This window comes from Rattus rattus, chromosome 12 (assembly GCF_011064425.1).
Source record: "Rattus rattus isolate New Zealand chromosome 12, Rrattus_CSIRO_v1, whole genome shotgun sequence".
Classification (NCBI taxonomy): Eukaryota; Metazoa; Chordata; class Mammalia; order Rodentia; family Muridae; genus Rattus; species Rattus rattus.
In genome coordinates this window covers 59,021,206-59,309,563 of record NC_046165.1, presented here as the reverse complement: position 1 = coordinate 59,309,563, position 288,358 = coordinate 59,021,206, and the positions used below count along the sequence as shown (strand labels likewise).

The 288,358-nt window shown below is 44.8% G+C and overlaps 5 protein-coding genes and 1 long non-coding RNA gene across 10 annotated transcripts in view; 3 read left to right on the top strand and 3 right to left on the bottom strand.

Annotated features, from left to right (window-relative positions):
* Positions 1 to 64,548: 64,548 nt before the first annotated feature.
* LOC116913606 lies at positions 64,549 to 67,220 on the bottom strand. Its single transcript, XR_004389631.1, has 2 exons — positions 66,027 to 67,220; positions 64,549 to 65,871 (listed from the first exon to the last, which is right to left on the bottom strand). It is a non-coding gene; the product is annotated as an uncharacterized LOC116913606 (long non-coding RNA).
* Positions 67,221 to 73,735: 6,515 nt separating this feature from the next.
* On the bottom strand, positions 73,736 to 140,432 carry Fzd3 (frizzled class receptor 3). 2 transcript variants are annotated; one of them, XM_032917279.1, is made up of 7 exons: positions 140,312 to 140,432; positions 131,734 to 132,244; positions 118,113 to 118,309; positions 113,366 to 114,383; positions 87,677 to 87,825; positions 84,905 to 85,138; positions 73,736 to 75,127 (listed from the first exon to the last, which is right to left on the bottom strand). In XM_032917279.1, exons 2-7 carry the CDS (start codon positions 131,920 to 131,922, stop codon positions 74,914 to 74,916), a joined length of 2,001 nt encoding a protein of 666 aa, XP_032773170.1. In that variant the 5' UTR covers positions 131,923 to 132,244; positions 140,312 to 140,432; the 3' UTR covers positions 73,736 to 74,913. The 2 variants fall into 2 exon arrangements, with proteins under 2 accessions (XP_032773170.1, XP_032773171.1); XM_032917280.1 differs by lacking the exons at positions 131,734 to 132,244; positions 140,312 to 140,432 and adding an exon at positions 123,652 to 123,882.
* LOC116913848 (H/ACA ribonucleoprotein complex subunit 3-like) lies at positions 97,200 to 97,423 on the top strand. The gene has a single exon (XM_032918153.1). It carries the CDS (start codon positions 97,217 to 97,219, stop codon positions 97,421 to 97,423), a length of 207 nt encoding a protein of 68 aa, XP_032774044.1. The 5' UTR covers positions 97,200 to 97,216.
* Positions 140,433 to 144,218: 3,786 nt separating the features above from the next.
* Positions 144,219 to 193,393, top strand: Fbxo16 (F-box protein 16). 2 transcript variants are annotated; one of them, XM_032918011.1, is made up of 9 exons: positions 144,219 to 144,540; positions 145,771 to 145,891; positions 148,625 to 148,760; positions 158,137 to 158,172; positions 165,011 to 165,217; positions 166,486 to 166,650; positions 170,149 to 170,378; positions 175,845 to 175,947; positions 193,129 to 193,393. In XM_032918011.1, exons 3-9 carry the CDS (start codon positions 148,662 to 148,664, stop codon positions 193,291 to 193,293), a joined length of 1,005 nt encoding a protein of 334 aa, XP_032773902.1. In that variant the 5' UTR covers positions 144,219 to 144,540; positions 145,771 to 145,891; positions 148,625 to 148,661; the 3' UTR covers positions 193,294 to 193,393. The 2 variants fall into 2 exon arrangements, with proteins under 2 accessions (XP_032773902.1, XP_032773901.1); XM_032918010.1 differs by lacking the exon at positions 145,771 to 145,891.
* A 39,835-nt stretch (positions 193,394 to 233,228) lies between these two features.
* On the top strand, positions 233,229 to 271,899 carry Znf395 (zinc finger protein 395). Its single transcript, XM_032917840.1, has 10 exons — positions 233,229 to 233,352; positions 259,584 to 259,850; positions 261,305 to 261,537; positions 263,691 to 263,800; positions 265,904 to 266,133; positions 266,590 to 266,690; positions 267,464 to 267,764; positions 269,337 to 269,429; positions 270,589 to 270,692; positions 270,919 to 271,899. The coding sequence occupies exons 2-10, from the start codon at positions 259,608 to 259,610 to the stop codon at positions 271,028 to 271,030; spliced, it is 1,527 nt and encodes a 508-aa protein (XP_032773731.1). The 5' UTR covers positions 233,229 to 233,352; positions 259,584 to 259,607; the 3' UTR covers positions 271,031 to 271,899.
* Positions 271,900 to 276,067: 4,168 nt separating this feature from the next.
* The window catches only part of Pnoc (prepronociceptin), a 27,273-nt gene continuing 14,982 nt past the window's right edge, over positions 276,068 to 288,358 (bottom strand). For 2 of the 3 annotated variants that reach the window (XM_032918135.1, XM_032918134.1), the window contains exons 3-4: positions 279,598 to 280,006; positions 276,068 to 276,447 (exon numbers count right to left, since the gene is read on the bottom strand). In XM_032918135.1, coding sequence (XP_032774026.1) covers positions 276,362 to 276,447; positions 279,598 to 280,006 — 495 coding nt within the window. In that variant the 3' untranslated portion in view covers positions 276,068 to 276,361. Of the gene's footprint in view, positions 276,448 to 279,541; positions 280,007 to 288,358 lie in introns of all 3 variants that reach the window. The other variant, XM_032918136.1, reaches the window with a different exon arrangement.

Sequence of the window (288,358 nt, the reverse complement as noted above, 5' to 3'; positions counted from 1 at the left end):
TTGTGTTCATGTATACGTGTGTGCCACATAGGTGCAATTCCCATGAAGGCCAGAAGAGGGCATCAGATCCCCTTGGAGCGGGGGCTATAGATGGTTGTGAGTTGTCATGGGTTCTGGGAATTGAACCTGGGTCCTCTGTAACAGCAGCAAGTGCTCTTATCCACTGAACCATCTCTCTCTAACCCCTTTATTTAGTAGGTTTTAAACAAAGTGGTCTATCTGATTGAGAGGATGCCTGTTCTGAGATTATGCTGAGATTATGTCCTTTCTCTTTAATGGCAAATTGTGCTCTCATGAAGCGATACTGCTGGTCGATGGCTGCTGTACATTCCTTACTGGACAAAATGCTAAACACCCCTGTTTGGATACTTGCCACTCAGTTTTTAACACGTTACTCCATAAAGTCTAGGGGTATGGCAACTACCAGTGTGCCCAACTACACCTGCCTTGGCATTTTAAAGGATGCAGGGCAAATAATAAACACTCACGCGTGCTCACAAATGGCGTGCATTGCTGGAAACACTCCTTCAGTAGTAGACTCCCATAGCCCCCAGGGACCACTGCATGCTTCCACTTCCACTCCAGTGCAGTCCCCTCTACAGTGTAACCAAGGATGCTTGGTGTGACTAACAGAAAGTCAAAAGTGGTGGTATGTTAGTCAGGTGGTGGTGGTGCAAGCCTTTAACCCAGCACTAGGGAGGCGGAGACAGGTGGATCTCCGAATTCAAGGCTGGCCTGAACTACAGAGTGAGTTCCAGGATAGCCAGGGCTACACAGAGAGACCCTGGGGTTTTTTTTTGTTTTTGTTTTTGTTTTTTAAAATGATGATATGTCATCCCCAAGATTTAGTGAGGTCTTTCAGGTCCCCCCTTGATTACTCTCTCTTGTATCATTCAGTTCATAAAACCTCACCATCAGGGACTGGAATGATAACCCAGCAAGTAAAGGCACCTTGGCCAAGTCTGATGACGAGGTCAGTCTCCAGGACCCACAGTACACATAGATAGCCCCCGCGCGCTCTCTCTCTCTCTCTCTCTCTCTCTCTCTCTCTCTCTCTCTCTCTCTCTCACACACACACACACACACACACACACACACACACACACAGTGGCACACACGCTCAACATATACAAGCTAAAATGTTGTCAGAAAACAAAACCATCTTCCCTTGAGGTCATAGCATGTCAGAGAGAGACCCTTGTGGAGAGGAATCAAGGCCCCTGCCTGGGAACTGTAGATGCATTAAACCTCATCAGAGACCCAAGCCACATCATTCCTGAATCTCTAAACCTTCTAAAAGTTTGAGATAATAACACTGGCATTCTAAACCCCTGATTTTGAAGTAATCTGTTAGAGGAATGGGAATATTTTTAATATAGATTCATTTATTTATTATATAGAAGTACACCATAGCTGTCTTCAGACACACCAGAAGAGGGCATAGGGTCACATTACAGATGGTTGTGAGCCACTATGTGGTTGCTGGGATTTGAACTCAGGACCTCTGGAAGAGCAGTCAGTGATCTTAACCACTGAGCCATCTCTCCAGCCTGAGCAGTGGGAAATTATCATAACTCCTTTACCCTCCCCTCCTCCATCATCACCATCAGAAGCTCCTGGTGTGCTCTGTGCCTGTGCTGGAGGAGAAGAGGGGATCAAAGGGGGCTCATTTCCATTCCCCAGGCTTCAGTTTGCTTAATCCCACAACGTCTTCCATTGCTTCTTCAATTACTCATGTTGACCTTTGTGCTCAGTAAACGAAATCTTCCATCTCCAGCAGCAAATCAGTTCCACAAGTTTGCAGGCTTTGCGAGAGGAGTCAGACCGAGTAAACATGGCATCTTGTGAAGTTTTAGAAATCTGGTACGTTTCTGTTGACTGGCTCTCTGACCCCAGCTGTGACATCGTCACTAGGCCCATATTTAGCTCCGCAGAGATACAAACCTCCATATGCTTCATGAGGAAAATAGAAGGCAGCAGATGTGATCTCTTTTAAATACTGCCCTTCTGCCTTCACAGTTATGTATAAGCGCTAGAATAAAAATAATAGTATTATAGCCAGTGTTCCTCTGGGAGATGCAAAGATGTCTGTTTAGGGAACTACCATGGTATAGCACTCAGAGGATGGATGGATGGAGGGATGGAGGGATGGATGGAGAGAGAGAGAGAGAGAGAGAGAGAGAGAGGCGCCATGGCTTAGAACGAAGTGTGAGAGGAGATGGATGAAAGGGCACACTAGAAAGGGTCCACGGATGGGTCCTGGAGGGAAAGTGACACGGAGCTCAGGTTCCAGCTGGGGAGAGGTTGTGCTTGGGTAAAAGTCCCAGTGACTGCTGTTTAAAATAGCAACTGCTATTTTTGGACTTCAAGTTATTTGTGTTGCTAAGGATATAAAATCGCCCACATCTTCATTAATATCTGTCACAAGTACACATGCTGTGTGTGCAGAAGCTGGGGGGAAACCAAGTGAAAAGGGGAATGGAGGCTGGATGGCTCAGTGGTTAGGAGCACTACTGGCTGCTCTTGCCGAGGACTCAGGTTCCATTCCCAGTACCCTCACGGTGGCTCATAACCATCTGTAACTCTAGTTCCAGGGAATCCTGTGTCCCATTCTGGCCTCTCTGAGCACTGGGGACACATGTGGTGCACAGATATACATGTAGGCAAAACACCCACACACATAAAATCAATGATTTTTACAATGTAAGAGAAAGGGGATGGGAACCAAGTTGATAACTGGGTCAGTGTGGAACCAAGGAATCAAAGCACCCAAAAGCCAGGTCCAGTGGGACACACACGGGCAGAGAGGCAGAACGATCCCTGAGGTTGAGGCCAGCCTGGTCTACATGGCAAATCCAGGCCTGAGAAAAGAGTTCACTATACTGTAGCCAAGGATGTCCTAGGGTCAGTCCTCCTGCCTCGGGCTCCCGTGTGCTGGGACATGCCTGGTCTCCCATTTCCATCGAGCCATCCCCACATTTTGCCCTGGAGAGGTGGACATAACTATGATCCCAGCAGTTCTGTCTGTCTTTTCTGCACCCTTCCCCAGAGCTCTTGAGCCACACTGCTCAGTAAGCATCCTGTCCCGTTTTGCACAAATCAGTTGTTCAAATCAACTTTCTAGAGATCACCAACTAAATCCTTCTCTCCACCTGCCCAGGTCTTTCCCTTCTCCAGGTGCCACAACCTCAGTCGACACTGTCACCACCCAGGCCACAGCCCGAGGTGGGAACATAGGCTGTTACTTTTCTGTGGTCTTCATCCACCACATTCAGCTGGCTATAGGAGCCTGACAAGGATGCTTCACAAGCTCATGTCACTGCTTCTTAACCGCCCTGGATTTCAGAGTGGGCCTTCATGTTAATGATGTCATAAGCTTATCATGACCGTTTCTGTCCAAGTAAGTCACTACTACTGCTTGGGGGCTGGGGGGAGTTGTGATAATTAAACAAAGCATCATATACAGAATGGGTAGCACACAATAGGAAGTCCAAAGCATTTGCTTAGGTTCCCCTTTTCCAGTCTTCACAAGTTGGCTGGCCAGGATTCCACCCGAAAGGTTCATCTTGCCCTTCCTCTTCTGAACTACTCCATGTCCCGACAGCTCTGGGACATTCTACATTTTGTAGACATTCTACATGTTGTTTTCTCCTCTGTGTGGATCATTTGCCCTTCATTTTGTTTTCATTCCCCCTTCCCCCAGGTCTGCACAGTGCAGGCTGGCCTCAAACTCACTTCTCCCCAGAGGATCCTGCTGCCTCCACCTCCCAAGTGCTGGGGTCACAGGCATGTACCGGGCCTGCTTAGGCATCAACAGTGGTTTGCTAACCGCCCTTCCTTCTTCCTGAGTCTAGTCCTGCAAACTCTGAGCTCCCCACAGGGCGCTTCCTGTCTACAATGGTTTCCTGTCTGCACATGCTGACCCTCTCTCTGGTGGTCAGCTCCTGGCCCACAGAAGCTTCTCCAGAATCGTGACTCAATTGTTCAAAACACAAAAACTTGAATGAGAGGTGGTGATGGGGGTGGGTTGTGGGGAAAGAGAGGCAGACAGACAGACAGACAGGATGAATAGAGGGGACAAGAGAGAGAGAATATGAATGAAAATGAACTTGGATTTAGGCAAAGTGTCAAAAACTGGTAAATCTGGTTAAGAGTAACTTCAAACTTACAAAAAAAAATAACAAAGTGCTATATAACCTCGAAAACTTTTACTAAGTTTAAAATCACTTCAAAGGACAAGATTAAAAATAAAAAGCATTATGCAATCCAGCCCCAAGGAAACAATAACAAACCCAAGTTGAACATTTTCCCAAACTGACCTACATTCCCAGAATGCCAATGTCCTAGAGAGGACAGGGAGGGGACAGCAAGAGAAGGAGGAAAGGGGGTTGGGAGGAGGAAGGGAACGTGGGAAAAGAAGGGAAGGGAGGAGGTGGAGGGGGAAGAGAGGCAAGAGACCTGAAAGTGGTTAGGAGTATAAAATCAAAGATGAACCGTGCAACGGGTGAACTTGAACTGGATCAAACTGATGAAAAGGTAATGACATGTATGATTGGTACACACGATGACATTTGAAAACAGACTCCAGTTTAATAGCAGTACAGCAGTTTGAATTTCCTGTGGTTAGGTACACGAATATTTAGGAAATGCATGCTACGGTCTGGGGTGTGGCTCAGTGGTACAGCAGTTACCAAGCTCGGGGCTCTGGATTCTCACCCACACACCACCAGAAATGAACAGAAGAAGGAAGGAAAGAAAGGAGGGACGGAGGGAGGGATGGGCACAGGGCAAAGAAGAGGAATTCGTGGAGAAATATTTATGACATTTAAGGGCAGAAGACTATGTTTCAATGTATAATAGCATTACCCCCCCGCAACTCTCATGTGTGTGTGTGTGTGTGTGTGTGTGTGTGTGTGTGTTAGCACTAATGTGCTTTGTATCACCAAAGAAAAGCAGCACTTCCTGTCTCCTTTCAAAGCTTCCCCACCCATTGAGACAGACAACACTGCCTTCCAATGACTATAAATGTTGATGACCAACACTGAAGATGACCCAGAAACATTTTCTATGTTTGTGGGATCAATGACTACTGTTAAAATGCCCATACTATTCAAACCCATATGAAAATGACAATGATAGTTTTCACAAGAAAAAAAAAAGCAATCCTGGGGGTTGGGGATTTAGCTCAGTGGTAGAGCGCTTGCCTAGGAAGCGCAAGGCCTTGGGTTCGGTCCCCAGCTCCGAAAAAAAGAGCCAAAAAAAAAAAAAAAAAGCAATCCTAAAAATTCATAGGGAACCACAAGACCCTAAATAAATAACACAACCTGGGGCAAAAATAAGTAGCCAGAGGCATTACCTTACCCAGGTTTAAGCTATGCTATGGATATGGATATAATGCCATAGTTAGTTCTCTTTTTAATTTTCCTTTTTAAATATTCTTTTACGTTTCATTTATTATTGTTGTTATTTTCTTTTTTGTGAGAAAGGATTTCAGTATGTAGTCCTGGCTGGCCTGAAAATTGCTATGCAGATGTGGCTGGCCTCAAACCCCACAGACATTCGCCTGCTTCTGCCTCCCCAGTGCTAGGACTAAAGGTTTGTGCCATGTTCCTAGCTCATTTGCCTTTTTTAAAAGGTTTTTTTTTTCCCACGTCATTCCACTCCTTACAGCCGTGAGTTTTCTCTTCATTCAGTTCGTCACGTCCTTTGCTGTGCAGAAATTTTTTAAATCTAATATAGTCTTATGTGTGGTCATGTATTGTCTTATGTAATTTGGGTCATATCCCAAGCTTAAATTCCCAAGCCAATGTTAAGAAACCTGTATTTCTTCGGTATTTCACCCTGTATTTTCTTCTACTAGTTTGAAACATCAAAGTCTTATATTTAAGTCTTACTCCATTTGAATTAACCTTTTTGTCTGTTTGGATTTTGTTTTTTTAGAGACAGGCTTTCATTGTGTTATTGCCCTGGCTGTCCTGGAACTCACTCTATAGACTAGGTTGGTCTTGAATTCACAGAGATCCACCTGCCTGCCTCCAGAGTGCTGGGATTAAAGGTGTGTGAGATAGGTGTCCAGTTTCAGTCTCAGCCAGCCATGAACGGATGCTCTTCCTAACTGGGCGAGCTTGATATCTTAGTTTAGTTGTCTGTAAATGTGTGGCTTTATTTCTGCACCCTCTGTTTTGTTCCACTGGTCTTCATGCTTTTACGTCAGTACTCTGCTGGAGAGATGGCTTGGTGGTTACGAGCACTAGTTGCTCTTACAAAAGACCCTGGTTCAATTCCCAGTGCCTACCTGTCTGTAACAGTTACACACCTAGCTGTAACTCCAGTTCCAGGGGATCTGATACCCTCACACAGACATAGTTTGTCTGTCTGTTTGCTGTTTATGGTGGGTCTGGGGAATCAAACCTAGAATGTAGCACATGCTAGGCAAGAGCTCTACCACTGAGCTGTGTCCCCAGTCCAGTCACTCTTTTTAAAAAGCTGTCCATGCACGAGTTCCTTCATGTATATATGTGATTCACATGCATGCAGTGCCTGGGGAGGCCAGAAGAGGGCGTCAGGTGCACTAGAACTGGAGTTAGAGGTGGTTATGTGCTGGGAAGTGAGCCCTGGACTTCTGCAAAAGCACTGAGCCATCTCTCCAGCCACCAAAATGTGAAATATGTTGCCAGCTTTTCAAAACATAAAAAAGGAATTAGGTCCGCAGTCTCTACGCTGCTGCAAATGTTTTTAATCTTATTATAAAATGCCCCAGTTGGGTTGTTAGGATTGATTTTTGCCTTATCCATTTAGACCTAAGGATTCGGGAGGCAAGAATCTAAGTTGTCTTTTGGGATGGAATAGCAGGAGTAGAGTTCTAACCCAGGACAGCTTTAATGGCTGCTATGGTGCACTGGGGAAATTTATGCTACAATCTGGGCTCCCAGGAAACACAGCTGGACGTTCTTGAGATGAGGGCTGGTACAGAAAATGAACCCTTGGTTGAACTTAGCACAGTACCATCATTAACGTAATCATCGTGTGCCTCTGTTCTCTTATGGAACCTCGGGCGAGCAACGTTAGAATGGCCACAGCGGCTTCCTGGTGATATTAGAAGGAGTTGCAGCTGGTATAAGCAGAGAGGCAGAGAGACAGCGTGTGTGAAAGTTCCTGCCTCTATCTGAGCCCCTGGTATTTCTAAAACTTCTAGTACCATTGCAGGAGGTCATCCCAAAATAAAATCCCTGGGTGGGAGGCTGGAGAGACAGTTCTGACACTCTTCTAGAGAGCCTGGGTTCGAGTCCCAGCACCCACATGGTGGCTCACAATTTCCTCCTGTAACCCCAGTCCCAGGAGATCCAGTGCCTTCTTCTGGCCTCAGTGGGTATACAGACATACACACAGCCAAAGCACCCATACAAGATAAAATTTAAAATATATATATATATTTTTAAAGCCCGAGTTAAGAGATAGACCCTCAAGGGGGAGGGCGGGGGAGAGATCAACCCTTTGAAGAACACAGACATTCCATGTTCTTCCCCTTCCCCTTTCTTGCTGTCATTGGGGAATCTACAAATTTTCTTCTTTCTGTAACATCTGCCCTTCACTCTGCCCATGAAATGCCGCTGTTTGGAGTGGTACTACTCACAGGTACTGTGAAAAATAAATCGTTTTTCATTTTTCTAGACAGGGATTTTCTGTGTGTAGCCCTGATCCTTTCTCTGTAAGACCAGGCTGGCCTTGAACTCACAGAAATCTGTCTGCCTCAGTTTATGGGATTAAAAGCATGTGCCACCATCACCTGGCTGGTACTATGAACCTTTATTAAGAGCTCTTGGAACTGGAGAAATGGCAGTAGTTAAGACTGCTTACCGCCTCTCCAAAAGACTCGAGTTTAGTTCCCAGCACCCATATAGGGCCACTCACCATTACCTGTAACTCCATTTTTAGCATATCCAAATCCCCCTTCTGGCCTCCAAAGGCACCCATGCACACATGGCATATAGATACATACACATAATGAAAATAAAAATGAACTTTGAAAGACAAGAGTGTGCTGTGGGAGGCCTTTAAGTCACTGGGGTTCTACCTGTGACATGAGCGCTATAGTCCCAGTCCCAGGCCCTTCCTCCCTCTTCTTCTTTGGCTGTTTGGTCATGAGATGGGTAGCTTGCTCTTTACAATGCCTACCAGAGGCCTAAGCGACATAGCTCTATGGTCATGAGCTAGAACTGTAAAAACTGTGAACCAAAATAAAAATTTCCTCCTTCTAGGTTAATTTTCTCAGGGGTATCATCTCAGTAACAGAAAGTGGAGGGCCACAATGGCCAAGTGACTCCTGTTCCTCACATGAGCATACCATCACCTCTGTAAGTGACAATATCCACACATGGTGGTCATATCACACTTGGGGCCCAGGCCCCTTTGAATTCCTCTTGGGAAGGCACCCGCCCCATAGGTCACATGCACACTTCTCTTCAGGCAGGGTCAGGCCAAGCAATCTCCAGTACCTGTCCAAGGGAAAGCTCAGTTCCTGGAGAAAGAAACAAGAAGTCTCTTGTGGTCTTGAGTCCAAGCCCCCCTCTCCAAGGTAGCTTAAATAGCAACAAGATATTTCCCAGCCACAGGATCCGATTCGGTCACAAGAGTCCTGAAGGATCCCACCCCCAGATCCCCGCAGTATTTATCGAATGCATAGTGCTTGCTCTTACAAGCCCTCCAGAGGTTTCTATTGTCTTGAACTCAAGAGCATATGGAGCACCGACATTCAGCCGCTCAGCTATTCTCAGAGTTGTTTTTGCTCTGTAAGGACACAAAGTGGCTTTTGAAGCTCCTCTTGTTTGTCGGAGGGTTCTGCAGCTATGAGGGAGCAGGCTTTGGTGAGCAGAGGAGAGAAAGCCATGTCTTTGTGCTTTCCTGTGATCGCTCTGCCAGAGAGTGACATCCCGGGGGAGCTGTCTAACGGCAGACAGCATTGCTAACAGGAAGCGGGCAGCAACATGGTTTTTTAGCAATAATGATCAAACATCCTTTGAATTTTCCCCTTTATCCTTGAAATGTCTCGTGTTGCCGCGGATCTATTCATTCCCGCTAATTCATCTGAAGCGAGTCATCTCTGCGGATCTGTACACAGAAGTCACGGGGCTCTGAGGACATTGCTCGAGACAAAAGTTCCTGGGCTCAGAGGGAGGGCCAGGAAGATAAACAGTCACTCCAAAGACTGAGGAGCTCTTTAAAAACCAATAAAGGAGGAAAAGACATGAAAACATCTCCAAAGGGCCCTCGGGTTTTGAAGATGGCCTCTACAGCCTCTAAACATTTTTACCATGCCATCTCTGACTCCCCTGTGCTCTTTGGCCCACTCCTATTATCCTCTGGCATGAATTTCCTCCATTAATTATCCTTCCTCCCTGTGGGATGCTCTACATCTCCTGTCGACACCGCTTCCTTCACCATCACCATCCCTGAATGTACCCTAGGATGCCCTGTTCTTGGAGGCCCTTTCCCATACTGCCTGAGTGGGCTGAAGACCAGCAGCTCCAACGCCATCTAGAACTGCTGAATCCAAAATTTCGGTGGTCAGGACTGGATCTGCATTCTAGAAACGGGTTTGGTGGCCCTGGAATCCCAGCCCTTATGAGGCAGAGACAGAAGGATCACCCCTGGGTCTGAAGTCACCAGGGCTATATAGAAAGACCTTGTCTCAGAGGGGTGAGGGGTTGGGGATTGGAGGCAAGGAGGTGAGTGAGGAGCATGGCCCAGAGGCAAAGCCCTTACTGGGCAAGGATTAGGACCTGAGTTCCAGTCCCTAGCACCCACATGAAAACTAAACGTGGGGGCGGGGACAAGCCAGTGCTAAGAAGCAGAGGAACATTCTGTGGGCCCATGGGCCAGCCTGTCCAGCGGAAACAAGTGAGCTCCAGGTTCAGTGAGAGACAAACTCAACAAACCAAGGGAGAGGACGATAGAGGAAGGCACCATCAACCTCTGGCCTCCATGCACACGTGCCTGGGCTCCAGCAGCCCGCCTCAGCACCCCCACCCCAAGTATGTATTCTAACAGATGCCTGGGTGATTTGTGAGCTCCTAGAGACTGGAAAATCACTGTTGCCACCAGTCGTCCCCCTCTCTCATGGATTTTCTTCCTCTATCCATTCACTAAATTCATTCTCTAGGGCTCTGTCCTGGACCTCGCTCGGCTTTTCATGTGTTCTTTTCTCTATGTGAGCTCAGTCACCAAACGCCAAGCTGGTATTTGTTTCACACAGATGAGTCTACACCAGACAGTCTCAAGTGTGGGTCTCCAGGTCTGGGCTCTGTTCAGAGCCTCTGGGGTATCCGGTTGCTTTTTGGACTTTTCTAGCAAAGTATTTCACGGCTTTCTAAGCTCAGCTTGTCTGAAATGAACTGGACACCTCCTAACCCACTCTGCATCCATGATGACTGTCTGGGCTACATGGTGTGGTTCTGGCAGCCACCTGGCCCCTGCCATCCCAGGAGCCAATAACTCCCACCACTTAGGAGTTTTGAAAGTCAGCCTGCGGCTTCTGTTCTGAAGCCTGATTCTCAGACGAGAACCATCACTGGCCTTTTTAGGGATGTGGGACTCCCTTCACAAACTTATTTCTCACAGTCTTTGTAAAAGACCAATCTTTTTCGACAGTCCCAGTGTGGGGGAGCCAGTCCAAGCCTGCTCTTACACCCAGGTCTCCCTAAGCCTCTGATGCCCTTCCTCCACACTCAATCACATGCATCTGTCATTTCCCGTCTGCTGGGGTGAACCTTCCTTCAGCCATACAAGCCGGAGCCCCTTCCAGCTCTCTCAGCTGCAACTGAAATGAGGACCTTCCACTTACTCAACCCACGCCATCGAGCCCAACCCGATCCAACTTTACCTTCCTCTTTCCATCACCCCACACCCTGGGAGTCTGCTCTCACACGTTCTCAGAGTTCCTGCCTGTGTAAATTACAGAACTCTGTAGCTCTTCCAAACGTTGTGGAGGATCTGTAGTCACAGGTTAAACCTTGTGTGGTATGAGACTATCCTCCAAGCCAAACTGCCGCCATCCTCAAGAGTGTGGCTCAGCCTGCTCACCAAAGATCATCAGTTAGGCTTGCTGAGACGGGTACAGGGAGGGTCACGGATAGCCAGCCCCTTCCCAACCAGCCGTATGCAATTCTTCCCTATGTGGATGTGATCCGGGTCTCTGGGAAGGGGCTAGAGGACATAGGTGAGGAAGGAGAGGTGAAGGGACTCTAGTCCCACAGCTATCATCATGCATGCTGGGTACAGACCTTCCATTGTAGCTGCTGTAGTGTCTCTCATGCTCCTGTCTGTCCCCTCACCCACAGCCCTGTCATTAAGCTTAATAAACGAACTGGTCTCTCAGAGCAAATGTTAGTGGAAGTTCATATTGGTTTATTATAGGGATTGGAAGACAAGTAGGTAGACATTGTTTATATCATACCAAAGGAAGGGATTTTAGGTTTTTTTTTTTTTTTTTTTCTTTTTTGGTTCTTTTTTTCGGAGCTGGGGGCCGAACCCAGGACCTTGCACTTCCTAGGCAAGTGCTCTACCACTGAGCTAAATCCCCAACCCCAGGAAGGGATTTTAGAAACACCTTCTGATGGTTTATATCTACTTGGCCCAGGGAGTGGCACTATTAGGACATGTGGCCTGGTTGGAGTAGGTGTGTCACTGTGGGTGTGGGCTTTAAGAACCTAATCCCAGTTGCTGGGAAGCCAGCTTTCTCCTAGCTGCCTTCAGATGAAGATGTAGAACTCTCAGCTCCTCCTGCACCATGCCTGCCTAGATGCCGCCATGCCTTGATGATGATGGACTGAACCTCTGAACCTGTAAGCCAGCCCCAATTAAATGTTGTCCTTATAAGACTTGTCTTGGTCGTGGTGTCTGTTCACAGCAGTGAAACCCTAACTAAGACACACCTTGTATCTCAGTTTCGGGGCCTGCTGAGATTTGAGTCCAGTGGTCAGCAGCAAAGAGAGTTTGTGTGAGGGCACCTGGGGAGAATCAGCACTGCCAGTAACTGCCTCAGTGGAGACTGTGAAAATTTCTTTGGGCAGCACAGGGTTAATCTCCAGGATGTAAAGCCCTGTAGTGTAGAGAGTAGAGAGGCCATTTCCACTTGAGCAAAGGGGTCAAATCCACCAAGGGTAAATAGTGGCTTCCGCCACTGGTAAAGAAAGCATCAGAACGTAGAGTCTCATTCCCTCTTCCAGATCTCATTCTGTCCCAGTAACCATTCTCACCTAAAAAATAGACAGCAAGGCAACATGCAGTGCACCCGGGCCAGCTGCAGGGGGCTCTACATTCAGTTGTCATCCTAGGCAACAAAGATATTTCCTTTCCAAGTGCACATGGCAAGTCCTAAGTCTTGTAAGTGCTTCAACTGGGAATTCAATCCCTGAGCCCGTGTGTGTGTGTGTGTGTGTGTGTGTGTGTGTGTGTGTGTGTGTGTGTGTGTGCGCGCGCGCGCGCGCTGTGTGTGATGTATCCCCATATATGTGGATGAGATGTTGTCTGTATGTGAGTACACATGAATGTCAGCGATTGACTGGATATTTCCTCTAGATGTACATTCATTCATTCAATCAACTCAAGAGTGAATGGAAGAGCCAAGAAGAACCATTTCTAGCGTCACCCAGACATTGGCTCTTTGTTGCCTCGAGACTCAGACGGACAACTTGGCCGTTCTGAGTCTTGAGCCTGCCAGTTTTCTGACTGGAATAGATACTGCCCTCCTAGGCCTCCAGCAGGCCAATTGCAGACCTCTGGGCCTCTCAGCTCTCCCTTATCCCATGAGCCAATCCCTTATAATCCCTTTGCATAGCTGTCTGTTTCACTGTATAGCATGTGCATATCTGTGAGTATCTTAGTTCAATGTGTGTGTGTGTATTGCTTCTGTTTCTCTTAAGAAGCCTAACAATAAGCAAACATTCTCCTCTAAACGCTCTTAATTCTGCCTTGACTGCCACATCACTAAGAATCAGTACCATTGCTAGGAATCTCCTCCCGTGACCCTGAGGAGGACATCTCAAACAGAGATCCTGATTCCACGACCCAACGTTGACATCAGCCCTCTTGTGCGATTAGCCTTGGAAGTGAAGTTAGGGTTGAGATGTGCTAGGAGTGTGTGTGCTCACCGAGACACCTGGCATCGCCTGGTTAACAAAGTCCTCTGCAGCTTTCTGAAAGTTGAGAAGTTGAGAGACAATGTGTGCTTCCCATAAACTACTAAGCATCCCATCTTCTTACTTTAAGATTTATTGATTTATCTTTCTGAAAGTTCTGCTGCATGTGTGTCTATGTACCACGTGCCCGCAGGAGCCCATGGAGGCCAGAAGAGGGGGGTCAAGCTCCTGGAACTAAAGTTAAAGGTGTTTTTGAGCTGCCATGTGAGTGCTGGGAATTGATGTTGGGTTCTCTGAAGAACAACTAGTGTTCTGAACTGCTGAGCCATCTCTCTAGCTGCTCTGACCTTGGTGTTGACTGTTCTTTATGAGTAACTATAAAAATGATAGCACGTTCTCCTCTCCATATTGCCCTAATTGTAACACATACACACACACACTCCTTCTCAGACTGCTGAGAGCTCTTAGACATACTTCAGACGGTGAAAAGGCTATGGGGGATCCATCCATTAATAAGACTGACAGTGTTAATGTAGATGATAGCTTGAAAAAAAATCATTTGATTGGCAAGAAAGACCAGAGAAGCTGTGTAGCTAACACTTTATGATAAGCACTTAAATAGGGTGGGAGCCGCTACAGTAATTATGCCATTAAGAAAGAGTGGTCTGGGAGGGGCCGTGTGAGGGAGGACTGGAAGGAGGAGGGGGCTGCGATTGGGATGTAAAGTGAATAAATAAATAAATTAATGAGGAAAAAAAGAGTGTTCCAGGGCTAGTGAGACCGCTCAGAAAGTAAAGGCATCTGCCACCCACACCTAAGGACCAGAGTTCAACCCCCAGAGCCCATACTTAAAGCAGAGAACCTCTGATCTCAGTGTGCATATTCCTGCAGACAGGTCGCCAAAGAGTATTTCCAAGGCCAGAGAGAGAGCTCAGTAATTAGGAGAGCTTCCTGCTCTTCCAAAGGACCCAAGCTCAGATCCAAGAACCCACATGGCAGCTCATAATCATCTTCAACTCCAGTTCCAGGAGATCCAACACCCTCTTTTCTGGCCTTCAAAGGTGCCAGCATTTACATACATGTGCGTGCACACAGGCGCGCGCGCGCACACACACACACACACACACATAATTTTAAACTAAATAAATACTTTTAAAGTGTTCCCAAAAGCTAAGAACATTATCAGATAGCATCTGAGACTTATAGCAGAGATCTCTCTGCTTTGATGTAACCCCTCTATCTGACGGCCCCACCAGTATGGTTTGAAAATGCCTTATGTGGTGGTTTGAATAGGAATGGCCCCTATAGTTTCATGTGTTTGAATCTTGGTCCATAGGAAGTGGCACTATTAGGAAGTATGGCTTTGTTGGAGTAGGTATGGCCTTGTTGGAGGAAATTTGTCACTGTCGGGGTGAGCTTTGAGGTCTCAGAAGCTCAAATCAGTTCTCTCCCTGCTGCCTGTGGATCCAGATACAGAACTCTCACCTCCTTCTCCAGCGCCATGCCTGCCTGCATGCTATCATGCTTCCTGCCATGATGGTAATGAGCTAAACCTCTGAACCTGTAAGCCACCCCAGTTAAATGCTTTCTTTTATTAAGAGTTATCATGCTCATGGTGTCTCTTCAAAGCAATAGAAACCCTAAGCCTCCTTTATTTATCATTTTCTTTTCTTTTGTGACTATAAAAAGTTCATGTAGGGGCTGGGGATTTAGCTCAGTGGTAGAGTGCTTGCCTAGCAAGCGCAAGGCCCTGGGTTCGGTCCCCAGCTCCGGAAAAAAAGAAAAAAAAAAGTTCATGTACACACACACACACACACACACACACACACACACACACACACACACACAGAGGGGGTTCCAATGGTCTTGAAGCTATCACTATTATAGTAAATTTAGGGTATGTTTCTTAGAGTACGGTGTCTACTAAAAAGGCGCCAGAACTCTTTTCTAAGAAAAAGAGGTACCACAGAGGGCCTCAGAGATTCTGCTTCTACGGAAAAGAGTAGGACTATGCTACTGGCTACTGAGAGCTATTAACCCCACTTACTGCTCCACCAAGCCTAATGTGTGTGTGTGTGTGTGTGTGTGTGTGTGTGTGTGTGTGTGTGTGTGTGTGTGTGTGTGTGTCTGGTGTCCTAGTATAGGGCTATGCTGGGTTAACTTCAGGAGATCAAGGAGGAGTATTAGAATAACTCTACTATTTAATGTTAACTACTCCAGGAAGAAGGCATTATTCAGTGTGGCCAAAGTGAAAGGTGCCAGAGCTGAGGTCTGACTCTCCATGCTTTCTGGGCCCAAAGCTTGTGCTCCTAAGTGCAATGCAACCCCATCTCCCAAGATGTTAGGAATGGGTGATCCCTAGGAAACCGTTTGCTGTAAAGACTATGAAAAGTAGAGAAACTTCCAAGACCCGGACTATCAGTCCAACAAGGAAGATGGCCACATGGCCAGGGATCTCAGTGCTGACCAGAATAATCATGCTATGCTTTGTATAGAATGAGGCAGGAGCTGGTGGGGACCCCCTTCCCAGGCTGAACTTTAGTCAGCTCCTCTGAGAATGCCTGTCTCCTAGGCCTACCTTTTGACCTGCCATCCTTGTCCTGCTGAGTCAGTTCAGCAGGAATCCTCCCACCCTTGATACCTAACCAAGCTCCATGCGTTTATTATCCATCCACTGCCCCCACCACTTGGCCCATTAGATATCAAAGCCCATCCCTCCCCACTCTATTCACAGCTGTCCTCATACAACTGCAGTCATCCTGAAGACGGTTCACCACCTCCTCACATTTATCTGAGAGGACTGAGGAAAGTCCCAAAGAGCCCTTTGGCACAACCACACCCTTTCATCCTCAAAGCCCTCCCACGTTAAATCAATGAGTGACGGGTGGGATGGAGAGATGGCCCATGTTATCAGAGTTCAGTTCCCAGCACCCATGTCAGGTGGCTCACAACTATTTACAACTCCAACTCCTGGGGTCCAACACCGTCTTCAAGTACACACCCTAAACCCCTACATACCTACAGGTAATTAGAAAAAAAATCTTTAAGCTGTTAACTGAGTACAAACTCCCCTCCATCCTTTCTAAGTCAAGGACCCACTAAAGTTTATGAGAAAGATATTCTAACAAGAATAATGAAATAATCATGATACAAAAGTAAGGATGGCTGCCCTTCAACAGCCTAGGCCATCTTAATTATGAGCTCCTACAGTTTCAGAAAGCTTTAGGATGAGAGAGACAATCACCCAAGAAAGCCTGGGTTCCGTTCACATCCTGGCCTATTTTCTGTTGCTCTAACACCTGAGACAGGTATAACATAGGAGCGTTGTTCATGTAAATTCACTGTTGTGAAAGCTCAAGTCTAAAGTCTAAGACCAACTGTCTTGTCAGGTCAGCCTCTGGTACAGGGCTCTCTGGCTACATCACAGCATGGCAGACAGCATGGCCGAGGTAGCCTTTTAAGAAGGAGTGATCACATGACAAGACGCTGGAGAAATTCTTAGATCAGGCTAGCTCTTTGGAACAGTTGCTGCTGGGAAACTAAATCAGAATTCTGAGAGAACCCCAACGTGGTACCCCAGTGGTCTAATGGCCTCCCACTGGACCCCTCTTCAGGGCCTCACACCACCTCTCACACTGCCACACTGGAAGCAAGCTTCCACCACACAAGTTCAGGAACACACTGAACCCATCTGCAGAGCACAGCAGGTGGAGTTCCAGAGGAAGGAGTGATGACCTCACATGAGTATATTTAAATCAGTGAAATCATACAGGTAACCTGTCAGGTAGGTTTCAGATGAAAGGCTGGCCTCATTTACCATGTAGCCCAGGCTAGCCTTGGACACATGGTTATCTTCCCGGATCTGCCTCTCAAGTACTGGGATTGCAGATGTTTTTCTCCATACTCAGAGGAACATGGTAAACTTTCTGTTACATGCATTTTAACATAAAACCATAAAAACAGATTGCTGAAAACCACTGGCTCCATTTTTGAGATAGTCTCCAGGCCTGTTAGTGCAACTTCAAACTCCCTGTTAGTCAAGGATGACCTCGAACCCCCAATCTTTCTGTTTCTACCCCAGGGCACTGAGATCATAGGTATGTATAATTAACCCTATTTCATGTGATGCTGGGGATGGTGCATGCTGGGCAAGCAATGAGCTTTATCTTCAGCCCTGGTCATACACTTAAAAAGGTAAGATGCTTTACTACTATAAAAATAATCTACATTTTAACTGGAGAAATATACATATTGTCTGTACCTTCATAGACGTATTTGTCAATACTCGTCTGTATATCCAACAACCTTATTTTCTAGAGTCAATATTGATAGCATTTGAGAGATAAATCCTTTGTAAACTTCTTCAGCTCACACCGTCTATGTTGATGGTTGATATATGCAAGGGGCATTCCATTTTATGGGCTAGGGACTGTGTAGGAGCAGACCTATGAGGTCATGCAGCATCATGGCAACCAAGACAGTAAAGCAACAATGAGCTCATTTAGCTACTGGGATACAAGCAAAGTAACCTGAAATGATGTAATGTTTACACACATAGCACACATAAAGAGTGCTTAAAAGCCTCTTTGTTCTGCGGCTGACGCTGGGGCAGGTGCTGGCACATGCTGAGGAAAATGAGCCATGGGACAGGCCGAGGCTCCAGGACAGAAGCTGACAAGCCAATAAACAGACAGCTGTTGGCCCAAGTCTAGGGCCTCATCTCAGTGGCCACTCTGTGGCGCTTGGAGAAAGAATTCAAAATATCTTCAGAGAGAGAGAGAGAGAGAGAGAGAGAGAGAGAGAGAGAGAGAGAGAGAGAGAGAGAGAGAGAGAGAGAGAGAGAGAGAGAGGAGAGAGAGAGAGAGGAGAGAGAGAGAGAGAGAGAGGAGAGGAGAGGAGAGAGAGAGAGAGAGAGAGAGAGAGAGAGAGAGAGAAGAGGAGAGGAGAGAGAGGAGAGAGAGAGAGAGAGAGAGAGAGAGAGAGAGAGAGAGAGAGAGAGAGAGAGAGAGAGAGAGAGAGAGAGAGAGAGCACTTTACTTAACTCTCTCCACGTGGACTCCTCTCCTCCGGGCATGACTGGCTGCTCTCCCAAATTATACACTGGAAACAAAAATATTTATTATGCTCCTGGGGTGTGGCACAATTTATGAATGCAGAAAATTCAAGAACAGGAAGATCTATATCTTGGTCCTTATTTTCCACACATCTGTCCCCTAATTGGGAGGACAATAGCTGAGTGGGAAAGAGTGACAAGGATGCAGGGCTGTGTGTGAGAGACAAACACTCATCCTAATAGAAGTGTAGACCGAGATACCCCTCTGTGGAAGGAACCGGGTCTTAGGGATCAAACTTCCAATTGAGACCCACTCACCTCTGACCCCTAACTTGTCTCCTGGGAGTCTCTCCTTAAGCTGTAATACTTAAGGAACAGCATATGTTTAAATGGATTCGTCGTGGCATTGCTGTGAATAATGAAAGAGGAAGAATTCCAGCCCCTTTGACAAGGGGACTGATTAACTACATTGTACCACGCACACGCAGCATAATACTTCAAAGGCATAAAAACACATGAGAAGTATTCAGTGTGCAGGTATTGTAAAAGTCTCCAAGTACAGTATGTGACCAAAGAGCCCCAAGGTACAGAAATCTGTGATGCTTCCATTTATTTTCAAGAAGGGAAAACCAAGAACTTAAACTATTTGCATGTGTTGAATATTCATAAGCTATAATGAATACACATATACACAGGCACACTGGCTACTGGAGAGGGCTGATGGGGGTGCTGTGCTTTAGATAAAGTTTATTCTCCTAAAACTCAAGCTGAAAGTCAATATCCATTATGAGCTGTAAGAGGTAGGGCTAGATGATTAGAGCTCTGCCCTCATGAATGGATTAATAAATTCCCCTTGTTAATGAGCTGGTAGGCTATCTTGAAAAGGGGTCTGTGGGGCTAAACGGACGGCTCAGTGCTTAAGAGCAATTACTGCTCTTAAAGAGCACCCTAGTTTATTCCTTCCAGAACCCAGCATCCATGTCGAATGGTACACAATAGCCTATAGTCCTAAACCCGGGAGAGCCAATGCCTCTGGCCTCCTGGGCCCGAGTTTACATGCACACACCACATGCATATACATAATTTAGGATAATAAAAAAAGTTTTTTTTTTTTAAAGAAAGAAAGATGGTCTCTTTTTTTTTGTTTTTTTGTTTTTTTGTTTTTTGTTTTTTGTTTTTCTGAGACAGGGTTTCTCTATGTAGCACTAGCTGTCCTGAAACTTCACTCTGTAGACCAGACTGACCTCAAACTCAGAGGTCTGCCTGCCTCTGCCTCCTGAGTGCTGGGACTAAAGCCATGCACTGCCAGAGAGAATCTTCTACAAAGACCAACATGTCTTGGTCTCTCCCATGTCTCTGTCTCTCGCTTGTGCTGCTCTGTGCCAGGTGAGGAGGATTCTGTACAACAGATGTGGCCCCTTGACCTGGGATGAGAACCATTCCCACTCTATGGTATAGGATGGTTAGCACAGAAAACCCACTCTGACAGGAAGTGAAGAGAGTGGACGGGCAGAAAGACCCCTGCTGTACGAAGCTCGGAAGCCTTCTCATTCAGAGTTGGTAAGGCAAGAAGAGACTGAGGAGCCACCCCTACCTACTTGTGTGGTCTGGTGTGGGAGGAGGAAGCCGGCTGCTACTGGAGCTGTCATACAAAGCATGTGCTCTGTCAACAGTCAGGAATATGACAATGGCGAGTGGGCTGCTTCTGTACCAAGTCTCTGGGCCACAGCCCTGCCAGGTGCTAGGCTCCCTCCCCTGCAGGTGCATCTGCCTCAGTCAGGCCATGGTGCGCCTCAGATGATCGCCGCCCCACCCCTGATGCCTGTGATCTGCTCTCCTCGCCAGTTACCAGAATCCATCTCCCAACCTCCTCAGCCTGAATCCTTATTAAGTAGGCTAGAAAGGGGGCAGGGAGGGTCGATGAAGTGAGTGCTATTAACAGAGAACCCAAGCCTGGGAGGTCAGAGAGACTGGGATGGATGATGGCCGCCAGCCAGACCAAACTTGGAACACTCCTCACAGATACCAAAGAGACATGTGCCCCATGCCAACACTGCTGGCTCTGGGTTGGGGAATAATGGGTGGCTGCTTTTCGGGGATTTCTTTGATGTGCCTTCCAGTTGCTTTTATGAGTATGGATCGTTCTTATAAACCAAAAAAGTACAGTGTAAGACAAGAAAACAACAGAGATGGGTGCATTAAAGACAAAGCCGCACCAAGATCCTTACATGGTCTGAAACCTTTAAAGATGTAGAAGGCTGGGCGTGGTGGCGCACGCCTTTAATCCCAGCACGAGGGTGGCAGAGGCAAACAGATCTCTGTGAGTTGGAGGCCAGCCTGGTCTACATAGCAAGTTCCAGGAGCATGGGGTGTAGTTTAGTCAGCAGTGTTCTTTACCGAGTATGTGTGAAGCTCTGGGTTTGATCCCCAGCACTGCATAAAACAGGTGTGTGTGGGGGGGGTCGCACCTAGGATCCACTTGAGAGGTCGGGAGGCAAGGTGATCAGGAGTTCAAGGTCACCTTCAGCCACACAGTGAATCCAAGACAAGCTTGAGTGACAGGAGATCTTATCTCAAGTAGAAAGGATAGAAGGATGGAAGGAGGGAAGGGAGGAAGGGAGGAAGGAAGGAAGGAGAAAGAACAGACAGACAGAGTAAATGTCACAGGGTTGTAGCCCAATGGTGAACCGCTACCTTAGCATGTATGAGGCCCTGGGTTCAGCTCCTAGCTGGTGTCAAAGATACCAATGGGCTGTAGGCCAATGTGACCCAGTTGACTTGAAGGGTGGAGTAGGACTGTCCAAGGTGAGGAGGTACAGCAAGTAACAGATGCTCTAAGGCCAGTAGCTCACTCTTCCTGCAGGCCCTCTCCTCACTGGCTTTGAAACTCAGTAGCCCTCCGAGCCATCTTCCTCCCGCGACTCTGTAAACCCAAGTGATGCTGATGTCATATTCCTCTCCCCAACTTAACCACTCTATTCAAACCATCGTCATTTTCTAGCCTCAGCCCCTGACGGTTATGTAAAATCAACTGATATTTAAGTTAGTGGGTTGGTTTTGCTTGTGAAGGTACCAAAGTCTCTCACCCATTTAATGCAAAGCTTCATACTAATTAATAAAATTGGATGCAAAAATCAAACCCCTCAGTGCTTGAACAATACAGCAGACCTAGGCACCTCCAAGGTCTCCATCCTAAATAAAACCTTCCTGAATCCCAAATTTGGAAGCAGCATGGTGGCCAACACCCTGTCCTGCTTTAGTCAGAACTCTTGAATGTAAGTGACAGGAACGCGAGTGATGCAAAGGACACAACAAGTTAGAGCTAAGCCAAGCCCAGGAACCAACCCAAACTTGAGCAGGACTTTGTCCTTTGCTTCTGCCTCTCACAGTAAGACCCTTTCACAGGACAGTAAACAGGGACACCCAGAGGTCAAGAGTTGCCACTGTCAGCCCTCGAGCTTTTATTAGTTCTATGTTCAAAAGTCCTAAGAGGACTCCTCAGTTGGCTCGGGTCAGATCCATGGGATGTACGAACGTCGTAACAGTTGCTGCCAGCATCAAATGGCCAGAGGGAGGGACCAACCAGTACCACAAAAGCAAGTAGGAGTTGCTGTGAACGAAAGCACCATTTCTCCCCCTGAAGCGCTTATGTTGAGCATAACTCCTCAGGTACGCCAGTGTGGAGATGCCGAGGGCAGTGTTTGAGTCCTGGGAAGGAAGCCCTCGGGAAGGTCTTGATACTTCCTAGAGGAGCTCTTGAGCTAAAGCTGGCTTAGTCGGCACGAGAGCAGGTGGTTACATGTCCACCATGCACTGCCTGTCGTCACACAGAACACCCAACTCACCCTTCCACTTTTTGCCATGAGTTGAAGCAGTTCGAAGCTTTCACCACACATTGTTAAACACCCAGTCTTGATGGCCAAGCCTAGCTATGAACCAAAATAAGCCTCTACCTGCTACCCACTCTACAGTATTGCATTAGAACAGCGGAATGCAGGCTAAGGCGCACATTATTATACTCCAATAAAAAGGCATGCTCTAAAGTGACCTTTCAGACTTCTTCAGCAAAGCTGAAGAGACCCTGGAGGGCCAGGGGTCTCCTGGGAGCTGGCGCTTCCTGTAGCCTCACCCTCCACTCAGAACCAATCCCCCCAACCTTAGCAAACCCCCAACTGTTATGTGTCACCAGCCACCCAATTGCTCACAGATGGTAAATTATAAATGGCAACGGTATTACATGCCTCGGAAAGAAGCATCTTTAACGGCAGGTGCTTCTTTCAAGTGAATAGAGTTATTGTGTAGAAAGAGAATGGTTTCCGTGTCCTGACAAATCCTGATGCCACCTGCTCTTTCCCATCCACATGGTCAGCAGCTAGTCCTATTGTCTCTGGATCACCAATAGCAAGCAACCTTCTAATCAGTCCTGAGCTCCGGATTCACTGCTATGCTGGCTGAGCCCCGCTCCTGACCATGCTGGATCATTCTATAGACACCAGAGTGTGAAAAGAGGTGCCCTGGCCCTTATTAACCAAGGCAAACTTTTTTTTTTTTTTTTTTTTTGGAGCTGGGGACCGAACCCAGGGTCTTGCACTTGCTAGGCAAGCACTCTACCACTGAGCTAAATCCCCAACCCTTAACCAAGGCAAACTTAAAAGGAATGATTGAGACCTGGGATGGAGCTCGGTGATAACAGCGCTTGCTTGTACAAGGGACCCTGGATTCAATACCAAGTACCACACAAAAAGACACAGAGGCTGAGGAGACGGCTCAGTGGGTAAAGTGTATGTTGTGCAAGTGTGGGGACCAGAATTTGAGTCCACAGTGGGTATGGTGGCACCCTTCAGTGCAGACAAGTCTACAGCTGGTTAGACTGACAAGCAAAATCCCAACATCAACTTTGAGCCTCTGTCAGCACTAATACACATGTACACATATTTGCACACATGTGAGTATGCATACTCATATGTATATCACACATACACAAAAACGTATTTCAAAATTAGTAAAACATGCTCTACAACTTATCTCTGGGTAATCACGGGAAACCCATCAGTTCATCTGAGGTATTTCATTTTTAAACAAAAGGCATAACATTTAAAAATTTTTATTTTAATGAACATTTGTATTGGCCTGTATATATGTCTGTGTAAGGATGTGAGATCCCCCGGAACCTGAGCTACAAACAGTTGTAAGCTACCGTGTGGGTGCTGGGAATTGAAGCCAGGTCCTTTGGAAGGACAACCTGAGCCACCTCTACATTCCAAGACATGGTATATTATTTTATAGACCTATGGAGATTACTTTTAACATAGTATTAACAAGACATGGTATATTATTTTATAGACCTATGGAGACTACTTTTAACATAGTATCTCTTACCCAAATGTGTAAATAGGAGTGTTTCATATCAGATTTGCTTAAATTTTGAGTAGTTTCACAAGTGAAACATCCCTAAATCTGAAAATGCTCTGAAACTCAAAACTCTATGACCATTGGGTCAATGCTCAATTTTCCATTTTTGGCATCTACCTTTGGATTGGGAGTGGTCAGCTTGTGTGTGCTGTTGATATCAGAGGTCCCATGCTAACCTTCCAAAAGTCAAACAAATTCTAGATGACAGAGGAGGTTGGAAAACGCTCTGCTGCATAAGTTTGTCTCCCAAAGATCTGCCATTTTCTTCTGTGAGCCTACAAAGTTTGTGCACACAGTGGGTCTCTGCTTCCCCTGCAAGCAGCACTGCTGCGCTCGCTACCTGACACAGAAGGTCGAGTCATTCTCTCTTGGGAGTGGGTACAGCCAGCACCTACTACATTTCTAACACTTCCCAATATGGCCCATCAAATTATGACCCTATCAAGAGATGAGCCCTTTGATGAAGTCACCATTCCCATGGAGCCAATCACTTCCCCAAAGCGCACCTGCAAATATGACTACTTTGGGAATCAAGCCTTCAACACATGAGCCTTGGGAATGTGGGGAGATATTCCAGATCTAAACCATGAAAACTACTGAATTGAGGGATGAAAAAAGAAGACAGGGCTCCAATCGATGGAGAATTTTAAACTGTATCAGTATATGATGGTTCTGAAATAGTCCCAAATATGCAGACGCAGGCAGAACATGGAGCTAAAGAGATGTGATAATGTATCGACGACTGGATCGACGACACTGTCCCACCAGATGTGATTGCACACATCTGTAACCCTCACACACAGTAAGCTGAGGCAGAAGGTTAAAAAAGTTGTACGCTAGCCCTCACTGTACATACACACTCAAACAAGCAAAAGACCCTCAATGGTATCTCACTGAGAATATATATATTCTCAATATATATATACTTTTCTTTTTCTTTAAAGACAAGTCTCCCCTGTGTAGCCCTTGTTGGCCTGAACTCTCTCTGACTAACTTTGTAGACCAGGCTGGCCTTGAACTCAGAGATCTGTTGACCTCTGCCTCCTGAGTGCTGGGACTATAGGAATGCACCACTCCACCCAGCTAACTTTTCCTGTTTTACAAACCCAGATTCAACACAGGTAACCTGATCTCACTGTGAACTCTGCCTCAGCCTCCTGTATGTGAAGGTTACAGAGGTGTGTGGTCACATCTGGTGGAGACAGTGTTACTGAGTCAGTCTCCAATACTCTCTCTGTTTGTATCTGCACACTGGGCGATCAAACCATTATATCCTAATACAGTGTAAAATACTCCACAGATTGGAGCCCTCACCTCTTTCTCAAGCAACAAACTCTCTCAAGACAAAATTCTATTTTTTTTTTACCTTATTCAAGGACCCTCAGAGATCATAAAGAGAGAGAGCAAGTTTAGTGCTAAAAATAAACATGTCTCCTCCCTGTACAAGTAAAATTTGTAAGACACTATATCCCAGAAAAAACAAACAAACTCCCCGCAACAACATGGGCTTGGAGAGGTGACTCCTCAGGTAAAAGCACTTGTTGTTCTTGCAGAGGACCAGAGTTTACCTCCCAGCACCCACAAGGCAGCTCACTGCCATCTGTAACTCCAATTCCAGGATCTAACACCCTCCTCTGGCTTCTGCCAGCACTGCATGTGGTACACAGACAAACATACAGGTAAAAAATACCCAAACACATTTTTTAAAGCATTTTTTTGGAAACAATGGGAATTCTCTTTATGTTCTGCTTAATCTTACTGGGAACCTTAGAGCACTCTAGAAGAATGAAATAAAGTGGGGAAAAGGATTTGAATAAACATTTCTCCAAGAAGATCCACAAATGACCCAAAAGCACACAAGATTTGCTTAGTGCGGGGTTGGGGATTTAGCTCAGTGGTAGAGCGCTGCCTAGGAAGCGCAAGGCCCTGGGTTCGGTCCCCAGCTCCGGAAAAAAAAGAACCAAAAAAAAAAAAAAAAAAAAAAAAGATTTGCTTAGTGTCATTGGTCAGCAGAGAGCTGCAAGCCAGGATCAAGATGACGCATATCACGCCCACAACCCTGGCTGGATTAAAGGGAAGACTGAGGAGACACTGGAAGCCTTGACCCTTGGACATTGCTGATGGGATATGAAGAAGTTTGGCCACTACAGAAAACAGCTAGGCGGGCTCCCTCCCCCTAGGCATGAGCCGCCCGCCACATGACCCAGCAGTTCCATTCCTGAGTAAAGAGCCAAAAGAATGGCATGCGAACAGATATGAACGAGCAGAGCAGCTCCGTCACAGTAGCTGGAAGATGCAAGGGGCCTTAGATGCAAGATGACCGGATGCTGTGAACAACAGCATTGTACTCAGCCGTGAAGAGCAACCAATGCCTACGGGCACGGAGCCTTACCACAGAGGCAATGCCGGAGCTAGACCACCAAAACCAATACTTCCACAGTCTACACCGGGGCAGGGGTGGAGCAGGACGGGGCTGACGGCCAAGGTAATAATGGTTCTATAAATTATATCAATCACAAAATAACTTTTTAAATTTAAGGGAGATACAGAGAGACTTCAAATAGTGTGTGTGTATGTGTGTGTGCGTGTGTGTGTGTATGCACGCAAGCACACACGTGTGTGTGCGTGCACGTACATGTGTGCGCGTGTGTGTGCATGTGTGTGTGTGTATGTGTTGGATAATATATTTATGGTTGGTAATGGAGGAAACATTTTAAAATGAGACTTCTGAGCATAAATCATAAATATGTGATTATGAAATAGTTGCCATCATTAAATTTGAACTCATCTATTCATTCAAATAAATTATAAGCTGAAGATGATTAAAATATACTGTATAGTGTATGAATTAAAATATTTTAATTTATTATTTATCTTAACTTATATTAATATTTCAACAAGTAAATTATAAAATGGAACAATAAGCACGAAGCCAGGGGTCTCACTAGTTGTTGTTGCTGTTGTTTTCGGTTTTCTTTTTTTTTTTTGGTTCTTTTTTCGGAGCTGGGGACCGAACCCAGGGCCTTGCGCTTCCTAGGCAAGCGCTGAACCACTGAGCCAAATCCCCAACCCCTGTTTTCGGTTTTCTGAGGCAGGGTTTCTCTGTATAGACCTGGCTGTCCAGGTGCTTGCTCTGTAGAGCGGTCCGGTCTCAAACTCAACCTCTGCCCTCCAAGTGCTAGAACTAAAGTCATGTGCCAACACTGCCCTGCAACTCACAACTTCAGCCCCATCGCTGATTAAGAGAGGTTTGAGGTGAAGGATCACGAGTTCAAGGGCAGCAGAGGCCACGTAGGGAATTCTATGCCAGCAAGGCTCCTTCTCAGGATAATTTAAGAAATGGCTCAGCAGTTAAGAGCACTTGTTCTCCCAGAAGACCCAGGCTTGAGTCCCAGCAGCACATGGTAGCCTACAACCATCTGTTGCTCCAGTTCTAGAGGATCTGATGCATACCCCTGTCCTCCACAAGCACCAAGCACACATGTGACGCATAGACATACATGCAGTCAAAACACTTATACACATAATAAATATCAAAATGCCGGGATATATGCAGGAGGCATCAACTGTTTGCATCAAGGGATGCCCCTGACCATCTCCCCGCACCCATGCTGTGAGCTCTCCAGCTGCTGGCTTCTCCTCTCCCCACTAGGAGGCCTCTCTTCTACTGCCTGAAGAGGCAGCAGCAATGCCTCCTGGGTACAAAGACACACTCGGAGCAGAGCTGCCACTTATCCTTCCTCCCATCCGCTCCCGCAGAGATAATGAAGGATTTTCTGTATCCAATGAAGAGCTCTCCAACTTCTTCCCTTCATTGCACATACTACACAGCAAGAATGTCAAGGAGCTATAAATGACAATGACAACTTCACAACGGATGGGGCTGAGGGGAGCTCAAAAGCTGGGATCACCAAGAGAAGGGGGTGGGGAGGTGGCAGAGTGCTTAGGCCTAAACTTTCATAGCCCTCAAAAGTCAATTGAGGCATGATTTAAGAAGCAATAAAGAACGGCAAGGTCTATCTAAGGTGGAAAGAGCCCTCTCCCCACCTCCATTTCTGTTTATTTCACTCTTTACCCTTCCATCTCTATCTCTTTGCCTCTCTCTCTTTCTCTTCCCCACTTCTCCCTCTCGAGTGTGTATGCATGGGTGGGTGGGTAAGTGCAGTGAGTGTCTACACACTCGTGTGCCTGTATGTGCGTGTACAGGGCTGTTGGTTGGTTTGAATGAGAATGGTCTCTCATAATCTCCAGCATTTGAACATTTGGTCCACAGCTGGTGGCACCGTTTGGGGAGATTTAGGAGGTTCTAATTTGGTACAGGAAGTAATGTCACATGAGGTGGGCTTTGAGGTAAAAAGTCTCAAGTCATTTCTACTTCATTTTCTCTACTTTGTGCTTACATTTGAAGTTTTAAGCCCTTGGCTCCCTGCGCCTACTGCCATGCCTGTCACTTGATGTCACAATGTCACAGTTCTCTCTCATATCCCTCTGGAACTTCTAAATAAACTCTCCTATAAATTGCTTTGATCATGGTGTTTTGTCACAACAGAAGTAATGAATAGTCTCTGTGTGTGTGTGTGTGTGTGTGTGTGTGTGTGTGTGTGTGTGTGTGAGAGAGAGAGAGAGAGAGAGAGAGAGAGAGAGAGAGAGAGATTGATTTCATATTGAATCCAAGTTCTCATACATGCCAGACAAGCACTGTACCACTGAGCTATACGCCCCCAGCTCTCTTTTCACTTTTCACTCTCTGTAGACAAGGCTGGCCTCAACTCACAGTTATCAATCTGCCTCTGCCTTCCAAGTGCAGGGATTAAAGGCACTCGCCACCACTGCCTGGCTTCTTTTCACATTTTAAGACAAGGTGCAATCCTCCTGCCTCAGTCTCCAGAGCAGTTGGGCTGACAGAACTGCAGCACGGGCCTGGGCAGAGGTAGAGTCTGAACAGGAGGTCTGTATACATAACTAGGCACAGAGGCTCTCCAAGGGGACACTGCCTCTGACCTCAAAGGACCAGCAGCAGTTAGTCAGTAGCACAGGGTTGTGGGGAGGGGTACCATGAGGGACGAATTGAGAGTTGCCCCCTCCTGGCATCTGTGGCTAAGAGCTGAAGGGAACTGAGAGGGAGGGAAAGGGGAACCTGAGGAACAAGCAGCACCCATCAGACAGGGCCTGTCGGTACAGGAGGAGACGTCATCTTCCAATAATAGTAGTTTGCTTTTAAGAATGGCGGGGTGCAATTTGGTGAGCATTTTTCAAAAATACTCCTGACCACGATGTGAGGCGTAGACCGAATAGGTGTCCAGACAGAGCGAGAAACCACTTGGAGACCACAGATGAAAACTCAGGAGCCAAGTGAGCATGCGCAACAGGGCGGGAGTTGGAGGGGCTGTCCTGGGCAAGGAATGTACGCTGCTATGAGGAAAAGACCTCTAGAGGTACCTCGGACTTCCAGCGTGGACATCAGCTCACGTCCTTGGCGGGGCTCATTTGAGTGGCTGGTTGTTGAGTCCTCTAGTCTGTCGCTTAGAACTAGAGAATTCCAGGAAGATGGGATCAGCTAGAGTGGGGAGCCCAGGGAAGAAACTGCAGAAAGAGGGGGCTAAGGGCAAGAACAGCGTGAGGAGGCTGAGGAGTGAAGCCGAACATGGTGACTGCAGGGAAGCCTGGGCCAACATCCTCCAGCCCCTGAGAGATGCTCAACTGTGGGCTGTGCGGCAAGGGCAGCACTGGTGACTTCTGTGAACACGATTTCAGTGGCGAGATGGGAACAAAGCAAGCAGAGGAGAGATGAGGGGTGGGAGGGAGTTGGCGAGCACAGGCAAGTCTAAAGCCAAAGCTGTTGTGCGGAGAGGAGGGTGGCTGGGAAAGGTGGGTTTTGATGGTGAGGCGGGAGTGTGGACAAAGGCTAATGACACCAATGTGGAGGTGTGTGTGAGAGAGAGGGGGGGGTGTCTCTCACTAGCCTCGGGAGACTCCTGTTTCCACTAAAGCACCCTAAGAATCCCTTTGTTTCCCCCCTCTCTCTCACACACACACACACCCTCATCTATACCTGTAAAATAAAGGTCACAATTCTCTTAAGATCTTAAGAGAGCAGACATATTACTTGTCCAGAGCAGACACCAGGCAGTGCTAGATAAGGCCCTTCCTTCCGTATGAGGACCCAAAGATTCAGTTGAGGAGATGAGAGCTCATGTGAGAGGCGACAGTGGGGACAGCTACCAACCACAATCAGCTGCACATTTTGAATGCTATCTTTGTTTTTGGTTTTGCTCCACCCATCCTGAAATAGCCAAAAGAATATGGGAACCACGAGAAGACTTGATTCAAATACTGTTCGGTTTTTGTCTGTCTGTAGCCCAGGGATCCTTTCTCTTCCTCAGTCCATCTCCATCGCCCTCACAGCCCCACACTCTGAACCCTTGGGCAACCACACACTCAAACCACTTCCAAACCACAGCAAGTGGGAGGCAGACATGGCACAGGATAAGCAAGTACATTTTTTGAGACAGGTTTCTCTAACATAGTTCTGGTGTCCTGGAGCTCTCTAGGTAGACCAGGCTGGCCTCACTCTCAGAGCTGCTCCTGCTTTCTGCCTCCTAGGTGCAGGAATTAAAAGCATGCACTCCAAGCTCCACCTCTGTATGTGCTCTAAGCCATCTCTCCAGAGATCACGTCTCTCCGGTGTCACACGCTTGATGGGCACTTACCTTTCCCCTCCCTTCTGTTTTTTGTCTGTTTTGTTGTTGTAGGACAGGGTCTCTCATGAACCTCAGGTTGGCATTGAGTTCCTTTTATAGCTGAGGCTGGCCTAGAACTCCTGACCCTCTACTTCTACCACCCACGTGCTGGGATTACGAGCAGGTGCCACGATGCCTGGCTGCATTTTACCACCTTGATACCTAGAGGAACCAGCGCCAAACACATACAATTCTAATCACACAGTCTAAGAATCTGGCCAGTAGTCTTTCTTTTCTTGGGCTGGGTTCTATAAAATACCTTTTACCTCCCCCCCCATGAAATTACATTTTTGATCTTCCTTATCTCAAATGTGTTACAAGCTCCTAGACAATATGATGGCTAATGGGGCTTTTCTGTATATAGTAAAATATATAAAGACATACAATGTACTATACTAGCCATTTTTTTTTTTTTGAGAGTGAGATAAGGTTTCACTAAGTCAAATTTCGCTGGCCTGTAACACTGTGCAGACCAGACTGGCCTTGAACTCACAGACATCAACCTATCTGTGTTCCCAGTGCTCAGATTCAAGGTGCACATGTGTCTTAGGGTTTCCATTGCTGTGAAGAAACATCATAACCACTGCAACTCTTATAAAGGACAACATTTAATTGGGGCTGGCTTATAGGTTCAGAGGTTCAGTCCATTATCATCATGGTGGGAAGCATGGCAGCTTGCAGGCAGGAGAGCCTCATCCATACTAGGCGGAGCCTAAGCGTAAGATCTCAAAGTCAACCCCCACAGTGAAACACTTCCTCCAGGAAGGCCACACCTACTCTAACAAGGCCATACCTCCTAACAGTACCACTCCCCACAGGCCAGGCATATTAAAATGACCACAGCATAGATACTTGGGCTTCTTTATGGCCAGAGGTTGACAGGAGGAGATTCTTCATGTTGATAGGAAACAGTGAGAAAGAGATTAACTACATATATGTATCTGGTAAATGTGTATTCAGAGGAGTATGCTGTATGAGTCCAGAGGAGGATGCTGGGTGTCCTGTTCTGTCACTATTCCTCAAGACACAGCCTCTCTCACTGAACCTAGAACTAGGTTGGTGGCCAGCAAGCTCCAGCAATCCTCTCCCTGAGGCCTGCCTCCCAAGCACCGGGTTACAGGCACTCATGTAGCCACACACGGCTTTCTCGGTGGCTGTTGGGGTTTTGAACTCAGATGGTCATGCTTATCACTGAGCCATCTCGCCAGCCCCGAGGTCAGCCAGTTTACGGAAGCAGCTCTACCACAGTGGTTCACTCTGCTGTGTAACCACCATGCTCTTCTAGGGCTCCATCTCCTCAAAGCCGTGTCCATTCCTCTGAATTCCTTCTCCCACAGCTCCTGGCCACCAGCATTCTGTCGTCTATCTCCATCAACCTCTCACTGTAAGGACCTTGTTCAAGTAGAGGCAGACGTCATTTATCCTTTGGGATTGGAACCCTCAGCCTGATATCTGTCCCACTCATCTTTCTGGGTTCTCCCATTTCCTTCTTGCCTGCTGTGATTTTGTTATTGCTTGACCCCTCTTCCCAGGCATCCTTAACACTTATTTCAGGCGCCAGCTTTTCCAGAAGTCTTTTCTCGGCAACTGACTGACTAGATGTGAAGCCCTGGCACCGTGAGCTGGGCTGCAGTGCCACACCGCCCATCACCATGGCCAATACATGCTGAGTACCATACTGTCTGGGTCCATCTACTGTCCTAGGTTAGCTTCTGAAGCCGAGGTTTAAATTATCCCTGCATTTCCAACCCTAGCACTATAGGATGTCTACCAGACAGGATCTGTGTATGAATAACTCTGCCATTACAAAACAGGTTGGGGGTTGGGGATTTAGCTCAGTGGTAGAGCGCTTGCCTAGCAAGCGCAAGGCCCTGGGTTCGGTCCCCAGCTCCGAAAAAAAAAAAAAAAAAAACAGGTTGGAATAAAATCCATGTAATAAAGTCAATCAGAATAATCATTAAGATAGGCTCCTGCTTTACAAAGATTTAGACCCCAAATTTAGTCACCTTCTCTCCTTGAGTAGAGGTAATTCAGTAACCATTTAAAAAGCATTTATTTTTATTATTATTTTTATTATTATTATATTGGCTGTGCATGGTGACACCCACACTTTTAATCCCAGCACTTGGGAGGCAGAGGCAGGTGGATCTCTGGGAGTCTGAGGCCAGCCGGTCTATATAGTGAGTTCCTGAACAGCCAGGACTACAAAACACTCTCTCCAAAAAAAAAAAAAAAAAAAAGAATAATTTTAAAAAAGATTATTTTGTTTTGATTATCAAGTCAAGAATTCTGTCAACCAAAAAAAGGAATGTGTGTTCATTATCTACATTTTAGGTTTGGAAGACACAATAAAGATGGTTTTCACACTTCAACCTTCCTTGGTGGCAGAAATGTCTGAGAACCAAGCTTGCTTGATTTCCCATCCACAGCCTCCCAGCAACAGACTCATCTGGGGCTGAGGATTGTGTTCACCCGGATTATCTTTTCGCTATAGTTTTTCTAACTATAAACATTACTAAGCAATAAGAACTTTCTTAGAGTTTAAGTAAAAGCAAATCAATTGGCTTATGAAGATGGATATATAACAGGATAAAACAAGTCTTTCAAACACGAATTATGGAGCTGGAAAGATGGGTCGGGGGTTAAGAGCACTTGTTATTCTCACAGAGGACCGAGGTTCTAGAAGTTTCTAGCATACCCACGGTGGCTCACTACCATCCCTAACTCTAGTTCTGGGGATGCGATCCCCTCTTCTGGCCTCCCGGCACACATGCAGTGAATGTCCGCACGTACACACAAGCTCATACACTCATACACATAAAATAAATCTAAAAGGAAAAAACTAAAATATGATTGGGAACAGGGAGCTGAGGAGGAAACCTTGTGGGGCATTACAACCTGAAGCCTCCAGGTTGTGACTTACCAAGGAAGCAGGGCAACAAGAAATGAGACTTAAAGGACTGAACTCCAAGAGAAGCAGAAACAGGCTGACACACTCAAGCCCAAACTGCCAGGCATTTCAGTGCTTTCTAACTATCGAACCATATACTTTTTGCAAAGTTATAACTATGAACTCACAAACTAAGATGCTCCGATCAATGAGGAGCGGGGTATGGCATCAAGGAGCCTCAGGGGCCATCCTGAGTGGCATTTAGGGCTTCTGGGACATCAGGGCCCCACAGGCTCAGCTCAAAGGACAGCTCCTCTGAGAGGAGTGGCAGCTGCCACTCACCCCTGCACAAACTGCGCGCCCTTGAACCCACGATTCTAATTTCCCACCAGCCACCTGCGCCCGAGAGTCACATCCATTCCCACGAGAGGGGCAGCCTGGAGCAGAACAAAACACAACGGATTCCAGACACCTTTGAGTTGGAGTCTCGAGACCTTGGAAATGCAGTGCCGGGGAAACAAGCAAAGCTTTTCCACAGATCTCGCAGCCACGCCCACACCTCTCCAGGACTTCCCGCCCTCAAGGGACGAGCTTCCACAGCCCCTACCTCGCTACAGCACCAGGAACCGAGGTCGGCCAACGCCGGCGGACCTCCAGGGTCACAGAACACTTGGCCCGGCCCCGCCCACGACCACGCCCCTCCATTCCTGTATCAGCTGGGCCCCGCCCCGAAGTCCAGGTCCCGCCCCCACAGCCAAGTCCCACCTCGAAAACTCGCCAAGCCCTCAATAGTCCACGCCCCATACATATAGGCCCCGCCCAAACGTTCAGGCTGCACGGTGATGGGGATGCACCGCCCCAACATTTTGAGTTCTTGCTGCACAGGCGAACTCGCAGCTCTGACTGGCCCTCCCAGCTTGCTTGAAGCCCGATGCATTGTGGGATACTCAGGCCAATGTCAGGCCTGTGCTGACTCCTGGCGGGCGCTACTGTAACAGCAGCCGGAGTGCGGCTGCGGGCTGGGACCCTAGGGGCCTGAGCTGGTTTCCAGTTCATTAAAATAACAAAATAAAATGGAATCCTGTAAAACAGCTGGAGCCCCTTCTCTCAGAGAAACTCAAACGAAAACACCTACGACAATAGAAAATCTACTGAAACCAGGGAAAAAATAATTGAAAACGAGAAATGATGTCAAGCTGACATAGAAACGTGGTGTCTAACCCATGAAAGCGCAGATCAGCAGAGTCCTAGATAGTAGTAAAATGCTATTGCAGTGGGGCACAAAAAATTAAAAGAGGCCAGAAAAGCCATTTAATATACCTCGCATTTCTCTTTTATTTTCTCTTTCCCTTTCCTTTCCTTTTCTTTCCTTTCTTTTCTTTCTTTCTTTCTCCTGGCCTTTTGAGACAGGGGTCTCTTATATACCCTAAGCTATTCTCGAACCACCCTCTGCCTCAGTCTCTCAAAGTTCTGGGATTCCAGGAGCATGGCACCATATCCATCCAGCCTTTAATGTTTATTAAATAACTTCTAAATGTTTCTAGGATGTTGGAATTAGTTCTGATTTCCAGCAGTCCAGCAGGATTTCAGTTTCCCCACAGTGGGGTCTTGTTGTTTGTTTTGTTTTGAAACATGGTCTCAAACTGGCTGTCGTAGAACTCACTATGTAGACCAGGTGGCTTCGAGCTCTGCCTGCCTCTGCCTTTAAGTGCTGGGATCAAAGTCATGTACCACCAGGCCCAGCTCATTTAAGTGATGTTTAAAAAGATATCAATACACAAAAAAATGTTTCTGAGGTCTTAGAGAACCATAACAATTAGCTTGTCTGCAAATCATGGCCGGATATCAGAAGGAAACTATTTCTTTGGGAGTGTGTTAGTTTGGTAGGCTTCTCAAAGCACACTCCAGAGGCCAGCAGTCTGTGTGTAAAGACTCGCCCCAGCAAAGTGGCTTCCAGTGCTGAAAGTTGAGAGGGAGGGATCTGTGCTCTCCCCTCTTCCTGGGCTTACAGATATCACCTTCACGATCATGGTGTTTCCCACAGACATGCCTGCATCCCTCCTTATAGGACCAGTCATCTTTGGTAAGGGGCTTGCTCTGCTCCAACATACTCTCATCCTATACAAACTGTGTCTATAATGACCCGACTTAAATCAGATTCCCTCTGTGGTATCGGGGGTGTAGAACTTCAACACATAGTGGGAGAGAGAAAGACAATGCAACCCCAAACTGGGAGTAAACGCTGGAAATTCACAGCATAATATTGGAAAATTCCTGTGAAAAACTAATGAATGGTAAAACACTGTAATATATATTATATACATATATGTATATCATGTATGTGTATATATATAATATTAATACAACTTAAGCACAGTAAGATCAAACTTTTCTTCTTGCCTGTAACACCTCTTGCCTTTCAAGATGAACTTGGCACTGTGGAGGAGCTAAGCTAGCCCTAGACTTGGGAATCCGGCATGGTGTGTGTTGCATGGTGTGTGTTTGATGTGCCTGGACACTATCCAAATGCCTGGTCTGGGGGAAGGGCCCATCTCTTGCATTTGAATCTCAGGTTCTTAGGCAGAGAGAACATGGCAAGGCCTCCTACTGAAGAATTCCAAGTTCAGGGGTGGCGGTTTGACCAAAGCCCCCAGGTTGGGGAGGATGCCTCACAGGCACAAAACTTCTTCATGGCTGAGCCATGTCTCTCAGGTAGCCCAACTATACAAACCTTACCACTGTAAGAAGCTTTGGACTGACTGCAAGAAACAAAGCCCTGTGTAGCATGCCAGAGCTGTGTTTTCTTGCTAGAATCTGGGAGAACCCAAAGCCAGCATGTAGAAACTCTAGTGTGTGGTGTGCACAGAAGTCTATGCCATAGACATTCCTGGTTTATTTCAGCCTACCCACAAGAGGACACAGAGCACAGTGTCGGGGACTTTAACACACCAAGCAGAAGGAATGACTGACTTAACAGTGATTCTAAGCATCAGCCACATTTAGGAGCCCAGACGTCCAGAGCAGAAGCCACTACTCTAGTGGCTTAGGCACAGAGTTTCAACTGGGCAGCTTGCTAGAGAGGAGCTGTGATTGGCTACCGTGGGCAGCCAGTGAGCTGCAGGTCTCAGTGAGACACAGGACACAGGGTGGGTGGGGGTAGGGGGTCAGAAAGGACCCTGAGAGCAGCTACCAGGAGGCAGTGCTCACCTCCCGAGCTCACTCTGAAACTCTACTGCTGGCCAACTGGAATCAATAGTGAGGTAATTCAGATTTTCCCAGATTTCGGGCAAGACTCCTTCAGCTTCCCTTAATAGGGCCCAATCTCCAAGGAGAAAGTGCTAGGAACACAGGTGGCCAGGACAGCAAGCCCAATGCTCACACAGGTGACTGTCATCACTGAGCTCATGGCCGCCTCATAACTTTCTCCTGTTTCTCCACCTGGATCCCAGAGCACTCACATGGGTTCCTTTACGGCAGATGCTACTTGTACTAAACAGGTCACAAGACCTAGAATCGGGTGGCTCTCCTTTTACGTAATGGCTCCTAAAGAGGCCCCAGGGGACCCTAGAACTTAGGACCCCTTGTGTAGCCCAGTCCTTGAACATTCAGCCTATCACAGTAAGTTAGACTTGTCTCAAGAGCATGTGCGCACCTGTCACGTGCACGCATGATTTCCCCCACAGACTTGATCCCGAGAGGTTTCCTCCTACTTGGAACCTTTCCTGGGTGAGCTGATGCTCACTGGGTTCTCCAGCTGTGTTTGCTGTGCCTGCCGCCCTTCCCCCACCCCACCCCACCCCACACTTGGAACTTCTTCATATTTTCCTTGCTTCCCTATTTGGATACCAATACCAGGAACCTTGGGATACAGCACTGTGGACCTGGATGACCTCTATGTATCTTTCCGAACCCTTTGTAAGGCTCAGTATGGTGCACACCTGAAATCCCTTGGGAGGCAGAGATAGGAAGATCAGGGATTCAAGACTCGTCTGAAGGGGTTGGGGATTTAGCTCAGTGGTAGAGCGCTTGCATAGGAAGCGCAAGGCCGTGGGTTCGGTCCCCAGCTCTGAAAAAAAGAACCAAAAAAAAAAAAAAGACTTGTCTGAGTTACATGAGATTCTCTCAAAAGGGAAAGAAAGAAAGAGAGAGAGAGAGAGAGAGAGAGAGGGGCAGGAAAGATGGAGAGGAAGAAAGAGGGAAGAGAAGAATAGAGAAAGAAGGAAGGAAAGAAAGAGAGAGAATTTTGGAAAAGGAAAAAAACTTCATAAATATCCAGGGATGGTGTTACATGCTTTTGATCCCAGTACTCAGGAGGCAGAGGTAGGCAGATCTTTGTGAATTTGAGACCAGCCTGGTCTATATAGTGAGTTCCAGACCAGCTAGTGCTACACAATGTGACTCTGTCTCAAGAAAAATAAATCTCATAAACAGTAAACAGAATGTGGTAAACAGGAGCCCCAGCCCACACCTCCTGTCTGAGCCCATGGGTTTTTCATGCTGCTCCCTGTTCTGCAGGCTTCGTGGCTGTCTTATGACAGCAGGAAGACCGGTGGTGGTAACAGAGCCTGAAGCCACCGATTTGGAGACCCCAGGAACTGGGAAGTGACAGAAAGTTACATTCAGCACAAGGGTAGTAAATACTTGATACACAGATATATGTGCCCATGGGGCCATTCTCAGGCGGTAACACGGTGCACAGCTGGCTGTGGGCCATTACACATGGATCTGTTGATAGGAAGAGTTGAAATAGATAGGTAAGTAGATGACAGACTACAGTGAATGCCCAACCAGAGCTGGCTTGCTTGCCAGTCACCAACTGAGCGCTCGGCAGAACTTTGCCAAAACTATTAAATCACTGCACTGAGTAATAATAATAAACTTGCTTCAAGAAAGATGAAATGAGTGGGCTGGAGAGATGGCTCAGCGGAGAGATGGCTGCTCTTCTAGAGGACCTGAGTTCGATTCCCGGCAACCACATGGTGGCTCATGACCATCTGTAATGGGATCTGGTCCCCTCTTCTGGTGTGTCTGAAGACAGCAACAGTGTACTCATATACATTAAATAAAGAAATCTTAAAAAAAAAAAAAAAGAATCACTCACTGATAAGTGGATATTAGCCCAAAAGCTCGGATTACCCAAGATACAATCCACAGATCACATGAAACTCAAGAGGAAGGACGGCCAAAGTGCAGATGATTCATTCCTTCTTAGAAGGGGGAACAAAAAATATTCATAGGAGGAAATATGGAGACAAAGTTTGGAGCAGAGACTGAAGGAATGGTCATTCAGAGACTGCCCCACCTGGGCATATTGCTGAGGCCAAGAGATGCATGCTAACAGGAGCCTGATAGAGCTGTCTCCTGAGAGGTTCTGCCAGAGCTTGACAAATACAGAGGCGGATGCTCACAGCCAACCATTGAACTGAGAACGGGGTCCCCATTGGAGGAGTTAGAGAAAGGATTGAAGGAACTGAAGGGGTTTGCAACCCCATAAGAACAACAATACCAACCAACCAGAGCAACCAGAGACTAAAAGCCACCATCCAAAGAGTATACATGGACAGACCCATGGCTCCAGCTGCGTATGTAGCAGAGGATGGCCTTGTTGGGCAGCGATGGGAGGAGAAGCCCTTGGTCCTGCCAAGGCTGGATCCCCCAGTGTAGGGGATGTCAGGGTGGGGAGGTGGGAAGGGAAGGGTGTTTGGGTGGAAGAAAGGGATAACATTTGAAATGTAAATAAAAATATCCAATAAAAATTAACACAAGAAAAGAACTTCTAAGGAATGTGGGAGACTGTAAGAAGGTCCAATCTCTGAATTATAGGCATAGAAAAAAAGAAAAGAAAAGAAAGATGAAATAAAGGCTGAGGAGATGCCTCATTGAGTGTGACGTGAAAGCAAGATGACCTGAGCTCAAATCCTCAGTACCACAGGGCACGCGTGCGTGCACACACACACACACACACACACACACACACACACACACACACACACTGTGCTGAGCATGGCCAAACATGACAGTAACACCAGCATTGAAGGGCAGAGCAGGACATCTTGGGGACTGGATGGGCAGGCCATCTAGCCAAACAGACAAGCTTTGGGTTCAGTGAGGAATGATCTACAAACGCACAAGGCGGAGAGCAATAGAGGAAGACCGCTGACGTCATCCCCTGGCCTCCACATGCACAGCCCGACCCTGGGTGAAAACCCCTCCCCCCACATCCACAAAGGACGAAACAGTGAGATGTCAGCGTGCAATTCCATTCCGTGCTTCACATGGACATAAAAAGACTAAAGAATACCAACAAGGACCCCATTGAGCAGAGATTCCATGACCTAACCTGAATTTGGTCAGAACCAGCTTGTCCCTGTGAGTCCGCCCCCAAGAACAGCCACTTGAAAGACTTCTTTGATTTCCTTTCCCTGTGCTAAAGTCCCAAGGCCCTGAACTGTCACTTTGGGTGGTGACAGCTTGTAGACTCACAAGTTTCCCTATGACCCTAATCATAGACCATTCCCAAGCAGAATTCAAAAGTTAGCTTCTGGGGGTCAGGGATAGAGCCCAGTTAATGAAGTGCTTGCCCAATATGCACAAGGCTCTGGGTTCGAGCCCCAGTGTCTCATGAACTAGGCACGGGGGTCTATACTGGCAATCCCGCACTGAGAGGTGGAGGCAGGAGGATCAGATGATCTTCAGCTAGAGTCAGTGTGAGCACAGCCTAGGTTACACAAGGCTTTGTCTTTCAGACAGTGCCCCCATGCATGGGGGTCGCTAGGGTCGCCCCTCCAGTACCCAAGTTCACACTCAGTGCCCAAGTGCTAACTGAATTTACGTAGAGAGGAAAGTTGTCTGCTGACCACGGTGTTACACGTCTGTGATCCCAGCATGTGCGATGCTGAAATAGGATCACAGGTGTGAGGCCAGCCTGGTTATACGGGAAGACTCACTGTGAAAGAGGGTGGGGACTGTGTGCGTGCTGCGAGGAAGCCCTGAAGCAGTCAGGCGATATCTGCCCTGCAGACACTTTGGCTTTTCCTTCTGTCTCGCTCTCCTTTCTGTGTGTGGCTGCTGTCTCCCGGTCTCCCAGCCCCCATTCCCCATCACACATACCTTTACCCGTGTCCTGAGAGAATCATCCACACCGATTGACATTCGAGAATAAATGGCTGGAAAGAGCTTATCAAATTGCCTTTTATTTTACATGTATATGTTTTGCCTATGTGTATATATGTGTCCCACATGCATGCCTGGTGCTCATAGGAGGTAAGTGTTGGATCCCCTGGAACTGGAGTGACAGATAGTTGTGAGCCACCTTATTTGTGCTAGGCATCAAACTGGGTTCTCTGGAGTAGCAGTCAGTGCTCTCGGCCACTAAGCCATCTTTCTAGCCCCCATGCTGCTTTTTGCAAGAGTAATAATTCCAAACTAACGATTTTTTAAATTTTATTTTATTTTATTTTATCATTTTGTGCCTGGATGTCTGTGCACCACATGCATTCCGTGCCCCAGAGGCCAAACGAAGGCATTGGATCTCCTGAAACTACCTCGTGGGTGCTGGGAATTGAACCTGGTTCTTGGCTGCACAATCTCTCCAGCCCCCAAAGTAACAATGCTACCTTTAGATAGATATTGCCTTTTAGATGTTGCCTGAATGCTTGAGAGCTTCCTCTCAGAATACATTTTATGAAAAATTTAAAACTCCAAAGCCAGATGTAGTGACATATCCCTGTAATCCCCAGAACTGGAAGGATCCTAAGTTCCAAACCAGCCTGAGCTACATAGTCAGTGTGGGTTTAATACCAAGACCCTGTCCCAGAAATTCAAACAGAACTAACTCCATTCCCACAAACTTATGAAACCATCATCCATCAGGTCCTGACTGTAACCACGGATATGAATTCCTGCCCCTTCTTCTCAAGTGCTGATATCATAGGTATGTGCCACCACGTGTGGCTTCATTGACGTCCTTTCCTGACATTTTGCCAGTTGAAATGCTTGTAGGAGGTTTGGGGAGATAGCTCAGCTGCTACTTCCCTAGCATGCGTGAAACTCTGGGCTTGGTCCTTAACTGGATGTGGTTGTACACCCATGTAATCCCAAAGTCTAGGAGTGGAGGTACAAAAAGTCAGAAGTTCAAGGTCATTCTTCAATATACAAAGCAGCTTGAACTGCCCTGTCTAAGGAAAGGAGAGAAGAATAGAGAAAAAGGGAAGGAAAGAAGGAGGGAGGGAAGGAAAGAGGGAGGCTTCCTGTGTGAGGAGTGAGGTCAAGCTGTAGATGACAGGATTATCGGAAGGGATGCAATGAATCTATAATCTGCTGCAGCTGGGAGCCACGAAGATGGACTTGCTGAAGTCCCAGCAGAGTCCCCATTGTCCAGGGGAACCACTCAGGCCTGTTTTCTGCCCAGGAGACTAACAACTGGATGGTTCAGGAACTGGTCAAAGGAAACTCTACCCCACCCCCACCTCCCATTCCCTACCCCCACCCCCACCCCCACTGTCTCCTCAGCTTGAGAAGTGAAACAAGCTCACTTGCTTGAGCTAACCATCTAGGCATTTCCCCAGACTTCTTTCTTTGGTCTCATGACTTACATAAACCATGCGCTACGAGGCTGGAGAGATGACTCAGTGGCTAAGAGCACTTGCTGCTCATCCAGAGGACCTGGTTGGTCCCCAGCACTCACATGGCATCTCATACCATCCACTCCAGGTCAGGGGATCCAACTGTGGTATACACATAGACACGCAAGTGGTACAGGGTGGACAAAGTCCAGTAAGCATGAAGGTTGAAGAGAGATTTTAAAAAATACATTTGGGACTAGGCTGCACAGGTCAGTGACACACACGTGTACATATAAACATACATGGGTGAAGTAAGATATAAACATTTATAAGTTGACAGAGACGGTGTCCAATTTACTTTAGTATTTACTTGTAAGGTTGGTCTGTGTTTTTTTTCCTGTGTATGTATGTATATTCATTGTGTGCATCTGTGCATATGAGTATGTATTGTAGGTATCTGTGCACATGTGTGTTATACGCATTCATGCACTTGTGGAAGACAGATATAGGCCTGGGGTGCTGTCTTTATTAGGGTTTGACTGCTGTGAACAGACACCATGACCAAGGCAACTCTTATAAAGGACAACATTTAATTGGGGCTGGCTTACAGGTCCAGAGGTTCAGTCCATTATCATCAAGAGAGCATGGCAGCATCCAGGCAGGCATGGTGCAAGAGAAGCTGAGAGTTCTACATCTTCATCTGAAGGCTGCTAATAGAATACTGGTTTCCAGACAGCTAGGATGAGGGTCTTATAACCCACACCCACAGTGACACACCTACTCCAACAGGGCCACACCTTCAATAGTGCCACTCCCTGGACCCAGCATATACAAACCATCGCAGGTACCTTCCTCTGTTTCTCTCTACACCTCATTTTTTGAGGCAGGGTCTCTCAATGAACCTGTATCTCATTAATTGGCTAGATGGACTAGACAGCAGGCCCCGGAGCCACCGTTTCTACACTCTCCCAAATGGGGGTCACACCTGGCTTTTACCTGGGTTCTGGGGATCCAAACTTCATGTTTGCACAGCAAGTATAAGAGCTTGTTTTGTTTTTGAGATAGGACCTCATGTAGCCCAGGCTAGCCTCAAACTCATTATGTAGCTAAGGCTGGGTTTGAACTCCTCTTGAGCCCAGTTCCCAGGTGCTGGGATTTGAGGAATGCACCACTACTCAGTTCAGTAAACTTTCTTATGAGTTGCCATCTTCAAAGGACCAATTAAAACTATTTCAATGAAAATGCATGTTTAGGATGGTAACATGGCCCTTGCCTGTTTGGAAATATTACTTTTTGATGTATGTGATGAAGACCCCACTGTTGTTGCATGGAGACAACAGGAGAGCATTTCAGGGGTGCATCTGCTTTTTGTTTCTGTCACGGGGAAAATTAATTTACTAAATTTTACATGAAAAAAGCATTGTTAGGGAAGATTTTAATTTCTAATAAAAACTTTATTGCTTCTCCTTTGTTTCTCTTTTTGTGATGAACAGAGACTATTCAGTCCTAAAGAAGCCTCTGGAAAAGGCCTCTGTGCAGTCTCCTTTCCTGCTTGCTGGCTGGGGCCTCCAGATCCACCTGTTTCATTCCTGTGCTCCAGCCCGGTCCTTCTTCCCACCCCTCCCCCTTTTCCTCCCCCCCCCCCTCCCCCCCCTTCCCCTCCTCCTCTTCTTCTCCCTCCTCCCCCTCTTCCCCCTCCTCCTCTTCTCCCTCCTCCCCCTCTTCCTCCCTCTCCCCCCTCCTCCTCTTCTTCCTCCTCCCCCTCTTCCTCCCTCTTCCCCCTCCTCCTCTTCTTCCTCCTCCCCCTCTTCTTCTTCTTCCTCTTCCTCCTCCTCCCCCTCTTCCTCCTCCTTCCTTCTGCTTTTGCTTTCACAGTCTCTGTAAGTGTCTCGTCACATCACACCCTCTGGCAGTGACCACTGAGACTATCCAGGGCATTTGCGGGTGGGGGTGGGGTGGGGCTGTTACTACCCACTAAGGGTTAGCCCTTCTGTCCTGACTCAGGAATTCCATTCCTTGATAATAGATACGAGGCCTGTGTCCACTACAGACCATGTATGGTCACTCACAGCAACTCTAATCGGATTTAAAATGTTTAAAAAGTTATTTATTTTTATTTTATGGATATGGGTGTTTTGCCTGCATACATATAAATGTGCTATGTGCTTGGATTGCCCATGGATATGAGAGGAGGTTATCAGATCCCTGGAACTGGAGTTACAAATGGGTGTGAGCCCCAGTGTAGATGGTAGGAGCTGAACCTGGGTCCTCTGCAAGTTTTGCAAGAAGACCGGAGAAGGTTGGAACAGTAGAACACATGGATTATCACTAAAACCCTTTCCTCTGTGTGTGTGTGGGGGGGGGAGATAAACATCTACCCCTCATCCTCCTCCTATAACAAACCAAGGTGGGATTCCACCAAAGTACACTCTGGGGAACAAGTGAGTTTATTAGAATTACTTACAGAGTAGCGGATGGGGAACTACAGTCAAGAGCATCAATGACCCTAAGGCAGTCACACTGGATAGTCTGCAGCCAGTATGCATGGCATGTAGCTGGAGCCCCTCCCCTTCTTCATCGATATCCTTTAGCCCTTCCCAGAGACCCCCTCCCCCACACTGCCTGCAGTTAGGGCAGAATTGCATACAGCTGGTAGGGAGAGAGGATACTCAGGGGAATATCCAATTACCCTCCCTGCTCCCTCCTTCCAAAAGGGAATGTCAACCATCAACACCACCTCCCTGCCCCCCGAACCCCGCCAAGATGATCTTTGGTGAACAGGCCTAGCAAAATTCTTGAAGATGGTTCGACTCAGTGGACATTGCTGCAACATGTGTACATTAAAAACATATCAGAAAAACAGCCCCTAGAACTCACTGAACACATTGAGAAAAGTTAGCGACAGTCCCCAGCAAACTGTCATCTGAGTGCCCAGTGTGTCAGAGGGCTGTCCCTGGAGCTTCAGCTTAATTTGGTCCCCACCGCTGACAAGGCTGCTCAGATTTCTATGCATCCATTCATCCATATGTGTGCAGGTCCTTTGGGTCCTTGACCCTGCCTCTGCAATTCACTTCAACCCAGAGGCCTGGCTCAACCTTGTGACCCTGCAGTTCTGTTCTGGAGCGATTACAGGCCCTCCGGTTGGGTTCCTTAATATCTTTACTCATTTTTTTGAAATTTTATTTATTTGTACTGTATATATATGGGTGTTTTGCCTGCCTGTGGGCATGTGCACCACACGTATGCCCACAGAAGGCACAAGAGAGCATCAGATCCTCTGGGATGGTTGTGGTGGGTGCTGGGAGTTGAACCAGAGTCTCCTGGAAGAGCATCCTGGACTCTACTGCTGAGCCACCTCTCCAGCCCCAGTCTTAGTATCTCATCTAAGCACTATGGCGACTCCGCACCTTCATCAGCCACATCGGCCTTCGGTAAAGTCTCCTTGAACTCCTCAAAGTCTGCCGCAGCTCTTTGATTCTCGTAGCCACTCTGTGACCTACATATATTCATATTTATAGATTAATTACCATATGGTGTGTGGTGTGTGATCTGAGCGTTCACATTAGTAATTAAGACTGGAATTAAAAAGGACCTGTGGTTGCCAATTGCCAGCTATCAAGGGAAATTGAGACTACTTGGCAAGCTGCAGCCAAATGGACTCATGGAGTTTGTGAAATCAGTGTTATTAAACAATTCTGACATTGTGGAAAGACACGTCCATCTGTGCTTCTGACACAGCATCCTCCAAACTGCACGTCAGTGGTCCTGACAACTCAGGAGAGCTGGAAATGTGCAGAACAATCTGACAGCCTGGCAGGCAGAATCACCCTGCACCTTGGGAGAAGAGACATCTGCCCCTGCCTTCTGCAGTGTCCTTGGCTGCAAACACAGGAGGCAAGGCTCACCTTGGGACAGTGGTAGAACACTAGTTTTTCTGCGTTTGCACCCTCACATTCACCTCAGGTTGGAGCTACAGATGCCAGTGCCCATGGGCTGATTCAAGGCCTTAATTCTCCAGTCATGTGACCTGACAACCATCTGTCATTGTTCTTCCTGTACATATAGACTTTTTTTTTTTTTAATTCTTTTTTTTCGGAGCTGGGGGCAGAACCCAGGGCCTTGCGCTTGCTAGGCAAGTGCTCTACCACTGAGCTAAATCCCCAACCCCTAATATAGACTTTTATCCCATTTTCTTCAGGCTACTCTCCACGTCCACTCCTCCCTCTTATATCTCCCCATCCCATCTCTCCAACTCTCTGTGACTCCCTCTAACCCCATCTCCCACTCCTCCCTTCCTCTAGGCTTGCCCTGAAGGAAGACGACACTATTTTCTACAGCATTCTGAATTGATTCACCTTAGAAAGAGCCTGGGGAAATGTTTCATTTTGTTTTGCAACCTCAACATAGGCTCCTGACCTAAGGCATGATACAGAAAACTAATTTTTTTTTTCCCTTTTCTTTTTTTCCGGAGCTGGGGACCGAACCCAGGGCCTTGTGCTTGCTAGGCAAGCGCTCTACCACTGAGCTAAATCCCCAACCCCCCAGAAAACTAATTTTCAAACTGTGCAGTTGTCGCTGTAAAAGTTTTTAAAAAGCCATCACCAGTTGGTTTTGCAGGATGACTGGTTTGTTGTTTTCTCCCCAGGAAAATAATGTACAGTACCAGCGATACTGACAAGATTTACTCAAAGACAAGGTCACATGAAATCTGGAAACGACTTCTATTTGGACACAAAATGCTTGGAGGGGGCTGGAGAGATGGCTCAGTAGTTAAGAGCACCGACTGCTCTTCCAGAGGTCCTGAGTTCAATTCCCAGCAACACATGGTGGCTCACAACCATCTGTAAAGAGATCCGATGCCCTCTTCTGGTGTGTCTGAAGACAGCTACAGTGTACTTATAATATAATAAATAAATCTTTAAAAAAAAATGCTTGGAGGTAGGTTGGCTGAAGTGTGGGCGTGAGGCTCATACAGAGAGGGTGGGAACCCCCTGGGGGACTGGGCTGGGGAAAGGTGCCTGGCCCTCCAGGGGTGGGTACATTGCAGATGTATCTGGGAGATGCTGATAGAGCCTCAGAGGCTGATGTGTCCCCTCTCCCTCAAGCCAGTGGTGTTTAACTATCTCCTCGATGTTTGGCAGGGAGGCCAAGGGTTGCCTGCAGTGGAGGAAGGAGAGCTGCAAGGAGAAGAGAAGAGAACCCTGTGGTACTTAGCATCTGCCAAGCCTTTCCAGTGGTCCAGAAAGACCCAGTTCTCCATCCATCAGCCCAAAGCCCACATTAGTCAGGCCCTTCCAGGTCACCTGAGCCTGGGCTTTAGATCCCACCATCGACCCTGCCATAGTTGCTCCAACTTTCTCCCACCGCTCAACCTGCTCCCTCTAAGAGAAGTCTTGGGGTGGACTGGCCTCTACTTTATTATGTTTCCAGCAAGGTTGCAGCATTCCTGAGAGATTGATGACAGCCAGGTCAGCCTTTGATTCAGCTCTGCTCCAAGCTATAGCTGGATCACTTACAAAATGCACATTATTTTTTTATCTTTAAAATTTTATTTTATTTTATTTTATTTTATTTTTTATTAACTTGAATATTTCTTATATACATTTTTGAGTGTTATTCCCTTTCCCAGTTTCCGGCAAACATCCCCTCCCCCTCCCCTTCCTTATGGGTGTTCCCCTCCCCACCCTCCCCCATTGCCGCCCCTCCCCCAACAGTCTAGTTCACTGGGGGTTCAGTCTTAGCAGGACCCAGGGCTTCCCTTCCACTGGTGCTCTTACTAGGATATTCATTGCTACCTATGAGGTCAGAGTCCAGGGTCAGTCCATGTATAGTCTTTAGGTAGTGGCTTAGTCCCTGGAAGCTCTGGTTGCTTGGCATTGTTGTACATATGGGGTCTCTAGCCCTTCAAGCTCTTCCAGTTCTTTTCTCTGATTCCTTCAACGGGGTCCTATTCTCAGTTCAGTGGTTTGCTGCTGACATTCGCCTCTGTATTTGCTGTATTCTGGCTGTGTCTCTCAGGAGCGATCTACACTTCTGCACTTCTTTGCTTCATCCATCTTGTCTAATTGTGTGGCTGTATATATATGGGCCACATGTGGGGCAGGCTCTGAATGGGTGTTCCTTCAGTCTCTGTTTTAATCTTTGCTCTCTCTTCCCTGCCAAGGGTATTCTTGTTCCCCTTTTAAAGAAGGAGTGAAGCATTCACATTTTGATCATCCGTCTTGAGTTTCATATGTTCTAGGCATCTAGGGTAATTCAGGCATTTGGTCTAATAGCCACTTATCAATGAGTGCATACCATGTATGTCTTTCTGTGATTGGGTTAGCTCACTCAGGATGATATTTTCCAGTTCCAACCATTTGCCTACAAATTTCATAAACTCGTTGTTTTTGATAGCTGAGTAATATTCCATTGTGTAGATGTACCACATTTTCTGTATCCATTCCTCTGTTGAAGGGCATCTGGGTTCTTTCCAGCTTCTGGCTATTATAAATAAGGCTGCTATGAACATAGTGGAGCACGTGTCTTTTTTTTTATATGTTGGGGCATCTTTTGGGTATATGCCCAAGAGAGGTATAGCTGGATCCTCAGGCAGTTTAATGTCCAACAAAATGCACATTTTAAAACTCACGGGGCAGTTTATAAAACTCACGGAATTCTCTGTTCGTTCCTGGCGCTTCCCAGCACACAGGCTTGCGTTGCTGTGAGGCTCGTGTGTATTGAGAGTCCAGTAGATGTTGGTTCTCTTCCATTGCCACCCACTGCATCCACCTCATCCCCTCACAAGGATGGACTGGGAACTCACTTCTGCCAGACAGCTCAGGCTGCAGCTAAGACTTCCATCCCCGGTGTGGACAGGGTCACTTGGCTCCTCCCAGTTGGTGTCTCTAGAACTCTGTGTCTTGTGGGTTGGTGACAATGCTTGCAGCTGTTCCGATGCAGGAGCATTTGGATGCACCCTGAATGTCACCGTTGTTTTTTAATCTTAAGAAGCAAGGATGGAGCTGGGGGGTGGGGGTGGCACAGCCTTTTGTCCCAGCACTTGGGAGGCAGAGGCAGGAGAATCTGAGTCTGAGGCCAACCTGGTCTACAGAGCTAGATCTAGGATAACTAGAGCTGTACAGAGGAACCTGTCTTAAAGAAGGAAAGAAAAGAGAAAAAGAAAGAAAGAAAAGAAAGAGGCGTGGATAGGGGAAGTGACATCTTTTGACCGGGCTTAGCTGGTACTGGGTTTGGAAACCTTGGCTGTAGAATTTGTGACTTGGACAGAGATAGAATTCACAGCAGATCCAGAAGCTGATGCCCAATTCTCATTCAGTAGCATTAAAAGACATTTCAATCCATCCTCTCCTAGGTAGAACGTGAATTATCTACTAGCCACATATGAAGACCATAGCTTTGATGGTCTTATACTTCAAATTCAGGTTTAAAAACACTCTGGCCATGAAAGCAACACAAAAGGATTTTAAAATACCAGATCTTGCCCCTCAAGTCCCATGCCTAGAGAAGCTAATGACAGTTCATCATGCAATATTCCATTTGAGCAATAAATTATAAAAAGAAGAGAGATATTTCATGGTCCCTCGAGGACAGTCCCCTGGAGCCAGGCTCACCCACCCCGCAGGTGCCAGGTTTCTGTTTTCGAGAGAGAACCGCAAACTTCTGAGAATGTGGAGATGCAAGAGAAGTGATACTGGACAAGAGAGCCAGTTGTCCAAAAACGTGGATGCTTTGTAAGTCTCATGAGCCTTCTCTGCCCCTTTCCCCACTCGTCTTAGTCAGTGTTCTATTGCTGTGAAGGGACACCATGACCAAAACAACTTATAAAAGGATGCATTTACCTGGGGACTCGCTTACCCCAGGGTCAGAGGCTGAATCCATGACCATCGTGGTAATGAGCATCGGCAGGCATGCATGGTGCTGGAATAGTAGCTGAGAGCTCACATTTGACCCACAAGCAGGAGGCACAGAGAGAGAGAGAGAGAGAGAGAGAGAGAGAGAGAGAGAGAGAGAGAGAGAGAGAGAGAGCCAGAGCCAATTGGAATGGTATGAGCATTTGAAAGCCCAAGGCCACCCCCAGCAACACACTTCCAAGGCCACGCCTCCTAATTCTCGAATATATGGGGGGGGGCACATTCTCAAACCACCACACTGCTCCACGAGACAAAGTTAATGGGCTCCTTCTCCTGAGGGGTTTTTGGGGGTGATTACAGCTGTTTTGCTCCAAGACAGCAACTCTTTTGTCCAACCCAGAAGAGCAATGAGGCTGCAGTCTCCAGGGTCAGCAATGCACTCTGGGAATATTAGAGAGAAAGGTTGGATAATGTTAAGTTCAAGTTAGAAGCCACTTTGAGAGTATCCCCCAAGCTGTCTGCATTTTATGTTTGTATCGACACAGGGACTTTTGATGCCACAGAACCTTGTTCCTGGCAGTGCAGTTGAGAAGAGGAAGCAATATGTGAAATCTCCCCAGGGTGATAGAAGCGAGAGGCTTTTCCCTTTCTAATAACCTCGTGCGATTGGACTGAGGAGCGGTTGCTAAGTGAATTCAGGGAAGGATTTGAACTTTTTGAAGAGCTGCCCACCCCCAAGCGCAGCACTGGCAGATCTGGAAACAGAGCAAGCAACGTTGGTTTAGTTTTTTAAGGTGGACTGGGAGTATAGAGTTCAGTGGTAGAGCATGTGTCCAGCTTGAACAAGGTTCTGGCTTCAGTCTCTCCCCCTCCTCCCCCTCCCCCGCCCCACAACCCGACACACATGCACGCAAGACTTTTCTTTGGGTAAATTTGGCTGATTTTTAAAAGAAGCTACACGGGAAAGCAAGTTGACACAGAAAACACAAATACAAATAGGTTAGAGGAAGTCCACAGTGCATTGGGTGTGTGAGGTGGGCTGCCACAAACAAATCATGGCCGTGTTTGGGGTTAAGAAATCAACCACAGGGCTGGAGAGATGGCTTAGTGGTTAAGAGCACTGACTGCTCTTCCAGAGGTTCTGAGTTCAAATCCCAGCAACCACATGGTGGCTCACAGCCATCTGTAATGAGATCTGATGCCCTCTCCTGGTGTGTCTGAAGACAGCTACAGTGTACTTATATATAAGAAATAAATCTTAAAAAAAAAAAAAATCAACCACAAAGGGTTTTTTTTTCCTTTTGTACTTGAATTATACGTATGTTTCATTTGATTTAAGAAAATTCCTATAACTGCCCAATATTTTTTTAAAAATCAAGGTAGTAAATGAATGTTTAAGAAAAAGTATAAATTACTGGGCTGGAGAGATGGCTCAGTGGTTAAGAGCACCCAACTACTCTTCCAGAGGTCCTGAGTTCAATTCCCAGCAACCACATGGTGGCTCACAACCATCTGTAAAGAGATCCGATGCCCTCTTCTGGTGTGTCTGAGGACAGCTACAGTGTACTTATATATAATAAATGAATAAATCTTTTTTAAAAAAAAAGTATAAATTACTCAAGAAAAAAAGCATCCCCCCTCCATCCCTGAGAGTTCCCTTGAGTTGCTGGTGACAGTCCTTAGACTCTATTGTCTGTCATACTGCAATGCTGATAGTTTAGTTAGGGAAGGTTCGGGGCGGCACTGTGTTTAAGAGTATACATTCCGGGCCCAGCTTGCACAGAGTAAGTGCTCAGTCTGCCCCGAGCTAACTGTGTGACGGTGTGACCGTCTTCACTGTGGACGTGATATTCCTAGGTGTTTCCATGAGGTCGTTGCTTGAAAGGTTTCATCAAGCAGAGAACCCCACCCTGTATGTGGGCCAGCCGTCCTGTGCTTTGGGATCCTAGACTGACTACGAAGGGGAAAGTGGGCTGAGCACCCACCCTCATCCCTCTCTGCTCCCTGACCCTGGATGCAGTGTGAGCAGCCACCACACTCCCAGTGCCTTGACTCTCCTGCCATGACAGATGTCACCCTCAAGCAGAGAGCCGACAACGTTGCCTTTGCGGCTATTTTGTTACACTAGTAAGAAAGTAACTAAGTGAGACTCTATTTTCCCACCTTTGAAATGGGGTTCTTCTTCCTCAGACTTTTCATTGTTGTGACTCATGCATGGGGGAACAACAAACCAATAGGAAAAATTTATTTTGACCCAAATGTACTTGTGAGGCCGAGCTTCACAGCAGGGAACATGTGCCCAGCAAAACTGGGTACTTAGGAAGGAAAGAGATGGGAAGGGGAGAGGAAGGAGAGGGAGGGAGAGGGAGGGAGAGAATGACTGTGAGACTAACTTCCTCCCTGTTACCCTTTTATTCTGTGTGGGTCCTCAGCCTATTGATGGTGTGACCCACATTCAGAGCATGTGCCTCCTCAGTGATTCCTCTCTGAAGCACCCTCACTGACGCTCCAAAGAATGCTTGCTAATCTGCTAGGGTCTCAGTCCTATCAAGAGAGACTATCCCAGAGGTAATCGCGGCCTCGTGAGGATCACATGAATCAAGCTACCCTGAGTACCTGAGATGCTACTTAGAAGATAACTGATGCATTTAGGGTTTTGGCTGTGGTGCTGAGGCTTGAAGCCACAGCCTTGTGCAAGTGTCTTACACTGAGCTGCATCCTTGGCATCTTCTTCACTGTTGTCACAGTGGAGAGTCCAACAGTCACAGCCAATCACAGCACTGCCATCCTCCTCCAAGACACTCTTTTTTTTTTTTTTTTTTTTTTGGTTTTTTTTTTTGGGCTGGGGGCCTAACCCAGGGCAAGGCAAGCGCTCTACCACTGAGCTAAATCCCCAACTCCCCTCCAAGACACTCTTATCAGTACTCTTCCTTTCTCCTTCCAAGAGTCTCAGAATTGTGAGATGTAACTTCCTGAGCCCTTTGTCTGTTTGAAATTTAAAGTGGTCTCTAGCAGTCTAAGAACAATTTAATATGTAAATGTTCAGACTTTCTAAATACCACAATGGTAGTGTTATGCCAGTAAATGCCAAGAGACTTGACCCCGAAAGGTATCGCAGCACACTGGAATGTTAATACAACAAAATACCAGATAAGGTAGGGGTCGGAATCCATGTTCCACAGCGCCAAAGGTGAGCTTATGCAGTGGCTTGGGTAAATCATGAAGAGCTTCGTATTACTCAAAGGACACCCTGTGAGTCCTTCCTAGTTGTCTAGGCAGCCACCGGACAGCCCAGAAACCTGCTGAGTCTGTCCCTAGACTCCCGGCCCTGTAGCATCCTTGCCTTTCTCCCTCATCCGACCAGCATGCAATCTAAAAATGTGACACAAGGGGGCGCTTATGCTCCAGATGCTTAACTAGACCAACCTTTGGTCCCGTTCCCACTTACAGCAGGAGAGGGAAGTGTCAGAGGGAACAAGTACATTTGTCAGGAACAAGAAGTATGGCTACCCATCACGAGAATTCTTTAGAGAAAGCACACAATGCGCTAACAGTCTCATTGTTCAGTGATGAGTATTTTTGGTGCAAATTTCCTCATATCACGAATCCATCTAAGGAGCGTTGGAAATTAGAAGCTTTGTTTACTGAATGCTCGCGTAACTCATCCAACATGTAACAGTTATTAATATTCGGCTTCACACAGTGACTAATTGGCTGTAGAGAAAAGGAACGAGGGGCAGAAAGCAGAAGATGGGAGGAAAAGCGAGGGCATGGAAGAACAGAAAGGGAGAGAATGAGAGCGCTGTAGGCTGGCAGGGAGGAGTCAGAACCCAACTGAAGGCGGGCAGGTCAAGAGCAACGGCCCTTCACCTTTTCCTCATCACAGTCCCCACAGCGATCTGAGAAGCGGTGGTCTTCGCCCACGCAAGCAATCGATGTGTTTCTATTGTGTGCCGTGCACCACCAGTCCAAACAGCACTACAAAGCAAGTGGGAAGAGACAATGAGGCTCGAGGGGACGGGAGAACAGAAGGAAGCACAAAGGGAGACAGCAGGCAGCAGGAAGGGTCACAGCAGTCCTGCCCACCCCTACTCCCACCCCCAAGGTCCATTTAAGGGCAATCCTGGGCTAAACAGAAGACAGGTAAAGTCTCTCCGTGCCTTTCCATTGCTCTATCCTGTCCCGTCTCTCATCACACATGCCGATAGGCTAGAACTGCGTGTATAGATGCCTGCTCTCTTGGAGTTCACTGGGCATACTACCCTGGCCTAGGCCAGCAAAGCCTTTGGTTTCATTTGTACAATGAAGAAACTCAAATTTATGACTAGAGGGTAGCTATCACTCAGAGCATGTGGGCAGGACCTCAGCCAGGCTCCTCCCTTCCCTGGCAGTGAGAGCCGACAGCCCAGGAAGGCTTTCAGTGTTGAATTCCACCGTGTTTGGTTATGAGGCAGTTCTCAGGAAGCCTAGGCTGGATTTGAACTCAGTGTCAGCCAAGAATAAGCTGGGATTCTCTTATTTCTACCTCCCACTGCTGTATGTGGAGCTGGCGGTTACGGTGGGGCTTCTTGCCTGTGCTAGGCCTGCATTCTTTCAACTTCAATACATTCCCCCCTAAGTTTCTTAACTTTAGCTCTTTTACAGAATAAACATGACTCCAGGGTTCATCTGAGGTTTTTGTGTGAGATGAAGAGTTCTAAGTAAAGGATACGGTTGGGTCTGAAGCCAGGCTAATGTAAGGAATGGAGTTTCTGGATTAGGCTGGCCCCTTTACAGGAATCAGGGCTCCTAACGTTTCTTAAACCTGTGTTGTTTTCTTAGGGGTTATATTTCTTAGGGACCTGGAGGGTGGGTGACAGGGCTCCTCAGAGAATAGAGGCCTCGCTTTGGATGACTTAGAACAGACAATGTCCACATTCAGGAGGTCAAGGTGGGCTGGGCTGGGGTAAATAACTAAGCAGAAAGGAACAGTTCAAGTGTGAAAGTTCTGTGCCAAGCAACAAGCTTCCTTCCAGCTGACCTGACCCTTTTCAAGAGATGCGTGGCCTGGGTTGTGGCTCCGGTGTCTTTTTCCATTGAGGTGAACCTGAAGCCCGTGGCACTGGCTCTCTGACAAGCCTCAAAGAGAAGGCTCCTGGCCAGAGGCCTGGAACGAGCACCTCCCTCCTAGTCAGTCAGCAGGAGATGCTCATTAGCAGGCTCCACCCATGAGCCGGCTGCAGGTGTCTGCATACTTTCTGCTCGCCCACCATGTACAGGCAAGCTGATGCCCTCTGAGGGTTTCTGGAACAAAGAAGACAAGACAATGAATCTGGGAAGTTTCCTCAGCACCTGCTTATCTGTCCAACTGCTTTTCTTGCCTGGAAAACTTAAGAACACACGGCACTTTGGGAAGGGTGATCCTTGGGCAGTAGGCAGCAAACTCATGCATTTGTTTAGAATTCCAATTCTCACTTCAGATTACCTGAACCAAGAGTCTCCAACCTGCATTTCTGTAACACCTCCACTCCAGGTGGTTTTTAGGCAGGTAAAATGGGAGACCCTGTTTTTAGTGAAGAGTGTTTCTCTGAGACTCAGGGCAGGTGTTTCTCTAGTTCTATTTTCTTTTGACCTACAAGCCTCGGTTTTATCATCTGTTGGTAGACGTGTGTGTGTGTGTGTGTGTGTGTGTGTGTGTGTGTGTGTGTGTGTGCGCGCGCGCGCGCATGCATGCGTGCCACAATCCTGAATGAAATCTGACCCATTGTTTGTTTTTTAAATAAAGTTTTATTGGTTCTAGCCCACTTGTTATATATTAGTATAAATGAAATATGTATGGGTAGCTTGTGGCTACAAGGACAAAGTTGAGAAGCTGTGAGATACTGCAGGGTTTTTGGAAGTTCCTCTTCTGGTTTAACTATAAAGACACAGAAACCTCTGTATAGTATTGGCCTGTTTGCTGGGGCAGTCCCTCAGCTAGTCCAGCTAACTCAACCTAACTTCCCTGCCACTGTGTCTGTCTCTCCATGAGGCTCTCCCTGCTCTACCTCCCTACCAGCTAGCCTGGTAGTGCCCCCCCCCCACTCAGCAATTAACAATTAAAAATACAGGCAGGGACACACCTTCATAGCCAGTTGATACAATATCCCAACAGCGAGCATTTGCTTTTATTGTGTAGCTTAGAATACTTCTTGATCTCCCCCTGGCTTCGCAGGGGTGGCACATCTGATGGTTATGACCCCATTAGCCCGAGTTACTTTCCAGGATCTGCAAGGCTGCTTTTGCTGAGAACACTTAACTCTTCACTGAACCTGCCAGTGGGTGACTGGACTGGAATGAAAATGTGTCTCAGGGGTTGGGGATTTAGCTCAGTGGTAGAGCGCTTGCCTAGGAAGCGCAAGGCCCTGGGTTCGGTCCCCAGCTCCGGAAAAAAAAAAAAAAAAAAAAAAAAAAAAAAAAAAAAGAATCTTTTTTTCCTTTCTGAAACTATAATATACTGTGAACTTGACCTAGTTTCTCTACTCCCTGTCCCAAGACTAAAGATACCTACCTGCAGCCATGACTAGAGAGAACATGAGGGCTGTGAAAAGCCATAGCAACCTAGTTCCTGGTTGCTACTGTCAATCCCTCCCCTTTCCTTGCCCATCTCTATCCCTCATGATTCCTCTGCTCTATCTGAAAGGGCTCAGCTCTCCTCTGTTCCTGAAGTTAGTTCAGGTGCAGAAGGTCCACCCCTCTATTGTTGAGTCACTGGACATAGCTCGTCCGCCCAGCGGCATAAGGACTTTGCCAGTCTTGGATCTCTTAGACATTTACATGCTGCAGCTGCATCAGTGCTCCTCAGGATGTACACTGACACCTGCATCTTCAATGTCTGTCTTCTCTGCACCTGTCACCTCTAGAAACAACCCAAATTAAAATAAAACCCAAGTGGGTCCCCTTTCTGACCTCTGTCCCCCATCCACACCTCACACTTTACAAAACTTTTGTAAACTCTCTCAGGAACAACAGATTGTTACAAGTTACCAGCCCAGGGAAACCATCACTTAAAGACAGTGGATCATGACATAAGCCAAGGGCAGAGTCGGCAGCATGGGAACTCTTGAAATGTCAGGAAGGAAGATGTTCCAGTTTGCTTCCCTGTTGTAATAAGTGGCCAAACGCGGCTTAAGGGAGCAAAAGGTTTACTTCACCTGACATTTTATAGCCTGTCATCCAGGGAAGCCAGGACATGGTCATGAAGCAGGAACTGAAGCAGAGACCGCAGCAGAATCCTGGCTTGCTTCCCTGATCCTGCTCAGTCAGCTTTCATTATAGATCCCAGGCCCACCTGCCCAGGATGGCACCAACCACAGTGGGCGGGGCCCTCTTCTATCAGTGGCCAATCATGCCCACAGACATGCCCAAAGGGCCAATCTGATGAAGGAAATTCCTCAACTCGGGCTCTGTCTTTTCAGGCCAAGCTCACAGTGGTGATTGGCCACCACACGTGGGTTTATTTTGGCTCACCAGTTCAGGTGACGGTTCATTGTGACAGGGCAGAGATGGTGGTAGGAGCTTGAGGCAGCTGGTGTCGTGGTGTTTATGGTCAGGAAGCAGAGAGAGATAGATGCTTGTGCTCAACCCAATTTCTCTGTTTTATCCAGCCTAGGATCCCAGCCCACTTCATGGTGAGTCTTCCCTCCTCAGCCAAACCTCTTGGAAGCACAGTCACAGACATATCCAGAGGTGCGTGGATTCTAAACTGTGACTACTGGAGGCCACAGAAGAGCGGTTGATCATGCTGGGGACAAGGGGGTAGGGAGCGGAGGGTGGCAGGTGGGAGGTAGGTGATTGGGTGCTAAATGAGTACCACTCGAAAAAAACATTATTTGTACATTTAAGTTTGAATGGTATTTTGAAGGTAAATGAGCTCATCAATCTGTTAAAAAAAACCCCACAATTTCATCAAATTACATCTTAAAATATGTAAAAATATAAAAATCTATAAAACTATAGTTTTATAGACTATAAAAATCCCAGGAAAGTGGAGGCAGGAGGACCAAGGAGTTCAAGGCCACCCTTGGCTACATGGTGAGTTGGAAGCCAGCTGCCTGAGACCCTTGCCTTAAAACAAACAAACAACCTTTCCACAGAAAGATGCATAATAACCTTAATCACCAGCTCTCCACGACTGGCAAAACTCCAAAGCAGCTCAGAAGCCTGGGCGCCTGTCTCCAGCAGGCAGAGAAGCCCCACCCTTGTTTCTGCTCGGGCTTTAATGCTGTCTGGCAAGCAAACTGCATGTTCCCGGTTGGCTCTTTTCTCCCGTTCTCTCGGGTGATGACTTCACACTTTCTCCTGTCTCCTTAGATGCCAGCCTCTTCTCCGCAGACCCATTTCTAATGACCTGTCTTCCTGCTTCCCTTTGAAAACTGCCAGAAAATTCCCTCCAGTTCCTACCCTCACTCCTCCTGTGTAGTGTCCTCATGTCCTCTTATGGTGGAAGAACAACCCCGTGGTGGGGCACTGGGACCTGCTCAGGACACTGCAACAGCACTCTTCCCTCTATCCACTCATTCTCAACAGAATAAACACACTATTTCCCCATATTAAAAAAAAGTGACAAGCTGGGTGTACTGGAACACGTCTTTAATCTCAGCACTTGGAAGGCAGAGGTAGGCGGGTCTCTGAGTTTGAGGCCAGCCTGGTCTACACAGTGAGCTTCAGGACAGCCAGGGCTATATAGAGAAACTTTGTTTCAAATGAATGAATGAATGAATGAATATATAAATAAATGTCAGGCTGCTTGCTGCCAACCCAGAGATCCACAAGTTGTACTCTAACCTTCACATGCACACTGTGGTGTGCATGCCCACTTTTTTTTTTTTTTTTTTTTTTTTTTTTTTTTGGGGGGGGGGCCGACCCCCGGGCTTTTGCCTTCCTAGGCAAGTGCTCTATCACTGAGCTAAATCCCCAACCCCGCATGCCCACTTTCAACCCACTAAATAATTAAGGATAATAATTTCTCTTCAGCGAATTTCTTGCCTTTCCTTTACTGAAAATCACACCTCAGGGTCTTTATTTATTTATTGTTTTTCGGAGCTGGGGACCGAACCCAGGACCTTGAGCCTGCTAGGCAAGCGCTCTACCACTGAGCTAAATCCCCAACCCCTCTCAGGGTCTTTTAGTCCCACCCTGTGCACGTTTTCTTCCCTGCTAAATCCGTTAAGAGTTGAATGGACAAGCCCTCAGCTTGCCTGTCTGACCAGCAGCAGGAGTCATGGAGTCATGCTCCTGTTTGGCAAACTTGTCACTCACTTTGCTGCACATGTGGATGACCCTTCTCCTCCTCTCATGTTCCCAACTCCCCAGTGGTGGTGTCCAGGAATGAGTTCCTGGATTCTTTGTCTTTATGTGATGCTACTAGCTATTAAGTATCATCTGTATGTGCTTGTGTCCCCTCCCCCAACTGGTGTAGCTCTGACCTCCCTTCCTGAACACTCAGACTGGGATCTACTGCCATTTAGAGGTCAGGCATAGAGTCTTCTCCATCTGTTATGATCGGTCCAATGTTCCTAGGTTCTCAAGGCCCCACTCACCATCCCTGACTCCTTTGGACACCCTGGCATTGCAGCTTGGCAGCTCTGCAACAGAAATGTCCTATAAAATACGGTTCTCTCCTATGCCACGAGCTTGTCTTCTTGTTATGCTAACGGTGGGATTGGTGCAGTTATATTCTTCCACTTCAATAAAAAGAAGAGCCAAGGGACAGATCTGGGGTAGGTGGCCAGAGTCCTTGACTATTCAGACCTAGATTTTGTCACTTGTTAAAGGACACATTTGCTGTTTACAGATCTTATGTACAGTATAGTTTTCTGCTCAGTAAATGAAGAAGAGATATTCCTGTCCTCTGTTGCTGTGCAGAAGGAAGTCTTCAGTAAAGCGCTGTTCCTTTGTGATTTAACTGGCTCTGCTATGGCTGCTTTCCCCCTCTAGTGTTCTGCACACCCCCTGTAATGCTTGAGTGCAACGTGAAAGGATTATGTGATGGCTGGAGGGATGGGTCACTGGGCAGAGCCTTTGCCGAGTGACCCTGATGACCTCAGTCTGATCCCTAAAGCCCACATGAAAAGTTGGATTGTAGTGTGTCTGCAATCCCAGTACTCCCAAGGTGAGATGGGTGATGTAAGGCAAAGAATGACAGAAACAAGAGAGACCCTGCAGTCTTCAACGAGGTGGATGGCACATGGACACGCACACGCACACGCACACGCACACGCACACTCCTTTGTTGGGAACTGGAGAGGCAGCTCGGTGAGTACGAGCATGGATTACTCATCCATAGGCCTCTGACTGAATTCCTAGCACCCACATAGCAGCTGTAACTCTTCTTCTGAGGCCCTCAGAGGCTTTCTACATCTGATCTCTGTGGGCACCAGGCACACACATGGTATACTTAACATGCACGTAGGGAAGACACTCATGCACACATATTAATATCAATAAGAGATTTCTTTGCATGTGTCTCCTTGCTTCTTGCTTTATTTCCACAGATGGAGCAACACTGGGTCGTCATCCAAGTGCCAGGCATATACAGCCATCCAGTTTGGGACTTTCACCTTCTAGAACTGTATCCCATATAACCCCCCTTATAAACTGTCCAGCCTCAAGTGTTCTGTTATAGCAACAGTAACCAACTAACACACCATAGTCCCAGCAACCAACACTTTTTTTAAATTATATTTTTTATTGGATATTTTATTCATTTACATCTCAAATGTTGTCCCCTTTCCTAGTTTGCCCTCCGCAAACCCCCATCCCATCCCTCCTCCCCTGGCAGCAACTAATACTTTATCAAAAAATAATTGCTGATTTAATCTCTCATCATTTATATTCTATAATGTTCTTTGTACACTCGTTCCTTATGGCAAAACTGGTTTCTTCCACATTTGCGCCCCCACCAACTTTGGGAAAAGCAGTGTATAGTGCTAAGTGTAGGAAGTGTACTCATTACAATGTAGCTTTGCAAGAGTCGAAACTACCATTTTTTCTAACCAGTTTTACCTCATGGAGTATGGAGTAGGTGAATGAGTGAATATATGTTACTGAATAGTCATAGAGACTTGAAACATTTCCCCAAATAACTCACCTACAGACAAGAAAAAATAATATAAATATGATCCTTCCCTCTAAAGAAACCCAAAAGGATGTCAGCTAAAACAGACTCCTACTTGATTCTGTCTTGTTTCTGTGAAACAACTATCCGTGAACTGGAGGAGGCGAAGGAAGGGCTTTTAGATGGGAGGATTCAGCTTGCTCTCTTGAGTGCCTCTGGATTTGTTAATCAACTTTAACTAGAGTGAAGTCTCCAGGAAGGAAGCAATTTCCTACAGCCTGTGGCCCTGGGGATTTTCAGAAATGCTCATCCTCCCCCAGGACTTGGCCTTGTCATTATGACAGGCTCATTCAGATGGTCTTTGACCGACAGCTGCCCTCCACCGACGGCTGGCACAGACATGCATCACCATAGTTCCTTTAAAGGGGCTCAACCATGTCCAATCTGTTGTTAGAGACAACTCCTCTCCGTCTGGACATATGGGAAAGCAGAAGCTGCCTCCAGACTTAGCACATTCATTTATTTCCCATATTTAGCAAACAATTTTCTAACAAGTCTGCTATCAAAAGAATTCCTAAAATACATATGATTCGCTGATCCGTCTCATGTACAGTGTTTGGATATGTCTAGTGTATTTACGACACAGCAGTTCATCTAATAGTATTTGGGGGCTGAAGAATGCCCAAGAGTCCCATCTGATGTCAGACTGAGCAATCTACAGACATGGAGAGGGTGCAGCATTAAGTCTCCGGCTGAGGAGCAGATGATGGTGACTCATTATGGACCTTAGCCAAGAGCTTCCTGTGTCCAAATATTTCAAAACACAAGTTTCTGACTGTGGGTTCTGCTTTTTTAAATAAATGGCTTCACATATAATTCTCTCTTGTGACTACTTCCTGGGAGTACACAGAGACCAGGTATCAGAGCTGTGTTCTCTTCTAAGGTCTCAGTATTTTCCTAAGGCCTGACCTCCTCCCCACGTGGCTGGATTTGCGGTGACAATGCATGCTGATGAGGACACATGCTTGACTAGATGACCAGAGAGGAAACGGAGCAGTTTTGAAGGAAAGTATGAAGAACTCAAGTTTCAAGATATGAACACAATGGAATAGAAACGGACTTAGTTTTGGTGGATTAAAAGGCCCAGGGGACCAGTTGTTCTCACTCAATTTCCATCCTGTCAACTGCTAGCATCACTGCCAACTGGCTAGCTCTATGAACTGTCCCATTCTTAATGGATTCCTTGGACCACTTCTCATTACTCATTCACTGAATGCTTTACAGCTTGTAGAAATCAGGTATATCTTCTACTGCTGTCCTAACAAATCACCACCACCATAGGGGCTCAACAACTCACATTAGCTGTGGTATAGTTCTGTAGCTCTAAAGTTGAAGGTCTTAGGGGGCCTAAGTGAGGTGCCAGCAGTTCCATTCTGGAGATTAGGGTGGGGGTGACTTCATTCCTCATCCTTGTTAACTGTCACTGAAAGCTGTTCCCAGTGCATCCAGGGCAACCTTCTTCCATCTTTAAAGTCAGAGACAGTAGAGTAAGTCCTTGCAATATGACATCTTTTTTACTCTCTACAACAAGGCCAAGAACATCCTGTGATTTTTACCAAATCATGTTGACCAGACTGGGATCCCTCTGATACTCCAGACAGTCTCTCCAGTCATATTTGCAAAGACCCTGTGAAAGGTAATCTTGATTTTCAATGACAGACCTGGAAGGAGAAACCTCAATGGAGGGATTGCTATGGACATGTCTGTAGGGCATTTGTTTGTATTGCTAACTGATATATAAGGACCCAGCCCTGTGGGTGGTATTTCTCGAGGCAGGTGGGCCTAGGCTGCTTAAGAAAAGGTTGTTGAATGTGAACCTGGGAGCAAGCCAGTAAGCAGCATTCCTCTATGGTTTGTGTGTCAAATTCCTTCCCTGACTGCCTTTGATGACAGACTGTGACCTGGAAGCAGAAATAAACTCTTTCCTCTTCAAGCTATTTGGTTATGGTATTGACCACAGCAGCAGACAAGCAAACCAGAACTGTCTCTCTGCCAGATGAGGTAGACTGTTTACAGGTCCTGGGACTATGGACCGGGCACCGCTGGGGGTGAGGGAGGGAGTAAGCACTGCCGTGCAGTCTGAGTCACTGCTTCTGAGAGACTTGCAACTAGCTGATTAGCATGTGCTGCTAAGGACTACTTTCTTTATATAAATATTTTAGCAGAGTATAATTCTCTTTTAAGAATATTGAATTGAGATGGCCAAACAAGAGTGAGTCAAACCTCTACATAACAACTTCTGAAATATCCTTTAATGCAATTGAAGGAAGGAGCAAGTGAATGGAGCATACATTTTTTAGGAAAAACTAGAGGCCACCTTAACTTAGTACTTAAAAATGTTACAGAGCCAGACATGGTGATTCATGTTTGTAATATGTGGAAGACTCAGAAGAATCTAGAATTTGAGGCCAGTATAGGGTACCTAACAAGACACTCTAAAAAGTCACTGAAGTATGTTCATTTTGAGATTATTATTATTATAGTAATTTAAATGCAACTTGAAAAATGCCTATACCCATTTTTACCCCCAGTGGCAATGTTTCTTTTGTAAACACAATACAATATCAAACCTGGGAAGCTGGTTTGATAGCTACAGCCTATCTTACTTGGATTTTTTCCTTACAGAAAAACTCACTCATGTGTATGCACATATCTATAAACTTTCTCATGTATAGATCTGAGTGAGCACCATCACAGCCAAGGCACAAAACAATTGAGGAATTTTTGGATAGGTCCTTGCTATGTAGGCCACCCAGGCTGGCCTCTAACAGATATGTATGACCATGACTGGCTGGATGTAGTCATTTTTGAGAGAAGGAGAGGGAGAGGGAGAGGGAGAGGGAGATGGAGAGGGAGAGGGAGAGGGAGGGAGAGGGAGAGGGAGAGGGAGAGGAGAGGGAGAGGGAGAGGGAGAGACAGAGAAATCTGCCTTCCTGTGTTTGAAAACAAATTCACCTAAGAAACTATCTGCTTATGAGAAAATTGATGGGCTGTGGTTTTCAACCAGCATTTACTGAGCCTGTATTATATTGCAATAAGATAAAATACTATAATGAACATATACACATGTATATGTAGTCTATATTGATAAAAACGAGAGAGAAAATAGAGGATAGTGTGAATTGCACTGGTAAATGATCTTGGGGAGCTGGGAGAAACAGACCTGCCTGGAAATCTCTCAACTGGGGAGGCCTGTGTGATGAAGCTGGGCCTCCACCATCATTCCTGATGGATGCTATAAGCTTCCACACTCATGTCTCTCTGCTCACTCTTTGTTTTCTTACTTTTGTTAGCTGAATACTTAAATTCACTCATTCAAAACTGAAGGGTTATCACAGATCATTCTCCTAACAGGCAATGTATGATTATATATTTCTAGATCCCAGGTTCAGTGTTTCTTATATAATTATAAATAAAAATACTGAAAAAAAGAAACTTATTTTTTAAAGTTAAATATAATTTTGTGTGTATGGGTGTTCTGCCTGCATGTAAGCCTGTGTACCACATGAATACTTGCTGTTTGCTGAGGTCAGAAGAGAACGTTGGCTCCTCTGAAACTGGAGTTAGAGATGATTGTGAGAGGCCATGTAGGTGTTGCGAACTGAACCTGGGTCTTCTGGAAGAGCAGTCAGTGCTCTTATCCATTGAGTCATCTCTCCAGGCACCTGAAACGGAACTTTTAAAGTAGTGTAATGTGTTACACACTAAGTCTGGATCGTGACATAGGAAATTATGTTCAATAATATACCAATGACAGACAAGGGAACAAGTTATTTAGTTTTATTAAAAATTTCCAATTTATAACCAAAATATACAACCACTACATTTAAAATCAGTTTTTACACTCACAGTTAAAGTGCTAAGAAAAACATTTACAAAACTGACATCAGTCTACTGTAAACAGAATAAATCTACAACAGCAGAGTGCAAAGCACAGCCAGCTACCGTGAAGTTACTGCTCGTGCTGTAACTGGGTGTGCTTGCCCACACAGACCAACAACAGCAACTTTCCACTCAGCTGGAAATGAACTGCTTTAGCCGACGTATGGAGAAGAAACATGAAGAACTAATGCCACAAGATACAAGTCTTCACCACAAACACTTTCTAACTAGATGTCTGTATGATAAAACGAGGTTAGTTTTAGAATTTAGTCACCTCAGCAATTTAATTCAGAATGGTGTTTTAAAAACTAAATTGCCAAATACCAGTTATTTAAAAATAAGTTTCAGAATAATGAAAAAGGAGTAGTTTTCCTACCTCCAAATTCCTTGGAAAATTGTCAACAGAAAACAGGGAAAGTGTTTTTTGAGCAAGCGTGGACAGTATTCACCTGTAAATTTCCTGTCACTGAGCGGAGCTGTCAATGTTTATATGATTGGTTCTCTTTCAGCAAGATAATAAGACTATAGTCAATGATAATTTAATATGAATTTTCTGAATTTGCTTCTTCCTATTGCTTGAAGCGGCTGGGATGAGTAGAAAATTAGAAAGGTTTCAGGGTGAGCATTTGGGGAACATATCAGATAAATTAGGGCTCACTTAGGGCATCACTGAGGAAGAAGTGTACCAAGTCTCTACTGAAATCGAAGTACCTTTGTCTAACACAAGAATCCATCAAAAACTAAGACCCAGAACAACGCCAAGAGTATAATGGGTGCTGAGTAATTTCTAGGAACAATCTTAGTTACTCACAGCAATATGGGACAAATTAGTCTGAGTTTGAAACAACCTAGTTTTATACCTATTTGGACCATAAAACCGGGAATTTCCTGGTTAGGAGTTTCATATTCTTATCTGTGTGTTTATATTTCTATACCTTTGTTCCCATAACCAAAACTGTAAGTATAAAGAAAATCTTAGATGAAAACTTATAGAAAATGTGTTGACTGTATAACATGGTTTTTTTTTTTTTTTGGAGGATAAATCTCTGTAGTTAGCAGAAATGGAGTGCATATCACCCTGGGGGATTATCACCTCTAAATGGTATTTATTGACTGTTCCTTTGACACTGTGACAGTATGTCAGCTTATAAAAGCTTGAAAATCAAACACAGACTTGGTGAAGAGCTTATGTAACTTAAGTGTTCTCAAAGGCATTTGCCTCAAATTGATAAAATGCCGTTAAAAGCAGGCATTCAGCAACAAGGCAGAGCAGAAGTTTCTGAGATGACCTAAGTTTATGTAGTCTCTTCTGATAGTCTGAGAAGAGCTGAGGTGAAAGGTTAACATCTCTTCTAAAACATCATAAGTTGCTAACATGTGGTTATTTCCCCCCAAGACAGCAATTTCACACGCTTAGAAGAATATTTTCCAACTATTCAGACAGAGAATCTTGAGCTTGACTGTCAGAAAAATCACTTAACGACAGGGTTGTTTGCCGAGATAAGAAAGTAAGAGCTGGCTCATTAAGTAAACATGGGGCTTAGACATTCTGTATCACAGACAATAAAATAACTACTAACCACAGATACATGTTCATATAAATACTCCTCCAAACAATGTATCAGATTAAAATATCAAAAGTGTTTTCTTTCCATCTTTAGAGACAGGGTCTTGTTATGTAGCTCGGGCTGGCTGTCAATTCCTGGCAATCCTTGGGCCCCAGTTAGCCTTGCCTCCTAGAGGCTGGGGTTATAGACATGTATTTTGTTGGGCTGGAATACAACACTTCCTAATTTAAAATTTTAATTTTGAAGAATTAGCTTTTATAATAGCCCCTACAAACAAAGTAAGCCAGCACAAGGCTTGAAGCGGCCAGTGAGCTGTGCTCTGGAGGGGGAGGAAGAGAAGGGGAGGTGACAACAGGGTACCTTATCATGAGGAAACAAAAGTTTCAGTGAGAAAGTAAGACTCAGAAAAAAACAAAATCTAGAAACTGAAAATAAAAGCAGAAAAGGTGTTTGAAGTTAGTACTAAAGGAGATATGGTTCAGTGGCAGAAGGTTTGAATAATAAAAGAAAGGGTTGCTTCCACCATTAGTCACACACGGACGGACACACACACACACACACACACACACACACACACACACACACACACCCCACACCACACCAATTAGGAAGGAAAGGAGGGAAGGAAAAATATAAGCTGATGTTAAGCACACGGGAAGCTCATGACTGCAACCCTGGCACTGAGGAGGCCCACGCAGGAAGACTGTAAGCTCTAGGCCAGCCTGGACAACACATCAAGTTCACGGCCTGGTGAGTTGGAGCACTTGTGTAGTACATACAAGGTTCTAGTAGCAGGCAAGGCCCCAGTACCAAAGGAAATAATAAACAAACACAAAACATGAGAAGCTGGATGGTTCTGGGGAAGTTGAAGTACTGTAAAGAGAAATGATAAGAAAATTCAGATTTATTCTAATTCATGGGTAAGATATACAAGAAATAATATCCATTGACAGGAGAACTTCCAGAGTCTGACTGACACCTTTCTCCTTCTCCCTCTACTTGGTTTCTGACACACAGTCTCATTACGTAGCTCAGGTTGGCCTATAATTATGTACCATGTAGCACAAGATGGCCTTAAATGTATAATCCTTCTGCCTCAGCTTCTCAGAGACTGGGATTCCAGTGTGAGTCCCCACACTTAACTCAAACAAACATTCTCACACCACAGAATCCGTTTTATGATTAAACAATTTCACACATTATTTTCAAGACATATTCTTCTCAGCTCAATGTAAAAAACCCACTATGCTGATTTCTTTAAAAAAATGACTTCATAGTAAATGCTTCTGCTGACAAGATTAGTTCTGGGGAAGTGATCTGAGACAGGGCCAAGGAAAAAGATGTGCCAGCTTTTCAAAACTAAGGGTGGAAGGATCTAGACAAATAGAAAAATACAAGGTGGGTAACTGTAAACCACCTCTCTAGGGCTACTGGTTTTCCTTACAGAACTTCTCAGTATCAATCCCCAAATATTCATGAAACTGTATTTCAATATATGCAACAACAAGGACTTGAAGAGCCAGAAAACTGAAAATAAATGTGTTGTTTTTAGAGACAATTTTTAAAAAAATGTAACAGTTATGGTTAATGGCAGGATACATTTGAGGAATATGTTGCTAAGCAACTGGGTCACTTTGCAACATCAGAGCATGCACTCACCAAGTCATATGACTATGATGTTACTAAGTGATATGACCCTATGGGACCACTGCTGTATAGACAGGAGGTCTGAAACAGGTCTTAGACTTGTGATCCTCCTGCCTTAGGCTGCCATGTGTTTCCTGACTAAAAATGACTAAAGCATCATGATGCAGCATATGGCCATAAGAATCTCAGAGACAGAGCATCTAATTTAATTACTGAAAGACCAGTGACAGACCTAAGACAAGGAATTAAACTGTAACTAAGGAAATCTAATAGGTGCTGAGGACATATACATAGCTCAGTGGTAGAATGGCTGCCTAGCATATGCAAGACCTTAGGCTTGTTCACCAGAACCAAAGGGGGAGGGAGGGACATCAAAGCTGACATGGTTAGAAAAAAATCACTACAAGCCAGTATACCAACCTATCCTATTTTCTACTGTTATATACTCATTGGACCTCAGACTCAACTGTACACTGTAAACATACAGTCCAAAGCATTCAAGACATATGAACTGATGCAGACGGCAAAGAAACTCATCTTCCAACTGGGTGGGCTGGAAGGATGGCTCAGTAGTTAGGTGATCTTTCAGAGGACTGGGGTTAGATTCCCAGTACCCACATAGTGGCTCACAACCCTCTATAATCTCAGTTTCAGGGGATCCCTCAATGCCAGGCATTCAAATGGTACACAGACACAGATACAGGCAGAACACACACACAAAATTAAAGATAGCAAGTGAGACTTCCTTGACTCAATTCATGGAAAGCATTAATTTACAAGGGAATTCTGTTGAAAGGATGAAGCTACTGGAATCTCTGTTTTATTAAATACTTAAGGTTTTTATTACATTTATTGTGTTTATCTGTGTGCATGTGTGCTTACATGCGCATGTACACTACAACCCACATGTGGAAGTCAGAGGACAACTTGTGGGAGTCTGTTCTTTTTCTCCACCACATGGGCCTCTAGGATCGAATTCAACCTGCTGAGTCACCTCACTGGCCCTATTAGAGAACTAAGGAAACTTTATGGCAATATTTTTTGCAAAGCCAGGACAAATTAACAATAACAAGTCACATTTATCTCTAACAATATTTTATGAGTTTTATTTTCAGCGCTGGTACTGAACACATGGCCCTGTCTATTGCTGGGCTAAATCCTTATCCTACTAATATTTTAAAGTAGGCCTTTACTTTTCTGTAGCGATTTGGCAACTACACATATTCGATGAATTTGGGGAGGCAGTTAAAGAGTTCTATTCCATTTCTCTAGGTTTCTTAGATTTTATAATTGATCTGGGCAGTGGTGGCGCGGACCTTTAGGTCCATCGCTTGGGAGGCAGAGGCAGCCAGATCTCTCAGTTCAAGGTCAGCCTGTTCTACAGAGCAAGTTCTAGGATAGAAATCCTGTCTTGAAAAAACAAAATAACAATAGTAATAATAATAGGAGGAGGAGGAAAAGGAGGAGGAAGAGGAAGAAGGAGTAATTACAAAATGACAATGATAATAATGATAGTCATGGATTTTATAATCATGTGAAAGTTGGTAAAACCTGACAGCCTTTTAGTTATCAAAGGGGCCAGTGCTGTCACCAATCTGTTCACTGATTTATTTTGAACACATGCTAGGGAGGTACTCTCCCAATGAACTACACTACAGCTCTACAGAATGCATTTGGTATGAAGGGCTTGACTAAAAAAATCTATATTCATAATTAAAAGAACAAATATAATGAATATCGTGTCATTTCTTTATCAACTATGTTGATATTTAAATTTTTTCCATTAAAAACCATGTCTGGTTATAACTTCTTTTACTTTTATTATCTACAATTTTCCTCTTTTAAAAATTGCTTAAGTTAGGGCATGGTGGCACATCTGAAATCCCAGCACTTGCCTGGCAAAGGTGAGAGAACCATGAGTTCAAAGCCAGCCTGGGATATATACCTAAGCCTGAGATCAGCCTGAGGTATTCTGTGAAGGCTGGAAATGTAGCTCAGTGGCAGGATACTTTTCTAACACTGGGGTCTTGGAGTCCAGTTGCCTTAGCCTAAGTAAGGTGATCAAGCAAACAGAGTTTATGGGAAGAGAATACAAGTGAGCTCTCAGTAATGACTATAAAATGGTCAAGGGAGAATCAAATTAGAGTCTGGTGGAATTTGAGACTCCTAGTCTAATCCCTGAGTTCCTTTCAACTGCAAACAAAAGTGCTTTGTCTGAAGAGCTCATTGAAAGGAGAGGCAAAACTAGATATCAGCTTTCCTGATTCAAATCCTTGGATATTTTTAAAAATAACACAATGCATTCTTACTAGTTATTAATTAAAACTTGGCCAAAGTAAAGCCATTGAGTTGTAAATTTTTTTTTTTTCTTTTTTTCGGAGCTGGGGACCGAACCCAGGGCCCTGTGCTTGCTAGGCAAGCGCTCTACCACTGAGCCAAATCCCCAGCCCCTGAGTTGTAAATTTTAAAAAGCCAGTTAGCATAGAACAAAGAAACACCTGCAAGTCTGCAAATCTGAGTAAGCCTGGTTACACACCAAAAAGCTTAGGACACAATACTACTAATAAGATAATAACTTTATCTTCGTTAGGAAATATAACAAGTTTGAAAAAATTAATTCAATAGTTGGTGGCAATGAGCAGAATAACAGAACACTGAATATTTGTACTTATCTTTTGAGACAAGGTCTTTCTATATAGTCTTGCCTGCCCTGGAACTCACTATGTAGACCAGGTTGACCACACAAGAGATCCTCCTGCCTCAGCCTCCTGAGTGCTAAGATTAAAGATGTGTGTCACTACTCCTGGCAAATTTTAAACTTTCTACCACCCCCTCCAAAATCCGTGAAAAGGGCAAGAGAGGTTTTGGTGACTATTTAGGTAAAAAAGGTAAAGATAATTATCATTCAATAGATTGAACTTAATAGATTTTGTATTGGCTTGATCTTTGACCAAAATATTAGGGAAACTTTAAAAAAATCTTTAATGCCAGATTTTCTAGTTAGAAAACACAGAAATAAACATACTTACTAATATGTGCTGACTATAAGTTAACTAAACACCTATATCTACTAAAATGGTGGTCTGAACACACTTTTAATTTTTTCCCCCCAGATTTGGATCTTGAAAGATAAGCATTATTTTGTATCAGTATCATTACTAACAAGACATAGGATTAGAATTAGATTAGAGAAAGCAATTATAGTCTGGTAAATGGGGAAGGAGTCTAGTCTTCCTATGCCTCTCTCCCAGTACTCATATGACTGAACAACAAAAAATTAAAAGGAAGAAAAACCAGGACAAGATGAACAAACGCCAATGCATTTCCATATACAGTAAGCACATTTGTGTAGACGTATATACATCATACACAGTTAAATTAAATAAACATTCTTCATATTTTAAAAAAGATTTATTTTATGTATGTGTGTGTGTGTGTGTGTGTGTGTGTGTGTGTGTGTGTGTGAGAGAGAGAGAGACAAGTGTGTTGATGTCAGGAGGCCAGAAGAGAATGCTAGCTAGCTGCCCAGAGCTGGTGCTGCAGGCACTGGGAGAACAAGGGTGCAAGGAACTGAGCTTGGGTCCTTTGAAAGAGCAGCAAGTACACTTAACCACTGAACTGTTTCTACAACCCCAAGTTTTTCCCATCTTAGCTAATCACAAAAGGCATAAAAGAAGCTTAAAAGAATCACGAGTTTATGATAAACCTAGGTTCTATAAACCTCCTATCTCTTGTGTTTTCTGTGTGAAACTGAAAAGGATTCTTTACACAGATTTTAAACAAATTCTCATATTCATTCATATTCTCTCTCTCTCTCTCTCTCTCTCTCTCTCTCTCTCTCTCTCTGTATAAGTTGAATGCCATGTAGTTAGTTGTTTGCTAAACATTACTGGAAGGCTTACTCTGTACTAAGCCCTATGCTAATTGTTATTCATCAACTGCTCTCTGAAACAAATTACTGTTTTGAGCTTAATACTGCCTTGGACCTTTTGCCTAATTATTGAATAAAACCATATTGCTAAAATGAAAGTTCTTTTCAAAACCCTTTTGATAATATATTAACATTTTAGAGGGCACTATCATTTTCTTGATTGTCAATTGAACAAAGAAAACACTTTAGTATTAACCTATGCCAATCACAATAGAAATTAAAGTAACCTATATGGTAAGAAAACTGTCCAGACTTGTTCAAGACAAGTTAAACGGGTTAAGATTTGGAATCAACTATTCTGTTGTAGTTCTTCAATGGTCTCTTCAAAAAAAAAAAAAAAATTCTTAAAACCCGGAGCACTAGCGTGGTAAAGAATGGAATCAACTATTCTGTTGTAGTTCTTCAATGGTCTCTTCAAAAAAAAAAAAAAAAAAAAAAATTCTTAAAACCCGGAGCACTAGCGTGGTAAAGAACATGCCAATATTGAACAGTGTTACTTAAAACAAACAATGTTAAGACTGCACAGAACAAGTGAACGATGGCACTTGTTGAAGGTGACTGTAAGGCCAACATTATTCATAAACACACCACCACCAGCTGAAGCAAGAGGAGATACAATGACACACATAAACTCTGGAAGCGCAAAGGTGAGATTTTCATGGCAATGTTCACTTTCCTGTCTACACTTGGCCCACTTTAAAAGACAACCAATTAACACTTGGCAATTCAGTAGTGATGCAGATGGTGGCAGACGACAACATCTTTGAGCTCAAACTGGTACTCCTATCTTAACTTCTATTTTTGTTTGTGGATGTTTGTTTTGGTTTTCTTAGACAGAGCTTCATGAGTGTTTGATTTGTTTATAGACAAGTTATCAGTTATAAGGGACTTCAGGCCTCTCCAAGTGGTAACCCCAGTTCCAAGTAGAAAGATAGGACAGAGGAAAGAGAAAACATTTGGGGTCAAATGCTCAAATGTGTCTTAGGAAGAATGGGTAATCTCTGATATGTACTTCTAAGAAGCAACATGACACAAATAATTATCTTGACCACCAGGAAACTGGCTCTTCTGTCATGTGGGCACTCTTAGTGTTAAAGGGCAAGAGAAGCAGACACAAGAATTAAATATGTGTCAAGAAATGTACTACAGTAGACCTCCAATAAAGCTCTTCAGTCCCCAAGAATCTTAACCTGCACATTTCACAACACTTCACAGTTTCAAAGAGCTTCCAGACTGTTGTTTTCATTTGAACTCAATTTGACAACTTTGTGAGGTAGGTAGAGGAGATATTCATCTTCAATCTTCATCTTTAAACAAGAGGAGTTAGGCTCATGGAGGCTGACATGTTCAAAGTTGAGAACTAGCATATGGCAAAGCCAGACCTCTCCAGAGTCTAGGGTATTTTTTTCTGAGTGTGATTCTTAGATAACCTGCTAAGACTCTTCTGTGGTATTTTTAGAAATACAGATTTGTGAAATCCTACTGCCTTTGATTTACTGAGTAAGACTCTCTAGAGACAGAGCTGAGAATTCTGCATTTTATAGTGGATTACAACAGAGTAAGAGACAGCTGCACATCAGGAAACCAGGTAAGTGTGTCACTGACCCTGGCTCATCTTTCCATGGTCGAATGTGATGCTATCAGCCCATCCTTAGGGAAAGCAAGCTTAAAAGAATGGCTTCAAGTCTGACCACACTAACGACTGGAAAGCTGTTTGCTTGTTTTTAAATCATCAGCTCAAACCTGACAGAAAGATGCTGGCTATGGAGAGTTTCCAGAGTGACTCGTACTTGCAGTCAGGGCCGAGGATCACTTATGTTTTCTGAATAACATATTAGCATTTTCAAGAATTTTTCTTTCCGATCAATTTCATACAAATAAAGTTCACAGTTCATATCCTAAATCATTTAAGCTTAACAAGATAAAATGTCAAGAGGTTTTTACTTGATATTTTTAAGATTAACCGGTATTCACAGAAAGAGTAACCATGCTCCACTTAGTTAAATTATTTTCAAGAACCCAAATCAATCACCATTTTGGACTTAGAGTATATATATTTCAGCTGTAAATCACAGTAATTCAGAAAACAGGGATGTGGGGCAAAAGCTGTAGCCAAGTGACTACTGGGGAATTCGGTGCAGACAATCAGCTCACTATAGGAGGGCCTGGGTACCAAGGTCTGATGGCTTTGGCAAGATCACATCTCACTGTAGAAAAATATGACAATGACTACACAGAAAATATTTTGCCATTCGTAATTTGTTGACCACTAAACCCCTTATAACGTGTGATGCTTATCTTACTGCATGCCTCCACAGAACATATATGAACATGAAGTTGTCTACTATTCTCTGGGAAAATGGCCACAAATTAAAACGTTTCTATCATGCAAATGGATACTGTAAAAGCATAGCCCATAAAAGTAATATTTACAAAACAAAACCCAATCCAACTACAGGGGAAATGCTCATCTCTGCCTTTACGCCAGTGCTCATCCACAGCCTGCACATCTGGGGGTAGACTGACAGACTTTGACAGAACCTCCCACAGGCTAACCAGATCTTCTGTGGCCCTGTTATCCTATTAGCTAAAATACCCTTGCTGGCTTATCAAAAGTCTTCTACAGTTTATAAACAGTTCCTTTCTTCACTCTGTGGAAATAAACCTACAAAGTCCTAGTATTCATCTGAGAAATAAACCTTGCATAGAAATTTTCTTTAATTCTGAAACTTTGTTTTATTAACAGAGCTACCAGAATGTCATTTCACAACTAGTTCATATTATATGAAAATTCACTACAAAGCAGTCACCACACATAGAGGATTTTTCTAGATATAAAATAAGCGGATTTATAAAAATGCTTACCAGACAGTCATCTCTCCACAGCCTAGAAAGAATTACTTTTGTGATGACATGATTCCTAGTGTTTTGGATGTGTTCATATCCCAAGGTTGATGTGACACAAAGAGCAAAGATCTACTTTCCCAGTGGGCACACTCTGCCCAGGAAAGCAGAGTGACAGCGAGTAACAGCAGCCAGCCATGCGAAGGCCAAGACTAACACCTGCTTTTCCACAGCACACATTTCACCTTAGACAAGACTAAGCACTGGTTCCATCCTCTTCAATAACACGGTTCATGCTGGTGCCATGTGTAATGTGAGTCATGGGGTTGTTGCTGAGGTCTCGGATGCTGCTGTGTCGGGACTGCTCGTTGAGCCGATGAGAACTACTGTGCCTGGAGTGATCTGTCAGCCGTGACATGCTGCCGTGAGGTAGTCTCTCCTCCATCCCTCGGTAACTGCAGGGAGTGTACCTGCACAAGAGGTGGTTTTGGAGTGGGTAACAGAACACACCAGAAAATAGACTAACAATTTTCATTATTATTATGCCTTAGTAACTGAAGTGCTCAGTAAATCAACAGTGAGAAGGCAATCGCTGACATGATTATTTAGAGTAATTCCATTACGCTGTGAAATTATCCAATGTGGCTAACAGGAGAGATAATCCACTTAGATCCAGAATGAAAGTCCTATTCCCTGACAAAGGGCAAAAGGTAAATAAGTAAGGCTGACCTACTTGGGGCTATGCTAAGTCAATATGGATACTTTCTTTATTCAAATATGCTTCAAAAACACTGGGTTCAGAGATGAGAAAAGGGAGTGAGGCGCTGCCTTCAGACTCTTCAAGATTGGTAAAGTAAGCAGCAGTGTGAACGTCAGTTTTACTTGAGTTGGAAGAAGGAACACACGAACCAGAGGAGAAATTAGGAGTAAGTTAAATATCCGTGAATGAACTGCCATGCACTGATGACATCAGTGCCCATATCATCTAGTTGAGAGCTAGTTAACAACTGAATCAGTCACCTGAAAACGATCTTAATTATTTTCCTCAGGCTTAGAGCTGTGACCATACTAATTTACAGAAGTTACATCTACTTGATCTACTTGGAAGTTGCATCCTGATACTCTATAACCAATTCTCTCATCAGCTGATTTATCTGTACTCCTAGCTGGGCTTTGCACACATCAGCTGGGCTACACAGCTTACTACAGGTAGTCTTCCTATCCAGAAATGCAACAGTGGCTGCTCAGATTTTCTTTTGTTGGAATCCTGACTCACAGAGACATATCAGAGGCAAGACCTGAAAAAAACAATGGGCTAGAGAGATGGCTCAGAGGTTTTCATTGGCTGTTCTTCCAGAGGTCCTGAGTTCAATTCCCAGCAACCACATGGAGACTCATAACCATCTATAATGAGATCTGGTGCCCTCTCTTCTGGATCTTTTTTTTAAAGATTTATTTCATGTATATGAGTACACTGTCACTATCTTCAGACACACCAGAAGAGGGCATTGGATCCCAATACAGATGGTTGTGAGCCACCATGTGGTTGCTGGGAATTGAACTTAGAACCTCTGGAAGAGCAGCCAGTGCTCTTAACCACTGAGCCATCTCTTCAGTCCCTTATTTTATCTTTTAATCTTTAGAACCTTGAGAAATTTTTTTTTTTTTTTTTTGGTTCTTTTTTTCGGAGCTGGGGACCGAACCCAGGGCCTTGCGCTTCCTAGGCAAGCGCTCTACCACTGAGCTAAATCCCCAACCCCGAGAAATTTTTTCTAAAATGTTTGTTCATACACACACTCTTTTGGAAAACATAATTTGGAATAATAAAGTAACTGAGTATCCTTGATGATTTTAATGAATATGCTGCTTTTATTGATAGTACAGGGTCTTTAAGAGGCCCTGGGCTACAAGTCCTGCCTAGATACAATGTTTTAGGTAATGTTCTAAAAGTAATCAGGTCCCGGAATATTTGTTAGGCTTATAATACCAGCACTCAGGATGATGAGACAAAGAATTAAGAACTCAAGGCCAGCCTGAGCAACATGAGACCCTGTCTCAACACCAAGGGAAAAGAATGCATGCAGTATACTTGTACGATGCTGACCTAGACGTGTGTTCTTGGGTTTCATCCCTAACACTGCAAAAGAAAGAAAACAACAACTCAGAATATAGCAAATGATTCTGGCCTTTGTCTGTCTGATTTGCTTATAGAGTTGGGGATTAAAGTAAGGCCTTGGGCATACTGGGCAAGGGACCCTCGCTGGAGAAATGAGCCCCAGGCTCGCTCCCTTTTTCATTCATTCTTTCCCAGGCAAGGTCTCTAAATAATTCTAGCTGCTCTGGAGCTCACTATGTAGACCAGGCTGGCTGTGAATTTGCAGACATCTTCCTGCCTAAGCTTCCTGAGAGCTGGGTTTAAAGGTGTGTGCCACCATGCCCAGCTTATTCCCTTTCTAATAGTCATCAAAATAAACCATTATAAGCTGCTAAAGGACTACTGCTTTAAAAAAGCACTCACCTACTACTCTTTCATCATAACTATAAAAGATGCCATGACTTAAGGTGAATTGCTAGTAAGATTAAGATCTCTGAAGGAGAGATCCATGAACTTTGTTGAGGTGGCCATCTAGCTATAGCAGTGCTTTGCCAATGGGTGTTTTCACTCAATTACAGAGTTTAAAATTGAGAAGTCCTTTGAAAACAGTCTTAAAAGCCTATCCTAGGAACCAGGCATGATGGCACATACTTTGAATTTCAGCATACACAAGGAAGCAAAGGCAGGCAGATCTCTACAAGTGCAAGGCCTACTAAGGCTAATATAGGGAGACCCTATCTCTCTGTGCAGCCCTGTGCAGGCTGTCTGAGAACTTGCTCTGAAGATCAGGCTGGTCTCAAACTCAAAGATCCACCCGCCACCTGCCTCCTGGGTGCTGGAATCAAAGGCCTGCCAGGCTTGCTTCCAGTTTGAATAGAGAGAAAAAAAATAAAGATACTGGGGGTTGGGGATTTAGCTCAGTGGTAGAGCGCTTGCCTAGCAAGCACAAGGCCCTGGGTTCTGTCCCCAGCTCCGAAAAAAAAAATAAAAAAAAATAAAGATACTGTCTTGGGTTTTCTAGTACTGTGATTAAAAAATACCACAATCAAGAGCAACTTGGGGAGGAAAAGGTTTATTTTAGCTTACAATGTGTAGTCTATTACTCAGAAGTCAGGGCAGGAACTCAAGGCAGGAACTGGCCATGGAGGAACACTGCTTCCTGGCTTATTCTCCATGGTTTGCTCAGCCTGCTTTCTTATATAACTCAGGCCCACCTGCCCAGGGATGGAATCACTGAGAATGCACTGGGTTCTACCATAAAGTGTCAGACAGGCTTGCCTACAGGCCAATCTATGAAGATATTTTCTATTTGGAGTTCCTCTTCCCAAATGACTCTAGCTGTGTCAAGCTTACATAAAACTAACCAGGACAGATGCATATTTCAATGTTTTAAATTTTTCTCATATTAATGAGTAAACACTTTAGCCAGGCACTGTGTACACATGCTTGTAATCCCAGAAACTGGGGGTGGAGGCAGAATGATTAACTCAGCTTTGGCTACATATTGAATTTCAAGGCTAACCAGGATTACAAGAGACCTACCCTGTTTCCAATTTTTTTTTTTTAAATGATATTTTACATTTAGAACCTGGAGACATTTACATTTGTACTAAATGTTTTAGTAGAATAATCTGAATGCTTGCAAATGCAAATATGTCACAGTGAGCTTGTTGGAATCTATTTTTAAATTATTATTTTGCATAATGATTATTGTTCTTCAAGCCAAATATGACTTGCCAACTTTTACCTCTCAATGACTTCCTAAGTATCAATTTCATATAAATATTGCAAATAAAGAAAGCAAATGTTCTAGTAATGACAGAAAAATTAAACCCATAAACCCAAGGCCTGTGTGGTATAGATGCTGAGGCAGGAGGACTGGCAAGTTTGAGACATGCTTAGGCAATATAGCAAGAAACCATCTCCCCCCAACACCCCCACCCCCACCAAAAAAAGGGAGGCTGGGGAATGGCTCAGTAGTTAAGAACTCACTATGCAAGCATAGGACCTGAGTTCAGTGTCCAGGAACCACATAAAAGCTGGCATGGCTGTGTCCAGCAGTGTCCCAGTGCTGGGGAGGAAGAGAGATACACAGGCTCCTGAGTTTACTAGCAGCTAGTCTAACCCAATCAGTGAGTTCCGGCCAGGTTCAGTGTGAGACCTCATCTCAAAAAGGATGAGGACACCCACTGTTGATCTCTACATACATATCTGCAGACATCCTGCACAGATAAGCACCAACACCATACGCACCAAAAGTCAGAAAGGGGTTGGCTGGGAAATGAAATTCAACTGTAAATTACTTGCTACCATGTGCAAGTCGTGGGGTTTAAGGAGGAATGGGAAAAGAGAGAGGCAAAAAGAGAGAAAAGGTTTCAAGGGAAAGAGGGCACAGTGGGGAGGGGGGGAAGAGCAGAGAAAATTCATTAAAAAATATGAAATGGAGACCTCCAGAGGTCTGGATTCAGTTCCCAGAGCCCACAAGGCAGCTTATAACTGTCTGTAACTCCACTTCCAGGATATCCGATGCCCTCTGTATCTCACACACACACATAGAAACACACACAGAAACAAAATCTCCCTAGTGTTGAGACTAAAGCATGTGCCATTTGTGCCTGACATTTTTATGTGTGCTGTTGGAACTGAACTTATTGCCAACCCCCAAAAGAATACATTTTCAAAAGAAAAATTACATTGTATAATTATGTCTGAGAGCCATATGACTACACAAAATTCTAAAATATAAATATTCTGCCAATGGATGAATAAGAACCAATTATACAGAAAAAAAAATTTAATTACAATGTTTAGTATAACTTGAATAGTAGGAATCATCAAATTTCTGTTCCTTTTAAAAGCCATTTAAACCAATAAGACTATATACTATACAAGATTAAAATGCATATTTTATATAGTATAGTACATGAAATATAATTTTAATTTATGCTTAGGCAAAATATTAGCAGCCATTTTGCTTTGTTAAATATACAGTGTTGAGGTTTGGTCTATGGCTATGTATTGGAATGTTTAATTTAATACCTGAAGGTCTAGGCCTACAAGTGCCTTTTTATGTTTACAAGCTTTTGTTCTGCAAACCTTGTTCCTTGATTTAAAACTATTGGTTAAATATAAAATTGGCTACAGCCAATTACTGGAGGGGTTAGAGGTAGGTGGGTCTGGAGTGGCCTGGTTGGTATCAGCTGTACTAAAAGTTGGACAGCAATTATAATGGTTGTGGTGGTGGAAATAAAACAAAAAAATACAGCGGAGGGCTGGTAAAGGGTGTTATGCTGACTTACAAAACAAATCCGATTGTCTTGTTACAGCTGTAAGAGCTTGGGTATGGCTGAGGAGCCTGGGCGGGGGAAGCCACCTCATTTACTAAGATAATACAGGGTTCTAGAAAAGTCTTTTGAAGAGCCTGAGGAAAAGGTCCAGTGACAGGCCCAAAATGGGATCCAGCTCAAGGGGAGGCCCTAAAACCTGACATCATTACTGAGGCTATGGGGCGTTCACAAAAAGGGATGTATCATGACTGCTCTCCAAAAGACCCAATAATAAGCAGCTAAAAGAGTCAGATGCAGATATGTGCACCAACCAATGAACAGAAGCTGCTGACCCCTCTGGTTGAATTAGGGAAAAGCTGGAAGAAGCTAAGGAGAAAGGCAACCCAGTAGGAGGACCAGCAGTCTCAATTAACCTGGACCCCTGAGATCTCTTAGACACTGGATCACCAACCAGGCAGCGCACACCAGCTGAGATAAGGCCTCCAACACAGAGGATTCCCAGGTCTGGGTTCAGCCAGAGAAGATGCATCTAACATCTGGAGGCCCCAGGAAGTATAGAGGACTGGTGGGGTGGGGACATTCTTGTGGGTGTGTGTGTGTGGGGGGGTGCAGGGCTGCAGGGAGGAGGTATGGGAATGTGGAACTCTGGGGGTTGGGGTGTGGGCCGGGAGAGGAATAAAATCTGGAGGGTAAAAAAAAGTCTTTAGAAAATTCTTATAGAGGCTGGGTTCAGCTGTAAATATTAGACTCTAAAACCATATTAGACTCTAAAACCAGATAGCCATTGATTAAAAAATGCAAATATCAAATGTAAGAGAGAAATCAGACCATTAAAAACAGGAGGAGCTGGGGTTGGGGATTTAGCTCAGTGGTAGAGCACTTGCCCTAGCAAGTGCAAGGCCCTAGGTTGGGTCCCCAGCTCTCAAAAATAGAAAAAAAAAAAAAAAACAAAAAAAAAAAACAGGAGGAGCCCCAACAGACAAATGGAAAAGAGAGACAACTGGTACTGGTTCTCAAGCACATGCCAGTATCATAGGGCAAATCATAGCTAAAAATTTAAAACTCAAACTGCCTGATGCTTTAATTGTGGTAAATTTGGTGATTTTCAAAAAAAAAAAAAAATTAAGGCTAAAAGATTCAGAGCTCAATATAACAGGTACACTGGCTAGAAAATATGGTATTCATAAAATAAAACAGGTTCTGGTTGCTATGAGCTACAAAGACTTCCAGGGTATTGTAACAACTGTAAAAAGGGTAAACATTGGTCTAAAAATTGTTGGTCACCCCAAAACATACAAAGTAACCTCTTGCCATTGGAAAACAAACTGAGGGGCCTATTGAGGCCCCAACAACTAAATACTAGCCATCTTCCTTTGGTCAGTCAGGCAGTACCAAGCAAACAAAAAACTAAGTATTTCTGATCTTAGACATGCTACAAAGAAAAGTGCACTTTGGAACTAGGCACAAACACCTCTCTTACATTATCCCCAAAGTTAAAGGTTACAAGTTAACCACCGTTACCCACAGAGACACTACAAATAATATTTTAAAAAAGTAAATTAACTTCTCAAGGATTTATCGTACATTGTGACAGCTTCCTCTCACCTCCTTCTCCTCCAAGCAGGTCACTCCAAACCCACCTACCTCTAATCCCTCTAGTAATTGGCTGTAGCCAATTTTATTTAACCAATAGTTTCAAATCAAGGAACAAGGTTTTCACAATGAAAGCTTGTAAACATCAACAGTCACTCCTAGGCCTAGACCTTCCAGTATAAAATTTAGCATTACAATACACAGCAATAGACCAAACCTCAACACTATAGTATGGGCATTCCAGAATCAGTTGATGATTTTCATTTTGGTTCTCTTTACTCTCCGCTCTCATTCATCTAAACGACGAAATCAAACACTGTTCAGCAGTCTGCTATTATTCACTCCATAGCTTCCCTTGCAGTTTGCCTACATACCAATCTAGTCACCCATTCCAAAACTTCTACCCACTTACTTTCTCTTCTACCCATCCTCTTATCTAACTACCAATTACTTATTCTTTGAAGTGGTGTTTACACGTAGGTGTATGTAGTACAGAGATCAATAATTATCTAAGTAGTGAACCAGAGTGAGTACTGGGAATCTGTGACCCATGGCCAGAAGACAGCACCAACACACATTTAAAGCCTGACTGAAGCACAAGTCCTCATGAGACGGACTTCTGGATCATGAATGTCCTTGTTCAGACTTCCAGTTTGCACATCATCTTGAAACCTCTCATACCTGCCTTACAGTTCTGGGCACTGAAGAGAGTCCTGTGGACGCATATTCACTCACCCGGGTACAATGCCTTCCACAGACTCCATCCACATCATTCTGCTTCAGATGTGTGTACTATAACTTTTTCTATAAGGGACTGTGGTCCAAAAATATAGAAATTCAAACCTTCCTCTTCTATGTATTTCTGTACAGAATTCTATAGGCACAGAAGTACGACTGTGATAGTAATGTCTGTTCATCACTGAAAAGGAAAGATCTTGACTTCAGTGTCTTTGCTAAGAGTTCATGGATGAAGTATATGCCAAAGGAGATCAGATCCCCTATCTCCTCATCAGCATCCAAAGTTAAGACTACAAATTGATGGTTTTATTATACTCTCCTTTCTCATGCTATTGTGAGGGATGGTACTACAGTTCAAGTCAGGCTACATTATTCTAACACTCAAAGTCCTGTAATATCCTTTCACTGTCAGAGAGAAACAAACCCCTAGCATGATTTTGTCTCCTAAAAGTCCCAACACACACCATGCTCTGGGCAACCCAGACACTGAGCCTTGCCTGCTTGTTCTTGCTCTGCATGCTGTTCCCTTGTCTTTCATTCCCGAGCGTCTCCTCTGACCTCTATTTGAAGTAGAAGTGCCATCAGTTGTGAAGCTGTTTCTGACTGTCCGTGATGAGGTAGATGGTGCTCTTCTCTGAGATGCTAAAGCATCTTGTACACATTTGTGCCAATCCCCCCCCACACACACACTCACACACACAATTTAGGTTCTCTGTAAGAGGGAGAAAGAGTTGTTTTTCAGTATTTAGCTTATTTCATTTAAAATGATAATCTCTAGTTCCACTTAATTTCCTACAAAGAATTATTTTATTGTCCTTCATGGCTAAATTGTTTACTCACTCATGTACTGATGAAAACCTAAGCTGACTCTACAAGGTGACTACTCTGAGCAGTGGTGCAGCAAGCACGGGGAGAGGCTTGTCTGCACCATGCTGACTTTGATCCCTTTGGGTATCTTCTCAGGAGTCCTGTAAGTGAGTCATAAAGCAGTTCTACTTCTAGTGTTCTGAGGGGCCTCCATAATGACGCCCACAGGACGGGAATGATTTAAATCCTCCCCAGCAATGTTCCTCCTATCTCCTCTCCATCCTTCCAACATTTATGTTAGTTTTCTTAAAAATGTACCTTTCAAGTCACTTTCCCACTGCTTCTCGACTCTCTGATAAACTCTTATTCTTTCTCAAATGATTTAATGTGCACCTCTGAAACAGTTCCTAGCTCTTGTATCCCAAGTCAAATTTAATGAGAAGCCCACAGCCAGGCTTCTCTCAAGCTTTCTCTGTAAAAGTATCTTCTGAGAGGCTTTCTGTGATACCACTAAGAATCGCTCCTAGTCTCTGCTTCCACTGCTCCTAATAAACACGAGCTGGGTGCTGGGATGCAGGGACGCAGGGATGCAGCACACTCCACGCCCTGGGTTTAAAGCAGAGTATCTCCCACCAAACAGCAGGGCTGACAGTCTGATGGCCACACCTGCTGCCTCCTGGTTTTATAAATCAGGTCACTGAGATGCTTCTTGTCTGACTGCATACTGCCAACAGCAGGACTGAGCAGTGGGTGTCACTTTACCTAGACAACCTAAAGTATTGACTATATGGCTCCTAAACACTGGTCCAGCCTGTGCTGTATTTTACTACACGTATTTATTAACATTAATAACTGAACCGTGGTCTAACAGGCTCTGTTTTTAGTGACTAGGCACTTTATCTCATTGAGCTACTACTATTTCTCCTTTACAGCTAAGGAAACTAAGCTTTACAGTCTAGATATTTTTTCAAGATATTTTACTTTTGATCTTTTAATTATGTATAAGTGTGTGTCTGCATGAGGGCACATGCACATGCATATAGGTTGCTATAGAGGCCAGAGGTATTGGATCCTCTGGAGCTGGAGTTGCAGATGGTTCTGAGTCACCAGATGTCAGGTCCCATGGAAGAATAGCCAGTAATTTCAATTGCTAAGCCATCTCCATAGCTCCCCAGATCCACATTCTTAACTATAACCCCAAATACTTCATCTTTCTAAGTTAGGAGCCTATGAAGTGCAAAGATCATGGCACATAACCTCTCTATTCTCAGAGGCTCACACAGTACCAGCATAGGAAATGCTGGCTAAATTAATTAATCAATTTATTAATTCTTTTTCTTCCTCCTCTTCTTCTCCCCTCCTCTTTGTTATTTTTTGTTTCTCTGTGTAGCCCTGGCTGTCCTGGAGCCTGGCCTCAAACTCAAGAGAGAACCACTACCCCTGCCTCCCAAGAACTGGAATTAAAGGCGTGCACCACCACCGCCCAATTAAATGCATCTTTCTAAACTAAGAAGTCTGCCTTCTCTTATCTTGACTCAGTGCCCTACAGTAACATCAATCATACTGCTTGATGTATGAGGGCTAAACCCTTTGGCTTTAAATCCCTAGTCTGGAACAACTATACCCAATTTAAAAAGCTTAATAATGCTCCACTTCTACTTCAGAACTGGCTCCTAATCTGTATGCTCCTAACTGAGTACATAAACTGGGTTGCACTCAGAACTTACCTGCCATCACGTGACCTGTGGAGGCTGCCATGGTAGCTGCTCACTTTGCTGTGGACACTCCCTGCTTTGCTTCTTTGATCATCCACCATGGCCAGCTGAGTTGAAGAAGCATGTGTGGATGTCCCTTGAGTGGAAGTCCCTCTTGATTTTCTTATAATTGGAGTATTTGGGTCCCTCAGGAGTGACTGAGCAAAGTCAGGTTCCTGGAGCACCTGCCGGCTCTCATTCACTGTCCTAGACAATACAACAGCAGGTGTGAGACGTAAACTAACATGCCTGTGGACCAGCAGACACGACTGCTCCACAATACTAGTCGTTACTAGTCTGAAGTTAACTTCCCCAAGTTAAGTCTTTGGAACCAATTTGAGGTAACAGTTTTGGCAGAGGACAGAATATAACAAAAATCCCTGTCAAAAACTAGACTTGATGCCAGTAATCCTAGCATCTGGGATGTTGATAGAAGGATCAGGAGCCATCTTCAAACTGGTCTACATACCTAAGACCTCCCCTCAAAACACAACTAAACAAGCCCAATAGGTGGTGTGACAAAACAGCAGCTCCAATTCTGTGAGGGCAGTCTCAGCAACTGCTATCCTGGTCTTTCCTTCATTTTATCTATGAAAAGAAGGCTGGTAAGTCCATTATTTCTAAAAGGCTCTTTCTGCTAGACCCTTGTGGTCCTTCGGGTCCCAAAATATTTTTAAATATAGGAGTTGGGGATTTAGCTCAGTGGTAGAGCACTTGCCTAGCAAGCGCAAGGCCCTGGGTTCGGTCCTCAGCTCCAAAAAAAAAAAAAAATATATATATATATATGAGAGAAAAAAGTGGGCTTTTGTTCACGCTTTGTAGAAGTAATAAGGGCCTCCCAATAACTGGGTAAAAGTTTAACTTGCAAGAACATTTTCAGACTCCATCTTGATTCTGTGGAGGGAATAGCTGCCCAAAGCTAGAATAATCATGAGTGGCCAACCTTAGCACATGAGCCCTAGATTTGAAATAGTAAATTAAGCAAATATTCAATGATGTCCTAAACAATTTAAAGGGACAGATTACAGAGGTAAAAGTTTTTAAAAGTGGCCAAGCAGTGGTGGCCATGCCTTTAATCCCAGTGCTCAGGACATAGAGGCAGGCTGATCTCTGAGCTCGAGGGCAGCCTGGTCTACAGAGTGAGTTCCAGAACCGGCAGGGCTACACAGAGAAACCCCGTCTCAAAAAAACCAATAGAGGTCTTCAAATGCTATGTAATAAAGGGTAGAGATTAGACGTGCATGATGTTGAACAAAGCAATTACAAAATTAACAAAAAAAAAAAAAAAAAAAAAAAAAAACCCACAACCCCAACATATACTGAAAAAGTGTTTGAGAAAGTGTGTTAAGTCTCAAATCAGCAGCACTGCTACAGTACCTGCTGTTTCCAGTACTGGGTTGAAAGGCTGGAGACTGATATTTGATGAGTACTTTACATAGATTTCTTCTTTCCTCCATTTAAAGTTATTCTTGATATTTTTTTTCTTTTTTCTTTTTTTTTTCGGAGCTGGGGACCGAACTCAGGGCCTTGCTCTTGCTAGGCAAACGCTATACCACTGAGCTAAATCCCCAACCCCGTTATTCTTGATATTTAAAACCATAATAGAACACCAACAGATGAGGAGTAGGTTCTTACAGAGAGAAAACATGTCAACCTCAAAAGCAGCAAACTATTTAATGAAAAGCATTAACTACTAGAAATATCTCTTACTTATTTACTTGATTTTTTGGAAATAGGGCTTCTGTGTAACCCTGCCTGGCTCCTGGGATTCACTCTGTAGACCACGCTGACCTCAAACTCAGAGATCCACCTGACTCTGCCTCCTGGGTACTAGGATTAAAGGTGTGTGCCACCACTGCTTGGCTAACTACAAATACTTTCACTAAAATCAGGAATATGATATACTATATACTATGATCACTCTTAACTAACTTTTTCAATAGCTTTAGACTACAGTTAGATAAAAAGAGGAAAGCCAGTTTCAGGATAGTCAAGGCTATACAAAGAAACCTTGTCTCAAAAGGAAAAAAAAATACAACCAAACTAAAACCAATAAAATTTGAACTTGCACTGAATTGGAATGGCGTAGTCTATTTCTTCACATGTCTGACAGACCTGGAAGAGCAATGGAAAACTGACAGAAGTAGAAGTTCCTCTCACAGCGAACAGTGTAGCACAGCAGGTATTTCTGCTGCTTTTGGTTTTCTCCTCTGAGAAAAGATGAGAATACACACCAAGCAACCTTCACAGGAAGTCAGGAAGGCCAGCAATAGGAAGAGAGAAAGCATCCACTTGTTTCTAGTTTCAAGAAAATTATACTTTGAATGTTCCATAATTCCAGTATAAAGGAGTAGAATATTGAAGCTCTTGCATGCCTCTCCTCAACCATCTTCTCAGAATGAGGCTTTCAATTGCTTTTTTTTTTTTAAAAGTTGGAATCTTCCTATGTTGCCCAGTCTATCCTTGAACTCCTAATCCTTCTCCCTTACTCTAATCAATAACAAGGATTACAGGCATGAGGCAGCTAGTTGTTTTAAATTATGCTATTATGCCAATGTTATCAGTCACTGCTGATAAAGTTACAATCTTCTGAGAATACTTCTCAAGTCCAACATGTGAGCAAGTGAACACATGAACACACACACACACACACACACACACACACACACACACACACACACACACACACACACACACACACACACACAGAGGGGCTGTTAATACTGTGAGAACTCATTAACTTACTCTTTTTTCTTACGCCCATGGAAAAAGCTGGCCCATTCAAAGCATGTCTTTTTGCTTCCAACCCAAAAAATAGAGGGAATCCCAACTATGAGAGCCATGAGATACTTCATCAGAAAGAGAATCAGGTCTGGACGACTCATCTGAGTAACCTGCAGGGAGATAAAAGAAAATCATCTTAAATATGTGCATCTATTAAAGGCAATTATAGAAATTATAAACATAAAAGACAACAGTGAAATTATGTTACAAATATAGTATCTTTATAAAGTTTTAAAAATAATTTTCTGAATCCTTGAAAGAACAGCAAGTACTCTTAAGTGAGCTATCTCTTTAACCATAAATCTTACATTCTTGACTAATCTTCTGACTCCCTTTCAGTTTTTCAGAGATACACTAGACACTCACAAGACTGTGAACCTGCCTATTCTCATCCTGTCAACTGTCGCATTGTATTCTGCTGGTAAGGGAGGTCGCTCTACCATTTGTCTTCCCCTGTTAACGCTCTTTCACCTAACATTTTGTCTAACTTTAACACTGTCCATCATTAGCTATTTGCTTACCCACATCAACTTGTTTTCAAGGATTTCCCAACCCATCTTCATAAACTTCCTGAGGAAGTCCTGTGTTTGGACTAGCTGTGACCTCTAAAAGTAGTGTGTAGTTTACATTAGTAAAATGTAAAGACAGAGGTTCCCTTGCCTTAAGCAGTTTTCAACACATGCTTGATACTCAATAAATCATATGTATTTTTGACAGGGTTTCACTGCATATCCCTGTAAGTATACAGAACTCTATACTTGGACCAGGCTGGTCTCAAACCCACCGAGATCCACCTGCCTCCTGAGTGCTGGGATTAAATACCAGCTACTTATTTTTGGTTTTATTAGCAAGGTATTACAGAAATTATTCAGTGCCACAATCCCCTTCATAAGATAGGTCTTCCATAGCTAGCTATCTTCTGCGTATTTTTCAAAGTATTCAGAGTAACTTTCACAAAATATTTTATCATCACTGTACCCCAAACTGCCCAAAACTATGGATTCCTCCTTTTGATTTCCCTGCCTTTCCTACTCATATAATGCCCTTTGGATGCCTTCTTGGGTACAGTATGCCAAGCCTTGGTCTAAAAGCACCTCTATCCCTTAACCTAATGGACATACAGCACAGGGATGTTAACACCTGTTAGCATCTTAAAAGTCCACTTTGTGCAGTTTGTACTGCTGTTGGAGAAGCCCCTCCCTTCCTTGAGACTTCTGGTCTCTGGTGTCTTTAACTTTGCACTCAATGCTCCTACAGTAGTTGACTTTTACTTATCACTAGGATTTTGATTGTAGTTTCAACCAATTTTCTGTCCTGGAACTCCCTCTATAGACCACACTGGCCTTGAACTCAGAGATCTTCCTGTTTCTGCCTCTCAAGTGCTGGGACCAAAGGTGTAGGCCACCACGACCTGGCTTTAACCAAATTTTTAATTCTGCAATGTTCAAAGCTATCTTAGCTTCTAGGCCATCACTTCGTCTTTCTTACAGCCACCTTCCCAAACTGAGGCTTCTCAATTTTTCTTAATGTCCAACTGAATCATTATGTAGTTTTGAAGATTTTTCTCTATTCTATACTCAGGGCAAACTCTTCAGATCCATATCTTACCTGAATAATTCTTTCTTCATCCATGTTGACTTTAGGCTTTACACTCATCTGCTGATTAATCTCTGAAACTTTGTATTTCACTTCTATTTATGCTTAATCAGTTCTTGATATTCAACTGTCATCCTGATTACTATCATGTTCCTAAACATTGTTTTATTTACATTTTGAAGAATCTGAAACATGCATATTTTTTTTTCTTTTTTCTTTTTTTCGGAGCTGGGGACTGAATCCAGGGCCTTGCGCTTGCTAGGCAAGCGCTCTACCACTGAGCTAAATCCCCAACCTAAACATGCATATTTTTAAGTAGCTAACAGGATCCATTAAAATCAGTACTCCGTTTTGAGGGTTAAGGCTGTTGGATGCTTTTCCTGGTTTCCACCTGCTCCCACCCAGCCCCCTGCCAGGGTCTTACTTAACATAGCAACACTTACCTCCTCAAATGAGGACATCTGCCTCCTCAGTCCCACTAACATCACTGCTCAGTAGGAGATGGACATTCTTTAATATTTTCTACATAGCCCCTATTAAAATTTCTACACTCATCCCAAGAGTGCCTCTAGTTCTTGCCCTCCCTCTTATCCACCCATCCTTCTTTCTTTGAGACAGGCATTATACAATTTTACTTAGCAAATCTGGAACAAGATCCTTTTTCCATCTGAGTACCTCAGGTTCATGCAGAAACAATCACCTTTGTCGAAGTCTATTAATCAAAACCAAGTCAAGGACTATCTAATTCAAAGCAAAGGCTTTGATGAGCACAAGACTGCAGACAGTGTCTGGGGGGTGGGCATCTCTGAACATTAGCAAACATAGGACCAAAGTGTCTAGAAAAGTATATAAAATATAAATCATAGTTATATTGATGAAGAGAAGCTTTTCCTCTGAGCACAGTTTACAGTTTGTTGTTGTTCTTAAATTTCGGAGCTTGGGCTGGTGAGATGTCTCAGTGGTTAAACAACGCTGACTGCTCTTCCAAGGGTCCCAAGTTCAAATCCCAGCAACCACATGGTGGCTCACAAGCATCTGTAATGAGATCTGATGCCCTCTTCTGGTGTGTCTGAAGACAGCTACAGTGTACTCATATATAAAAAATAAATAAATCTTTAAAAAAATTTGGAGCTTTTTTTTTTTTTTTAGACAAAAATCTTGCTATGTAACCAACCTTGTCTGGCTTTTAATTCACATAGATCTCCCTATGTTTGCCTCCCAAGAACTAGAATTAAAATCATGTGTCACTATGCCTGGGTCAATATTTTTAAGTGTAAAATTGTTACTTGTATATTTAAATTTGACAAGTACTTAATCAGAAAACTCTTGGGGGGGTTGATTTAGCTCAGTGGTAGGCGCTTGCCTATGGTTTAAGGCCCTAGTTCGGTCCCCAGCTCAAAAAAAGAAAAAAAAAAAAAACTCTTAAAATGTTCTAATGAAATGCTAAAAATTCATAAAATAAAATGTACATTTGATCATGGCACACATCAATATATGGTCTACAATAATTACATTGATAGGTAGTCTGTAGTATATAGTTTATATCATAAATTTTTAAAGATAACAAAGATACAAAAAATCAACTAGATAGAAAATAGTTTTGTAAATGAACCAATGTAGAAACTTACAGAGTGCATTTATTCATACACGAGATTTACACACATCTCTCTACATAATCTAATATTCATTCTCTGATATGGTACAGTATTTTTATTTCTGAGAATCTAATTCTGGTCCAGCCAGTCCAGCCTATTGTGTAGCCCATGCTGGCTTTTAACTAGCAGTCTTGTTAGTCTCCCAGATGTTCAGATTAAAGGCCCGAGCCATCAACCTCCCATTTCTACTTTTTTGTTTGTTTTGAGTTTCTCTGTGTAGCTCTGATGTCTCCAAATTCAGAGACCCACCCTTCTCTGCTGGGATTCAAGGTGTGTGACACCATGCCCAGCTTGAACACACCTTATTTTATGTGTCTGGGTGTTCTGTCTGTACGTACACCTATCTGTACGTCTTTGCATGCTTGGTTCCTACACTGGCAGCAAGTGCTCTGAGCCATTTCTCTAGGCATCTGAGCCGTCTCTCCAACCCCAGAACATGTTTTCTTAACAGATGACTTTCTTAAAATATTAAGAACAAATGTATATTCCCTAAAAAAATGATACATAAATGGTTACAACAGTGCTTTACCCAGTAAATGTTCAAAGATTGTCTCACGGAGCACTGCTGTCTCCTGTGTGAGGCTGCAGAGAGGGCTCAGCATCTAAGTGCACTTGCTGACTTAAGCTCCTCACACCTAAGATGGGGAGTCTCACAAACGCCCCTAGGATCTGAAACCCTTCCCTGGTCTCCTCAAGCACCCACACATGTGGCAAATACTCAGACATAAATAAAAATAAAGCTTAAAGAAGATACTCTGTAGTGAAATAAAACATAGATACTGTAATCACCTCTTGAAGGATTATACATTAATTTGTTGAAGTTTCTGTTTACATTTTTTTTTTTAGTCTGAATCTGGTAAGGCCACATTCTAGGCATCATCCAATACTCTATGAGCTTATTCACCTCAGAAATTTTTTTATTTTTCTGTTCTGAAACAATGTCTTTTAATACGGGCTGCCCTTGAACCAACACACACACATTCTCCTACACTCTGGCTCTACTGCTTCTGTTTTTAAGCTAAGGTGTCACTCTGAAGCCTGAGCTAGTCTTGAACTTGTGGCAGTCCTCCTCCTCTGCTACAGGGGTGCACAGTACAGGGTGAGCTTCTGTGTATGCCTGGTCTTGAGCTGTTGTTTCTCCTGCCTCAACTTCCCAAGCACCAACACCATATCCGGACTAGAAAAACTTTACAGTAAAATGAGAGACTAAATTTAACATCTAATTTCTTTTCTTTTCCACGATTTAAAAATCGATCAAACCAATTAACATGTGCATTAAGTAGGGTTGCATGTATCTGGTGAGAGTTGAGAAGAGGAATCCCTACAGAGCAAGAATGAAGCAGCTAAGAAATATGCTTCAAATAGTTACAAGTGTTTCCCCTAGTTGAATTTTGCTTTCATTGTAGTCATTTTAATCTACAGACCAAACAACTTAGATCAACATTACAATAGCTTTCTATATAGACCCCTTTCCTCAGGTGCTAAACAAAGGCTCCAAAATGAATACTGCTTTAGTAACATCTCTTATTCCTAAAATGCATATTTCTTTTACTAATTGTAAAGATTTGGTGTTAACAAAATGGTTTTAATATGTAAATATGAACGAAAAAAAAAAAGAAATATGCTTCAAATCACATTTGCTTATATCCAATGAATGTCAAATGAGGAGTGATCAGAAAAAAAATACTTTAAACATTGAGAGGCAATTTAATTCTGTAATACAAAGGGTCTGGAGAGAGGCCCCAGAAGTTAAGAGCACTAGTTGTTCCTCCAAAGGGCCTGGGTTGATTCCTAGCACCCACATGGTGAACTGTAACAATCTATAATATAAACTCCAGTTCTTGGGGATCAGATGTCTTTTTCTGGCCTCCCCGAGCACTAGGCATAAACATAACATACATGCAGCAAAAATACTCATACACATAAATAATAATAATGAAGAAATTAAAATAATAATACAAAGAAGCAGACGATGGATAGTAACTTTAGAAAATAGAGCTGGGAAAACTGTAACAAAGTACAGTGGGAGAGAGCACATCAGAGATCACATAATCCCTAGAGTGTTGTGACTGTCAAGTAGTGGCCTGAGCAATGTGTCCTCAAAAAATCACTTGAAAAGTTAAATGCCTTGAACCTAACTAACTGTAAGGGAATGGTCATCTGAAGTTGAAATGAACGCTCATGGACTTTGTGTAAGCCTTCATTTCATACATATGGATCAAAGTAGAGAAATGTAAAATGATCCATCTTAAGGTTAAATTTACTTGCACCTTCAGTCATTCAAACTTGGAGTGTTACTATGTCCCACAGCAGAGGAGTCACAAAACCCTGTGTCCTTGTTCAATTTCCATTCTAGGGAGAGGCAGGGTAGAATGCTACAATACAAGAACGAGGTAAAGTCGGGGGTTTAGGAAGCAGTCAGGGGCAAAGAGGAGAGGATCATTAGGATGTGAATGACAGACAGGGATTAGATATCAGATCAAGGTCAAGTTCTCTCCACAGACATACATAAATGGGAGTTCGGGGTTTGAAGCGTAAGCATTTCAAACAGAAACATTGATAACGGTAATCTTAAGAAAATCTGTTTTTGAGAAAAAATGGCCAGTAAAGCCCGAGCTGAGCATGCAAGGAAAACAGCAGGAGACACAGTCAGAGAAGTAACAGGAACCAAATGTGTCTGGTCCTACAGACAAGGGTAAGAATACAGATTATTCCAGAACAACTGGAATCCATTGAAGGGCTTTGTCCAAAGGGGCAACCAAGTTCATTTACGTTTCTTGTACAAGGTTAAGAATGTTAGCAGGAAGATGAGTTAGGAGGCCACTGAACAAGTAGTGAGGAAACAGAGGCTGTACAAAGCTAATGGGTTAAATGCTAAGTATGAGAGGAGACAGGGCTTAAAGACAGCTCCAAATTCTGAGTCTGAGCAACAAGGGAATGCATATACCATTCAATGAAGGGGAGCTGCGGGGGGCGAGATGCAGGTATCAGGTTTTAGGAGAAAGAGTAAGAGTTCTAAATTGAGCTGGGAAACATCACACAAATGGGCACTCTGGAGCTTACATACACACCTAAAACATGGGGAGCTTAAGACTATCTAGAAGGGAGGGGACAACAGCATAGGTAAAAAAATCCTGTTTCCAAGTTCTTTCCTCTAGTGCCATACGCTATATAGCACACTCTTAAGAATCCCATCATAAAATGCTTGAACTGAAGGGAAGGCGTACTGAAAACAAAATCAGCAATACCCAAAGCAATCACCACCTCAGTCTTCCCCCCCCCCTCGGGGCTGGGGATCGAACCCAGGACCTTGCACTTCCTAGGCAAGCGCTCTACCACTGAGCCAAATCCCCAACCCCACCACTTCAGTCTTATAAGTAGCACAGGGAGATAGGAAGGAGGGCAGGGATTTAGCACTCAACAGTTTGTATCACAAGATTCCATTTAAGTGCAAAAATTCCAGGGGAAACAAGTCAGCACCTGTGGATAACAAGGGTTTTAAAAGCAAGACAGTGACTCAAGAAATATGTAGGAATATTGGAACAGAAGTCCGAGACACAGAGGCATTGAATGGTCAAGGGATTCTGTAAAAGGAGCTTCCCTTCTTTCTTTTAAAAGATTTATTTATTTTATGTATGTGAGTGCATTGTCGCTGTCTTCAGACACACCAGAAGAGGGCATCAGATCCCATTACAGATGGTTGTGAGCCACCATGTGGTTGCTGGGAATTGAACTCAGGACCTCTGGAAGAGCAGTCACTGCTCTTAACGTCAGCCATCTCTCCAGCCCGACCTTCCCTTCTATGACTGAGAAAGAGAGCTGGAGAGTGCATTATCTGGTTATACATTGTAGAGAGCACGAAAATACTGAAGGTTGGTAGTATATAAACATAATACGCAAGGAAAGCCCATCAAATAAGTGTATTTAAATAAAAGAAAAGGAATATATGTTCAGTTTTATTTAAAACAGCCTTATAATGAACTGAATCAATTGTTTGAAAAATAAGTCAGTCCTTAAATAGTAAAGAGGACAAATGAGAAGCACTTAATTGTTTTTTTCCTTAAAGTTCCTGAAAATGCCAAGATCTTTCTCACGTTATAAAATATCATCTGTCTTGGTTGTGTTTCTGTTGTGGTGATAAAACAACCTGATAAAAAACAACTTTGGGACAGAGGGTTTATCCTAGTTAAGGATCCAGGTTACAGTCTGCCGCTCCAGGGGGTGGGGGTGGGGTCGCAACAGCAGGACTGAGACAGGTGGCCACACCAAACCATATAGGCAGGAAACAATGAATGCATCCATGCTTGCTGCTCAGCTGGTACTCTCTACTTTTACAGTCTAGAACCCAAACCCATGGTGTTTACCCACAGTCGACTGGGCCTCAAAGCCACATCATTTCTTGTGATTAAGTTAATTCCCTACCAACATAGCCACAGGTCAACCATCTAGACCATCCTTTGTTGAGGGTGGTCTTCTGGGGTGGTTTCTGAACAGACTGCATCAGGTTGACATTCAAAACGGACAATCAGAGAACCCAAACAACTCAGTTCATCTGATGTATTTCTTGTCACCTAGGAAACCAAGGAGAATCCCAGACAAAGAAGACAACGGCATCGACCTTGATTACTAATCTTTTCTTTTTGTACAATAGCCTGGCTAGCTATAAACTATATGTATAATCTTCTAGACACTATCTTCACAATCACTCTAATTTTAGCCAATTGTTTTATTTAAGCATCATATGAAAAACATTCACTTATATCTTGATTTCCTATTTAGATTCATAACCTAACAAAGCCCTGAGGTTTAAATTCTTTTGAGGTAAATGGAAAAAATTACTCATATTAAGGAGGGAAAAGTCTTGACTAAAAAGGAAGCCGCCTAAGGTATAATCATATTATTTGGTGGCCTACACTGTTGAGGCTTTGGCTTTGAATCAAGTTTTAGTTCTTTTCCCTTACCAAGAAAAATCTGTATTTTTCTAGTGGAGGTACATACTGTGCTGAATTAGCTTTTATTTTTTAAAATGTTAATCACAAAATCCTGACTTATATCAAGCCTATAATCATATAAAACCATATGAAAATAAACTGTTAATCAGGTTTGGGCATCCTGTCATACAAGTAAAACGAAGGGAGTGGGGGGGATTCCTTTGTTTGTTGTTTTCTTAGGAGTTGAGGATAGAATCCAGGGCCTTCTATATGTTCAGACAAATGCTCTGGGCCACAACCATTGCCACAGTTCTTGAATAGAAGTTTCTAGTTAAAATTTTTATACATTCCTTAATTACATCATGTGGCTTTATCAGCCTTTACTTTTATTACACTTTGAAAAGTCAATTACTTGCCCTATTGACATAAAGCCTATTACAATGTTATAATAATTAAGATAATGTAGCAGAGAGACAAGCAGGCCATGGAGCAGAGGGGCAGCAAGTTTCACTGTGAACTCTTCATGTCTGACTAAGGAAGCAATACAGAGCAAGTGGAGCAGGGATGAAGTAGTCAGGAAATGCTGTTACCTGCACATCGGGCACAGCTTATATACTGTAATTTGTTCCTTTTAGGAAAGCAATGGCTTTAAATTAGAGCCCCACAAGGCTGGGCAAGTAAAAAGCTGTTAGCAGTTCACTCTTTCATAGTTTAGTTTCTCCTCTTCTCTAAATCTTTACTCTCCAATCCTTGGACCATCAATTTATTTGTGCCACTGTGAAAAATGTGTAATAAAGTAGATTCAACCTCCAGATTTTCCTTCAGTCACTAAAGGAAGGAAATCAATATAAATTTGCTTTTCAAACATTTTATAAATAATCTTTGAATTTCTAAACAAGAGACTGCCATCTTAAAATAATTACTTCATACAAAATAGGAGTAGCCAATGTGGCCCTTTGTTCTACAACTTGGGTTCTAGTAATTTTACAATGACTGCTGAATAACTATTCCCTGTCAGCCTTTAAGTAAATAAAATGTGAAAATTAATGAATAAAGATCAAATCTGGGGCTGGAGAGATGGCTCAGAGGTTAAGAGCACTGGCTGCTCTTCCAGAAGTCCTGAGTTCAAATCCCAGCAACCACATGGTGGCTCACAACCATCTGTAAGGAGATCTGGTGCCCTCTTCTGGTGTCTGAAGACAGCTACAGTGTATGCACATATAATAAATAAATAAATCTTTAAAACAAAACAAAACAGCACTTTGGGTGAACGCAGCTGGCGGTAAACGTGCTGGCGTGTTCTCTGCTGAGGGGCAGTCATGTTTCTCCAGTATTACCTCAGTGAGCAGGGCGATCGCGTCTATACTCTAAAGAAATTTGACCCCATGGGACAACAGACTTGCTCTGCCCATCCTGCTCGGTTCTCCCCAGATGACAAATACTCAAGACACCGAATCACCATCAAGAAACGCTTCAAGGTGCTTATGACCCAGCAACCACGACCTGTCCCTCTGAGGGCTTGTTAATCTCTTGTGCTGCTCGTCCCCCGGCCGATTATCAGCAACCAAACACCTCAATCCGTGAGCCTGGAAGCCTTCCCATGCTGTTTAGAATCTCCTCTCACTTACTAAAGTCTGTAGTGATGGGCATCGCCTGTAAAAGGAACGATTTTTTTTCCATGTTTTGATTTACTGCCTGGTTATTAAAGATACAATGACTTGAAAAAAAAAGATCAAATCTGCATATTATTCAAACCCTTAACTTCCCAACTTCTCAAGGAAGAGCTTAGAAGGCAGAGACAAAGGAGAGCAAAACTTGCCACCAGATTCAGAAAGAAATGTTCAGCAGAGTGCAGATGCTCAGACATTATCCTGGTGTATCGCCACCGGACAGATTTGTCACGCATAAAGACTACACCTGTTATCTAGGTAACCCCATAGAAAACTGCCCGAAGCAAAACGAGAACAGAAACAATAAAGCCATCTCAATTCTCCCATCCTTTGTCTGCTGGCATTATGAAGAAGTTATATTTGATTAAGCAAAGGGCGACATCCTGAACTTCCATCCACTTCTCCATGACTGGTGCTGATCGTCACTGATGCTGCTGTGTCTCACAGGGAAGGATGGCTAGAAAGCAGAGGAACAGCACTGTCCACACAGATCACACAATAGTGATGCAGTAAGTGGGGAACCTCAGGGATGACTTCCCTCACGCAGCGTAATGACAATGCTCACACGGGCAGTGTTATTTCTCTCTTAGAAATCACATCACACAAAAAGTAAGTTATTAAAAAAAAAAAGTAAGGGGGTTGGGGATTTGGCTCAGTGGAAGGCCCTGGGTTCGGTCCCCACCTCCGAAAAAAAACAAAAAAGAAAAAAAAAAAAGTAAGTTATTTTCCAAATGCAGACTAAAAGATAATCAGAAAAGGAAAATAAACAAAACAAGGACTCTTCCTTACCAAACCCTGTCATAAATCCGTAACCTCCTCCTCAGCCTTGCGCTCAATGGCAAGGGCAGAGCAGGCTTATAAATTACATCTTAAAACTTCCCCTTAAAACTACAGTAATTGTTCACAACTTCATGATTTACAGACAGACAGACAGACAAGCAAACAAACTGCCCTATCAGCTGTGAGCCATAATATGGGTACTGGGACCTGAACCGAGGTCCTCTGCGGAACCATTTTTCCAGCCTCTAACGGCTGTGCTTTCTTTTTAAGTAGAGTTAATAAAACACTTGTCTGTAAATCTAAACTTCTAAACCTCAGGATCTGACGTAAGGTTTCCTTACTCAGACATTTTAATCTAGCAAGAGCTAGAAAGATAAATACAATCTTAGTACACTTAACAAACTTTGTAATTTTTGCTATAGAAACTAAACTTTTTTAACTCTAACATTTTTACTAGATGTTTCCAGGTTTGTTTGTTGTTATTCTGGTGTATGTTTTAAAAAGTATTTTTTGGTGTGTGTTTTTGAGACAGGGTTTCTCTGTAGGCTTGGCTGTCCTACTCGGTAGACCAGGCTGGCCTCCAATTCAGAGATCCGCCTGCCTCTGCCTCCCAAGTGCTGGGATTAACGGCGTGAGCCAGAGTGAGCCACCACCGCCTGGCCAAAGGGTTCATTTTCTAAGGAACTAAAGACAGAAAGAACTTACACATTATTCCGCCTTAGTCTTTAGAGTTATCTGACTCTGTTACTTCCCTCCACTGGGCTATGAGCTCCTTAAAGACAGTGGCTGTATCTTAATCACTCCTACCTTCCATAGCAACCATAAACATGTCAGAAGAGTAGAGATACAGTCATTTTGAATTAGTGAGCTTTTTAAAAGGGAAAATATACACTGTAGTGTATGGGAAGGCAGTTTTTAGATTCATTTAATTTTACATGTAAGAAGAACTTCAGACATCTTGTAAGACTTCAGAGCTGAGGCCGGGACGTAGTCACTTGGTGGAGCACTTGCCACGAAGCCCAGAAGCATATAAGCTGGGTGTGAGAGCATCCATCTTAGTATTAGCACTCAGGAGGCCGAGGCGGAAAACCGTAAAGTTTAAGATCATTCTTCACCACATAGTATATTTGAGGCCAGTATGGGTTACATGATATTGTCTTAAACAAACAAACAAACAAACAAACAAACAAGCAAATTAGAACTAAAGAAATGATAAACAAGTGACTGACCTAAAGACCCAGCTTCTGAAAGTCACAGTCAAAAGTGGGAAAATGCCCTTGAAATACCTCAGTGTTCTTGCATAGAAAAAGGCATAAAATATCAAGGGTGCAAGCTTTGAAATCAGACAGTTCACATTTAAACTGTATAACTTTGGTTAAACTGTGTTTCACACTTAGTTTCTTTATTTTGTAAAATTATTCTTGGACTCCATTATCAGTCAGCTATCACCAGAGGTTGTCCTCTGGCCTCCACATGCATGAACACCTACTGGAAAACACATACACACCCCTCATACATGTATAGACACACACACACACACACACACACACACACACACACACACACACACACACTCCTTGGCAGCTACTACAATTATTAAACTGTATTGCTGACATTAGATTAGCATAAACTACCAAAATTGACTTCCTTTAACTGGCACAGTGAAACTTTCAAAGACTGCTAGGGGCAAACATTACTGACATGTATTATAGTAATATGTAAGTCAGTTTGTTTTTTTTAGTACAGTGACAGCAATATTAAACTATACTAAATATTTTAGTTCCATTATGCAATAAAATGATGACCAAAGTAGTACGACTGCAATCTGACAGTTTACTCGATAAGTACTAACTGCCGTTAGGAGTTCCTAACATATAATACCCACACTTATATGGAATAATGCTTGATGTTGAGTAGGGGCTGGGGAATTATAGCCTGTAGGTTAAGTCACTCTTCAGTAAGTAAAACTTTCTTGCAACATTTGCCTCCTTGCTTATGACTGTGTTTGCAGACAGCAGCAGAGCTAAGCACCTGGCCTCCCAAGTCCCCTTATTTACATTTGGCCCTTTATAGAGAGGCTGCAGCACCGTTTTGTAGATCGGCACAACTACACTGAGAAAAAGGAATCCACCAAGCATGATAGCACATGCTTATAGCCCAAGCACTTGGGGACACAGACAGGACATCAGGGGTTTAAGGGCAGCCTTAGCTACACAGCAAGAATGAGATCTAGCGTTGCGTCCTGTCTTCAGGGCTAAGCATGTACACCAGGCGTATCTATAGAGCACTACCTAACTGAGCCCACTGAGCGTACGCTGCTGTGCTCCACAGAGGCCACACAGCAGAGCTTTCATCCTCACTCTTTTCTTCTCTAACAGAAACTAAAAAATGTGAGAATAAATTTATTGAACTTAAAACAAGTAAGACAGCTTCCACTTTAAAGATTTGTAGATATTTCTGTCAAAACATGAGAAAAACTATATATTTACAAGATAGATCCTTCACTGTCTTTCATGGTGTAAGAAGAAAAACTCCATGTTCCTCACAGTCCTTTCCTTAGCATGGCTGATTCCTTTGAAGCTTCCTGGCAAAGGGAAAAGTCCTATTGGGAAATGAAGCTAAAATCTCAACATATTAGATTTAATGTCATTCTATTTCTATATTTTTCTGAATCAAGACTAGATAAACAACAGATGGCTCGTCTTGTGTGTCTAGAAGGGTAAATGATGTTTGTTGTTCTATAAAAATGTATCTCTTTAGATTCTGCAAATGGTTCTAATGTGAACTCACAGTCTAAGCTGCTTGTACTATGGCAAATTACTTTCTATGACCCAAACGAAAGCGCCAGTGTCAGACTCCCTGGGACACACACAGTACTCCTTGGTTAGATGAATCAAAGCCATGAAAAAAATGAAAAAAAAAAAAAAAGCTTTTGAAAATTAAAGTCTGGAAGAAAATCTGATGATTATAGCAGAGAACACAACAAGAATTATATACTTATCCTAACATTGAAAATATACTCTATAAAAGACACTCAGGTGAAAGATTAAAACTTATCTTGTTTAGTCTTCATAGCAACTTAAAAGGTAACATATTATTTCCTTATATGAATAAATGGTAAACAGTTCGTGTGAAATCAATCTATTTCATTTGTCCCAGTTACACTTAAAAATCTCTTCCACGATTATCAACAACTTTTGAGAAATTTAACTTTTGTAAAACGATTCAAATCTCTTAAGACACACTAAATAAATAAAAGGAATTTAAGGAAAAACAAACAAAGAAAAAATACCCAAGTACCTGGAAAATTACCAACAGGACACCTGCTCCAGAAGTAAATGTCACTGCTTTGAAAGACGTTTTAAAATTATGTGCAGCTCCCATGGAGGGCAGAGGAGTCAGATCTCCCTGGAGGGCGAGAATGGGTGCTGGAAAAATGAAGTAAGGTCCTCCACAAGAACTGTACACACTCTCACCGCTAAGCCATGGCTCCAGCCCTTTTCCTTTTCTCAATTGTGAAATAAGCATTACTGAGTAAATGTAGGATTGAATTTTCTTTTTTTATTTTTTAATCTTTAGAGACAGTATAGCACATATCCCAGTCTAGCCTTTAACTCTCTATACAGTCAAGAATGACCTTGAACTTCTGACCCTCCTGCTTCTACTTTTAGAGTACCGGGATCTCACACACACACACACAGCCCAATAACAGTGGGTTTACATGCTGTTCAGGGTGAAACCTAGGGCTTTGTGCTTCCTAGACACTTTGCCGCTGAGACATATCCTTGGCCATAAATAATACTTTTTACAGTGTGACTGAATACATTTAAAAAAATAAATGAACATTCTTTTAAAAAAAAAAACAGTGCAAGTGTAGGCAGTGAAATTCCATTTTCAGGAAGAACATTCATTTCAAAGATTTTTAAACTGACTTATATTTAGCTCATTTTATTCAAATCATAAGCTTATGTACATGTGATTTGCATTAAATCCAATTGGTATTTTAAACAATGGGATAAATTACTTCACAAACTTGATTTTTAGATATCAGAGGCCAGTTTTACTATTTTTCAGAAGCCAGAAATCTCTTTTCCCACCTGCTGTGCATTGTTTGTTATTTATGGTCTCACTATGTAGACCAGGCTGTCCTTAAATGTTAGTGCTTGGATTATGGGTATAAAGCCCCCCACTGGGCTTGCAATGTCAGTATTTTTAATCAAACACATTCAAATGCTATTTAGTCTAAGTTACCTGAGGCAGCTACCCCATTACTGTTTAAAACACTTTAAAACCTCCCATTAGAAATTATTGTCAGGGTGTCACCGGTACTCAGTATCATTCCTCTACAATGAAATTCTGAATGAACATTAATATCCTAATATTTGGTTGTTAAAAGCCATAAAGTATGACAAATGTTCTGTGATTCTGTGATCCAGGTACTAGAGCAGTCACGCAAAGGAAGTAGATCTGTGAGTGCCAGAGACTGTGGGGCGTTTAAGGGTGGACTCACTGGTAAATGTTTAGCCTCAGATTGAGAAAATGAAAACATTTCTTTAAAAAAAATGCTAGGGAGGGTTGCTAATTGTGAATGTACTTGGAATGACACACTTAAAGATGCTTAAATGGGACTCGAGTATAGCTCAATTGGTGAGCATCTCTCGTCCCCTCACTCTAGTGAGCACAAAGTCCTGAGTTCCATCCCTAACATTTTATAAACTTGGTCCTTCTTGGCTAAACAGTAAGTTTAAGGCCAACTTGGCCCACATAAAATACTGTCTTAAAAAGAAAGCAAAAGGGTGAGGATCATAATATGTATTTTTACACTCAAATGAGGCCAGCCTTGTAGTCACTGAAATGTGATTTGAATAGGTCACTTTTGCTAGTCTCTTAGCTAGTATGACTATGTAAGTCACAAAACTTCAAGTGCTTTAGAATGAGGCCACATTACATACTTTATGAGTTACTTTGCATACCAAATGTCATCATTGGCTTTTACCCACCACCAAGTCAATGGAACAAGTGAATTCTTTACAGTACTTCATCCTTTTAAATACACCAGGTTTGACACTCGTTTACTCAAACAAGATTAAAAACTATGAAATCACAAAGGAACTCATTAGACTGCACTACTATTTGAAGAAAAAGGTTAATATTAATATGGAAGAAAAATTAAGAGAGAAAAAATTTAAATGTATGTATATAAATGAGTGTCCGTAACCATGAGATGTGAATGTGCAAAATGTCCCCGATGAGTTTTAGAAAACATGGAGCAATCTTAGAGTAATCCAGGAAGGCTACTCTGGTCTCTGTTGATGAGGATAATGGAGAATCTGGAAGCACCTGGCTAAGGATGGGTTGAGGCTACAGTCTGGTAGGGAAACCTCAGATGGGAAATAGAAATAGCAGGTTTTAAAACCACGAGTTGGAGCTGGAGACAGGGCTCAGCGGTTAAGAGCACTGACTGCTCTTCCAGAGGTCCTGAGTTCAATTCCTAGCAACCACATGGTGACTCACAACCGTCTGTAAAGGGATCTGATGCCATCTTCTGGTGTGTCTCAAGACAGTGATTAGTGTACTCACATACATAAAATAAATAAATCAATTAAAAACAAAAAACAAAAAAACCCCACGAGTTAGCAAAGTGTTAAGTGGTCCACCAGCCTTACCTGACATTGGCAGGAAGGCTGGAAAGAGCTACAGAAAAGTCAGTGAAGACTAATAGACCCCTCAAACAAAACCAACCAACTCTCACTGTGAAGATCACGAGAAAACTGTTAAAGCACAAAGTTCTGCTCCTGCTTCTGATGTCACCTACCCAGAAACAGAGACATTCTCACCCCAAGATCCTCTTCACCTGTGGGTCGCAATCCCTTTGGGGGTCAAACAACTTTTTCACAGGGATCACAAATTAGATACCCTGCTTATCAGATATTACATTATGGTCCATAACAGCAGCAAAATTACAGTTACGAAATAGGAACTAAAATAATTTTATGGTTGGAGGTACCCACATGAGGGACTGTATTAAATGGTTGCAGCATTAGGAATGTTGAGAATCACTACGCTAGACTTTTGAGTTTTGACCTGTCTGAGAAACAGAAGATCCCACCCCTCCCCTTGAATGGAGTAAACAAGAGAGAGAGGGAGCCTGAGAAGCTGCAGAACCTGGGCCCCCACCTCCTCGCCTATGAAGATGCTCTTTCCACAAGGGAATCAATCTGCTGCAGCCTCCCTCCAGCACTGCTCCACCGAGGATACTGAACTGCCACCTGTTTGTTGTGCAGATATTTAAGCTTCTTACTCCTTTATACTTTGTGTACACTGTACTAATAAAACATTTGCAAGCCAGGCAGTGGTGGCACACGTCTTTAATCCCAGCACTCAGGAGGCAGAGGCAGGCAGCTTTCTCTTAGTTTGAGGCCAGCCTGGTCTACAGAGTAAATTCCAGGACAGCCAGGGCTACATAGAGAAGCCCTGTCTTGAAAAACAAAAACCAAAACTAAACAAACAAAGCAAAAAAAACCCCAAGACCAAAAAACCCCCAACGAACAAACAAAAAACCAAAAAAGAGCAAAACCACAAAAGGTGCGTATAGAAAAAAAAAGTTTTAGAAAATCTTTCAATGAAAAAAAGATCAGATTCGACTTGCATTAAAACTTCTTAAAAACAAACAAACAAACAAAAAAACCTTAAACAAATGAAAATTCTAAATCACAAAAGCCTGGAAGATGTTTGTGATGCAAACAACTGGAAACCAACAACCCACGAGAGCAGTGAACAAAGGTAACAAAATAGGCAAACCACAGGGGAGAAGCCACAAGCACAACAGGCACACAGAAATATCTTACCAGTAACACAGGGGGTGAACACTACAGCACTGGGGTAGTACTTTAAAGGCTGGCAGAACCTTTCATGCCTGATACCCATATAAAAGGGAAACAAATGTCTGAATATGAAGTAAAATAGCCACTTGAGTTGAAGATTCAAAAGAATCCTACAATGGAACAATTGCGGATTTTGGTAAATAACCTGTTGGGACGTTACAAAAAACGTGGGTTATGGATAAAGAAGAAATGTCATTTTGAGGAAATGGTAACTGCAGTGCTAGGGATGTAGATATGACGTTAACACACTCAGTGCTCATAGATGATGAGTGACACTTTCTCGTTTGCTTTGTCTCTGTATATACAATGCTTTTATCTTTGTAAAAAATATTGGCTACTATCTTTAAAACTAATAATTTATAGGCTGGGGGAAAACAATGATTGAACTTTTCTTACCAGACTTGCTTACTAAAACATCTTAATACAACCTTCAGACCGGAAAGTAAACGAAAGAGGTGGCAGAATCACATTATCTGCTTCCCAATATATATTACCTAGTATTCAGTCTATGTCCTTTTAGGGTTAGTAAAGAAACAATGTTTGGCTATAAGGCAGTCTTTTACCACATAAGAGCAGGGAAACTGTCATTCTCAGCATCTACTGTCAGCAGTGACTGTCCCACACCCCAGCACTGTTGCTATTTCTCTAAGATGGCCTTTCTTCTCCATCTTTGTATCCACATCCTTACTATCATTCACTAATTTACAGAATATGTTCTCAAAGAGTTCACTGACTAACAGGAAGAAAAGATACTCAAACACGAGCCCTTTAGTAAGAGATATAAATGTTTTAATAGTGTTTAGAGACCTGACAGATCTCAGATATAGAAGAGGTCTTTGACAAAGTCCAATACCTCTTCATGATAGAAATCCTGGAGAGATTAGGGATACAAGAGACATAATCAACATAGTGAAGGCAGTTTACAGGAAGCCCATAGGCAACATCAACTTACATGAAGAGAACCATAAGACAATTCCACTAATATCAGAAACAAGATTTCTCCATATCTATTCAATATAGTACTTTAATTTTTAGGTAAAGCAATAACAAAACTGAAGGAGATCAAGGGGATAGAAATTAAGAAGTCAAGGTATTGTTACTTGCAGGTGACATTATAGTATATATAACTGAACCTAAAAATTCTACCAGAGAACTTGTATAGTGGATGAACACTTTCAGCAGCACGATGACTAGAAATAACATTAACTAAAAAAGTAGATCAATCAATCTATCAATGAGTCAGTCAATCAGTAGCCTTCTTATATACAAATGACAAATGGACTGAGAAAGAAATCAAGGAAACAACACCCTTCACTATAGCCATAAATTACATAAACTATCTTGGAGAAACTCTAAACAAGCAAGTGTAAGACTTGTATTAAAAATTTCAAGTTGTTTAAGAAAGAACTTGAAGAAGAAAACATCAAAAGATGAAAAGACCTCCCATGCTCATAGATCAGTAGGATTAACATCATTAAAAGGGCCATCCTACCAAAAGCAAATTACAGATTAAATGCAATACCCATCAAAATTCCAATACAATTCTTTACAGACCTTGAAAAGACAAGTCTCAACTCTATCAGAAAAAACAAAAACCCTAGGATAGCTAAAATAATAAAAGAATTGTAAAAATAAAATAAAAACAATGAAAGGACTGTGGGAGTCCCACCATCATGATTTCAAGATGTACTACAGAACTACAGTAATAAAATCAACAGACACATCGATCAATCAAATCAAAGACTCGGACATAAGTTCACAAACCTATGGTCACCTGATTTTTAATAAAGACAAAAACACACGCTAGAAAAAAGCATCTTCAAATGGTACTGGTCATGTCTGCATGTAGAAGAATACAAATAGACTCATATTTATCATACTGCACAAAACTCAAGTCCAGGTGGATCAAAGACCTGAATGTAAAACCAGATACACTGAATCTGATAGAAGAAAAAGTAGGGAATAGCTTTGAACACATTAGCACAGAAGATAAAATAAAAAATTAATAAATGGTACCTCATGAAACTGAAAAGCTTCTGTAAGGCAAAGGACACAGTCAATAGGACAAAGCTTCAGCCTACAGTGGGAGAAAAAGTTTTTACCAACTATACATTAGAGAGAAGACTAATATCCAAAATATATAAAGAACTCAAGAAACTAGACATCAACAAACCAAACAGGGTTTATACTGGGCAGTGTAAAATCAATTTAAAAACAGGGTATACACTGGGCAGTGGTGGCATATGCCTTTGATCTCAGCACTCAGTAGGCAGAGGCAGGTGGATCTCTGTGAATCTGAGGCCAGCCTGGTCTACAGAGAGTTTCAGGACAGCCAGGGCTACACAGTAAAACCCTGTCTTGAAAAAACAAACCATTTTTACTATGCTAATCCTACCAATGGCCATCCTACCAAAAGCAATCTACAGACTCAATGCAATCCCCATCAAAATATCAACACAATTCTTCAAAGACATAGAAAGAGCAACTTTCAATTTCATATGGGAAAACCAAAAAACCCAGGAGAGTGAAAACAATTCTTAACAATAAAGAACTTCTGGAGGACTCACCATCCCTGACCTCAAGCTATACTACAGAACAATAATGATAAAAACTGCATGGTATTGGTACATAGACAGACAGGTTGATTAATGGAATAGAATTGAAGACCCAGAAATAAAACACACACTTTTGGATACTTGATCTTTGACAAGTAAGCCAAAAATATACAATGGAAAAAAGAATGTATCTTCAATAAATGGTGCTGGTCTAACTGGCAGTTTATATGTAGAAAAATGATAATAGATCTGTAGGATGATGTCATTACACAGGTGAAGGCAGGTACAAGATAGAACGAGGTCATTGGATAAGAAGAAAGGATGGGCGGGAGAATAGTTTTAGAGAGGAGGAGACTGGAACCAAAGGGAGGAGAGAAGCACAGAGAGAACATGGAGGCAGATGTTAAGATTCCTCTCTGGGGTTGGGGATTTAGCTCAGTGGTAGAGCGCTTGCCTAGGAAGCGCAAGGCCCTGGGTTCGATCCCCAGCTCCGAAAAAAAAAAAAAGATTCCTCTCTGCACATTTACAGGTTGTTATGAATACTCTTAAGGGATGGATGTGTACAGGGCTTTTTATGTCTAGGTGGGCAATTATATATTTTCAATTGAATCAGAGGTTATTGTGTTGTGTTCTTTCATGTGGCAATTTAAGTTCAAGAGAGTATGTGGTGGCTGGAGACACTGGACAACCATGGAATTGGGATATATATTTTTGGCATGGTGGAAACCTACCTTGGGAACTACATGGGTAGAGAGATTGTTGCCAGGCTCAGAGAGAAGTTATCGGCAGAGTGATATGGGATAGAGCAAAGCAGGGAGAGGCTCTGCTGACTGAGATGAAGATATGTACCAAATACCTTGGGGCACTATAGTGCTGGACCTACTGTAGGGTAAACGGTAGCATTTTTTTTTTAATAATTTTACAGCAACATAGATCCACATTTGTCACCTTGCACAAAGCTTAAGTCTAAGTGGATCAAGGACCTCAACATAAAACCAGATACAGTGACTCTAATAGAAGAGAAAATGGGAAAGAGCCTCGAACTCATTGGCACGGGGGTGGGGGATAAACAGAGGCTCATGTTCTAAGATCAGGAATTGATAAATGGGACCTCATGAAATTAGAAAGCTTCTATAAGGTAAAGGACATGGTCAACAGGACAAATCAGCAACCTATAGATTGGGAAAAATCTTACTAACTCTACGTTCGATAGAGGGCTAATATCCAAAATATATATAAAGAACTCAAGAAGATAACCTCCAAAAAAGCAAAGAACCCATTCAAAAAAAATGGGGTATAGAGCTAAACAGAGAATTCACAACAAAGGAATCTCAAATGGCACTTAAAAAAAAAATGTTCCGCCCATTCAGAGCCTGCCCCACATGTGGCCCATACATATACAGCCACCCCATTAGACAAGATGGATGAAGCAAAAGAAGTGCAGACCCACAGGAGCCGGATGTAGATCGCCCTGAGAGACACACAGCCAGAATACAGCAAATACAGAGGCGAATGCCAGCAGCAAACCACTGAACTGAGAATAGGACCCCCGTTGAAGGAATCAGAGAGAAAGAACTGGAAGAGCTTGAAGGGCTCGAGACCCCATATGTACAACAATGCCAAGCAACCAGAGCTTCCAGGGGACTAAGCCACTACCTAAAGACTATACATGGACATTGACCCTGGACTCTGACCCCATAGGTAGCAATGAATATCCTAGTAGGAGCACCAGTGGAAGGGGAAGCCCTGGGTCCTGCTAAGACTGAACCCCCAGTGAACTAGACTGTCGGGGGGAGGGCGGCAATGGGGGGAGGGTGGAGAGGGGAACACCCATAAGGAAGGGGGGGGAAGGGATGTTTGTTCGAAACCGAAAGGGAATAACACCCAAATGTATATAAGAAATACTCAAGTTAATAAAAAAATGTTCAAAGTCCTTAGTGATCAGGGAAATGCAAATCAAAATGACCCTGAGATTCCACCTTACATTAATCAGAATCGCTAAGATAAAAAACTCAGGTAACAGCAAGGATGTTGGCAAGGATGTGGAGGAGGAACACTCCTCCATTGCTGGTAGGTTTGCAAACTGGTATAACCACTCTGGAAATCAATCTGGGGGTTCCTCAGAAAATTGGAAATAGATCTACCTGAAGACCCAGCTATACTACTCCTGGGCATATACCCAAAAGATGCTCCACCATACCACAAAGGACAGTGCTCTACTATATTCATAGAGGCCTTATTTGTGATAGCCAGAAGCTGGAAACAACTCAGATGTCCCACAGTGGGAAGAATGGATACAGAAAATGTGGATCATTTACACAATGGGATACTACTTAGTTATTAAGAATGAGGACAACATGAGTTTTTCAGGAAATGGATGGAACTAGAAAATATCATCCTGAATAAAGTAACTCAGACCCGAAAGGATATGCATGGTATGTACTCACTAATAAGTAGATATTAGCCAAAAAAGTACAGAATCCACAGAACTCAAGAAAGTTAACAAGCCTAAGGGCCCAAGTGAGGATGCTTCAATCCTACTTGAGTGAGAGAAGGAAACAATCACAGATGACAGGAAGGGAGGGATCTGGGTAGGTGTGGAAACATGATCAGGTATTGGGGGGTGGAAACAGGAGAGAAGCCCTGAGAGCCAGCAGATAGAATGGAAATATGCAACCTTAGGGAATGGGAGGTAGGGGGACCCTCTAGAATGACCCAGAGCCCTGCTCATGCTGGTGAGAATGAGAAACAAGGGAAGCACTCCTCCATTGCTGGTGGGAGTGCAAACTTGCCCAGACACTATGGAAACCAATATGATTCCTCAGAATTGATCTATCTCAATACCCATCTATCCACTCTTGGACATTCACCTAAAGACACTCCATTCTATAAACATAGCTGAGCAAGTGCCCATGTCACAATAGCCAGAAACTAGAAATAATCTAGATGTTCCTAAACAGATAAATGGATAAATATGGTACATTTACACAATGGAGTATATATAACTCAGCTTTTTTAAAAAATGAATTTGCAGGCAAATAGATGGAAATAGAAAAAAAAATCCTGAATGAAGTTAACTTAGACTCAGAAAGATAAATGTGGCAAGTACTTACTTATAAGTAGATATTGGTCATTAACTAAATGACAACCAAGCTATAATCCAAAGACTCAGAGGTTAGATAATGAGAAGTCTGGCGGGGACACATGACTCTTCCTGGGAGGGGGAAATGGATTTTACGAGTAGACTGGGGGTGGGAAGAGGGGTGAGGATGAGACTATTGGGAGTCATGTGTGGTGGGAGATGGGGTGGAGTGTGAGAATACTAGAAGAGACAGCTGGAATTGGGAGGCATTTGCAGGATGGTGTGGAAATGTAGTTCAGTGAAAACTTCCTGGACTCTAGGAAGGTGATGCTAACCAAGACTCTCAGTAATGAGGGACATAGGGTCTCAACTGGCCATCTCTTGTAGCCAGGCAAAGCTTCCAGTAGTGGGGCAAGGTTGCATTCAATTGAATTGGCCAAAAGGGTCCCTGAAAAACCCCCAACCACCCAGGCTGTTGTTGAGACAAAGGATGGCTCTCTGCAAAGTGACAGTAGTGCTCCATTTGCTAAGGACAACATGCGCACAACTCACTGAACATTGATAAGTTGAGCTGATGCCTACACGGAACTTTCACCCCTATCTTCTAGTCTCTGGTGTGGGAAGGTACTCTGCATTACTGAAAGAGAAACATGGCACCAACCCCGCCAGCCACAAAACATGTGGGAGTGGTCAACTAATATCTGATTTGAAAAGCCCACTCCATGAGAAAGAACCCACACCCAACACTGCTTGGGTAGCCAAGAACCAAAGACCTTAGAGACCTAGGGTAAAACCAAACACTACTGGTCTAAAAAAAGATCAGTACGGTGATTTCTAATGATATTCAACTATACTCACAGATCAGTGCTTTAGCCAGTCGTCATCAGAGAGGCTTCCACTGGTGGTAGATAAGAACAGATACAGAGACCCACAGGCAGACATCATGCAAAGAGAAAGTCTAAACTGGAGGTCTCCATCAAATCCCCCTCTCCATTTCCCACAAGTCCAGGGAATCCCATGAAAAAGGCAGAAAGATCGCAAGAGCCAAAGGATATGGCGGAAACCACAACAAGGCCCTCAGTTAGGCAAGGTACATCTGAGCACACACAGACTGAAGCAGCAAGCAAGGGTCTTGATTAGTCTATCAAGTCCTCTGTGTGTACATCATAGCTATTAGCCTGGTATTTTCATGGGATTCCTTAGGGTGAGAACGAGTGAGTCTTGGACTCTTGTGCCCACTCTTGGGACTATTCCTCCTACTGGACTGTTGTGTCCAACTTCAATTTGATGGGTTTCACTTCATTTTATATTTTATTTTTTCATGGTTGATTGTTATCTCTTAGGGAGAGAAAACTATAATCAGGATATATTATATGAGAATAGATTCTAATTTCAATAAAAGAAAAAAAAAGTTCTTGCTCTCAAAGAGTTCACTGTCTACTGTGAAGAAAGATGCATGAACTAAGTCTAAGGTGTAAGCCCTTTCATAGCATTTAGAAGTCTGAGAAACAGCAGGAGCTGTAAATGACTGGTGTACTTAAAAGACAGGGAATGGACGCCATGTCAGAACACTCTCTTAGGAAAACCTGTGAGGGGCTGAGAGCGCTCAGCCACTAGAGCTCTTACAGCTCTCGGAGGATCCAGGTTTGGTTTCCAGCACCCACATGATGGCTCACAACCACCTGTCAAGTCCCAGGGGATTTGACACCCTTTTCTGAACTCCACTGGCACTAGGCACACATATGGCACATATAAGTATATGCTGGCAAAACACTGATACACATAAAATTAAATAAACGAACCTTAAAAAATTAAGGAAAAAAAAAACTCCTTTTAAAGGAAGATCAGGTACCAGGTAGGGGACGGGATCCTCTAAGCTATTCTCCTAGGACTAACTACACCAGCTGGTCACACACTAAGCAATCACATAGTATTTCGAATATTCAAACAAAATAGGCATGTATAAAGATTTAAATTATATACAGAATCCAAAAAAATGATCTTTAACCTTCTACATCTAAAATTCTGATTCTGTGACTCTTCAAACTTCAAACTACATCACAAAATATTCAGTATGCAAACAAGAAAAATGATGCCAAGAGAGTTTATGTAATTGAATTGATGTTAAACTGTTCAAACAATTACTAATCTGACACCAGTAAAATTTCTGCAAAAGACCCTTACCCCAGAGTTGAAACAGTGTTCTCCCCTATAAAGCCTGACTTTCAAAGAATCAATAAATATTTTGTGATAATGGAAATAAGTTGCCTTAAGCTCCTAGGATGGAAATATAAATCATCTTTTAAAATGAATCTCTATACAAATATGCGTATATTTACTATGATATACTTATCAATTATCTTCACTTTAAAACTTCAATGGGCATGCTAAATGTTGATGAAGAATTACAAAGAAAACAATAGATAAGTTCCCCTCTTTATAGTAACCCCCCTTTCACGAACACACATTCTGAGAATTGTAACAAGGGTTCCCTTACCTGGTACGGACACGGAATGTGATATTCTCTGCAGCGTTCCTGTATCCATGTTGTTTCCCAGATGCCGCGGTAAGCTTGCTCATAAAAGTAACATCCAATTACAACCAAGAGTGGGACAAGGTAGAGAATGCTGAAAACACCGATCCGGATCATGAACTTCACTAACTTATCTTGGTTTTCCTTTTCTAATGGGATCTCAATCCGAACTCTGTTTAGGGATATAATGCCGGCTAAGAGGAGAGAAACCCCAACTACCACATACAGGCAGAGGGGAGCAAGAACAAAATATCTTAATGCATCTACGTCGTAGAGGCCGACAAAGCACACGCCACTAATATTGTCACCTTCAATTTTATTCATCGCTAAAAGGATGATAGTTAGAGTTCCGGGGATGCCCCAGGCACTGGCATGAAACAGCAATGCTTTTTTCTCAATAGCTTCACTGCCCCACTTTGGCACAGCTGCTAAAAACCATGTGATGGTAAGAATTACCCACCATACACTGCCAGCCATAGTGAAAAAATAGAGTACCATGAAGAGCATGGTACAGGCCTTATTGTGAGATCCTTGTGTCACTGTGGAAGCCTTATACTGTGCAGGGCTAGATGCATTGCAGGCTACTCGGTCCTCAAGCAAAAACCCAATGAAGAAAATTAATGACACCATCATGTAGCAGACTGCATAAAATATGATAGGTCTTTCAGGGTAACGGAATCTTGTGACGTCAATCAGAAAGGTTAAAAAAGTAAACAATGTGGCAGAGAGGCAAATGATTGAAATCAGGCCTATGAAATATCGAGCAAATGACAGTTCTTCTCTCCTGAAGTACATATTGGGACATGGTGGTGAACAATCTCGCACGTGCAGAAAGGAATAGCCAAGGTCAGGATCAATTTTCAACTCTCGGGGACACCAAAAACCATAATCCCTCTGCACTGCCACTGGGGCTCCTTCAGTTGGATCTCCAACTAAATTCAAATCCACAAGTCGGGGATATGGCTCATCACAATCTGGAAACCTAAAATCAAAAGACGAGAACCACACTTACTTCCAGGGAAATCTGCCGCCATCACTTGACAATTTCAACTTCTAAATTTAGTATCTATGACCTCATCTATTCCTATCACTTACAATAAATAGAAATAAAGAAAATGGTATATTCTGGAGGGCTTCAAATAGATTTTAAATTACATTAGTCTTAAAATTAAATTTGTTTTACCTTCAAAATCAGCACTCCATTAAAACAGTCAATCCAGTCATTAATAATATACAACATGGAATGTGTACTTAGCATAATCTTTATAATTTCCAAATGTGCAATATGTGTGCGTGTGTGTGTGCAAATATATTTTACCAAAAGAATGGCAACTAAAAGTTCAAACCTAAGATTGAAAAATCTTCCTTTAATGCTTCCTTCCATGTCCACGGTGCTGTGAGCTAGATGAGTGGTGAACAACCTCACGAATGACTTACATTTCATGCACTCTCTATCATCTATGGGCGGCAATGCTGGGTTTAGAATCTAGGGCTTTTATGAATGCTGAGCAAGTGCTCACCACTTAAGTGACCCCCAGCCCAGTCTCCATTTATCTTCCTAGGGAACTAACGGGCACCTAAGGTCTTTAATGTCACCTCACTTTTTCCTAACATCCTGACAACTTCTCATCAACCCACTGTACTCTTAAAGTCAGTTACTGCCAAACATGCTATGCATAAAATTAAGGATTTTTTAAAAAGAAAGCTATATGTCCCTATCACCACAAATCTTATTTCAGAAAGCTACAATGTCTTCCTTAGGACCGCTTTCATTATAGCCCATAGATTTTGGTGCGCTGTATTTTCATTTCCATTTGGCTCCAGGCATTAAAAATATTTCCTTTTTGATTTCTTCAATGACGCATTCATCATTCTATAGTGTGCTGTTCAATCTACATGAGCCTATGTATTTTATAGTATCTCTAGGTGTTGATTTCTAGCTTTATTTCATTATAATCAAATCATAATTGTTTCACTTTTCTTATTTTGCTGATTCTTATTTGTGAGATTCCAGGGAAAGTTTAAAAGAAAGCAAGATCTGAACCCTGTAAGGGACCTAACACAAGGGACACATAAGAAGAGGATGCAAAAAGGAAACAAGACCGACTGGTCTGATACAGTGTAATACAGCAGCTCGATAGGATACTCTAAAGTTTAAATTAGATTCTAAATTAGATAATAAATGCCAGGATCTCAATTATTAAATTTGTCTTGAATATCTCAATTTTAACATTCCTAAAATGTATGTCTTTTGTTCTCTTAGTTTTCTGTAGGTACTCTCTGTTTAGCTTCCATCAACTCAATCCCTATAGCCAATTAGTTATGAACTCTGCTGCTTTCCTCTGAATACTTTCAGACCTGCCTCACTTTCACTACCTCACCTGGCTGGTTTTTTTTTTTTTTTTTTTTTTTTTCTTCGGGCTGGGGACTGAACCCAGGACCTTGCGCTTCCCAGGTAAGCGCTCTACCATTGAGCCAAATCCCCAACCCCTGTTTTTGTTTTTTAAAGGTATTTACTATGCGCCAACTGGGCTCTCTACATAAACATGCTCAGGTTAAATCTGTCTGCCACATTGCTTTTTCTTCAAAAAAACATATGGAGCATTTTCAGTGTGCCTGATTCTTGTGAATGATGAAGACATGCAATGAATAGAACAAAGTCCCTGAAATAAATACACAGCATATTAATTTATAAGAAATGGGTCAGAGCACTCCATTCGGAGAGTGGAACAAGTACAGAGGAAAGAATGAACTGAGATGCTCAACAAAAATATCATTTCAAGTGATAGGCAACAAAGCTTACACTAAGTAATGGAGAGTGTGTGGAAGAAATGGAGGATGTCTGTGGAGCTGAGGAATGAGTCCTATGGTCTAAATGTCCTCAAATCTCACGAGCTGAATTTTAATCTTCATTGTAGTGGGACTAGTTACGAAGGCAAAGAGTCTACCTCTTGCTTTCTACCTTTGACCATGTGAGAACATGGTATATGCCTCCACTACTTACTGTCAGATCACAGTCAAAATTACTTTAAAGAAGAAATGAACAGTTTTTAATGAAAATTGTGAAACAGCCTAAGTAATTATCGATAGAAGATGGCTAAATAACTTAGGATATTAACATAATTAACTATCAAATATTAGCTCCTAATAAGTAATTACAAAAAGTGAATCAAACCTGCATATAAACACACACATACAGAGAAGGGTGGGGAAGAGCAGGGGAGGGGGAGAGGAAGAGAGATAAAAGGGGAAAACATTTTGCTCATGGAATATATGTATATGTTTATATTTTATGTATAAAACCAAGCATAGAAGTAATTAATGATTAATTTACCATGATGTTTTTCTTACCTTGGGGAGAAAAGAAGGGAATGCAAGCAAGACAAGGACCAACAAAACCTGTAACTGTACTATAGAGTCCCCCAATCCCATCCCACCCCACCCTACCCCACCCCACCCCACTCCACCCCACCCCACCCCAGGCAGGGTTCCACTATGAATCCTATGCTGGCTTAAAACTCACAATCTTCTTCCTGCCTCAGCCTCCCAAATGCTGGGATTACAAACATCATCAAGCTCAGCTTGTACCTATACTGTTCTAATTCTTAAAAGAAGATCTGAAGGCAAACATTACAAATTGTTGAGACGAGAAAAAGGCAGATCATTATGTGCACATAAATATTCCCTTATTATTCTTTATTTTTGAAATATTTCAGACAATAAAAAGGTATGTCATATAAAAACTATATTATTACTAATAGTAATATGTTATTACTATTAACAATGCTCATTCCTACAACACTAAAAGAACATCTGCAGAACAAATCCTTAAGTCTTCTGTAACAGCTCACAGTTGTATTAGATGAGATTTGAAAAGCACCCAACATTTTCTCAACTGGGTGTTAGTAAGTGATAGAAAAAAAAGAAAAAACAAAACCACAAAGCCAACACAACAGCCTTAGAAATTAATATGTCTGTATTAAATACATTTAAGCTTCTAAAATGATAGTTGTAATTATTTTCTTTTCTATATTTGGTAATTTTCCATGAATGGCATTACTTCTAAGACCAGAAAAGTATTTTAAAAGTAGAAAAAAAAATCAACCAAAGGTTTTGTTTATGTAATTCTTAATTCTTATAAATTTCTCCACAGAAGTATCTTTTTCCTATCATTTTTTTTTTTCTTTTTTCTTTTTTTCGGTGCTGGGGACTGAACCCAGGGCCTTGTGCTTGCTAGACAAGTGCTCTATCACTGAGCTAAATCCCCAACCCCTTTTTCCTATCATTTTAATTCTTCCAAATATCTACAAAAAATTGAGAGCATGAAACAGTGCTCTATTTTTTCAACCCCTCCCTCCCCCCCAAAATGAGACCATGAACAGTGTTCAACTGTTTTGAGCACTGTTTTGCAATATAAATATTGCGTACTGCAAAACCCATACATTTAAAAAAACACCCTGCTCTTTGAAATAAAGTAGAGAGAAGACATGCAGGCTGGAGAGATGGCTCAGCGGTTAAGAGCACTGGCTGCTCTTCCAGAGGTCCTGAGTTCAATTCCCAGCAACAACATGGTGGCTCACAACCATCTGGGATCCAATGCCCTCTTCTGGTGTGTCTGAAGACAGCTACAGTGTACTCATATCAAAATAAATAAATCTTTAAAAAAAAAAAAAAGAGAAGACATGCATTAGCATAAAAATATGACCCATACCTACTGCACTCCATATCTTCAGGCCAGGGGACACCAAACATCTCCATGAGCTTTGAGCACTCACTATAGGCACGCTGACACAGCCTACGGCAGGGGAGTGTGACACGTCCATATTCCATACAAATAGGGGCATAGAGTGCACAAAGAAATGGCCGAAAATCCCGAGAACAATCCAGGTTCACCATAGGGTGGAATGGCTAGGAAAAAATGAAAATTGAATAATTAGATAAAAAGCTTCAGACAAATGTTAACAACTTGTTTCTTTTTTATTCATTTTAAAAACTTTTCAAGAATATTGATTATTTCTTAAGTTTTTTTAAATAAATGTTCTCTGAGCTATTTCTCAAGGGGCTTATTTTGGTTAAATCCAAAGACTATGACAGAATTGATAAATCCTTGTACATATTTAAGTGTTACAGGTGATATTAATGAAGCAGGCTAGAAATTACTAATAATACAGCTTGTTTAATATAGGAAAAGGAAAAGAAATAAGATACATGCTAAAGCTCAAGAATGATTATAGTTTTATTATTTGCTGGTAGGACTGTAAGGGTTTTAACTTTCTTTTATGTATTTCAATTTCTCTATTTTCTTTCTATCAAAAAGAGTGAATTAGTAACAGAAAGGGGTTCTGGGAAGGCAAGAAGGGAGAAGACAGGTAGTTAGAGTGTAAAGGGTGGGGGTAGGAAAGGTCTCTCAATAGTTGCATCCAGAAATTGCACACAGGGTGTTCTGGTAGAGAAACAGCTCTCACATTTTGCTGACTGGTCTGTATTTTTTTAAACACAAGTAACTGAAACTTCTAAATAATTTTTTTTTTTTTTTTTGGTTCTTTTTTTCGGAGCTGGGGACCAAACCCAGGGCCTTGCGCTTCCTAGGCAAGCGCTCTAACACTGAGCTAAATCCCCAGCCCCCTAAATAATTATTTAAATTGAAATCAAATGTTGTAAATATAGCTAATGCTACAATTTGATACTACACTGATGAAAACTTGTGGTCCCAAATATAAAACTAGGTCAGGAGACCTACTGTAACCGAGGAAGAGATCAAATATTCCCCCAAAAGTACACCTGTATTTCTGATTATTGAATATCTTTCTAGTTGTTTGAAAATTAATTGAGCTATAGCTGATTGTGAACTGGTTATACTCTAACCACTGGGATTATCTACTGATTAAGAATTTGTTTCTGGGAGGCTGGAGAGATGGCTCAGTGGTTAAGAGCACTGACTGCTCTTCCTAAGGTCCTGAGTTCAAATCCCAGCAACCACATGGTGGCTCGCAACCATCTGTAATGAAATCTGATGCCCTCTTCTGGTGTGTCTGAAGACAGCTACAATGTACTTATATATAATAAATAAATAAATCTTTAAAAAAAAAAAAAAAAAAGAATTTGTTTCTGGGGCTGGGGATTTAGCTCAGTGGTAGAGCGCTTACCTAGGAAGCGCAAGGCCCTGGGTTCGGTCCCCAGCTCCGGAAAAAAAAAGAACCAAAAAAAAAAAAAGAATTTGTTTCTATGTATCAAGAAACCAAGAGTCAGTTAAATCAATCCCAAAGAAACTAACTGTAAAGTATACATAATTAACATGTAACAATCAACAATCATTTCCAAGAATGATAGAATAGTTTCCATGAAGAACAACTTAAAAGAGAAGTTTTAAGTTACCTACTTAAGCTGATGGAGGACTACTCATGAAAAAGAACCCAAGAGCCATGCACTCAAAGAGCAGGGGAGTGTGGCCACAAGGCCTGAAAGGCAACCACATTTAAATGAAGGCACTGGCTGAATCTGGGAGTAAGGCATAGTATCTGTTAACTGAAAACTGTACACTGACAACAGAAATCAAGATTACTCAAATATATGGAGATATAAATGGAGTGACTTAAGCAACAGGACTTCATTATCTCTGTCTGAGACAATGTTCTGTCTGAAGCCACCGAGAACAACCTGTCCCAGAACTCTTTACTTCTGGAAGTTTTTCCCTTGGTGGTGGGGATCACTTCACTTAGCACTCTCCCCATGGCTACCAATCATTTTTCCAGTAGGTGTGCCTTTCTCTACGCCCAAATTTCCACTTTATCTAAGGAGATTAGTCATATCACGTTATATTAAGAGCCTTCGTACTTCAGTATTACCCCATAACGAATTACATCTAGAATGACCCTATTTTGAAATAAAGTCACACTGTGAGGCACTAGGTTTAGGACTCCAATGTTTGGTGCATTTCAGGGAGATACAAACCCTTAACAGTTCATGGACTACAAGAGTTTATGTAAAGATGCCACTTCTTCCTCCAAATCATCTGTAAAATATAATGAAATCTCTTTTATATATGAGGTCCTGGGTTTGATCCTCAGCCTACAAAAAATAGTCATATATTCAAAAACTTAGCATGGCTTTTAGTAGACAAAACCAAGCTTTTTCTACAACTTATGACAAAATATATGCTTTTAAACACAACGGTGCTTCAATTAATGAATATGCATAAGCCAAAAAATATAGTCCTGATGACTAGGGAAGCAGAGGCAGGTGGATCTCTCAGTTCGAGGCCAGCCTGGATTACAGATTGAGTTTACAGATTGAGTTCTAGAATAGCCACCAGTACACAGAGAAACCCTGTCTCAAAAAGACCAAAAGAACAGAGAACTGGTGAAATAAGCATGCAAAGTCTAAGCACTGAGCCAGTGTTAACTAAAAATACAACTACAGAACATCAGGACTGGAGGGAGAAAGGGAGGGAGGGATAGGAGACAGAGAAGGAAAACGCTAATATTATCTTTCAGAACTAGGACAAGGTGAAGAGGTCTTAGAAATGAAACTCAAAACATCCATAATGTGTGTTGGGGAAGGGGGGGGGGAATAAACTGGACTTCAATAAAATAGTAAATTCCTCAGGTGGAAAGATGGCCAGCCATTAAATGCTAGTATCACAACCAAAAAGACAATAGAAAATTCCTGTTCTAAAGACTGCTGAAAAGATGAAAAGACAGACTTTAAACTAGGATACAGTTTTTGCAATCTTATATACTATAAAAGATTTTGGTTTGTTTTAGTTGAGTTAGGTTTTTTTTTTGAGACAGAATCTTGCCACACAGCCCAAGATGGCCTGAACATAATCCTATCTCAGTTTACCAGGTGCTGGGATTATAGTTAGAAGGGATTTGTATCTGGAATGTATAAATAACTCAGGGGTTAACAAGATGGCTGAGCATGTAGAGGCACTGGTAACCTGAACAAGCCTTGTAACCTGAGTTAGAATCCCCAGAATCCACCCCACATCAAGAAGAACTGACTCCTATGTTGTTTTTGATCTTCACAATCAAATTGTGGTACATCCCTCCACACACATTAATAATAATAAGTAAAGTTTGACTCAAGACACCAAAACAAAACGTAAGGGAATAATTTCATGTATGGCAGGGCTATAGCAGAGTCATTTTTGTTCCCTATTCTCAACTGTCAAATGGGAAAATCAACTGGAGTTTTTTTTTAAATGTCAAACGAAGTAGGTAACCAATCCCCAAATAGTGATGAATCATGATCAAAGGTGACAGAAACCACATATTAAAAGGTAGATAATGTGGGCCTGGACTGATGGCTCAGCACAAACTACTATTGCAGAGGACAGACTTCATCTTCCATCAACCCACCCATATCAGGTAGCTCCCAGCCACCTGGAGAGCTGATGACCACTTCTGGCCTCCATGGGCACTGTACTCATCTGCACAAACCCACATATACATAACTAAAAATGGAATCTAAAAAGGCCATCATGTATGTATGAGCCCATGCCTATAAAACACTAGGATGCACGCTAATCCACAAGGACAGAGTGCACATCTGTGACGGCTGGAAGCATGAGCAGAGATCATGGACTACAAAGGGATTTAGAAGGCTTCTGATGTAGTAGAAATGTTCTGCACTTTGGTGACATGGGAGCGGTTAAAAACTCATTAAAGGAAACACTTTAAGTGTAGTTCACTATATATGGTACAACTCAATAAAGCTAAGTCTAATACTTTTAAAATAAGCAAGTCATCTTGGTCTTAACCTTAACAATTTCTTACCACAGTAAAATAAAAATTAAATGATGTGGCCTGGACACTTAGGTTGAGAACACATATATCATAAGGAACAGAACTCACAATCTGTGAAAGAGAAAAGAACATGGCTGATTGAATTCTAACTGATTCTTCCTGAGTGTTTCTCTAAGCAGTGATGTTTTTATTCTCTAAATCAAGACCAGAGTATAGGAAGTTTACAAACTGCAAAGTAACTTTCTAAAACTAGAGTTCTGATTTCTACAACAAAGGTGCACTTCGAGGAGCCTCACATTCTTTGTTTAAATTCAAATCAACCAAGCCTTTGTGCTCCCATTCTTTCTACTCTCAAATTTCCATTTGTCACCATAGCAACCTGCTAACTGACAAGCCTTCAAGCATAGCGACAGTCCAAGCTTAGCAAGGGTGTGAAAAGGGGACAGTGTCAAAGGACAAAATCTGACTCAGGAGAATCAGAATTCCAATCTTTGTCACTGTACAAAGAGCCTGGTAACTATGGAAACTGTGCCACACTAGGTTTGGGAATAACACGACTAAACTCACTAAATGTGAACCAATGTAGAACAGCCTTAAAATTCAAAACTCCTATTCATAACTGCTTTAGATCCAATCAGAATAAGAAGTTATTCCAAACAACTTATAAAAATAATTTTATGTAAATAAAATTATAAGAGACTCTAAAAATCAAAACGAAGCAGAGCAAAACAAAACAAAACCTCAAATCTAATTTCCCCTTCTGAAACAATAATAAGTTTCTGATGATGTAAGGTCCAAAAGTTTTAAGAATTGTTTTCTGTCTCGACAAAACAAACTAAATCAAAAACCTCTAGGTAAAACAAAAACCACAAAACGTAAATCCGAAACATCTTTAACTCCGTAACTGGTTTGTTTTTTTTTCCTAAACCTTAATTTTCAAAACTGGATCATGGTAGTCTACTCACTGATAATAGCTTGGGAAACTGAATAATCTATTTGGAAATGTGCCATTATCCCAGGAATCTATTCATTTTCCTAAGTCAAAGTACAGCTCCTAAAACACTACATAATACTCTTCTTTGGTTAGTATACTTTTTTAACATTACACTATTGTGGAATGTTCTGTTATGGCATACTTAAAAAATAATACTTTATAAGACAAATCTTACTCCACTTAATAATCTGATTTAAAGCAAGAATTTCAAGAGTTCCTTTAATATAATTTATCATAAGAAAACCAATTCAAAATTTCTAAAAGCTGTTATTTTTATTTATAAAATCAGAAACTACAAACAATTCTTTATCTTGTGTGTGTTTTGATTTAGTAGCTTCTTAATTCTGTTTGGTTTACTCTAGTCACAAACTGGCTTCCAAAGCCATATCTATTAGGGCAAGGGATGTAAGGCCCTAGGTTTGATATCCAGCATTGCAAAAACAAATACAGATAATAAAATGGGTCACTTCACTACAATGTTGTTTGCTTAGGAAAAAAAATCAACCTACAATCCTAGTACTCTGGAGATGGAGGCAAGTGGGTTTCTGAGTTTGAGGTGCGCCTGTTCTATAGATCTTGTTCCAGGACAGCTAGAGCTGCACAGAGAAACCCTGACTCAAAAAAAAAGAAAAAAAAGAATTAACCTAAACAAAAGATAGTAAGTAAATGTGTATTCTAGAGTTAAAAACATGAGCTCAAAGAAAAGCATTTTCTTTCTTAAAAGGCCTATCATATGGATTGGTATTGTTACATTGGTGTACATTCAAAATTTCAAAAGTTGTTATTTTTGTTCCTAAAACCAGAAATAACTGCAAATAATTCTCATTTGGGTATTATGGGTTTTCTGTTTTCTAATTTAGAAGGTTCTTATATTAGTCTGTCCTAGTTAGGGTTACTACTGCTGTTATCAAACACCACGGCCAGAACAATGTAGAAAGGAAAGGGTTATTTGGTTTAAGCCTCCACATCTCTGTTCATTGGAGTGGTCAGGACAGGAACCCAAACAGGGCAGGAGCCTGGAGGCAGGAGCTGACATAAAGGCCATGGAGGGTGCTGCTTATTAGCTTATTTGCTATGGCCTGCTCAACCTGCCTTTTTATAGAACCTAACACTACAGCAGAGTGTGTGTGTGTGTGTGTGTGTGTGTGTGTGTGTGTGTGTGTGTGTGACCACCCACAGTGAGCTGAGCCCTCCCCCATCAATCACTGATTAAGAAAATGTTCACCAGGCACATCTACAGCCTGATCGTATGGAGGCATTGTCTCAATCGAGGTTCCCTCCTCTCAGATGACTATAGCTTGCATCACGCTGACAAAAAACTAACCATCACAGTATCACAAATGTTTTGGTTAAGCCACACACCCTGTGCACTTTTTTCTTAGACTTAACAACAACTTAACAACCTTTGGACAAACAAAGGTACACTTAAGCAGAAGCAAAACAAGATCCTAGAGAAAGGAAAGTTCTATTGCTTCATTCTTTTACTAGTTACATTATTTATAAAATGCAAACACATACCTTGAAATCCAATCACTTTAAACAACCACCAAAAAAGGATAGACAGACAGACAAAGAAATATCACACTAGTGTTCACAGGCAGTTGGTAGCCTTGAAACTATGACCAGTATCACTACCCCACCAAACTATTTTTCACCCCAAGAGAGTAAGATTTGGATATAGCTGTGAAACATAATTATGATTACTATCATTACTAAGGAACTTACAGTTTAATTCAAACATTTACTTATTAGTAAATACTCTATGTGAAGCTCTGGGTTAAGTACTAGGCATACAAAGGTAAGTTAAGGACAAGTCTCCAAATTCCAGGAGTGAGGGGGAACAAAAAATAAATACTGTAACACCCCCCCACACACACACACACACAAACCAGGAGTAAGCAAAGCATACTGCTAAGTATGGTGGTTAAGGGCACAAACTTTGGTCTTCCTAGGTTCCAAAAGGAAATCAAAATCAGACCCAAGCCAGGCCTTGAAAAATAAGTAAGGTATCACCCAGATATTGGCAGAGCCTTCCAGGCAAATGTAGTGTTTACAATGACTTGATAAGGTCAAGGAACTGTGCAAGTGTGGTAAAAGGCTTCTGAAGACCACTGAGACTAACTGTTAAAGTAGAAGCCATTTACAAATGTCTATTATGCTTCAAATTGAATCCTTTGGGCAAGAATTGGCACTGCTATTTAAAAAAGTAATTTTCCTATTTTGTTTGATCTTTGTAACCAATATATTCTAATGATGGTGGTGTGAGACACTTAGTCCCAGCTACACTGCTTGTAAGTAACAAAACTTGGACTTGAATTACTGCACCTCTAAACTTCTTACTCTCCCCTCTTCATTACAGTGTAATTAATCTTTACTTAACTACTTTTGCATATGATGCAAATTCTGTCTCTGTAAAGGAGGTGCAAAGATCAATGAGATGCTAGTTTCCAGCTACAATAGTGGTTTAGTACTACCACTGAATACTATGACTTGAATCTGAATCTTCCCAGAGGCTCCTGTTTGGAACAGTTGGTCCCAGCAGGTGTGGCTCTTTTGGAAGGCCTTAGAAGGTGGGGCTTACCTGGTAGAAGTAGGTCTACTAGAGTCCATCTGAGGGTTAAACTCCGCTGCTGGTTCAAGTATTCTCTCTGCTTGTGGGTCCACTGCAATGTGAGCAGCGGAACCACAAACACCTACTATGAATTGAGTCATTCTGCTACACCATCCCCCACAGAAGTCCTGAACCGTGAACCAAAATAAACCTTTTATCCTTACACTATTTCTGTAGGTTTCTGTCAGTAACAGTCTAATACAGAGGCAGAGAGCAGATCCTACTATGATAAGAAACAGGTTCTCTCATGCATTGCTACCAGAAACAAAAAACCTTACTGTACAACTTCTATCAAGAGTTTAAAACTATCAATGAAAATATGTTCTTTGAATATCTGAATTTCATTTCAAAACTGTATTAGCAAAAGTATAAAAAAAACCATGTGTGGCACATGCTGTAAGAGCAAGGACAGAAAAAAAAACAACCCAGTGTTCATTAGTAAGTACTGAGTGAAGAAATGGTAATTATTCAACCCAATACAGCTCTAAAAACCAAAGACATCATAACCACTGGAGCAGTGTACCTGTTATATTTTTTTAAGAATAAGAAGAAAGGCAGGCACGTGCTCATGAGCAATGAGAGAAATTAGGAATCCTTGTGTTACCTGGAATCTGAAACTGCGGCCACTGCAGAAAGCAGTTTAGCAGCCTCAAAATAAATGGTTTACATCTTTCTAGCAGCTTAGGACCCTGATTCTGCCACACAGAGAAACTCTGTCTCAAAAATTCATCACCACCCAAAACAACAACAACAAACAAAACAGTGCTGGCCTGATCCCCAGCACTAGGAAAAAATTTTTGAATAGAATTACTGAGCTGATAGACAGCTGTGAGCATTGCAGTGTCTGCTAATTTTCAAGTCCTGTGCTACTGCATGAAACTCACACTCTCAAACTGTATCTGATAATTCTGACAGAGGCAACCCTACCCTCCTATGACAGCCATGAAATAAGCAACTTCTTCAGAGTTCTGTCAAATCTTTGAAGCCTTCTCTCAGGAACCACTTCCCACTTATGGACGCTTCCTAGGCTGTCAGAAATTCAAAGAGGCAGAGCACTGACAATAAACTACACAGGGTACTTGGGCAAATGTAAAAAGGCAGAGAAAGCCTACTGCGCCATCATTAAGAATGTCCTATGAACTTAAGAGTAACAGTGCAAGTGCGTCACCTGACTAGCAACTCTGACAAAGTTAGAGACAGGATCAGGAACAGAGTAAAAATATGTAAATCATGCATTTTACGGCTACTTACAAATCTCTCACTTAATCCTCACAATACGTCTAGGTTTTTTTTTTTTTTTCATTTTTGTTGTCTAAAATACGCTATGAAAACAAAATGAAGGAATGATAGGCAAGCTGTCCAAAGTCTTACAGGTATGCACGACAGAGTCAAAGCAGAACCTAAGTTAGCACAGGCATCCTTATCACCTGTTTCCAAGGAAATTTGACTCTGCAGTGATACTAGATGTAAGGGTATTTCTACTTCAATCTTTTCAGCACATAGCAAAGACTACAACTATCATGCCAAGGCAACTTATGGCCATCAGACAATACCCCCTTCATATATCCTCGTCTGATGGTCGAGGACAAATATTTCACTTTATTAGTCAGACCTTTTACAGTCATAGGACGAGCAGAAAATGTTTTGTTCAACTTCTACAGCATCATCAAATATTTGGATAATTTAACATGCCTGATATACTTTGAAATACTATGAATAATGACCTTTTTACAAATTTCACCAGATTTATATAGGACTTTGAAGCAGTGAATATGTGTTTTACTGTAAAATGAAGAATTCCAAAGATAGGCTCTGAAAACACTGTCAAACTGATAAAAATATAAAACATCCAAATTTTATTACATGGTCATGCTAATATAAGAATATAGATAGCCAGGTTGGGGATTTAGCTCAGTGGTAGAGTGCTTGCCTAGCAAGCGCAAGGCCCTGGGTTCGGTCCCCAGCTCCGAAAAAAAAGAAAAAAGAAGAAAAAAAAATATAGATAGCCAGGGCATGGTGGCACACATCTTTAATTCCAGAACTCAGGAGGCAGAGGCAGGTCTCCATGCCAGCCAGGACTATAGAGTAAGACATTGTCTTAAATAAATAAATAGAAAAACCCATCCCTTAAAGAGTGTTTAGTGTGTACTAATAGACTTTAGGCATATTTTAATTTTGTACTATGAAATCTTGTGTCATTATTACTAACTTTACTTTATTGTTTTTTGAGGCAGGGTTATACACAGGCCAGACTGGCCTTTACCTCATCCTGTAGCAGAGAACTGTCATGAACTCCTGATCCTCCTGCCTCCACCTTCTAAGTACTGGCTTATACCACCACCAGCAGCACCACCACCAGCAACAGCAGCAGCAGCAGCAGCAGCAGCAGCAGCAGCACCAGCACCACCAGCACCAGCACCAGCACCAGCACCAGCAGCACCAGGCTATTGGTGTTATTAAAATCAAAGGAACTAGGTTGGCAAGATTCACACAAATTGCCAAAGTAACACGGCTTGGGTTCAAACACTGGTTTCCTATCTCTTAAGCACATATTCTTCATCAGACTTTTACTGCCTCCTCATTTCTATCTAGTAAATATATCTTTGTCCTCAAACATAAGACCATAACAGACACTTTTTTTTTCTGGAGCTGGGGACCGAAACCCAGGGCCTTGCTCTTGCTAGGCAAGCGCTCTACCACTGAGCTAAATCCCCAACCCCCATAACAGACACTTTTAAACCCAGGATCAACCATATCCATTAATAGGACATAGTTTCTGAAGCAAAATTAAGAAGTACCTGTAGTAAAAAGCCATATATACAGCAAACCAGTTGCTAACATTAAACTAAATGGAGAGAAACTTGAAGCAATCCCACTAAAATCAGGGACTAGACAAGGCTGCCCCTCTCTCCCTACTTATTCAATATAGTTCTTGAAGTTCTAGCCAGAGCAATCAGACAACAAAAAGGAGATCAAGGGATACAGATCGGAAAAGAAGAAGTCAAAATATCACTATTTGCAGATGATATGATAGTATATTTAAGTGATGCCAAAAGTTCCACCAGAGAACTACTAAAGCTGATAAACAACTTCAGCAAAGTGGCTGGGTATAAAATTAACTCAAATAAATCAGTAGCCTTCCTCTACACAAAAGAGAAACAAGCCGAGAAAGAAATTAGGGAAACGACACCCTTCATAATAGACCCAAATAATATAAAATACCTCGGTGTGACTTTAACCAAGCAAGTAAAAGATCTGTACAATAAGAACTTCAAGACACTGAAGAAAGAAATTGAAGAAGACCTCAGAAGGTGGAAAGATCTCCCATGCTCATGGATTGGCAGGATTAATATAGTAAAAATGGCCATTTTACCAAAAAGCGATCTACAGATTCAATGCAATCCCCATCAAAATACCAATCCAATTCTTCAAAGAGTTAGACAGAACAATTTGCAAATTCATCTGGAATAACAAAAAACCCAGGATAGCTAAAACTATCCTCAACAAAAAAAGGACTTCAGGGGAATCACTATCCCTGAACTCAAGCAGTATACAGAGCAATAGTGATAAAAACTGCATGGTATTGGTACAGAGACAGACAGATAGACCAATGGAACAGAATTGAAGACCCAGAAATGAACCCACACACCTATGGTCACTTGATTTTTGACAAAGGAGCCAAATCCATCCAATGGAAAAAAGATAGCATTTTCAGCAAATGGTGCTGGTTCAACTGGAGGTCAACATGTAGAAGAATGCAGATCGATCCATGCTTATCACCCTGTACAAAGCTTAAGTCCAAGTGGATCAAGGACCTCCACATCAAACCAGACACACTCAAACTAATAGAAGAAAAAACTAGGGAAGCATCTGGAACACATGGGCACTGGAAAAAATTTCCTGAACAAAACACCAATGGCTTATGCTCTAAGATCAAGAATCGACAAATGGGATCTCATAAAACTGCAAAGCTTCTGTAAGGCAAAGGACACTGTGGTTAGGACAAACGGCAACCAACAGATTGGGAAAAAGATCTTTACCAATCCTACAACAGATAGAGGGCTTATATCCAAAATATACAAAGAACTGAAGAAGTTAGACAGCAAGAGACAAATAACCCTATTAAAAAATGGGGTTCAGAGCTAAACAGAGAATTCACAGCTGAGGAATGCCGAATGGCTGAGAAACACCTAAAGAAATGTTCAACATCGTTAGTCATAAGGGAAATGCAAATCAAAACAACCCTGAGATTTCACCTCACACCAGTGAGAATGGCTAAGATCAAAACTCAGGTGACAGCAAATGCTAAGAGGATGTGGAGAAAGGGAACACTCCTCCATTGTTGGTGGGGTTGCAGACTGCCTACAACCATTCTGGAAATCAGTCTGGAGGTTCCTCAGAAAATTGGACATTGAACTGCCTGAGGATCCAGCTATACCTCTCCTGGGCATATACCCAAAAGATGCCCCAACATATAAAAAAGACACGTGCTCCACTATGTTTCATAGCCTTATTTATAATAGCCAGAAGCTGGAAAGAACCCAGATGCCCTTCAACAGAGGAATGGATACAGAAAATGTGGTACATCTACACAATGGAATATTACTCAGCTATCAAAAACAATGACTTTATGAAATTAAGTAGGCAAATGGTTGGAACTGGAAAATATCATCCTGAGTGAGCTAACCCAATCACAGAAAAGACATACATGGTATGTACTCATTGATAAGTGGCTATTAGCCCAAATGCTTGAGTTACCCTAGATGCCTAGAACAAATGAAACTCAAGACAGATGATCAAAATGTGAATGCAGATCGCTCATGAGAGACACAGCCAGAATACAGCAAATACAGAGGCGTATGCCAGCAGGAAACCACTGAACTGAGAACAGGACCCCTGTTGAAGGAATCAGAGAAAGAACTGGAAGAGCTTGAAGGAGCTCGAGACCCCATATGTACAGCAATGCCAACCAACCAGAGTTTCCAGGGACTAAGCCACTACCTAAAGACTATACATGGACTGACCCTGGACTCTGACCTCATAGGTAGCAATGAATATCCTAGTAAGAGCACCAGTGGAAGGGGAAGCCCTGGGTCCTGCTAAGACTGAACCCCTAGTGAACTAGACTGTTGGGGGAGGGGCAGCAATGGGGGAGGGGTGGGAGGAACACCCATAGGAAGGGAGGGGGAGGGGATGTTTGCCGAAACAGGAAAGGGAATAACATTGAAATGTATATAAAATACTCAAGTTAATAATAAAAAAAAAAAAAAAAAAAAAAAAAAAGTACCTGAAGAATTAATATAAGAAAAATTCAAGGCAACAAACTTACATAGAATTCTGAACCATCAGGAATAAAATTAGCATAACAAAACCTTTTTCATTGCTTGAAAGTTACTCTTAAATTGATGTGAACTTCACATGACCAGGAAATCATCTTAGATGGGGGGGGGGGCACAGAATACTGCAAACACAAGAATTCAGCCAATTATGCTGGAGTGATAATATACACTTTTAATCCCAACACTGGGTAAGCAGAGGCAGGCTGAATTGAGTTCAAGACTAGCCTAGTTTACAAAGTGAGTTCCAGGACAGCCAGTGTTACACACAAAAAACCCTGTCTTGAAGAAACAAAACAAAACAAATCTCGTTACATTCTATATTCAGCTACCGAACGTTATGTAATATTATTATACTCTGCTATCTATATAAAGTAATTAAATAACAGAGATGCAATCTCTGAAGAGGTATCATCACCCATGTTTTAGTGTTTCAAATTCTTTATAAAAACATGTCTAAAAATAAATTCAAGAGTAAAATCTCTTTAAACACAAATTCTTCAATCTATTTTAGTATGAGCTAAACTATATATATTTTCGAATGTATAAGATAAAGTTGAAAGCAGCACTATTTTCCTACTGTTCTATCAAACACATTAGGTGAGTCATGTGGTCAGTGCAGGTCATTTCCCGGAGTGTCTTACCTCCATTGCTAAAGCTGCTGTCTGCTGGTCATAATGGTTCAGAAGATTAGGCATGAAGGTAGTATTGTAAGGCAAATCTTGGCACATCCTCAAGGTTATAGGTTCACAAGAAAACAAACTGTGCCCACCTATCTGCCCCAGAAACACAGTCAAGAGCCAAAGATAAAAGACAATCCAGCTCACAGCCATTCTTCCTAGATCAAAATGAGCCTCGGATGGTCAGATCTACTCAAGATGTGCTTTAGATCAGTATACGCCAGCAGGTCTCAGCTTGAAAGTATCCTCGTCTATATCTGTTAAAAACTCCCTGTACTATCAAAGGACTGTTAACCTGGTCTCACAAAGGGCATTTGTTTTTGGTTTCACAATATGGGAAAATGACATCATCTTGTATCTTCTTTTCATTTTATTACATAGGGCACATCTGGCCAGCACATCAAGTTGATCAACCACATTCCCAAATCACAGATTCCATCTTAGGAGGAGAGTGATTTCTTTCTTGTTGAAATATCTGAAAAATATTGAAAATGGGAAAGTTAATCACTTCTCAAAATACTGCAGACTTAACATTAAAATATTTGATGAGGCATCATCCTGATTTAATAAAGAAAATACAAGGGTATTCGCAAAGTAAGTTTTTCTATTTTATCATATATGATATATTATATATATTCACACACACTAAAAATAGTCCTTAAATAATATTTAATTTATAATTATAATTTTATATCCAAAGCTACATATATAACACAAGGTAGAGAATTTTGTCACAAAATATAGTTGATCCATTTTGAATGCTTTTTCCATTGTCCCAAACTGTGTTTAAATGATGTTGTAAAATAGACTACGGAATTTCACATTTATTTTCCATGTTTTGGTCTTTCGCAGTACATTTTTATGTTAACTGACTTGATAGAGAGCAACTGTGAAAGGTCTGGGAAGAGATTAAAGCTGCTTATTAATGCTACGTTGTAAACACTGTCACTTAACCCATATTTTTCTTCCCTGAAAATTATTTACACATCACTTCTCCAACACGAGAATCTACAAGTAAATTATGAGATAATGTATCAAAAAAAAGTAGCATTACGAATTAGGTAGGGCACTGAATTGCAGTTGACAAGGCCACCTCTATCAACCAACAACAAATAAAAGGTTCTAAAAGTCTTGCCATTCAGTTTGCCAATGCTGCATCATTTTAGATAACACGAAAATATAATGCCATATTTATTTCCCTGGCATATCAAACACATGACCAACAAATGGTCACCTGCAGCCTAGCTATGTATACAAGCCAGGGTAGGACTAAGAGTGATTCCAAGTTAGTGGTAACTTCCTTTAATCTGCACAGCTCCGCTGAAAGAGAGGCATCACCTAAGGACCTCTACCTGAGGAATACCTCCTAAGTATGGTCCTAATTACAATAAGTCAGGTCTTGAGAAATGCTATGCTAAACCAGAACAAGTAAAAGAAAAAGTATATTTATATATAATAATCTACATAAAATTAAGAAGTAAATGGATATAAAAATAACTAATAGGGCTACAGAGATAGCTAAGGGCTTAAGAGCACTTGTTGCTCTTACAGAGGATTCAGTTTTAGTTTCCAGCAACCACAACTATCCATAACTCCAGTTCCAGGGGATCCAATGCCCTCTTCTGAGGGCCCCACAAATGCACATGGTGCATAGACATCATGAAGGCAACCACTCATACATATAAAATAATTAGAGAATACTAGAAAAAGTATCAAAGACCAAAATGCACACATGGCCAAGAAACGCATCAAGTGATGTTTAACTTCACTATTAAAAAAATTCAAATAAAAAGGGCAAACATAATACTTTTGCTAATTGATGTACAAAAATAACAATGACAGAACAAAGTATGGCATGGATTTTAGGGAAAAAATTATATTTAGCATTTTAGATAAGAATCTAAACTAGTTGATTTTTTTTTTTAAATGGATACTTATCGGGCTGGAGAGATGCTCAATGGTTAAGAACACATAATGTTCATCCAGAGAACTTCTGTCCAATTCCTGAGCTGCAGGTGGTTCACACCCATCAGGAACTCCAATTCCAGGAGATTCAATACCCTCTTCTGAATGCAGGCACATGGTATACATAAGTAAATAATTTTTGGTGACTTTTTATACCAAAATATTTCAAATGGGCACAACTTGATCCAGCGAACCTATTTATAATTAAGGATACAAGTGTATGTGGTATACAACTGAAATATTAACATAAGTAATTTATAACGACTAAAAAACCCCTGAAAATAATAAAAAAATTACCAATAGTAGTTTGGCTAATATGGTACAATACATGATGGACTATATAGACACTAAAAAGATAAACATGCCTAAAAGCACACCACACCTGTGCTCTCAACACCACAAAGACCTGTGTTCAATCCCTGACACTGCTCCTCCCTTCCAAAAGATGTGCATGGATTGTATTTATTAACATAGTAACATATAATAAAAAAAAATAGGGCTGGAAAAATGCTCAGTAGGCAAAGCACTTGTGGTGTTAAGCATGAAGCACTGAGTTCAAATTTCCAGAACCCACATAAAGCTAGATACGATAACACGTATCTCTAATCCCAGCATGCAGACAGGGAGAGGAGCACATACAGGAGAATCCCTGGGAGCCTGAGTGCCAACTAGCCTGGCATATACAGCAGTAAGCAAGACTGTTTCAGTCTTTTGATGGAAGGTAAAAACTGACATCCAAAGTGGTCTTGACTGCCAGACATATGCCACTACACAAGTACTCTTACATTTACACATTTAAACACACACACACACACACACACACACACACACACACAAATATACACTTATTTTGGGCTACAAAATATAACCATCTTTAAAAGAGGAAGGGAATTTCAATTATTTAAAAGTAATATAAGTGCCTTGTGGAATTTTATGAAAGACCTGACTTTATATGACTTTGTGTATATGGTACATAACTTCAAATCTACAAATGTGTGCTGAGTAGAAGACAAGGAAAAATGCTAGTTCAACAGTTTATTGGCTGGTAATTAAAGCAACAAGCCCAGGGATATACGACTTGTATTCTGCAGGTAGTAAGAAAAACAGGAGTGATAATTTAGTATGATTCAAATGGATTTTTCAGGCCAGCCAGCCAGCTAATCAGGTAAAAGCACTTGCCACTGGGCCTGGTTGACAGGAGTTCAATCCACAGAAGCCACAGGACAGAGAGGAGTAACTTACAAAAGTTATCCTCTGATCTCCACATGCATGTTGTCTTACACACACACACACACACACACACACACACAAATAAAACACCAAACAAAATTACTTTGTTGTTGCTGTTGTTTTTCGAGACAGGGTTTCTCGGTTAACAACCCTGACTGTCCTGTCTTACTTTGTAGAGCAGACCTTTTGAACACTGAAAAATTAAGGGTACCTATCAGCCCAAAAATGGTGCGTGTGCTTTAAAGTATCTTGCACACATTCCACATCACATTTGAAAAGTGAAATACATGTGTGCACATACACACATATGCATGTGGGGGTAAGGTGTGGTCCCAGGTATCTTTCTCAGAAGCATCACATTGTTTTGCTGAGATGACCAAGTTTCTTACCAAGAGCCAGGTAGGCTGTCTAGTGAGCTAGTCTCAACAATCCACCTGTCTCTGAAGCTGGACCTAGACACATGTGCCTTCTATACAGGGCATCCCTTTTATGTATGTACCAAGGATCAGGCCTCATTTGTGTATTTACTGACTAACCATCTCTATAGTCCCCGAAATACCTGGTTCTAATCAGAATCAGGAGAATATGCCATTTTTCAAAAAGTAGGCTCATCCATGGAAAAGCTCTAATCTAAAGATGAATGAAATGTTGAAAGACTCTTCCCAGGCTGGCTAACAAAGTCAGACACAAACTCAGGCGGAAAAAGCAGGAAACAGGTAATTCTGGACTCAGAAAGATAAAATATGGCAACCCATTAAATAAAGGTTAAGGTTGTTGGAGGCAATATTTTGAGTATGTATGTATGTATGTATGTATGTATGTATGTATGTATGTATGTATGTATACATATGCAAGAATCTGTAGGATTCCAACAGAATAAAGAAGCCCATTGAGCTAACAGAAGGAGTAAGCAGTTTCGGGCACCAGAGCCCAAGCAAAAATGAATGTTCTGACAGTTCATGCACTGTGGGTTAGGAGGCACTTTCACCGCTCCACAGAGCAATATAAAATATTTGCAAAATTGATTGTTAGTGCTTGGTAACATTCTAGACTAAGGCTAGGGCACAGCTTGGTATTGAAGTGCTTTCCTAGCATGTGGTTTGAGCTCCTATTCTAGGAGGGCATGGGAAATACTAGATCTGTATACACTTTTAGTTTTATGAATGTAGGTCATCAGGAATCTGGTATTTTCCAAGTGTTGTCCATGTTGATGATAAAAAGTAAAGGTCTTGAAAATTAGCTGAGCACATGATCTGAAGGACAGCAAGAAAAAGATGAATGAAATGTTGAAAGGCTGTCTTCCCAGGCTGACTAACAAAGCCAGATCCAGACAACTCAGGTGGAAAAAGCAGGAGGATCCGAGATGCAACCAGGGGGAAAGTGTGCCACAAGGGGCATATCAAGAAAAAATGGCAACAAAAGACTATGTTCATAAATACTTTTCTATCACCTCCACAGACGGGGCCCATCTCACTATTCTTAGTTTACATTTAATTTTGACATCCTGTAAATACAAGCAGTTCAGAAATTTCATCTGTAAGCTGTAATGCTAGTTACAATAGCTACAGTGTGGAAAGCTAGGATGTTCTCATCTTTCAGACACGTTTTTCAAGAATGCATCGCAAAGGATTAGCAATGGGTTGCTTTAAGTCAGTCTCTCTGAAGGAAAGCATTGTCTGATAAGAAAAATATTCCTATGTCCTATTCTAGTATCACTTGCCTTTTCCTAAAGCCCAGTCAGTATTTAGCCTGCTATTTTCCATTTCTTACTGCACTCATGTGTGTTCCTGCACATGCCAGGTGTTATATGTGTATCTGCACTCATGTGTGTTCCTGCACATGCCAGGTGTCTTCCTCTAGTGCTTTCTGCCTTTTTTTTTTTTTGAGACAGGGTTTCTCACTGAAACCAGAGCTCACTGACTAGAAGACCCCCAAACCCTCAGGATCTTTTCCATTCTAGCCAACACTGGGTTACAAGCACCCACTGCCACATAAGGCTTTTTACATGGTTGTGGAGAATCCGAATCCAGGTCCTCATTCACCACAGCAAACACTCTATCAATGAAGCCACCTCCCCAGGCTTCTATATCTCACAGTTCAAGAAAAAAAAAATTCATCCTCAGAAAACTGTCTCTTAGCTATTGCAAAAAAAGTTTATGTAACATCATATTTAATTCATAGAATCTATATTTGTATTAATATCAGAGTAATTCTTTTCTGATCTTTTTTACTATAACAATCTAATTTGTACCTGAGACATGGAGTAAGACAGCATCTCTTATAGCTAGGGTTATCATCTGATTCCTGAGGCTCCCCCCGCCCCACTCATGTGCTACAATTACAGGGATGTGCCTTAGTGTTCATTACCTTTCTAACTTTTAAATTTCATTTTCTCATGCCACTAATTACAATCATCTAATCTCTCATTGTGCTGAGTGGTATTGCTTAAAGAAATAAACCAAATAGTACTTCTAGATTCCAAATTAAAATGAATGGTAGGCACCAAATTTCAATCAGATTGACAAACTACTAAACTCTGAAACTAAGAAAAGCAAACAATCTTTCAAAATTAACCTGTAAATAAAACTGAAAATTCAAAGATAGATTCTATATGCTTGGTTGGTTTTGTTTGCAGTAGGGGGGACTGGACTCAGTCTTGTGGGTGCCAGGTAAGCACTCTACCAGCTGAGCTGTATCCCCAGTCCTAAAGTTGAATAGAGGCTGGCCAAAAAGTAAAAAGAATAAATAAAGGTAGTCAGAAAACTCTTAATGTTTGTAAGGAAATAGCAGCCCCTCTTGTTTTCCCTTAACAAGACCATATGCTTTGTGTGCCTTGACTAAAGTACTGTTTTGGTGAGACATAATGAGGGGGAGACTGGAATGTGTTAAGCTCACTCCTTGAGTTATGGTCTTCAAAAGCTTCATTTATAGTGCATTCCTGGATACACTAAAGCTAGTGGTTCCCAGAATGATAAACTGGAAATCAGAGAGGCAGGCATTTCTGAAACAACAGCTAACTCTGGGAGTCAATGAAGAGTTACTATTCCCAGCCTCACAAGTACCTCCACTGAAAACTCTCATTTTCTTTCCTCAGGACCTTACTATATCTATCTGCCCTGATTGCCACTGAAAGAAGATAACGATGTGTTAAGAACTGTTGCCTACCACCTGCCTCCTTAGAATAATCAATACGCTCAGAAGGCTTTCTTTGTTTTTTGTTTTGTTTTGTTTGAGAAAAGGTTTCTCTGTGTAGTCCTGGCTATCCTGGAACTTGCTATATAAACCAGGTCAGCCTTGAACTCACAGAGATCCTCCTTCTAGTGCTGGGATAAAAGGCAGGTGCCTTTTATTTCATACTCAGAAGTTTTACATACAAAATCATTGTAGAGTTTCAGTAACAAACTAATATGAAATGTAAATTGGGTAGATTCCCAAACCCCAGAGGTAAAGCAGGGAAACAATCTTTTGTAAGCAACCTCCCCCCCTCTTCTTTCTAGTCGATAAAGGCGTCAGTCATGCTGTATTATACAAAGAATTATACTGTATTATACACTTCGCTATTAAATTCCTCTCAAATCTTTCTTCTTCAAATATCTCAAGAATGGAATTAAAAAAAAAAAAAAGAACTCACTTGAAGACCCAAAACAGAAAATAAAGTTCAAAGAAATATGAGAAAAGAATAAAAGGAATGCGGAGCCCATGGTCACTTTTTCCTTTCATCAATGGGGTCTTCTTATTAGCCATGAGAAAGATGAAACAGAATTCTAGACTTTATTTAAAAATATGCCTGCTTTCCTAAACAGTTTCAAAGCATTAGGAGATAGATCAACACTATGCACTGTTTTACTAAGGATAGGGAAGCATGGTAAGAGCTACAGCTGGGATATAGTTTATCTTGGTTTTATCCTTCCATACGTTTACACTTCTTTCGCTGGCTCCTTAACCCTGAATCTTTTTACCTTTATGCTGTGGTTCAAGTAAATGTGTTGTTTCTCAGGAGGTAAAACTGATTTGTTTAAAGGTAAAGAAGGAATGTAAAGCCTTATCGCCTCCCCACCTTTCTTTTTGAGAAAGAGGTCCACTACACAGCCTATTCTGGCCTACAACTTTCTGTGATTCTCCTACTTCAGTTCCCGATTACTCAAATTACAGGCATGAGTCATTATCATGCTCGACTTGAGTACCTGCTTCTTAATACACAACTCGGGGTTTATCTAGTCCTCTTCTAGCCCATTATGCCACCAGCAGACCACCGAGGACCAAAGCAGGCAGTGGAGGGAGGTAGCATCCTTAAAGCCCAGCTGGTCTTTGTTTCCTGGCTCTCATGCACTAGCTTTGCAAAGTAACCCAATTCCCATCAACAAACATTTCGGATGTACTGAAGGACTTTTCTACCGTGAGATTTAGAGCTGGTGCGTCTGTTCGGCAGCCTGAGAAATTGAGAAGGGAGCTACAAATTCTGATTTTTTTTTTTTTTTTATTTACACTGGGCGAAAACCCAGACATCTCCAGTCGTGGGATTTTTCAACTTTAAGTCTCTTCTGCCTAATTAATAGCATGCGCTTTTGTTCTTTTTCTACCCACAAAGGGGAATAGGAAAAGGGAAAAGAAAAATGAAAAAGCCCTCTTCTCTTCCCTTGAGGAAGTCCCTACCTCCAAGAGTTCCAAGATGTGAAATGCCTATGTAATGTTTACAACCTTAACGTTACCCGCATCCCAGTGCCTATATTCCAGTGGCTATGAATTCACCTTCGCATCCCAAGGCAAATCCGCCAACCCCAGTCCCCACCGCGGGGATAACTGGGGAGCGCGCGACGCTGGGAGCATCCGACTTTGCAAACTGATGGGCAGCAGGGGACAACTTTTGGGCGTTGGGTGGCAGGGGTCGGCCGGGGGCTGCAGGGAAGCAGTGGCGCCGGAGCCCAGCGCATCGTCCTCCCGCCCACGCCCCCGCGGCGCCGAGCGCAGAAACCGGCTGGGGCCGGCCTCGCTCCCCGCAGGCGACCGGCGCGGGGACCCACCGCGTTCCCACACTCGCACAGGTTGCCCGGCGCGGGCGGGACGTACCGGCCCCGCCGCTTTCCGGGGCATCCTCGCTTAGCGTGGCCGCGGCCCCGAACTCCGCGCCGCCCACTCCGACCCCGCTCGGGCCCGGCCGCTCGCCAGCCGCAGCTCCGCGCTCGCCTCGGCAGCGCCGGCCTCGGGCTTTTGTTCGGCCGCGACGCGAGCAGCGAGCGCCGCCTGACGAGGGGTGGCCGGGCTGGGACAGGAGCCTCGGCGTTCTCCTCACGCTCCGCTCCTGTCCCGCCCTCCCGGCCCCGGAGGAAACGTCGGCCGCAGGACTCACCTCACCGCCGGCCTCCGGGCTCTCCCGGGTAGCACCGCTGGCCCCGCAGGCGACCGCGCGTCCCTCAGGTCCCCCGAGCGGCCGAGGACCGCCGGCGCGCCGAGCCTTCGCGAGCGTCGGGGCGCGCGGCCCGGGAAGGTGCGCGCGCACGTGCCGCGCATGCGCGCTGTGCCCAGCCCTCTAGCCTGATTCTGGTCGCGCAGCGCTGACCGGCTTCGTTGTTCTCAGCCTGGCATTCTAGGTGGTAGTGACGCCTTGAGCTGCCGCGCGTCGGCTTAGTGGTTCCCAGCGCTGGAGGCATTGCAAAGCCCTCTCAAGCTAAGCACTCTGTGCGGGTCCGCCAACACCTACTCTGAGAGCCAGTGTGCCAACCTCGGACCTCGGGGACCCGCGTTGGGGAGTAGTGCCGCGCACAGGTAGCAAGGGACACCCGGCCTGTTGCAACGCTGCACTCTGACCGGCGAAGCAGGTGCACGCTTTGCGTTCTCTCCAGGGAGACCTTACTATAAACAGATGGAGCTTGTGCTCACTGGCGGCATGCCTCATCATCTTCTTAGAAGATTCCCCAACCCCTTTGCTACATACACAACTTGAGGAACTGAAAGATTCTTTAGATTTTCCCCAATAAGGGAGAAGAACGCTCAGAAAGGTTGGATGTCTTAAAGTCACACAGCATTTTAATGGAAGAGTCTGGATTCAATTCATCGTGATTGCATTTCTCTTTGTTACAGCACTTTACCTATCTTTCTTTATGTCCATCTTCAACTTAGAGTCCAGGTTATTATTTGATTTTCTTGGTAGTTCACAGGACTTATAGCAGCATTGGCCCTGTTGTGTACTTGACACTACTGACCCTTATGTCTATAAATGACTAAGGTGATATCATATGGGGTGGAGAGATACACTTCTGTTGGTAAAGCACTTGCTATACAAGCAGGAGAACCAGAGTTACATTCCCAGAACCCACAAAAAAATCAGTTCTAATAGCAGGCACTTGTGATCCGAGTGCGGGGAAGAGGAGCCAGGGTGAGTCCTGAGGCTAGCTTCTCACTTAGTCTAGCCCATTAAATGAATCCCCAGGCCGGTGAGAAATGTCTCAAAAAAACTAGGTGGAGAACAACTGACTAACACACCTTTGGTTTACTTGGGGCCTATAGGTACACAAAGAGAGAAAGACAGAGAGAGGCAGAGAGGCAGAGACAAAGACAGACAGAGACACACAGAGAGAGAAAGACAGAAAGACATATATAATAATTTTTTTTTTTGGTTCTTTTTTTCGGAGCTGGGGATCGAACCCAGGGCCTTGCGCTTCCTAGGCAAGCGCTCTACCACTGAGCTAAATCCCCAACCCCTATAATAATTTTTAAAAGGTTCTCAAATAATGTAGCGAATACTGAAAAATCTTGTGCTTGGGTCACTCTTAAATCAGAATTAAGAGAATTGATAAACCAACATGATAAATAAAATCTGAAACAACAATTTCCATTTTCCTTATTGACACATGTGCAACAACATTTTTAGGACAATAATTGATTCCTAGGGCCATTCCAGGCAAGTCAGCATACCCCAGGAATCCAGTGGTGTCTCCTGACGAGAGTAAATAAAGAGGCAGGTGGTAGATGGGGACGGAGGAGAAACTTTGTGATAGCTTTATGTATTGCTAGATCCCCATAACTAAAGCACCGGAAATGTGCCTGCCAAGAGCCTTCTCACTCAGTGTATATATCAGGCTATTAAAACAGACACAGGCCATGCCACTGCTCATATCAGCAGATGGGAATGACACAGGCACAATTACAAATATATCAACATTGCCAAGTCACAGAAAAGGAAACTACTATATGTAAGTGGTGGCGCATCTTTAAAACCTGGCAAGAATACATTGCTAGCAAGAGGGAACATATATCTAATGAAACTGTCAAAAAAAAAAAAAAAAAGGAACAAGAAGGCTGTGCACAAATGGTTTTCTAGACAAGGACAATGGGATCTGTGTGCAGAAAGTCTTGTAAACACACACACACACACACACACACACAGAGAGAGAGGGGGGGACAGAGAGAGAGAGAGAGAGGGACAGAGAGAGACAGAGAGAGGGGGGGGAGGGAGAGAAGCATCATATAATGGAAACATCTTAACATCCCTGTGGAGATACAAGTATTTGTTATAAATGTCTTTAAGCTTTTCTTATGTGAGGTCTGTTCCACACAGAAGTAATGTCAAAGTATCCCAAGACACTGGGCTATGTGTGCCTGTTCCCTAAGAACACAGTGGGAATGGGGTGACTCACAAGGAACACAGTGGGAAAGGGGTGACTCATTCCCCTTTGGGGGAGCAGGCAGTTGGAGGAGCTGTAGGACATGAGAAGACCCAGAAGGTGCTGTGAAGAGCAGAGACAAAAGGCATCTTCTATGAGGAATGGAAACATTCAAATCCCACGGGGATAACTCCAGATGCTTTCTATGTCCCATCTCCCTTTGCTTCCATGCTGTAACCACTAATAGAAAGCTTTTAACAAGCGGGAACTTCACAGAGAGACTCAGCCACCTAGGCATTGTTAAAACTGGTCCCTTTCTGGATGAACCCGTTTTTTGAAACCATAAATGTTAACTGGTAATGCATGGTAATTTAGTATGACATCTTTACCTCCCTCCCCCAGGCCACCCCCTCACATCCCCAAAGGCTTTGTTTATTCATTTACATACAAGCTGGTCATTTGGAAAAACCACTAAGCTGGAATCCAGACAACCTAGGTTCTCATTTCAGCTTGGCCACTTACCGATCCATTGTTAACTTAGGAAAAGCGCCAACCTCTATGAGATCCACTGTCCCCTTTCCATTCGAATGGGAGATATGCTATTTAAGAAATATGAAACATAAGGCTGGCAAGATGACTTGTAGGTAAAGGTATTTGGTGGCAAGCCTCATCACCTAAGTTTGAGCCCTGGACCTAGACCTATGTGATGCAGAGCATTGGCTCCTGAAAGTTGTTTTCTGATCTCCTCTACATGTGGTACATACAGGCCAATACTCCAAACATAGATACACACAGGCAAATAAACGTACGTTTAAAACTACACTATTAAAAAATAAAATGAAACATGTAGGATCTGTAGGACTGCTTAAGATGGAGATGTCCATTGTTTTAGCAAACAAAGAGAGTATTTTATTTTAGTTTCTGGGGTTAAGTTTTGGTTTGCGGCTTCTTATCAAAACCACTTTGCACTATGGATGCAGGCATGGGATTTTGAACTTCTTGGAATTCTCCAGAATTTGCTATTATCACAGCTACTAGACCCCTGGGCTTAATAATGTTGGTTATTTGCACATTGCACTGTTCAGTTTCTCTCATTAGATTTCTTACGTTTCAGACAGGGTTTTGGTGTTCAGGCTAGTCTCCAACTCCCTTTGTAGAGCCAAAGCTTTCCAAGGAATCCTGACCCTCTTGCTTCCACCTCCGGAGTGCTAGGATTGCAGCCTTGACCCACCATGCCCGCCTTCAGATTTCTTTTTTCTTTTTTAATCTTCTCATTCTCTGGTTCTCACTACAAGGAGGGTGCTCGATACACTTAGCTAATTAAATGGGACTGGGTCTTAAAACCTAAGTTCAGAGTTATTCTTACAAGGGCGTGCCATCTGCTGGTTCCCTGGCGTATCTGTCACTAGGCTTGGAGCTGTTCCCCCACGACCTCCCTTTTCCTCTGCAGGTGCTTTTTTCCCTATCCAACCATAGCCAATTTTTATTTCCTCCAACCCTCTTCCACAGTCTGGGCAGTCTTAAAACCTGGCACAATGGAGTTTGCGTTTCGGAGCTCCCGAGTGACCAGAGCAACATAACTGAGCATGCTCAGTCGCGAAGAGCGGTTTTGGAACACAAACGCAGCGAGCCTTGAAGGAAGATTTTTCAAGGCTGCTGGTTTCAGGATTGGATACTACTTCCTCCAAGAATTCTATCAAGATGTTACAGCTCCTCCTACTCACCCGACCGCCACACTTTCTCCTTTTATCTCTGTGCCCAGTTTTGGAGCCAGCCTTCCTTAGATGCCCTGGCCAATCAAGAGACCACACATTGTTGCCTAAGAGACCCCGGATGCCAGCGACAGGATTTATAGGTGGTGATTGGACTGCTGGAAGCGGTGAGGTGGGGGCTGAAAGGAGTCAAAGAAAGCTGTCCTAATGCAACGATAGCAACCCCAGAACCAGAGGCTTGAAGAAGGAGGCCAGCTGCTGAGGTGAGCAGTGCTTAGAGCAGGAAAAAGATGGAGATTCTGAGAGAGCTCCCCAGCTCCCCAAAAGCTTGCCGGGGCTCCTGGGGATTAAAGTGCGCTGCAGTCTCAATGGCTGCTTCACACCACTGAAATTAACAACCAACAATTACTTGCAGGTCAAGCAGTAGCTTTAAAAACCATGCGTTACAGTGCTTATTTAGGTTTTAAATGTTTGAATATAGGGTGAATTCGCATTTAAACCTACCCGCCCTCTATTTCTGATACTGGGTGAGATTCCCTTTGTCTGGTGTACTGTGGGTGAATTGTGTGTTAGCAGAGAAACTCAATCCTAGTCTTTGTTGTAACCTCCAAATAAAACTCTGACAACCTTGAGTATTTCCTCTGTGACAGGATCATCATGTTCTGAGTTTCAGTGTGCAGTCCCACAAGGTTTAATCCTCAAGTTTCTACCATGACATTTTTCCTTCCATCGAATAACATTTATTGAGCAACTACTATGTATGACTGTGATTGGAATTTAAATGAGCAGTGCCAGAACACACGAGCCCCAAAGCTTCAGGGTCTCATGCCACCATCCCTACTGAGATCTGTACAGAGTACAGGAAAAGGGGTGGGGAGGGCTGAAATAGTTATATTGAGTTGACCCAGACTTCACGTTAGGAATCAGAATTCCAGTCCTTAGTGAGATGAGAAGGTTTTGAGTTGAAAAGTGACTTCACTGACTGATCATTTAGAAACAAACAAAACAACTGGGAGTGGCAGCACAGACACTGGGAGAGGTAGGTGTATCTTTGTTAGTTCAAAGCCAGCCTAGTCTACATAGCAAGTTCCAGGCCAAACAGGGATATGAGGCAGACTCTGTCCCAAAACAAAAACAAAATCGAGACAGAGGAAACAAACCTTAGGGCTTTGAATATCGAACCCTTGGTAGAATGTTTGTCCAGCACACATGAAGCCCAAGCCCAACTCTGCAGAAATCAGGTGTTGTCGAACAGCTGCAATCGAGAACTTGTGAGACACAGGCAAGAGGGTCAGAAGTTTCAGTTGTCCTTGACTACATAAGCAGGTCTGGGATAGATCCTTAGTAAAATTATTGTGTAATGGGGATGGCGTGAACCACGGCTCAGATGGTTTAGAAGGCCAAATCGGAAATATGTGACGATTGGGACCACTGCTTGGCTGTTGAACCTGAGTCTGGAACCATGTTGAAGACCCTGGGCCTTCTTTCTACAGTTGTATCCCAAGGAACATGAAACACAGTGACAGGCAGCCATAAAGGAAAGGAAGCCATAGGTACCTGCAGCTCGTATCTGAGGACAAGGATGAGGCAATAGCTGTTGTCTTGGTAGACAAGGTACCATTATTTCTAGTGTGTGTGTTGTGTGAAAATGTCAGTGTTTCAAATAGTAGCCAGTGGTCTGTTTGTGAACTTGTGTGTGCATACAAACTATGTACGCTGTTCATCTTCTGGGATTGAGGGAGGAGGGAAAAACCGGAAAAAGGATGATTACGGGAGAAAAACCGTAAAAGGGATGATCACATAAGACAGGTGAGACATCCCCACTGTCACGCTTCTTTATGAGTGACACCAAGAGCGCTGCCTGCTGGCTAAGCCCACCTTCTGGAAACCACAGCTGCTTCGAAGGAAACCTAATCTAAAGTGGTTTTCAGACCCAAGGAGCCAGGACAAGAAAACAGCGGGCACAGACCCTTAGGGCGCCTTTGAGAAAAGCTGCTTTGGCTTCATTCAGAAATGGAATGCACAAATGGCTTTCCAAACACACTGGGAAACAAGGGAGCATCTCAGTGTAATGCAGAAGTTGTTTTTTTTTTTTTTTGGTTCTTTTTTTCGGAGCTGGGGACCGGACCCAGGGCCTTGCGCTTCCTAGGCAAGCGCTCTACCACTGAGCTAAATCACCAACCCCAATGCAGAAGTTTTTAACCTGAGGGAAGCAGAATTTTAGTTTCCTGTGTATTTTTCTAGGAAGAGATGCATAGCTTTTATCCCAGAGTCTTTACGACTCTCAAAGATTTTTTTTTTAAACTAGATACTGTCTTAAAAGAAGAAGGGGGCTGGGCGCAGTGGCAAACTCCAGTAATCACAGCACAAGGAAGATTGAGGTGGTGGGATCTTGAGTTTGAGGGCAGCCTGGACTACGCTAAGTCCTTGTCTCAAAATAAAAGTAATAAAACAACAGGCAGTATATAATTTTACCTGGGCAGATATGAACTTGGGGACATAGCTTTGTATCTGTAGTTTGGCTGCTCTCACCTGTGTGTGTATCCCTGGCTGCTAATTAATGGTGCTGAAATGAAACCATTTCCTGTGCCTTTTGTAACCTAGCTAAAAACATGGTGACTTAGATAAACATTAGGAGCTGAGAAACTCCCAAAGGCTAATCTGAGCCCCTTCATACCAGGACGTCGGTAGCAGGAAGAAACTGTGGAAGGTGTTGACTATTGAACACTTCTCAACACTGTTCATGTAGAGAGTCGTCTCAGCCAGTTCTACTTGTGTGTGTAAACCCATCTTCAGAGAGGAGAGAGGGTGGAAACACTGAGGCAGGTACTGGTACTACTGTCCATTGTAAAATATCCCATCATGGTCCCCCAAAGTACAGGTTTTGGGCATTCAATATCTGATAAGTTCTAACAAAGACTGAAGGAGGTTACTAGTTACTCAGGCCATCCTCCCTTCAGCCACTATCGCAAGACTTTTCCTCTCTCACCACCTCCCAAGCATCATCTTCGAGATACACATACATAAGATTTAAAAAAAAAAACTGCACAAAATGGAGCTGGAGAGATGGCTCAGAAGTTAAGAGCACTGGCTATTCTCTCAGAGGACCCAGGTTCAATTCCCAGCATCCACATGATGGTGCACAATCATCTATGGCTCCAGTTCTGAATTCATCAGGCACCAAACACACATAAGGTACACATACATACATGCAGACAAAACATGCAAACACAAAAATAAATACATTTAAGAAATTTTTTAAAGGAATAGAAGAGAACTAGTATTTTTTTTAACTGCACAGGGTTGGGGATTTAGCTCAGTGGTAGAGCGCTTGCCTAGCAAGCACAAGGCCCTGGGTTCGGTCCCCAGCTCCGAAAAAAAAAACAAAACTGCACGAGGTTTAAAAAACAGATGCAACTAGACACAGCATCTAGCTAACAAATGCAGAAGAGGAAAGGGTGTGTAGCTCCTGGGGGGCAGCATTGCAGTCTGCTCAGGTGACTAATGCAGAAAAGGATAAGCCATGGTCCGTCCATCACCCACCGCCTGTTGTCATGAGAGGGCTACTGATGGCCCCCAAAGGAAGACAGAAAGCAACAACTGGACACCTCTAAAATCAGTCAACCAACCCACACCATTTTCTTGTGGAAATTAAGCTACCTTGATCAAAAGTAGGCAGATTGTATACAAGATCATCTAAACTGGCAGAATTCTCCCCAATAAGCACGTCTGTCCATCTCCAAAGCCATGGCCTTGACCACTACATGTCTGCTCCTTGAGTATGTCTTAGGATGACTCTAAGACCAGAGGAGAAGAGTTAATGACACAAAGACAAAAAGTAGATGTTTATTTTGAGACAGGATCTCACTGTACAGCCAGGGCTGGCCTCAAAATCTCTGTGAAGACCAATATGACCTTAAATTCAAAGAGGCTCACCTACCTCTGACTCCCAAATGTTAGGGTGAAGGGTGTTATGTTGCACTGTGACCCTCACAATTTGAAGCTCTTCTCTTTCTGGCCAGCAAACTATATTCTGGGCTAAGGATGCCTCTGAGCTTCCCCTGTGAGCCCGGGGTTCCATTCCTCTTCCTCTCACAGTGATCCTGGATAGGCTGTGTAACCTCAGTAAGCCTCACTTTCTCTAGTGGTCTAAGGAACTGAACCACAACCTTACCACCAGCTCATTGTACACCTGTGCTGATCAGACATCTAAAGTCTTTGACATAAACAAAGCCCTCCGTAAATAATCTACCCACCCGTACCTTCCCTCAACATACAAAAACAAACAAAAACCCCATTAACTTTATTTGGTTCTCAGAAGATTCAATGATTCATTTCTCCTGATAGGTGTAGTCTTTCTTATGGAAAAACACCAGTTCATTTCATGATGGCATTTGCACCTCCCAAAAGCATCGATGGCCCAAAAATGCAGACAAAGATGAGTACCTGGACACCTCTAAACCATCAGCTTCTGAACGACCAGGTAAGTGGCCAGAGGTACTTTATCATTTGGGGGGAAAAAAGTAAAATTCTGATCATCAGAATGTGAGCAGGAATTGTTTAAGATGGCACAATCTATGAACAAAAGACAAAAGGTTTATTTAAAAACAACAACTTTATTTGTATCTTTGCTATGCAGACAAGATTGAAAATAGATCAGAGTCCTGCCCAAGGGAAACGTTGTCATTCTTTCCCACACTGGATCCTTACTGGATCTCCTTGGAGCCAACAAAATTTGGGGAGGGGAGGAAAGATGTCCAGAAGGGATTTTTCCTGCCCCACCCGAATCTCCCAGTTTCTGGATAAAACTGAGGTCACTTAATGAATTCATTTCAGCCACGTACTCACAAGACTGATGTTCTCCCAAGAAGCCTTCCCAGCTGACTTCTGGTGAGACACATGTAAAATACCCCTGATAAAGGATTGAAGCATGTGGCTGGGGGAGGGGGTGAGAATGGCAGCCCTCTAGGGTATTCTATCCCTGCTTCTAGGAACTGCAGAACTCTGATCTGGGGTCCCTGAACCCCAGGACCACACCTACCTGGCAATAAAACAACCAGTTTCAGTGTCTAAAACCAACCTCACTATCTTCCTCCAGGTGGAAAGCCCCACTTCGTACCATCACGAGGTGCTTTATCATTTGGGTCCATGTTAGGAGTATCTATCTGCAGCCCTTTGCCTTCATGTCCCATGTTCTCTCAGTCTGTGAGTCTTCTTTCTAGATCTCATCTGCCCAGCTGCATGTTCTCAGTTCACAGCCTTACCACCACCCCTTGCCAGGCACCGTACAGAAAATCTCCCCTTTCCCTGTCAGGTGTGGGACTTGATTCCTCACCATAATTTACAGTGAGTCTGTTGCTGGTGGAACAAACGACAGTACTATTCCGTCACAGTAAAGGACACGAGAATCTGGGCAGGGACCTAGAACTTCCCCTCACAGCAGAGCTGTCGGGGTGAGCATTCTGCATCAAGCGTAACCACTGGTTCTCCTGGTCAGTCTTGACCCGCTGAGTGACACATATCACCCAGATGAATGCCCAGCACAGGATGGGTTTCCTGGCCGCTGAAGCACAGAGAACCCTACTACTCACAGTGAGCAGCAAAGGCAAACTCCTCTTCCCTCTAGGCTGCCTTCCTGCATTGGAACTTGGGAAACAGGTCCAAGAATTCTCAGGGCTGTGGCTTCTCAGCATGCCCAGACTCTTAGAATCCAGAAATTCGTGGAGGAACATCCATCTGCACACCATTCCCAACATGTTCTCTGGGTCTGAGACTCCTCTCTCTAGTACTAGTCAGCCCAGCTCCATGTTCTCGGTTCACATCCTCACCACCACCTTTTGCCGGGCACAGTTCCATAACATCCTGGATCTTATCATCGCCTCTCACCCATTCTAGTAAGGCTCCAGAAAGGTCTTTCTGAAGTACCAATCTTACTAGGTGAAGCTGAAAATGGAGTCTACTCCAAAGAGCACGTTCCAACCCCGCCACACATACACATCCTCGAGGTCCCTTCAGGCCCTGGCACCCAGCTAACCTCCCAGACCCCTGCTGCTACTCCCTAGCAGCTGAGGCCAGCCAGGTGAAGTTCACAGCGCCATAGCTCCTGCCCATCACCTGTGAGTCACTTCACTATCCCCTCAGCAGCACCACCACTTCCTGTCTCCTTTTCTCTCTCAGTGTTGTTGCTGGCTCTCCCATTCAGCTTTAGCCCATCAAGACTAACATACTCTTCTCCAAGTCTCTCAGAATACACAAGTCTGGATGTGGCTTCCAGAACACAAGTCCAGTCATCCCACCATTCTCTCTCTCTCTCTCTCTCTCTGTGTGTGTGTGTGTGTGTGTGTGTGTGTGTGTGTGTGTGTGTGTGTGTGTGTACACATGTGCATGCATGGGTATGGTGACCAAGGGACAACTTCAGCTCTTATGCCTCAGGTGTGATCTACCTAGATTTTTGAGACAGGGTCTCTCGTGTGCTTACATCTCACCAAAGAGACACTGTGGGCTATCCAGTGAGCTCCAGGGATCTGCTTGTCTCTGATTCTCCAGCACTGACGCACCACAACCCTTGGTGTTTTAGTGGGAGTTCTGGGGGATGTAATTGAGGTCCTTGTATTTGGCAAGTATTTCACCTACTGGGCCCATTCATTGACTTTTATCTTTGGGCCTTCCAGCTCCTTCCTTGGCTGGAGGTAGACTGTGGCTGCTGTAATCCTAAGTATTGATCCCCTTTGCAAAGCTCATAGTCAAACCTGGCTCATCTTAGAACTAGAAACGTTCTCCTACTCTGATGTGCTACAGGAGTAAGAGGTGTGTGTGTGTGTGTGTGTGTGTGTGTGTGTGTGTGTGTGTGTGTGTGTGTTTAAGAGACTGGAATCCTGAGAAATAAAATGGGGAGAAGCTATAAAAGAAAAAGATGCAGAAATGACATAAGGGGTTGGTGGAAGAAAGGAGGACTCAGGAACAAAAGGACAGGCAGAGGCAGATGGAGCCTGGCCTTACAGCGACAAAGGAACGTATGGAAATCTTTTCCTTTCAGCACAACAACTATTTCTTGAGCACCTGTTGTGATGCTCACAGCTCCCCAACAGTTTATATAACAGCTTATTCCTCTAACTTCAGTGTCAGATTTGGAAATCTGTTTTCTCATTGAATTGTGAAGGTTTTACACATGTGTGAGAAAGTGACTTGAGTTGAAATACGAAGTTGTTTAATGTCTCGATTTTCAGGAAATTTCCAAGAACAGTCATGATCAATTTGGCCACTGTGAAAAAAAAACAACAAAACAAACAAACAAACAAACAAAAAATAATAAAACATTATCTTAAGCTAGACATGGTGGCACATGCCTTTAATCCCAGATCTCAGAGGCAGGAGGATGTCTGTGAGTTCAAGGTCACCCTGGAATACAGAATGAGTTCCAGGCCAGCTAAGGCTGCATACAAGACTCTGTTCTCTCTCTCTCTTTTTTTTTTTTTTTCCTTCTAATTGGTGGCTGGGGAAATGGCGCCACAGTTAAGAGCACATTAGAGCTTCAGGAGTTAACCCTAAAGAAGGGGGGAGAAGGTGTCATGGCTGTTCTTGATTGTCAGTTTGAGGACAGAGCAGAAGGAAGCTTGCTCTCTGCCTGCTTGCTCTCAATGGCAAGTCTGTTCCTTCACTGGCAATAGAGCCTACTTCTTCAAGACCAGCTGAGACAGACATCCAGCCTCACAGACTGAACAACTCCTGGATTCTTGGATCTTCCTTTGCTGGACAGCCATGGCTGGACTAGCTGGACCACAGCCTGTAAGCCACTCTAATAAATACCATATAGGTGTGTAAGTTTTGTTCCTCTAGAGAACTCTGACTAAGGTATAGGTTTGTGGCCAAGGATGACTGCAGTGCAGTCTCTGTGACATCTCTACTGGCCTCACAGGGTACCAGCTGTTAGGTTTCCTCAGAGACATCTCATAACTCAGCAAAGAGGCCTGGCCTTTAGAGTTGACACTACCCTTCAGTGGCCAGCTGCTCTCCCCTCCAAGGTCATGACCTTGGCCTAAGGCAGCTCCACTGAGCTCCTGGCTGTCAACCAGCTGCCTCCCAATGGATACTAAATACATCCCCCAGTTCTAGAAAGGATCAATACAACATAGCAAACGTGGCATGACTTTTATCTTTGTTCTTTAATGGTTTTTGTCACATCTAATGATAATTTTTAGAGAAAATACTCACCATTCATAACTCCCAGATGCAAAAATATCATTTAGTTAGCTTCTTGTTTCAAATGAATTTTAGAAAACGTATATATACCATCATGAAATCCTTTGTAAAAATATGTATTTTACTTTTTGTGTGTGTGTGTGTGTGTGTGTGTGTGAGAGAGAGAGAGAGAGAGAGAGAGAGAGAGAGAGAGAGAGAGAGAGAGAGAGAGCTTATGAAGACCAGAAGAGGTCAGATTCCCTGGAGCTGGAGTTACAGACAGTTGTGCCCTACCCTACTTGAGTGTGGAAACTGAACCCTGGATTCCCTGCAAGAGCTGCACATGATCTTAACTACTGTGCCCCCTCTCTACAGCACCTATTCTCCTCTTTTGGGACAAGGTATCATGTAGGCCCAGCTGGCCTTGAACTCATTATGCTGCCATAAATAACCTTGTACTTCTAAGCCTCCTGAATTTACCCTCCTAGTCTAAGAGCTCTGAGCACCGTGTATGAGGAGCTGGAGGTTGAGCCCAGGGTAAGCATCTTGCACGCTAAGTAATGAGTCCACCAACTGAGCTACATCTCTACTCCTTCATTTTGTTTTTAACTTTTGTCTTCCCTCTGTTCTGTAGTAAAATGTGAAGTACATAATAACCAACTCGGGCTAAAAATAAGAGACTCGGGGTTTTAACTTCACAGCAGGTTTTCAGCAGAGAGACTGAATTCAAATTTAGATAACTTAAAAAAAAAAAAAAAAAGCATCGTCAAGGTAGGCAAATGCAGCAGATTACAGAGCAATTTGGGCCCCGAGGATTCCTAGGGGAGAGTGTTGTAATAGTACCTGTCCTGCCAGCCAGTGTTTTAATTAGAAGGCTCGCCTTCCCCTACACGCAAAGTTAGCCATGGGCAGGATGGGCAGGGTAATTGCCTGGACGCTAGCGATTATTTCTCTCTTGTGTTTGCATCCCAAAACATCATGTTGCTCGCCTTAAATATATATAATTTTAAAACATGAAAAGTGCACATTCCCACTTCTTTGGGGCCATGGAATCACGCACCACGCCGTGCCTGAGAAAAGCGTGTCCTGGGAGACAGTGCCTCTGTTGCCATCCATCGATCATAATTTAGGATTTCCAAAATAGCTCCCTCCTCTGCCGTAATGATGTCACACAAGGAAATATGTAATTTCAATGTCAACAGACTAAAATAACCAACCAAGGGATTTTGACTTAACAGCAGGTTGTGAGTAAACTGTGATATAAACAGACTGCAGCCGTCTGTGAGAGAAGAGCCATTTTAATATTTGCCATTTCAAAGAGATAGTCTGTTTTCCAGCTTCTTAAAAAAGAAGACCCTGACTGCACATCTTCGGCATAAAAATTCACTGTAATTCAGGGCACATAAGAGTACAAATCCAGCTGAGGACTGATGACTACAGAATGATTTGCCAAAATTATTTATTTAAATATAAACAGGCAGGTCTGGAGTGTGTGATCCTCCTGTATCAGCCTCCTGAGTAGCTGGATGGCAAGCCTGCACCACCAGGTCTGACTTAGTCAGACATTGTGTTTGTTGTAGCCTGCTGTGTGACAGAACCCACTGCCCACATCATTCCTTTTCTGATACCTTTCTGTGGACTGTCTTCCCCTCGAATACTGGTGCCCTTGGTTACCATGAACCACACCCATGGAGACCACCACGTGGTTATGACGTCAAGACCCAGTCTTCTTCCCACTGCCAGGTAGCACACTGGCAGAAGTTCCTTAAGAATTTAGGGCTGCAGGCTTGGTGGTATTCACCTCTAATCTCAGCACTCAGGGAGCTGAGTTAGGAGAAGGATCAGTTCCAGGCCATCTGGGCTACATGATAAGTACCAAGCAGTCAGGATGGAGAAGACCACGATTATAGTGAGAGACCAGGGCGGAGTTAAGCTGAACAGGAGTTTGATACCAGGGTCCTTTCCCTCCTTTTCTTTTTCCTCCCCTTCCTTCCTTCCTTTCTTCCTCTCCTTCCTTCCTTCCTTCCTTCCTTCCTTCCTTCCTTCCTTCCTTCCTTCCTTCTTCGCTTGTTTTTGTCTTTGGTCTCTTGTAAGCCAGGCTAGCCTTAAACTGTGTAGTAGAGGATATATTTGCATACATCCTCCTACCTCTGCTTTCTAAGTGTTGGGAGTTCAGGTGTGTGCCACCACGCTTGGCCTTTGGTCTTTTGTTAGCCCGCGTGTGCCTCAAACTTACTGTTTTTCTGCTTCTGTCTCCTGAGTGTGGGGACTTCAGTCCTGCACCACGGTAGTGGTTAGAATAGGCTTGGCCCCCATAGACTCCTGTATTTGAATCTTTGGCCCACAGGAAGTGACACCATTAGGAAGCGTGTCCTTGTTGGAATAGGTGTGGCTTTGTGGGAGATAGTGTGTCACTATGTAGGTGGGCTTTGAGATCCTGTGCTCAGGCTTTCCCCAGTGCGGAAGAGTCCCTCCATTGGTTCCCTGCAGAAGCCAGTCTTCCTCGTTGCCTTCAGATCAAGCTATAGAACTCTCGGGGTTGGGGTTTTAGCTCAGTGGTAGAACGCTTGCCTAGCAAGCACAAGGCTCTGGGTTCGGTCCCAAGCTCCAAAAGAAAGAGAGAGAGAGAGAGAGAGAGAGAGAGAGAGAGAGAGAGAGAGAGAGATAGAACTCTCAACTCCCCCAGCACCATATCTGCCTGGATGCTGCCATCCTTCCTTCCATGATGATAATGGACTGAACTTCTGAACCTGTAAGCCAGCGCCAATTAAATGTTGTCTCTTCTAAGCGTTGCCTTGGTCATGGTGTCTGTTCACAGCAGTAAAACCCTAACCTAGACAACCATGGTGCCAGCTAGACCCAATGACTTGTTATGTTTTTAAAAATCTGGACAAAGCAACTTTCATGAAAGTCCACATGTAGTATCTAAACTAAGGAAATTGAACAAAAATCTCTTTAGGGTTTTTTATTTAATATTTTTATGTATGTGTATATGTGTGCATGAGTATGTTCACATGAGTGCAGTGCCTACAGAGTCCAGCAGGGGGTGTCAGATCACCTGGAATTGGAGTTACAGGTTGATATAAGTGTCCTAATGCTCTTAACCCCTGGGCCATCTCTCCAGCTCCTCCTTAGGATTTCTTTCAACCCTGAGCTCCTCTGACTTCAAAAACCTTTTCATTATTGTTGCTTGACCAGAAGTGTCATAGAGAATCTATAACAGAACCTGTTCTTGCTGGTTCCGGGGAACATGTAAGAGAAAGAGGTCTCAGGTATATGGGAAGGTAAAATGAACAAGAGCTACGAGAGGCAAAACCAGACACTGTCAACCTGGCATGGTGGTACATGTCTGTAACTCCAGAACATAAGAGGCAGAGGCAAGAGGATCTCTGTGAGTTTGAGGCCAGCCTGGTCTACATAGTGAATTCTAGGTTAGCCAGGGCCACATAGAGAGACCCTGTCTCAAAAAAAAAAAATAACAACAACAAAAACAAAAACAAACAAACAAACAAAAACAAAAAAACCCCAGACACTCTTTAGTCCCTGTGGAGCTTGAGTAGAGCAGAAAGGGAGGGACCCTGTGCATCTGATTGCATTGGCGCTGGTGGCTTGGCTTGGGAGGAGGTATTGGAAGAGAAAGAGCTCCAGAAACATTTGGATCCAGATTTAGTTTTCTCTTTTCTGTGTTTTCTACTTTCTCTTCAATTTGCATGCATAATCCTGAGTTTATCTGTTGCCATTACTATAGGGCCATAACATCTCAGTGGCAGTGAGTGGGGCGGGAGGATGCAAGTGTCATTTTCCTTCTTTAGTATGGAAAAAGCTTCTGCATGAGATAGATGGGATCCCTCGCACAGGAGAGTGTGAGGACCTCTCATGGCTCTTGTTGAAGCCGGTATTCCAGCCCCCATTTCAATATGCCTTCGGCAACTGGAGTGTGAGTGATGAGAAAGAAAGGGAAGATGAGCCTCTGGCAGCATGAAGCCAGCCTCTCAACCTCCTCAGCCAGGAGAGTGCAAGATCTGCACAGCCTCGCCTTCCCTTGTCCCTGCAGAGCTGCACGAGAGCTGTGACTCTGATCCCCACTTGAAAGCTGACAGAGGGGATCTGTGTTGGCGCTGCAGAGACAGTCACATATGTTCATTATCCTCTCCTCCTCCTCTCTTCATAACCCTTCCTCTGCCAAATATACCCACGTTGGCCTTCTCTTCACTTGCTCAAATCCACATATGCTCTGGGGCTCAGAAAAACACCAACATGTACATTAGCTAACACTATTGCAACACCCAGAAGGCCAGCAATTCCTACAGTGATATGCTAACACTGTATTGCAACACCCAGAAGGCCATCAGTTCTTACCATGACATGCTATACCAGCACTCTGCTTGAATGTGTCAAATGAGGCAGACATGGTTTCTGTCCAATATAATGTATAAGAACAGATCTGTGCAGACACAAAGAAGCAAGCCCAGAGGTACACATACAGAAATGACTAATTCTATAATTAGTAAGGCCTTGGATGTCTGTGTGTATCAGTATACACTGAAGGGCAAAAGCCAAAAGCAGAGCTGGAAAGATGCTCAGTCAGTAAACTGCTTGCTTAGCAAGCATGAGGACCTGAGCTTGATGCCCAGAACCTGCAAAAAAGCTCAACACAGTGGCATGCATTTGTATCTCAGTGTCTGGGAGGCAGAGACAAGGGGATACCTAGGGTTTGCTGGCCAGCCAGGTCAGCCAGCCTAGCCAAATTGATGAGTTCAGGTTCAGTGAGAGGCTCTGTCTCAAAAAATAAGTTGGGAGAGATTATGGAAGATAACTGATATTGTTGATCTTTGGCCTCTACACCCATGCTACACACACACACACACACACACACACACACACACACACACACACACACGGGGGGGGCACTGCTCATTCATGCATTTTATACATTCTTGTGTGATTAACATTGAAAATTTCCAGGATCTCCATTTTCTTGCTTATCGGTGTTAGTTTATGACCCTTCAAATTTGAGACTTGAATATTCTTTACAATTCCTTCTCTTTCGCATTTCACTTCTCTTAAAGAACAATGTCCCCGTGAGTCATCATGGTGGTACATACTTGTAACCCCAGCACTTGGGAGACAGCGGCAGGAAAATCAAGCCCATTGGGCTTGCTTGGGCTAAGTAGTGAATTCCAGGCCAACCTGGACTACAGAGTCTAAGACACTGTCCAGAAGTAAAAATAAAAAGAACAGAAGGAGGATAAGAAGAAAGAAGAGAGGGTAGATTACTTCTTTCATATGAATTATTCCATATGCAAAAACTAAAAAGAGAAAGAGGCCTCATCTGGGTTAAAAGTAAGCAAAGTGGGCTGGTAGTGTAGTTCAGCAGTAGAGTGCTTGCCCAGGATGCACAGAGTCCTGGGTTTAATCCCAGCAGTGCATAAACCAGACATGTAATCCAAGCCCTTTGGAAGAAGAGACAGAAAGACCGGAAGTTCAAGGTCATCCTTGGCTTATGTAGAGAGTTCAAGTCATTTAATAAATAAGTGAAATTCCCTCTGGAGTGCAACGTGTCTCTTCCTACTCAGTTGGGATCATGAATACTTACTCATGGACCCTTTAGTGATGTCGCCTAGAATGGATGTTGTGAACCATGATGCACAAATGACCCTACTTTCTTTTATTTGCTATAGGTGTTTGAAGAACGAAGAGCTCTGCTTGGAAAATGGGTAATGAATTTAAAATATTACAAGGCTGGGGATATCTGGGCCTCAGAGCACTTGTCTAATATGTGCAAGGCCTTGGGTTCAGTCCTCAGTACTACGAGAGAGAGAGAGAGAGAGAGAGAGAGAGAGAGAGAGAGAGAGAGAGAGAGAGAGAGTGTGTCTGCATCATTGTGGCATATTATCTGTTTTAGTCTATCCAAGCAACTATCATGAAAATCAGGCCAAGGCTATTCAGCTAGTCTTTTTTTTTTTTTTTTTTTTAATTCTGGAGTTTGAAAGTCTCAAGATTAACATGGTAGTGATGAGTGTCTGGTGAGAGCAGCATCCTAAAATGGTGGAAAGGGGAAAGGGTTCTTTGGGACCTGGTTTGATCCTGTTGAGGGTTCTGCCTCCCAGAGGTCCTACCTATGCCCCACTCCACCCCCACCTCCCCATCCCTCACTCTGCAGGTTAGAATTTCATGTTGTTTTTAGTTTCTTGTTTAAATTTATTTTACACGTATGAGTGTTTTGCCAAGATGTGTATATATGTACCATTGGGGTCCCCGATGCCCATAGAGGCCAAAAAAGTGCATTGTATCCTCTGAAACTGGAGTTTAAATGGTTGTGAGCCACCATGTAGGTGCTGGGACAAAATCTGGGTCTGCTAAATCGTTTCTGTAGCCCTCACTGTTGTTGTCTGAGTCAGGGTCTCACTCTGTAACCCCTGGCTGGCCTGGCGCTCACTGGGTAAGAACATACTGACCTCAAATTTATATACCTTCAGGAATCTTACTATCTCAGCTCTATAAATCTCAGATTATAGGAGTGGCTATTCCCCCTAGATGAGGTTAAGGGGAGTCTTTAGAAGAGTTGAGATACCTGAGGAGGATGGGGGTTCTATAGGAAGACCAACAGAGTTGACTAACCTGGACTCTTGAGGTCTCCCAGACACTGAACCACCAACCAAAGAGTGAACATGGGCTGCACCTGGGCTCCCCACACACATGTAGCAGATGTGCAGCTTGGTCTTCATTCAGGCCCCAACTGGAGCAGGGGTTGTCCTGAACCTGCTGTCTGCCTTTGGATCCTGTTCCCTTGGCTGGGCCACCTTGTCTGGCCTTGGTGGCAGGAGGGTGTGCCTGATCCTACAATGTCTTAGTGTGTTGGGATGTGGGGTGGAGAGTGAGGGGATAGGGGATTAAGGGGGTGTGGGGTGGGAGGTTGCCCTGGGGAGAGCCTCCCCCTTCTTATAGGAGAGGGGAAGTGGGGGGTAGACTGAGAGCGACGACTGAAAGGAGAGGGTGGCTGGCTTTGGTATGAATAAATTAATTAATGAATGAACAAAAGATTTCAACATATGAACGCTCCAGAACATAAACATTAAGGCTGTAGCATTATCCTGGCGCCTATGGAATGCATACCTTAGGCAATGCTGGCCCTTTCCTGGGAAGCATGACTGATGATTTCCATTTAGATTCTACCTGGAAAACAGAACTCATCTCCTGTTTTAATGGCCATAATTTAATCAAAAGGAATGTTGAACAAATATCGAAAACAAAGACTCAGGAAGGGTTTGATGACGGTCCGTGGAGATGGAACTGGGCTAATGCCAACGTTCCTTGTACTTTGGAAGGAAGGGCTCCAACCCAGCCGGTATCCACACCCCTGAGGAATAAAGTAGGCATCTCACAGCCAGTTGAGTCTGATATCCAAGGAAGCATGATGATTCTGGGTTGTCTGAGGAAAAGCTGGAGCCGGGGATCAAGGCAAAGGTAGTTCTGACACGAACAGGAGGCAACACAGAGAGGAATATGTCTCTTCTTCCTCAGTTTCTCCCTTAGTGCCTCCCTCTTCACGGGCAGCATTTAGCAGAGAGCTAACTGTTAAGGAAGAGATATGGCTACGGAGGTCCAGCCTGCTGGACTCACAGAGTACAGAGGTATGGGCTTGGATCTAAGAGATGGTGTCTTAGTAACCATTGGATTCTCAGCATCCAGGCAGCACCCTTCTGTATACACTTGAACCTCCACATAAGAACACTAATGGCTTCACACTTTCGCTTAACAAGACACAGCTATCCTTCGTCACCAATGAGCAACTCTCATTTGTTCCTCTAACGAGGAGACAGAGTCCCAAAGGTCATTACCCATGACTGGATAATGTCGAATTATGTGTTTCTGGGCAACAAATTACTTGTTGAATTACTCTACAGTCTCAACTAACTATTTTCCACCACTCAGGAGAATTGAAAACATATGGACATACAAAAAACTCACACATTAGTGTTTATAGCAACAGTATTCAAAACAGTCGAAAGCACAGATAATCCACAGGTAAATGAATACACAAAATGTGCTGTGCTCATAGGATGAAGTTATTCATCGACAAGCTGAAAGTATTTCTGGCGTGTGCTATAACGTGGACAGACTCTGAAGGCATTGTGTGCTAAGTGAAACAAGCCAGGTACAAAGCCAAATATTGTACAGCTCCACTTTATATGAGGTGCTTAGAGTGGGCAAATTCATAAAGCTAGGAAATAGAGTAGAGGGGACAGGGGTCAGGGAGCTAGTGTTTGATGGGTCTGAGAAAGTTCCAGACACACGTCATAGTGATGGTTGCCCTGTAATGTGAGTCTATTTAAATGCCACTCTACACATACATGGTTAACATTGTGAATTTTATATTTATTTTATATTGATCAGGCATGGTTCTAAAAGCCTGTAATCTACCACTTGGGAGCAGAGGCAAGAGAATCAGAACAAGGCCAGCTTCAGGCTGCATACCAACATCCGGGCTAACCTGAGCTCGTGAGACTCTTGTTTTCACAAACCAATCCCCCCAGCCCTCCACCTCTCTCCCCCAAAGAAACTTAAAGTAGAATGTGATGCTTATCTATTCCTTTCCTCAAATCATTTTCTCTTTAATAATGGTAATTTTAATGGCAACTGTTTTAATAATGGGAATTTTTATGGGAATTCAAAAACGTATAAAGTAAGAGTGAAGTTGTTCGCTTCACAGTGGACGCTGCTGTGAGAGCCTCACCTACAATCCGAGGAGAGGGTGAGACTGGACTCCGAACACATGGACAGTAAGATGGCTTCATGGCTCACGGACTGGGATATTTGCTCACTGAGTCCCTGAAAGGTAGCAGATGACAGATAAAAAATGGGTTTAAGGGACCCTAGAGAACAGGGTACCATGTCTGTTTGTTGTTGTTGTTTTTAATTTGGGGTGGGGATAAAAATGTGCTGAGATTAGACAGTGGTGATGGCTTTGTGATCTCCTGGATATACTAAAATGCAATCTATTGTACACGTTTTTCCTTTGTGTGTGTGTGTGTGTGTGTGTGTGTGTGTGTGTGTGTGCACTGTGTGTGAGGTGCCTGTATAAGGGCACATGTGCCACAATGTTCTTGTGGAGGCCAGAGGACCACTTTGTGGACTCTGTTCTCCTTCTACCTTTGTGTAGATTCCTGAGATTAAACTCAGGTCACCGAATTTGTATGTACACCATGTTCCTTTAGCTGCTAGGCCACCTTACTTTTAAGGCAGGGTCTCTTACTAAGCCTGGAACTCATGAATTCAGCTAGACCCACTGGCCAGTGAGCCCCAAGGATTCCCTTGTCTCAGTGTCTCCAACCCTGGGATTGCAGGTGTGTGTCAGCACACCCAGCTTTTACATGGCTGCTGGGATCCAAATCCAGAGCTTTGGTTTGCAAGGCAAGCAAGCGCCTTACCAACTGAACGCTCTCTCTCTCTCTCTGCTCTCTCTCTCTCTCCCTCCCTCCCTCCCTCCTTCTCTCTCTCTCTCTCTCTCTCCTCCCTCCCCTCTCTCACTTCTCTCTGCTCTCTCTCCCTCCCTCCTCTCTCTCTCTCTCTCTAAAGTCTTAACATTTTTAGATATTTATTTTTAATTATGTGTACATGTGAGGGGCAGGGTATGTGCACTTGAGCGTCAGTACCCAGGGAGTCCAGAAAACCGAGTCAGATCCCTGGAGCTGGAGTTGCAGGTAGTTGTGAACCGTCTGACAAGGGTACTGGGAATCAAACTTAGGTCCTTTGCAAGAACAGTATTCTCTTAACACACCAGCCCCATAAATAATTTCATTTATGCTCATATATGTACACATAGTTCTGTTTAATATTTTGAATAACGACAAACAAAATAATGAGAAACTGAAGTCGTGTGTGTAAGTGCACTGTGTGGAATTACACTCTAGAAGCTGAGGCAGGAGGATTGTGAGTTCACGGGGCCGTCTGAGATACACAGTGAGACCCTCTCTTTTTAAAAAAAAAAATCCTCTGTAGGGCTAGGGAGATCACATCAGAAATGTGGGGATGGGAATTTGGGTCCCCAGAGCTCAGATAAATTCCAGGTAGGTTAGGTACCTGCCTGCAAGTCTAGCCTCTGAGGGAAGAGCCAAGGGGCCCCCGAGTAAGCTGTCTAGAAAGATGACCCTGGCTGTGAATTCTGCCTCTGGCCGGGCCCTGCCTCGATGTACAGAGTACTAGCCAGTGATTCCCAGCATCAATCTTGGACACATACCACACGGGTGGGGGAACCTCCCTATGCGTTCCAAGTGCTGGCCGTTCATCTTGAGATTGGTGAACCCTGACAGCCCCAGCTTCAGCAACTTGGAAAAGTAGCATGCAGTTACCAAGTATACCTCAAAGAACAGGGTCGTCCCAGAGTGAACCCCGATACCGTGTGACAGGAGACTGTGAGAACAACTCTAATGGCTCCCCAGCCTCACATGCGGGTCCCTCACTTTTGGGCTCCAGGGTTACTGGAGAATCGGTGCGAGAAATAAGCTAGGTTATTAAATTCCTGCGCAGTGAACTCTGCTTGGATTTTCTACTTTCCGGTCTGTCCTAACACTCTCTAAACTCCGAGGGAACATTTTCCCCTGCCGCTCAGTGTTCTGAGTCATGCCCCCACCTTGAATTGGTAGGGGTTCAAGGAATGCAAATTCATTTTCTATTAGCTTAAACATACACAATTAGAAAGGAATATCCCGGAGGCAAAAACACCTATCTGAGCCAAATGTAAATTACCCTGGACCTTCTTGATCAGGGAAACAAATGAAGAGCCCGTGTAATTATCTTTTTAATCTCCAGGGAGAGTGTTTCAGTGTTCTCTTTTATAGGTTTTTATGATTCTTATGTTCTTTTATATTCATTTAAAGTCACACTATAATTTGAGTTCATTCTCTTCTGTGGCATTCAGGAAATTTGGTGAGTCTCCCTGGCCTCATTCTCGTCTAGGCACAAACATGACAGCTTGGTGCTTTTAGAATTTTTTTTTTTGTATATCTTTTTTACATTGATTTACCACTTACATATTGTTTTTAAGATCGCTATGGCATTTTAGAATAAAATAATTGTCTTTTATATAATTACACACACATATATCCATATACATACACACACATATTATATGTATACATACACACACATACATACACACATATATGAAATCCTCACTCAATGTCCTACAATGTAAATATAATGACCTCTAATGTATAAATGAGGACAATCTGAATATTACAAACAATAGAAAATTGGGAGCAAGCCCTTGAGTATTTACTCCTGTACACAATCCAAACTCAGAATGTGTAAGCAAACTTTATGTGAGGTCTGGGAAACTAATCCAAGAGACGCTGGTTCTAATAGCTCTGAATCAATGTTTGCACGAAAGTAGAAAAAGTGGGACTTTTATAGACAAGTTCTAAAGTCATCACTAGGTAATTTAAATTATTTAAAGAAAGGTTCCTTTGAAATTGGAAAGGAGCGTGAGGGCCAGAAGGGCAAAGTCTAAGTGGTATTTCTCATATCTGTGTACCAAGAAAAGTGAATTTGCATGCTTACTGTGAAGGAAAGTTTTAACTGTCAACTTGCACAAACTAGACTCATTTGAGAAGGGAGTCTCAGTTGAGAAACTGAGGCTAGGTTGGCCTAAGGGCATGTCTGTGGGGGATTGTCCTGTAGGTAGTATCATTTCTTGCACATAAGCATTTGAACTATGTCAGACAGGAGAAGGTTATCTGAGAGCAATCAAAGAGAATTCATTTCTCTTTGTTCTATATACACATTTTATTTTTTTTAATTTTTTTTTTTCGGAGCTGGGGACCGAGCCCAGGGCCTTGAGCTTGCTAGGCAAGCGCTCTACCACTGAGCTAAATCCCCAACCTATTTATTTATTTATTTATTTATTTATTTATTTATTTATTTATTTATTTATTTATACTTTCCTAGGGTCATGTCTGTTACTCTGATAAAACACCTCAACAAAAAGCAGTTAATGGGAGAAAGAGCTCACTTGGGTCCACAGTTCCAATTATAGTCCACCAAAGTAGGGACATCCAAGCAGTAACCTAAAATAGCTAGTCACATCTGTAGTCAAGAGCAGAGAGAAATAAGTGCATAATGCACATTTGTGCTCAGCTTTGTCTTTGCGTTTGGGGAGTGCAGGATCTCCTGCCTATGGAATGGCACCTCCCATAGTAGGCTGGATCATTCCACAACAATTAACATAATCAAGACAATCTTCCCAAAGGCCAACGTGATCTAGACAATGAGACACCCTGCTCAGGTGGTTCTAGATTGTGTCAGATTGACACTAACCGTTTCAGATACACTGAAGATCTAGGTCAGATGCACTTCTGAAGCTGCAGTTTAGTCGCGTGCACTGAAAGGTGAAAAAAGGAGACACAGGTAATGAAATGTGGAATTCACTGAGCTGAGACAGAAACAAATGCATGCTGTGCATTAGACATAACTTACTATCCTCACTTTCTGTGCCACTCTCTTCCCTATAGTTGAACACAGTACCTATGAGACTCTCTTGTTCTGTTTCCTCAGTTTGACAAATGGACAGACTCTCAAAGGAGAAGAATTCTTACAGGCCTGCTAGAGCGCTGCTCCCTGTCCCAGCAGAAGTTCTGTTGTCGAAAGCTGCAGGAAAAAATTCCAGCAGAGGCCCTGGACTTTACTACCAAGCTTCCGAGGGTGTTGTCTGTCTACATCTTTTCCTTCCTGGATCCCCGGAGCCTTTGCCGTTGTGCACAGGTAACCGCAGTGGCACTTGGAGGTCAGTTGGGACAGCCTTAGGAAACTCTGAAAGGGGAATAGCCTAAAGATGAACCCACATGCCTGTGCATAAAGCCAAGCAATAGATTTTGTTCTGCAGTTTGAGTAATCCTTGACCTTTTATTTTTGGTAGGTCTAACTTTGTAGGATCAAAGGAAAACTACTAGTAGGTTGTGTGTGTGTGTGTGTGTGTGTGTGTGTGTGTGTGTGTGTGTGTGTGTTCTCAGCAGGACAGCATTGCCACTTCCCACACAGCTACAATAACACCCTAGAACAGTCAGCGGTTCCTAACCTTCCCAATGTTGTAACTCTTTAATACAGTTCCTTATGTTGTGGTGATCCCCAACCATAGAATTATTTTCCTTGCTACTTCAATTTGCTACTGTTATGAATCATAATGTAAATATCGGTGTGCTCCAATGGCCTTAGGTGACCTCTGTGAAACAGGTCATTTGACTTCCTAAACAGGTCATGACCTACATGCTGCAAACTGCTGCCCCAGACTATGCAGTGCGGGGCACCTGTAAATAGAAAAGCTCAAAAGAGGGTGTTTATGAGATATATACAGAGGATGACAGTGAAAGGTATCTATGCCAAGCTGCATACCTACCTGTGAACTCAGCACTTGGATAGCTAAGGCTAACCATTGTTAGTTCAGGACTACCCTGGGCTACAAATAAAACCTTGTCTCACAAAAAAAAAAAAAAAAATCAGAAAGAAATATAGGTAGATCTGAGTGTGCCCGTATACCGTCAGGGGATTGGGGACAAAAGGAGGCTAGTATTTCTCACGAGTAATTTTTACTGTATTAAACTAAAGGTAAGGGGCTAGAGAGATGGCTCAGCAGTTAGGAGCGTGTGCTGCTCTTGCAGAGGATCCAGGTTCAGTTCTCAGCACCTATGTGATAGCTCACAACTGTCTACAATTCTAGCTCCAGGGAATCTGACTCCATATTGTAGACTGTATGCCTATACATACACACAGGCAAATGCTCATATACATAAGAGTAAAAATAAACATTTCAAAAATCATAAAAATCACACTGGACTTAAATTAAGATATAAACCTGTAAAGCAGGTTTGGTGGGGCGTGCCTTAATTCCAGCACACCGCAGGAGAGTCAGAAGTGTTAAGTTACTGAGCTGAGCCTTCAAGGAAAACAACAGATGACAGACATTGTCCCACAAAGCAGCTCCAGAAGTGGAGGAAATGAGTTTGGGAACTGAGTAGGCTCCTTTGTTTTCCCAGGTGAGCTGGTACTGGAAGAGCTTGGCTGAGCTGGACCAGCTCTGGATGCTCAAGTGCCTGCGTTTTAACTGGTACATCAGCTTCTCCCCAACGCCCTTTGAGCAGGGTGTCTGGAAAAAGCACTACATTCAGATGGTGAGAGAACTTCACGTCACCAAGCCCAAGGCAAGTTTGAGACAGAAAGCAGCACGCTAAGAAACTGGCAGCCGTAGCAAATACTAGAACTGTGAGTTCGTCGTCCAGCTTGAAATGTAGGAAAGGTCAAAGGACATACCCTGTGAATTTAAGCTTCTCTTCTGAGGCTTCACAGACCTCCTCAGGATAGTTATGTTACCAAGAGCTCTTGCCCGATGCCCTCCGATCACAGAAATGTTTAGAAGTGAGGACTTTGGGTACTTCTCTCTGTATCTCCACCCCTAATTTCTTTGCCTCTCCCCCAGACACCTTACAGCTCTGACGTGGGAATTCTGCATCGCGTTCAGTTATGGTCCATTAGAATTGACACATTCATATTTGCTATGATTCTATAAGATGCTGAAGTGTGTTGGTTGGTCAGTCAGTGGGTTAATTAGTTCACTGATTGAGATGATGTCTCCTTGTGTAGCCTAGACTGGTTTTGACCCCAAGAGCCTCCTGCCTCAGCATTAGGGATGCTGTTACTATGGATACATACCACCATGCTTGGCTGTTAATTTATTTATCCACTGGTATGGATGTTCCACACTAGGGCCTCATGTAAGCATTTGCATCATGGCCTGAGTTTCCATCTTCAGCGCCTATATTTTAAAAAGCCAGAAGTAGTTTAACATAATTGTAAGCCCAGGACTGTGGAGATGGGGAGAGGAGGAACTCTGAGGCTCACTGGACAGCTAACTGGGATAAATGGGAGAGCCCCAAGTCCTACTGAGAGACCCTGACTCCAAAGTTTAACTCTGTCCTCCACAATAATAGTCACATATGTGTGCATATACACATGTGCACATATATATATATACACACACACAAATGCACACACACACACAATCATTTGATATGAGCATTCACAGGATCAAAGAAGAGATACGAGATCATTTTAATACAGACACTCAAACAGGTCATGTAACAAAGTTCAGCATCCATTCATGATGACAGGACTCCTGAAAGACTTCATTCAGGCTGGAAATACAGCTCAGCAGTGGGTTGGACTAAATGCTTTCCTAGCATGCATCAGGCCCAGGGTTTAACCCCAGTGCTAGCACAGAAGGTTTCAAGTGGTAAGAGCAAAACCTGCTCACTTCATTGTTGCGGATTTCATTGTCGCCAGTGTGTGAGCATGCCAAGCACGTGGTGCCTTTCGGAATGATTTTTCTATATGTTACAATCGCTTATACTTAAATGCTCACCTTGGTTTTTTTAATGTCTTATTTGATTCCCCATAGTGTTGTGTTAATTTGCTTTCTTCGTTGCTCTGATGGGATACCTGGCAAAGGCAACTCAGAGAAGAAAGGTTTAGTTTTGGCTCCCAGTTCAAGGGCACATACAGCCATAATGGTGGGAAGTCACGGCTGAAGGATCTTGAGGTGGCTGGTCACATTGCTTCCTCAGCCAGGAAGCTGACATTGAAAGCTGGTACTTAGTTCACCGCCTCCTTCTAGTTCTGTCTGGAACCTCAGTGCCTAGAATGCTGCTGTCCCAGTTTGGGTGGGTCTTCTCAGTCTAGAAACTCCCTCACAGAAGGCGCCCAGAGGTTTGTTTCTTGAGTCTAGGTCCTGTCAAATTGACAGTTTCAACAAGGATTAAAGTTGAACTCCCCCCAGCAAAAAGACAAAGATTTCTTTCTAAATAAGGTTACAGAAATGAATGCCCATTCTAGGTGAGACCCGTATAACACACAGCATTTTGCAAATATTAAATGTCTTCTTAGTTGGCCACTGGGCTACAGTGATGAGTAATCTTGATTGCCAACTTGACATACAAGTTGGTTGGCCTGTTGTCGTATCTGGGAAGCATTGTCTTGGTTATGAACCTATATAGGAGGGCCCGGTCCACTGTGGGCAGTATTAACCCTAGGCAAGGTGGTTCTGAGCTGTAACTAAGCATGATCCTGCAAGCAAGCCAGCAAGCAGCATTCCTCCATGGTTTCTGCTTCGGGTCCTTTCCCTGACTTCCTTTGCTGATGGACTGTAACCTGTAAGACAAAGTAAGCCTTTCCCTCCCCTGGTCGCTCTTGATCATGGTGTTTATCAGAGCAGCAGCCAGCAATCTTGATACAACCATAGCCATTCGTTGAGTAAATATTTATCAAACACTGTCATGTGCTAGGTGTTAAGAGTACAGAGATACTAACCAAGAGTTCCACAGAACTGGGTCTGGTAGCCATGACTTACCCAAATAAACGCTATATTTGAAACACTTAATACTAAGGATAATCTTGGAGTAGAAATGAAGTCAACAAACAAGGAGCATCGCAAACAATGCATAACTACCTTGTTATGCTTGGGGAACTAGGAGGGTTGCTTCTCTCTGCTCCCTCCCTCCCTCCCTGCCTTATTTTTGGTGGTGATGCTGGGTTTGGAATATAAGACCCTAGCAAAGATTCTACCTCAGAGCTATACCCCAGTCCCAACTGGGGAAATTCTTGTTTTTTTTTTTTAACTCACATTTGAAGCAAGCCAATTTACTAAGCAAAGCTCCCCTAATCTCTTAATGAACAAAAATTGAGCTCTTAATGGCTTCCCAACATACCAGTACCACCTCCCTCAGGCTAAACCCACACTGAAAACACTTTATGAACTGAGTGTACAAAAGACTTCTAATTTTGGAAGTGGAATAAAATTATTCTCGGGGAGTTGCTTGACTTTGGATAATCGCCACAGCTGCAGTCCACCCCTCTTGAATGTGTTAGGCCATTAAGGGTAAGACCTAGGATTTGAATTTCGGATTCAAATTCTACTTATGTCCTTGTGGGTCAGTTAAGTCCTTTCTTCTGCCTTCGGCTTCTGCCTCTGTAAAATGGAGCAATGACGAGTTCTCTTGACTTCACTGTGAAGGGTGGACGTGGTGCTCATACTTGTAACTCCAGCACTTCAGGGGTTGGGAAGGACTGCAGTGTCTCTGGGACAGCCTGGGTCACAGGCTGAGAACCATCTTTCTAAACCAGTAGTAAGGTCGGTAATACAGCTCGGCTAGTAGAGAGTTTGCCTATAATCACAAAGTCCTAAACTCAGTCCCCAGCGCTAGGTACATCAGGCCTGGCGTGGTAGGCCTGCAGTCCCAGGAGGTGGAAGCAGGAAAATCAGGGGTTTGAGGTCACGTTGGGCTATACAGGGAGTTCGAGGTGCGCCTGGGCTACACGTGACCCGGTGTAAGTAAATGATAAATGAAGATGGAATAAGAGGGGTTGGGGATTTAGCTCAGTGGTAGAGCACTTGCCTAGCAAGCGCAAGGCCCTGGGTTCGGTCCTCAGCTCCGGGAAAAAAAAAAAAAAAAGATGGAATAAGAAAACGCAAAGAAACTTATACGCACATCCAAGTGCTCCTGGGACAGTGACTGTAACCCTCACCAGCATTGTCCTAGTGAGGAGGAGGATAATTGGGAAGGAGGTGAAGGTTCTCGTGTTCTTTGCCTACTGGTGTTGTTATTCCAGTACTCTGTGAGTTGAAGTAATTCATTTTCTTCCTCTAGACACCTCCAAAGGATGGATTCATAACTGCCGATGTTCAGCCCATCCCTGGCAGTTCTCCAGAGGAGAAGCAGTCCCCTTCCTTAGCTCTTCGGTCCTCCTCCTCTTTAAGAAAGAAGACTAACCCTGGGGAGAAAGAGCTTCCACCATGGCGATCGTCAGACAAGCATCCCACAGACATCATCCGCTTTAATTATCTAGACAACTGTGACCCAGAGCTCTTCAGGCTAGGGTGAGGAGCCCCCTGCCCCTCTCAGCCCATTTGTTTTTCAGAATAATTTATTGACACTTGAGTAGATGGGTGTGGGGGGGCGTGGAGCTAACTCACTGTGAACTACACAAGCTTTTCAATAGGCGGATGCGGACTGACCGTTCTTAAGAAGTTTGTCCTTTTCATCCTCATCTATCTGGTTCTTACAGCTCTAATGTCTCAGCAGTGCAAGCTCCTTAGTATTTTAAATACTGTGGCTACTGTGCATACATGCCACGGCACATGTGTGTGGATGTGTGTGGATGTCAGAGGGCAGCTTTTAGGAGTCCCTTCTCTGCTTCCACCTTGGGTTCAGGGAATCAAATTCAGATCATCAGGCAAGTATAGCAAGAGCTGTTACCCGCTGAGCCATCTGGCCAGCCCATCGTTTAGTGAATATATAGGTATATATTAGTGTGTGTGTGTGTGTGTGTGTGTGTGTGTGTGTGTGTGTGTGTGTGTGTGTGTGTGTGTGTTGGGGGAGGGTGGCTGTATATGTAGTAAAACACTACCAGTTGTTGAAATGAAATGGATACAGTATGGCTCCTCACTGCACTGTTCGTCTCTCAACTTGCCTGCCTTTAGGAGACTGCTTTGTTTGTGGAATTAGAGTCTCCTTTTGTAGCCCAGGCTTGTCTTGAACCTGTGCTCCTCCTGCCTCAGAACCCTGAGTGCTATGGTTATAAATGTGTGCCACCATGCCCGGCTTTCCTGTACATTTGAAATTTCTCTGAATTGACACTCTTCATCAAATTATAATTTGGTGGCTGTTCATTTTTCCTATGTGTGGCCAAGCTGGGTGGTGTGGCAAAGTCAGACAGACGATGCCAATTTATGGCAGTTAGGATTAAACACGGTCTGGAAATTAGCTTCCCGTCCTGCTCATTTGAAATAGAGTGAGTGGGGATGAGACGGGTACTCAGGGTCCAGAGTGCGTAGGTATCTCTTCCCAGAGCACATAAAGCATTGCATGCACACCAGAAACAGGACAGGCAGATGCAGGACAGAAGGAAGGCAGAAGTTAAAAATTAGCAAGAACTTGCTTTTGTTTGTTATCTTTTGTTTGTTTCCTTGTTTCATTTTTTGAGACAAAGTCTCACCCGGTAGCCTGAATAGGCCGTTCTAGAATGGCACCTTATAGGGCAGGCTGGGCTCAAACTCAACACAATTCTCTCGTTTCAAGTGTACAGGTGTGAGGTACCATCCTGTCATCTCAGGATGACAAAATAGCACTATAAATTATAAGACACACTAATTGGAAAGGCAAAAAAGCCAAAACCAAAACCAAACAAACAAACAAAAAAAATGTATCAACACTTTTGAGAGAGCCAATAGTCACCACTTTAGTTAAGTGATCAATGTTACCATCACTATGAAAATCCTGATCATCAACTATTCTGATAGAATATAAGACTTTTAAATACAAACATCTTGCCGAAAGTCTGACTGGAAACTAACCATTTGTCTGGCAGAACTTTCTATTTTTGTAAACGTATACGTAATGAAGAAACAAAGGGTACTATAAGGGGTTGGAGAGATGGCTCAGCAGTTAAGAGCACTGACTCTTCCAGAGGTCCTGAGTTCAAGTCCCAGCAACCACATGGTGGCTCACACCCATCTGTAATGGGATCTGATGCCCTCTTCTGGTGTGTCTGAAGACAGCTACAGTGTACTCATGTATGTTAAATAAACAATATATTTAAAAAAAGATACTATAAGGAAATAATGAAGAGGAGCTAACCTGTGCTAAGTTCTCTGGGATGTTTTAGAAGCTGGCTTCCAAAAAAAATCTGTGTATTGAGGAAAGAGGGTGAGGGAAAGCTCTAGGATCTTTAACCAAATGTAGCTTGAATCTAGAGAAGTTCCTAGTGGAATAGACAGAAGAGAGAGAGAGAGAAGTATGGAGCGAGGGAAAGAAAAAAGAAACAACAAAAGGCATTCTTAAAACAATTGCAGGAATTTGAGCATGGACTGTGTATTAAGTGATGTTAAATAATGTTTATTTCTTAAGACATAATGGTGCTAGCGTGACTGGGCAGACAAGTGTCTTCACCTTAGGAGCTGAGTGTTGACGTGTTAAGGAGGGGTGTGTCATTTCTGCAATTAAGCAAACAACTACCTCCACCATACCCAACCCTCTATCTGTGCAGGGTGCAGTGAAAGCCAAGAACAGCCAAGTGCTGTCAGTACCTACTTAAGGCTGGGACCCCTGCGCGAGTCTTCCAGCTCTTCTGCTTGACGCCTCCATTAGAACTGGGGAGACGTCTGGAAGATGAAGTGCCCAGTAATATTTGGGCAGATGCATGCTTTTTAAATAGAAAGTTTTTTTGGACAGATATTCAAATAGATGATAGAGAATAAAAGAGCAAAATTAACCCTTTTTTGGCTGTCATCAACTGTTGACCATAACCTGTCCAGAGTCATTTATTCCTTACCTATTCTGCCCCTCCCCTATCTGCTGCTGCTACTGCTGATTAAGACAGGATTGAGAATTTGAAGGTATTCCAAGCTAGCTTCAAATTCCCAATCCTCCTGCCTCAACCTTCCCAATGCTGAGACCACAAGTATTCGTCACAATGTCTGGATCCCCTTAATAATGGTAATGATAATGACAATGATAATAATAATGATAATAACAGTAATAATAATAATTAATAATAATAATAATAATAAATAGTGGTGGTGGTATTAGTAGTAGTAGTAGTAGTTGTTGTTGTTGTTAATTTGTTTGTATCTTTCAAGACAGGGTTTCTCTGTGTAGCCCTGACTGTACTGGAACTCACTCTGTAGACCAGGCTGGCCTTGAACTCATAAAGATCCACCTATCTCTGCTCTGCTGGGATTAAAAGTGTTTGCCACCACTGACAGGCTTCTAAATTATTTTTAAATAAATAACATCGTATTATTTCATATATGACTTACTTCATGTCATATACTTTAATTTGTATTCCTAAAAGATAAGGACCCTTTATAAAAATCATAGACAGGGGTTGGGGATTTAGCTCAGTGGTAGAGCGCTTGCCTAGCAAACGCAAGGCCCTGGGTTCGGTCCCCCAGCTCCGAAAAATAGAAAAAAGAAAAAAAAATCATAGACAGACACCATCTTCATCTAACTCAATGAATATCTCCTTAATACAATTAAGGATAACCATGTTCAGGGTTCCTTGAATGTCACACAGATGCTTAACTTCTTTATGAATGCTCTGTTTAACCAGGTTCCAGATAAGGTGTTGAATACATGTTGTGTTTGACTCATGCATCCATTTTTTTCTTTTCCTTAATTCATTTTTTAAATTCACTCTACATCCCAACTGCAATCCCCCAACAAACATATATTCATTCTTGATCTGAATTATAAGTTAGCCTTCTAGTCACTTCTTCTGTAGTGTCTCACCATCCCCTACCTCCCACCCTACACCCTATAACCCTACTCCCTGACTCCCCACCCCACACCCCCCACCCTACAACTGCCCTGCCCCCACCCACCCCGACCAACTGGCTCTTCCTCCGCCTTCTAGGCCCCACCCCTTCTTGCAGTTGGTTGCAAGAATCTGGTCATTTGCATGCTGGACTCTGAAGAGTGCCCTACCACTGAGCATCTTCTCATGTCCCCTGTCCTCTTTCCCCGGCCACACTAATAGTCAGAACTAGAAGACCTAGAATATATGAACAAAGACATGCACCTCCATTTCTGGTTCTTTCTGTATTGTTGGTAACCATGGAAGCGCATTACCTAGCTCCACTATTTTGGGCAAACTTATTCTATAAAGGGCCAGACGGGAGATATTTTAGACTTTGCAGGACATATGCTCTTTGGTACAACCGCTCAGCTCTGATAACATAGCCTGAAAGATGGCCTAAACAAGCCACACAAATCACTGTTTTCTGATACAACTTTGTGAACGAAATTTGGCTGGTCTTCCCTGTAGGCTGAGGATTAATGGCCCCTGCCTTCTTTTAGCATGTAGGATAGTCATGTGTGCTAGTAAACAAGTATTAGCACTAATACACATGATTATTGAAACAATTTCAGATTTCCTGGTCTGTCCTTTTATCTTTGGGAGATATCCTACTAAGAATATTCAGATAGTCTGGGCATGGTGGTGCATACCTTTAATCCCAATACTCAGAGGCAGAGGCAGGGAGAGGCAGAGCCAGGTGGATCTCTGTGAGTTTGAACTCAACCTGGTCTACATAGTGAGTTCCAGACCAACCAGGACTATATAAAATAGACCCTGTCAAAAACAAACGCCCACAAACAAACAAACAAAAACAAAAAAGAATATTCAGATAAATAATGGTGTTAAAAGCAAAGGAAAAACCTGCTTCATATATGGCAGTGCCACCAACTTTGTGGTCAAGATCAAACTTGTTTAATTTTGCTTTTTATTATTTCCTCTCTGTCATCTTCGCTCAGACTCTGGAGAACATTTTAGATGGTTCTAAAGTCAAGCATACAAAATGAGGTTATGTTTGGGGGAGTCTCGCTTTTGCCCCTAAGACTCCAGATTGTTTCTGATGGATTCACGTGAGAATCCTACCCGTTGTTAATGATTTTTCAAATTTTTTGTATCATTCTTCCATTTTAAAAAGTTCAAGGTGCTGGACATGGGTGCAAGCCTGTGATCCCAAAGCGTGGGAGGCAGAAACAGGGTGAGCAGCAGGAGTTAGGGTAGCCTGGTCGACACACAAGTTTCAGAAACAGCCAGCAAGGGTTATATCATAAGACCCTGCCTCAGAAACAAACAAACAAACATATTAATAACTAAAAAGTACATAAAAGGCTAATAATAAAATTTAACAAATAGAAAACCCAAGGAGTTGGGGATTTAGCTCAGAGAGCTTGCCTAGCAAGCGCAAGGCCCTGGGTTCAGTCCTCAGCTCCAGAAAAAAAAAAAAAAAAAAAAAAAAGTCCAGGAACTACTGTTCTTGCAAAGGACCTGAGTTCAGTTCCCAGCCCCATCCATGGCAGCCCCAAATGGCCTGTAACTCTAGTTCCAGGGGATCTGACGCCCTCTTCTGGCTCCCACAGGCACTGCATATACAAACATGTAGGCAAAACACTCATGCACATAAAATTAAAACAATGTTTGAAAGAGTATTGGCAAACAATAGACATGTTTTTAGATGTCTCCTGAGATGAATGATAGGTTTGCCTTTCTTTACCTGATTTTCATGTGTCATTGTATCCCGAGGCTCACTCTGGTTGCCTATAGAAACGTTCTGCTTTTCTTTTTACAGCTCATAGCCATCCACTGTGTTACTATGCAGGATTAGTTGAACAAGCTCTCTATAGACGGACATTCGATTCATTTCCAGTGGGGTGCAGGCAGTCTTTAAAAAATCACTGCACCAACAAGAGTCAACACAATGAAAAAATAACTATGTGGATTGCTAAAGACTTAAAATGATCCGTTATAATGTATCCTTTACTTTGCAATTTTGCAGAAGAAGAAAAAGAAAGGAAGTGACCCCAGACTTCAAGCAGCAGTTGCGAGATAAGAAAAATAAGCTTCAAGACAGAGCCAGGCTCAGGAAAGCACAGTCATTGGTAAGTCTGCTAACAGAACACTCCTCCTGTAATCAGGAAATTACCCTGATCCCTAATCCTATTTGTGAAATTGAATTTGTTGGCTAAATCAGAATCATCAAGTGGTTGTTTAAACCTTGGTCTCTGGGGCTGGAGGTGCTGCTCTGTTGCTGGAGTGATTGCTAGCACGAAGTTCTGGCTTCCATCCCCAGCACAGCCAAAAACTCTCAGAGACACCTGCCTGTAATCTCAGCCCTTGGGGAGATAGAGGCAGAAGAATTAGAAGTTCCGGGTTATCTTTGGCTACATAGCAAGCTCAAAGCTGACCTGGACTCAAAAAGAAATGAATAAATAAATGGATAAACTTATTCCAAAACACTGAGTTAATTTTTTTTGTCTCTAGTTTATATAGCAGGTAATCAGCAAGGTAATAATGTCAGTAACTGTATCTAGGGAACACAGTTAATTTGTAGCAGAGTTTCCCAGATTGTGATTTGAACCACAGGGGGTCCCTTTTATCAAATTATGAGAGGTTTGAGAGCAAAGTAAGAAGGATAGGGGTGGAATTAAAAAATGTATGTAATGTAATAATAACAGAGAGAAAAACCGAGAACACATTCCAAGAAAATTAATAAAGAATGGATATCAATTGGTGGGATAATCTGCACCCACTTGGGAGTAAATCTCTTCCACAGTTCTGATTGAGAACTTGTTACTTTCTGCTGAAATGTATTTTCAAGTGTTACATGAGAGAGAGAGAGAGAGAGAGAGAGAGAGAGAGAGAGAGAGAGAGAGAGAGAGAGATGAGCTTCTTAAAATAGAAATAGACCTGCTTGTGTGTTAGACCAGTTCTACTGCACTGGGGGAGGCTCCTTGTAGGTATGTATAGGCAGCAGTAACACTGTCCATGAATCTGCTGATTGCAAAAACCTAAGTAGAAATACAACAGCAACAGCAGACAGTATGAATCTTATCACATAGACCATTGCAAGACCTTCTGTTGTGGTTTGCCCTGAAGTTATCTGTATTTTGATGCTAATTCCATTGCCCCAAGGACAGCTGCCTAGTCAAGGACTCAGAACTCAGGTGACTTCACCAGAACCAATGAATTTGTAAAGTAGAGGTGAGGGGCAGGTACAGGATAGAAGGAGGCCTGTCATTGGAGGAGAAGGAAGGATGGGTGGGAGAGAAATTTGAAGGAAGAGGAAGAGACTAGGAGAGAGAGGAGGGAGAGAGAGGAGACAGAGAGAGGGGAGAAGCCATGGCAGGTGATGTTAAGACTCTGCTCTGTGTATTTACAGGTTGTTATCAATGTTCCTAAGGGATGGATGGTACCGGGCTTTGTACATTTAAGTGGGCAATTATATCTTACCAATTGGGTCAAAGATTATTGTGTTGTGTGTTCTTTTATGTGAGGGTTTGAGTGTAGGAAAGTGCGCGGCTGGGAGGTGTTTCCGCCAGATATCTAGCAGATATCCATGGGGCACCGAGGTGTAGACCCAGCGGGATAAAAGACAACCGTAATTTTTTATTAATATATTTTTACAACAACAACCTTCTACCTTATTTCCACCAGAATTTGTGTCAGATGCAGTGGCCCACAGGATTACTAGAGAGACACAGATAGAGAAGGAGAGAGGGGGAAGGAGGAAGGGGGGGAGGGAGGGAGGGAGGGAGGGAGAGAGAGAGAGAATATGAATATAAAGATAATAAGGGTTGGTGGCAATGTATGCTTAGAAATAATCAATGCAATTGAGTTGTTTCTCCAGCTTGAAAAGCACAAAAATCTATGACTTTGGACATTAGCCATCTATCAAACAGCAGAGTTTCTTAAAGTAGACTTTAGAATTCAGAAGTGGGGACTGGAGAAATACTCAGTGGTTAAGAGCACTGGCTACTACTCCAGAGGTCTTAGGTTCAATTCATAGTACCCACATGGAGGCTCATGCCTGTCTGTAACTCCAGTTCCAGGATATCTGACCCCCTCACACCAATGTACATAAAATAAAATTAAATAAATTATTTTTAAAAAGATGTAAAAGTAGAGGGCTGGAGATGTAACTTGGCATGTGGAGTATTTACCTCGCATGCATGAAGTCCTGGCTTCAATCCAGCACTACACAACTTGGTCATGGTGGCTCATACCTATAAACCCAGTACCAGGGTGATGAGGCAGGAGGATAACTTTATTTATTTATTTATTTTTTTTCCTGAGCTGGGGACCGAACCCAGGGCCTTGTGCTCGCTAGGCAAGTGCTCTACCGCTGAGCTAAATCCCCAACCAGGAGGATAACTTTAAGGTTATTCATGGCTACATAGCAAGTTTAAGGACAGCCTGGGTTAGGTGAGACCCCTGTACCCCCATCACCAAGGAAAACATTAAAAAGTGGTTAGGTACTGAGCATTGGTGGCACACACCTTTAATTCCAGCACCAGGAGACAGAGGCAGGTGAATCTCTGTGAGTCCAAGGCTAGCCTGGTCTACAGAGCAAGTTCCAGGACAGCCAAGGCTACACAAAGAAATTCTTGAAATGCAAAAGGAAAAGGAATGGTTATGTGTGCCGACACACCCTGTAATCCCAACATTGAGAAAGTTGAGGCATGAGAAGCATCCTCACAGGTTCCAGGCCAGCCAGAGCCAACTGCAAGACATTGCCTCAAAAGCATAGTTAAAAAAATGAATGAATGAGTAGATGAATGAATGGATGGATGAATGGATGGATGGATGAATGAATGAGTAGATGAATGAATGGATGGATGAATGAATGAATGAATGAGTAGATGAATGGATGGATGGATGAATGGATGAGTGGATGAATGGATGAGTGGTTAAATGGATGAATGGATGAATGAATGAGTGAGTGAATAAATGCAATAATCATGAAGAGGTTGTGCTAATTAGGGCTAACAGGGAAGACCAGATGAATTAGCAACCGAGGACAATTAGCAATTACTAAACGCATGATTATCATATCTACTTGTTTGGTTTTATAAGTACACTAATTATAATTACTATGTACATTTGGTAGTTTTGATAAAGAACACGGAGTATAATTAACCGATCCCCCAGAACCATGCTGTGGTCTTTGACTCATGCCTATGGTATGCTGGCCTTCGACAAGCTTGGCTGTTGAGGCTGCAATGTGGTAGCTCAGGACCCCTCTCCTACAGAGTGGCAGTTTGCCCTCACTGTAGGCTCCAGTCCTGGGAAAGGAAAAGCCATTACCTCACATGCATGAAGTCCTGGGTTCAATCCCAGCACTACATAACCTGGTCATGGTGGCTCACACCTTTAAACCCAGTCAGGGGAAGTCAGGCAGGAAGAGCAGAACTTCAAGGTTATCCTTGGCTATGTAGCAAGTTCAAGGTCAACCTGGGCTAAAGAAGACCCAGTGCCTGACCCCCCTCCCCAACTAGTGATAGTGAGGAGATGCTATGGGAGCCTGGAAAGGGGAGGGAACAGGCACTGAAAACATTATCCCTCATAAGGAAGGGGACTATTAGGACACATGTGAACGCATCCCAAGTGATTCCAAGGAGGGACTTTGATGGGAAATTCTAGGATTCTTTCAAGGTTTGCTGGGGAAGAGTAATGGGTTTGGGGAGGAATCAGTGCTAGCTGCACAAATAAAAGTGGTATGCCTCCCTCACCCAAGCAGAGGACTGCCAGGGACTACAGTAATCGGGGACTCGTGCCTGTCCTGTGGGAGAGGGACGTGTGATAGTTGGAGAAGGTAAAGCGTTGTTAGATGGAAAGATCTGGGAAGAAGAAAGCCCAGCCGCACTAGGACAGAGCACCACAAATGCTCTGTTGCTCTAGGGTCCCAGCTGCAGCTGGGGAGATCAGCTTCTCCTCTGCCTGTCACTCCTCAGAGCAAGTTGAGATAAGGCTCAGTCTAAGGAGAAACATCCCCAGGGCACCCACTTCTAATTCACACGTGGAACTGTGAGCGTGCACATTCCTGCTTAACAGCTATGAAGTCATTGGAAGCCGCTTTCTCTAGTGTTCTCTCTTCTACATGAGATTCCCAGGGGCTGCCTAGGGTGTAGCAGACTGCTAACATCTGTTAGAAGATGAGAATCCAGTTTAGATCTCGTTGGGGATGCTTTGAATTCTCCAAGATTTTCTGGGAACTTTTCATAGCAATGAAGAAATTCCCACCACTATTAGTTATGACGGTATCCATCCCAAAGAGAGCAAGTGAGAAGCAAAACATCGCAATGCCCTGTCTTTAAACTTCAAAGGTTTTCCAGTCTGGTATCAACACACACACACACACACACACACACACACACACACACACACACACACACATCTTGACAACTTGCCTCTAAATCCCATTTAGAGGAGGAGAGGCTGTCTCCCTGCAGGGAGGGTTTGGTGACTTTGTAGAGAGGAATGGGGCAGGAAGAGCATGGTGTTAGCAGCCACCACGATGCAGAGGGGAGGCCTAAGCCTACAGTGCTTGAGACCAGGGACAGGATCTGTGGTAAAGCCTCTTCAAATTCAAATAAGGGCTTACAAGTCTCCGAGCTCAAGAAAACAAAAGTCTTTTGAGAAGACACAAAAATACAGTTTGTGAGTACCGTAGATCCACAGATGGCATTATATATGCAGAGAGAGAGAATGGGAGAGAGAGAGAGAGAGAGAGAGAGAGAGAGAGAGAGAGAGAGAGAGAGAGAGAGAGAGAGAGAATATTTATCTTAACACATCCGTGTGTTTGGCCTGAATGTATGTTGGCGCCCCACATTATGCAGTGCCCACAGACGCCAGCAGAGGGTGTCAGGTCCTCTGGAACTGAAGTTGCAGGTGATTGTTAGCTGCTGTGTGGAGCTGGGACCCCCAACCTTGGTCCTCTGGCAGAGCAGCCAGTGCTCTTAACCACTGAGCCGTCCCTCCAGCTGTGCTGCACCCTGAACCCTCAGCTGACCTCTTATTTTGACCTCGCCTTCCCACCAGGTTGAATATAAAACCCACACACCTTTGTCTCCATTGGACTTTTCCTTGGAAGTTAGTCCTTGCCTTCCAGGTCGTGTCTGGGCTGGGGATTTCAGAAAGCTGTTGAGCCTTTAATTACCTGCTGATTCTCTCTAATTGCCTTAGATAAGACCCGCTGCTAATTCCAGCCTCCAGAAGGCAATTACCTTCTTCACCTCTTTCCAGGATCACTTCACTCTTAGTGTCCTGACCTTTTCTCTTTCTTTTTTTTTTTTTTTTTTAATGTTTCTTTGAGCATTCTCATTGTGCCTCGTTAAATCAAATAGGAGAGAAAATATACACTGAAACGACTTCCGGATGGTGTGGTAGAAAGAATGGAACAAGCCAGGGTTCAGTTTCAACTCTAACAGTCGAGCTTGTAGAGCTTCTTCTGTCTTTCCGTGTATAGATTGAGAATTTGAATATACTTTAACAATGTTGTCATTGGCGGGGAGAGAGTTGAGAGATAATTCATTGGTAAAGTGTTTGCCTTTCAAGAATGTGGCCATCCCTCAGTTCCATCCCTAGAACCCACAGGGCTGAGAGGGCGAGGGGGGGAGCCAGGAGTGGTGTTATGTGTTTGCAGTCCTTGTGCTGGGTAGGCAAGGATGAGGGGCTAGCTGAGGCTCAGCAGCTAGCCAGCCTGGTCTAATTGCTAAGTCCTGGGCCGGTAGGAGACTGTCTCAAAAGACAAGGTAGATTATATTCGAGGAGCCACACCAGAGATTGTCTGGCTCTCACCTACAAACGCACAGACATGCGTGCACACATTCCAGGCTGGATCCTGACTCTGCAGGGTCCCCTAGGTGCCTAATGAGTGTGTTCCTGCTTCCTTTTCTCCTTTCCTGGAGGTCACGGCTGTGATTAAAGTGCCATGAGATAGAATACCAAAGCCATTCCATTTGAGAATCCAAATTTTAAGCCAATAATTCTTGTTTACTTTCTTATCTTTTTCTTTGAACTTCGGGAAATATGATTCACTAAGACTAAAGAGGTTACAGAAGAGAATTTAAACCAGTTTCCTTCCTGACAGTTGTCAATGACTGCTTTCGAATTCCAGCAAACACTCCCTGTTTGTTTTATACTATCTATTTGCTTTGGATATACAAAGTTACACGTTTTCGCAGAGAGATTTTTAAATAGTTTAATTCCCACAAGAAAACATCTGGGGATGTCATTTGGAAAGAGGCAGAAAGAATGTGGCTATGCATAGAGATGACATTAGGATCTTTTGCTAAATGGCATGACAGTGGGTGAGTTAGCCTCTCTGAGCCTCATTTTCTCCATCTGTAAAATGGAAATCATGGCGTTTATCTTGCAGGGTTGGTGTCAGCACATAAATGTAGGATATAACTAAGGATCGTGTTAGTTTCTTTCGTAGTTGTTGTGATTAAATGCCCTCACGAAGGCAATTTAAGGAAGAAAGAATTTGGCTCAGAGGTCCTATAGCTTTTGTCTTAGGGGTTCATGGCTGTGAAGGGACACCATGACCAAGGCAACTCTCATAAAGGACAACATTTAATTGGGGCTGACTTGTAGTTTTAGAGGTTCAGTCCATTATCATCAAGGCAGGAAGCATGGCAGTGTGCAGGCAGACAGTGCTGGAGAAGGAGCTGAGAGCTCTACATCTTGATCTGAAGGCAGGCAGGAGGGGCCGTCTTCCACAGGCAGCCAGGAGGGGCCGCCCGTCTTCCACAGGCAGCCAGGAGGAGACTCATACTCCACACTGGTGTTTGAGCACTATGTAACCTCAAAGTCCACCCCACAGTGACACAATTCCTCCAAGGCCACTCCTACAAGGCCACACCTTCTAAAAGTCCTACTCCCCGTGGGCCAAGCATCCAAACATATGAGTCTATGGGACCAAACCTATTCCAACCACCCCAGCACTCAATGGTTGTTCTAGCACAGAGTTTCAGAGCCTTTCACATTCCTCCCACAAAAAAGTTCCAAAGGCCTCGGAGCCATAGGATTGGGTTCATAACAGCAGCAAAAGCACCCCTTGATGCCTATGTCTGCACCGCTTTCTTTTTCTGATGCTGTGTTAAAATACTTTAACAAGGGGCTGGAGAGATGGCTCAGTGGTTAAGAGCACTGACTGCTCTTCAGAGGTGCTGAATTCAAACCCAGCAACCACATGGTGGCTCACAGCCATCTGTAATGGGATCTGATGCCCTCTTCTGGGTGTGTCTGAAGACAGCTACAGTGTACTCACGAATACATAAATAAATCTTAAAAAAAAAAACCTCTAACAAAAGCAACTTATGGGGAAACAGTTCATGTAGCTTTATAGTTTATCATGGTGGGGAAATTAAGGCAGCAGGGGATTGAAACAGCCTGTCAGATTACCTTCACAGTCAAGCCCCAAAAGCAGCGAACGAATGAGCACGCACTAGAGCTCAGTGTATCCTCTCCGTTCTATACCGTCCTGCGTTCCCTGCTTGCAGTGGTCTCACCCATAGTCAAGATGGGTCTTTCCACATTCATTAACTTAAGACAGTCCCTCACAGATAGACTCAGAGACCCCACTCCCAGGTGACTCTAGATCTTGTCAAGCTGACACCAACACTAGCCATCACAAGCACCTACTATGTGTTTGTGTTCTCCATTACACACCATCTTTCTCGATTACTCTGCTGTCTAAGAACACAGAGTAGGACTCAGATAACCTACGCTCAATGCCCAGTATCACTTCTTTAGTAGCTCGAAATTTAACCCAGGGAATTTAAGCTTTCTGGGGACTATTTCCCCATCTGGAAAAAATGGAGACAGTTAATAGGACTAATACAGGGTTGGGAGAAGGCAAGGCAGTTAGTTCCTAGCTCAAAGGGGGCACCCTCCAGTGGTTGCCAGTCACATCCCTAATCAGATAAGCCCAAAGCTGAAACCCTCTGTGTTCTCATGTCCCCTCTGCTGGCTGTGTACGATACCCTGACATTAAGCACCTTAAGGGAGGAGCAGTTTATTTGGTTCACAATCCTGAGTTATAATCCATCGTTGTAATAAAGTCAAGGCAGAAACTAGAAGCATCGAGTCATATCTGAGGGCAGAGAGAAAAGGGATGCATGCTTGTTGGTGCTCAGTATTTCTCTACATTTGTAAAAGCCAGAACCCCAAACCAGTGCCGCCCACTGTTTTGTTCAGGCTGGGTCTTCCCACCTCAATTAAGGCGATAAAGACATGTCTGTAGGCCAACCTGATCTAGGTGGTCTGTCACTGGGACTCTTTTTCCAAGTGATTTCAGGTTGTGTCAAGTTGACAACCAAAGCTAAAAATCACATTTTCCTAGTGACGCCCAGGAAAATTCCATACCTGACCTCCTAACGCAGGTCACAGAAAAACATAAAGTGCATAGAAAATATCGCGGATACTCACCTTCAGGATACATGTATACAGTGTACATAAAACATCAATGAATTTCCTCTATCTCAGGGCCCATCCCTAAGATGTCTCATCACCCATATGCAAATGTTCCCAAACCAGCACTTCAGATACTGACTACTGTAACTAGCTGGAGTATAATAATAATAATAATAATAATAATAATAATAATAATAATAATAATAATAATAATCGTGCCCGGTACCACACAGCAGGTCTGAGGGACAGCTGCTGAGAAGCAGACCAAGGAGGAACTGGCGGAGAGACCAGCCCTACAGCCAGGGCTCCAACCAGTCGCAGGAATGTTCAGACCATACCCATCTTCCCCCCAGTTTCCTTTTCTCTTCGCCTTCTGAAGTGGTTGGGGCTGGGGCTCAGTTACTCAAGTACTTGCCTGCATTCAATCCTCAGTACCACATAAACAGAGTGGTGGCTGCATCTGTAATCCCAGCTCTCAGGTGATGGAGAAAGAAGAATCAGTTCAATGTCAACCTTGACTACAGGGGTTCAAGGTCAGCCTGGGCTAGAAGCTCTGTCTCAAAAGGAAGTAAAAAGGAAGTGCAAGTCATGCGTTTTCTTTGCCCAGGCGGCCTCTGTGTCACTGTGTATCAGTTTCTGTTTGTATACATATTGTGTATCTGTATATATGTTGTGTATCTGTGTACATTTCCTGTACTGGCTCCTTGATACAGTTGTGCTTCACTCCACCCTCCCATACTGAAGCGCAGAGTGTACTGAATTCACCAACTACAACTTTGGCTGTCGATGTTGATGCCTGAAAGGAAAAGGCCCAGGAACCCCTGTCTAGAGCTGCATTTCTCCCTTACTGCTCAGAGAGCGGAGTGTATGTTCCGTCTCATAGCCTCCTGTGTCAGCATTCTAGATATAATGAATGATCTCGCATTTCCCACTAAGAGGCGCTTTCCTGCTTCTCTGTCACCAAACATTTAGACAGATGCCAAATGGCTATTTAAACCAAAACATTTGGCACCAAAACAAGTAGCATCTACTTAGGATCTACCAGGAAAGAATTTTACTTGTGACTTATATGTTACTAGTTATGTGCGTATCTATGAGAACAGGTTTTAATCACTCCTTTCATAGTGTTTAAACTATATGTGAATGTAGGTAGTGGAGGGTGCATACGTATATGCATCTGTGTATGTGCATGCATGCGTATGTACGTGAAAATACGTGTACACATGTATGTGTATATGTGTGAATGTATATTTGTGTGTATGTATATGTATGTGTTGTGTTAATGTATGTGTGTATATGTGTACATTTATATATATAAATGTATGTATACGTGCATGCGCGTGGATTTGTGTATGTATATTGCATATACATCTGTATTGTGAGAATTTATGTGTTTATGTTTGTATATGTTTATATCTATTTGTGTGTATGCATATGTATTGCATATGTAAGTTTATTTTATATGTATACATATATTATGTATATGTGTATATATGTGTATGTATTTCTGTGTGTGTGCAGCATTTGGTAACATGGGGCTTTGTTGAAAAATCTGGTAGAAGCCCATGTGGGTGTTTTGAATCAGGAGTCATCCTAGGCCTGTGTGTATGGCCTGTGGACATTTTGTAATGCATCTGCCTTATTTCATCTACTTGGATGGCTAAGTGACAGAGATTTAAAGTCTTGGGTTACAGTTTCAAAACCCTGGCTATATTGCCTTGTCTTCCTCTGCAGCTGATGGTTTTGCCTCAGGAAAAGGAAGAATAAAGCCATGCTGGAGTCATCTTCTAACTGTGCTGATGATCTCTCCTAATACATCATTTCTGTCTCTCCAGGACAAGAGGGGAGGAAGGGGACGCCATCCCACAGGTGCTGACCACAGCAGGGTCCTAACCAGATGGGTCTGAGCAGATTTCCAGGCTCCACAGCAGTAGGGCAGGGGTCTTCCTTACAAAACAGCGGGCATAAACAGCTCAGCCATCGCCCCTCACAGCTCCTGCTCAGGAGAAGTGAGAAGTCACTCAGCGATTCGTCTCTCCTGACAGTCACCAGCCAGTGCTTAAATCATCTCTGTCAAATAATAATCCACACTTAGACACAGTGTAATAATCTGAACTAGGAGTCATGATATAAACAATAAGGGACACAATTCCTAAACACTGAAGAAGGCAGCGAGGTCTTCTACAAAGTAAAGATTTGCCATGTTCTACTCCTACCTCTCCAACATGGAATCTCATTTTATTGGCCTCAAACGAGTGAACTCAAATGATCCTCCTGCTTCCGCCTCCCAAGTACTTGGGACTAGGCACATGCCTATGCCCAGCTCTGCCCCTTTCTTCTCCACATGACAGAAGTGCTGAAATATTAAGTGAACGAATGAATGTTTGAGTCCAGGTACTTACATCGATGGCCATTGGCTTTCTGGAAGAGCGGCTGGCGCACCTTACATACTGCTCTCATTACTGTATCTGCTTGTTTACCGTACTCATGAAATGCTTTTCCTAACTCTCTTCATTGACCAACGGGCGTATCCAATGGTGTCGTTCATATAACTGATAATTTCCAAGTGGCTGCACGTACGTAACATGAATTGTTTTTAAGTCAACTACAGGATGAAAATTGCAGGTCTGTCTGTGTATCAGTTTATTTATTCAGGTGGTTTCCAGCTTAACACTTTTCTAGGGCACTAGTACATCATGGATCTCTCAGCTTTGGCAGCCTCTGGGTCCTCTCACTTACCTTCCCAGCACCCAACCTCTCAGCAGCGCCCTCTGTCCTTATTCAGAGTCTACCTGCTGCAGCCATTGCCCTGTAATAAAAGAAGGAGCCACTGGCATAGATCTCACTGATTCAACAAATATTTGGCAGGCATTGGACCAGGCACTAGGGAAACAGCAGGACAAGACCCAGTCTGGCATTCTGGTGGCTTATAGGCTAGAGGGGGAAAGCACCAACTGAGGCTAGAAACCTGGCAGATGCGACAGGTTTGAGGGACTTGTGGTCTCCAGGTGTGCCGTTCAGAGGAGGTCTGGACATAAGAGCCAGAACTCGGGAAGAGAGTAGATAGATTCAGCCATGATGATCGAGGGACCAGCTGCCCAGAAAGTAAGCCAATTCCATCGATTCCACTGTAAAAACGCTGAACTTGCAGCAGCGGTGGTTAGCCGCACAAGACCTGCACAAGAAGGGGCCACTCAACAGTCCATCACGAACAGGGGTGGGCTCATGCAGTCCCAGTTCTAGCTAAGGAGTGTTGACACCGATGAAATGAAATGTCCCAATGAAATGTCTTTTATAAGAGTCACTTTGGTCATGGTGTCTGTTCATAGCAGTAAAACCCTAAGACAGTACCTTCCTAAAATTTTCCTCATTGCTAAGTTTATGTTTGAGAAGGTGGACAGGAGGAGCAGGAGTCATTTTTCTTCAGTACTGTGGCCACTGGTAAGTTGTCCCAGCAAACACTAATTAAACTCAGAGTTATAGTAATGAAAATTTAAAAGCCCATGAAAGCAGGAGGAGAACTTACTGGGAAGAAGAGATTCAGAGGGAGTAGGAGGAGTCAGGGAAGGTAATGGGGGCAGATATGATCAAAATAATGTGCATTTTGAAATTGTCAAGGAAGAGACCAAAAAATTATGTTTGTGTTGACGTGTGTGGTATGCGCACATGTGCATGTGTGCTCCCGTGGACAGTGCTTGCATTTTCTGTGTACATTTGCACTTATATTTATTGTGGACATAGTGATTGCACACGATATCTTTAGAAGGATATAAAGCAACAGATAACCTTGGCTGGCCTTGTGAAGGGGAACATAGGAGATGACTGGGGGGAGGTTTAATTGAGCCCTTTCTCATCATTTGAATATTAAATCACCCAGAAAAGTAGCCTATGCGAGAAATAAAGAAACTCTAATTTTAAAGGAAGGGAGGAAAATCTCCTAAGCCTTGTTGGAGACACCTGGTAGGGAAGAAGCCCCGTGTAGGGGGGAGGGATCTAACCCAAGGTGCTCAGAGGTCAAATGAACCACTTGAAATCAGGAGTTCTGTCTCTGTGGTGGTTTGAATACACTTGGCCCAGGGAGTGGCACTATTAGGAGGTGTGGCCTTCTTAGAGGAAGTATGTTACTGTGAGGGTGGGCTTTGAGATCCTCCTCCTAGCCACATGGGAGCCATTCTTCTCTTAAAAGCCTTCAGAGTAAGATGTAGAGCTCTCAGTTCCACCAGCACCATGCCTGCCTGGACACTGCCATGCTTCCCACCATAATGATAATGGACTGAACCTCTGAACCTGTAAGCCAGCCCCAATGAAATGTCTTTTATAAGAGTCACTTTGGTCATGGTGTCTGTTCATAGCAAGAAAACCCTAACTAAGACAGTACCTTCCTAAAATTTTCCTCATTGCTAAGTTTATGTTTGAGAAGGTGGACATTTTGGGGAGCTCATGGCAAGATAGCAAAGGTCAGTTGGAAGGAGAAGGTTTGGGGAGCCCTGGTATTGGGATAAGGAACATTTCTAGTTATTTCAACAAGTAAGGTGTTGCAGACCATGGTCCAGTCCTCTAAGGTTTTTACCCTTTTATATATCTTCCCCTGTTTTTCTTTTGAATCTTGGTTCATACCTATACTCCCTTGGGAGGCTGAGGGAGAGGATTGCTATGAGTTTAGGACTAGCCTGTGCTATATTGATAAGTTCCAAGCCAGCTTGGGCTACAGTGTAAGACACTGTCTCTAAGAAACACACACACACACACACACACACACACACACACACACACACACACACACAGCCACAACAATAAGAAAAGGCAGACACTAAAATCGTCTTCTTTTTTTTCTTTTCAAGATAGGATTTCTCCATGTAGCCCTGACTGTCCTGGAATTCTCTCTGTAGACCAGGCTAGCCTCGAACTCACAGAGATCTGCCAGCCTCTGCCTCTCAAGTGCTGGGATTAAAGGTGTGCACCACTACCATCAGGCTGACACTACAGTCGTAAACTGGGTCTGGGGAAATGGCTCCATTGTAAGCATGAGACCCGAGTTTGGTCCCCAGCACCTGTGTAAGGTGTGTGCACCACAGAGCTGGTCATGGCAGTGGACACTTGTAATTCCAGAGCTGGGAGAGTAAAGACAAATAGGTCAATGCCTGGCCTCTCTTGTCAGTCATGTTTTAGGCCATTGAGAGATCTTGTCTCAAAAAATAAGATGCATGGCCACTGAGAAATGGCACTGGAGGCTGTCCTCTGGCTTCTACATGGACACACACTCATCTTGCACACACCCAAGAAACAAAACAAACAGAAACTCAACCTTAAACTGGAGAGGGTCTGTAAACTGCTTTCTAGGACAAGAAAAGTAGATGTAAGAAACCAACTTCCCAGAACTGCTCTCAGCAGAAAAGAGAAAGCCAAAGGCTGGACAGGTGGTGACAGCTACCATGGGGGAGCAAGGCGGTGGGAGCCCCTGGGACCTGCCATCAAGGAGAGCTGCAGAGAGCCTGCCCAGGCCTGTGCCTGCCTGGGGCTCCGAGCAAAGGGTTCCTCTAATTCAGTGACAGATAAGCAGGGCTCAGTAATAGGATTAATCCTGAAAGTGTTACAGGTGAGAGCAGACGAGCCCTGTCTTGTTATCAGGAGAGCCCGGCCTGGTCCTCCTTCTGCAGGCAGCACTTTGTATTGTATTGTTCCTGAGAGGGCACAAAGGAACACTCTGGCTTATTCTCTTGCCTTGCCTTGTGTGGATCTGAAATCAACTGCTCTATGCTTTTTTTGGTTGTTTTTGCTTTGTTTTCCTTTTTGTGGTGTTGAGGATTGAACCTACTGTCTCATGTGCGTTTGGCGTTTGGCAATTGTTCTACCACTGAGTTCTCTCTCTCTCTCTCTCTCTCTCTCTCTCTCTGTCCCTCCCTCCCTCCCTCCCTCCCTCTCTCCCACTCTTTCTAGGTGGGTTTTTCTTTTCTTTTCCTTTCCTTTTCTTTTCAAAACAGTGTTTCTCTGTGTAACAGCCCTGACTGTCCTGGAACTCACTCTGTAGACCAGGCTGGCCTCAAACACACAGAGATCCACCTGCTTCTGCCTCCTGAGTTCTGGGTTTGAAGGTGTGTGCCACCATGCCCAGCTTAATTTTGAGATAAGATTTAGCTAAATTGCTAAATTGCCCAGGTTGACCTGGAACTCTTTCTTGTAGCCCAGGTAGGCTTTGAACTCTAACCTCCCTGCCTCGGTCTTCTGCAGGATCCCATCAGCCTCTGCAGGGATCTTAAAGCAACACTGACAATGTCAAACAGTGGGAGGTTATATGCTCTCATCCCCTTGCTCCGACCCGCAAGGCTGACACTTTGACTCTTTGATCTAAGATACTTGCTATTTTAGCTCTAGTTTTATCTACTTCTGGACCTCTCTGTAGATGGCCCCATAAAACAGTGAAGCCCAAGACCCCAGCTTTGCAGGCAGGGAGACCAAAACACAGAAGTGAACATCGATGCACAAGACCAAGTTGCCAAGGGCAAGATGGAGGGCTCAGTGATGTTCTGGGAAGCCCAGAAGATGAACATATTCAAGATAGGCAGGCTCATGGACAAGTATAATCCCAGCCCTTGAGGCAGAAGCAGGAGCACTGATGCAAGTTGAAGGCTAACTTGGGCTACACAGAGAAATCTCATCCTAAAACACAAAGACAGGGCAGAGGAGATGGCTCAGGCAATGAAATGTTTACCGTACAAGCATGGGGACCCGAGTTTGATACCCAGCCAGTGCCCACATAAGTCGATCATGGTGGTGTGTGCCTGCAATCTCAGCATGCCCACTGCCCCAGCTCTGGGGAGACTGAGGCAAGAATGGAGCTGCTTGGACAGTCAGTCTAGACGAGTCAGCAAGCCAGGCCTTGGAAATCAAGCCGGAGAGCAATTGAGGAAAGCATCTGATGTCAACCTCTGGCCTCCACATATACATGTATGTGAAAACACATGCAGTACATTAGATCCCCTGGGTATAGTCATGTGTCACTAGAATGCCAACCTGTGGTATGTGAGATCTTGTATATTGATACTTCTAGAAGAAAGTGGACCTTGGAAGGTGAGTTAGCAGGTAGAAAGAAAGGCAGGTCAGAGGTGTGGGGCAGGACCATTTCACACAGTGCAACCTTAAGGGACAAGTTCGCTAAGGAGAGAGCAAGCAACAGCAATCACTGGTTTCTGAATCAGTGAAGAGATTTCCCAAGATTCAGGGGAGGCCTGCACACTTGAGCATAGATGGATTAATGATGTCACAGGATCTGTCCCTTGCCTGACAAGATGGAGTAGGGGATCAGGGGGAGCACAGGGATAGGGGGTGAGGTAGGGTGGCCTGGCAGGGAATGACAGCAGGTGAGGGGCTGTGGCCACAGGAATCATCTTTCATCACAACTTAAGCCAAGGGAGAGGCGAACTGTTTACTTTGCTTTTTGTGTTTGTTTGGTATGTTTTGAGTCAGATAAGCCTAGCACTCTGTAACCCAGGCTGGCCTGGAACTTTCGGCAGCCTTTCCTCTAAGTTCAGACAGCCGGGATTATAGATGTAGGCCTTCATAATGGGCTCAAGGGCAAACCTTTTGAAGGTTAACTTATTATTTGAGATAGGATCTCACTATGCAGGCCAGTCTGGCTTCGAGTCCACAGAGACCTCCCTGCCTCTGCCTCCCATGTGCCTGGCTCAATGGCAAACTTTGTAAGGCACTCCCCTGGCCTCACGCTCTGCCTGCCTTATGTTTTACTCTCTGCTTTTCCCTCTTTCCCTCTCCCATTTCCCGAACACGGCCAGATGTCAAGGAGAGATCTGTTGTCGCTGTGAGTTGGGGCTGGGATGTCACCTTGGGCCATTTGCCTTGTTAAACAGGGTGCATGCGGGGGTTGGGGATTTAGCTCAGTGGTAGAGCACTTGCCTAGCAAGCGCAAGGCCCTGGGTTCGGTCCCCAGCTCCGAAAAAAAAGAAGAAAATAAAAGGGTGCATGCGTGCTCACTTCGGCAACACATGTACTAAAAAGGGTGCATGCAGAGCGTAGAGTGAGAAGCATGGGGACCGTCCTGGTGTCCCCTGGTCTAAGACTCGGAAGTCTCTGGAGCCAGCTGTGACACTGAAGCTGTGACTGTGCCCTGTAGCTGTCAAACGTGTTCCTCCCTTGCATTTACTTCTAGAGTGGAGAATGAATAGCTCCTCCCTCCCTTTCTCTTTCATGATTTTCTTGAGGTCCAAATAAAATGTGGTGGGGGTGAGGGATGGCTCAGTCTGTACAGTGCTTGCCCGGCAAGCATGAGGACCTGAGATTGACCCCCAGTACCCATGTAAAAAGCGAAGTGTGGTGGTGTGTGCTTATAATCTCTGCACTTAGGAGGTTGAAACAGCTGGATCCCTGGGACTCACTGGCCAGCCTGGCCTAACTGGTGAGCCCCAGACCACTGACCCACCCTGTATTAAAAACAAAACAAAAACCTAAGTGAGTCACTCTTGAGGAATGAACTCAGTGTCCTCATGTATGTGCACGGGCATGCACACACAAGCGCGCGCACACGCGCGCGCACACACACACACACACACACACACACTGAGTTTGTGAAAGCCCACTTGAAGGTGAAAATTTACTAGTTGTAGTTCAAAGTGAAGACGGCATGGGAGTGATGTAGAGGTTCCTGGGGAACTTCAGAAATCCCCACCTGCCTTATAACTGTGTTACGTCACGTCACATCACCTGCCTTATGACTGCATTACATTGCGTCACACCACCTGCCTTATGACTGCGTTACGTTGCGTCACATCATTCATTATAATAAATTTAAGTACATGGTTTCCGTTGGCACTTCCATAACCTCCCTCTAACAGCCATTCCTTCTTCCCTAGATGTCCCTGAGTTCCCCTCCAAAAGTTCCAGTTCGTCTCGCCTGGCCTCTGCATCTGCCAGGGGCACCCTCAGATCACGAAGCAACAACCGAAGTTCTCACGGAGCACCATCAGAATCACCCTGGGCTTCCATCACCCTCTCTGAGGCTCCAGAGTCAACGCTGACTTAAGGATGGAAAAGGACTTTTCTCTGAATGACAAGGTGTTCTTCACAGCTCAGACCTGGATTAACTAGTCCCTCCAGTAAACTCTTTTGGCCTAAGTACCTCCCCGGGAATGGTCCTGCGAGTCTGTGTGTCTCAGGAAAAGAGAATGAATGGCGGAAATGGTGTTAAACGCAGACCCTTGGAAATATGGCAACAGACGCCTTGGGTTTGATGAGGGGACGTCTGATGTCTTCGTTGGTGATACTGGGAAGATCAGGTCCCAGGGGGAGACACCCCCGAGCCTCTTCAGTGGCTGGTAAAGGACGTGCTTAGGGTGCTGGGCTACGGCACAGGCCGAGAGGGTTCAACAATAGAAGTGCATTAGCTCACAATCTGAATACAGAAATTTGAGATGATATGTCAGCAAGTGACACCAAGGTCTCAAAGTCCCTCTCTATTGGCCATCTTCTCCCTGTCTTTACAAGAGTCTCTTCCTCTAAGTCAAATGCAGGCCCTTTATAAGGTATGGGAGTTAGGGGGTCAGCAGGTAGATTTGTAATCCTCCATATTGCTAGCACATATCCCCTCCAATATTCCTGAATTATTACTCACTGAAACCGATATTCCATTCTGGCCACTCCGGACCCAGGCCCACAGCCCTCCTGGGCCACAATCTCTGACTCTTACATGTTGGCAGTCTGTTTGTCTGTCTCTCTGTCTCTCTGTCCTACACTTCTCAGGCCTGGATCTTCTTCTTCCCCAGCATGGTGCCTTCTCCTCCTACAGCCCTGCCCGGAATCTCGCATCTGTCTCCTTACCCAGCCATTGACCGCCAGCAACTTTATTTACCAATCAAAGCCAACTGGGGGCAGGGACCCTCCATGTCTTACATACAAACGTGCAGATTCCCGTGTGATTCTGGAAACCCAAATAACACAATGCAAGCATTAAACCAAATCCACAACAACTTAGTACAAAGACATGAATGCTACTACAACAGACCCCAGACATCAACACAACTGTTGCATGCTAAAGGCACTGTTCTGACCTTAAAGCCCAGAGCGCAGGCCCCAGTACCTGCCAACATGGAAAGAAAAAGACCTAGGCCATAGTTCCAGGAAAGTCCCTAGATTACTAACCTTGCTTTTGGGCTTCTCTACTTCTGCTCCTTACTAACCAATGTGTGACAACCAGGATGTGGCTTTTGTGTATGGCAAAGGTCTGTAAGGCTTGGTACTGCATGGTTTTGGCAAGCTCCCTGTGCAGCCACTGACCAGCAAGAATGACTTCCTTTTTGACTTTATAAGTGTCCTTGTGGTGGTCTCTGGTGGGCTTGCCTCGAAACATTACCCTCTACCCTAAGCCACCTACCCATGCACCTACCCTCAGTGTCCCAGAAATTGCTGTTTGCAGATGCAGTTACCTAAGTGAAGTAGAATAACGGAAAGGCAGTGTTCGCTGTTATTGTTTGAATATGAAGGAGTCCCCGAGAGGCTGATGCATTGAAGGCTTGGTTGCTGAGTGGCAAATCCAATCACTTGGGGGGTTGATTACATCATGAGGGCTCTGACATCATCAGTGAGCTAATCCATTACAGAGTTTACACCAAATGTGCTTCTAGGAGGTAGAGACTGGTTGGAGGGAGTAGGTGCCAGAATTCATACTTGGAAGAGTCTGACTTGTCCTTAGCTCCTTCCTGTCTTACTCTCTGCCCTGTTTGCCACGAGGTGAGTGGTTCTGGTTTCTTCTGTACTGTTCTGCCTTCCCATTCCTGGGCCCATACTCAATGAAGCCAAGCGGTCAAGGACTGAAACTCTGAAGCCAGCAGCCAAAATAAATCCTTCCTCTGCAAGCTGTCTATTTTAGATATGTTGCAAAGTATTGAAAAAGAAGACAAACATGGCCGTCCATTGTGATGCCAGACAATCTTTTTTTTTTTTTTTTTTTGGAGCTGGGGACCGAACCCAGGGCCTTGCGCTTCCTAGGCAAGCGCTCTACCACTGAGCTAAATCCCCAACCCCGATGCCAGACAATCTTTACACACACACACGCACACACACACACACACACACACACACACACACACACACAGAAAGAGTTTTGAACAGTGGCCCAGATGGTGCCGAATGAAGTGGTATGTGTAGGGACAAAACGCGATCTAGTAATAATCGCTTCATTTGTCCCACGTAGGGTGACACTGAAGCATCATTCCACATTGAGATCTGTGCCTTTCCCATAGGAAGGGTGTCCTCTTCCCAGAACCTGTGTCCTCATGGACACTTCTGTTTCTTTAGCTGGCCAGACAGTTGTTCCATTTGAAACAAAGGGAACACAGACTCTGGAGAGTTGCAAGGCTCCAGAAGAATATACCAGGAACCGTGGGCAGATGGAGAAGCTGGATGGTTTGCAGATGGACCTCCCTTTCACCCAGGGGACCCTTGATTATGTCATAAGCTAGATACACACTAGGAGTAAATGGGCCAGGCTGGGGTCATTCCCTTTGAAATATGAACCAGAATCATCTGGAACAAGAGCTATCAAGGTCAAGCAGGCCTTATCTAGTTAGTACCAGCCTCTGTAAGTGGTCTTAGGCTGAATTTCAGCGGTTTATCCCTGTGTGTCAGACTGTCCCTTACTTGCTACTACAATGAGCAGTTGATTGTAGTCGTCATGAATTTTGGGCAGGACTCTGTGTGCGGAACTTAGCTCTGCTTCATTATGCAGCTCTCGGCCCTCCCAGAGAAGAGTGAAAGATCTCTATCCAAGATGGCGGAGTGACATGACTTTGGTGTGAGCCATCCACTAGGAGCTCAGTGAAGGCTGCAGGCAGAGCCTTTGTTCCCGTCTCAAAACCTGAGATTTTGAAGCAGAGGTGTGAGCCTGGTGGAGCCTGAGTGACCTTTGAAGTTCCAGTCATGGGAGGTTCATAGTGTCACTTCTGTTTCTTTAGTTGGCTGGACAGTTGTTCAATTTAAACAAAGATAACATGAACTTGGCAGGGTTGCAAGGTCCTGGAAGAACATGATGGTTTCTAGGACACCCACAGACACCCAAATGGACTTTGTGCAAATGCATCTGGTTTTCATATACTTTTCCTACCAGCTTCCCATTTATTTCTGTTGCCCTCCTTGTATCTGAGAGGGCTGCAAGTATCCCTGGCTGACTCTGACCTTAGTATATATCTGAACATGATCTTGAACTATCTCCTCCTCTGGAGGCTGAGATTACCGATGTGTTGGACTGCCACACTCAGTTTATGAGATCCTGGGGACCAAACCCCAGGCATTGTGGGCACTAGATAAGCATTCCACTAACATCATAATATCCCTAGCCCCTCCCATTTAGTCATTTTTATTTCTTTCAATGCTGGGGATTGAACTCAAGGTCTTATATACAAGCTGTACAGGAGGGCTATGTCCCCAGCCTTTCCCATAGACTTTAAATCACTTCTAGGACTGGAGAGATGGCTCAGCGGTTAAAAGCACTGACTGCTCTTCCAGAGGTCTTGAGTTCAAAACCCAGCAACCACATGGTGGCTCACAACCATCTGTAAATGAGATCTGATGCCCTCTTCTGGTGTGCATGGAAGACAGCTACAGTGTATTTATATATACATTTAAAAAAAAATCACTTCTAGAGGACTTGTCATTCCTAACACAATGTGAGTAGTTGTTGTGCAGTGTCTTTTGTACTATGACTAAATGAGACAATACTGACGCTCAATACAGCTCTGAACATGGCAGGCCTGGCTGCATAATGGATGTATATCAGCAATGTTGTGATAACTTTTCCTAGCGTGTGTGTGTGTGTGTGTGTGTGTGTGTGTGTGTGTGTGTGTGCGCGCGCGCGCGCATATTAGAGCCCAAGAATGCAGAACCTGAGGATACAGAGGATCTAACTTTGTGGTTGTGAGAAATAAACCTTTTCCTGCTTTTAAGGACTTTAAAAAGCCGGAGAGAGGAGAGGGCAGTCATTCCAATACAGCGGTCCTTGAACAGAGTACCTCCAGCAGAGCTCAAAGAGAAGACAGACAGACAGACGAAGCCGTCTGGGAGGAGCTACAGATGGAATGGATGATCCAGCAGAAAGACAAGGAGTGGTGTCTTTCAAAGTCAACAGAAGTGATGTGAGATGTGCAAGGGGGAACATTTCCAAGAGAGAAATGGCCCAACAAAATAGTCAGAGACCCAGGGAGAAACCAAGGAGTCAGTTATTCTGGCTTGCCCAGGTATGGCTTGGCTTCAGGACTAAAAAGCCCACATTCAGGGAGCTCCAATCTATAGCTTAGTGAGAGCAAATGCAAGGCCCACGGTATGATCCTCAGCACCGCCAAAGCCAAGGGGAGGAGAAAGGTAAGACGAGAAGGGGGAGGAAGGAAGGGAGGGGAGGGAAATATAAAGGAGTGTAAGGAGGAGATGGAGGAAAGGAGGGAGGGGAAGGCGAGAGGAAGGGAAAGAGGAAAGAGGAGAGAGATGAGGAAGCTGAAAACAAGAACCATCTCTAGGAAGTCCCTTGGCTGCCGTGAGTTGTTCTGGAGACTGGACGGCCCACGAGAGCTGGCATCCACAGGAACCTGTCTGAGCTGCCCTGACGTTGGGGAGAGAACTGGAAAGTTAGTCAAGAGCCCAAACAGGAAGCCCAGCCCTGCCAGGAAGTCAAGGCTTCACCCTAGGTACTGAACAATTGATAAGAACTTTTAAATAGGGAAGCTACCTGGGAAGACTTGCATTTAGAGGGCTCTGGTGCCTGGGTAGATGGAAAGAGGGGGTGTGCCAAGGACGTTGCAGAGCCCCCGCCTTTCTCTAGAGAAGAGAGGTCAGTGAGCTAAACTGAAGGGGTGAAGGGAGACCAAAGGCTAGAAGGATATAGAATCAGAGCGACAGCAGGACTAGGAGACGTAGAGAAGGTTGGTGAGAGAGAATCTCGGGTGCCTGGCGTTGGCACTCGGAAACTCTGGGGAAGTAATGAGGGCGGTCCAGAAAGGCCTTCCCACACCACCCTGCCCTGGAATGCAAACAAACAGTTCCTTCCCCTGCAGCTGGTGTTGGTTTGACAGCGATCCTGCTGGGCGTGCAACTACTGGACATCCCAGGGACATGGGAAGCTCGTGAGAACTGCAGGATAGTCACGAGGCTCATCCCGAGGCTGAGGGGGAAAGAGAGAGAAACTATAGACTTCAGAAGCCACAGGACCTTTAGTGGAATGGAGAGGGGGAAGAGAGGAAGGAGGAACAGAGGGAAGAACCGGCGCCCTCGTTTTATAGTTGGGGGATTTAGGATGGAGTAGCAGTCTGGGCTATGCTATGAGAGTCCAAAAGACTCCAAAGAACATCTCTTCCCACCTCACAGTTGCCCCTTGTTAGGTGGATTCGTCCTCCCTTCTGCTGTGCCTCCTTCTTCAGTATTTGGGCTAGAAATCCTTCCATTTCTCCCCACAGCATAGAGAGCAGAGAAGGTGCTGGCAAGGAGCTGGGAGGATTAGAGCTGTAGTGTTCCCACGGACTTTCAGAGAGCAACTGAAGGCTACTGTCAAGAACTGGAATTAGCTGGGCAGAGTGGCACATGCCTTTAGTCCCAGCACTCTGGAGGCAGGCAGATCTCTATGAGTTCGAGGCCAGCCTGGTCTACATAGTGAATTCTAAGACAGAGCTACATAGTGAGACCCTGTCTCAGAACAAACAAACAAAAGAAAATCGGATTGTCAGATAATTTCTTTTTCTTCTTTTTCATATTTTAAAATATTTAATTTATGTGCACATGTAGAGGGATTGCTGTAAAGGGGCCAACTCTCTTAAAGAGACAAGAAAACGATGAAACGGGAGCCTTCACATAAAGCCCAGTGTAGTCTCAAGAGTCTAAACCACACACATTTCCACTCCCACATGAACTTTGATGTCTGTCCTTTCCAGGTCTGATTCTTCTGTTTGTGGCCTTCCTCTTGTTTCTCTCCATCCATCTTTGGTTGTAGTCATGAACCTCATCTACCCACCCTCTAGGAGGGAATCCTTCATAGGATCCCAGAATCACGATATAGTTCCACATTTCTTTTATCCAGCAGGCACATGACTGGTGTTTGACAGTAATGCTGTCATCAGAATGTCGCCTAAAGTTAAGAAATTCGCATTTCTCAACCGACTTCATTTGAACTGGGCTCCAGCAGAGAAAGGACGCTAGAGGGCGCTCCTTCCCCTCTTTTCTAAGTCTGGACAGCCGCACTGCTTCTGATCATCAGGGTCTTCCGAAGTTCTGTCACTCATTTCTTTGAGCACGTTTCACAGCGTTTTCAGAGCTTTTTCAAAGCACCTTCGGGAAATGCTCATTAATTCACTTCAAGTCTTTCATTTCATTTAAATTACTTTTTTAATGTTAGTTTTTAAATTTTAAAAATTTTATATAGTTTTATGTGTACATGTTTCCCCTGCTTATTTCTATATACAATATACATGCCATGCCCACAGAAGCCTGAAGAGGGCGTCAGATGTCCCGGAACTGGAGTTACAGAAGGTTTTGAGGTACTGTGTGTGGGTGCTGGGAATCGGATTCTCTGGAAGAGCCGCCAGTCCTCTTAAGGACTGCCGAGCCATTTCTCCTGTTCCTAAAACCAGTTTTAGACGCAGGCTCATTTTTTTTCCCACTATGCCCTGCCAGAGCTTCTCAGTCAGGCAGCTCCAAGTCAGTAGCCAACAGGACATGGCTACAGACAAAGCAAAGACCGCCCCACTCCACACGGATTCTGACCTCTCCTCTCTCGTGCATCTCCGGACCTATTTCTCAGTTAAGCCTCTCTCATGTATGTGTCGATGTCTCTTACAGCTCAGATACTATCGTTTCGGGCAGATGAGCAGGGGTGAGACAGTTTACTGTGACTTAAGCTGGCATCCATCCTTCTTAAACTGGGAGCCTGCCCTTTCTCCCACCTCTCACACAATTTCCTTTCAGAGGCTCCTTCAGCCATCTCTAGCGGCCTCTCCTCTGGTTTCATCCTATTTGGTCTCTGGGCAGCATTTGGCCATTGAATCAGAAGCCATTTCCTGCTCCGTGGAACCCCATGGTTTCTATCAGTGACCACTGACTGCTCCAATTCAGATTCTCCTCGTATCCTGCCACTGGGGACTTACTCTTAAATCTATGGAGACCCTCTACTTCCTCCACACACTCCCCTTTGCCTTCTCTGCGGCTTTCAGGGTCTGCAATGATTCCCAGGTTTGTAGCGCCAGCGCCAACACACACTTCACCTTCCCATACGCGTCATTTCCACTCTGTTGCGTCATTACCTCCAACTCGGCAAACAGGGATCTTCAGAGACCTTACCCATTTGTATGTATGTGTGTGCTGCATGTGCATGTTTGCATGTTTCTCTGCTTGTGTGCAGGCTAATGTACACGTGCATATGTGAAGGTGCACGGGAAGGCCCAAGGTCGAAGTCAGAAGTCATCCTCAATCTCTTCCTCTGTATTCATTGAGACAGGGTCTCTCAATCAAACTCAGAGCTCACTGATATGGGTAAAGCGCCATTAGCCAGCCTGCTCTGCCTTCAGAGGAGTGAAGTTACAAACATGGAGTGGAGAAAGGGCAGGCTCTTGAGACTATCTGGGGACACTTGGACTAAATGGGCTTTTTGAAAAAGATTACGTTTGTGTGTGCACCAGGCTGTCAGAAGATAACCAGTGAACATTGCTTCCCTACTACTTTGGGGGCTTCAGGGATCTTGGGTCCTCAAACTTAACAGCAAGTGCCCTTACCCACTGAGCCATCTCTTGGGTCTTGATTTAGATTCTGAAACAAGGTCTTTGTATGCAGTCCAGGCTGGCCTAGAATTCACTGTGTAGTCCAGGCTGGTCACAAAGCTCTGCTGGTACGTACCTTGCTGTCTGATTTCTGTTTCACCATGCCTTCCCTCCTGTTATGGACTGAGCCCTTCGGAATCACAGACTAAAATAAGTCTTCCCTCCCACAGGTTGTTTCTGTCATGTATTTTGCCACAATGGGAAGAACTAATACAAACTAAGCAAAGAAATTTTGATGAGTTTCTCAGACTATTACACAAATGACTTGTAGGTTTTGATAAAATACTGTGTTTGGGCCAGGGAGATTGCTTATTGAATGGGAGTGCTCACTACACAAACATGAGGGCCTGAGTTTGGATCCCCAGGCCCCACATAAAAAGCTGGGTGTGAGTGCACATGCCTGCTCCCCCATCGATAGGTGGGGTGCATGGGGAGGGGGATACAGGGTTTCTGGGGCTTGCTGACTGCCAGCCTAGTTGGAAAATGTCAAACTCCAGGTTTGGTGAAAGATCTTTCTCAAAGGGATGAGATGAAGAGTGAAACCCGACCTTCCCCTCAGTCCTCTTCTTAGTTACTGCCCATGTGTGCACTCCCATGTGCACACATTGACACATACAGCTCCTAGTCTTGATCACTTTGGGTTCTAAGTCGTTCCTATGTTAGTCAGTTTTCAATCATTATCACGAAATGCCTGAGATGATTAACTTAGAAAGGGAAAGGGTTTGGGCTTTGCCTGTAGTGTTGGAAGTTTTAGCTTATGAATGATTGGTCAGCTTGCTTTGGGCCTATCATGAACAACACATGCGGCAGCACAAAACACTCACCTCAGGGCCTGGAAGGGCAGCAGAAAAGGAAGGCCGCAAGTATAGCTTATGCAGAACTTGTACCTAGTGTATGTGAGACTCTTAGGGTTGATCTTGCACCAAGTTTAAAAATGAGGAAGAGAAAGAGATCAGGGTCTCACATTCCCCTTTGAGGGGTGAAGGTTTACTCCAATTGACACAAACACCCTCTGCCAGGCTGCTCCTCCAAACTAGAGCATTATGGAGACCACACCTTTACACACACACACACACACACACACACACACACACACACAGCCTTTAAGAGACAATCAACCCCACAACTCTGGCGTTACTCCATTTCAAGATTAAATAGTCTCGGCTGGGCACGGCACTGCACACCTTTAATCTCAGCACTCCAGAGGCTTAGGTCGGTGGATCGATTGTAAGTTTGATGTCAACCTGATATACATAGCAAGTTCCAGGTAGCCAGGCCACATAATGAGCTATTACCTCAAAACGTTTTTAATACATTATTAACTGTGTGTGTGTGTGTGTGCATGCACATGCACACAGTTGCTCACACATGCAGATGCATGCACATGCCACGATGTGTCCATGTGAATAGAAATCAAAGGGCAACTTTTGAAAGTTGGTTCCCTCGTTCCACCATAGATTCCAGAGACTGAACTCAGGTCACCGGGCTTACATAGCAAGCAACTTAACAGGTGGAGCCATCTTACTTCATCTTCCCCTAGCATGCATGGATAGATAGATAGATAGATAGATAGATAGATAGACACATAGATAGAGCCTTGAACACACACACACACACACACACACACACACACACACACACACACACGCACACACCAGTCTCCTAAGGGCTGGGATGAAAGATGTGTTGTGTCACCACACTTGGCTAGCATCTGTATTTTTAATAAGTCCAGCACGGTGTTTATAAAGAGTTCCAGACCAGCAAAGGCTACATAGTAAGACTGTGTATCTCAACAAACCCAAACAACGCCCTGTCACCAGCAAACATGACCAGGGGTTGAACAACTTTGCAAGGGGAGTGGCGATGGGGATGAGTTGGTGAAGCCCTGGATGTGTGGTTCTGGTGTTTATTTGGAATACGTTTCCTGTAACTTGTTCCTGATGAGATTTTGATATGTTTCATTTCATCTTCAAAAAAAAATGGAATACTTTTCAAGAAGGAAACTGACCATATAATTGACATGAATTACAAAAATCACAACTGCTAACACATGCCCAGAAGGAAACCAAGCCTCAGAATAAGGCTTCATCTGCTATCGCCAAATATTCACTGTTTATATGCAGTTGGTTCATTTGTTTTATAGTCCAAGATGCTAGCAGATCCCAGGGTGGATCCTTACTTCTAGGGGAAAAGCAAGAAGCGGGGTGGGGGAGTGGTGCATTTTCAAACCCAGCGGGTTCAATCCATTTCCTTTCTCTGTGAAATAGGGACATAATTTGTAGTCATTTGATATGAGGACAGACCACCTCCGTGACAGATTAAGTCCAGGCATGGACCGTGGGAAGTAAGGTCCCCAAAGGATGAGTGAGTACTTTTAAACAGACGACTTTGGTAACTGAATACAGGGCAGGTTGATGGTGGACGCCGAGAACACCAACTAGGAGATTACAGTGATAAATACCTGTAATCCTAACTGGAAATGAAATGCAGCCATCAGACCTTGTATCTACACAAGGTGTACATGTTCCCTTTATAGACCCTCCGAAAAATGATTGCATGAGCTAGGCTGAATCTTTTCTATAAGAGTCTAGAGGTTTAATTAAAAAGGTGGGTGTACAAGAGAGATTTTATAAAACCACAATTGGCAGAATTCAGGGGCAGGAGTGGGTGAGACCAGAGAGGCATGAAAGCCTACCCCCAGGTGTTTAAGCTTGGGTGACCAGGACACCGTTCTCCACATGAGCTAGAGGAGAAGCTGATGGGGGACGGAGTTTGTGATATGGTGAACGTTATTTTGAAGGATTCGTTTTATGTGTATGAGTGTTTTGTCTGCATGTGCATCTGTGCACCACATGGGTGCTGTGCCCACAAGGGCCAGAAGATGGCATCAGATCCTCTGAAACTGGATCTACAAATGTTTGTGAGCCACCATGTGGATGCTGGGAACCAAACTCAGGTCCTTTGACAGAGCAGCCAGCGCTCCTAACCACTGAGCCATCCCTCCAGCCCCTACATATTCTTTTTATCCTGAGCATAGTCAGGGCTTTTGTTTGGCTTGGCTTGGCTTTGTATTGCTGTTGTTTGCTTGCTTGTCCCTAAGTCTAGCCTGGTATGTTCCTGAGATTGACCTCGAGCTCCTATTCTTCCTGCCTCTGATCCCCAAGTACCGTGATTATAGTGATTATAGGTATGCCTTTGAGGTGTTGCCTGTGGCCTCACTAAGGCCCTCTGTAGAGGTCACATGTTGACCCACTTATCATGTGTCAATCTTGAGCAGTTAGTTCCTCAAGTTACCTTGATTTCTTGGTTTTGCAGGCTGTCTTCAGTCCAGAGTTGTTCTGTATTTCTTTGTGGTTAGACCTAGGCTTGCTTTCTTGAGACTGAAGTGTCAGTGTTTTTACCACCATTTCTTATTGTGTCCTCTCAGGCGACACACAGAGTCCACTCATCTCAGGACCTGTGGTTTCCATGGTTTGACTGAGATGGTGTCTGCCAGGTTTCTCCATGGTAAAGTCACTTCCTGGTTCACCTCTCCCCAACACCCCCTACACACACACATACACACACACACACACACAAACACATAAGTACTGAAATTATTTGAAAGGTGCTAGGGAGACTGGCCTTACTGGTCCCTAGGGCCCCAGGCTCTGCCTACATTTTTGCTCAAAGAAGAAAGGTGAGGAAAGAGGAAGAGGGTAGAGAAGGGGAGAAGAGGGGGGAAGAGGGGGGGGAAGGCAAACATTTGAAGCATACATAGCTCAGTTTTAGGACAAAGGCTTAATATACGTACAGCCCTGGGGTCCTAGCACTTGAGGCTGCACCTGAGGACCCGAGTTCAACCCTGGGACCCACACTGTAGAAGAGAGACAATTCCCACAGCAGACCTCCACAGCAGGTCTTCAGGCTTGACAGCAAACTTTTTCCTGCTGAGGCAGCCTCTTCCTGTGGGTGCGCGCGCGTGTGCGCACATGGGTACGCGCGTGCGCGCACACACACACACACACACACACACACACACACACACACACACACACACACACACACACACACACCTGCAGCCAGGAAAGGGTTTTTTATGCGTCAAGACTGAGTGAGCCGTGTCAATGCTTCAGTTGCAAGTGAAGAAAAGACCTTTGAGTCCAGAAATGAGGTACCATAGAGAGATTATCTGTCCCTCATACCCTGCTTTCACTAATACCCACTTGAAGGTGGCAAGGCTGACCTGTTGGCTCCGAGGCAGGTGCAAGCGCCCCAGCCTTGGAGGATTCTGGGATTGGGTCAGTGTTCCGTTGTCTCCTGCGAGGAACTCAGGTTCTGAGCAAGAGGCCCTGCCTTGCATTTTGCACGGGGCCCTGAAAGTTACACAGTCTGCCCAGGGTGAAGGCACAGGTGTGGACTATTCTTGGTCTGGGAATGTTTCATGCTGACACTGAGAGGGCAGCTCAGTGGGGAGGCGCTGAATGTTCTAGCAAGAGCGGGTGATAGATAATGTGAAAGATGGGTTCAAGGCCTTCAGAAGGAAGATTTAGCCTTGGGCTAGAAACGGAGTGGAGACAGAAACTGGCCAGGCAAGGGGGTGGGATGAGGGGTGGGGCAGCCCAGGAGAAGCAAGGCACTGATGGAAACCTGGCGTGGTGCCCAGCCCCAAGGCGGCCTTGGGCTCTTGGGGCCTGAGTGTCCCTGGCGGTCCGCGCAGACGCCCGCCTGTGGGCACAGGGAGGCGCCACAGTCGCGGGGCTGGAACGTGCAAGGCCGCCTCTGGGGCCCAGTGTTGGCCCAATGTCCCCCGGCAGGGCGGGCCCGGAGCTGTGTAGGGGCCTCCGTGGACCAGGGCACGTCCGCGCTCTGCGCCCGCCTCCGCGCACTAAGTCTAGCCTAGCGGGGAGGGGCCTCCAGGAGGCTCCGTTTGCCATGGTTATGATGGGGGCGATCGTGTTGCAAGTTTGGCCAGAGCTTGTCGGAGGCTTGGGGTGGGGGTAGAGGGTGAGGGTGGGAGTGGGGGGTGGGGGCTAAAACTGCCTCGCCGTGACGCAACTCAGTGCAGGACCTCACACTGCGGGCCTCGCGCTGCTCCGGGTCAGGGACCCCAGCAGTGGAAGGAGGATCTTTGGTCCACTGTGTGCAGAGGAAGGCTAGAAACTCGCGTGACCCCGCCTGCCTCCACTGAGTTCCACCACTTCTTCAACTGCAGCCCCAAAGGGTCTGTGTGCCCAAAGGTTTTGCGCAATTTAATTTTCCGAATTCGGTGAACTGGGAAGAAAGCAGAAGCTTTGGGGACATGTTCGACCTCGACTATCACCTTAGAAAATAATAGATAGCTTAACGTATAAACTGGCAAACACGGAAATGGGAAAACAATTAAATTCCCCCCCAAACAGAGCACTCAGAATCCTACAGCCCCAAATCAAATTCTTTGTATACTGGAATGTTTCATGTTTTGACATGTCTAGTTTTCTTTACAAACTTGATAATTCTGCATAAATCATTTAGTATCTTGCTTTTAAACTATTTTTAATTAACTTATCGATGGAGGGAGGGGTGACTTGTGCGAAGGTGATAGGGTAACTTGCAGGAATCCGTCCCCCTTTTGGCAAGACTCAAGTTTGATCAGGCTTGAGGGGCAAGCACCTCGACTAGCTGAGACATCTGATGTTCCCTCCTCTCACCTGAGTTTGGAGTAATTCTCCTGCCTCAACTTTCTAAGTACTGGGATCACAAGCCCCCGCCAGTTCACACCAAGCTTTTGGTTTTGTGTTACGGCTCCTACAGCTCCCATTTCTTTAAACACATCCTAGGTATGGGGAACGGTTCTATGCTCATGTTTTGCAGAAAGACCAAGTGGATTTACTGTCCCTTGACTACTTGGCTGTGTTGCTGTGGATACCAGGCTTTTTGTAGGCCCCAAACATTTCCTTCTTTGCCGGGTTTGCAACAAACAAACAAACACCAGCTAAACTCATGTGGTCTGACTATGGTGACCTTTGACCAGTTTTACCAGTTCTTATTTTTCAGTTTTCCAGGAATTATCTATTCCCCTTAAGCTTCAGAATTGTTTCACTAAATCAGTACTTTGAAGAGCCCAACAGGGAGACAGTATACAGTGTTTCCTCAAGGCCCCCAAGCGCAGGCCTTGATTCCAGTTAGACTCCCTCTCCGGTTCCCAGTAGACTCAGCAAGCTGGGCTAATAGTTTCAGCAGCTCCCATGGGGTCAGGCTCAAAACAGTGTCAAGGACTGCATATTGAATAATCATAATAATTATCTTATTAAGAGTCCCTTGGAGCCAGGTGTCCCTTGGTGGCACAGCCTTAAGTCCCAGTACTCAGCAGGCAGGAACAAACTCTCATAAATTTAAGGCTAGCCTGGTTTATGTAGAGTTTCTGGGCTACGTAGAGAGATCTTGTCTCAAAAAAACAGGAATAAAACTAACAATAGAGATCCTTAGAGCCATGTGGTACCTCAGACCTATAATTCCAACCCTGGGAAGGGTTGAGTCAGAAGGATCAGGAGTTCAAGGACAGCCTGAGCTACATCATGAAAGTCTGTCTCAAAATGGGGAGTCAGTCGGAGGCTGCCATTAGGTGCGGGCCCATTGAAAATCATGGTCCCCAGAATTTGTTCTCCAAATCTGAGTGGCCAAAGGGACTTTGAGTAACTGAAGATGTGTTATTGCCGTGAAGATTTTTGTGCTTTTGGGGGGTGGGGCAGATTTCTGTTATTGTTTTGACTGTTTCAGTTTCTTTTTGTTTTTTTTTTTTTAAGATTTATTTATTTATAAATACACTGTAGCTGTCTTCAGACACACCAGAAGAGGGCATCAGATCTCATTACAGATGGTTATGAGCCACCATGTGGTTGCTGGGATTTGAACTCAGGACCTTTGGAAGAGCAGTCGGTGCTCTTAACCGCTGAGCCATCTCTCTAGCCCTGTTTCAGTTTCTTGAGACAGGATCCTACTCTGCCTAGCCAAGTACTATGTTGTCCAGGTTGGCCTTGAACTCATAAAATCCTTCTATCTAAGTTTTCCTAAAGCTGGGATCAAGAGTATGCTAGCATGGTGAGTTAGCGTTGCATCAAACCACTCTCCTGGGCACCAGCTGGCACATTCCTGGTCACTCATGAGGTCATACCAACCCTAGATGGCAAGGACATTGGCCTTCACTTTACAGTTATAGAAACTGAGACTGGTGGGGACAGTTGCCCACCATCTTAATGTTCTGGCACTGACAACATGTGTCAATTTCTCCTCTCTGCCTCAGTGGAAGGGGTGAGTCTCAGGTAGCCCTTATGTACTATGCCCACATGGCCACAACACACCTTACTTAAGAGCACCCATTTTTGTCAGTTCCTTCTTTTTGGCTGCACACTCAACACCTCAAGGTTTTATCTCAAGTGACCTCAGAATCTGGCTTCCTTGCTCAGAACCACAAATTCAACTCCCTGGCTGCCCATGGAGCCCCCCTGATTTGTCCTAATCTCGAATTACATCCCTGTAATCCACGGGCAGTTCCTATCTGGATCCCTTGTCTTCTAATGCATCTCAAAACTGCCCCGGAGTTAGAGAGATGGCTAATTGTTTAACTCTGCTTGATGCTGTGCCAGAGGACCTGAGTCAGTTCCCAGCACCCACATCACATCACACGTACCTCACAACCATCTGTAACTTCAGCTTCAGAGGACCTGACGGACACCTCTCACCTCCTTGAGCACCTGCATTCACGGCACATCTCTCCAGCCCAACCCCGATCTTACACATAACCAAAAAGAAATGACCATCTTTTCTAGGTGGGTGTGCCGTTTCTTCTTTCATAATCTTTCTTCTTGTCCAATCAGGAAGTGATGGCACTGCCCACTCCACATTTCACAGAAGAGGCCATTTGGTCACCCAGTTGGCTATGTCACTGAGGCTAGACAGCCAACATCCCTGTGCTCAGTCTGCTAGAATGCGCAGCCTCAGGATCTATTTCCGTGGCTCTGGGCAGTCCTGAGGTTGACTTCCTGATAGAAACAGATAAGTTTCAGGAGCCCCAGGCTAGGCAGGGCAGATGCCTCCTGGACTCTGGTTCTGGGGCAGTGGGGGTTGGGGCATGTGTCAAGAATCTTGAGTAACCCAGATTCTGCCTTTTTTTTTTTTTTAAACTTTCCTGCAAGCTTTCCTGATAAACTGACTTTTATATGGTTGTGGATTGGCTAATCACCTGACCCTTGACTGTGAGACAAGGAGAGGACAATGTAACAAAGGAAGTCTTTCAGAGAAATCATGCTTAAAAGAAGTCCTGCAGAGAGAAAGAGCCCTTGCTTTCCTGCCCAGACCCAAAGCTTAGCTTACATATAGCTGGAATCCTAACTTTTTCCTAACCACCTTGTAGCTTCCATTTTATTTTAAGACATTGCTGAAAGCAGATAGCATACTCACACTGCTGAAGTTTATTTTCAGTGTGTCAAAAATAATAATATTGGGATTAGAGAGAGGCCTCAGTGGTTAGCGGCTCTTGTTGCCTTTGCAAAGGACCTAGGTTGGGATCTCCGCATCTACCTGGCAGCTGAAAACTGCCTAGAACTCCAGTTCCAGGGAATCTGGTACCCTCTTCTGCCCTCCTCAGTATTTCAGACACAGCACATATATATGCAGGCAAACACTCACACACATAACAATAAAAATAAAAATCTTCACAAATAAATACTGTATAATGTGGTGTTTTATCATTTCAATATTACTTCAATTCTACAATTTGCTTCTGACTTTTATTTTATTTATTTATTTTTTTTCCCGGAGCTGGGGACCAAACCCAGGGACCTTGCGCTTCCTAGGCAAGCGCTCTACCACTGAGCTAAATCCCCAGCCCCAGTTATCTTCATTTTTTTTTTTTTTTTTTTCCGGAGCTGGGGACCTGAACCCAGGGCCTTACGCCTAGGCAAGTGCTCTACCACTGAGCTAAATCCCCAACCCCTGCTTCTGACTTTTAAAAAATTATTTCTTCTATTTTGTTTGGGACAGGGCCTTGCTATGTAGCCCAGGATGAGTTGGAGCTTGCTATGTAGCTCAGGCTGGTCTGTCTCAAGCTTGCTATCCTCTTGCCCTGGGCTCTGGAGTGTTGTCAATACCAGTATAAACCACCAGATCCAGTTTCTGGTTCTTTTATAGCACACACATGTGGTTTACATACAAAGAAATGCACTTATAGAGGTCTAGCTTGAGGGATTTTCCCAAACGGAATCTCCTCAAGTTAATCAGCAAGAACTTCCAGCATGCCTGCTGCCAGCACCCTCTAGTAGTTCTTGACACTGCTGTGTCTTCCTCCTTTTCAAAACTGTGCCTGCTTCCATTAGAATTTTCCCTGCTTGAAGGACGGCCCGAGGACATGCACCACAAAGAAAGAGGACCTTCCCTCCTGCTCTAAGGACACCATGGTGAAATCAAACGCACACACCTTGGCTACGGAGCAGAATCCGAGGGCAGATGTGCAGATCCACACACAGTAAGGCTGGAAGAGACTTGGAAAGAGGAGATGGCCAAGGTGCCTTACAACCTAAGTGGCAGATCCAGGATGCAAGCCCAGGCCACCAAACAATCCGGCACTGTTTTTTCACTCTGTGAAAGTTATGTAAATATAACCAACCAGGGGTGGCAGGATGCACCAGGAAGGAGACTTCAGGGAGATTTCCTGTGTATGGTTGAGCATAGACATTGTGGCAAGCTGTGAACAAAGCTGTATACAGCTCACTCATTCAAGTCGCAGACCTGGCCCAGACACCGCAACTCCCAGGATCAGATAAGATGGAACACGCTTGGGGCAATATGGCAGTAGTCTCTCCTGCTCCATCCTGCTGGAGACAACTGAGATGTCAATCAAGAAGTCCTTTACTTGCTTTTGAAATCCTTTCTAGCCATTTCTGAATCAATCTTCTACTAATTTAGAGATACTGTAGAGAAATGCAACAAAGTTACCTTAAGGGTTTTGTTTTTGTTTTTGTTTGTTTGTTTGAAACGGAGTCTTGCTATGTAACTGGCTGACTCTGGAACTTGCTGTGTTGACCAAGCTGCCCCTAAACTCAAAGAAGTGTGACTTCCTCTGCCTCCCAAGTGCTGAAATTAAAGGCTTGTGCCACCATTCCTACCTTTATATTTTATTTTATTAATAATTAAAGTTATTTTTTTTATTCTAAGTAACTCATGAAATAAAACATCACACAGCTGGTTTTAGGAAGCCACTCAGACGCTTGTCTAGTTCATATCTGGGTTAATTTCTCTGCAGTTAGAAAGGCTTCTCTGAGCCAGGCAGTGGTGGTAAGGTGGTGCCAAAGCCAGCAGCATGATCTACAGAGTTCCAGAACAGCCAGGGCTATACAGAGAAACCATGTCTCGAAAAACAACAACAACAAACAAAGAATAGCTGTTCTGAAGCTATGGAGCTTCTCTGGGGTTTCACACACTATAAATCACATTTGTACTCACCCAACAGACAGAGAGAGAGACAGACAGACAGACAGACATGCACGTGCACGTGCGCGAGCGCACACACACAATGACTCAGTTCAAACTACAAAAAATGGTTTTATGGCTTTATATCCTCTTTCATGGCCTCTGTCTTTTGCTTACAAAAGGAATTAGAATATATTTAGACAGGATCTTATGTAGCCGGGCTCACTTCATAAGTTCCTATCTAATAGAGGATCGTCCTGGGGGCATTTTTATAAACATTCAAGGAAAGCACTACGATACCTGACCTTTGCTATGGGGGCATGGACTAGTAATGGAAGAAGTGCAGTTTCTGAATTAGCCAGTGTTAGGTTCATTTCGGCCTTCACAGAGTTGGTTCGTGGCAGATGCCCTGCTAACACGCCGGCGCTGTGTCAAGTCTGATGGAACTGGGAAATGAGGGCAGTTGTACGCCATCTGGTTGTAAGAGTCGGGAAACTGTAATGTTCAATGGGTGTACACATTCCATTAGACAGTCATAGCAGTTACTGAGTAAGTCAGTAAGAAGACTGACTTCTTTTCATGTACACACATCATTTTTTGTAAAGAACTGCTAACCTTTCAGGGAATAGATATTCCAGTGGTTTGGATTTAACTACTAAACAGGCAGATAACTCAAAAATTTCTTTTGTCCTTGGGGCTGTGCGAGCTTTGCCTAGACCTCCAGCTCTCTGAGATCCAGTTCAACAGCTCTAGCATTCCTCACTGGCTAAATGTTCTGCTCGCTGGTAGACCAGAATCCAGGTTGTGAAAACAGTGTTGGAAAGTGACTTGACTGACAGAGCCCATCCATTTGGGGCAGTTCCAGATGTCTGGGTTCTGAAGCACACACAATTGTTGGGAACAATGACACCGAGAGGTCTGAAGTTGTGTAGACAGCTTGCAAGGGGCTTCTGATTACAAGGTAGGAGAAGCAGCATGTATGGGCTTTGGCATCAAACATGGGTTTGAAGCTGGACACCGTGGTACATGCTGGTAATCCTAGCACTGAGAGGTGGAGGCAGGAATATTCTGTGAGGTTGAAACCAGCCTGGGCGAAATAGCAAGAGTCTCAAAACAAAACAAAATTACCAGTGAATGAATGAAAACAAATAAATGAATGGACACCCTGGCTTGAATTCCAACTCTCCTACCTCCTAGATCTGTGACTGTGCAATCTACTTCCCATTTTCACTGCATATACTGCCACCAGAACAGCTGTAGGAAAGGGGCTTTGAGGAGAGCCGACCGTGTGTACAACTGTTGACATGCATGGGTGTCATGGGTGAAGAAACTCAGGTTAAGGAGAGACTGATTTACACATGATATAGTGTAGAGTTGAACAGTTCTCCCTTAAGCAGTGCTCTGAGCCAGGATGTTCTACTGGTGAGATAAGCCTCTGGATTGCTGAGAAGCTGTAGCCCAGTCTGGCCTTGAGTTTTCAACCCTTCTGCTCCTGATTCTCAAGCACTGGGATCATACATGTGCACCAACAAGACTAACTCGAGCAATACTTTTTAATTGCAACCTCTCGATTGCACGATTGACTAATTTTTTTTTTTCGTTTTTTCGGAGCTGGGGACCGAACCCAGGGCCTTGCGCTCGCTAGGCAAGCGCTCTACCGCTGAGCTAAATCCCCAACCCCACAATTGACTAATTTTTAATCAGAAGAGATGTTTGTGGAACCATTGAGCTCAGTTTTCAACCTGCCCATTTGCCTGTGGCAAAAATGAAGATGATGGGCTGCGGGACAGACCACTTGGTGGGTAAGAGCATTTGCTGCTCTCAAAGAGGACCTGAATTCAGTTCCTGGTACCCCTCCTGGTGGCTCACAGCCATCAGTAACCACTTGTCAGCTCCGGGGGATCTGACAGCCTCTTCTGACCTCTTCAGGTACCTATGTGCGTGTAGTACACAAACATACACTCAGCACATACACTAAAATAAATGCTTAAAAAAGAATGAAGATGATTATTAATGAGAGCCAATACGCTGGCAAGAGCCTAGCTTCAGGGGAGTCAATGAGGAAGTCATATGCCCTCCAGAAGGTGGGCATGAAATGAGATATCCCAGTGAAGGTGTCTAGTCTTCAACAGGCCTACTGCTTTTCTCGATCGTCCTCTCCAGAGTTTCTCCGCTCCCTAACAATATCATGTTCATTTGGAGATGAAATAGATTCAAGCTAGTTGGTAGTGTTTCCTGTGAGTGGGGGCTAAATATACAGCAGGCAACTGTCTGCAAAAGATGCAAATCAGACCAAGCTGGCAGATCCCTGCCTGGTACCCGGTCTTGGTTCAGCACCCTCTTCACTAACTTCAGGGTTCTGTTTTTGTTTTGGTTTTTTTTGTTGTTGTTGTTGTTTTGTTTTGTTTTTTTTTCCCCCAGAGACAAAGGTGAAAATTTATCCCATAAGTTAGAATTTCTCTAAATCTGGCTTCAACCCTCTAACACCTTGTCTTGCTAAGATTCAACACAAACCTCTCTTCTTACCCAACTGGTTTCCTTGTTCACCCCTATAAACATCCACTGCAGCTCAGTAAAAAGCCACGTCCTCTCTCACGACTTCTCTTTTCCTAGGCCCCAAATCTTACTGACCCATGAGGACCACTTAGGTCCTCTTGCAGTGAGTGTTCCTGATGCCTGAATGAAATTCTCTTGGCTCATGCAAGTCCCATGTAGTGTGAAAGTGTGTGTGTGTGTGTGTGTGTGTGTGTGTGTGTGTGTGTGTGTGTGTGTGTGTGTGTGTGTGTGTGTGTGTGTGTGTCTGTGTGTGTGTGTGTGTGCGTGTCCATGCATGAGCGAGATGCCAGACCAGGACACTGGATATCCTGTTTCCTTATTTCCTTGAGACAGGATTTCTTACTGTGCTTGGAGCTAGGCTAGGTCGGTATGCCCCAGTGATCCCAGGACCCAACAAAGTATTGTTTTACAGGTATTCACACAGGCAGGCACTGGGATTTGAACTTAGGTCCTGATGCTTGTGCAGCAAGTCCTCTTACCCACTGAACTCTCCCCACCCTTTGTACTATTTTCCCTCCTAACTCCTGTATGATGGCAATAAGTCTGCTGAAAAGTAGAAGTTTGGTTCTAAGTCTCATTGTCTGTATACTGCAGGCAAATACCTTTCTTGGCTTCCTATAATTCTGGAATTGAGTAAGGAAACAAAAAATCCTCTAAATATGTTTAAGATTTATCTCTTTGTGTATGTGTGAGAGACTGCATGGGTATAAGGGTATCACATGCATGCAGATCACAGAGGCAAGAAGAGGGCATTAGATTTCCTGGGACTAGAGTTACATGTAAGCCATTTGGATGCTGGGAACTGAACTCAGGTCTTCTGGCAGCAAATGTTATTAACCTGTGAGCTGTTGGGCCCTACCTTGGTGTTTCCCTCCCCCCTTGCTGAGCCTTTTAGCCTGCTATAGCAAGAAATTGTTTACACCCTTGGGAGCTGCTCTGGGAGCTGCTCTTAGCCCCTGATTTGGGGCTGGGATTCTCCATGGCACCCTTCCTCCCCACTGAGCCTTCCTGCTTGTTGTTGTTAAGAAGTTGTTTATGGGGGTTGGGGATTTAGCTCAGTGGTAGAGCGCTTGCCTAGCAAGCGCAAGGCCCTGGGTTCGGTCCCCAGCTCTGGGAAAAAAAAAAAAAAAAGAAGTTGTTTATGCCCCGGATTGGGCCGGAACTTTCACCACATAGACTTTTTCCTGTTTTCCTGGTTGGGGGTTTTCACCTGCCTTGTTGTTTTCCAAGGCTTTTGCCTTGGGTATATAAGGAGATCTCAGTAAAGCCTTGGGGGCACTCGCTGAAAACGGATGACCTGTGTACTTGATTTATTTCAATCCTGCAGACCTACGCCCGATACTCACACACTGTCGGTGCAGGTACCGACAGTGAGCCATTGTTCCAGCCCTTAATCTTTTCCTCCTCCTCCTCCTCCTCCTCCTCCTCCTCCTCCTCCTCCTCCTCCTCCTCCTCCTCCTCCTCCTCTTCCTCCCTCTTCCTCCCCTTCTTCCTCCCCTCTTCCTCCTCCTTCTCTTCCTTCTTCCTCTTTTTCTTCCTCTACCTCTTCCTCCTCCTTCTTTTGAAACAGGGTCTTTCTATCATGTAGACCTGGAACTTACTGTGTAGACTAGTTTGGCCTCAAACTCACTTGAGATTTGCCTGCTAGAATTAAAGGTGTATGCCACCATGCTAGCTAACCAACCCCCCTTTTATTTTCCTGAAACAAGGTTTCTGTGTCTAGACCAGGCTGGCTTCAAACTCAGAGATCTGCTTGCCTCTGCCTCCCCAAGTGTTGGGATTAAATAAGTGTTGGGATTAAATTAATTTTTTTCTTTTTATTTTATGTTCATGAGGACTCTGTTTACATTTATGGCTGCATGACAGAAGAGGGCATCAGATATGGGAATTGAACTCAGGACCTCTGGAAAAGCAGCCAGTACTCTTAACCACTGAGACATCTTTCCAGCCCAAAATTTTTTTTTTTTTTTCTTTTTTCTTTCGGAGCTGAGGACCGAACCCAGGGCCTTGCGCTTGCTAGGCAGGCGCTCTACCATTGAGCTAAATTCCCAACCCCCAAAAATTCTTTTTTCTTAAGATCAGGTTCTGATCAGTGATGGTTCAGGCCTTTAATCTCAGCACTTGGGAGGCAGAGACAGGTGATCTCTGTGAGTTTGTGGCTATCCTGGTCTACAGAGTAGTTCCAGGACAGCCAAGGCTGTACAGAGAAACCCTGCTTCAGAAAATAAAAAAGAAAGAAAGAAAAGAAAGAAAGAAAGAAAGAAAGAGAAAGAAGGAAAAGAAAATATAGGGGCTGGAGAGATGGCTCAACAGTTAAGAGCACTGACTGCCCTTCCAGAGGTCCTGAGTTCAAATCCCAGCAACCACATGGTGGCTCATAACCATCTGTATGGGATTCGATGCCCTCTTCTGGTGTGTCTGAAAACAGCTAAGTGTACTTATATATAATAAATAAATAAATCTTTAAAAAGAAGAGGAGGAGGAGGAAGAAGAGGAGGAGGAAGAAGAAGAGGAAGAAGAGGAAGAGGAGGAGGAGAAAAGATAGGAAGGGAAAAGAAAGTTAAGGGCCAGAGAATGGTATATATAAATTTTCATTGAACACACATTGAAACATTTGTTAACCAGCAGAACACACAGGATAGAGGTGGGGCTAACCATAAAGAGGCCTGATGGAGGAGAGCAAAAAGGCTCATTCTGAAGGAACTTGAGCACACTATCACTCGTGTGATTTACTGAATGAGGGGTCCGAATAAAAGACCAGGGTCTAGTAGTGTCTCCCTACCCTGACTGGGCCTCTGCCCAGCATCTTTCTCATACCCCCATCTTCCTCCTGTTCCAGCACCCCACCGTTCACACCTCTTTCCTTAGCAGCACAGCTCATTCATTGCACATTCCTTCCGCTTAGAAATTTGTTGGTGCTGGGTCAGGTAGTTCAAGCCTGTAAGTTCAGCTGTCCAGGAAAGAGAATCACAAGTTCTCAAATAATCTGTACAAAGAGGAATGGGGGTGTAGCTCCGTGGTGGACGTATGCAATAGCAGGAACAGGATCTGGGTTCAATCCCACAAGATTTCCAGTATTATTAGTCATAAGATGCATTTGCTTTAGCCGGTAGTGACCCAGTGTTTGTTCCTCCACCCCCTCCCCCAACCCCCTAATGATAACCTCAGCTTCAGGCACCCAAAGCCTTGTCAGGCTGCCGCAGGTACTAGCAGGCCTCAGGAAGCACACGTTAAGAAGACAACATAGAATAGTGACCAGTCCTAAGTGATCTTTTTTTTTATTAGCTTGGATGCCTGATCTACTGAACACCTGATCTACTAGCATTAATCTGTGCAACATCTCTATTAGGTAGTTACCGTCACTCCTCTGGGGTATAAGTCATCTCTGGAATACAGCAAAGAGAAGTCAAATGATTTGCCCAAGATAACAAGTAGGAGGAGAAGCGGGCTGCTAAATTCTGGCCTGTTCAGTCCTTTCTTTTGTCACAGGCACAAGAAAGTACTGCCGGGAAGGTTCCCCACCTTTCTTGGCCAGCTGTGCCTAGCTCCATTAGCAGACGTGCTGTCCCCGGATGATGTGGGGGGCTGAGAGGGTGCTGGCTGACTGAACTGGGTTGCAGGTTTGGAGTGGTCAGTCTTTTGACCCTGAAGTGCAGGAAGAGACCAGGCAGAGAAGCAACAGGAGGTGGAGTCTCCTCCACAGTGGATCTCTTCTGTCCTGAACCTCAGGTTCGCTCACCTTCTAGGAAAGAGCGACCAGCGCCGCCCTGACTGCGCAGGGGGGCGCGTTTACACAGCCAGAATGCATACGTTTAAGGACCGAAAGGTCGATTCTGGGGCTCAGGCAGAAAATTTTTTAAAAGCTTCCGCTGAGAGAAGGCTATAGGGGAAGATGGAGCGGAGCGCGCTGCGCCTGCAGAAACAGCAGCGGTATCCACGCCGCCACGAAACCCAGCCCAGCTAGAAGGCTGGAGCGGAGCCAGGCCGCGAAGGCCGCAGGGCGGAGCGGGGCGGGATCTGGCCACGCCTCCAGCTCCGTTTTCTCTCCCGCCCTTAGCGCGAGTCACGTGGGCGCGGGCGCGTGGGCGGGGCGGTCCCTTGGGAGGAGGCTGGCTGAAGGCTCCCGGCCTCTAGTGCTGGGGACTGGGCCAGAGAAGGAATGGAGGGGTGGGGGTTTGGGGGAGGGGGGAGTGGAAGAAGGCATGCGGGCGGGGTCTGTCGTGGGGGCGGAGACTGTTGCTAGGGCTGGCGCAGGAAACTGGGCTCAGGGGCCCGGCCTACTGGCTGCGGGCTCGGGCGGCTTGTTTACTCCTGGCGGGGGAGCAGTAACCCGGTGTTGGCGGAGGGGGGCGGGGAGGGGGGCGGGAGAGTGAACGCGAAAACGTGGCCCGGAGTTACAGCCTGAGGGAGCGGAGCGGGCTGGGGGCCCGGGCTGCGGTGGGCCTGGAAAGGAATTGGGTGATCGGGCGCAGCGCTGTCAAACAAGTTTTTAGTTGCTGCACAGTTCCTCGCCTGTGCGCCTTCCACCCTGCACACACATAGTACTGTGGTTGGTGAAGGTGCATGCACACCGGTTTTTAGGCCCTGAAGTTCTTGGATCCTTTAGGGTAGGACTGTGGAGCGTTGTTTCTAGCGTTGCTGCCCGAAGAGGTGAACGCCCGTTGCGTGCTTGTTCCTGAGTGGGTCTCTGCCACTTTTTTTTTTTTTTAAATCTAGGAACTGATTCATTTGCTCATCCTCACGTAGTTCACATGCTTGCATCTGGCCACAGACACACAAATAAGCCCTTCGGGGATTGTTCTAGGCAGTTTAATCTCTCGCGCTTGGTTTTTCCAATTCATAGGATGAGTCAGAGGGCTGTTCACACAAACTAAAGTGCTCCACAAATGGATTCGCAAAAATTAGCTAACACCGGGCAATACCTTCCTCAATTGAGTTTCCATTCATCTGAAAAATACAAAGCACGAAGAAACTGTAGCATACACGTCATATGATACTGTATCCATTACTACCAAGTAACCGTTTTATATCTGAGGACTTGAAGTAGTCAGAAGTCAAAAAATGATAATAATAATAATAATAATAATAATAATAATAATAAAGAAGAAGAAGCAAGGGAACAGGAGGCCCCCCCAAAAGCGCTGACCCTATTGGGTGAGGACGTGTGATTTTCTGTCATTAGTGTCTCTGATTTGGAATATCACTCCTCTATTCCCTGGGGTTTGTTATTAAAGATTTATTATTATCTTAAATTGTGTATGTTTGCTTGTGGGTATATATGTGAGTGTGGGTTCCTGTGATGACAGAGGTGCTGGTTCTCCTGAAGCTAGAGTTCTAGGCTGTGGTGTGCTGCCCAGTGTGGATTCAGGGAACTGAACTCCAGTCCTCTGGAAGAGCAACAAGTCCTCTTAACTCCTCAGCCAGCTCTCCCTGTGGCTTCAGGATCATAGAATCCTACCCTTTCTGGGATCAGTGGCCCAGAGGGTGGGGCATTTTATCACCACAGTCAATTACAGTCTTTCCCGTGACCAACAGGAGAGAGAGAGCTGGGAAAGAAAAAGCTGTTTTCTGCTAGAGTTGCTAGGTTGAAATGTCAGAGTTGTGAGTTGCCAACAAACTGTGTTCCCAAGTATATGAAGGAAGTCCTTTGTGGGGAAGGGAGGCTCTTTTGAGGTAGGAAAAATAGATGAAACTACTAAGATAGAGCAAACAGACATGAGGAATTTAGAAACTAAATCATTACAAATAGGTTTAAGCTTGGGCCCTCAAGGGCTGGGAATGGGTCTAGCTCCATGTTAGAGCTCTTGACCAGTGTGCGCAAAGGCCCTGGGTTCAGTCCCTGGCACTATGGCCTGAAGTGTTTCTAGATTTCTCAGTTAAGCCAACAAGTCTGCTCTTTTTTTGCTTAAGCTAGCATAAACCGAGTTCCTCTTACTTATCTCTAAAAAGAAGTCTGACTAATAAGTTTGGCACGGAGTTTATTTTTCCCTCCTAGAATAATGGAAGTTGGGTGCTGGCCACAACTATCACTTCTTAAGTGTTCTACTTCCCGTAGTGAGTCATGCCAAGTGTGTGTGTCCCATAAATGTGGGTTAGACAGCAAGTCCGATTCTTCAGGAAGTATTACTGCAATTGCAACCAGGACACACGTCGACAGGCCCCAACGAAGGGTTAGACAGATAGCACTTAACCTTGGAATGCTGTAATTGTCTGAATCGTGGGTAGAATATAGACTGAGATTCTAGCTTTTTAAAATTTATGTATTTTTTTGAGGATCTTGCTAAGTAGATCAGGCTGACCTGGAATACATGATTTCCTGCCTCAGCCTCCGCACCTTGCTAAGACTGCTAAGGCCAAGTTTACTTACTTATTATACTTACCTTATTTTACTGGCATAGCCTCTTGTGAATCTCAGGTTGACCTTGAACTAGATTCATAGTCAAGGGTGACGACCTCCTTCCAGCTCACAAGGACGCCACAGGTGAGCACCATCATAGTTGGTAAGGTGGTGCTGGAGATCATCTAGAGCTTCACAGATGCTAGGCAAGCACTCCTCAGAACCGTCTCCACTCTCAGGGTTTGTGAGATGAGATTACTTGGTTCTTAGTTTTATGAAGGGGTTGCGGGTGGGAGGAAGGGTAGGAGGGAGAGAAGGAAGGAGGGAGGAAGTCTGATAACGATATTGATTATTAGTTGGTTATAGCTGAAGGGATAGATAGGGGCAGAAATATTTGCAGTCACTAAGTCTTAGACACCAAGAGTTCCTGACATGTCTGTCCTTCTCCTTCCTGAATCGTTCCAGTGATGAGGAACTGAATGGATCACCAAGGTCAAGGGTGTAGGTGAGCCATACAGAGCATGGATGTTTGTAGTAATCCACAAGGAGCATGGGTGGACAGTCTTTTTGCATTTTGGTCAGCAATAGCCATTCTGGGGAAAGAGTGGGTTGTGTGTACTCCTTGGAAACACGTCAGGGATATCAGCCTGGAAGTTTAAAAAGGGAAATGAAGCTGAAAAGAGGTGGCTAGTAATTACTAGCCCTCGCGGCTCCCACAAAACACAGGGGTTCTGTTTCCAGCCACTATATGTTGGTTCATGACCTCGGTTCCAGAGGATCTGACACACATGGTACACACACACACACACACACACACACACACACACACACACACACACACACAAGCAAAATGGTCATACACATAAATAGAAGAAAGAAATCTAAAATGAATGAATCCATTTAAACACTTGAAATGTCTAAAATATCTAAAATACCAGGCCTTGACTCCTCTCGGGGAGGAGCCTCTCTACCTGGTGAGAGCAGGCTGCTGGGTCCTCTGCAGGGTTTGTTGGCAGCAGTCGATTGTCCCTGGAGATGAGAGAGAAACTGAGAAAAGCAAGTCTGAGGACTGCAGAAAAGGGGGAGAAAGAGAAGCAGAGAGAAACAGCAGATGTGGGAGTTTAATTCTGAGGAGAGGAATTTGGAAAGACAAGTTTTTAGAAACTTTGTTGCCTGTTGTGCAATAGAATTCCTCCTTGGCTTCTTCCCTTCAAAGAGTCAACAGAGAGGCTGGCCATGCAGCTCACGGGGTGGAGTGCCTGCCTGATAGTCGCTAAGCCCCCGGTTCTAGCTCTAGGACTGTATCAACCAGATATGCTGGGGCATCTGTAATTCCGGCATTCTAGAAAGTGGAGGCAGGAGGAACAGAAGTTCAAGGCCATCCTTGGTTACATAGAGAGCTGAAGGGCAACCGTGACAATGTGGGTGACTTTGTATGACAAAGCCGTTAGGCGTGAGGAAGCATGGCAAGATGGATCACCAAAAGAAGTACTTGCCCAGAAAGCCTGAAAATCACTGGACCCCATGGTAGGAGAGAACTGAGAGTACTCTTACCTGCACAGTCATGTGGTAGTACATGTGTCATGCCTGAACATGTGTGTTGTGTGTGTACATTACACACACACACACACACACACACACAAATAAAGAAATTTAAAAAGAAAATGCAATAATACTGCATACAGTCTTTTAAAGAAAGCCTCACATATTTTTATTCAGCTAACCAAATAGAACAGATCAAACAAAAAGAAATATCAGATCCCCAAATATGTCAATTGTGGGGACATTTTCAGTGTGGTGAGGTAAGCCATAACTGGTAAATCATGATGATTTTTGCTAGCTCACAGACCTCTTTGGCTTCTCCAGTGTCTCCTCTTGGAAATGTACCTGGTTTTGTTGTGAGTTTTCATCTGAATCCTCTGGGCAATGGGGCAGTTTGATTTGTGTCTTGGCACAAATCAGTCCTTTGACTCAGAAACTCTTGTGAGAGAAACCGGCATGGAATAGTCCAATGGAGTCAGACACATATCATGAGGGTGGAGAAAATGGAGAATAGTAAAGTGCTCTTAACTGCCAAGCCATCTCTCCAGCTCTAGAAGGTGATGTTTTCTGTGCCTGGAGAATTGAGCTGTGAAGAGACATCATGGCCCAGGCAACTCTTATAAAGGAAACATTTAATTGGGGATGGCTTACAGTTCAGAGGTTCAATCCATTATCATCATGGCAGGAAGCATGGCAGTGTGCAGGCAGACATGGTGTTGGGGAGGGAGCTAAGAATTCTACATCCTGATACCAAGCAGCAGAAGGAGAATATGTCCACACTGGGCATAGCTTGAGCCCACCACACAGTAACAACTTCCTTCTACAAGGCCATACCTTCTCCAACAAGGCCATACCTTTTTAATAGTGCCACTCTCTGTGAGACAAGCATGAGTCTATAGTGGCAATACCTATCCAAACTACTACATTCCACTCCCTGGCCCCCATAGGTTTGTAGCCAAAACATACTGCAAAATGCATTTAGTCCAATTTCAAAAGTCCTCATAGTCTACCACAGTTTCAACAATCTTTAAACGTTCAAAGTTCAAAGTTTTCTTCTGACATTCATGCAACTATAATTCCCTAAAAATCAAAGTCAGAAAGTCAGATCACATACTTCCAACATATAATGGCACAGGACATACATTGCCATTCTAAAACACAGGGAAGGGAGCACAGTGAGGAAATACTGGAGCAAAGCAAGACTGAAACCAGCTGGGCGAGCTCTGAGTTCTGTGCTCCGTGTCTGATGTCAAAATGCTCATCAGATTTCCAGCTCCTCTCAGCTGTGTTGACTGCAACACACTTCTTTCTCTTGGGCTGGTTCACTTCCCAGTTAGCTTTCCTTGACAGGTATCCCAAGACTATGGCATCTCCAACATCTTGGGATCTCCAAGGCAATCCAGGCTTCAACTTGACAGCTTCACACAATGGCCTCTGTGGGACTCTATGAAGGGACACCCCTTGACACATGGCCGGCCTCGGCGACTTTTCTTAGTTGTAGAGGGAGATTCTATAACCTCTTCTGTCCTTGACTCTAAATCCAGAATCACGTGGCCAAAGCTTCCAAATTCCGCTGTTTGCTGGGGCCAGAACGTGGCTTTCCTGTTCAATTACATCTTCGCCAGTTTTCTAGTTACAATGGTTTCTTTTACGGCCTAAGCTTGGCCTTTCTGGAACTTACTCTGTAGACCAGGCTGACCTTGAACTTACACTGTAGATCAGAGATCTGTAGGACTCTGTCTCCTGAGTGCTGAGATAAAAGGCCTGGACCTAAGCTTTTCTTAAATTCCTTTTCACAAGATGGAAGTTTAGTTAGGTGGGATCTTGCCCTGAGGTCACTACTCCCTTAATTCCATTTGATATCTTTAATTTGCTTATCTCCTTGGACTCAGGATTCAGCTTCATTCCACTTCCTGGTGCTCCTTTAATCCTTGAAGCATACATTTTGTATTTTCCTTGCTCAGTTCATTCCTTTTAATCAAACTGTTCTTCATAAGAGTGAACCACAGGAGAGATTCTATACGAGGGTGTTTTGAGACTTCTTTTGCTAATGCAGTTAATTTAGATATCTTTACCTTAGCCTTAGGCAGACTCTTTGGATAAGAGCAAAAAGCAACCACATTCCTCACCAGAATACCACACAGTAATCTCTACACAGCATACCAAAGTTCTTTTCTTCTGAAACCTCTTTAGTCAGGACCTATAGTTCAAATCACTCTCAACACCACTCTCTTCCATGTTCCTATTAGCATGACCATTAAGACCCACTTAAAGCACTCCACTGCTTTCCTGATCTAAAGTTCCCAAATCCACATTCCTCCAAACAAAATCACAGTCAGCCCTATCACAGCAATACCCTGGTACCAACGTCTATCTTAGAGTTTCCATTGCTGTGAACAGACACCATGACTATAGGTTTGAATGGGACCATGCCTATTCAAACAATCACACATACCAAGACACATAGAAGACACTAATAACTTGATGTTACCAAATGGTGGTTTGCTTGTTGGAACTGGGCTAGCTGATGCCATAGTAAACGATAATCATCATTTCCCCAGCTTTCAGTAACTGTTGTAAACTTGTTGACTAAGTGAGCATTAGAGGTTGCCTTTGGGTGACTAGTTTTGGTCATGAGGTAAGCCATAGGAGTTACGGTGGAAAATACAAGAGCGACAACACTGTAGAACTGTCTGAAGAGGATTAAAGTCCTCACCCTTCCCCTGAAGTGTGAAAGGAGAGAATGCTTTGCTACTGCATGTGTCTCTTGTTTCCCAGGAGGCACTCAAGCATCTATTGCGCTGTGAGAGAGGATTTGGTAAATCAGCAGTTTATAAGTGCAAACACTGTGAAACGGGCCATGCCTGAGACAAGCTTTGGAAAATCAGAGCACTCCCAGGTGGATAATACCAATGGGTAACTGAATAGGGATTTAATAATTCATAGGGTCTCTATCACAATGAATTAAAAGGTTTACTAAAGCAGGATATGGTCTAACATCTAATGAATTGCAACTTGAGAGAATCAGTGTGATGATGGCTATGACTTAGAGTTCATAAAGTGTTTGGCTCTCAAAAAAAAAAAAAAAAAAAAAAAGGGCTAGGGAGATGGCACAGTGGTGAAGAATGCTTATTTTTTTTCTTTTCCAGAGGACCTGAGTTTAGTTCTCAACACCCACATTGGGCAGTAACTCATGCTCTAGTGGATCTGCTGCCCTCTTCTGGCCTCTGATGACACTGCACACACCCAACACACATACACACACACACACACACACACACACACACACAATTAAAAATAAAATATTTAAACAAACAAACAATCCTAAAGTAGGACCCAGTTTTTTTTTTTAACCTTAACCTCGAGTTTAAACATAGGCACCATTGTCTAAAACTTAGATTCCCCTTCAAATGTAATTTTTCAAGATTAAATAACTTATTGGAAAAAGTTTCTTCTCTTTTTGTAGATCATGATAAATTTCTTCATGTGAGACTCCACCTCTCACTATTGTCAAATTGGAAACCCAGCTCTGAGACACCAGGTTTGTGCAGACAAACTGCTTTCAAAACTAATGTAGCCACCTTAAAACCAAACCAAACCAAGACAAAACAAAACAATTGTGTGTGTGTGTGTGTGTGTGTGTGTGTGTGTGTGTGTGTGTGTGTCCTGTACCCATGGACACACATCAGCAGAAGTTAGAGGACAATTTGCAGGAGTCGTTTCTCTTATTTCCCATTATTTGGGTGCCAGGGATTAAACCCAGTAACCAGGCTTGACACTAGCGCCTTTTCTTGCTGAACCATCTCGGCCTACACATCTTGTTTTATGTTGTGACACCTTTCACAGTCCTGACTTTTCCCCTTGTAGGTGGGAAAAGCTGCCCCAGGCCTTATTATGGATCTGCTATGAGAAGACCCTTCCTTCAGGGGTCATAACAGAGGACACCCCCAAGCCCTCCCTTTGGGAAGCACACAAATGGGATTGAGTTGCATTAGTTTTTGTCATGTGTGATTTGCCTATATCTGGGAAGCTCCAGGGTGACAGTTGTGAAGATGGCAGAAGGTAGTATGGAAATCCTGCTGTTGGTCTTTTATACCTCCACAGGGACTTGACATCAATTCTGGGAGCCACAGTCCACACACCTTCAGAGTGGTCCACTCTGGGTCTCCTCATTCTGCTTCAAGCCCGAGATAAACATACTTTTCATCTTTGCTTCCTGCCCTCACTAGAAAGCAGGCAGCGTTATCCAGAATGAATTTCCTGTGTCACAGAAACCACAGAAACATAAAATGATGAAACCATATGTGCGTATACAGCCTGGGCTTACACATCCTCTTCCACCCACAGTCCTTAGGGCTTGGGTTCCTCCCCCTGTGCCCCCTTTGCAGAGCATGGATTCTTAGTTGCAGAGACCAGGAGAGGAAGTAGGCTTAGAGCTGAGTGTCTGTGCACGGTTCGCTGTCTACACATGTGGAGTCTGTGTCAGTGAAAGTGCCATCGTAGTCATTGTACAGATTTACCCCGGGGACCTCAGGGATATCCTTGAGTTTTTAACAACCTCACAACCTGTCAATCTTCTGGCAATGGAATGCAAAACCTCTTTCCTCCAGAAAAGCCTTAAGACAAGTAGATCAGAGAGAACGGCCATTGGCCCCCAGGCGTGAGTCTGCAAACCACTCTCTTTACAGCTTCTTACTCTTGCAGTCCTTAGAGTGAAAAAAGTGCTCTGGGTAGGTGCTTCCCCCTCCCTCTTCGTGTCCACTAAGATACACCACGACTTTTCTCAACCAGAGAAAAGCACCCAAAATGTTACAAGTGCAAAAATAGCATATTATTCTTTCCATCTGAAACTCACAGCCTGGTACTGAGAGGCCCACAAAGGAAGCTGTGTTTGAAAGCGTGTACCGAAGAGGCAATGGTGGCTCCTGCTTTGACTAAAAAGGAAACTAAGCCCAAACAACTCAGCTGATAGATGTCCTGATGGCCTGCTTTAGAGAAGCTAAATTCTGGAGAGAATTTTAAGAAATTAAAGTTGTGGTTGACTCCTGAGTCCCCCACCCCCACCCCCTGCCACACACACAACACACTCATATACACACACTCTTTTTTTTCATTCCCATGTGTGTGTATATGCATATGAAGTATGCATGTGTATATGCACATTTGCATGTGTTTTGGTACATGCGTGCACATGCATGCACATGTATGTGTGTACCATATATATATGTGTGGACTTGTGTATGGCAGTCCGAGATTGAGGTTGTTTTGGATCAGAAATTATACCCCCATCTCTCTTCTATTTTGCTCATTGAAGCAAGGTCTCTCAATCAGTCCCAGAGCTTGCAGATGTGGCTAGGATTGCTAGCTATCTTGCTCTGGGAAATCCCCTGTTGTTAACTTCAGAGTCTGGAATTACAGGCAGACTACCAATTCTACCTGGCATTTACATGGACACTGGGGATCCAAACTTTAGTCTGTGAGTGTAATAAGCTAATGTTTTTTAACTACTGAACCATCTCTTTTGCCCATGAGTACCTTTATGATTGACTAGTCAGACCCTTAGTTTCTGATTACTCATTGAATATCTACTATATGCTAACCACGGCCCTAGAAAACCAAAGGTACAGCACAAATAAAATCCTTCTTCCCATTGAACTTGTAGCCAAGCAGTTGGCGACAGATTGTCAGGTGGTAATGAGAGCTAAGACAGTCGAACACTGCTGGTTAGAGGGGATGGATGGTGCAGGGTACAGTTTTAGATAGTTGGGAGGAAAATGTCTTCTGTGTTTGAGCACAGACGTAGTTAAATACTAGGCGTCTAGAGGAAGATCATTCTAGATTCTAAATAAGCAATCTCTCAGAGCCAAGGTGGGGGCTGGTTTGAGAAACAGCAAGGGGCCGATGTCACTGGGCAGGCCAGAACTGTGTGGTCTAAGGTCACATGGCTTTGGGGGGGGTGGAGGGAGCCTTGGCGGCTGTGATTGGAAGAGTGACATGTTCCAAGGATCCCTGTATTTGCATGGGTATTGTGTAGAGAGGCAACAGAGACTGGAGGCAGGCAGGGTTCCATTACAGAAGTCCAGGTAGGAGAGATCCTGGTTGGTTCACGGAAGCTGTGCTGGAAATAGGTATTAGGCAGCCAGAGGCAACAGGTTGCTTTCTTGTTTTGTTTAGTTTTTGTTTTTTGTTTTTTAATGTCTTACAGAGTTTGAAACAGGAAGGAAGGAAAGAAAGAAAGAAGGAAGGAAGGAAGAAGGAAAGCCATGAGATAAAGATGTTTCCAAGGATGTATGCTTGTTTCTGGGGAACTAGAAGAATGCTGTCATTTACTGAAGTGGGAGGGAGCAGGTTTGATAAGAGCCATCAGAAGTCTGATTCTGGACAGGGAACCCCGGAGGTCTAACAGACAGCCAAGTTGGGATGTCTAGCAAGAATGGTGATAGAGTTTGGAGCTGGCTAGGAGGTAGTGGTTCACCTTAATCTCAACACTTGGGATACAGAGGCAGGCAGATCTCTAGGTGTTTGAGGCCAAGCTGGTCTACAAAGTAAGTTCCAGGACAGCCAGGATTACCCAGAAAGTCCCTGTCTTCAACATCATCATCATCATCATCATCATCATCATCATCACCACCACCACCACCACCACCACCACCACCACCACCACCACCACCACCACCACCATCAATACCAACAATAGGGGTTTGGAGTTCAGGAAACCAAATGATAGAAAGTCTCACCCAGAGGTAGAGGCCGAAGATCCAGTTCACTCCAGAAGCTTCATTCTACTCTAAATAGATGGCTGGGAGCTTCCCAAGAGCCCAGGAGCCCACAGAGCACTTAAAGCATGCTTTGAACTGAGGAGCACCTTGACCGTAGATCCCTGTTACTCTTTCCCCAGATGCGATCAGCAATCCATCTAGCAGCAACAGCTTAAGGTACTGTGCAGGACATTGCCTACATCGTGGACAATGAGACTGACCTGTAAATATTTAGTCTTATAGGAGATTAAGACGCAAGGTAGAGACTCCAGCATAGAGAGGAGGCTGCTCTGACCGTGGGGGAGGCACTTCATCCTGCTTTGGAGGCCAAAGAAAGCATGTCAGAGAACTCGCTGCCCAAGTGTACCTGCTTAGGGATGAGTAGGGAGGGCCATGTAGACCGGTGAGTGTGAACAAGGTGGTTTAAGCAGAGAACACAGCAAATGAGAAAGGAAGACGTGTGTTCTGATGAGCAGCTGAGCATGGCCGGAGTGCAGCATGAATAGGGTAGACAGAAGCAGAGAGGGAGGCGGGTGGCGGCTCATCGGGAGGGTTCTATGGGTGGTGCTGGAACTGTATTAGAAGAGCTTCAGGCAGCCCCTGGAAAGCCTTAGGCAGAGCTAAGAGGTTAAGGAAAGGGTAGATTGGAGAAGCCAAGCCTGTAAGTGGCAGATTCTGAGGAGGGTGGCCATTTTAGGCTGATAGTGCCCCAATATGACCTACATGTGCATCTGTACAACCTTAGGTAGGGGACAGGACAAAGGTCTGGATCTCAGCTGATGGGAGATATTCTTCAAAGGGTTGGTTACTTGAATGGAAGGGAGGCAGAAGGTGCCAGCACTTTTGTAGATAGCCAGGGTGTGGGAGAAAGGAAGGTCAGCCCTCAGCAAGGGCAAGCCCTTTAACACGGGGAAGCAGACACAGCAGGACTACAAACCCCAAAGGTCAGTCTTTGCAGGTACAGTTGGCTTGGCATGCACCGTGCTGCATGTATTCAGGGGTAGGACCTGGCTTCCAAGGGAAGGTTCTTCATGCTGGGTGTCTGTATGTCGACACCAGGCATCTGTGATGGGACATTCTGAGCTGGGGCTACAGTGAGGAGGAACAGGGATGTAGATTGTAGCAGTAAAAAGGGATTTGCATCTAACATATGCTGGGAGAAGACATATGTCCCTTAACAGCCTGTGATTCCAAGAAGATATTTCAACCAGAACAAACTCTGGGCTCACTTTGCACATAGGGGGGATGCATATGTTTTGTCAACTAAGTGAGCATTTCAGTTTTATCAGGAGTCAGTCATTTTAGGAAGTGTATATTTGATTAAAACTTTAAATGAAGGGCTGGAGAGATGGCTGAGTGGTTAAAAGCACTGGTTGCTCTGCCAAAGGTTCTGAGTTCAATTCCCAGCAACCACACCATGGCTCACATCCATCTATAATGGGGGTCTGATGCCCTCTTCTGGCACACAAGTGTACAAGCAGATAGAGCACACACATATATAAAATAAATAAATAAATAATAAACAGATAAGTCTGTTTTAAAAAAGTTTAAATGAGATAGTTTAAGAAAAATAAATCCATCTGGGTGGTGGTGGTGCACACCTTTAATCCCAGAACTTGGGATGCAGAGGCAGGTAGATCTCTGAGTTCTAGACCAACTTGGTCTACAGAGTAAGTTCCAGAACTATATAGAGAAACTCTTGTCTAGAGAAAAAACAACCAAATCAATGAGTAAATAAATCTTAAAAATTAAAAAAAAAATACATTAAGGCTGGGGATTTAGGTCTGGTAGAATGCTTGTCCAGTAAGCTCAAAGTCCTGGGTTTAATCCCCAGTATTGCAAAAATAAATTAATAAGTAAATAAATATCTGTAATGGTATACATACATGTAATCATAGCATGTGAGATGTGGAGGCAGGTAGATTTCTGGGAGTTCAAGGGCAGGTTGGGCTATACAGAGAGGCCCTGTCTTTTTTTTTTTTTTCCTTTTTTCGGAGCTGGGGACCGAACCCAGGGCCTTGCACTTGCTAGGCAAGCGCTCTACCACTGAGCTAAATCCCCAACCCCCCTGTCTTTTTTTTTTTAAAGCAAATAAATAAATAAAAATTATAAAAAGGAAAAATCGGGCCAGAGATGTAGCTCAGTTGGTAGCGTGATTGCTCAGTATGCATGAAAGAAGCCCTGGGCTTGGTTCCCAATGAAACGAAAATGGGTGTCGGTGCATGCCTGTGACCCCTGTCCTTGGGAAATGGGAAAACCCTTATCTATCTAAAAACCTCAGTGTAGGCCTACAGTGCTAAAGACCCCATCTCAGAAAACACAAACAAAAACCAGAGGCAGACACTTTTAAACTTTTATGAAGCCTGGCAGTCTAAATCTTGCTGTGCTGCTCACTCCAGCTGGAGACCTACTATGTGTATGCAACTTTCATTTAGCTCAACAAACATTTCTGGAGCCCTGGGTTTTCCTATGAAGACTCATTTCCCTTTCGTCTCAGACACCCCAGTCCCTGGGCTGCAATTAACAGTGACATGTTTTGTTTTCCATATTGCTCCTCAATTATGAGCGAACAGCAGTCTGCTCTCGAGGAGGCCAAGTGTCCTTTGGGGCAGGGACCATATTGCAAACTTCAGGGTGATCAAGAGAGACTTGAGAGGGGTGACTATACAGAAGCAGTTGAAGACAACTGGGAACAAGAACAGAAAGCCACGTATGGACTGCATATGTGCCTTCAATAATAATGTATACAATTCCAACCCACATTTCATGTTAAGGAGAGGAAGGCTTCCTGTATTAAATAAAGTCATCGATATGATGTGATTCCCTATAACACTCTATTCTTAGTTCGAAACAGAACTCTTTCCTGAGTTGAGATTTCAAAGGGAGCAGCACTCTTGGGTGACTTATACCCTGGGCAGGATGGTCCTGAAGTAGGTATGGTAGGCATTTTAGATTAGTTAAGTTATCCATGGGGGCTATCTTGTACACAGCAGGATATTGGTGAAATCCTTGCCTTTTAGCAGCTTAGATGTCAGTGGGGGACCCCCTCCCCAACACCAATAAGAAATATCTCCAGATATTATTAAGTGTTCCTGGGGACAAAAATCACCCCTAGTTGTGAATTATCTCCTGTAGGAATTTTGGTTCCGGTTGGATAATTTTCAACAAATAATTGAAGGCAGGAAAAAGAGCATATTATTTTTTTTTTAATTTATTTATTATGTATGCACAGGTCTGAGGATAACTTGCTGGGGTTGATTTCCTCTGCCACCTTGTACATGCTGGGCTCTAAATTGGAGGAGGACATCAGGCTTGGCCACAAGCTGTGTTACCCACAAAGCCCTCTTGCCAGTACCCAGGACATACTGTTTTGTTATTTGCTGGGAGCTAGGCAATATCTCTTATTACTCTGCTTTGTTTTATAGATCAAGAAGCCGATGTTTAGGGTTGAACCTGCTGAAGAAGTCGATGCTAGTTCAGCGCTTAAAATAGGATGTGACTTCCAAAACTTTACTAACACTCCACTGCCTCCTAGAAATGCAGGAAGTCCCAAATTGGAGGTGAACTGCAACTTCAAAATATTTTAAAACATTTTTTTTGGGAAGGAAAAGGCTGTTACTCTTTTACTCATTAAATTTGATTACACACACACACACACACACACACACACACACACACACGCTTAGACATTCGCACACGCCCCTCTCCACCGTCCTTGGCCTTATCTAAAAAAAAACATAGAACTACACAATGGAACAGCTTCGATTCTCCCTGTTACAAATTATCCAAAAGCCAGAGCCTAACGGTGCCAAAAAGCAACCGGTATTGTTTACACAAGGGTTGAAGGCTAATAGTTAACTTTCTCCCCATTTAATTCCAGAAACAGTAAACATCGCCTCGCGTTACAACTACAAACGAATAAATGTCATAAAACCGGGGAAGAACACTCTTGGTCCAAAGCGAAATGGAAAGGTTGGGTTTTCAAGCGCTTCCGCCCTCGCGCACCGCCTCCCGCTACCCGGCTTCGGGTCCCTGTCGCCCTCGCCAAGCTCCTGTCCCTGGCGCCTAGAGCTTCTGGCTTCCTTTCCCGCCCTGGGGCGCGCTGGAAAAACAACAGCCAGAAACTTTGGCTGGCTTTGCAGTTCAGGGGAAAAAAAAAAAAAAAAAAAGGAGTGGGGGTAGCAAGATACGCTATACGTAGTTCGGTTCCGGGCGGTGCTGAACGTTCGGATTTCGGGGTGGGGGCTGGGGAAGTGGGTCACAACTCGGTCAGGTTCAAGTGCGCATGTGTGAGAGGAGGCGCTCCAGCACTTATTGAGCGCCCACTGTGTACAGCCAAGCAGTGTTTGTGGAGCGAGCGCGCGCGTCCGGGGCTGGGGGCGCGCGAATCGTGCGCGCGCGTGGCCGGGGGTGTGTCCCCGCGTCTAGCTGGCTGGCTCGCGGGCGGACTGGCTGCGAGCGACTCCGCGCGCTCCCTTCCCGGGCGGGGGAATCCGGGCCGGGTTGTGGCCGCGGCCGCGTACGTGAGCGCAGTGTCCCGGAGAGGGAGGGCAGGCCGGCCAGGTGGGCGCGAAGGCGGCGCGGGAGGCGGCGCAGTGCAGGGGCCGCGCCGGTGGCGGGCAGGGCCGCGGCCGCTGCAGGGAGCCGAGCTGTCCGGGCCAGTGGCGGGCCGAGGTGAGCTGCGCGCGGGACCTCGCGGGGGTTGCAGCCCCGGATTGGGGCCGACAGCCGGGGGTGGGTGGGGGACCCAGGAGGCTCGCGCGGCTCGGGCAGGACTGGGGCTGCTGCGGCGCTGGCGGGGTGACTGGGTGGGGGTGGCCGCTCGCCCTCTCACGCGTCGCCTTGTTTATGTCGCGGGTCCTACGGCCGGATCTCCCTCCCAACTTTGAGCGGTGGCCGGGAGTGGCCTCGCGGGGCCACACTGACCTGTTAACCTGCTCCTTTTCCGGCTGGGCCGTCAGCCCTGCGCTCCGCGCGCCCCTGCCCTCTCCAGATCCAGAGAGCGCGGTGCTGCGGGACTGACCTCGCGACACACCCTCTCTCAACCCTCTTCTTGCGGCCCCCGTCGCAGCCCCCTTGGCTCTAAGCCTTCCGGGCTCACCCCCGGTCCCTCCCTGGCCGTGGCACTGTGGGCCTCTGGAGTGGCCGATGGGGGCCTGGAAAGGGAGTTTGTCATGGGCAAACAATTCCAAGGCTTCCTGCCTGGGAGTTAAGGCTCTGCGCCTTCACTTTAGGGCCCACTTGGAGATCTAAAGAGACCCACCTGCCAGCAATCCTGCGCAAGCCCTGTTTTCCATCCCTCCCTTTCCTGTGGTTCTGGAGGACTTCCACCAGGCATGGGTTCCCATGATGCCAGGCCATGGCACAGGGGCTATCTATAGTTCTTCACTGCTTTCTGCACTCTCCCTTAACAGAAAGGTGTAAAGTGGAGCGGTTTGTTTCAAAGTGAGCAATCAACAGGTATTGTAGCCTGGGGACATCCTCCTAAGGGGGTGTGTAAATAGAGGTGCTTGCTTCGGAAGGGTGAAACACAAGGAAATTGGTTAGCCCACAGGTACCTCTGAGAAGCCTCTCTCCACTCTCCCCACTGCCAAGCTTTCTGGATGATGTTTAGAGGCACGTGAAAGACTAGAGAGAAATGATTTGAGAGCTCACATTTAAATCAATGTGCTCCGGCTGCAAAGTTAATGCACGCATTGAGGCACAGGAGGCATGGTGGTTAAAGGTGGGGAAGGGAACGCAGCACTCAGTTTGAAATAGTTTCCACTTGTGGACAATTCCCTGGCAAGACTCAAAGTCAAGAAGGAAGAGTTCACAGGTGACAAGCTTGCAAAAGGATGTCCAGGGGCTTGCTTGTCTCAGTGAGAAAGACTACAGAAGACACATAGATAATTCCCCCCCCCCCCAAGGGCTTATAATCTCTCGGAGGACATAGAAAGACTTGAGCATGTGAAATAAGACTCCAGATGGGGCACAGTTAGTTGTTACAATGCCAGGTGCAGAACTGGATGCTGTTGGAGGTCACAGGGGGTGGGAGGGGGAGTTACGGACTGGGCTTACCAAACCTGTGCTGTGTCCTTGAAAGGGACACTTATGAAAATGGGATACAAAGTGGGGACGAATATGGGTTTCTCTAGAAACCAGGAGATGGCCTTGGCCCTTCTGGAATGTTTCTTGAACAGTGAGAGATAGAGGGTCAGTGTCTGAGATTGTGAAAGTCCTAGAAAGTCAGACTGAGGAATGAGACTTTTATCCAGGGTGTACTGGGGAGACATCGGGCTTGGGGGTGAGGTAACAAGGGCATTGGTAAAGAATTTTAAATCCGATGGTAGGAGACAGACCAGTAAGGAGCCCGTTGCACTTTTGGTGTGCCATGGGTTTGGACTTGGTTTGACTGGAAGACACTGCTGTTGAAATAATCTGTTGACAGGGGCAGGGTGAAAGGAAGAAGGGAATGAGAATTAATTCCTGGAGGAAGCTGATCACACACCAGGGCCTGGAGCTGCTGTAGTTGGTAATTGGAATGGGAAATGTGTGTTTTCATAGAGAAGATAATTGCCATTTGGGCTCTAGAGAAGTCTCTTGCGTTTGCCAGGTTACCGCGAGGCAGGTATGTAGGTGCTCGTAACTGTGGCTCTGAGAGGTGGCAGCCCTGGAGCCGAGTGTATGGAGACCAGTCAGGGAGCTCAGGGAGCAAGCTGGGGGTTGTCTTGGTCATAGGAGCTGCAGAGAATTCATGGAGGACTGAGGGTCTGACCTACGGGGCTTCTGTTTTGACCTCCTTTTACTGGACACTGTCTGGCTTTGAACCCTGGAGATGGAGGAGCAATACTGGGGTGGGGAGTGGGCTTCTAGGGAAATGAGGCCATTTATTATAACCAAGGGGGCGAGGGTGGAGGTCAGTGGAGTGGGCTTTGCTCGGCTGCTGCACGCTGAACTTTACTCTTTACAGAGATATTAAGGTAGGTCTCCTGCCCTGTTTGTGCAGGGGGAGGATTGAACTGCAAGACAACTTAAAGACAGAGGAATTTAGGACCTTTGGTAGGCCTGGCTTATCCAGTCCCATCCAGTTACCCCTTCCCAGGATTCTGGTGAGAAGAAGGCATGCAAGGGAGCCGGCACTCCTTTTACTTTTTTTTTTTTTTTGTCCCCTGCGCTCTGGATTCTGCTCTCTTTTTGCAAGAGTGACTTAGGGTGATTTGCTGAACCAATTCCCAAAGCCTCAGCTTGCAACATCTGAATTTGAAGGATGGTTGGTTGCAAAAGGTTGTGGAGTGAGCTGGGATCTCTCCTTTGAGCTGCTTATTTCTTTGAGATGCAGACTCAGTGAATGAGGGGAAGAGGGGCTTGAGGGATGGGGGCTGGAGGCCATAAGGACCGTATTCTTTCTTACCTTCTCCTTCTCTTCCCTTTCCTCTTCTTCCTTCCTTTCCCTTCCTCCTCCTCTGTAATCTTCCTTGCTCTTTAACCCAGGAACCTTGAATTCACAGCAATCCTCCTGCCTTGGCAGGCCTGAGCCATCGGCAGGCTTTTCCCTTATAGTGACAAATTGTGTAGAGCAGACCTCAGATGAATTCTTCGGCTCATCCTAGGGCAGTGTTTGTATGCAGTTGTGACTATGACCTAAGGTAAAAGAAAAGTTGAGGCATCTGACAAGATGGCTCAGTGGGCAGTGGGGCTTGCTGTTGAGCCTGATGACCTGACTTTGATCCCTAGAATTCACACACACACACTCTCTAATAATGAAAGGAAATTTATATGGTGAGTTTATATACCTAATTGTGTATATAAAAATCTATTTCAGTTTGTGAAGTCTTAACCTCTTCTCTTGGTGCAGACTTGGACTTTTTTATTGTCCATTCTGTTCCATTTCACCAAAAATTTCTATTGTTTCCCACCAAGTGGATCCAACTACTACTCTCTAGTGGATCGTAACCCACTCACGTTTGAAATGCACGGGGAAACTTTCCACATTCTTGAACTATTTATGAAGCTGTCTGTGAACAGAGCTACACCTCCCAGAGCTGAAGGTAGCTGAAAGCCCAACGAAGAGGTGGGAGTTTGTGGTCTAGTTGGAGAGATAAGATGTATCCTGGAGAAGGGGCAAGGCAGAGTGTTAAATGCCAAGGTGAGAAATTAGTATTTGAAAGGGCTGGAGAAGAGGAGGGCGGGGCGGCCCAGTGGTGTGTGCTGATGGGCTTGGGAATAACCAAGTCTGGGAGGAAGTTTGGGGCATCTCAGGGCTGTGTGGGAAAGACACATAGTGAGTGAGGGCCAGCTAGGGCTAGGGATGTATCCCGTGATTGTGTATAAGAGGGAGCAGAAATTTTTGTGAAGGAGGACAGGAAAGGTGGTTTAGAGGCTTGTGTAGTGTAGGGCTTGTGCACATGTCTGGTGATTTATAGGTTAGACAACACCAAAGTTCCAAAGGTTTTCTTTTTCTTTTTGTTTTGAGACAGAGTTTCACTATGTATCCCTGGCTAGCCTGTAGACCAGGGTGGTCTCCGACTCACAGAGATCTGCTTGCCTCTGCCTCCAGAGTGCTGGGATCAAAGGCTTGCATCACCAGACCTGAGCCCCACAGTTTTAAAAAAATTGGGAGCAGGCCAGAAAAAAACCTGGATTTAGGGCTTCCTCAAGTTGAGGGACGTGTGCCTGGTGAGTACAAAAGACAGGCGTTATAGTCCCCTGTTGCCGTGGTCTCAGTGTCTCTGGCTCTTTGAATCCGTCTTTGCATTCTTTGCATATATAGGCATTCGGCTTTGGGACCTCAGGTTTCAAGACCTTAAATGCCAAGGCAGGGAGCCTGGAATCTATGTCATGAACTCTGGCTGGCCACTGGAAGATTCTGTAAGGGCATGACATGGAGTCTGCTGGGATATTTGCGTGCAGTGAATTTGTGTTATGCGAGTCAGAGGCTCCTGAGGAGAATGGATCCTGGAAATACTTTATATGATCAGAATTCTATGTTTTTTAGGTTTATTTTTACATGTGAGTGTTTTGTCTGCATGCATGTGTGTATACCACATGTGTAGTGTGCATGACAGCCAGGAGAAGATGCTGGATCTCCTAGAATGGAGTTAGGACTGTGAGTCTCCATGTGGCTCCTGGGAGTATAACCTGGGTCCTCTGTAAGAGCAGAAAGTGCTCTTAACCACTGAGCCATCATTCCAGCCCCAGAATTCTTTTCTTTTCTTTTCTTTCTTCCTTGTTTTTTGTTTGTTTTTTTGTTTTTTTGAAACAGGGTTTCTTTCTCTGTGTAGCTCTGGCTGCCCTGGAACTTGATCTATAGAACACACACTGGCCTTGAATTCACTGAAATCTGCCCGTGTCTGCTGGGACCAAAGGTGTTCATCACTGCCACCTGACCAGAATGGTATTTTTTTTTTTTTTTTTTTTTTTTTTTGGTTCTTTTTTTTGGAGCTGGGGACGAACCCAGGGCCTTGCGCTTCTTAGGCAAGTGCTCTACCACTGAGCTAAATCCCCAACCCCCAGAATGGTATTTTTTAAAGCAAACTTTTGTTGGATAAATCAAGGTGACACTTGTTTCTAGGGATGCCAGCCTTACCAGCGTCTTCACTGTAGGTTTCTGGCTTGCAGGCTTAGGTGGCTCCCAGAGTGTCATTCAAGGGTGATGAAAACCTGGTGTGGTACTGAGTCAGGATTATCAGATGTCGTGAGGCAGTGTTTCCTCAGGACCTGGCGTGTCTGTGAGACAGTACCTGGGGGAGGAAGGGCCAGGCCATCTCTCTTTACCCCTGGGATGGCTCCAAGATTCAGGGAGGCTGGAAAACAGTTGGTTCAAGTCTAGGTAGTGATATGGAAATGACTCCAGAAAAACCAGTCTGATTTGGTGACCAGCTGAAGTGAGTACATTCAGGTTTTTGTAGTCTAGAATATTCTAGTGTACTCCGAAGAATCCGTAGTCACCTGTGATTCAGAGGCGTGCCCACATGAGCTACAGGTGAGAGGGCCTGGCGAATAGTCACCCGTTTTTGTTTTTGTATAGGTAGGATAAAATTCAATTATTTTAAAAAATACTGTTTTGATAGCATAAAAAAAAAAAAAAACAAAGAAGTTGGAAGCTAGGATTGGTGGCTCATAGTCCTAGCAGGATTGTTAAGTCTGAGGCCAGCCTGGGCTACCTAACTTTTGGGGGAAACTTTTTTCTTTGAAGTTTAACTATATTCTTGTTTTTTTGTTTTTTTTTTTTTAATATGTGTGTGTAGGATGCAGGAGTGGCCAGGAGTCAGCTGAGTCCTGTCAGACTGAATCCCTTTCCTGTTTTACGTGACCGAGGGCTAGCAGCTATTTTACATTTTGGCTTTAGTAAACTTTAAAAAAAAAAACAAAACTATTTTCATTTTTAAAATCAGCTTATAATGTGTTAGCCTTGTGCCTTTTTGAACGAGGGGTGGCTTGCTTGTGTTGTGGCTCCCCTTCCCTATCTCCTCACCCCTGCTTCACCCATCCTCCTTTTGTATCCTCTTGAGACCCGGAGGTTATTCTCCTCTTTCATGTCCCATGTGTCCTCTGCCTCTGCTTCTCCATCTTGCCTCATTCCCCAGCATTACCGTCCCTGGGCTCTTTTCTAGATGTTTAGACTCCGTTCCTAAAGTTTTTAACATTCCTCCCCCTCAGACAGAGTTTCTCTGTGTAGCCCTGGCTGTCCTGGAAGTCACTCTGTAGACCATGCTGGCCTTGAACTCACAGAGATTTGTCTGTTTATGCCTCCTGAGTGCTGGGACTAAAGGTGTGTTCACCACTCAGCTGTATTTCACATTGAAAAGAAAAGAAACGAAAAGAAAAAACCACACACACACACACACTTGTTCGTATTAAATCATAGGTGGTCAAGTGTGGCGGGCTGCTTGGCGTTATTAATTTGATTGGACAGTCACATGCAAGAACTTAATTATTGGCACCCAGTCAGCCTCGAGGGAGGTCTGGAAGCAAAAGCTCTGTGGCACTGCTGTTGGTTGGTTCAGCAGTTTCCCAGTGTTGGGGGCGTCCGTGTTTATCCAGTTTAGGAGTCACAGAAGTGGAAGGGTTTGTTTATTGTACAGAAAACCAAGGTTCAGTCATGGAGAATGAGGAGCATGAATTAGAAAGAAATTCAGTAATGAATGAATGTCTAGGGCGGCTTGAAACATTTCAGATGTGGAGGTAAAGACACTCGCTCCAGCGCCACAAGTGTGACCTCTGAACTCGCGAAGATGGAAGCCCTCTGACCTCCACACACATGCGTGACCCATCATTATGCACATATGGTGCGATACCACTTAGAAAATTAAAGCCAAATCGAGCTTTAACGTTTGGAGATGTTTATGCATTCCGATCAGAAGTTCCTCTTCTGAGACCATATCTAAAATGTAGATGATGTTTTACACAGAGATTACCCAGAAATCGGAGAATATATATTGAAAAACGATGTCATTATGTAGCCCAAGATGGCCTCGGGTTCACAGCAGCCCTCCTGCCTCCACCTCCTAAGTGGTGGGGTTGCAGGCAGTTCGAGTGGATGCATGTTTTATGATGGTGGAACACTACAAGATTATGAAAAGTAATATTTAGGAATTGTTTAAAAAATAACCGAGACGATGTTTCTGCCCAAGATGAACTCAAAGGTTTAGTAAGAAGCAGTGGTGGGGGTTGGAGGACATGACATGTGCTCCTGACACTAATACGACTCACACTGATGCTGCCTCTCAAGCTGACGGGCTTTCAGGCCTCTAACTGCAGACACTGAGTGAGCAGATCTCAGGTCAGCACGTAGACGGGTTTGTCCAGTTGGCAGGCTGTGCAGCAGTGGACATGACTGCCTGTGCAGTAGTGAGCCTCCCATTGTTGGGCGCATTCAAGTTGGATCTAAGCTATTGATCAGAGATGTTTAGAAAAGAAGGAAGGAAATCAGGTCTCTCTAGAGCCTGTTTTGAGTCTCAGTGACACCGTGACTTGTCACAGCCCAACGATGGCGTGGAATGGTGGCTGTACCTCTTGGAATCAATCTCACTACCTAAGTTTCTAAGAAAGTTTTTGCTCCGTTTTTTCAGTGCTGGGGATGGAACCCGGACCTCACACAAAGGCAAGAGCAGGGTTCGTATCCCAGCCTGGTTCTAGCCTTTTTGAGACGGTTGGGACTTGTTTTTGTGATTGTTATAATTGAATTCGGTCCTCAGGAAAGGTAAGGAAGAGGGGAGATGGCAGATCATAATGAACACTCTGCTCTGTTAACTTTTGAGTATGAGTGGGGTTTGTATATGTATGATTGCGTGTGTGGTGTGTGTGTGTGTCTGTGTGTGAGTGTGTGTGTGTGAGAGAGAGAGAGAGAGAGCATGGATGTGGAGGCCACGTGACCATCGGGTGTCTTCTCAGCTGTTCCTCACGTTAGCTAGTTATTGATACAGGGCCTCTTACAGGACCTAGAGCTCACTGACTCTGGCTAGTCTAGCTCGTGAGTTTGTAGTAGGGATCCTCTGTCTCTACCTCCTCAGTGCTAGAATTAAAAGTGCCAGCATGTTTGCTTAGATTTTAGTGGATCTGAACCCTTGTCCTCAAGTTCTTTACCCACTGGGCTGTCTTCTCAACCTTAGGTTTTTTTCTGAGACAAGGTCTCACTGTGTCGTCTTGGCTAGCATGGATTTTATATATAGACTAGGCTGGTCTTGAACTCATAGAGATTTACCGGTCTCTGCCTCTCAAGCGCTGGGATTAAAACCATGTGCTACCATACCCGGCCCCTCCTTTTCTTTTTTGAGACAATTTCTCACCTAACATGAACTGGATTTATACTCACAGCTGTGCTCTTGCCTCGGTCTTAAAAGTACAGGTCTGGGCCACACCACCAGCTCCGGGTGTTCACGGTGACTTTTGCTGTTGTTGGTACTGCTTGGATGGCCCTGCAGCGGGCAAATCTCAGCTCCTTAGAGACTATGTTGGTTGAGTTTATCTTCCAGGACTGCCACAAGCTGATTTCTGTCTCCATGCGGTTCATGCTTCTATTTTGGCATTCGAAGAACCATCATCTGACAAGAAGCGCTCTGTTCATATGGCGATGGTAATTTGGGAGCCCAGCAACTCAAGGGGCGTGAAAAGTGATGCTGAAGAATTTGGTTGTGTAGAACTGAAACAAGATATTTGCACACTTGTTTGTTTTTGACACAGGGTCTTAGTATGTGTGTTTGATGGTCTTGAACTTATGACCCTCCTGTGTCTGTCTTCTGAGTCCTAGGGTTACAGGCATAGCATGACCGCTGAGCCTGGCCGAGACTGTAGATATGGACGGCTAAGCCCAGCTCTTGCTTACGTGGGATGATGACCCAGCTCTCCTTTATTTCCATGTTGCTTGTGCTTTACATGGTGTCTGTACTTGTCTGGATGCTGGAAATTGCTTCTTTGGCCCACATGTGGGTTGATGGAGAAAAGTTAAGACTAATATATAATTCTTCATGTGCAGTGTTGAGGAGGGGACCTAAGGCCTTATACCTGCTAGATAAGGGCTGTATCAGTAAGCTACATTCCTAGTTCTAAGTGTGTGTGTGTGTGTGTGTGTATGTGAGCGAGAGCGAGAGCGAGAGCGCGAGCGCACGAGCGAGCAAGTGCGACCTCAGGTGTTGTCCAGTTTTTTGTTTTTGTTTTTTGTTTTTTTTTTGAAACAGGGTCTCCTGGCCTAGAACTTGCCAGAGATTTGCCTGTATACAAGTGCAGTATGCCTGGCATTCATTCCTTCATTCATTTAACATGGATTCTGGGGATCAAACTCAGATCCTGCCCTATATCCCCAGCCCCTTCAGTTCTTGCTTGTTGGAGATAAAGTATGTAGAAGTTCAAGTCAGCCTGAGATATCTCAGTTTGTATCCCAATTTGGCTTTGAACACTCCATCTTCCTGCTTCAGCTTCTCAAATGCTGGGATTACAAGTAGAGAGAGCCACATCCAGATACTTTTTCTCTCCTTTTTATTTTTTTTTAAATTAAAAAAGCAAACTGGTAAGAATCAGCAGTTCTCAGTTTTATTTTGTTCTCTGAGTACTGGGAAGTCATAAAACTTGGTTAAAAACAGCCAGCCAGTGGCTAAATGCAGGCAGTAATAAAACGTTTTCTCCTCCTTCTCTGTCTTTTCTGAGACAGGGTTTCTCTGTGTAGCCCTGGCTATCCAGGCTGGCCTTGAACTCTCACAAGAGAGAGTTCTGCCTCTCCCTCCCAAGAGCTTGGATTAAAGGCATTTGCCCTTACCACTGGGCTTTTTTTTTTTTTTTTTAAAGCTTTATTTATTTTAATGTGTAAGAGATTTGCCTGAATGTATGTCTGTGTACCATGTGTGTGCCTCATGCCTGAGGTAGCAGAAGAGAGTGTCAGACCCGTGGTACTAGAGTACTAGGATAGTTTTGAGCCACTGTGTGGGTGCTGGGAACTTGAGTCCTACAAGATCTGTAAGTGTTTGTAACCACTGAGCCATCTCTCTAGCCCCTTGTCATCTATTTTTATGTAGCTGTCACTGTGTTGTGCATGCTCCTTACATAGTATAGCAGAGGTCTCTGGTGTCCTATAAAGCAGTTCAGGGTCCCATGGCTTAGTTGTGTTTGAGATTTTATTTATTTATTTATTTATTTTTTAAAAAGACTGGGCCTCTCCACAAAGCTCTGGCTGCCCTGAAACGCACAATGTAGACCAGGCTGGCCTCAAACTCAGAGATCCATCCAACTCTGCCCCTTGAGTGGGGTTAAAGATGAGTACCACCACTCCTAGCTGGGTGTTTTTTTTTTTTAAGGTATAATTTACGTACAGGGAAATTTCAGATTTTTGTGTTTTAGTTTCGACAGAAACCATGTGTATGTGTAAATAACACTGTCTGGGGCTGAGGCTGTTATCACTGGGGTGTGATTTCCTAGCGTGCATAAGGCCCTGGGTTGGATCCCTCTGTACAATAGTCGGTCGGCTTCCTGCATAACTAGGTGACCCCGGTAATGCTGTAGTGTTTTTCTTACGAGTTGTTTAGGTTCTTCCTCTTTAGTAGCCCAAGGGATCTCGATCGGTTCCCATCTGGAAGAGTCAGAGGAAGCATGATGGGGCAGGAACTGTCTTACTGCTGTGTGCGTGCGTGCCGTGTGCATGCCTGTGTGCCTAGGGTGTGTTTTAGCTTGTTGATTTGGAGCCCTGCAGTATGGGTTAGAACTGGAACTGCTCCAAGGAGGTCCCTTTGGATTACCAAAGTCCCCATGACATACTCCCCACCCCCACCCCCAACTGACATAAAATTTAACCATCTGCAGAGTTTCACAGAGTTAACTTGAGTTGTGCTTGGGAGATTGAAATAAGATCTGTGTTGCAAAACGAGCTGCTGGCTTGAAGCACACACAGTCTGTGCACTGCTGAGCTTGCAGCCCTCTGGCAGGCAGGGGCCAGATTCCAGTGGAAATCACTCTTAACTAAACACATTATTAAAATGTATTGAGCAGGGCCTCAAACTCTTCTTTAAAAAAATTAAATGAGTGAGAGTTTTATTGCATAAATAATATACAGACACTCTACAGGGGAAGGAAAATGCAGACTTTAAGCAGGCAAAAAAAAAGGAAAAAAAAAAAAGGCTTTCTTGACAACCATTTTTAATCCTAGTCTCCTCCCCCCTGCCCCCAGAGGTTAACCACTGTCCTAGGGTTGTTGATATTCTTCGGGTGCTTTGTGTACTTACAGCTGGGCCTCTTGGACTTAGGAGTCAAAGATACTCTACTGCATGTGGGTATCTTAGCAGGGTATCTTGTCAGTGCGTGTGAAGTCACCTCAGTCTTATCTCCTCCTAAGATTTAGAAGGCTGAACAACTGTTTCATTCTTTCCTAACTGATGGACATAGGAGTTAACCTCTTTTTCTGTTCCGAAAGTCCTTAGAGAAAACATTGCTGCAATTTTTGCAGCTCTTGGGAGGTTTCTCTTGGGTGGGTACTGGAGAAGAGGAGTTCTTGGGTAGTAGGGTAAGGATCATACATCCTGGTGAAGACACAGATAGGGGTCACTTCTGAATTTTGTTACCATAGACAGCAGGATGCCTGCATTGTACTTTGAGAGCAGAACTTAGCAAGTGCTAGTCGTGTGTGTTCTCTGGATCTCACCCGCCATGCAGGCCAAGTACTGGTAGGTGAGAAAGGTTGGTGTCTAAGAAAGGCCCCTTTGGGCCGGGTAGCTGATATCTGGGCCCATGTCCAGAGGACTTCGGTACGTTGATAGTGTCTGTGTGAAGAAGAGTCACAGGGTGGATGAACAGTGCGGTGGACCCACAATGGGCGATTCTCAGCTCTTCACTCTCACTGGAGACTTGGCTTCTCCTTGAGCTCTTCGGAATACCAGGCATGGTTTCACGGCTCAATCTGGGGTGGAGCACTGGGAGGTGGTTTTAATTTTCTGTGAGAGTGCTTAGGCCCCAGCCACACAGGTCACTAATGGTTTATGTTGGAGAAAGAAGCTGTGTGTCTTTCTCCCATTCACACTTTCAGCCATGGATGCCTGCTTTTTGCAGAACTCCTAGATGGCACCAGCACTAATTAGGTTCCATTGATGGAGCCGAAGTAGTAAGGGAGGGTTATGGCCATGCTCCTGTTCCAAGGCTAGCCATGTGCTGATAAGACCAGTCACCCATACAAGAGGTAGCATCCTTTATGGTTTGCACGATTTCCTGGGTTTTGCCTTCAGATCCCTGTGCAGGTAGTGAAGGCTTGTGTTGTGACCCTAGGACACTTGGGTCATTTGTTCAAGCGGAGGAATGCATTCACATTTTTGCTTGGAGGGCTCAGGTGATTTTCCTCTGCTCTCCTACAGGTGTTTGCAGACTCTCCTTTTCTGTTCTTTCAGGATTTGATGTTCAGACTTGCATACCCCTACCTTCCTCCCACATGGCAGGTTTTCCCAGAGCCCCCTGGGCTCTGACCTTTTCAGCTTCTTCTGTCTACCACATAGCATAGAGCTCTGCAGGTTGTCTCTCTTTCAGGGGAGTGACCATTGTCACCAGGGTGGATAGTTTCCTAATTTTATGGGGGTCGCCTCCTTCTTTCCTTCCTTCCTGATTTTTTAAAGTTAGTTAACTTTTTTTTTTTTTTATTTGCAGTGTATTGGGCAGGATGACTGTCTTTATAAAAAAGATTTATTTGGGGGGCTGGAGAGATGGTTCAGCAGTTAAAAGCACTGACTGCTCTTCCAGAGGACCTGGGCTCAATTTCCAGCAACCACATGGCAGCTTAACACTGTCTATAACTCCTGTTCCAGGGGATCCTACACTCTCACACAGACACACATTCAGTCAAATCACCAATGTATATAACACAAAAATAAATATATTAAAAAGAGAAGATGCTCCAAGTGTAAGCATGCGTCCATGGAAGGCGGAGGGATTGGATCCTCTGAGGCTTAAAGCTGGCGTTCCAGGCAGTCGTGAGCTATGCCAAGTGGGTGCTGGGAACTGAACTTAGGCCCTCTGGAGGACCAGCAAGCACTGAGCTTGCTGAGCTGTCTTTCCAACCCCATACCCCCGAATGTCCTTTTGTTTTGTTTTGAGATGGGATCTCACTCTGTGAGCCAAAGGCATCTTTAAAAAGTCTTGGTCCTTCTGCTTGGCCTTCCCCATGCTGAGATTACAGGTGTGAGCCCTGCATAGGTGCCGTCTCGCTTCTGGCCTTTGCGCCTACCGTAGGAAGGCATCTGATCCATACGGATGTACGTCCTAGTCTGGGAGGGTTGCTGTATGTACTACACTGGTAAGATTCTGGGTTTTGGGGGGCGGAGGTGCCTTCCACCATCCTTATCAGGGGTACATTCTATTTTCTTCTTTTAAATTGTAGTGACTATTGTGTGTGTAGGAGGTGTGGGGGGGACATGTGTACCCCGGTACATTAAGTAGAGGTTGGTGGACCTATAGGAGTTGATTCTCTCCACCGTGTGAGTTCTTAGGTATCAAACTCCGATTGTCTGGCTCATGTGGCGAAGGCCTTCACCTGCTGAGCCACCTCACCAGCCAGCATTATAATCTAGTGTTTCCCCACGATCGTGCCGCCCTGTAGTCTGCCTGTAAATTTGACTGCACCGCTGCCTGCAGTTTAACGTCTATTATTTGCTCCCTGTACTTAGGGCTTTGTGTATGCTAGCTAAGTACTGTATCACAAACCTGATAACACCCTCACTCAACCCCATCTCTTTTGCTAGAAGTCTCTTTTGGGGAGATGTTACAAGCATGAAGGCCCAAGTTTGAATCTCCAGAACCTACATATAGCAGGTGCACACTTCGGTAATCCCAGGACCCACATACATTAGGTACAGTGCACACTCTGGTAATCCCAGGACCCACATACATTAGGTACAGTGCACACTCTGGTAATCCCTGGACACACATACATTAGGTACAGTGCACACTCTGGTAATCCCAGGACCCACATACATTAGGTACAGTGCACACTCTGGTAATCCCAGGACCCACATACATTAGGTACAGTGCACACTCTGGTAATCCCAGGACACACATACATTAGGTACAGTGCACACTCTGGTAATCCCAGGACCCACATACATTAGGTACAGTGCACACTTCGGTAGTCCCAGGACCCACATACATTAGGTACAGTACACACTCTGGTAATCCTAGTGCTTCTCTGGTGAACTGGCAGGGGTGGCAGGAGAATCCCTCAAGCGTGTGGGCCAGCTAACCTGGTGTTTGCAGGACACCAGCAAACAACAAAGTGGAAGGCAAAGACTAACGCTCCCACACTGTCCTCCACATGCGCCCTGTAGCATATGCGCACCTACTCAGTGCACAGATGCCCCCCCACCTCTTTTTGGACTCTTGCTACTGCCCAGCTCATTGCTCCGTCCGTATGATATATTAAATTTTTCTTTCTGTTAGAAAGATCTTTTTTCTTTATTTTTAATTGACCATCCAATTTATACCTATTTATAGGTGGTGGCGGTACATGTGTGTATCTAACATTTATTGCATAGCTGAGCTCTGTGTTTGGCATGCATTTCCTCATTACTTATTCCTGGGGAATCAGAATATTTAGGAAGAAGAGCTTTGAGACTGCAAAGAACCAAGGCACCCCCTCCGTGTGTGTCTATATGTGTGTGCACGTGTGTGTGTGTGCGTGTGCATGTGTGATGTATATGTGTACTTGTGTATATATGATTGTATCTGTCTTTGTGGGGACCAGGGTTGGGAGCCTTGAGTGCTCTCCACCATCTTCATCTAGGCAGTCTCACAACTGAACCTAGAGCTATCTGGCTGGTATGTCCAGTTAGCCAGTTTACTCTGTGGGATCCTCTGTCGCTGCTGGATTTAAACGTGGGCTGCCATGTCTGGCTGGCGTTCATGTGGGTTCTAGGGATCCAGATTTTGATCCTTACAGCTCTTTATTCAGTGACCCATTTCCCCAGGCCCCCAAAGCATTTTTTGAAAAGCAAACCAATAGCCAGGAAGCGGTGGAGCACGCCTTTGGTCCCAGCACTGGGAGGCAGGAGGGAGGCTCTCTGAGTTTGCGGCCAGCCTGATCTGCAGAGTGAGTGCCAGGATAGCCAGGGCTCTGTGTGTGTGTGTGTGTGTGTGTGTGTGTGTGTGTGTGTGTGTGTGTGTGTGTGTGTGTGTGTGTTTGTGTGTGTGTGTGTGTGTGTGTGTGTGTGTAAATGCATGTTTTACCATTTCATAGGTGTACTAATGGAGACATAACAAAGAAGCTTTATTTTTTTCCTGAAGGTCACATAGTTGGGCAGTCTGAGCTCTTTTGCTGCCTGGGCTGTGAGATTTTGCTTTCTCCTCTGGTGGCCCTGCTGTTGGGGGAGCCCCATCCTGGATCACTGCCCCAGGGCCCTTTTCCCCTTTCATGCCACAACCACCAGTACCACTTTGACCTCTCTGTGACTTAAGATCTTTAACAAGGAGCCTCAAGAGTCATCCTGCCTAGGCAGCCTCGCCTCTCCTCGCTCGTGCCTGACCATCCTGGTTGCACTGAGAGTTCACAGGACTTTTGGAATCAGATCATCTGAGCTCCCAGCTGAGACCTGTCATTTCTGTGTCTGTGGTTCTGGAAAACTGCTCAAAGTCCCTGGGGCTCAGTTTGCTTATCTGGAAAGTGGGGCGCTTGTGAATTATCTAGGAGGACTAAGTGAAGTAAAAGTTGCAAACTGCTCTGCAAGTTACCGGAGCTTGGGTAGTTGATCAGCAGAGCTATTGGGCTGGTCCTGAACACAGCCTCTGAAGGATTGTGGTTTGTGTGTCAAGTTTCCTATTCCGTGCTCGTCTGTTTATGTTGTAACCAACCGTTCTGATGAAGTAGACAGAGCAGCTGTACTCTGGGATCATAGATGTGTGCCTGTGCTCTGGGCGGCCACACACACTTTTGCAAGGCAAGGTTGGAGCCATCATTGTCGTCTTCCTCTACTTAGCGTTGTCTTCGGGAGCTAGGCCCTGACACAGCTATGTCAGCAGATGGCTAGGGGCTGGAGCTTTGCTCAGTGGTACGGAGGGCCCCAGGTTTCTGGTGAGTCAGTGCTCAAGTGTGTTTTAGCGCCAGTGTGGGCCGGATCTGCTCCACGAGGCTGGCCAGGCCACACCCCGGGGAAGTTTGGCAGTCAGCCTTGAACACCCTGGGCAGGGCCCCAAGACAGATGTAGGCACTGGGGAGTGAGCAGGGGAGCAGCCCCTGGCTGAAGAGAGGTGACAGGCGTCTGGTCATGTGGGAGCCAGGCAGGCCTTCACTCTGGACTCCCCAAATGTCTAGGCTTACATTGAGCACACTCTGAGGACTGAACCCAGGGGGTTTGTTGGCCAGGAGGCCTCTGACAGCAAGAGGTTGGATTTCTTCCCCCCTCATCTTGCTGAAGTCAGCCTGGTTGGGATTTCAGTTAATTAGCGGCTCACCCATGGTAGGCCTCTGGGTTCCCTTGAGAGTGAGTAGTTGTATTTCAGGTTCTGGTAGGGTACCCTGGTAAAGCTCCAGTTCCTAGATGGCTGCTGGTGGACAGTGGCTGTGCAGAGCTCATAGTCATTTGCTACGTTATCTAGCAGGGCCCTCATGGCAGTGAGCGGAACACGGACCCTCCGGATTTGGTGCAGTGTGCAGGCATTGGCTCAGCCAGGCGGATGCAGTCTCACCTTCACAGGTGAGGTGTGGAGCTGCGGACTTAAGGGTGGCAGTTGTTGGTGGCTTCTGGAGTGGACCCTGATTCCTGAGGGGTACTTAGGTGGTGCCTTGATCTCCACCCTCGCTGTTGAGTGTCTTTGCAGGCACGGCGTCCCTTGTGTGCGTTTACACCGTGTGCCATCGTTAGCTGTAAATCTCATACTCTAGCCTGGTGCCTGAGTTGGTGGCACACTGGCTGGCACCTGAAGCCTGGTTCTCCGCCACAGGGAAGGTGCAGGGTTGCCGGATGACCTATTGATTCAGCCAGGACATCGGCAGGAACTTTGGCTCTTCCTCCAAGCCCGCTGCTTGTTTATTTGGCCTTGTCAGGGAATGTGGTAATTGACTGGAACGCGGCGTCTGAACCCTGCAGCCTCCTTGTCTAAAGGGTTCACCGACAGCAGCCATTCTGTTCGTTTGGTGTCACCAGGGTCTGAGGTTAATCCGTTCAAATGGTGGTCAAATTCTAAGGGGTGTTTGCTCTAACCACTTCTTTGGGGGGAGAAAAGAAAGAATTACATCCTATGCCCTGCTTCCTTCTCCAAGGGGAAAGCATCACCTGTGAGTGTCGGGAGGGAAGGAGCCCGGGTGCTGCTAACACCAGCTTCCCTTTCTAGTTAAACTCCTGTCTCTGCTTTATGTTTTGGGGTGTGGCTCTTGCTAGCCTGGCTTGTCACTCCTTCAGGTGCTTCCCATAGACCTTTCTAGGTGAAATTTGCTCTTTTCTTCAGAGGCCCCTTTTTTTCCTGGGCCACCCTCCGTACTCCCCAGTTCCTGGAGAAGGGAGAACCAGACCTCGGAGGAACCAGCAAAGCTGAAATTGAGCCCCAACCCCGTTCCAAGGGTGGTCTTCGGCAAATGAGTGACTTTCTTAAGGCACCTTGCTTTCTCAACTACAAAACAGGGGCACTATTGTCCCTCCCAATTAAAAATGATCTTACGTTCACTTACTGTGTCCCTATGTGCATCCGTGTGGAGGTCGGTCAGAAGACAGCCTAGCCTGAAGGAATTGGTTCTAGTCTTTTACTATGTGAGTCCCAGGGATCGAGTTCAGGACCTGAGGCTTGGCGATAGGCACCTTTGCCCCTGAGCCTTCCTTGTTGCTTTATTAGGTTACTGGGGTAGGGTAAGGGGTCAGGAAAGCACGGTAGCCCCCAGATCATCTGTTAAGTTGAGAGTAGACAAGGAACCACCTGAGTGTTCCTCCTTCGCTCCTTGAGCTCCAGCACCAGCCTCCCAAACTCGCTGTGAGAAGCCACAGAACTGCCAGCTGTCTGGGGCCTGTCTCCCTGGGGATACTCTGCTCCTAGCTCCCTCCCCTGAGACCTGGCTCTGGGGAGAATGCCAAGTCAGCACTCCTTTATCTCCCTGTCTCCTTCGGGGAGGAGTTTAGCCCGGTTTCAGTCAGGTTCAACCACAGCATTCCCTCTCTGTTATGTATTTATTTATTCTCTGCTGCTTGAATAGGGTCTCATTATGTTGCCTAGGCTGTTCTCTGCTTCAGCCTCCTCAGTACCCAGACTGTAGGGATTGCACCTATATACCGCCTGCTTGTTTGCCTGTTCTGTGTGTGTGTGTGTGTGTGTGTGTGTGTGTGTGTGTGTGTGTGTGAGAGAGAGAGAGAGAGAGAAAGAGAGAGAGAGAGAGAGAGAGAGAGATCGAACCCAGATCCTTGGTGCATGCTAGTCCAGTGCTGGCTCCCCCCATCCCTTTCACCTTTTTAAAGCTTTGAAACTGAGTCCCACTGAGTTTCCCAGGCTTCCCTTGAACTTACCATGTAACTCAGTCAGGCCTTGAACATGGAATCCTCCTGTCTCCACTTCCTGATTAGCTGGGATCGCAGGCCTGCCTGCACTACAAGGCCTGCCTCTAATCCTCCCTTTTATGAAAAAAATCTTAGAACTGAGTTTGAGTGCTGTTTAAGACCCTGCCTTGGGCTGGAGAGATGGCTCAGTGGTCAAGGACACTTGTTGCTCTTGCAGAGAACCTGGGTTTCAGTTTTAGCTTCCATAGGATGGCTCACAACTATCTTAAACGCCATTTCTAGGTGATCTGATGCTGTCTGCTGACCTCTATGGGAGCCAGGCATGGACATGGTACACATATAAAGCACTCAAATACATAAAACATGTCTAAAAAACAAAACAAAACTGCTTTAATTTTTCTATAAATGTGTATGAGTTTTTTGTCTGCATGTGTTTGCCACATGTGTGCAGTACCCACAGAGGCCATAAGAGGGCACCAGAACCCTTGGAATTGGGGTTGTGAGAGGCCATGTGGGTGCTGGGAATTGAACCTGGGTCATCTGCAAGAGCAGCAAATGTCCTTAATAACAGGACCATCTCTCCAGCCTTCTGCCTTGCTTTGATGTTTGCCTGCATGTCAGGGGAAGCAGCAGGTCTTTTTTAGAACTATTTGTTTTTGTTTTGTTTCATTTGCAGTTGTGTTTGTTTTATGTGTATTGGTGTCTTGCCTGTATCACTTGCACACATTGCTCAAGGAGGCCTGTGGAGGGCATCAAATCCCCTAGAACTGTAGTTACTGATGGCTGTGCATTGCCACGTGGGTGCTGGGAACTCTACCCCGATCCTCTGCTAGAGCAAGTAACTCTTTAACTGCTGAGCCATCTTTCTAGCTCCCAATCTATTCTTGAATCTGGGCCCTGGGAAGACTTGATTAAAATAACAAACCTTGACTTACAAAGCATAGTATTGAGTGTTCCTCAGCAGAAGTGTCTGGGAACAGAAGCATATCAGGTATTTGCACCCTGTCCCCAAATTGGGAATATCTGCAAAAATTCATGTCTGAACCCTGAGTCATTTGTTTCATAGTCACAGACCTTAAACATAATTTTACCTATTTCTCTCTCACTGTGCGTGTGTGTGTGTGTATGTGTGTGTGTGTATGTATGAATGTATGAATGTATGTATGTATGTATGTATGTATGTATGTATGTGTCATGTGTATAACTGGTGGCCTCTGAGGCCGGAACAGGGTGTTGGATCTCCTGGACCTGTTGGTTGCGAGCTGCCATGTGGGTGCTGGGAACTGAATGAACCCTGATGCTTTCTGAGAGCCGCAACCGACCGTTCTTAACTGCCAAGTGGTCTCAGGAGCTCCTTGCACATTATTTTTAATGTGCCCGTGTTCTCACGTGTAGTCACATGTGGACTTTTCATGTTGTGGCACCCACTATACAAAAGCTCTGGGTGTTTGAGGTTTTCAAATGAGAGCCCTCCCTGGGTGCTGGGCGCTGTGCTGAGCATTGTCTTGTTTGACACAGTCGAGCCTGCAGGACAGTTAGGAACAAAGGGCACTGTGTTTCTGAGAGAGCTGGGAGGAGGAGGTAAGTGCGAGGGGCGGGCGGCAGGGAGCGCGTTGCTGGGGAGAGCTGTGAACTCCTTCCTTTCCCGCTGCAGCACAGAGCTGCCTCTGTCACCCTGTTGAATGCCAGCTGGGCCGTGAGACCCACAGGCGTATTTGCTGACCAGGTTCATTTGTTACTTGCTGGAGACTAGATCGGATGACCCGCTTCTCTGGCCATCGCTAGAATATGAAAATGGCTGTGTTATTCGAGACCGTCCTTCCCTTCCATTATCCCGTTACATCTGTCTCACAACAGTAAGAGGCTTCCTGCTCCATTACCGGATGCTGTGGAGAGGGGTCCAGCCCTGATTCTTGATTGGCTGATTTTATTTAAATTTCACTTTAAAAAAAATGAAAAAGACAATAATTAGAATACCCTAAGAATTTAAACTTTACTCTCTGGACAGCTGATTTGAAATTTTGAAAATTAGATTTTGGGTGTGGGTGTGCATATGACAGTACGTGTGTCCAGGTAAACAGTTTGCAGGACTTGGTTCCTTTTTTCTACCAAGTGTGTCCAGACAATCAGACTCAGGTTGTCATCCATTCACCCAGCCCTAGGCTAGTGGATTTAGGAACTGGGGGATGGCTGGGGAGTGCTCTCTGTGCAGGTATGGAGAGCTGTGTCCAGTCCCTTCAACCAATCCAAACTGTGGTAGCTCAAACCTGTAACCCCAGTTCCTACAGTAAGACGGGAGGTCAAAGATCAGAAGTGTGAGCGCCCCTAGCCTGGTGTACACTGGCGGGTGAGGACAGACGGACGGACACCTGAGGTCCCCACTGTGCACACACATGCACACACACACAAAAGAAGTGGACGGATAGCTGAGATTAGAGGCTTTGAGTTAGGGCCTTGGATACCCTCACCAGGATTTAGTCTTTTTTTTTTTCTTGATTTATTTTTATTTCTAATTATGTGTGTGTGGCTTGGTGTGTGCATGCGAGTACTGCTGTCCAAAGAGAGGGCAGGAAATGCCGTCAGAGCTCCTGTGAGTGACATGGGTGCTGGGAATCAAACTTGGGTCTTCTGTAAGAACAGTTCATGCTGTAAACTGCTGAGCTTTCTTCCCAGCCCCTTACTGGGGTTTCTCACTGAAACTAGGTAGGGATTTCTCCTGTCTCTGGGGAGGAAAAAAAAACCCAAATAGGTTAAGTTTTGTTGTTGTTGGTTTTTTGTTTGATTTGTTTTGTTTTGTTTTTCCTGCAAAGGCTTAAGAAGCACCGGGTAGTGGTGATGGGATGTGGCAAAGTGCAAATGGAGGCCTTCAAACCAAAATAATCATGAACGTATTTGCTCATAATCACTGTTAACACACAGGGGCGCACGGCGCCTATCAGCTGAAGCGCGGGTTGTCATTATTGGAAACGCGTGGAGATCTCCTGAAAACAGGAGACAAGGTTTCCTCATAGCCTTCTGTCCTCTGGTTGAATGTTGAAAAAACAATTGAAATTAAAGCATTAAAGATTTAAAGGGATAAAAAGAAACCTGGCCATTCTCCAGTTAAGGATGAGGGTAGCGTCCAGGATATTAAGTGCTAAAACTCAGGTTACTGTGAACGCACTGCCTGTGAGGTCTGTAAAAGCACAAAAGCGGGGCTTGAACAGAAGCCTCTGGTCTCCACCTTGACCCTCATCAGCAGCTTAGTGACCGTCAGAGCTTTTGCAGTTAGACACCTCGCTCCAAACTTCACCCTCTTCAACTCTGACAGAAGTCCTATACGTTGTGTAATAACTGACTTCTGACCTGTGTCCTGGAGGTGCTGTAGGTGATGTCATGGCATGCCGCAATGCCCCTGGGTAGTGAGAGGCACAGCCATCATAGGAGCTCAGAGCACTTGCAGACATGTGCTGAGAGAGATGCTGCTGTCCCATAGTCATCACTCGATGAGTGGCAGTTTGTTTTACCGTTCTGTCAGGTTCAGTGACGCAGCGGATAGCAGATGTCCGCATTAAAGGCCATTAGCACGTCAGGATGCATTTGCCGAGGCTGGACATTGACCAAAGCACATAAGCGATCCCTTTCCTGTTGATGACGGCATGTGGGGCTCCAGATGCCCTTATGACGTTCTGAGACCACTTTATGAGTTTATGACCCATCAAGGAATCCTGCAAGTGGAGACCGTAAAACCGGAAAGGCGGCATTTAGCTGCACGCTGAAATCCAGTCCTTGTTACTTTACAGAACAGGTTTCCTAACTTTGCTCTGCTAGGCTGGCTGGTCCAGGTGCCATGAGTAGCTCTCCCTGAGAGCTGGAGCCGTGCATGTATACGAGGAGGAAGGGTCAGATCCTCCGTGTCAGGTGACCAGCTAGCACCTCCAGAATACGTGTGACCTTGCTCCTTTACCCACCTTTCCGACCAATTTCTGCCCTTATTGCCGCATTACTTTCTAAAAGCATAATGTGTGTTTTTGGGCGGATTTTTGGAGAAAGTAGCCAGTCTGTGGACGCAGGCCAGGAGCAGGCGAGCTGCCTATTTGCACAGATCCTTCTGGCTTCTGGAAGGTACAGGCTTACCAACCAACAGAAGAGCATTCTTTAAAAGAAGACAGGCTTCCAAAAACAGCGTCAGAGTTTGTTGCCCAAACATCTCAGGTTCTTTCTGAAGACTGGGAACCAAGGTTTGGAAACTCTGCCGTCTTCGTTTTCAGTACTAGAAACCCCAAACTTCCGGCTCAGCAAAGTGGGGGTAGCTCCTGGGATTCTTTTGGGGGTGGGGGGAGGGCAAGAAAAGGACCGATGGTTTCTCTGTGGTAATGCTGCCACCTGTTGTCAGTAAGTGGCTTTACACTGTAGCTTCCCTTTGCTCTGTGGCTCCCCCCGCTGTGCCTGGGATTGAACCCAGGGCTTCTTTTACACCAGGTACACTCAACACTGAGTCACACACCCTGTCCTGTTGGCTGCAGTTTAAAAACCATTTATCTGGGGCAATTTTTTTTAAATTGTAGTCACAAAGTTCTAGGAGAGCGTGAAGGCACAAGCCACATAACTTGGGGATTCTGCATGCCACATCTTTGCTTTGTTTCTTGGGGGTCCCTGGGCCAAGCTGCCAGTACATTAGATGACAGACTTTGAGCAGAGAGTCAGCCTGTCCACTTTGTGCAGTATTTACCTCTTTCTCCCCTCCTTACGGCCCCACCCCTTTGTTAATTCACCCCATTGTTATCTTTGAGACCGGTTCAGGGTAGCCCTGGCTACAGAACTCTTAGATTAGGCAGGCCTCAAATGCCTAAAAACCCGCCTGCCTCTGCCTGCAGAGAACTGGGCTCAAAGTTGTACACTACCACTGCCTGGCTGCCACTTCCTTATCCTTTTGCTGTTACTGTTTCGTTTTTTCCCCTTTTATTATATTTTTTATGATTTAAAACAGCTTTTAAATGGAAATGTTTTGAACACGTTCTTCAGTCCTTCAAGTCCTTCCAGACCTTCTCTCCTTCCCTGCCCACCCAATTTTAAGTTCTTCCTCAAAACAAAACAAAAACAAACAAAACCTCAATACAAACAACAACACCCAACCTCCACCCCCACCCAAGAAAACAAAATAAAGCAACCCAAACAGAAAGAGAAAACAGAACTACAACCTGAGTAACAAAAAACCTGGTGCCGTGCTGTTGGTCAACTTCTCCTGAGCTCGCTGGGGTGCTTAATACACCCAGTGTCAGTCCACCGAGGAAACTGATTTCCCCCTTCCAGTAGGCCTAAGAGTCAGTTCCGTTGTTAACCTTTACCTCAGAGGCTAGGTTTTCATTCGTTCATGTGTTTATTCACTTAAGAAAACAACCAAACCTGGCATGGTGGCACACGCCTTCAATCCCAGCACTTGTGAGTTCGAGGACAGCCAGGGCCATACAGAGAAATCTTGTCTCAAAAATACCCCCCCCCCCAGTATAAGATAAAGCAGAAACTATCACATTGAATTTGGACAAGACAAACCGACAGAAGGAAAAGAGCCCGAGAGAAGGCGAAGGAGTTGGAGACCCGTATGTTGACACACTAAGCTGGAAGCTGCATACATTCATGCTGAGGCCCTGGTGCAGACCTGTGCAGGCCCCGAGCTTCAGGCTCTGTGAGTTCTTATGAACTTTGATCGTGATGACGTACAGGGCCTATTCTCTTGGCGCCCCATCCCCCCTGGCTCTTCTTTTATAGCTACTTCTCCCGTCTTGGTTGGTTTTTGTAGACATGGTTGCTAGTAGAACTTGCCTGGCTAGTTGGGAGAAGGAGGGAGGATGGGGTGGGGTGAGACTGTGATAGGGGACCCAGACAAGTCAGCCCGGAGGTACTTTTGGGCCAGGGCAGAAAGTAAAGGCTTATAGAACAGCTCAGACATTTGATGATAACAAGGATTTAGAGGGTATTCAGGGCTAGGGGATGCAGTTCACTCCATTTATTTATTTGTGTGTGTATGGAGGTCAGAGGGCAATTTGCAGGGGTCAGATCTGTCATGTGGGTCCTGAGGCTCAAACACAGGTCATCAGTCTGGGTGGGAAGTGACTTTATCCAGTGAGTTATCTCGATGGCCCTAACAGGATTCTGGTTATAGACCGGGAAAGGAAGGAAGAGGGGGAGAAGAGAGGAGGGGAGGGGAGGGGAGAGGAGAGAAGGGAAGGGGAGGAGGAGGAGGAAGGGGGAGAGAAGGAAGAGGAGGAGGAGGAGGGGAAGGGGAAGAAAGAGGAGGAGGTGGGGAGGAATATGAGGAACAATTTTTTGTTTTGTTTTTTTCTCGATAAGAGTTTCTCTTTGTAACATTGGCTGCCATTGGTCACTCTGGAGATCACCAGCCTGACTGCAGTCACAGAGATCCTCCTGCCTTGGTCTCCCAAGTGCTGGGGAACTAAAGGCATGCACCACCACTGCCCGGCTTTGGGAACCCTTTTTGAGATATTTGCCTGTGTACAATTGGCCTGGTGGTGTTCTAGGCCGAGGAAGCGGCGTCTGGAATCAGGTCTTGAAAGCCCAGGCGTGTTAACGTCCATCCCAGCCCCACCATACCTGGAATGTGCCTCATGCACATTCAGTTCAATAGACAAATACCCCTGGGGCAGCAGAGCGGGAGGGATGCTTGGAGACCTGGGGGAGTGGAGAGGCAGGGGATGGCAGAGGGGAGGAGGACAGTGTGCTTGGCAGAGGCTGGTTTTTCCTCTTCTATTTAATGATCTATTATTTTTACTTTCTGCATACAAGTGCTTTGCCTGCATGTCTGTCTGTGTCTGTGCTGGTGCGGGCAGAGGCCAGAAATAGGTCACAGGGTTCCCTGAACTGGAGTTACACATGGCTGTGAGCTACCATGTAGCTACTAGAACCAAAGGTGAGTCTTCTGGAGAAGCAGCCCGTGAAGAGCTCCAGTCCTGGTGGTGTTAATTTCTAGGAGAAAAACAGCACAGTGTGTTTCCAAGGTTGTCTGCAGCTTTGGAACTCAGCTTGGGAGTCTGTGTCTAACGGCAGCCCTCAGGACTGATCTGGCAACACTGTGTGGAGGATCCTCACCAAGGAAGCCATGGTGGCTGTTTCTATAGCACAGTACTTCATGATGTGGGAAAAGGTTAGCTGGCACACTGAGTGAACACAAGCTTACCAAAAATGATTTCATTTTTATAGAAATAAAATGTGGCCGAGCTGGGTGAAGTGGCTCTTATGATCTTAGCACTTGGGGGCACAGGCAGGAGGATTGCCACAAGTCAAGGCCAACTTGACCTGAATTGTAAGTTCTAGGTTAGCCAAGGCTACCCAGCAAGACCTTGCTTCAAAAACAAAACAAAACAACAAATAACAACAGAAAGAGGTGATCACAATTACAGAAGGAGTGGGGAAGGTTTTAGAAAAAGGCTGGGGGTCGGGGCTGGGGTGCACTCGGTTGGTAAAGTACTTGCCTGGCATGCACAGAGCCCCGGTTTGGCCTCCAGCACCACATCAACTGAACATGCTGGTGAATGCTTGGGCGAGGGAGTAGGGGATCAGAAATCCAAGGTCACTCTCCAGTGCATAGGGAATTTCAGCCTAAGCTACATGAAACAGGAGTCTTCAAAAACAAAATTAAAAACTAGAAAGTGGGAGTGGGGAGCAATGGGTGTCTTGGGGAAGCAGGTTCACAAGTGAGTTTATTTCCTTTGAGTTTATCGATATTTGTTATGTGTCCTCTTAGAAATAGGTATTATTATTTCTGTATAAGGAAAAGATAGAGCCCATGGTGGCCCAACCGGTAAAGCATCTCACCACCAAACCTGATGTCATTGCAACCTATGTGGTGAAAGAGAGAACTGATTCCTACAAGTTCTCTGACTTCCACAAATGTGCCATGGCGCTTGTGCACGCACACACACAGAAAGAGAGAGAGAGAGAGAAAGACTGAGACTGACTGACTGAGACTCTCACTCACTGCCACTTTTGTCTCAGCAGACAGAGAAGCCAGTATCCAGCATGCTGTCCCGACGCCTTGGTAAGCGCTCCCTCTTGGGAGCCCGAGTATTGGGACCTAGTGCCTCTGAGGTGCCCTCAGGGGCCAGCCTGCCTTTGGAGCCACAGATAGAAGTGCCGGAAGGAGCCACACCTCAGTCCTCACTCACCTCTAAGGACCCTGTGTGCCAGGAGCAGCCCAAGGAGGTCCTCAAAGCTCTGGGTACCTCAGGCCACCCACAGGTGACCTTTCAGCCTGGACAGAAGGTAGGTTGAGCCCAGCACGGACACATTACTGTTTCTTGAGCACTGGAACTGGCAGACTAGCGCTACCTGAGTGATGTTCTGGAAGGCCTGTAAACTGGGACTCTAGGTAGAGAATGAACTCCTTTTAGATGAGGGCATCTCCATGAATGTCATGCTGGGGAGAAAGTGGCCAGGCATTCTGAGATGCTGAGAGAGAACCTCAGAGCAAAGCTGGCCTTAACTTAGCAGCTTTTGTCTGCCTCATTTCACAAATGTAGGCAGCAAGGAGGAGGACCTTACATATAGGAGCTAGAGAAGTCGTTTGCAGAAGTTGCAGATGGACATGAAGTCCAGGCCTGATGAGATTCTGTTTTTCTTGCATCCCTTTGCCATGCTGGGCCCGTAGTCACCTAGGTCTGATTTACTACTAGATCCAGATTTGGGGGGCTCCTGCCATTGCCTTCTCCAGGGTCCATCCACAGAGACTTGGCCTTTGTCTTTCCATGAAGCTTGGTGCCTACTAGACCTCTGTCCTCATGAGATAAGATAGCCTTCTAACTTGCTGGTACCCTGACGAGAGAGCCTCTCTCCCTTTCCAGTACATGCTGGGAAGAGTTGGGGACTTAGAACTCTCCAGAAGAAAGGCATTGAGTAAAATAAACGTTTAAAAGTTTGGGGGCAGGTTGGAGAGATGGCTCAGCAGTTAAGAGCACGGACTGCTCTTCCAGAGGTCCTGAGTTCAAATTCCAGCAACCACATGTTGCCTCAGAACCATCTGTAATGGGATCTGATGCCCTCTTCTGGTATACTCACATACATAAAATAAAAACCCGTAGTTTGGAGGTGAGGGGTAGGGTGGGTAACTGAGAGATGAGAGTAATTCGAGATCCACAGAAACCCCAGTTGTTGACCTGCTCACTATCCTCTACGGTGGGCGTCATGTAGGGAGCTGTAGGAGAAAGAGTTGACCCCACGTGGCTTGCCCGCATGCTTGGCTGGGTGCCTGGGACTACCTGCTTTCTCCTGGCCTGATTGGGCTATTATAATGGGATGCCTAAGGTGGGGTAGGGTATAGACAGTATAGTTAATTTGGCTCAACCTTCCAGAGACTGGAAAGTCCATGGGGAGGGGTAAGGACTGCATGCATGAGAGTCTGCATTCACTTTTATAACAATTCACTCTCCCTGCCCACCCCCTCTTTCTGGATGACTCTCCTGTTATGACAGGCCATTTGAGAGAGCAGCAGTGCTTGTGACATTCATAAACAGTGGACTACACTTCCTGACACTGATCTTGGGGATTAAGTGTCTAACATGTGAACACTGGGGGTGTCTGCCAGATCTTAGCATCATTAAAGACAAGTGTGTCAAAGCGTAGGCTGCTGCAGACAGAGCCCCATACCTGGAATGCAGATCTCCAAGGGCTTGGGTGTGGGGACTCCGGAGCGTTGACCACTGACCATCCTTCCCCTGCAGGTCTGTGTGTGGTATGGGGGTCAGGAGTGCAAGGGCCTGGTGGAGCAGCACAGTTGGGCCGAGGACAAGGTGACAGTCCGGCTGCTGGACCAGAAGTTACAGATTTGCTGTAAAGTAGAAGAGGTGTGGTTGGCGGAACCGCAGGGTACCACATCCCATGTGCCAGCCTCGGAGCCAAGAGCCCAGGTGCCAGCCTACAGACCCGTGTCTAGGAACATCGACGTCCCCAAGAGGTCGGTAGGAGTGGGGAGGGTTATAGGTGTGGGCTGGAACACGGTGTGGGAAATGTGGGGTTTTAGGTACCTACTTGATGGGATAGTGAAGCTAGGTACAGGGGAGTCATCCTTTTAAGGAATCCTCTCTTCTCTATAACTCTTAGGGGTGACGTGTATGTGCTTTGTTGAAAGTTTAAGCTCAGGTCATAATCTTTCAGAAGAGGAGACGGGAACAAATGGCTTCAATCCGGTGCCGGTGCTCATTCTATGTCGGGTGGGGAGAATGATTTTAGCCTTGTGGCCCAAGCAGACTCTCATGACCACTTGTTGCCACAGCCCCTACATAGACCCCAAAGCCTGTAGGCACAGCCGTGTTTCCACCAGTGAAAACTAATCAGGATCCCCAGACTTTCTCGTAATTCAGCATCATTTGCATGTATCATGTGTCAAGGAGTAAAACGCTTTTGATCCTTTAACAGCATTTATAAAGGCGACGCCATCCTTTCCTAGCTCAAAACTGGACAGGCCGTGTCAGGAGCACAGCTAGTCTGACTCTTGGGTGCTAAGACCATTGGGTGAGGAACGAATGTTCTATGTTAGAGCTTAGGGATAGGATATCACCCTACAGTCTATCGATATTGACCTTTTAAGATTTAAAAGGAGACCCTGAGGCCTTGTGGTGGCTCAGTAGGTCTAAAGAGCTTGTGCAAGCCCAACAACTTTCCAATGCCTGAGCCTATGTACGGGTGGAAGGAGGAGCCTACTCCACAGAGCTGTTCTCTGACCCCCACATATGTGCTATGGCATGAGTGCACTGGCACACAGCATGCAATAATAGTAGTAGTAGTAATAGTAATAATAGTAACAATAATAATAATAATAATAATAATAATTTAAACCAGGAAACTTTGCCCGCTGAACTATTTTACCATTTTGCATGCAAGGTATACAAACAGCTAAACTCTATCCCACTTCTTTCTGCGGGTATAGGAGCTGCTGGCGGATCAGGCTTAAAACATGTCTTTTCATTACATTCATTTATTTATTGCGTATGGCGGGTGTGTGTGCACGCTGTGTGCATATGTGGATGCCAGAAGATAACTTTCAGGAGTCAGTTCTCATCTCCCCTGTGGGTACTGAACTCGGCTGGTCAGGCTTGGCAGCGGGCACTTTTACCTACTGAGCCGTATCACTGGCCCAGCAAGCCTAGTGTTTTTAAGACCAGAGGAACAGCATTTCTGATCGTGTAACCAGTGGAAGGCCAGCAAAGAACTTGTTTTGCTATTCTGAGGAGGTGAAAACACATAGATCCCGTAAAGTCATGTTTAATGTTAATGGCGTTGGTCCATCTGCTTCAAACCCTGTTGCACAGTTTAGCAGACCGGGTGTATGAAGAATGAGGGAATCCAGTCCTTTGAAGCAGGCACTCCACTGGCAGCTTATTAAGCTCTGATTTTCCCCAGATACTTTACATTTCCCCAGATAGTGCTTATTTTACTTCCAAATCATAGAACTGTATGAATTTAGAGGGGAAGAAAAGACACATAAAATTCTGCGCAGCCCGTCTAAAGCATGGGGTTTAACAGAGGGAGACGGTTTCATCTGGTTATTTATTTTACCCTGGTCTGTTTGCTCATTGGCTTATGTAATAGGTTCTGTTGACATTCAGAAGCTAACAGAATGCTATGTTTATTTTGGCAGAAGGGAGAGAGCCATTAGTGTAATTGTTTCCTCTTAAATTTGAATATAAGGCAGGAGAAGGATGTAATTTTAGTGTTTGGATTCCGGTGGGCATCATTTATTTCTTCCTTATCTTCTTTTGACTCTTCTCTCTGCCCCCAAATAAAATGCCGAGTTTTAAGTTGCAGGGCTAGGAGGAGAGTTCGGGGGAGCGGTGCTGACTCAGGTGTCCGCGTGGTTTAAGCAGGCGACCCACCTGCTCATTCTGAGCTAATAGAAGCACCGTCCGCCCGGAACAGGCATTTTCCATGGACTGTTGGCTTTACCATCCACGGAGCCTGTGCCACTTGGTTGGGTGGGGGTTGTGTAAGGGGACAGCATATCAGTGTAAGGTGATCCCACAAAGTAGGCGGATGTGGTAGCGTAATCTGTGGGCTCTGGGGACCAGTCGGCCTAGGAAGTAAGTGTATTCTCCACTCGTTTGAATCCAGGAAGTCGGATGCGGTGGAGATGGACGAGATGATGGCCGCCATGGTGCTGACGTCTCTGTCTTGCAGTCCTGTTGTGCAGAGTCCTCCTGGGGCTGAGCCCATCTTCTCTGGTGAGCAGGTGGGGTTGAACCGGTTGCTGGCATGGCAGAGGCCCATGACTGAGGCTCTCTCTCTTCCCAGCTTCTATTGCCAGTGTGAGCTTGGCAGTAGGGTTCTGCAGTCTCTTAAGTTTCCTCACCTGAGAAGAAACCCGGTGCTTTGTGACAGTGACTGATTGAACTCGGCACTGAATCAAGCTGTCCGGCAAGTTCTATGGGAGCCTGGCAGGGCCAACAGAAATATTTACTGAGTTTACAAAAGCAGAACTGTGCTCAGTGGTCCCCTAGTGGCCTTGATTGTTGGTATTCACTTCGCAGTTCCCAAATCAGCCTTACAAATTCCCCGGTGGTGGGCTTACAGGCCACATACCTGAGCCAATTCTCGAATCTGATTGCTTAACACAAACCAGGAGTGTGGGTCAGCAAAATGGTTCTGGGTAAAGGTGTTTGCTGCTGAGCCTGACAACCTGGGTTTGGTTCCTGGGACCCACGTGGTGGAAGAAAAGAACTGAGTTGTCCTTGACTTCCACTACATGCAGAGTAATAAAAAGTTCCCAACAGTATGACCACTGATTTATAGATGCAAATAAAAATCCTTTAGGTTATGACCCCCACACACTGTACCCATGCAGTAGAGTGGGCTTAAAAAAGGGTTACAGAGTAAGGCTTTTGACAAGGCTGGCAGCGACTTAAAATTAATCTAACATTAAAAGCAAATTTTAATTATTCCACCCAGAGACCGTCGCTGCACTTGGGGACATCTAGTGGTGAATCCCAGCAGTGCAGCCGGCTTTACTGAACACAAGGAAGACCCTGAGGAGGGATGCCCAGTTCTCAAGAAGTTGAGTCAGCAGATTCAGGAAAGTAGCAGAAGGGAGAAAAAAAAAGTCCCTCTTGGGTCCGTGTGCATGGGACCATGGTCAGTTGATTTAGATGCTTCTTGAGTGCTGCCCTAAACATCTACTGCTTTACGTTCTGTGTGTAGCTCTGGTAATTTCTCAGTTTCCAGGAAAAGCAAGTGATGAGAGCTTTGAGACTGGGCAGGGGTATCTAGGAAGGGAAGGGGGTTCTTTACCCAGCATCCTGTTTGAGAAGTGTCTTCTAGAAGTAAAGAGGGCCTGGGTTGGAAACATGGGGCCTCAGAGTCGGCCCAGCTTTCAGATCGGTCCTGGTCTCACAGGGTGTGGCAGTGTCTCTGTAAGCCCAGGAGACTCTGTGTCTGGACAGGGAACAGGGGGTGCTGAGAATATAAGGTTCTTTTCCATCTCTCTTTCTGTTTCCACGTATTAGACTCTCAGATCATGCTGTCAATTGGCTTGGGACGACCTCTGAAGACAAGGCACAAGAGAGTCTAGGTTGAGCCTGAAGCAGCCCTACAGACCCCATCGATCCAAAAAGTAAAAATCTAGGCTCAGGCTTCCACTCAGTACTAGAATGCTCGCCTTGTATGAACAAGGCCATAGGTTTCAGCCTCAGCATTACAAAAGGCAAAGAATTAAGTAGAACAAAAATCAAGAAAAACCAAGCATGAAAATCCCACTTGTTGTTTGCATTCTTCCTACTGAGTTTGAGAGGCAGGTGGCCATTGCATGACAGGTGAGACAGGGCCTCCTGTCACATGGAGGTCACCTGGCTGTATGGTCTGGGAGTTCTGAGCGGTTTCATTTCACTCACAGACGATCTTGCACTTGGCTGAGGTGGAATGATTGAAAGGCAGATTCAGGAAATTCACCAAGAAAGTGTCCCTGTGTTGCTGCCACTGCGTGGACATTCTTACCTGGGCTGGAACCGGAAAACGTTCCTCTCTTTAGCATGCACAGCATGAACTAGGTTATAATTAATCCTCAGTGAACTGTGGTTGCAGTGTGTGCATCCGAGTGGGTCAGTGATGACCCATGTGGCCGTGCCAGAAAATATCCAGCAAGCAGAGCGGTTGTAGCACCAAAAATTGTCGTAGTGTTTGCACCTGCTCTCACCCCGTAGCTCAGGAAGTATTATCTTTAATAGTTGAAATTTTAATAATATTTTAATTTTATTATTCACGTACTCATTTTTTTTTCCTTTGGTCCGGGGATAAGCCTGACTGTTTCTTTACCTCCTTCCCTGTCTGGACAGTTTCCCGTGCAGCCTGCGGTGACCCATGGAAGGAGAGCGGTGACATTTCAGACAGTGGCAGCAGCGGGCACTGGAGCGGGAGCAGTGGCAGCTCCACTCCCTCGCCCCCCCACCCACAGGCCAGCCCCAAGTACCTAGGCGATGCCTTTGGGTCTCCCCAAACTGATCATGGCTTTGAGACGGATACTGATCCTTTCCTGTTAGATGAACCAGCTCCACGGAAGAGGAAGGTAGGTGACCGGGGAGTGTGTGAGTATGTGAGGACAGGCATCCCTAGAGGAACAGGCATTCCGTGGTCCCAGGTATCTCTAGGTCTCTTCTGCTGCATTTGTGAAATTCCCAGACAGAGGCGGCTGATTCTATTTTCTCTACGTTTTCTGGGTGTGTGTGTTTGTGGGTGCGCATGCACACGAAGGCACATCACCCCATCTACAGATCTACTTGTCTCTGCCATGCCTCTTGGTATTCAAGTGTAGGCTACTGTGCCTGCCTTCTTTTTTAAAAAAAGAAGTGTGGCCAGCCACCAGGTCACTTTTAACTTCTCTTGTGCATGTTCTATGCTCTCTGAGAGTCCTCCCCTTGAGTGTTTTTTCCCTTTGGGTCTGCCTGAAATCCTCATCAGGCAATGAGAGAAGCTGCGGAGGGATTCATACACACCAATTGCTAAGATTTCCTTTTCCACCTAGAACTCTGTGAAGGTGATGTACAAATGCCTGTGGCCCAGCTGCGGCAAAGTCCTTCGTTCAATTGTGGGCATCAAACGACACGTCAAAGCCCTCCACCTGGGGTAGGTACAGAGCTCAGTGCCTGTTGCCTAAGGTGCCATCTAGGCATGCCTCCGCCCTGCTAACTCCGCAGGACTTGCAGCCCAGAATGCTTCCAGTGAAATGGCTCTGCTATAGGCGCTTCCCAGAGCCTCTCCCTGAGCTCCGTCAGAATGATGGCTTTGCTGGCCAGGGAGATTCTTTGTATCGGTGGTCAATGTTGATGCTGTTGCCAGAGAGTGAGCTCTGTGTGTCTTTCTGTGAGTCTTGTGGTTGTATCTTCTTACCTGGTATAAGAAGTAAAATGTTTCAGTTCTAGGTTGAAATAGAACAGTTTTGTTTAATCACTGGTAACATTCTGTGTCTTAAGGGTATTAGCCACGCTTTACTTCTGCAGTGGGACATGGGAGTTAGGTCTGCATCAGCTGTAGTGCTAATGTGAGGGGCTCACCTCTGTACAGAGCCCTCTGGGCAGCAGCTCTGCCATGAGCTGCCTCACAGGCCTTGAGAGCATGCTTTAGATGGTGCCCAGAGGGCCTGTGCCAGGGCTGGGTCTGTGTTCATACATGTTTGATGCTGTGTGAGCTCTTGTGCAGAGAAGAACAGCTCCCATAGATGGGCATGTTCTAATCTCTTATGGCGTCCTCTGACAGCATGGCTCCTGGATGTTCTCTTGTGAACCTCCCCTAATTTCCTGGATGGGCACACAGTCCATTCCTCCTTGTAACTTTCTTTCCTCTGGCTTCGAACCAAGGCAGCATGTCCTTAGTGATGGCTACATGTCTGTTCCACACAGGGACACTGTTGACTCTGATCAGTTCAAGCGGGAGGAAGACTTTTACTACACAGAGATGCAGATGAAAGAAGACTGTGCTGTCGCTGTGGCTGCCCCGCCTCCCTCTGGGACACCTACCGGCGAGCCAGTGTCCACCTCCCGGGTGACCAGCCCATCCCTTGCTGCTCTTTCATTGCCTCCAGCCAAAGTCCAGTCCTCTGGCCCAGAACACCCTGGCCTGGAATCTTCCCTGCCCCCAGTTGCACTCAGCAAGTCAGCTCCTGGCTCCTTCTGGCACATTCAGGCTGACCACGCTTACCAGGTATGGGACATACGTATGTGGGGGCTTAGCTTGGGACCTCAGTGGTCACTGGTTGTTAGAGGGCAGGCCTCTGAGCACCTGGATTAAAGGCTGAGCCTTTTGGCCAAGTCGCTAATCTTACTTCCACAGAGAAGGAAAAGGAAAGAGGAGGGATATAGGCCAGTTGGTAGAGGGCTTGCTTAACATGCACAGGGCTTTGCGTTGGTCTTCAGCACAGCATAAACCAGCTGTGGATGCATACACCCACAATCCCAGCAGCTAGGGTGGAGACAGGAGGAATGAAAGTTCAGGGTCACCCTCACCAACATAGGGAGTTTTAAAGCCAGCTCAGGCTACATGCAAACCCTTTCTCAGGAACAATAATGAACAGAACAAGAAGGAAGAGAAAGGAACCCTTGGTGACACTCGGTAGGGATAAGATGTCTAGTCATGTTAGTTGTGTGGATGTGACCTGAGAACTGTCACTTTAAAGACTAGTTAGAAGAATTGAAGGACTCACACAGGGTTTCCCAGGCCACCTCTTAGCTCCAAGGTGTTAGGCTGAGTGGTCCCACTTCGAGTGCCCACTAGGTGTCAACATTGGATTAGGTAATCCCTTTAGCTGGACTAGGACATGGCCCCTGCTCTCATAACTGCATGGTGGAGCTAGGGTTAGTAGTGAGGACTAACTCTGTTATCAAAGTACCGTTTCCTCAGGACACAGGGAGCTATGACAGAGGCCCAAGGAAAACCACTGTGTTATGCTTATGGACAAGGGACAGTTGCCATGGCGAGGAGGGCAATGTCATTTAAAACGGACCTGGTCCTGAATGCCAAGTTCACAGTACATATGCTGGGTTTTAACTCTTTCTGTATGTACAATTTGGCTTTAGCAGACTTGACCAGTTTGCAAATCAGTAAAAAAAACAGTAGTGCCTCCATCCAGGTGTGCCTGGACATGTTTATAATACTGCACCTGGGTCAGGGGTTAGCTCAGGCTATGTAGCAAGGCCAGCCTTCACCCCTAAAATCAGTGGTACTTTCAATGAGAAAAATTTCATAAGACAAGGGGGCTCTCCTCATTAGAATTATTGGCCGCTCAGTGTCTGGCTAAGGCTCAGCCTTCACTGACCCTGTGGCATCTGGTTAATGTGGCTGGTTTTGTTACAGATGGATCTAAGGTAGACATTCCTGCCCGCATCCCCACTGCTCAGTAGTTGCCTGGTAGCTCTCTGTCCTTTTTCAGACGCAGATGGCTTTGGACTTTTTGGTTAAGGCCTGTTCTCAGTAGGTGATTCCGCCAAGGACTAATACCCCTAGGACTGAGTCACGAGGCTAGCCTGTAAGCAGCCCCAAAGAGAGGATTACAAAGTAAGACGGAGCCGCCCAGAAGGCAGGCCATGGCTGTGTTGAAGGGTTAGATGGTTTGAGCCTGCTCGTGGGAAAACCTATCTAGGTGTCCTGGTGTTTTCAGGTCCTTGGTTAGGTGGAGAAACGCCATGGCGAGGAGTTGCAAATGGGAAGTCACTGGGACTGAGGCAGATAGGCTCTGTCCTTAGTTGGGCCCAGGCTGACGCACTCTTCTCTCTGCAGGCTCTGCCAGCCTTCCAGATTCCTGTCTCCCCCCACATCTACACCAGCATCAGCTGGGCTGCTGCCCCCACCACCACCTCCTCCCTCTCGCCGGTGAGTGTGGACCCCCAAATTCCAAAATTTTTACATGCATCTCTAGGGCTGGGGGACTGTCACATGGCTGGTGTTGCCTGTCTCCACCCCCATAACTTGATGAAGATCATTGTGTGTCTCAGTTGGGGTTTCTTTGCTGTGAAGAAACAGCATGACCAAGGCAACTCTTGTGAAGGACAATATTTAATTGGGGCTGCCTTACAGGTTCAGAGATTCAGTTCATTATCAACATGGCAGGAAGCATGGCAGTGTGCAGGCAGGCATGGTACTGGAAGAGCTGAGAGTTCATCTTGATCTAAAGGCAACCAAGAGAGACTCTACCCAGGCAGCCAGGGGAGGCTTCCACACTGGGTAGTTCTTGAGCATAGGCCCTCAAATCTCACCCCACAGTGATGTACTTCCTCCAATAGGGTCACACCCACTCCAACTAGGCCACACCCACGCCAACTAGGCCACACCCACTCTAACTAGGCCACACCCACTCCAACAAGGCCACACTACTTCAACAAGGCAACACATCTTAATAGTATCACCTTCCCATGGGTCAAGCATATTCAAACCACCATACCATATATCTTCTATCTGGCAACAGCTCCTCTCAGCAGCTAGAAGGATACTCCCAGTGAGGTCAGGGCGGAAAAGTTTCTTGGTTAGAAATATGCTGGACAAGGCTAGAGAGAGACTAAGTTCCTTGCTGTGAGTGTATCTGAGTGCTAGTTAGAGTTCTCATGCCTAGATGAAAGAAAGGGAGAGAAATCGGGGCTGTCAGAAGGGAGACTAAGAAAGATCATAGGAACACTCAGAGGCTGTGTGGGCTGGACCAGCAGTTTCAGGCCACCATGGACTAATGTACCCCGGACTCTGAACTGAAGTAAAGTGGAAGTCATTAGAACCACATGGTGGCTCTTCTTTCATGCGTCTGCCACAGAGAAGTAACACAGACTGCAAAACCTAGTTGACAGAAGGCGTCACTAAGGCAATACATTGCCTCCATTTGTCCCTTGTATGGTAACTTCATCTAAACTGACCCTGTCTGCTGAACATGTCCCAGGGGAAGCTGCATGGTCCCCTGCACCAACACCTGCCCTGGGCCCAGCAAAGCTCCTCTGTTCTGAGGGGTCTCATGCTCACAGCCTATGCTTACATTCCTCATACCCAGGTCCGGAGTCGCTCGCTCAGCTTCAGCGAACCCCAACAGCCGCCACCCACAGTGAAGTCTCACCTGATTGTCACCTCCCCACCCCGTGCTCAGAGCAGCACCAGGTGAGCCCTCTCCTCCTCAGCCTTCTGGTTTCTGCCCTCCATCAGCACTGGTAATGTAGACCCATGAATCTACCCAACTGTAGTCCCTAGGGTAAGTCCCCAGATGGAGGCCCCTGAGTCTCTGGCTGTAGGTGCCACTCACTCCTTCAAGCTCCTGTGTGTTTGAGTGCTCATGCTAGGTCATCACCACATCGAGTGACACCACTCTCATTTTGTTCCCCGTCAGGAAAGCCCGAGGAGAGGCCAAGAAGTGCCGTAAGGTATATGGCATTGAGCACCGGGACCAGTGGTGCACAGCCTGCCGGTGGAAGAAGGCCTGCCAGCGCTTCCTGGACTGAGCCTGCCTCCGCTGGCCCCGCTCCTCACCCCAGGCCTGCTGGCCATCAGCAGAATACAGGGAGATGATGTGGCGTGGATGTGGGCAGCCAGGGCTCCATTGGCTAAGATAGAACACTTAAAAACACTTTCTCCCCCTTGCGGGAGTGTTTTATTTTTTAAAAGCAAACCTAAATGAAACTATTTTTTCCCCTTAAAATAGGAGAGAGCCAAAATTGACCAAGGGTATTCTGCAGCGAACCGGAGACCAAAGAGTTTACCCCGACCCCCGCCCCATCCCACCCTCTCTGGGACTACATACGCATCAAAAGTAGGACAGACAGGATGCCTTGCCCGTTTTCGTGCTGAGCTGGGGAATCCTTTGCTCTTTCAGCTATTCCAGAATGGACTGTGAGCAAAACAGATTTCCTTTTTTTTTTTTTGGAATAAAAACAAACTTTCTGGCAGGTAGATGACCACCCAGGGAATGGTAGCAGGGCCCTAAGAAGAGCAGGTGGCTGTACTTACTGAGATATGGTTTGACTTCTGTAGGAGCAGCTTCTGCAGATAGAAAAGGGATACCCTTTAAGGGTGGCAACTTTGAGATCTGGGTCCCCTCAGATGCTGGGTTGCATGCCAATAGACATCACCTGGCGTCTTCTCAAAGCCTGTCTCAGAAAAGCTGAGCCAAAAGGCTAGTATGAGTTCAGCTTGAGAATGTGACCTCGAAACACTGTCCTGAGCATCCTTCCAGGGCTGAGAGGAAGTGTGGAGGGTCTCTGTACAAACTCTGCTCCCACTGAGTAAAGTCCTTCCTGAAGCCCCTTCCCTCCAGAGTGTCAGAGGCACTAGCATGTCAGGTGGTCCTGTCCGATGTGGAAGTCTTTGATGAGGAAGACTTCTTCCCTTGGGGGTCTCTGGAAGATCCTAGCAGACTTTGCCTCTGGGCCTGCTCAACATGGCTTCCAGGACCCAACTGTTTTGGACTGACATCCCAGGTGTCACAGGCTCAGGGAGTGCCACCAGGCCACCTCTCCAGGGACTGAGCAGCACTGGCTCATGAGTCGCCATTGGAGAGCATCCTCCTGACCACTGAGGCTCCACTGTTGGCGTCACATGGGAAACATCCATTTTTTTTTCAGTGTAAGAACACACTAAGTACCAGTAGAAAACCTGTGAACCTAAGAGACTGTGTGTGTGAGGTATGGGTGTAGTGGCGGCCTGGGCTGCTCATGGAGGGGAGACACCAGTGTCTGGGTGTCTCTGGTAGGGGTGTATTTTTATAACACAGAGTTTCTGAACATGTAGGGACCCCCACCAAGAGGCTCTCCTCTCCCCTTCTTAATCCCAGGGTAGACTGAGTGTCTACTTCAGCAAAGGGGTTTTAATCCCGGCCTTGGTTTGGAGCTTGCGGACGTAACTGAATATAATCTCCTCCATTCGAAGCAGGCTCCATTGGCACACCAGGCCGAAAGGGAAGAGAGGAAAGACAAGAACTGATGCAATGGTTTGAAAGCTGAAGGAGTTCTGATTTGTTTGGTTCTCTATTCCATCTCTGTGCGGCCTCCCGAGCCTACATTCATTCCCTCTCTTCCCTGGCGGTGTTGGCTTCCTGCCTGCTGTCATGTGTCGCCCCCCTCCCCCAATGCTTTCATGTTGGTTCCTGGCACGTGGTCTGGCTTTGGGTTTGAAGGGCAAGGGTGGTTGTGAACACACCCAGCCGTCACGCCCGCTTCGTCCTCATCGCTATCTCCCTGCTCCCCAGCCCCATGGGTTTAGAATCTTGACCGGGTGAAGGCACCATAGGCGTGCTTTTGAAACCAACAGGGCCTACCCTGCAAACAGTTATCTTAGGAGACGGTCCAGTCATGTTTCCGTTATTCAGAGCTCTCAGAGTTACCTTCAGGCGTGGTGCCATGTTGGGAGCAACCTCAGTGGTCTGCACCATACTCTCCCGGTGCTGTGAGTCCAGGGATGCTGTCTGTGGCCACTGACGTCTCAGGTACAAAGCCAAAGGGCTCCCTGGGAACCAAGGCTTGGGTGTACAAGGCTTTCCACCTGGCCTTGAAGGCAGTGTTGCCACTCCAGACAGCACTTCGAGCAGTGGCCGCCTTGTGGGAGTGAGTGTATAGCGTGATGCCTTAGAGGACCCTATGAAATTGGATACGGAAACTGATTTGGTGGGGAAAAAAAAATCTGTTACTTTCTGGTCACCCCAGGTTCTGATTTTACCGGGGGCAAGAAACAACAACACAAAAAGGGAGAATCCCATCTGTGAATTTGTCTTATCGGCGCTTCTCCCCCGCCCCTCCCCGCTGTCTTCCAAGTATTATTTTTACTGTTAAGATTTTTTTTTAAATGTGAAATGAAATGTAATGTTTTTACAACAATGATATGAAATATATTTTATAAGGAATAAAATGGTACATTGTCTGACTCAGTGTGTGTCGGTACTGATCACTCTCCTGTTCCTACTGTCAGTAGCAAGTGACAGCATATAGCACTGTCACTCATTTGCTTATCATATCGGTGGGTTGATTGGGGATGTAGCTCAGTGAAGGAGCACATGTCTGGCTCTAGGTTCAATGTCCTAAAACAAATTCAAGTAGGTAGACGTGACCAGGAAGTAGGAGTGCTTATAGTGACCGTGGGAGGAAGTTACTTTTTTTTGGTTCTCCGTGTAGTTCTGGCTGTCCTGGAACTTGCTCTGTAGGCCAGGGTGTCCTTGAACTCACAGAGATCCACCTGCCTACCCTGTGCCAGAATCAAAGGCGTGTGCCGCCACCACTGGCTAAGGAAGTCACTTTGGTGAGTCACAGAGGTTGACTATTTTACCAAGGGTACATCCTGGGGTGGGGGTGGGGTGACGGTATTGTCATCTGCGAAGTAACTATTTTCCATGGTTTACATTCATTTTCAAAGGAAGGCATATTTTGAGCAAGTTTCTGTGCCTGATGGAGAGTTGGCTAAGAACTTAGAAAATAAACCACGCTCTAAATACTCAACAACGTTTCATAGCTATAATAAAATACCCAAGGCAGGCTAACTTTGAAAGAAAGATTTAGAGGCTGAAAGACCAAACTACATGGTGCAGGCTGTTGCTTGGGACTTCTGAACACATCACCTCCCCACAGGTGACAATGCTGGGAGCTAATACCAAGAGAGATCATTGTGAAAACCGAAAGCCAGAGAGGATAGGGTCCCGAGGTCCCCAACCCAGGCATCACCTCCCACTGCCATTGCCTCCAGCAGTGAAGGTTGGGGACCTCACCAAACCTCTCCAAACCACAGCGTGGCGTCTCTAGGATGGGTCTTGAGCATAGTCTGCCCTAAGGGCATTGATATCACAGGTTGTGGACAGGTGCTGGCTGAGCTGGCCTCTGTGTGAGGGTCTGGAAGCAGAAACATCCCGCTCCCGTACTGGCTTATGCAACTTTAATCATTCCAAGGAGAGCATGTCAAATAAAGCAGGCTGAAGGAAGTTGGGAGATGGGCCTAAATGTTCAAAGTATGAAGGGTTGTGTTGCTTGTAAGAATTACTGCACCCCTCCCACTCAGGTTTTCTCTTACAGTCCAGGATGGCTTCCTCCTGCCTCTTCAGTGCTGAGGTTATGGGCGTACAGCACCCTGTTTGGCCCTTAGGCAGGATGGATGGAATCCCTAGAGGAGACCTGGAATCCCTTTTGCATTAAGCTGGCTTCCTATTCAGGAAAGGCAGGAGCTGGGTGAATGGCTGCTGAAAGAGAAAGGACCAGGAGGCCTGGGGAGCTGCTTTGGGGGGTGGGTAGGGACCTTCTCTGGGGCTGGACTCTAAGGCTCCCCAACATCGCTAGACAGTGAAGGCGCCTTGACCTTGGCCCTTTTGACCATAGGAAGTGTAAGCAGAAGAAATTAACCGTTGCTCTGAATTTACCCAGTGTATAGTATAATTGTTCCACATCAGCAGCTACAACCAGCTACCGACTGAGACTGTTAAAGAACACATCGAGTCTGTCCCAGACAGATACAGACCTTTCTCGTTATCCCCTAAGCAGCACAGTACAACAACTCTACATGGTGTTTATGTTGTATTGGGTGGTATAGATAGAAGTAATTCCAATGCATAGACGCTTGTATGTAGTTTATATATAAATGGGTTTTTTTATGCAGTGGATGATTTTGCTGCCCACAGGGGTTCTGGAACCATTTCCTCTAGGATATAGAAAAACAGTTGTATCCTGCTGTCTCAGCGTAGCAAGTGGACTGTGACAGCCGTCTACCTTGTAGATATTGAACTGGTCAGCCACCCCAATTGGATCCTCCATGTTTCCTGGCCGGACTTTGATACACCTAACCGAGTTTAGTGTTACACAGAGAAAAAAGCAGGTGGGCAAGCGTGTCGTTCCTCCTGTGTCACAACCCACCAGCCTCAAACCAACAGCTCTTTGTTTGCATCCCTTGTTTGCATCCCCTGGAAGCTGTTTAAGTTTTTGCTGGGTCTGGAGCTTCGAGTGGGATCTAAGAAGGGCTGGATGGAGTCAGAGGTTGAGCATCAGGCTCGCCTCCAACCCTTGTTCATACAGTCCCAGGGCCACTTACACTGGCTTCACAGTGCCTGTTGCCTTCCGTGTTCGCGTCTTAGCATCTCCTTTGCCAACTTTACAGTTACGCACAGCTGCCTGTGAGTTTCCAGCCCCGGCTCTGGGAGAGGTGGCTCTCAGAGTGTGTGCTCGCAGAGTCCCATCGCTTAAAAAACAGGCAGCCGGGGGTTGGGGATTTGGCTCAGTGGTAGAGCACTTGCCTAGCAAGTGCAAGGCCCTGGGTTCGATCCCCAGCTCCGAAAAAAAGAATAGAAAAAACAAACAAACAAACAAACAAACAAACAAAAAAAACCAGGCAACCGGAGAGGTGGCTCAGTGGTTAAGAGCACCGACTGCTCTTCCAGAGGTCCTGAGTTCAATTCCCAGCAACCACATGGTGGCTCACAGCCATCTGTAATGGATCTGATGCCCTCTTCTGGTGTGTCTGAAGACAGTGACAGTGTACAATAAATGAATGAATCTTAAAAAACAGGCAACAAGTTTATTAACCATTTTGCTCAGTAGAAGTTTAATGGAGAAAGTTGTTTCAAACGATCAGTCAAAAAGAACAGCTCCTTTACAAACCAGTTATGGCAGTGGTGAGGCAAAACCCCAGGTCTGATTTCATGTTCCTCTCGCCTGGCCCCTACGAGAGGGCAGAGGATGAGCGAGAAGATGGGGCCATTAAAATGTTAGCTGGAGGAATTACAAAAATACACTCTGATGTAGCAACAGGATCGTGGTGAGGCATGCCATGGGGAGGGGCAAAACTGGGCAGGGAGGTGCCGTGGGTGCTCAGTGCCTCGGGGAAGGAGGGATCCTGGCTCCCGGCCTGCAGGTCTTGGTGTGGACACATGCTGTACGGGGGCTCACCTGGATGCCTGGGGAGACAGGATTACGTGTCAAACTTCATAGGTCTTCTGAACCATCCCCCTGTTTGCCCACGGGACTAAAGCAACCCAAAGCAGGCCATCGTGGCAAGTGGTTCCCAAGTGAGCAGAAGGGGCTCTTACTTGATGCCCTCCACCTACCTACTGCTTTTGCCTAGGGAGGGTGATGGGCTGTGACGTAAAAGGCACAGCGACATGCCTCTTAACAGTAACAGTCACCTCTCCCCTGGCTCCCAGCGTATATGTTAAACAGGGTCCTTACCGTTCTCTTATGTGGCCCGGGCTCTCTAAGCTAGATGTCACGACAGTGGGATCATGAATGTGTTGCTGATGTCAGGAGGGTCAAGGCCAGATGCAGGAGAGAGTATTGAAAGTATAGGTCCGTGGAGAGGCTGTCCCTAAGACCTGCTATGCTCTTCTCACCGTCTGCACTACCGAGCCCCATCTTCCAAGGCCATTATTACACTGGAATAGGTTCTTCATTCCACTCCAGTGTTTGGGGGCCCCTCCCCCATTCCAATCTTCTGAGCATTGCTGAGATCAACTTTGGCAATAGGAACTGGATGGGGGGAGGATTTCTATCACACCCAATGGCGGGTTGGGCTGTGTGTATGCAGATAAACACAAGGTCTCTCTCCACTGGCTGCACCAGGCTCATTAACAAACATCTACTCTGGAACTCAGCACCATGCATGTGCAGGAGAGAGAGAGACAGGGGGAGAGAGAGAGAGACAGGGGGAGAGAGAGAGAGACAGGGGAGAGAGAGAGAGACAGGGGGAGAGAGAGAGAAAAACAGACACATACACACACACACAAAGACAGACAGAGACCAGAGACAGAGGAAGACACACATACATACACAGAGACAGAGAGACAGACAGGAAGAGACAGAGACAGAGAGACAGAGAGACACAGACACACACAGAGACACAGATGGACACAGAGAGACAAACACACACACACACACACACACACAGAGAGAGAGAGAGAGAGAGAGAGAGAGAGAGAGAGAGAGAGAGAGAGAGAGAGAGAGAGAGAGAGAGTGCGAGCTAGCTCTTACATGGCGACAGGACAGCCATTAATAATACCCAAATGAGCTGGCTAATGTACCCGTCAGGAACTTTGCATGTTGAGCAAAGCAGGAGATAGAAGGCACTTATTAGCCCTGTTACAGCACCTCTCAGCTGGAAGTATAATAGAAAACCAGAAAAACCAATCGACTGGCTCAAATAGTTTTGCTTGTTTTTTTTTCCCCAAATAAATTGATTCTTGCTAATGGGACTGATCTTAAACGTTCTTTAAACTGTAAAGAATATTGTTGTGGTTTAGAATTAGATATGGGCTTTGGTGTCCCTTAAGAGCCCCTTTGAAGAATGCCATTAAGATTTTGGAGAATTCGTGCTACTTCTGGAAGATTTATTACTAGCTATCAGACAGGTCTGGCTTTGAAGGAAATAGACTGCTTGTCAAGAACGGAAGTCGTGACTTCAGGGTGTGCAAGTTCACTCAGGATCTTTGGAGGTGAATCATTCTGTTATGACAAATGCAGCAGCCTTCTCCCCACAACCTAATAAGTGTGTCCATCTTTGGGGATAGCTTGCTGCAGACAAGGGGCCTAGCAGCTTGGGCCATGCAGGCTGGCTGTATGCCAGAGGGTGGGCACCAAAGGTTAGCATATTCATGGCTACCTCAAAAGAGGATCATGAGCGACATGGCTACCTGGGATGCCTGAGAAGCAACAGAAGGGGCTGCATGCATTTTCCTTCTCTGCCTCAGAGGTAGGGAATAGCTTCCATTGGGTTGGGGCAATATCAGATTGTCAAACTAACTCATGCTTTTGTATGAGGCCGTGCTCCTGAGCTGTCTCAGGAGATAGGGGTGGGGCACTGCTCATGTTTATGTCAGCCTATGTGGATGGAGGGACACGGACTTGACAGTCGGACTTTTTCTAGTCAGGAACTGTTACTTTCTAACGCCATCCCATAGTTATGCACTGGTGAGAGTTGGGCCTGGAATCGGCCAGCTGTAATTGGGTCCCTGCTTTGTGATCTCTGATAGGCTTTATACGAGAGTGTGTGTACCGGAGGGTAGGAGTGAGGCAAAGGAAAAGATCACAAATGGCATCTCGGGAAGAGGCAAAAACCTGAAGAAGAAAAAAAAAGACCCATTTTTCCTTAATACATAGTTTAGAACTCACTAGACCCATTAGGCAGAATTCTGGAATCCTGGTTCTGCAAGGAAGCCATTAATGATGAAGAACTGGTCTCTCCTTGGCAAAATGCCAGGGCAACCAAATTGTTAGAGGAAGAAATAAGAGCAAAAAGCATAACTCTGGGTTTCAACAAAAAGTCTTTGGCAAGAAGAAATGGGAAATATTAATGGTTTCCATGGAGTCCAGCCACCTTCTGATGTAGGGTGAGGTGGATAAGCTGTCTTTGAAGTAGAGCAGTAATCGGCCTTTTTGCAAATGGCTAAGAGGAGGGCTGGCTATTGGCTGTTTGCAGATAAAGTCTCTGAGGAAAGGTGAGCTGAATGGTTGCTATGGTAACCGGCTGTTAGAATTGGTCCACTTAACTGTCCCCATAGTAACTAAGCTCCTGGAGAGCTATAGAGGAATTAGTTATCTTAACATACTACTATTATCCCCATGGTAACCAGTCTCTGAATGGGAGTGGTCAGCCTCAAGGAGAATGGTGGGAAAAACTTGGCTTCCTGGAGAAATGGGTAAGAGGCAGAGATGTGAATGTGAATTTCTTCACCAACCAAACCTCTCAAGGGCTGGAATTCTTGAGATGTGTGTGGAGAGAGGGATTGGGTGCTGAATGTGCCTTTCTCTGTCTCTGTCTGTCTTTGTCTCTGTCTGTCTCTGTCTGTCTGTCTGTCTGTCTCTCTGTGTGTGTGTGTGTGTGTGTGTGTGTGTGTGTCTGTGTGTCTGTGTGTCTGTGAGAGAGAGAGAGAGAGAGAGAGAGAGAGAGAGAGAGAGAGAGAGAGAGAGAGAGAGAGAGACTGGAGGCTGGCTAATGTGTTTCTAGGTCTGGGTAAATGAAGTCACTTCTTGCCCCCTGCTAGTTGGTGCCCAACTCACTCATGGGTTGCAGTGGCCGGTGCAGCTGGGAGGGGCTCCTTCTGGCTACACATTACCATTCTGGTGCAGAGTGCGCCGGCGTTGGCTTGACTGCATGCTCAGGACCAGGTACTGCCTCATAAACTCACTGAACCGCTTCTGGTTGGCCAACTTCCGGGCTGACTTCCGGGCCCCAGTGAAGCCCCCAAACCTTTTCTGCAGCTGCTTCTGCTCCACCTCATCGGCCTCATCTGCGACAGGCTCTGCATCTGCCTCAGGCTCTGCGTCTCGGGCTTGCACCACACTCCTGACACGCGGCATTCTCTTCAGGTGCTGCATCTCCGAGGCTTTCGACTGGTAAAGAGCAGCGGACGCGAGCTCTGGATCAGCAGGGCTGAGCTGCTCAGAGTCACTGGCCATGGCTTTGGTGCAAAGAGTCCAGAGAGGGCGGGGGAAGACCTTCTCTTCACACTGGAGGATGCACAGCTGCAAAGACACAGGGAGGAGGAAGAGAAGAAGGTCAATGCCAGGGATGAGCTAAGTCACAGAGTCAAAGTTCTGAAGAGCGGAAGTTCTCAAGTATTGGGCAGCAGTTTGTGTGTGTGTGTGTGTGTGTGTGTGTGTGTGTGTGTGTGTGGCGGGTAGGTAACATTAGTTACTTTCCTCCATCTCTCTCCATTTAATTCTAAATGTACTTTACTTTAAAATTATTATTATGATTATTAATTATTATTGTGTGTGAGTGTGGAGGTCAGAGGACACTATATAGAGTCTCCTTCAACTTTATGTGGCTTCCAGGATCCACACTCAGGCCAATGGCTTGCACAGAAGCACCTTTACCCACTGTGACTGCTCACTGGCCCTTCCACTTTACCTTTTGAGACACTGTCTCTTCTTGACTTGGAATGACCTGACCCAGTTGGGCAGTAATGGCTGGTCAGCAAGCCCCAGGGATCCTCCTGCCTCTGCTCCCCTCATCTGGGATCACACCCATGTGCTTCTGTGCTTGGCTTTTATGTAGGTGCTGGGAACGCTCAGGTTTGTTTAGCAAGCACCTTACTGATGTCTCAGTTAGGGATACTATTGCTGCGATGAAAGACTGTGACCAAAGCAACCTGGAGAGAAAAGGGCTCACACTTCTGCATCACAGGTCATCATGGAAGGAAGTCAGGACAGGAACTCAGAGGCAGGAGCTGATGCAGAGGCCATGGAGGGATGTTGCTTACTGGCTTATTCCTCATGGTTTCCTCAGCCTGCTCTCTTATAGAACACAGGACCACCTGCCCAGGGATGGCACCACTCACAATGGGCCCTCCCATATCAATCACTAATTGAGAAAATGCCTTAGAGCTGGATCTCATGGAGGCATTTCCTCAACAGTGAAGTTCTTTCCTCTTGGATGACTCTAACTTGTATCAAGTTGACACAAAACTATCCAGCATGACTAAGGAGCCATCTCTCCAGCCCATGCGCAGCAGTTTTACATATAGTCAGAGCTGTGGTTAATTTATTTTCAGTTAATCCAGCAGGCTAACACAGAATCAAGATATGCCAAATTATATCCTTATATTCCTCAGGCTAGGGAAGGACAGACTGTAACCAGAAACAGAGGAAACATGGGATTATATCTTCCTATGTATTTTAAGGTCATTCTTTAGCTGGGGAGATGGCTTGGTTGGTACAGTGTCCGCTGTGCAAGCACGAGTCTCTCGGTTCAGATCTGCAGCACCCACAGACAAGTCGAGCACGGTGGTACTTGTCTGTGACTCTAGTAGGAAGCGGGAGAGGGTGGAGATGGGTGACTTCCTGGAGCGGCAGAGTCAGTCAATCTAAGCGGTCAATAAGTGCTGGACGCACTGAGAGAGACTGGTGGAGCAGGATAGAGGAAGACAGACATGCACGCAGGGGCACAGACATGCGTGCACACTACGCACATGTATACCCAAACAAGAGGGAAGCAAACTAAAGCCCCTATGTGAAGACCAACCCGTGTCACTAATTTTTATTCCACTTATACTAGCCACTCTTATTTGTACATCATTTATAGTAAGTGATGTCCAAGAGGCTCTGGATGCACACAGTTGGGCGTGTGCAGCTAAACCTACAATTACTGGACTTGTGTATCTGCTTAGATTCAAGCTGGGCAGTGCCCCAAGAGCTCTCTGCTGGCTTGCCTCCCCAGTCACCAATCCTCTATGGAGAGCAGTAGCTGGACCCCACCATCTTCCCATCACCCCACTGATCCCGACCTTAGCCTCATCTTCCTGCCCTCCTATCTCTGTTTGGGTTTCTTGGAAGTCTCCCCTGTCACTTTGCTATGGGCATTTCGGGTTTAGCCCTGACTCTCACTCTCATGTTCCTGGCCTTACCCAGCGGAAAGTCTCTCTTTCCCTTGACCTTGCCATTGTAGTGAAGGGTGTTTCAAGGGCCCCTCATCAAACTGTGGAGCTCTCACCTGGCTCCCTAGCTCCTTATGGTACAGAAGGTGTCCACTGTCCACCCAGAGCCATCTCTCTTTAGTACATAACACTGATCCCTTCTTGAAATCAATAGTGCATTTCTACAACTCCCTGTAGTCAGAGGTGGCAGGCAACAAGAACGAAAATGGCCATCTCAGCCATCTGCAGTGAACTTGGGGCTGGCTTGGTAGGAAAGAGCACCCTTCCCTCCTTTCTTGATTTTCTTCAGCATCTGGTTTGGAATGTGGGCATTTTGGGTTATCATACCCTTTTGCTGCTATCCTGAAACCATGAGGCGACTTGGAGGGTGGCATCCTGTGCTGGGAGCCAAGTGAACATCCTGGCAGAATAAAAAGACAGGAGACCCTAGAGCTGGGACACCAGCCCTGAACTCACTTTGTGGACGGTCAAATCCGATGGCCCCCTGTTACCTTTAGGTCTTTGATACCAGCAGGTAAATTTAATTCTCATTTGATATAATCTTACTGGTGTGCTTTAATTCGTATTGCTGTAATAAAATGTCCTGGCAAAAAGCAACTTAGGGGAGAAGGGGCCATGTGTTATTCCAGGTTACAATTATCATTTCAGGGAAGTCACGGCATCAGCAGCTTGAGGCAGCTGATCACATGACACCCACAGTCAGAAGCAAAGAAACATGAATGCATATAGGAGTAAGTGTTTGCTTGCTCTCAACTCTTACACAGTTCAGGAGTCCCTGCCTAGGGAATGGTGTTTCCCACAGTGGACTTTGTCTTCTCAAATACAGCAAGTTAGGACAACCCCCACAGAAATGCTCATAGGCCAACTCAATGAAGACCGTCCCTTATTGAAATTCTTGTACTATGTGATTTTAGCCTGCATTAAGTTGGCAAATAAAGTTAATCATCACAGCATCTCTGTCTGCTTTTTTGCTTGCCCTTCCTCCGTCTCTGGGGTTTGTTATTTCACAGTTGATTTTCTAAAAAAAGACTTATTTACTTTTTTGTGTATGCACTTATGCAGTGGCTTATCATACATTTATGTGGTGCCGGTAGAGGCCATCCTAGTTCTCCCTGCAGCTGGAGTTGCAGTCATGTGTAAGCTGCTGGATGTAGGTGTTGGGATCCAAACTCAGGTCCACCATAAGAGTAAGGATTTCTCTGAACCAATGAGCCATCTCTCTAGGCCTAAGTGAGGCTTTATATGTGAGGATCCATTTGTACCTCCCTCTGCCCTACCATCCTCTGTCTACGCAGTCTGTGTATCTGCCTCTCTTCTCCATCCCGTCTGCCATGCCTGAGCGCTTCTCAGAAGACGGAGACCTCCCACCGATCTTTCCATCTTTCTCTTTGCCACTCAAACCCATGTGAGATCTCTGGCAGGTCCAATAGAATTAGTCTAGTCACATCACCCCCTGCCCACAGCTGTGGCTTGGTAGGAAAGAGCTCGTACCTTGTCCTGTCTTCAAACCATCTCCAGGCGCCTTAACAGGGCACACCTGTGCCGTGCGTCCTAGCCTTCCTTTATGGCTTCCTTCCAACTCCTCATCTTTCGCAGTCCCTCAGGACACAGGACTACGCTTCACACACCTCCCTGCCTTTTGTCACTGCGGCTCCCTGAAGGAATGACCCCTCCTGCTCCTTCAGACCTGGTCACATCCTAACTTCTTCTTTTTATCTTCTTTTGGTTCCTTGGAAAGAATTTCTCTGTCTTACTTACCTCTGTGTTCCTACCCAACTTTGCATTCCTCCCATGGGGATTTTAATGATAGATATATTTGTAATACTTTATAAAGCATCATCTAGAAAGTTAGGAGTACTTTTCCTCATTTTGAGTCCTGGGTAAGTGTCTTCTTTATATATACAGTGATTAGTAGTAGGCTAGGCAGTCAATTACATTCTCTTAAGTTCTAGATGCACTAGTGCATAGGTGCATTTGGTTGTCATAACAAATGTCCTTAAAAATGTGTGTGTGAAGGTCAGAGGACAGCTCTGGGAGTCATCCTCAGGAATCTTGCCTATTTCCTTTTAGGAAGTGTCTCTCCTCGGCTTGCAGTTTGCTAATTAGGCTGGACTGGCTGGTCATTAGGTCCCAGAGACCTTCCTGTCTCTACATGCCCAGTGCTGGGAGTTTAAGCACGTGTCACCTGCTTTTATTTATTTATTTATTTTTCATCCCAAAGTAAGTTTAATTACAAAAATGTATTGCAACTATTCTACCAAAAATATTTACTAGAATGTTAAACAAAACATTTTAACGTTCTTTCTGATAATTTAGTATGAAAGTAATTTTCATAACATTTATGGGCATTGTTCCAACCCAGATTCAGGACTCAAGTTCTCATCCTTACAAGGCGATCCCTTAACCACCTGAGTCCATACGTGTCCTCTAATGCTACGTAGAGGCCGAAGACGTTAGTAAAACTCCTTTGGTGCACGGAACAGATGCCAACAACAAACGGTTGTCCAGGACCTCATGTCCATGGTGGCAGATTTCCTGCAACAGTGTTCTCCAGTCTGGAGGAGCACAGGGAGGTGTGCACTGCACTGATAAGGTGGGGAATGGGAGCAGCTCAGCCTTTGGTTCAACTTCACAGAGAAGGAACCCTCCATGTTTGCTGAATTTTCTGCTCCTTTGGTTTACGGGCAGAAGAGACAAATCTAGAGGCCACTAAAACTGAATGCTCCTGGGCTTCTAACTCCAGATGGTAATTAGATTTTGTGTCAATGAGAGAAAATGAAATTTTTGTGATTAAACCAGATGCCACGGTCTTTACTGAGATTCAACTCACGGCCAGAGAAATGGGACGCTGACCAAACCATCGCAAGCATTGGTTTAGGAGAAGGTCTGAGGCAAGTCTGGGGCGTTTAAAGGTACAGCAGCATTTTCAGTGCCAGATGGGCATACGAGCCTAATGCTTATTATGGTCTGGTCTGAGGTCCTCATCAGCTGCTTCTCCGGGATGGGCTGGTGACTTATTAAGTGAGTTGGACCCGTTTCCTCAGCCATGATGATGACGTTGCTATATTAAGCCAGAGTTTGCATGAGCAGCTGGAGTCTTAGACTGGGGCCAAATTGGTTTGTGGAGCTGAGCTTCTGAAGAGACCAAGCAAGGGGCCGTTTGGGTGTCTGGATCAGAGATTAGGCCACAGGCTGAAGGTGCAGCCCAGCCACAGAGGCGGGGCCTCGTTCCAGTTGTGTACTGCCTATCAAATAGACAGGCGACTCTTCGGAGGGGAAGAAGGCAGTCACGTGTTGTTTTGGTTCCTGAGTGATGCTTAGGACATATTTGTCCTTGGGGGCATTGCCAGAACAGTCAAAGGCACGGCTAGGAATGTAACCGCCACAGCACACCTGCCTGGTCATGCACATCCCTGGGTTCAATCCTAATGACTGCAGAATTGATAAAAATAAGCGGGAGAGATGGTTCAGTGGTTAAGAGCACGTACTGCTCTTGTAGGGGATCCAACTTCAGTTCTTAGCACTTAGCGTAAGCTCACAGCCACCTTTAACTCCAGCTCCAGGGGGATCTGACACCCTCTTTCAGCCTCCAAGGGTAATTGCATTCATGTGCACATGTGTGTGTGTGTGTGTATGTGTGTGTATGTATATGTGTATGTGTGTTGTGTGTGTGTGTGTATATGTGTGTGTGTGTGTGTGTGTGTGTGTGTGTGTGTGTGTGTGTGTGTTCAAAGGCAGACACTAACCAGGGGCAGCAGATGACTAGCACGGGAACAATCCATTAGAATAGCTTCTTCTGCTGCAAATCACCTCAGAGTTTTCACTAACTGCACATAGAGATGCCAGGAGGCAGTTTCTGTTGCACTGGTTTTAGGACTTTTTTGAGAATGTTTTGTTTTAGTCTTGGACTCTAAAATAACCCTTTGAGTCTAGCTTCTTCTGCTTGAGCAGATGGAATGAGCCACGCTGACAGTTAGGTGAGGAACCAGAGGGCACTGCCATGGGTTTGGATGTGAGTCACTGCTGACCAAAATTACAGTCTACCAAAAGGCCAACCGTGCCAGAGCCAAGTGGCCCGAGGATCTCGGGAACAAGTCAGGATTATGTAATGTGGTGGAGAGATTGGGAGGTGACCCTGGATGGAATGTGAGTTCCTCCTCATTCCGCCTCATCAAAGCAGACGCAGACAAGATTTGCAGACTCGAAGATGAGACATAATTGCCTATGCTCTTGGCATTTCATTCTACTTTAAAATGGGTTAAAAGGGAACACGAACTAGAAACGAAAAACAAGCAGGTAAAGAGTCCTCAGGGGCCACCAGGCACTGCAGAGCATTTATCTCCAACTGCGAGGCTTTTACCAATCCATTTTCTGTCTTGTTTCTAGGAAGTAAAGCGAGTGTTGTCTGGACCCCAAAGATTTGAGATCTGGGGAGAGCTAGAAGTGGGCTTCCAGCTCGTCACCATCCCACCAAGACCCAAATGCAAGACCTTACAGTGGCTGCCCAGGATGGACCCAGCAAGGAGCCTAATGTTCTAAGAATCATACAATTTCTACAAGACAGGCTGCCTGAGCCCTGTTATGAGTACACTGGGCCCCATGCTGGGAGACCTAGATTGGTACCAACATCTATCAGCAAAGGAACTCATACCTTAACCAGAGAGAGGGGACAGAGAGGCAGAGACAGAGACACAGAGAGAACCAGCCAGCTAGCCATCGGCACCCAAACCAGAATAAGTACAGCCCATAGAGCATCACCCAGGAAGAATCTTATTTCAGTTTCTCATCAAGCTCAAGGTCAGATTGGTTAAAGAAACTGGGGTGTGAGAGTAGGTGGGAAAGTCCACATATATAGTGAAAATAAAGTCACTGGGGAGAGAACAACCCTTCTTTTCTTCCTACACTCACTGGCCAGTCATATCTGTGTGTGATCTATGGCAACGGCCTGGGATCCAGGTAGGTTGGGCACATGCAATCTACCCCAAGTGGTCTCATTCTCATACCCGAGCCAGGCCCTAGAGCCCCAGGAACTCTCTGCTGCTGCTGTTTCCCCAAGTACCACAGTGTCTAGGGAAGACCTTCATCCTGACGGTGTTTTCTCTCCAGCTCTTTCTGACTGGTCCTGACCTTGGCCTCACCCTCCTGAGTTTTCTGTCTTGGTTTGGTCTCTTAGAAGCCTCTGTATTGTTTTAGCTCTACCTATTCTTCTCCTCTGTGTTTTTAGATCAAGCTCCACTTGAACCTTACCTTTGCCTTTGGGAGAGAACAGTGTCATGAGCTGAAGCTTGACCTTGGCTTTGAAGCGTAAGTGGGGTTTAGCGGATGGAGGAAGGGAGAGGCAAGAGCAAGGTGGCAAGAGAGCAAAGAAAGGCAGGGTTCTCTGGGAGCTGTCAAGAGTGGCTGGACCTGGGCTTGAAGCCAAGAGGAAGAAGGTCAGGGGTCTAGCCTTGACAGTTATCTGCAGCCTTGGGGGAGGAAACCAGGTATGTAGTGGCATCTCAGAAGGAGAGGGACAGGGGTCAAGAAGCAAGCATCTGCTTAAGGATTGGATAGAGAACTAGAGGTCAATATAGAAGGTTGGGAAAGGGTAGACAGAGAGGAAAGAGACCCATAATCCAGGCAAGAGAAGCAGGAGATGTTTCTGGAAGGATGAGATATCAGACAGACAGACAGACTCAGATGATAACATGATAGATAAGTGTCAGAAACACATCCCTTCAAGGGGTCATGCAGGCTGCGCCTCTGGATTGCATGACTGTGTAGAAGGCAGGTGTGCCCAGGCCTGGAAGAGTGTAGTGCTTGTCTGTTGGGGCTGGGGCCATATTTCTATTCGCAGATGGGAGATAACAAGGCGTATCGGGTACCAACTACATTGGATTTCATGTTTGCACATTTGTCTTAAGCAATTCCTTGTTTGTTTTGAAAGGCCGAGGGGTTTGAAACACAGCACCTTGAAAGCAGCTTTACTGACTTCAAAGGGAAAAAATAATTGAATTCTACTGGATTTTATAGGAGAGAATAGCTATCTACACTGAAGTTAAAGGAGTGAGAAAGCATCTCATTTAATGAATAATTTAATTTAATGTTTGGTGCTTCAACTTGGAAGTTTAAAACACAAGAGAGCATTTTGAATGCTCATCGTAGAATTATCTGCAATGTAAGAAATGGATGACAATATGCATGAGCAACAGATGGAGAACAAGTTACACATTTATGGAAAGAAATCACTTAAAACAATGTGTAATAACGTGAGAATATTAACCTTGAGACCCACAGAAAGTGAGAAAAGTAAGATTCTCTTGGTTTGCTGCACTCCAATAGCCGATAGTCACTGTCAACCCGAGGGGTTTAGATCGTGCAGGAGACACAGTTGATGAAGGTTTTATTGAGGATGACAGCCCCACCCTCAGTATGAGGAGCACCATCCCAAGAGCTGCAG

Bases quoted from the DNA above. Each gene is read 5' to 3' on its own strand.
- Fbxo16 (XM_032918010.1), top strand. From the start codon at position 148,662: ATGATGGCATTTGCACCTCCCAAAAGCATCGATGGCCCAAAAATGCAG. The intron at 148,761-158,136 runs GTAAGTGGCCAG...TATTTGCTATAG, and splicing joins ATCAGCTTCTGAACGACCAG to GTGTTTGAAGAACGAAGAGC. The intron at 165,218-166,485 runs GTAACCGCAGTG...TTGTTTTCCCAG, and splicing joins GCCTTTGCCGTTGTGCACAG to GTGAGCTGGTACTGGAAGAG.
- LOC116913848 (XM_032918153.1), top strand. From the start codon at position 97,217: ATGTTTCTCCAGTATTACCTCAGTGAGCAGGGCGATCGCGTCTATACT.
- Fzd3 (XM_032917279.1), bottom strand. From the start codon at position 131,922: ATGGCTGTGAGCTGGATTGTCTTTTATCTTTGGCTCTTGACTGTGTTT. The intron at 85,139-87,676 runs GTAAGTTAATGA...TGTATTGTCTAG, and splicing joins CATGGGCGTAAGAAAAAAGA to GACAGTGAATGAGAGCCGGC. The intron at 75,128-84,904 runs GTAAGTTCTGAG...CCTCTTGTGCAG, and splicing joins CACAGGTCACGTGATGGCAG to GTACACTCCCTGCAGTTACC.
- Znf395 (XM_032917840.1), top strand. From the start codon at position 259,608: ATGCTGTCCCGACGCCTTGGTAAGCGCTCCCTCTTGGGAGCCCGAGTA. The intron at 259,851-261,304 runs GTAGGTTGAGCC...CTTCCCCTGCAG, and splicing joins CCTTTCAGCCTGGACAGAAG to GTCTGTGTGTGGTATGGGGG. The intron at 266,691-267,463 runs GTAGGTACAGAG...TGTTCCACACAG, and splicing joins GTCAAAGCCCTCCACCTGGG to GGACACTGTTGACTCTGATC.